The sequence below is a fragment of the Poecile atricapillus genome, chromosome 1 (genome assembly GCF_030490865.1).
Source record: "Poecile atricapillus isolate bPoeAtr1 chromosome 1, bPoeAtr1.hap1, whole genome shotgun sequence".
NCBI classification, from domain to species: Eukaryota; Metazoa; Chordata; class Aves; order Passeriformes; family Paridae; genus Poecile; species Poecile atricapillus.
This window is the reverse complement of record NC_081249.1, coordinates 134,374,042-134,601,693: the sequence shown is the minus strand read 5'-3', so window position 1 is coordinate 134,601,693 and position 227,652 is coordinate 134,374,042. Positions and strand designations below refer to the sequence as shown.

The following is a 227,652-nucleotide window of genomic DNA, read 5'->3' as shown; positions in this document are numbered from 1 at the left end:
GACCAGTTTAATCCTTCTGAAGGTGCCTGCATCAGTTAAAAAAGGACAAATTGCCCTCTGGTTCAGGATTTATTGCTGCTGGAGTGGCATTGGGTCCTGCCAAAGTAAAGTAGGTTTTATTAGTGCTACAGCTGCCTGTTATGAGACCCAGATCTCTCTCCAAGAAGCTGCTAAGAAACAGGGGCAGTGGTAGGGTGAGAGTGATGCTCCTGTGGGATTAAGAGGTTTGCAGGTGAGGCAGAGCCATGGCCAGCTGTCCTCAGCTTTTCTGGAAGGCTTGCACAAACTCAGTTGTGCAGAGTATCCTCCCTGTAGGCTCAGGAGAAGCAATGAAACCCCATGGATAGAGACTGGAGCTACTGATGAGCCTGCTGTTCATTTGTCTGGGGAAAGTTGTGTGGGTAAGGCTGCTCCTCTTCTTAATGTCAGGCAGGGATGGAGGGTGAGCAGAGAAAAAGGTCAGGGGGGGTTTGGAGCAGGCAGGAGGAGGTAGCAGGGTGGTGTGGGGGAATGTGAGATCAACAGAGACAGTCACATTCCCTGTATGAATAGGACTGAAAGGTCAGGGAGGTTGAATGGCTACTTTTCCTCTTCTCCAGGTACCAGGTCATCCCTACAGTTTGCAGAACACTTTTTGGTCTTTGGGTGAGTGATTCATCATATTCCTCCATGTTAAGTGTGAGAGGTGGGAGTTTTATTACGTGGACCACAGTGGCATATATGCAGCATCACTGGTTCAAAAACCATTCATGTGACCCAGGGAACTGACATAAAAAAATGGGAAGAATAAAACCACTCAATATTCTGCATTATTTTAACTCTCCTCCAATTTCCTGGGGATATTCAAAGGTCATGCATGCATGCCCTCAACCACATGGTCTAGGACTACTTACCTTTCAAATAAAAGGTGGGGTGAATATGAATAATTGCCTGCATTATTGTGGCATCAAGGCTGGCTTCCCCTTGTGCTAAGCACGGGACAAACAGAACAGAAGGATGCTTCCTGCCCCAAAGCAATTATCCCATAATCACGTTAGAAACATGTGGGCTGTAGCATAATCAAGCGCTGTGAGAAAATCTTCCATCTCAAATCCTACTGAAGCTCTTCAGAAAACCATTAGTAGAACCTGACCCTGCTTTTTTTTTATTTCTGAAGGAAAAAGTCCACAGCCTCCTGAATGCTCTTTTCCTATTTTACCTATAAAATTCCTCAATGGGTGGCTAAGTTCCATAAGCAGTAAGGCAGCCTGAGACTCGGAGGGGTAAATCCAATCTTCCCACTCTCCCTTGATCTCTGTCTCCTGTACTCTAAGCTTTCATTCTGCACTCCGCTTCTCTTCCCTCCCAAAGAAACCTAAAAATAAATATATCCAAGAAAGAGCGGAAAAAGGAAAAGCCATCAGCCCCCAAAACGATGTGCTTAGTCATTCATGGTGAGTAAAAATAGTTTCCCAAATGAACAAATTGCTGAGCCAACCAGATGAGCAAGTCATCTCCATAAGCGAGGGGTCTCATCTTCCCTCTCCCTGGGCAGGTCCTTGTGTTAATGGGCTCTGGGTAAAGCCCTAAGCAGAATTACTTGGAAGATGGATCAGGTCCATGAAGACAGCCCTAGGGGTCAGTGCCCCCTACTTAAGGGGACATGTAATGAAAAAATTGATGTTCTTTGTATCAATGGAGACATTTAATGAAGAGTGAAATAGCAAATTGTCACGTGCATGGAGTTCTGCAGAGATGGTGCAGTAAACAGGGGGCTGAAGTAAACCTGAGGACTTTCTGGGCAAGATAGTTTGGGGCTGCATTCAGGCTGCTCCCGGGGCAGGGCGTGCTTTGCTCCCTGCTGGAAAAGCATGGGTGGGCAATTCTGGCTCTTGGCTTCTCCTGCTCTTGGCCAAGGTCAAGGCTGTGATTGTTCCCACTGGGATGTAACGTTCAGCACACAAGGCTGATTGAAGACTTAGGCAGAATCCCCCCAGCAGAAACAGGGCCCTCATATTCCTGTCAATAAATATTTGTCAGCAGATGACTTGTTCTCCCCTTAGGCTATTGAGGAACAGTGGGCTGCATGATTGGTTTTCAGGATCCAGCCAGCCCTTTTGGGTTAAATCCATCTCTTTAACATAGGAGAACAGCTGATTGGGGAATTTAAGCATCCTGGGGGAACAGAGGCTCAGGACATTCCAGTAGGGAAATCAGCTAAGCTGTATGCTTAGATCTGCACTCAGAAGATGGGATGGGACTTGGCTGCATCCATCTTGCTTATGTAGATGACGCTTTTTTCAAAGTAGGGATTAGCTCTTATCTTCCACCTGGCACATGGGGCCTTCATTCCGCTTCAGAGTCCCCAGCTCCCATACAGAAGTGCTAAGACTAAAAATTACACAGCTAGGCAAGAGGGATGGATTTTTCCTACACCACGTTCATCACTGGGCTCTGGAACTTCCCCAGACTTCACACCTTAGTTGATTTTAGGTCAAACTTAGAAACTGAAGTTCCACTTTGGCTACTACAGGACCATTCCCAGTCCTAAACAGGAACTTATTCTAATCCTAAGCAGGAGCTTGTTCTAGCTGGTCCAGACAGGGGGACCAGTCAGACGGGAACAGCCTAAGTTCCCTGTTAATGGACTACCCGTTGCAATACTCAGAGGGGGAGGTGTGGCCCCAGGAGAAGGCTGTGGGCTAGCAGGGATGCTGGGAGTGCCCGCTGCCCCAGTGGTGCTGGCTCAGCCAGGCAGTACTGTCCTCTCACCTTGCAGAGGCTGAGTTATGTTTTAATCGATTGAAAAAGACAAATCCAACGGGGTCCTAGCATGTTTCCTTATCAGACAGAAGGGGAGGAGCCCTTCTGAAACACACAGGAGAGAGAGCAACCAGATGTCCAGGGACAATAGGTTGGGGAGACACAGTCTCTGCACACGCACAAAGAGTTTGGCATCTCAAAGTGCAAAAGGAAAGACCACTCTCAGAGTTAAAGGGGAAAATACTGTATTTTCTTTTCAATTTTCTATGAAGAGACAATTAATTCTGACAGCAAAATAATTTTAAAAAACCAATCACACGATTAGAGATGGGTTTAAAAATGCAAATAAAAGAACAAGGGGAGGAGACCCATTCAGGGAAGACTGCAGTGAACTGGTCCTCCAGCCTATCCTACAGTGCGTCACTCAGGGCATCACTCTGAGCCATGCTTTCTCCAGGCAGCTGCCTCCTGCCTGTGACAGACACCAGCCCACCTGGAGTTACTGTACCAAGACCACACAGGCAGAGGGAGGCAGTGCACACCCAGCACAGCCATGGCCCAAGGGCTCTGTCTGGGGCTGTGCTGCACATCCCACTTAAATCTGATGCTGAAGATGTTCAAAAGCCACTGCCAGGTCCATGTCAAGCTTCCCCCCTCACATCAGGTCTATTCAACAGGTACTCTAGAGGTGAACTCTGCCTCCCCATGCTGAAGGAATCCTGCGGCTGGGAAACAGTGTAGCAGAACTTGGAGGAGCTCTGGGCACTTCACTGGTGTGAAACTGAAGATTTCTGTAGAGGTGCTGAATATTTGCTAATTTTGGAGCAGCTACTGAAGATTTTTTATTTTTTTTTTGGTAACATGCTATTGTTCTCTGGCCAGTCTAAAACATATGTCCTTTGGTGTCCAGATGTGGAGCTCCAGGTGAAGATTATGAGGTGGCAGAAGCTTTGGGAGCAGCATTTGTCACATCTGGGGTTGTAGGGGACAGTGCATGTGTGCCTATGCCTGTCCCCACTGTCCATGCCAGACCCCTCTAAGAGGAAGCATGGTTATAATGCCAAACTTACTTCACTGGGCAAAACCATCTATTCACTCAATGCCCAAAGACCTTTCTCAAAAAATTTCCTGGCCCCACCGCTAGTGCTGGCAGGATTCAGTGAATTTTCGGTAGCCAGGATTTTGCCATCTGTTTAGCCTAGTCTGGGGTCATGGCCGCTGCTGATCTTATCCTTTTGTCACTCAAAGCTTTGCTCCTTATCTGCTGCCACACCCTTAATCTCAGGACCTGATCCAGCACACTGGGAAAATGAAGAGTCTTTTACTCCCAGTACAAGGGCTGGGATTCTTGGCAGGCTCTCTTCCGCTTTCCAGTACTGCTTAAAACTCATTTTATCATCCTCCCAGCTCCACCAGTGTTTGCCTACCAGTGACAGCCCAGCAAGTGGCTCCACACGCACAGATCCTGGCTCTCTGGGAGGATCTGTGTGCACAGCTAAATCAGCTAAATCCAAAGCAGGATTGTGCCTCACTCTCTCTGCAACACAGCTGGACATGAACAGAGCTCAGCAGTGTTAGTAAAGCAGAAAGCAGGTACAGAGGGTGCTAAAGGCAGCTGGATTTTGGGACAGGGCAGCAGGGAAAGTGAATGCAAGTCTAGCAGCTGCCATGGCATCCTCCTGCCCAGGAGGTCTGCTGACTCTGCCAACTGTCTCTTGAGTTTTGGGCAGTTCAAAACGATTTTAACCATGTTTCCAAAAGCTCCTATGTGGTGGACAGTCAGATAGTGCCAGTATGATTTCAGCTTGTAGATCACTTAGCTGCTTCAGGAAACATTATTCTCACTGGCTGTGGTCGAAGCTGGGAAGATTTGCTGTTTGGAGAACCTGGAAGAAGGTCACTGAACTCAAGAGAACTTGTGCCACATGACTTCGCTCAGCAGAAGGCTGTACCTTCATGGCCCTGATTTCAAGTAACCTCTATTATAACCTATCTTGACCCCCTTAATATTCATTCTGATTGAAAAGTTCCATGGCTAGAGCCCCCCTACAAACTCTTGTCCCATTATGTCAGGCATGTGGACACTATACATCCCAGTTCTCTCACTAATGCCATCACTAAACAGAACCACAGCCCTCAGGCTCTGAAACTCATCCCCTGGGCACAATACTGTGCTTCCCTATCACTGCAGCCCAAGACACGCTCTCCTATGACCAAGCTCCTTGAGAAATGACCTACTGGTCACTGCCTCCACCTATCAAGGAGGGGGTCATAAAGACAGATTCTCCCGGGATGTCCACTCCCCCACTTCATGAGTGAAAAAGCAGTAAGAACTAATGTGCAAGACAGCCTTCCCTAGTCCCTTTCCCCCAGCACAAAAGATGAACCCAAGAGCAGTAGCACAGCCTCTCTGCATGAACAGACGTGCCAGGGGCTGGCTTCTGCCAGCTGCCCACCCTGTCCCAGGAAGGACACCACCGCTGGGAGATGTAAGAGGGCCTTGTTCAGCTCTGAGAATCATTCTCAAAAAGAACTACTGGAAGACATAGCAGTAAAGCAAGGGACTACTCCAGCTGGAGTTGTCAGCTAGAGACCTCCCAGCACCACTTACTCAATAGAGTGGAAAAAGTAGCTAGCAGGGCACTAATGACTATTTTCCATGTAATTTTAAATCTAGTTTCATTTCTTTTTCTTTTTTTTTTTTTTTTTCTCCTTTCCACTCACTGGGTTTCTAATACTGGTAACCTTTCTCTACAGCTCCCGTGTGTGTGTGTGTGTGTATGTTTAAGTGTGTGTGTGGCAGAGGCAGTGGGCGTCAGATGTTTAGGCACTTGGGGCAAAGCCAACGCGGTTGTTATCACGGTCAAAGGCGGAGTAGTAGGGTCCAATAAAGACATCTCCCAGGATCCAGAGTGGGCCCCCAGGGGGTGGGATATCCAGGCCTGAAAAGCCACTCATGCATAAAGTCTCTCCTTGTGCACCAATCTAGAAAGAAGAGTGAGAGCTTCAATTTAAGCAGGTCATTCCTTTCCCTCAACCTTGCAGGCTTGGCAAGAGCACCTGCAAGGCTGCCTTTGCTTCGGCCTCTCCCAGACTGAGAACCACAGATTGCAAAAGTGACTCCCAACCCACCCCTTTTACAACTCCAGACCCAGCTCCCCCTCCCTCTTAAGCACTAAAGCATCAAGCAAAGCTGCACGTGACCATAAACCTCCCAGCTCACACAGCTCTGAATTAGAGCCATTGCACAAGATGGTCCTTACAAGTTGATTCTGATGGCTTAAGTGGCTTGGTGGCCTCTGCTATAATAAGGCTGGCCTCATGGCACCAGACTGCAGCAGAAAAGAGCTAAATGTTTGAAGAAAGTGATTCAAGTTTGCTTCCCCTTTCTTAACCATCCTGCTATCCCCTACGAGCATTATGCAGAGGGTCTTATTCCTGTGAGACTTTGATGAGGTTACTTGGATGCATCTGCACTGCCACCACCCTGACACCCCAACCTTTCAGACTTCTTCCTGAGCACCAGCTCCAGCACTGCTTTGGCTGATCTTGTGTTTTGGTGCAGTGGAAGCAAAAGCCAGGCCCTGGGGAAGAAGCATAAGGCAGGAAAAATCTGCCTGAACATACCTTGAGGATATACTCATTTCCTGTGAGGACGAAGGGTTTCCCTCCTAGTGTCATTGTGATGTTAGGCAATGTTGGCACTTTTTCACAGGGGACCATGTACTGAAATTGCAACAGTAAAAGCTTTAGTTTGGACTTCCTCCACTCCCAGTCTTCCTTGAGCACAGTCACATCTTTGCTGTGGTTTTCCCTAAAACCAGCTCATCTCAGGGTGCAGAAGCTCGAGCTGGGGTAAGTAGGCTGCTCCCTGCCTAAGGCTCCAAGATGAGGGGCAAGAGGGCTTTATGGATAGACATGGAGCCAAAGGATGTTGGATTCAGCTTTTTACTCTGCTGATTCCCAGGCTGCCACAGCTGACGTGGCATGGTCGGGGGTTTTTACCAGAGGAGTGGCAGCTGTGGCTTGGTACACAGACAAAGCCTGTTTCATTAACAATGGCAAGTCTTGGGGATGATGGCAGGTGTAAGCCAACTGTTGCTGCAGCTTGGAGTCTCTGACACTGCAGAAATTCCGGACAAATGCTCATGGACCTGATCTGGGAGGGCTTTCAGAGCAGGCCATTGTTTTCTACAAGGTCTTCATAATCTATATTCTTCTACAATTTTAGGGAGGGGAGAGAGTCTTGTGAGATTAGCTTTGATGGTAGGAAAAAGGTTGCCATTTGCATGAAATATACTTTTACTAAAGTGTCTCTGGACTCACATTAATATGAATCCTTTGTCTCAGCTGCAACTCAGATCCCTTCTCTTCCACCTCCCAGACATGGGTGGCAGAGGTGACTCAAAGCTTCCCAAAGTTCATGGGACCTGGGCTTTCTACCGTGAGCACAAGTAAGGTAATGAATGCTCCCCAGGGTCAAAAAATGAAGGGGTCCCTGCTGTGCCAGTGGCTTTTCCAGGAGCAACAGCTGGGAACAAAGATCAGAGGGAGCAGAAGACTAGGGTTTCAACAAGCATCTGGGTACAAAGTAGGGTGTAAGCACAGATGTGATGGCTAGAGACCCCACATTTCCGGCCTGGCCTCACCTCGCCTTTTATGAGTGGTTTTGCACCAATGGCCTGCTGTATCTTCTTCACTTCTTTGGTGGGGCCAGTGATGAGTGAGGTTCCCGTGTCCACGATGGCCTCACAGCCCCCCTGACACACGGTCAGCCCGTTGGCAACATCCACCCTGGGGAGAGATACCCAGACATTAGACAACCCTTCAAGGCCTCCCAGTGAAGGCTGCAGGAAGCAGTACGCAGGCAGGCAAGGGAGGGCTGTGAGACAGGAAGGACAGATGCCCAGAAACACTGATGCAGCACCAACTCAATGCGCAGACCCCCTGGATCCCTGTTGTCTGCTCGTGACTGAGTAGGTGCCTTTAAGTGTAACTACATTTCTGCAGAGAGCCTGGATGCTGCCTGTGTACCCTGCCTGCTACCTGCACTCCAGAGCTAGTGCTGCAGCTAATGGACATGGGAGAGAACTAAGGACAATGAATTATGGACTTTTATGGCCTGTGCTACTGCAGGAAAACAAAGGGTTAAAGGGGTGGTGTGACAGCCATGAGCAAAGGAAGGGTTCCTGTGCAAAGAAAAGGCAAGCCTGGAGCTGCTTGGCTTCCTCACCCACATCACATTTCACAGCAGTGCAGAAAGACAAAGCCTTCTAGCCAAGGGTCTGCCATGCTTTGCCAACGCTGCAGCTCTGGGGGAAAATGAGAACTAAAACACCGTGCTGGGGAGGGATGCAATTCCCAGGAAAAGGACACACTCTGATCACAGGCCACTTTTAAGTTCCCATCACGTGGGAGAGCTCAGAATAGACTGTGGGGCTGGCGGCCGTCAGCTCAGCCTGCTCTCCTCCCCTCTGCCTCCAACAATGCGCACTGATTGCTGTGCCGTGCCCTTCAGTCAAGGGCTGGCTTCCTGAGGCCTCATCCTGCTCCTCCGGAGCTGTGTGCAGGACAGCTATGCAGCTCAGGCCTTGATGAGAGCTGAGCAAAACTGGGGTTTGATCCATGGAGGTCGCTCTGCCTGCAAGGGGAACACGATGGCATTTTTCTCCACTTTGCAAGGAGGCAGCAGGCCTCCTTTAAAGGGTCAAAGGTCATAAACAAAAGGAAAGTATTTTGCAAAACATCTTCGTACGGCTTCTGCCTTTCGTCTCCTTCCAGCGACAAACAACCCAGCCCTAGGGTGTGATTTAATCTGCTTTTTTTGGTGTGGATGTGTTGCAAGGATGATTCCTTTTTGAGGAGGATCTCATCCAAGCCTCAGGCGTGTGTTGTCTGCACATGTGACCCCACACATGTAGTCAGGTGGATGGGGAACTTACGAATCCATGTGTATCTGCCAGTAGGCCTTGCGTGTGACATTAAACCAGCTGAACTCGCCCTTGTAATACTTGGGGTCGGTGCCTCCCAGGACCATCTCACCACCAGGCTCACCAGAGGGATCTCTGAAAAACAATACCCAAACCTGTGAACATCAAAGGTAGGGTGAGAACAACCTGCTTCAAGTGCCCCTCAAAATACCTGCTGGGGGGCTTGGAGGTGAAGCATAGCATTAACAGTACTGGAGACAGATAACTTATGTCATGCTATGTCATGTCAATATAAGGACAGATAATGTGAGATAGGCTGGGATGGGGAAATGGGAGTATTTTGGCCCAACCAAACCATCTTGCAGCTTTCCACCTGGTACCTTCTCACAGAAGCCCAAAGAAACTCGTGGCAGGGAAAGGGGATGGAAAAGGGGAACTGAGCACTGATACAGGGACTTCCTAAATCAGCTTGTAAAAAGTGCCCGTGAAGGGCTGGACACAGCTGATGCAGGGTTAGGTTATCTGCACTCAACTCTGCCAATCAGCAGCCTTGGAGTGAATCCTCAAGGTTACCATCAGCTAAGAGCTCACTGCTGAGCAGATGGGAAGAAATATGGTGATGGGGGAGGGCTGGTGCTTGAATGGCCAGCAGCAGCCCTCTCTGCCCTCCCTGCTCTTGGCATGCTACTTTTTGGGCTGAAGTAGTTCAGAGTCGCTGCTGTGGTGCCAGGAAAGTGACGGGGTGTCCAGGGGGGAGCAGCAGTGGGTGGGAAGGTGCTGGCAGCTGCAGAGGCAGATTTCCCAGGGTGGTGAGAGAGCATTAGCCCCCTCATTAGTGATGACTGATGGGGAGGCACCTTTGCCGGCAAGGCAACATGGTGGTGACAACATGGCTTACAGATTTTGGCAGCAGACTGGGGCTGTTTACCTCTCTAAAGGGGACTGCACTAGCAGCAATCTCATGATCACAGCCCTGTTTATTTTTATTTCTCTTTCATCTGTCTATTCATCAGTTAAGAAATCTGGTCACAGATCCATCCAGGTTTTTATCAGTAAAAGAACTGCATTTCTACTTCCCTCCTTCTTACTTCAGAGCAGCAAACATAAGAGATTTTGGCCTGACTGCTCCTGCAAGCAAAACTTCCTGTGCCTTTCCCAACTGGGAAGTGTTGTCTAGAGTGTAAAACAGCAGATGACAAGAGGTGCTACTGGGAACCAGAGAAAAGCCCACTGGGCTTGCCCTCACAACCAGAGGTGTGCCACCAAACCAAATGCTACCTGTTTAGGTAGAAAGAGAACATATTTTTTTCGACCAGCTTCTGTTTCATGATGTTATCGAAGAAAGGCTCGGCGCCCTCCACAGAGATCTTTGGGAATGCCAGGCCCAGGATGCCATCAAACTTGGCAGCGATGAATGTCATGCCTGGCTGCTTTGTGGCCTCCCCAAAGGTCTGATCCAGGATTTTCAAGTCACCAAGCTGTGGGGAGATGGGGAGGAAAAGGAAAAGCAGATTGTAAAGAACACTGACTCATGGGACCTGGGTGGTAACAGAACCTCACTGAACACAGGCTGCAGCTGCAGCCCATCCCTCAATGTGCTGCCACGCTCCTGCCTGCTTTCACCATTGCATTTCTAGGCAGCTGCAGAAACCAGGCACCCTAGTGCCACTCTTGTCAGGGGAAGAGACTGGCAACTCTGGCTCAGTGGAACCTCCCGAGTCCCTGCAAAGCCCAGTCCTTCTAAGGGCAGGAGAATCCCTTTAGCCTTTTGCAATGTCCCAGCACTGGCCTTGCTGTTCTGCAGCCCCTCCTCTTTGCACAGAGGACCCATATCCATTTTCCCCTCCTACATCTCCCCCCCTATCACCTACTTCATTATTTCCTCCCAGTCTGAAAAGCTCTTGTGCTGTGCCTTTAATCCTCCTCCCCACTCTGGACATCTTCTAAGCGATCTGTGTATCCTGCCTCCTTGGGTGCTGCACCCATCCTCGGTTGGAAGCACAAATCCCTCTCACCTCTGCCCACCACCCCTGTGACCTCCCCTACATAGGAAACATCCCCAGGATATTGCTGAATCTCTTGGAAGAGCCACCAGCCCGCACAGACCTCCCATGACAGGGGAGAAGACCCAGCCAAGAAAGCGAGGTTGAGCCTGAAGCACGAAAATAGCAAGCAGAGTACTGAGAATTCAAAGGTCACCTCCCTTGCCAGCCATGAGAAGGACTGGCACTCCCCACTGGAAAGCTGAAATGCATTCCAAGGGAAAATCCCCACAAAGAAGATGATCAGAGAAAGGAAGACAGCTCTGCTGATGGGGAGCAGGATGCATCTGCTGGCTTCTGGGTCTAGCAGTTCAGGAGGCTTGTAAGCTTCTGGATGACCACAGGCAATTTTAGCATCCTTGCTAGGACAATTTCAGCCTCTCAGCCTGCAGCTAGCAGCCCTGTAGTGAGCCAGGCTGGACTGACAAGCTGGCCTCTCCTACCTGATGGCAGATAACGATCCCTGCAAATTACTAATATCCCCCCAGGGTTAGACAGTGCAAGGCTGGGACAGCAGTGCTGCCTTTAATGGTATTGGAGGATTGCACTAGGAAAGGGCGATCGAGCCTTGCGAAAGCTAAAAGCCACAGGGCAGGATGCGGGGGGAAAGAGCGCGTGGCAGCGCATCTGCTCGCCAGCGCCTGCCCCAGTTGTATGCTCCAAGTTTACAAAAGCCACCCCTCAGCACTGCTGGTCCTCAGCAGCTCAGAAAATTCAATGAAGCTTCTACTTGAAAAAAAGTAAAATGCAATGGACTGATAACACTGAGTGTCAGGTTTGTTTGAATATTGCTCTGCTTGCACATCCCAAGGGGAAGGCAGATTTCTGCCCAGTCATGGATTCTCAACAGACCCTGCCTGTGCTTGGTCCTCAGCAGGGCTGAAACCCAAGACCATCTTTAGCAGAGTGCTCCTGCCAGGTGACAGATCCTTTGCCTCTGTCTCCTGGCTGGCTCTCGCCCCAACACAGAGCAACCAAAAATCATGACTAGTGGATGGCCGTGCGGTGGCCACTCTCCAGCACTTTGCAGATGGGTGTCAGCACTCCACAGCTCGCCTGGTCTCCTTGTTAGTGGCCTCAGCCAGCAGTTAAGCACTGGCGGCAAAGGCAGACCAAGAGGTGAGGGCCTCTGGCACATCTTGCACCAGGGCTTGGGGTGCAGAGGCACAAGGGAGAGGCAAGGATAGTACTGTCCTGTGCAGTGTATCTGCACTGCAGTCATGGGAGAGACTTTGTGCCCTGTGGCCAGCTAAGTTTCCTCTGCTGTCTTTGAAGGACATCCCAAGGTTGGGCTGTGATAAAGAGATGAGATGCCTGAGCAGCAGAGGGCTGGCTGAACCGCTGCTCTTTGGAAAGCAAGAAGCACTGCAGGCACTACAGGGCATCACTCCTCCACAGAATCCACAGAGAGGATATCTGACATGAGCTCATCACCCTCTCAAAAAAATATTAGGGCTGAGGGACTCTGGACTACCTGCCAACAAGCATCTTCTGGTCAGATATCAGTGCTACCAGAGGCTGCTGTGGCTGCTTCCACCCACCAGAATGACTGGAGCCAAGAGGGTCACGCTGGAGGTTATTTCAGTGTCTTTCTTTCATGACTATACCTGACTGGGAGCTTGCCTACAACATGTTGTGTATCAGAGGAGGCATCCTGGTGTCCAAGATGAAGGTCCCTGACCCTCAGAGTCAACCCTGCTCCTGCCTACTACAAGTGGGACACTGCTCAGCTCCATGCAAGAGGCTTCTCTTGCTTCTCTGCAGACAGAAACCAAATGCCACAAGCTGTGTCTGACAAGAGCCATCCTCACTTCCTGAACAAACTGAGGCAGAAAATCCTTCCTCTGAGCTGCCGGGAAGTAGAGAGCTAATTAGCAAACAGGCACTAGGGTGACAATTACAAACCAAAAAAAGAGAAAAAATAGTAATTTTCTTTCTGACTCATTCCAGCCCTTGCATTAAGCCCATACTTTCTAATGACAATGAAGTTTGCTGTTTGCCTTGCTGCATCTTTGGAGAAGCATAGCAACAGCTGATGCTTCTAGGCTAGCCTGAAATCTTCGTGCTGTAAGGACGGGCTAAAGAGTACATCTTGCAAGAGTCACACACTTTAATCTTCTCCTGGATACTTTTCTTTTGATTCTGATGAAATTGGTAAGCCAATACTTTTCAGCTGAACCTAAACAGAAACCTCCAAATCCCCAGATTCATGTGCTTATTCAAAACTTTTGCTTTGTTTCTCCCCCCCTGCAAAGCAAACATATGCTCTTATCCCTGCCAGGAGAGCAAGTAAGCTGACAGCACATGCACCCCTGACGTTTGGCAGCTGGCAAACTCTCCCAAGCATCTGTACCTGGAAGGAAGTCATGAAAGGCACTTGTCCTTCACGGGACAGAAAGCTCTGCTTTTGCTTGCTGAAAGGCAAACTGTGAAGCAACCACTGCCCAGTTAACTCAAGCTGCACACTGAATACTGCTGGGGAACCTCCCCCTGGGTTGTTACCCAGCCTTTACAAGCATAAGCACCAGTTCTTAATGTGAGACCAGGATGGGGCAGTAAAGAGACCTTTTCTGGTCTGTGTTTGGGCAGCTGCCCATGTGGGCATCCACTAATGTGTGGATATTGGCCAAGAACAAGCTGGGCACCACCAGCAGTCTGTGCAGTGGTGTACCATGTGAGCAGTCTCCACTCCCAGCCTGCTGACCTGCAGACTAATGCCTTCTCCCTTCTCAGCCTGCCATGGTTATTGCTACCTTAACAGTCATCATTACCATGTCATTTCAAAGGACTCGGAAACAGCTCTGAAGAATGTTCTATAGGAGTAGGACACTCAAGAAAGAGACCCATTGAAATCTAGTAGCTCTGAGCACTCTAGTGAAAGCAATCTGGGGCAGCAAAGGGCAGGGGCAGTCATAACTCACCGTGACCACGTCTTGGCTGAGGAACCCGGAAAGGCTCCCTGTCCCGTAGTGGATGGCAAACTTGGTGCCGTTCTTCACATAGGTGCTGGATTTAGCGGAGTCGTACTTGTGGTGCACCACTGCAGTTGGGAAGGGGGACACAAGGGGACACACAGCATTAGTGCTCCTTCATACCAATGGTTCCCTAATACCTCACCCCACACCATCCAGCTTATCTGGACAAATGGACACTCAGTCATGTGAAGGTAGGCCTGAACTCAGGGCTTGCCAAGCTCAGTCTGCTTAACAAAGCATTTCCAGTGCCTGGGGAATTAGGTGGGCAGATCCAATTCAGGCTGCTAAATCCGATTTGGACGCTGGGTATTAAAAGCCTAGAGGTTATGTGGCTGGTGTGGTGTGTTAGTCAGCAGAGCAAAATGTATCCCTCCGCACGCTATGGAGAACCAGGCTGGCTTTAAATACAGTCTGCTCTGGGCATGAACATTTTCACCTCATGGACTCACCTGTTTCTTTTACTAGGAGTAGCTGGAAATTTTTCATACATTGTTTTTAGTAATTTTAGTGTTTTTAGAATTTGAAAGAATTCAAAATATTTCTTTATTTGACGAGAAGAAGGGCTTTCCCCTAGTCTAAGCTGCTTTTCCCCTTGGCTGGGTTGGGAGGTGTAGGATATCCCTGGTTTTATGAGCAGGCAGATTCCTCCTCCCCAGACTCCTCCCGAGTCACGAGCTGGCCAGCACAGTCCCATGGCTGCTTGCTGAGTGGTGCAGACAGCAGCTGAGGATGAACCAGCCAAGCCCTACACAAAGTGACAGCGCTACACAAGGAGGTTTCCAGCTAGGCTGTCTGGGTCCCAGTTTGGATTCCAGTCTGGCAGGAGCTTAAGCTCCTTGTATATTCATAAAATGAGCCCTTTGGTCCCAGCATCTCACAAGGCCCTGGCTTGAGAAACCATCTTCCTGCTACAAATCAGGAACCCCTAAGTATACCAGGTCTGGACCTCACCACCCTGTCAGTGTCCTAAAGCTTGTTTCACATATGCAAAAAGATCAGTCTACAAGAAGTCCAAATTTCCACTCTACTCCCAATGAGCACTGTGGAATGCCTTTCATGGTTGCATTTGTTGACTCCACAGGTTTCTCCACTTTGCTTAAGCAGCACAACCAGTGACTTTTAAATAGCATTTTGCCATAGCCAGGTTTGACATCCTCAGATGTGGAAGTTTATTGCATAGGAACATCACAGAATAAAAAAACCACTCGTAGTCACTAAGACATTCTCATTTCATTGTGCCTACCTGTCTCTCGTTAATTATAACACCATAAACATGCACACACATGCTCTGTGCAGCAATAAACCAGAAACTAGGACAGTTTATATCAGATCTGGCAAGAGACTGACTTTAAAAAAGTCAGCCTTGCGCAATGGGAGAGCAGCAGCATTGGTCTATAATTTGGGGAGAAACATCACAACTGATGATGCTGCTCCCCTGTTGTAGGGCTGAAGCTGTTGGAGATTTGGCCTGTATGGTTACTTGGAAAAGAAAAAACCCAGGAAAGGACTAATGAAGGATGAATGCAGGAAGCTGGGATTGTATTTCCAGCTCTGACCCTAAAAAGCCCATCAACCTCTGGCAAGTCTTTTCATGTTGCTGCCTCAGTTTCTCCTCTCTCAGTGTAAGGCTCTGCATTCTGCAGGGAAGGAGAAGATGCTTAGCAGTTTCTGGCACCCATGACACTTACTGCAGGCGATGTCCAACATGGAGCAGTGCACGGATGGCACCCAGAGGTTGGAGGAGCCAGTGTCAAAGATCACGGTGAAATTCTGGGGAGGTGTTCCGATACCGATCGCACCGAAATATTGGGCCTGCAAAGCAGAAGGGAGCCATGAGCAGAGGCAGCTGGCTAAAAGCTGTGATTAAAACCCAAAAAATCTCTTAGGGTTGAATAGAGGATCAGCTTCTTATCTAGATGTTGCCCTCCTCTTGCTTTTGGCACTGATGGGTTCCCAGCCTTTGTCCTCTGGAAGGGAGTTTCCCCTTCAGTGTTCACAGCTCATTACATCGGGTGTGAAAAGGATAAATCCAGGACAAGTGAGATGGGTGTGTGAGGGGGAGGAAATATGGGGCAGGAAGAAGGGAAGAAGAGAAAGGGGATGGTCTGCAGGCTAGCATGCAGTTCACTACAAGGATGAGAAAAAACCATGGAAGGAAGCCAAGCAAAACACCTGCGTTATTGAAAAGCTGAAACTGGCTGGGAAGCTGCTTTGCTCGTGGGTTCACAGAGAAACTGTGGGCTGCAGCGAGCAGCAGCACTGCCCACTGCAGGTGGAAGTACAGCTTCTGGGAGTTTTGGTGTTTGCTGGTGAGCTCCAGGAATGGGATGGGAATAAACAAATGCTCAGTCTCAAGAACTGGAAGACTGGAGGAGGGGTGGGAACAAAGAGCATGAGAATCCAGCAGAGATGGATTTAGGCCTCCAGGGTGAAAGACTGGGAGAAGTCCCTACAGCACAGGTATCTGATGGATACCCCTTTGCTCTGAGACTACATTTCTGCTGGTACTGGAAGAAACCTGAATGGCTGAGTTGTTGGCAAGGTATCTCTCTCTCCACAGAGGAGATGAATGGAGAATGCTAGGCAGGTGATACATGGACTCGTTTCTCCCCAGTCCTCCCAAACAGGCAGGGAGCAGCTGATTCTGAAAAGAAGGCTGATAGCACGAAAAGTCAGTAGCCTTTCCAAAACCCCCTGTGTACTTAATTAAGGGTGGGGGGCAGGGGGAGGAAAGAAAACAGGATTATCAAAGCTGTTCACCTCCTGTGCGCTTAGTTTGCAAGGCTTGCTCACTAAGTAATTAACAATCCATTGCAACATTGCAATTAGCCATAATGGGGAGGCAGCACTTGCTTCCAGTGGTTCTGTAACTGCTTGAAAATTAATCCCTGGTACATGGGCTCTGTTTGTCACATACATAGACCCATGAAGGGTCCCAAGGGCTGGCTAGTGGGGGTTGTCCCAAGAATTCCTTTGGCAGCAAAAGTATTTTGAACCAGGCTGGGAGGGACCCAATGGTCCCTTATCTGCCACCACAGGTTGGGTTGGTGCCCCTATGACAAGGGAAAACAGTGCTGCCCTGAGCAGCGGTCTGAGCGGTGGTTTCAAGAGACAACACCGTGACACAACCGCTTGCCCTGGCTTTCAACACTGCCAACTGAAACACCGGTGGTTCTTCCCAGGACAGGACGGCGCTGGTTGGGTGACAAAGCCCCTGGGGAAGGGCAGCAGGGGGAATATATCCTGAATTAATACCTAAATATCTGGGCCTAGCTTTTTTCTGCCAGCTAATGCTCATATCCTACACTGCCCAGTAAGGAACCGTGAAATAGTAAACCCTACACGTGTCTGGCAGCAGGGCAAGGGCAAACTTCACGTCCTTTATCTGGCTTCTCTTTCTGCAACCACACAGGTGCCTTTGCTCCCTAAGCTGCTGAGAAGAAAGTGGAGGTACAGGGTGGCTTTTCCCAAGGCAGTGCAGAAGATGAAGGATAGTGAGAGGAAGGGTCCTGCATCCCCAGTCCCATAGAAAGCTAGTACCCAACCTGAGTCTTCTTCCAATATCCTGTGCTGACTCATTTATGCCCCAACACCTCAAGGAATGGAGCACGATTTTTATGCCCCTGTCTTGCCAGAAGTAGAGTCCAAATGGCCAGAAGGTGCTAGGAAGGATTGTAAGTGAGCAAGCCCCTATTTATGACTGTTAATTAGTGACAAAGAGGAGAGGAAATAGGTCACAAACTGAAAAGCTCCAACTTGGGTGGCAGTGGGTTGTTTGTTGTTGTTATAATTACCAGTATTAGTATTTTTAGTTTAGTAATGATGGGAAACACCTTTTGGCACCCACTCACTAAGCCATGGGGGTGCATGAATCTGTCCTACAGGATCAACATCTCTTCCTCCTTTGCCTTCCTGGCTGTGGGAGGCTGGCATGTCTCACCACCCCCTGGGACAGGTACCCCTACAACTGACAGCCACTTGTCCAACCTTGTGCTGGGGTCTGCTGCAGTGCAGGGGATAGTTTCCAGGGGGTTGTTACTCACATCCATGTAGTTCTTCAAAATCTCCGGAGTGGGCTTACGCTCCTCGCCAAAGCCCAGCTTGTACTTGATGGCCTGGGTGATGGCATTCATGTCTGGGATCTCACTGCCTGCCTCTCTCAGGATCCGCCGCATGGAAGGGAACTTGGTCAAGGGGATCCTATGCAGGGACAGCAAACGCACACCTGTTAAAGGGGGCGTGTAGGGGAGGGATACCTAGGGAAGGGGGGCAGCAGGGATCCACTCAAAACAGGGGACGCTCCAGTACAAGGCGGGTGAGACCTGGGCTCCTGCCAGCACCCTACGCTAGATCCCCCCCCGCCGTGCTGCGTTCAGTGTTCTTCCCAAAGCTGGAGGATAGGGGGAAAGGCCGGGGGGCTGCCAGAGGTCACCGGGTGTAGGGGAAGCTGGGACGAGGCCCCTCCATGCGCAGGATGCGGGGTATGTTCCGAACCTTCCCCTCCTTGTTAGATGGAGGGGGAGCCACCCCCTACGGAGGGCCGTGAGAGAAGCTCGGAGGCCACCGCTGCAGCAGCACCGGGGGTGTTTTTCCCATGTCGCCCCCAGGCCGGGGGCTCAGCAGCCCCTGAGGAACCCCCTCCTCTCACCTGATGAGAGCGGCGCAGGACCCGGCCAGGGCGAGCAGCAGGAGGAGGCCGCGGGGTCCCATGGCGGCGATGGCGCTGCTGGCGGCGGTGGCGGCGAGGGGTCAGAGGCTGGAGGTCCCGACGCTGCGAGGCCGCGACGCCGCTCCTGCTTTCCGTCCCTGTTTTTGTAGGCAGAGCGGGCCCTCTCCACGGATTTCTGGAGTCAGCTGACGGTCTAAAATTGCAACCAGCGTCACGTGAGGGCGGGCCGGGGCGGGGAGCGGAGAGCGGGGCCGGGGGCGCCGCCTCACGGCCCCCGCGGGCTGACCCCCGGCGACTCGGGCCGTGACTCAACCCCCGGGAAAGGGGAATAAACACCGTGAAATCAGTCACGAGATGCTTGCCCGGCCGCGCGTGCTCCTTCTGCATTGCCTTTGACTTCCTTCTGCTGGGTTGATTTCTTTTTTGTTGTTCTTTCCAGGTTATCGGGAAACGACGTTTTTTCCTCCCGAGGCAGTGGAGCGGGGAGGGGGGGGACACAGGACACACGCACAGCCCCAGACAGCAGACCCCGAGTCCCTCGCAGGGCTCGGCTGCTCACGGACCTCGCCACCCACCCACTGTCACCACAGAGGTTTCATTGTGCACCCCCGCCCAGGGGGGCCATGGCAGCCCCCCAGCCCCGTGTTTGTCCCTGGCCCCAGGACACCTCCAGTTTAGGGCACTCATCCCTCCAATCCCTGCAGGCTGGGCGTTCCTGCGCCACAGGCCCAGGAACGGGCATATCCTAGGCCACAGTTTTTTTGGGAGGCGTGGGGGGGGGCTGGGGGGGATGCCAAGCCATATCTGTTGCCCCTCAAAATGCACTGTGGTGGACCTGCAGCCATTGAGAACGATGCCGGTGCAGGGCAGAGCCCAGGGGCCACCGGCCACCCTCATTCCCTGAGGTCTGCCCCTTCCTCAAGGTGCAGACGGAGCATCCAGGAGTACCAAGATGGGCTCTTCACCACCACCAAAATGTAATAACAGGGTTCAGAGGTGTCACCCCACCAACTCCGGAGGCCACAGCTAATCTCTGCCCAGTTTGCCCCAACAGAGCTCCTACAGCACCACGAGACCTGATGGAAAAACAATAATCAGATTTACAGACATTTTCCCTTCCAAGATTTGAGGGCTGGGAGGACGCTTGTTTTCTGCTCCTGCTTGTGCCCAGTCGTGGCGATGGGAAAGCAGCAGCCTGGGGGATGAGCTGGACACTGCTGGAGTGGGGGAACCCTAGCTTTGTGATGCGGTTCCTGTCCCTCTCCTGTCACTTTCATGTTCACGCAACTTCTGTAAAATTGCTGGGTCATGCCACTGGCACCTCACTTGCACCATCTCCTTCCCACACTCTGTCCCTAAGCCTCTTGCATCCTCCCGTGGCCTCACACAGGATCCTGCTGCCCTGGGTCCATGCATGCCACCCTCCCAATTGTGATCCATCCTGAGTAGAGGGTATTCCTGCCCTGGGCTGTATCTTGTCCCACGAGTTCTCCAAATCACCACATCTTGGTTGAGCTGATGGGCTTCAGGAAACCTGCCACCTCCCTGTGGGACTCAGCTGCCATTGGGATGAGGTTTTCTGGAGTGATCGCTGGAGGCATTGGTTGAATGTGGTGGGTCCCGTTATTTCGGCCAGCACCTGCTTCCCTCCTGCCCCTGCGGGTGTGTGGTCAAGCTGAGTGCCACTGACCATGAGTCAGCAAAACCTGTTGCTCTCCCGGCCTGGAGGCACTGTGTGACTCAGCAAAATCCGGTGTGGCTCATTTGGGCAAGGGGCCAGGCATAGCGGGTCTGCAGCACCGGTAGCCTGACCCCAGAGGCATCACTGCTGCTGCTGCTGCTGCTGCGGGCCCCAGCTCACGGGTCTCCTCATCTCATCCCCCTGGATCCTCGCGGGCAGGAGTGGGTCAGACATAAACCAGCGCAACCGTGGCCCCATCCAAGCAAACCCAGCTTCCCAAAGGGCTCTAAACCTCTTTACAAATGTGCTTTGCAGACAAAAAGGTCAGTCCTGATACCAGGCCCAGGTGTCCCCTATGTCCTTTATAGGCTTTCCTAGAGCCTGTGGCAGAGCAAGTACCAGCCCTCCACCTTTCTCTTTGAAGTGGCTGGGAAACTGTAGCTGGCCAGGTAACCTGCACTTTGGCCCAAGGCTGGGGCTGCTATGGTAGCTCCTCCTCGAGCGTTTCCAGTCTGGCCAGTTTCTGCTAGAATCCCGTGGCTATGGAGTGGGCTCCAGTGTGCAGGGCTGGGCTCGTGGGTACAGCATGCCATACTTGTCATGTACTATCACACAGTGCACAGCAAAGTGCTTCAGCAGAGTAAGAACTCTGGACCCAGGCTGTGGCTGGGTTTTTCTGATTCCAAGGGATTAATGACAAGCTTTGCTGTTATGAATGAGCCTTTGCTTGAGCTTCATGGTAGCAAGGCTTGTGTCCTCACCTAGGGCTGCTCTCATACCAGTGCAAGAGGGTTGCTGCTTTTAGAGCGGTTCTAAGTGACTTATATGTCCCATGTTTCCAATGGTTTATTGGGAAAAAAGGAGAATGGGCTGTGTCAGGGAATGTTACAATAGTGATCCTTTCCTGGGTGCTTGCAGGATGGGGAAGGGACGGGGGGTCTTATTCCCTGAGTTTTTAATCTGTCTCTGCACCAGCAGTTCTGGAGCTGACACTGCAGTACCTGCTTGCTGGGGGGATCAGTGGCTCCAGTAAGGAGGCAGGATTTCTGCATTCAGACTCCCCCAGCACCTCTGTGGAATGTTTGTCCTGATGTTAAAGCCTTGAGAGGTACAGTGGGTATGTTTAACCAGGAGCTGGGAGCACGTCTTGGTATTTATAGGCTGGGCCTATGAGAGTTGCACCGTATTATCTTAAAAAGATAGAGTGGCACGAGCCTGGGCTTAGGTTTTTTACACATTTTTCCTTGTTTGTGGAGCAAACAGGGAGTGCCCGTGGCTGAGGCATCTAGAGAATGTGTGAGACACAATGGAGTCATTTATCCCTCTTCACTCCTATTTTTGTCACAGTGTATGTCCCCCTTTCCTTGCTGCTCTATCTCCCTAGCCCCCTGCATCCCCTGTGGCTCCAAGGGGTGAACCAGCGCATTGTCCCCTGCAGCCACAGCTGTGGGTGTGGGGTGACACACCTCTGGGGCCCAGCCATGCTTTCACAACTTCCATGCCTGCTTGAGAGGATTCCCAAGGTGGGGTAAAATGACTCAGCTCCAATAGCTCCAGTTGGGAAGAGCACCCCAGCTCTGGGAGACTGGGGTCTCTGCAAGACCTGGCTGTCCTATCTGCCCTTTGCCACACAGGCAGGGACCTGATGCAGCTTAGTTTACAAACATAGAATCCTTTAGGTTGGAAAAGACCTGCAAGATCATTGAGTCCAACCGCTATCCCAGCACTGCCAAGTCCACCACTAAACCATGTCCCTAAGTGCCACGTTTGCATGGCTTTTAAAAAGTGCCTTTGGCAATGGTGATGTCACCATTCTCCTGGCCAGTCTGTTCCAAAGCCTGATCACCTTTTCAGGGAAGAAATTTTTCCAATATCCAGTCTGAAGCTCCCCTGGCACAACTTGAGGCCATTTTCTCTCATCCTGTCACCTGTTACCCGGGAAAACAAGCCCCCACCTCACTGTAGTCCCCTTTCAGGCAGTTGTAGGGAGTGATTAGGTCTCTCCTGAGCCTCCTTTTCTCCAGGCTAAACATCCCCAGCTCCCTCAGCCTCTCCTCATAGGACTTGTGCTCCAGACCTTTCACCAGCTCTGTTGCCCTTGTCTAGACATGCTCCAGCACCTCAATGACTTTTCTAGTAGTGAGCAGCTCAGAACTGGACTCTAGATGCAGCGTCACCAGCATCCAGTACAGAGGGACAATCACTGCCCTAGCCCTGCTGGCCTCAGTATTTTTGATACAGGCCAGGATGCCACTGGTTTCCTTGGCTACCAGGGCCTCATGTTCAGTTTCAAATGCCTTATTTTTGGGGGATCTAACAGGTCTCCCATTTGCAGTTTCGCAGACCTCTGCCAGGGTTGCTACAGTGGCTTCCTTGTCCTTACATATGGCTGTGTGTTTGCCTTCACCCTTTCCTCAGTGTTTTTTCCTAAATTTATTTATCACAGCAGTACCAATGTCATGAACTGCATTGACCTACAGGGCAAGGAAAGCTTCAGCTCAGAGATGCAGATTATTTTTTTGCTCAACTTTGGGTGGGATTTTTAGAGGGCATCTTCAAATTCAAGAAAATGCATTTCTGATTTTGAAGCTCATTCCTAAAAGAGAAAACTATTCTCCCATCTGAGGTGAGCAGAGCCTACGGGTGCACAAGCCTGGGCAAGTCTGGTTTCAAACACCCTGCCTTTGCTGGTGCTGGTGCTGGTGTGAAGGTACTGGATGCAGCTCATTAGTGGAGCCTGATTCACCATCCTGGAGATCCCGAGTAAAGCAGTGGTAACTTTTTCCCGGCATGGTGCCAGAACTTCACCCACTCCCTACACCATTTCCTAAACTGATGTACAATTCACAAGGTGAGGGTGCGTTTTGCAGTGGCACTGGCACATCCCAAACTACACCCTTTTTCAGGGTAACACCCACAAAAGCAAGACTAAAAGGTGGCTTAGTAGCAGCTCTGTGTGGTGGGAAACCTAGAAGCAGAGGAGGGGTTGCACTAAGCTCAGCAAAGTGACTCATGCAGGCCCTGGCCATTGTGTCCCAGTGCTGTGGGCACTGGGGAAGATGTGCTTGGCATCATGGGTGGTGGCAATCCCCAGCCCATTCATGCCAGCTGCCTGGGGCTGGTTTGGAGGCACAGCTGGCCGGCAGCCTGCTTAAACATGTTCTGACTGCCATCATGGGCTGCAGTGACCTTGGGGAAATGCTAAGTGGAGTCGCAAAAGGCCAAGGCTGGGTGGTATTTTTTCCCTTGGTGTCTCTCACGCTGCAAACCGTGATCCTGCCAGCAGGTGAGGGTCTCTCACTGGTGGCCATGTGACACGAATGGATGTCATAACAGGCAGGAGCCTTGAGCATGGCTTCATCCTCATCAAGGCCATTTGCAGCAGTCATACGGAGTGTTCTCATCACATCTTGCTTCTTCTCCATCTTCTCCCTAGCTATTTAAAAACAAAACCCAGGCAGGATTTCGTAAGTGAAATATACTTAAGGTCTTTAAGATTCTGAGCTGCTCTGGTGTCTTCACTAGGGTTTACTTACACACTACCTTGCCTCCGTGGGCTGCTGCCAAGCTTGACATTGTCTGTCCCTGTGTCCCACGCACTCTATGGCCCTGCCCAAATCCTTGCCACCCCCACACCACTTGCCTGTTCCTGACCCTGCTCGGCATTGGATGTTCTTCGTCATCCCCTGGCCCATCCTCCCCCACGGCTAGTGACATACCTGGCACCCACCTTGGGGAGGAGGGGACCTGCCTCTCCCTGGCTGCTGGCCCTGTCTGCTCCTCAGGGCAGGGATCTCATGTTGTTTGCCTCACCCGAGTTATTTTGCAGCAGGCTGAATTGCCAGGGATGGGCAACAACAATCCTGGCAGACGCTGGCAGCAAAGCAGCGTGACCTGCGGCTGACAGGATGGGGTGGTAAGTGGCAATGATGGTATTGATTCATCCCCACCCACGCCAGGATGTGATGGGGAACACAGGGACCCAACTCACCTTGCCACCACCTTGAGCAATTCCTGATTCTGTCCCCCATGTAAGCCTGGCTTGGGATGGGGGGTATTGGCATGATGGTGGGGGTTCCATCATGATGCAGGGAAGTGCCTCCAGCTACATCCAAGCAACATTTTCATTTCTTTGCCAGCACTAGATGCTATTTAATTATTTCCTTTAGTTTCCAGCAGAAGCTGCCCTAAGATGACCATCATTTATACAATCATGTCTCTTCCATGTACCAAAACACTAAAGCAATTGACACTTCTGATCCTGAGAGGAGTGTGGGCTCAGAAACATGAGGGTCAACACCCCATTGCAACCCAATGATCTGCTTAAACGTTGCAATGTGTTTCCTTGGAGTGGAAGCAACCAGCCCTCACTGGTGATTTGGTGAGTCAGTCTGGACCTCCTGGGGCAGTTTCTGCTGTGTCAATGTTTCCACAAAGGCTCTGAATTCTAATTTATTGTCACCTTTCTCCTAAGCTCCATCTTTACTTGCCACCACAGCCACTATTTTCAGTGCTACTGCCTGGGGTTAAGATCTTGAAACCAGTTTTAAGCACGTCGGCAAACACAGTCTGTAGCTTTGCACACCCTCCCTCTGACCTTCTACATGCAGAGCAGCCTGTTAATAATTTTTTGCAGCGTGGGACGTGGCATCTCGGCCTCTCTGCCTGAGAACTCCTGAGTATTTCTTAAGGTACACTGCCACCAGGGTGACTTAGGGTTATGGTCAAAATGTAAAGATGCCTTGCTCAGTGCTCATAACCAAAGGTGCTTGTAGGTTAGGGAGGTGTGGGAGCATACTTGGCAGACACTGCAGCTGCACCCAGGTCCTGCAGCCTCCAGCATCATCTCCCTCTGCAGCCAGGAGTCAATGAAGCTGAACAGCTTGGACACTGCCACTGCAGATCTCTATTAGCAGTTAAATACCTGCCAATCTTCCCTCCCTGCAGTGCCACCATTTTATAAACCACTTTCTCTTTCTTAGCACTGAGTTGTTTTGTTTTTAGCACTGCAACCCTAAATTGACTGGTGCAGTGAGTGAGGGATTAAGGGCATGGTCCTGGGCAAAGGTCTCCCACAACTCCTCGGGGCCAACCATCTGCAGTGTCTGATCCCTGGGGTCACGCGCCCCACCCTGAAACAAGGGCCACTTGTTTGGCATCGCCGGCAGAGCTGGGCCCTGCAGAGGAGGCAGCTGGCCTGCCTGTGGCTGAGAAGAGTAGGGGCCCACTTCCTTTTCTGGACCAGGAGGGTGTCTCAGAGGGGAACCCAGACACCAGGCAGCTTTGGCTGGGGTTGTGGGCAGCTGTTGGAAAGCAATGGTCTGAATCAAATGCAGGTCCTCAGAGCCCCCTTTGCACTTCTCTTCCTGGAGTGGAAAGGTATGAAACCCAGCAGGGTTCAAATGGAGCCTATCTGTGGTGGCAACACGGCAGTGTGGTCTGCTCCTGCCTTGCCCTGGCCAGCAAAACATGTAATGGGTATGAGAGAAGCATGCCATGACCAGCCCCAGCAACTAAACCCTCTTCAGTCTGCAGCAGTGGCACAAGACCCCGGGGCATCAGCAATATATGAAGGAGGGAGCTTAAGATGCTTCAGAAAGCCAAAAACTGAAAAGCATCCCAAGCATAAATGAACTCATTTCAGATGTCTCTAAGACAGAAACAGCAAGTTTGTCATTGCAGTAGGGCATGAGGCTGCAGCAGTCCTTGACAGAAGGTGTTTTTCATGGCACATCATTGGAGCAGGGCCTTAAGGGCAGTTTTGATGCTAAAAGATTGAACTATGGCCTGAAGCAACTGTACTTGGCCCTCAGTGATGCAACCCCACAAGCCTCGAGTTTCCTTCCTTTTTTCCTATTTTGGGCACGTTTTGCCCTGTCATCCCCCACTGTGCTGACAGTGCTGGAGGAAGGCATGTGGCGCTTCCCCTGCCTCAGCATCCCATGCACTGCAGCAGCTCACGTGGGCCTGTCCCCACCACCCTTGACTCAGCTAGTTTCCTCTTGCCCAAGGCAGTGACCAAGCTCCTGCTGGTCCCGTTCAGCCATCATCAAATGTGATGGGTCAGGGTGGTGGAAGATGCCCAGGACCACTGTCACCTCCAGCACTGGGTCCGTGTCCCCAGCACCGGGTCCGTGTCCCCAGCACCAGTTGCCATGGAAGCAGAAGCAGACAGCTGTGTGTGATAGGCAGGGCTGGGGGCTTGGATCACCGCTCTGAGCCTGGTGGTATCTGACCTGCACAAAAGTGGGACGCTTACTGAGCATGTTTGGAGCATCCTGTAATTAATGTTTGCTCAGCTGACGGCTGCTTAGCATTATTAGCGAATGATGAGTGGCTGATGTTGTTGATGTTGCTACCTCAAAACATCTAATTTCAGCATCTGCACTGAGCAAAAGGGCCAGGGGCCAGATGCCTGGTGCCAAGACCCTGCCAGGCTTTGCTTCTTTGGATGTGGCTTCCTATCAAATCCGTGCACATGGACATGCCTGCCCTGCCGTAGCAGCCCTGAGTTTGGACCAACACGGTGGCCATGGTGGCAAGGACAGGACCTCTGCCAGTGGCATGTCAGGGCCAGCAGCTGCCCTTGCTAAGGCAAGAAGTGCAGAGTCCCCATACCCAAGGGAGCAGGAGTGAGCTTGGAGACAAACACAAGATGATATTCAGGGACCTAATCCAAAGACCACTGAAAGTTTCTTGTGTATTTAAGCTATTTTGATGAACATGTCGAACACCTGATAAATAAATGAATGTGTGTAAAGGAGCACTGAGTTATCCCACCCCTCCTCCCACACTGCTAGACACAGGCATGAGGAACAAGCACTCACACTGGGATGCTTGTTTATTTATTTATTGCAGGGGTAAAAAAGCTTTGGTGATAGCAACACCTGTGAAGCCTTCAAAAACAATTATTTTCTGATTACACTGAGATTAAAAAGAAGTAATCCAGCATCATTTTTGTCTCCTTGTCCATAATCCCACCGCCACCTGAGCAGCCAGTTTGTGTTTTTTTACGAGGCGTTTCTGGACAGCTGGCAGGGATTTGAGGCGCTATGTCCCCAGGCAGCACAGTGGCCTCTAGTGGCAACTCACATCCAGCCCTGGGGAAAGAAACCTGCAGGTGAACCTTGCAGGTTCGTTGTTCCAAAGGAAAATTAAGAACTGAGTCCAAACTGCCAGAGGAGAAGCATCCCTTTTCGGGGTGTGGTGTGATGTCAGGCAGGAACCGAGCACACCCACGTACCCCATGTGCAAGGAGCAGTTGTTCCTGAGACCCCCACCCATGCCCTCCACCCATGGCCCTAGAAATCCATTTAAGGCTGGCTGCAGTGCCCATCTCCAGTGCCCTCTCCTGGTGGGACACTGGAGCTGTTCCCTCTCTGGATGGACCTCAGTGCTGGGTTTGCAGCCGTGTCCCTGCCTGCAGCTCCAGGAGCTGAGTGTCCTACAGGTCTGTCTCCTAAAAGCACTCTGTGAGCAGTGTGCATGCCTAATGAAAACTGTCTTTTGCTATAATCTCTTTAATGAGGAGGAATAGCTTGGTCTTTCTTTCTTCAGCCTATTCACCTATTTCTAAAAGATTTGTAGGTCCTTTACAGTTTTGAAGTTTTTCTTCTTCTTCTTCTGAGTTCAGCTGGAGCTGCCTGTAGCACTCACTAGCACATCAGTTTCCTCAGGAACTAAGAAACTGAGAGGAGTGTGTCTGGTGAGGCAGGAAAGCAACAGGCTCCCTTTAGGCAGAGATCCTAGGAATAAATCATAGAATCATAGAATGGTTTGGATTGGAAGAGACCTTAAAGATCATCCAGTTCCAGCCACCCTGGTGTGAGCAGGGACACTTTCACTACACCAGATTACTCAGAGCTCCATCCAACCTGACCTTTAACAATCCCAGGGATGGGGCATCCACAACTTCCCCGGGCAACCTATTCCAGTACCTCATTGCCCACACAGTAAAGAATTTCTTCCTAATATCTGATCTGAATTGCCTTTGTTCAGTTTGAAGCCATTCCCCCTTGTTCTGTCACTACATGCTCTTGTAAACAGTCCCTCTCCATCTTTCCTGTAGGCTCCCTTCAGGTCCTGGAAGGCCACAGTTAGGTCACCCTGAAGCCTCCTCTTTTCCAGGCTGACCAATCCCAATTCTCTCAGTCCTTTCTCACAGGAGAAGTGCTCTATCCCTTTAATCATCTTGGTTGGCCTCCTCTGGATTTGGCTCAACAGGCTGATGTCCTTCCTGTGTTGCTCCATCTTGGAGACTGCCTGAGCACAGCCAAAACTAGCATTTTTTTTCTTGCTTCCTTCAGCTCATGTGTGTGGCATTAGCTTCACTTATTTCTTTGAGAAAAGTCCCCAGGTCTTACATAGCAGGTAGGTGTAGTCCCCAGTGTCACAGCAAAGGTGTCCTCCCGTCCTGGAACAGTTGTGTCTTTTGGCTTTATCCTAAGATGTAGAGGACCTCTTATCAGGAGCAGAAATACACATCAAGCTTTGCACGTGTGTCCATGCTCTCATCCCTTTTCCCTGAGATTTGCTTGATGCATCTTAGGCGGTCTTTCCTTCTCCACCAGAAGTTTTGCCTCCAACTGACCTAGTCCCCTGTGTTGCTGGGAGGGAGGACTGCTGGCCTGCGGCCCATCAGCAGCAGGACGGGACCCAGGCAGAGGGTACCCCCACATTTTGAGCCCCTTGGATGTTATGAAGCCCATCATCAAAGAAAATGTGAGGCTGGATCTGGGCGAGGATGGGACCCTTGGGAGCCCCATCCATGAAGAAAGCCTCGTCGATGGGCAGACCCCATTCCCGGAGTGTCTTGATGGCTCGGATGCCCATGTCCCGGCCGCTGCGGGCTGTCACCAGGTAGGTGCGGATGGGGGATTTTTCCTGGCCAAACTTCTTACGCATCTTCCCGAGGTGCATGGCAAAAGCCTTCAGGGGACCCTGGAAGCACAGCAAGACAGTTGGGAGTGTGTAGGAAATAAGGAAACACCTACTCTGCCTGTACAAGGCACTTGTTCCTCTTCCAGGCTTTCTCAGGGCTCTGCAGAGCACACAATTCCTGTGGGATGCAGGACCAGGCAATGCTGGGACTGGGGCTGTGCACTGCAGTCCCTAGGAGGAAGGCGAGCCTTGTGATGCTCATCCTAATCCCAAAGCAACCAGCAAGGTACAACCCAGCAAGCAGTGCCTCTGGGTCTGAGTCCTGCAGGGACTTGGACAGCAAGAGGTCACAGCCTACAAAAGGTGGTGTTGGAATTAGCCACATTCCTAGATATTTAGGGCTTACATATAGGAGATAACAGATCCATTTCCAGTGAGATTCCAGATCAGGCCCACACCAGGGACTGAGTAGTGGATGCACAGGGAATCTGTAAGGATTTCTGCTTTTTTGACTGCTCATGCCGAAGCCCTAGCAGGAGAGACGGCAGAGCCTGTGGGTGCCCGTGGAAGCGAGATGGCACGCTCACCTCTCCTATGGGGATGGCCTCCATCGCCCGCTCGTACTGCACTGCTCCCTCCAGGCCCTGCTCCTGGAAGATCTGGTCTGTCTCGTCGGAGAAGAGCACGGCATCCCCGTCAAACACCACGCGGAGTGGAGTGCTGGGGGCCTGCACCTCTTGCTGGAAGACAAGCGCTGCTGAGACCCCTGTGAGACAGAGCAAGGTGGGGTCACCAGGGACACCCCTCCCTGGGGCGGCTCGTGCATGGCCAGCTGCTCCCACACATCTGCTGCAGCCCTGTCCCACATCACCAGACCAGGGCCTCCAAGTCAGGGAGCTTTCTGGGTGAGTCAGCCCAGCCTTTCCATGTCTTATCCCCTGAGAAAGTGCTGCTGATCAGAAACCGAGGTCTGGAGAGATACTGAAGTGTGGTAAGAGATGGTGGGTGGTTGTCAAGGCATGAGCAGCCCTCCTCCTGGTGCTTGCTCACTCTGCCAAGCCTCAATCTTTAGTGCCCAGATTTAGCACTCTATGGTGTGAATAATATGGGCTGGCATCTCCATTGATTGCGGTAATTGGCTTAATTACAGTCTCTTCCTACAAGCTGCTCCCTGCCCACCCTCATATGTGGACCCAGACTCCCAGATGGGAGACATTTGTCAGGGCAATGATTCTCTCAAGGAGGTTCCAGGAATGTGCTGTGTAGTGAAGGAAAGTCCAGGCTGTGGATGACTTGCTCCTGACCTTGAAGGACAGTGGCCAGTTGATGTACTCATACCCAAGTGAATTAATAAGAAGGTGATTAACTCCGTTAGAGGAGTTGGGGAGACTCCACTCCCTCTGATTGAGGTCAGGCACATGCTTATATCTATCACTGAGCACACAGTAATTCTACAGGTACCAAGACAGCAAATTTCTGTGTCATCTTCACAAAGTCCTGGGAATCACTGATTCATCTCATTGATGAATAGAATTGCATCTTTGGTTAGAAAGGCTTAAATGTCAGGCAGGGAATGACCACCTCATGGCAGAGCTGCATCCAGAATGATGCATAATGTACTCAGTGACTTGTGAGGGCATCTGAGCTAGCCTGTTCTTGTTTGCAGGCTACTGGTAAGGACAGAAGAGGAGATAAAACTGTTCAGGACTGTACTGGTAATCAGTGCACCATTTACACCTTGTCCATGTGAAACCACAGGCTCTGGTGTTGTCTCTTGGTACTGAGCTGCTTAGAAAAAATGTGGTGGGTTTGGGGTCATGGGATGGAGTGGGGAACGCACCTCTCTGGAGGGCGTTGCAGACATCTGTCCTGTCAGCTGAGAGGAACAGCTTGACGCCGTGGGACTTCAGGTACTGTGTGGAGTCCTCATCACTGACGAAGCAGAACTTGGAGATCTCCAGGCCTTCAGGACAAGGGATGTGAATGAAGTCTCATGGAGCAACATCCTCCTCACAGCCCCTCCCTCCCCGGGTCTCGGTGTGCTTTGCTGCAAGAGCTCAAGGCAATGAATTTCCCAGTGGTGTGTGGGGAACTTGCCTCTGTTCTTTCTGCATCTTCTTGACCTGTCATATAAAACTGCAGAGTGCAGTTAAATATTCCCTCCATCCCTCCCTTAAATAAGCATTCCTCCTGACAGCACTCTGGGATTTAGGGTGGTTTTTTAAAACAACTTTTTTTTTTATTTTCAGTACCTGCCTGAACATGCCTGAGCTGTGCAAAATGCTGCCAGACTTCCTGCTGTGAAAGATAAGGCTGAAGGGAGCTGGGATCCAAGAGCACCCGTTCCCCCCTTCCCCTTGTAGCCCCCGGCTCTGTTTACCACTGATGATCCACTGTGGTGCCTGATGTGCTCTGCAGCCTCCCAGGGGAATCAGGCACTGCCAGGGATGGGTCCCCCTTACCGTAGTGCTTGGCGCTGTTGATGATGCGCACGCCGCTCTCTGGGCTGTTGTTGGAGAGCACCAGGATGTCGAAGAGGTTTCTCTCTGCTGGGTTGCTTTCCAGGATCTTCTTGTTAACATACTGCACTGCCTGTGAGGAGATGAAACTCTTTCAAAGAGGCATGACTGCAGTATGTTTGCAGGGGCTCTTTTACAGTTAAGGTTAGTGGTTTGTGCTGCATCTGTCAGCTATGGCAAGGCTGGCATGTTATGAAGAGCCAGACAAGGCAGCCATCCTGGAAAAGCCAGGGGGGAGATGGACTGGTGAAGAGCACGTTTCAATGCCCTGCAATGAGGACAAGCACAACTACATCCCATGATGGGAGTTGAGACTTAAAGCTGGGAAAGCTGAGCTTTCACCCCATCCTGCGAGTGTCTGCATGTGCCCCTAGACAGGAGTGGGGCTCACCTGGATGAAGGCAAAGGCTGTTCCTGGTGGCAGGGGCTTGTCCTGGTTGACCTGCTGGTGCCTTGTGTACTCCTCCTTGCCCTTCTCCAGGTAGAGCTTGTGCTCCTCCTCCAGGTTGAAGATGGCTCTGGTGGTCACAGCAATGACCAGTGCTGTGCTGGGGTCTTTCTGCAGGACAGGGAGGAAAGAGGAATCAGGGGATAGCAGAGAAGGAGCTTGTGGAGGTGGGGTGAGCAGGGGGCACCAAACAGAGTGGTAGGTTTGGGTGCTGCCAGTATCACCCCTGTGTCACAGTTCCTGATGCCAGAGGTACCACACCCAGTCTTCATCTTCAGGCCACCAAGGATGGGGCTGGTAGTTGTGAAACCCTAACCTGTCTGATAAGTGCCACATGCTCCAAGGACAGCTCACACAGAGGGGATTGCTTCATAATTTTGTTGTTTGTGGGCACAGCACAGCCACAGTCATCTGTTTGTGCTGGGTTTCTCTGCACATACTGGTGGTATTTACCCTTCGTTTGTGTCTGTTCTGGACAGTTGAATAAAGTCTTTGTGTATGTAGAGAAGCTGCTGTTTTCTCCCTGGCTGCTCCAAAACAAAAGTGTGAGCAAATGTACCTGCCCAGTCCATGCAACTGGAAATCACATGGACTTCACCTGGGACCAGGTGCCCAGCAGCCCTGGGACAGCCACTTCTGCTGAAACCCAGGCAGGAGCAATTCAGGCCACCACAGTTCTAAGTTGCGGTGTGCTGTCTTCTGTGGTGGCATTTCAAAACTTGGTTTGGACATACAGGATGTGTGTTTTGTAATGAACAGCCTTTTACCTGTTTTACATTGGTGTTTATGACTGTGCTTTCCGGTTCTGCCATCTTCAACTCTCAGCCTTTAAGAGAAAATATAAAATTAAACTGACAGATTATAATATAATCAACCTATAGTCAATCTAGAGAAGGAGAAGAGTGGAAAGGAGACAGGAAACATCCTACACTCCAAGTACAGCAGCGCAAATGATCTTGTTTCTGCTGACAGCAGCTTTGCTTCGAGAAAAACTGTTCTAATAGTTCCAATTAAATGTGATGGAAAAGTGGCTTTTCAAACATAGACCATGCCTTTATTTTTACTTTAGTTTTTCTCAAAGAGTATTTTTCTCTGTATGGAACTGCTGAGAACTGTTGTGGAGCTCTTTTCCAAGCAATATAAGGCTGTCTTTAAAAGTGAAAATAGGTTAGATCTTATAGGTAGGTTTCTATCTCACATTCATGTTGCCTTTTTTGCCACTTTTGCTTGAATGGTGAATTTGTATCTACAAATGAAGTTCACTGCAACAGCATCTCATTTTCAGCTGTAAAAGGCCAGAGTAAGTAGAAGTGTGTGGTGAGGGCTTGGATAAAGCCTGAGACCCCTGCGATGGAGCTGGTCTGCCCCTCCACAGCCCTGTGAGCTAGCCAGGCCCTACCCGATTACTGTGCTGGGGGGCTGTGCAAGGAAAGAGCAAAGCCAACATGCAGTGTAAAGGACAAGTCAGAGTCTCCACAGAGACATGTCTTTTGCCCCAGTTTTATTTAATTAACTTCTATTGTTCAGGGACTGCAAAATGTTGCCTGGGCCAGTAGGCAACACACTTGGCTGATGCCAGCCTTGCCATGGGGGCTCAGTGCTTGCATGCGCGCTCCCCGACTGCCCGAGGAGTAGAAAGTCCTGCACCAGGACTGCCTGGAAAGCCAGGCGATTCTGAGCATCCCTCTTCTTCCTGCAGCCCACGTCCCATGCTGGGAAGGGGTCTCCTCCCAGAGAGGGTGGCCAACACCCCCAGCTGCGCAGGCAGACGCTTTCCTCTGACAATCTCGGCCAAATATTCTCTGAAAGTCAAATTAAATGCAAGGAGGCAACGGAGCTGAGCAGCCCTTCCTGATGGGAGAATCCACCTCTGATTTCTGCTTCACTCTTCCAGCACTGCAAACCAAGCCCGATTTCTCCTTTCCATCTCCCTGCCCCAGTAACCCGCAGTGCTGTTCGCATACGGATCTGCACGGGCACACGTCTCGCTGCGGGACCCCAGGAAAACATTCCAGGCGGGTGCTGCTGGTCCCCACAGCTCTTCCTTCCTGCCGAGCAGGACCCTCTGCACACACACAGGGTTCTGCTAGAGAGAAAAGCCCAAACTCACCCCGAGCGCTGCCTCTGCTCCCCGGCACAGCCTGTCCAGCGGCAGCATGCCAGCCCTGCCCAGGGCGCTGCTGTTTATATTTCCCCCTGCCCGCGCTGCAGGAAGCCGGCAGGAGCCGGGATGGGCGCAGCTCCGCTCCCCGGCGCGCTGGGATTTGTAGGCAGCCGGCTGGTTGGCGTCGTGCCCGGGCCAGACTGCATTTCCCAGCTGGCACTGCACAGGATCACGGTCACCTGCGCCTGGCTTCGGAGGCAGCCGCGGTCACCCTGGCGGTCACCCCTGGCGAGGTTCCTGCTTCTGGAGCCCCCTCGGTGCTCAGATCGCTGTCCACAAGCCGTGATGTCTGATTTCTGCACCTGGAATATTTATAGCATGCCTCTAGTCCTCTCATTTCCCAGCCCCTGAATGGTTGTATTTTTGAGCGAAAAAAATAGGGGTATCTGGTCCAGAGTGACGCGCAGGGTGTGCAGGGATGCGGGGAGCAAAGGCAGGATCAGAGCGTGGCTGGGTGAAGTGCGTTTGCAATTTTACTGTAATGGTTTGGGGTCTCTTTTCCCTTCTTTTCTGGAAGCCGTCTCACATGCTGTCCTGAGCAGGGTGGATTTTGGGGCTAGGATTTTCCTCTTCTGGATAGGCTGTGTGGCCTATCCAGCCCTGTGGGGGCTCATGGTGCCAGGATAGTTCAACACCCCTTTTCTGTCCAAGAGTGTGACTGTCAGGGACGTGGGGAGGGTGAGGGGAGCGGAGCTGACACAGGACCATCCTGCAGCTTTTCCCTTGCCCCGCTCCTGGAACAAGGTCCACTGCTGCAGCCTGCCCAGCCTGGCTCCTGCCTATGGAGACCAAACTCACCTGCACTAAGGACAAGCAGTTGTCCCCCTGCATGACACCAGGCTATCACCAGGATCACCAAATCTCCTCCCAAAATGTGGGAAGCCACCAGGGTCCTGTGTAGCTTGGTCTTACTGAGATCATAGAATCATAGAATGATTTTGGTTGGAACAGTCTTAAAGATCATCTAGTTCCAATCCCTTCCACCATGGGCAGGGATGCCACGCACCAGATCAGCTTGCTCAGGGCTCCATCCAACCTGGCCTTCAACTCTTCCAGGGATGAGGCCACAACTTCTCTGGGCAATGTGTTCCAGTGCCTCATTACCTTCTGATTAAAGAATTTCTTCCTAAGATCTGAATCTCTTCTCTTTTAGCTGTCAAACAACTAGCAAACAACCCACTGAAAAGACTACTTATATGCTCAGTTTTTAGTGTGCTTATGCAGACCCCATTTCCCTGGAGGATTTTAATATTCCCTATTCCTCCATCCCCATAATGCATTTCTCTTGTGCATCCCTTGGGACTTCCAGTTTAGAGCAAAAGGTTCCCCTAGAGGGTTGCTGCAGCATCATTCCTGCATCATCATTCCTGCATCATCATTCCTGCATCTCCTGCTTCTGGAGATGGTGCTTCTCTGAGCAGCAGGAGTGCAAGGCCCTTGTGAGTGTGGCTGTTTTTTGGGTGGCTGAGGGACAGCCCTAGCCCCTCTCCTGTGTCTAGGCACCTTCTATGGCAACACCTTGGTGGCCATGTGAAAATCTGGAAGGACTGGTGAGTCAGAGTGGTAGGGCAGTGACCCGAGAACAGAGGTGGGACAGGTCTGGTTTCTGAGGCATCTCCTCCCATCACTACATCAGCCATTGGACACTGGCAGTTTTGCAGTATTGCTCGCTGCTTCTGCTTCACCACCCCAAATTTACGTGGTGATTAGGCAGGTTTTGGGCAGACTTTGCTGAATTGGCAGCAAGGGAAGAAGTTTACAAGCATAAATTTAATGCAATGGAAGCCTGTGAAATTGCTCCTGGCTGTGTGCCTGGTGCTTCTGTTGGTGCTGGAGGATGAAACCACCCAATCTGTATCCCCTTGTCCTGTCTGTACTCCCTGCTGTGTTGCAGCAGAGAACTCCTGTTCATCCACACACTTGTTTTGTAGGCCCTCACACAGTGCATGCCCTATGGGCCAAGGAGCTGGGCTTCCCAAGTGCAGAGCTCACCAGGGATGGATGCAGTCATGCACCCATCCCCTTGAAAGTGTCCATTCCCTTGTGCTAAGTGCTTGCAGCCACACAGTCCAGCCCAGCATGGCTGCAGGGATAACTTGGAGAAGCGAATTTCCCAGGGCATGGAGCTGGGCAGCAATGCCCTCCAGCTTCTTGCAGGCAGGAGGGCAAGTTTTGTTTCCTGGCCCAGCAGGGAGTTCCCCGCTGGCTTTTTGCCTGCATGAACATTGCTTGGGTCAGCAGCGAGGTGGGGCCGGTGGAGCTGCTGGGGCCACCCGGTTCCTGAGCTGGCAAAGCAGACTTTCCTGTTTCGGCTGCGCAGTGCAGCCACCATCCCTTCTGCACCGTCAGCTGCGTGCCCGGTGGGGTCCCATCTCAGCCCTCAGCATGCCCCTGCCACCCGTGGTGGCGTGACTGGAACCCGCGCAGCAGGGAGGGAACACCAACGCTGGGAAGGATACTTGTCGGTAAGTCTGGATTTGGGAACCCAGTCAGCACAGGGTGGGAGCAAGAGTCAGGGTTCCTCTAGCCCCTTTTCCAGGAACATGGATCCTTGATGGTCCCAACAGACTGCCCACTGAGACTATGCCTCCTGTGCCGGACTGCAGCAGGGCTGTCCCCATCACTCCCAAAATGGTGGCTCAGTTCATTCTTCAGGGTTGGGATAAAGGTTTTTTTAAACCAGGGTCAATGTTAAACTAATGTGACACAGCCTGTGGCAGGCAAAAAGTTCTGACATTCCTAATTTTGTGCTGTGTGGGTGCCTGCTCTCCTGTGCTGTCCTGCCCACCCTTCACTCCAAAGCTGTGGCCTGGCACTCTAAAATGCCTGAGTGATGCTTCGGGTGTTCAATGACAGAGAAGTCCCAGGTGGCCCTGGACAAGTCATTTAACCTGCATCTCATTGTCCCAGCAATGACACTGCAGGGATGACAGCGATTCCCACGTGTCTCCAGCCCTATGTCCACATGCAGCAAAGCACACTGATGGAGAAAGAAAGGGCTCTTGCTGCCTTCACGGGCTCAGCGAAGGGAAATGCGGACGTGGTTTCCTCCTCCCCGGGAAGATCCCCATGCAAGGAATACCTTGGGATGGGCAGAGCGTGGGCAGAGTGCAGGCAGAGCGAGGTGGAGCTGGCTGCTTGAGTAGGGACCCACTGGCAGGCAGGTCAGGAGGCTGGGGCAGCACCAGGCACGTACCTGCCAGCCCGGGCATTGGGGCTGGCTGCCACCCGTGCCCTGGTGGCTGCAGGGCCGCTCACGGCTCCGGGCACACCTGTCCCCGTGACGCGAAAGGAATCTGCCTATGAGGAAGTGTTCGTGCTAGAATAAAAGCTCTGCCATGGGGAAAGCAACGCTGTAAAACCATCCTGCTTTAAATCTGAAGCCTTCCCTCAGGCTGTGTCAGCGTTGCCATGTGCACAGACCGAGCTCACGGGAAGTTTCCGTGCCGGTGTGGCTCCAGCCTGGTGGCAGCACTGCCACCTGCAGCGTGGGCACCAGCCCTGTTGTAAGCCCAGGAGCCAACCTTACTGCTCCTCAGCCCTGCCACAGGAGGGAAAATAGCCAAAAAGGGGTGTTAGCTGATGATGGGGCTTCCCTGGAGCTGAGAAAACCCTTCAGCTCACTCTGCCTGGCCAGAAAGGAGGCAGCACAAAACATCTCTTGGTTTTTGTCCCCTACAGCCAAGTGAATCCACTTCTCAAAATGCCCTGGACCCCCCAGTCTCTCCCCTTCCAGCAGGCAGACTTGCAAGGATTTGGAGAAGGCTGTATGGGAGGGGCCGGCTGGCGCAGAGCCCTCCCTGCCAGCGGCTCCCTCCCGCTCCATGTCACTTCTCACTGGCGGTGTGGCCAAGCTCTAATCGCTTACCCTGGGCTCTGTATTTTAAATGTGTTTGCTCTCATTAGAGCCCTGGGCTACGGGCAGCACACGTGCTATCAGAGAGGAAATCCCCACCCTGTTAATTTTGCCTGTGTTCCCAGGTCACCCCTGATTAGCCATGGCAGTGGCAGGCAGGAAAGGCAGGACTACGGCCTCCCCACACACCAGCATCACCACCACGGCTTGGCCGGGCTCCCTGGACAGCTGGCTTAGCTGGATCCCATGTGAGTACAGCATCTCTTGCCCTCCTCTCCCAGGCAGCATTACCTGGTGGGGCTGCTGGACCCTGAGGCTGTGTATTCACTTCACCCTCCCTTCACATTCCAATTTCTAATGGGCTCCATCAGGGTGGGATTACTGCAGAATGCAGAACACGCTGCTTCAGGAGCAGAAGGTATCTTTGCTACCCATTTGGGGAATGGTCTTCAGCCACAGTTTCCCTGCATGGGGCCTGTCCATGATTCTAGGGGCAATTTTGAAAGTGCGATTCCTCGATGCTGAAGCACCAGGAGGGGGTTTAAACGTACTCTGTATGTTTTGCTTGGTTTGAACTCTTCTATCCAACTCTGCTCCCTGCACATCGCACCAGTACCCAAATGGGCGCTCATCACCGTGGCTGTGGCAGGGGCCATTCTCCTCCTTCTCTTCCTCATCTGCATCGCCAAGTGCTGCTGCAGCAAGAAGAAGTCCAAGAAGAAAGAGAGAATTGCTTTGTGTGCCGTCAGCAACTCCACCACGACCAACCTTGTGCGTCCTGCCTTCTCCTCAGTCCCACCTCCCTCTTCCCTCAGGGGTTTGCTGCTGCACTGCCCAGCCCCAGGGATGGTGGGAGCACGGCACGGCAGGGACATGGCTGAGTGCACCCTGAGGGTAGTGTTGCTGTCTGCCACAGGTCCAGCCTGAGATGGAAGACCTGGAGTGGGAAGTAGAGCAGAAGCGGCGAGGAAAGCTGCAGTACTCCCTGGAGTACAACTTCCGCATACAGGAGGTGGGGATGCTCACGGCCATGGCACAGCAGGGAAAAAGCCATGCTCTTGCATGGTCACTCTTTGCTGCTCACTGAGGTGGATATACCCTCTCCCACCTGCCTGCAGCCCACCAGCTCTCATACCTGTGTGGTGTGAAGGCGTTCCTCACTGTTGCACTCACTTCCCACTGAGCCCCCAGCTGCCTGACCCATCCTCCTGCAGCTGGTGACCCTGTGCCTCACTCCTCTCCAGCTGAAGGTTGGTGTGAAGCAGGCAGTTGAGCTGAAGGCCATGGACAGCGGAGGCACATCTGATCCATATGTGATTGTCTACCTAACATCCAATACGAAGAAGAGATACGAGACCAAGGTTTACCGCAAGACCCTGAACCCCATCTTCAACGAGAGCTTCACTTTCCAGGTACAAACCAAAGCCAATGAGTTTTTTTTGGTCCCATTAAGAGTGTTGCATAGACACTGCTCCCTGGGCAAAAACCTCTCCAGACAGGGTGATGCTTGTTCAATCAGGACTGGGAAATGTGAGAGAGGAATGCCCTCATGGGGCAAGGCTGCCACTGAGGAGTGAATCCAGGCTTTTGGGTCCTCCCTGCAGGTACCCCAGGCTGAGGTGTCTGAATCCACACTGGTGATGCAGATCTATGACTTCAACCGCTTTTCCAAGCATGACATCATTGGTGAGGTCCGGTTGCCCCTGGCCAACATCAACCTGCAGCATGTCATTGAGCAGTGGAGTGACCTGGAGGTGGCCAGTAAAGTGGAGGTTGGTCCTGCTGGGTGGGAAACTCTGCTGGGAGGGATGTGCTCTTGCTTGGCCTGCCATCACCCCAAGAAGCAAGCCCTTAGGGGCAAGCATGAGTGTGAGGAAGACTCAGGAAACCTTCGGCCAGCCTGGTGCTCCAGCCTCAGGTGAGCTGCCTCCTCTGCCTGGTACTAATTACTGGCATCTGTCCATCAGGAAGAGCATCTGGGTGAGATCTGCTTCTCACTGCGCTACGTCCCCAGCACTGGCAAGCTGACGGTGCTCATCCTTGAAGCCAGGCAGTTGAAGCGGATGGACTCTAATGGACTCTCAGGTCAGTGGGGGCTGCATGTTCTCAGACCTTCCTACTCCTGCCCAGGCCTCAGTGGTGGCACCAAGAGTCAAAAAGCCTTGAAAACTCTCGGTGTTAAGACCTGCTTCCGGCTACCACCACAATATTCAGTCCTTGGCTGACTCCCAGTCTCCCCCAGCACAGATACTCCAGCTTTGGGCAGTGCTGGAGTGCTGGAGGTATGTCCCAGGAGATGTCATGGCTGGATTGTACAGGGAGCTTGGCAGGAGGAAGTGAGTTCAGAGGTGGCTGTCTCACCATGAGGAATGACAAGTGGGATGCCATGGTCTCCTTGGGAATGGCTCAGGAAAACTTTTTTGTGGCTGCGTTCTTCAGTCAAAAACTGTCCCTTGTGCCAGGTGTGCCCTCTCTCTCTTCAGATCCTTTTGTCAAGGTGCATCTCATACTGAACAGGAAGAAATGGAAGAAAAAAAGGACAAGTGTGAAGAAAAACACCTTAAGCCCTTACTTCAATGAGGTGTTTGTGTTTGAGGTGCCTTTCAGTCAGATCCAGGTGGGTTTCCCTGTAGTGCCCAGGGCTGAGCAGGTTCCCACTGCACCAAATCCTTTCCCACTGACCCTCTTTCTTGTGTCTCCCCTAGAATGTGGACGTGGTCATCTCTGTCTGGGATCACGACAAAGTGACCAAGAATGAGCCCATTGGCAAACTCTTCCTGGGCTGCCGAGCCACAGGCAACCAGCTGCGGCACTGGTCTGACATGCTGTCCAACCCACGCCGACCCCTCGCCCAGTGGCACATCCTGCAGCCCCCAGAGGTGGTGGACAAAGCCCTGGGACTGAAGTCCCACCTCAAGCTGCCCCTGCACTCCAGATAGTGGGGCTCTCCTTCTCCACCCAGGGAGCAGGATGGTGTGCTTGTGGAGGAGTGAGGGGCTTCTGCTCAGCAAGCTCTAGATATGTTGGTCCCAGCTCATTGTCAGCAAAGAGGGGACTGTGCCTCCTTCTGGCCAAGAGATGATCTGGCTGCTGGGGCAGCTCATGCTCTGTGTAACGCCTGGGACAGGGCAGCTCTGCATCCCAGGGCAAAGCTGGACATGGAGCAGAGGGTGCTAGAGGGGATGGCATGGGTGCAGGAGCCTGCTCACCCCAACTGCTTATGGGCTGCAGGTGGAAATACACAGAGCTTCAGGCTCATGCAAAACAGAGTCCATTGATATTTATAAAGCAGAGGTGCTGGTGGCATGGCTGAATAACTTGTGAATAACTTGGCAAGAAGTGTGTTCTTGGAAAGGCTTCATGTGTCCTGTGAAGGCTTTTAAACAAGACCAAGGTACTGAAGTGTCGCTAGTGGACTCGAGGGTTCAATCACAAGCAGCAGCTGAGGTTTATTTTCAGGAGGCAGAAGCCTTTATTTTGCAGTTTTCAACCCTTTTTATAAGGTGTACCGATACAGGTTAACCTGATTGGTACAAGGAACAACACTTCCCTCATCCCATTGGTGGGACAAGAGGAAAACACTCTCAGAACATCTGTGTCCTTGTTTTTGGAACCAAAATCTTATTTACACAACACTCCTTGAGAGAGAAAAGGTTTCCCAAAAGGATTTCCCTTGGGAAAACAGATCAGCCCCTGAGAGCCTGAAACTCTCACAGGTTCAGAAAATCATGTCCACACTGAAGAATGTAAGAGGCTTGAGAGAAGGAATACAGGTGGATGACGAAGGTGTTGGGAGATGTTGGACTAGCTCTTTAGTGCCTCTGCAATGTGTACTCTGTGTCCTGGCTAGAGGCTAAATGAAAAGCTTCACACAGCCCATTCTCAGCCCATGGCAATTTGTGCACGCTAAGATGTGACTCAGGCTCTGGGACTCACCAGTGAGCATCCTCATGGACCACATGGATGAAGATGCAGTGTCAGCCCCATATGTCACCTCATATGGTCCTACAGGAGTGGCACAGCAAGGTTTGCAACTCTGGCACCTGGAGGTCCTGCCAGGGTGGAGGGGCTGAGGCTCTTGCTTTCACACTGTGGTCACACCACCCTGGTAAAGGCTGGCTTGCAGCCTTCACGTCACTTCTGGGCAGGTTTCATGTTTAAACTGGGAGTTTTTTTGTGGCCACATGTCCTCCACCACCCTGCTTTGTGGGGCCTTGGTATGGGGGCTATGTAAGTAAAGATCTCTCCTAGAAGGGTGAGGGCATTGGAGCGGTGCCCCTACATGCCCTTGAGTTTGCTGCAGTTTGGGGTGACTCCAGAGCACTTCTCTGAGCCATCTGCAGGAGGAAGCTCCCTGCACTGGGCTAGAGGAGAAAGGAATTGCTCCTGTTCTAAAATGCTTCTGCTACAAGAAGCAGCCACAGAACATAAGATCTGGGCTCATGCTGTGGAATTTTGGCCCCAAAGACAAAAATCCTTTTCACCACAGGGAGCTGCAGGCACAGTGCTAATAGCTATTGCCTGGGCTCTGGAGGGGAGAGAGCCTGGCACATTAATGAAAAGCTATTAATATTAAAAAGCAGTTAATCTGTGATTACCCAGAGCACCACAGAGCAACTATCCAAGAGTTAAACAAACATGAAGCTGAGGAAGATTATGAAAAGTCTCGATAGAGATTAATGACCTGAGCTTAACCATAAAAAGCTGCTGCTGTGTCTGCCTCTTGATGAATATTCTCCAGGCTTCACTGTGGCTGTGAGGAGGGGAGAAATGACAGGGTGGTTTTGAGATGACTGTAACAAGTGAAGTGTGGCTTCTGCTGGGGAAACAGCATCTGCTGGCAACTGCTAATGAGATGGAGAAGGAAATCAGTCACCTGAGAAAGACTTGTAACGGGAAGTTTTAAAGCCTCAGCCTTCAGTCTCAACCTTAGAATCAGCCTAGAACAGGCTGTGCAGAAGGGACCGTCTCTGAATTATGTTTGGGGCTCCAAATCTATTGCCAGGCTGGTTTTTGGTGATGTTGTTGTGGTGATTTAGGGCCATGCAGCATCCAGAAAGGACTTTTGGAGGTGTTTGGAACAGGCAGTTCTTATTTGTGTGTGTGTGTGTGCTTTTTCCAGTCCCTCTATTTTGAAGTCATAGCCTTGAGGTTCACTGCATAATTTATGGGGCTGGGCATAAAAGTATGTGCATATTAGTCCCAAAACAGATGCAGCTGAAGGAGATCAGAGACAGCCCCTCCTTGAGAAACATTACTCCCCAAACCAGTGCCTGCCCCTTCTCTCTCCAGCTTTGGCCTTGCTCAGTGCCTGGATTGCCAGCGCAGTGCTGGGTGAGCAGAGCTGGAGAGGGAAGGCCATGGTGGTTTTAAGGGAAAGGCCAAGGAATGTGGGAGTGAGCGCCCAGCTGGGCAACCTGGAGTGAATCTTTGTGCAGTAAAACTCAACAAACCGAGTTGTTTGTTCAGGAGGGAGAGGCGAGCAGGTGTGGATGTTCTCCACCCAGCTCCAGTTTTTAATGCGCCGCCAAGGCTGCTTTTTCCCTCCGTCATCATTTCTCCTTCTCAGTAAGCCTTATGTGCTTACAACACGGCTTTGAGCACTCTCCTCCCCTGGCAGGATCCTCTTAGTGTCTGCTGGCAGCTGTTTGAAGTAGGGCTGGTGGATCTGGGCTTCATTTCATGCCTTATTTCACCCTAAATGAACACAGCCTGCTCAGAAGCCTGTTTGCAGGAAGGCAGACAGCCCTGTCTCATGTGCAAGCCATCTCCCTTTCACCTCCCTGTGGCCTTGGCGGGGGTGTTTGTCCCTCATCGATCAAAGCCAGGTGTCTGAGCATCTTCTGCCTCACCAATGCTCCTCCTGCACTCGGAGGGCGGAAGATGCGACAAGAAAAGAAGTAAAGGAGGGGGAAAACCAGCTCCTCTTCAGCTTGTGTCTGTGCTGGATTCCCGTCTCTGCATCTAGAGGGCAGGCCAGTACGTGCTCTGAGCTGGGTCTCTGTCTCATCTGGTCTGTGGCCCCCGTTGGGAGCCTTGCCAGCCAAGATTTCTTCTTCTGGAGATGGAGCCTGTGTTCAAGAGGGAGAGAAAGCAGCGATGCTGTGCAAGCGTGTTCCCATGGCTGCATAGCCTGTTGGTAGCCATGTGGCAATACTGGAGGTGTCTGAGTGGCTTTTTCCAGGAGACAGGAGCCAGCCTTTGCCTGATCCTGCATCACAGGGGCAAAGAGGGTCTTGCTGGTGGTTAAGGGGAGCACAAGCAGATATCCAAGCCATCCAAGGTGCCCAGGTGGTGGATGGGGAGTTTGTCTCTCTACATTTAATTAGCAGCTTTGCAGGTCAGTGGCAAGGCAAAAAGCAGGGCCTGGGCCAAGCAGAGGTCTGTTAGAAGAGACAAGCACTGAAAATTGAGGTGTTTGTTATAAAGATTCACAATCTCGATTATTTACATCCAGAGCTAAGACTTTTGACCTCCAGAAGTCCCTACCAAAGTGAATTATTCCCTCATTCAGTGTTTTTTTTTATTTTGGTTACTTGTCCCTGCACTCAAGGAAATCAAATGGGAGGGCTGCACAAGGAGAAGGCTGAGCCTCATGTGTGCTTGTCACCAGTCATCTGCAGTGAGACAAAAATGATTACGGGCTGTCATCGTTCGGCCTGGGTATGGGCTGGCTGTCCTCCAGCCACAGATTTTTTGGCTAGTCTTTGAGTTTTTGAGAGCTGGAGAGCATCTAAGCTCTTCTCACTAGAAGCAAGCATGCCTGCTTTATAAATATTCCTTAGCTAGCATCTTTATGCCTTGCAATTTTATGGGCAAAATGTGTACTTTCATCATTCATGGGCTTATTTTTAAAAGCTCTAGCTCCTGGATCCTTATCCCTAGCTCCCTTTCTCTACCCTCTTTCTCCTACCCTTTTTTCCTCTTTTTCTTCCTCCCTTTTCCCAGCTCCTTTCTCATACCCTGACTGCTGCTGGGGCTCTTGTATCTGGGGCTGTTCCTGCCTCAGGTTGGGCTTGTTATGCTTCTGGATACAGAAATATTGTTTGGATCACTTTACATGTCAATGCACCTTGCCCTGCCATGGGCAGGAAGGGAGAGGTAGAAACCCCAAACAGTCCAGTCTGAGAAACAGGAATAATAATGGGTGCACAGAGCTGCTTCCCAAAGTTCCAATTTGAACAGACTTCTCATTTCTCCATATTTCAGGTCTAGGTAGGATGGAACCAAAGGAGAAGCAGCATGAAGATTTCATAGCTTTCATGCTGCTGGGCAAAAAGTGCACCCTGAAGAAGTTTGGCATTCCAGGTGAATGGGTACCCCTGAGTGATGACTTGTTGTGTGTCAACAAGATGGGAATTTCTCAACCAGCTTTGCTGACTTCACAGAGAGGTGATTAAACCCCTGCAGGCACTTACTGCCACTCAATTTGAGCAGAAACAAGCACAGAGTCAGTTAGGAAGAGGAGTTTAAGTGAGCTGAAAAGAGGCCTTGACCTGCAAACAACCCAACTCATATCATATTTTACATTCTGTGAGCAGCATCTGGGAAGATGGTGGGTTTGCAAACAAGTGTTTCATCACCTTGCTTATGAAAATGGACATTGCAGATGTTCTTGTCTGAGCCTGAAAATCTCTCTGTGGGAAATGGGCACTTTGAGTTGTGCATCAGTCATTGCTGACTTAGTAAAAGAAACATTGCACCCTTGGAAGAGCCGGTAAAGAGCCCAGTGCCCATGAAAGAGGTGGCTGTCTCATGTGGAAACCAGCCCAGCTGGTGTCTGGTTTTTGCCCTGGACAGACAGCATTTTCCTCTTAACTTTTACATACAAGTCAGAGCAGTTTAGACATAGAAGCCTGAATCTTGGCATGAAGGTTTTCACTTAAAACAGCCCAGTTAAAACACTTGGCTTTGATGTTCACTCTGGATGTGACAAAGGATGTGTTCATACCTGCAAAAGCCTCTGCTGAAGGTTTCTCTGCTTTGAATGCACTCATCCCACACCACCCTCAACTTTTGCACATGTGCTAAACTCAGGTCTGCCTTCATAAAAGAAAATTCATGTCTCAGATACTCTGTGAATTAATTGGCTTTGGGGATGTTCTTGAAAGATGCTCAGTGGGGCTGGGGGTTGAGTTTTCCTGGCGCAGCCCTGTCCTGCTCTGAGCTCATCCTCTCTGTTGCCAAACCTGTATGAGAAGCACCTCCAGAAGAGCTTCCAGAGGCCCATCTCCTTGCAGCTGTCTTCTCCCAAGGCTCTCTCAAAGTGTGCAGGTAGCTGAGGCTGCTAAGGGTCTTTGCAGTTGACAGTTTTGGGGTTTTTTTGTAAAATGAGGTGTCTGGGGTCACACAGCGTTTACAAAAGGCCAGTGTTCTTGGAATGGATAAATTCTGGAGAATCATTCCTTGCATGGCTGCTGGTTTGTAGAGCAATTGCTGATCTCGGGGAGAGAAGAGCTTTGTGATTTATCAGTTTTTCTTGAGCTCTGTGGCCTTTTCTTTTTAACTAACACCATGTTCTTCCTGCTGCTTTGTCTTGGCATAGAGAACCTGAAAGACCTTTTGAGAGCAAAGACAGGTTTCAGCCGTACCCATTTGAGCACACAGAGGTCTCATCTTGTTCCCCAGACATGTTCTGGGTCATACCCTAGTCTTAACCAGGCTTTGAGGATGTGCAATATACATGAAGGATTGGGATCAGGTGTTGGGTCACTTGGGTAATACTATCCAGGGGCAAGCTGGGTGGAAATTCCAGAGGGATCACCTCCTGTACACATTAAATGCTGAAGGCCTGGGCACGGACCAGCACTGGTCAGAGGTGTTCACTTTCCAGGGGGCTGCCAACTCTGCTCCATGCGGACTGTCATGGAATGGGGCAGCCCTGTTTCTGGGACAGTGATGAATGCATCAAAGGCTCACTGGAAAAAGGGAATTTTGTCCTCATCCACTGCTGGGATGGCTTCTCCCAGGGTCCTGTGTGCATCATAGTGTAGCTGATGGTCAAACACAGCATGAAGCAGCTGTCTGCTTATGAGTTTGTGATGTATCTGCTGAACATGAAGAGTGTCAGCAGGACCTGCTGGTGGGTTTGGAGCCTGAGGGTATCAACATCATGTGCCTGAAGCACTCCCTGTCAAGAAAGATAGCATGGAGCTAAACAGACAGGGTGGCTGTGTTGGTTGGCAGCAGCCCTGAAGAGGAAAAGCCAAAAACCTTAATCCCATTTCATGGGCAAAGGAGGTGGCTGTAACTATGGGATGTAGGACAGCACTGGCACAAAGATGTGAAAGTGATGGCCTTCCTTTGTAGAGCTCCTGGGGGTTGGTGTCAGCAGAAGGAGAGAAATGGGGAGCTCTTTTAGGGACACACTGAAGGGGAATGGGTCTTCGGCAGGATGTGCTTTTCTTTGGTGTGATGCGATTTTGGGAAAACAAAGGGTGGTCAAATACAGGTTTCCCCAGTGATCTTTCCTGGACTTTTAGCATGATCACAATTGCTGCTGAGTAGCATGCTTGTGGTTTGCTAACAGTGTCATAGGAAATAAGGCCTAGTATCATCTGGTGTCACATCATTCCATAGTGCCTGTCCACTTGAAGCTTGTGGGATGTTGAAGAGGAGGCAAGGTGTAAAGGAGTAGGAGGATGTTATGAGGGACAGCTTGCATGGATTCATCAGCCTCATCCTTCCAACACATGATGATTCTGTTGAGGAGCCTGACCCATAAAAGCCACACCTGAGCTTCTAAAAAATCATGCAGAACCTCCTGTGTGTGACAGGTCTTCCCTCTGTCTGACCTTGCAGGATGGTGGAAGTGCTCTGGGAATGGTGGCCCACACCCACAGTGCATTCCTTTAGCTCAGGTGGGGGGAAATGAGGGAAAGGAACAGGCTCAGATGCTCCATAGGAAAGTACCCAAATATGAACAGTGCATCCATTCCTGGCCCCTGCCTAATTACCTCACTAATACCTAATACTGAGAGCCAAATACCCTTTGAAGGATGGGTCTGGAGCTTCCTTAAGCCTTCCTTGGGCTTTTCTGCAATAAACTTGTTCTTTCATCACTCAAACACTTATATAATTCCTTTGGAAACTTCTGGCTTTCTTAACGTTAACCATGTCTTCTAACTTTGACACGGATTTGTTTTTCTGTTCTTCCTTCTCCTCACTGGGTTTCTTCCTCTTGCCATTTAAGTCTGGTGCTTCTTTCTTTTTCAGGGAGAGCTGCCCTACCGCTTGACCCCTGTGCAAGGCAGCTCCATGGAAAGCCTTTTGCTCATCCTATTACCACACCTCACCATCCACTTCTCCCATATCCTACAAACACTTCTGTTGGCCAATATTTTGTTCATGGGATTTCTTTCTTTAAACTTCATTCTTCCACTATATCAGGCCAACACTTTCCTGTCACAAGGTGATAACCACACACTTGAAATTTTGAGCAGATCTCTTTTGCTGTGCCGCATGCCTGGACTCCAGGAGGTCCAGAATGCCTTCATCCCACAGAGCTGAAGGAAAATTCCTGGCTGTGGGGAATTTTGAATGAAGAACTGCCCCAGTTTTAATTCTTCCACCAAGAGCTGAGCGGCTCTCTGGAGGGGCCAGCAGAGGCCAGAATGTGTAGCTGCAGCATTTCAAAGAGACATATCCCAAGTGGACCCAGCCTTGCCCACGCTAGGGGTTTCTCCCTCCTCCACCTGCTACCACAGCAAACCCCTGCAAGACACCAGCCCCATACCGAGGACATGCTCGTCCTTCAGCAGCATCTGCAGCACTACTTGCATGGTGGTGAGGGCAGTGAAACAGGAAGCCTGCAGCAAGGGATTTGCCACTATCTATATAATGTCTGTAGGGCGCCTGGAAAAAATTGCCAGGGCCATGTCTGAATCAGCCTAAAAAACCCCAGCTGGAAGAGGAGGGAGCGCCTGGCCTGGGGGAGGAGAGCAGGAGCTGTTTGGGTCCCTGTCTCCATGGGATCCCCTACACACACGGACTACATGCGCTGTGACCAGGGCTGGGGAATATTTCCAGCCACGTTTCCACCTGCTTCTCCTTCAGATCCATGGAGATATGGGTCTGGGTCATCCCACGGGGGATTACCCGTCTTGCTGTCAGCATGGGGCTGCTCCCTCATGCTCAGCTGCCTCTGCCTAGCCGCTGGCTGGATTTGAGGCTTAGGGCTGCCTGCACCAGATCCACAGCTTGTTTTTTTTAAAAAAACTGAGTTGTGTTGAAATATTCCACACAGGGAAGAACTGCAAGTATTTCCTGTGTGAGGGAACTAATTGAGGTTTAAAAAGCATGCTAGTGCTGGACGGCTTATTGAGGGATTGCTCTCGCATTTGCTGTTGGCAGTGGATATTTGGGGTGCCAAGCTCTTTCTTCCTTCCTGAAGGGCACAGTTGCTCCCAAGCCCCTGAAGGCAAATTGAGTTATGCCTTTGTCCATGGATAAGCCACTCTGTGTATCCAAGGGGAAATTTTAATTAGAGGCCTTGCAGATGGATGGCTGTGTGCAGGGAGCCTGGGCTCCCCACAGATTTGAAGCCATATCTATTGTGACTGGTTGGTGGCAAGAAAAGGGAGAGGAAGGCTCCCTCCTTGGCACTTCTGAGGAAAAACACCTCCCCAGCTCCTCTGGATCCCATGGGTAGAAGATGTTCTCCTCCTCCCCACCCCTCCTTCCCTGGGGGCTGCCCTCTCCTGTTCTCCTGCCGGCCCAGCCTGCCCCAGGCAAGGGAGGTGCACGGGGGACTCTTGCACATCATTGGTCTGAGAAGGTCTCCATGCCCTTAAAGAGAAGGTGGATTTTCTGCTGAGCCACCCGAGAAGCCCTTTTATACCTCCTTACTCAGCCAGCTGCCTGTGGCTCGTCTGTCCATCCTGTCCAGCCAGCACGACTCTGATTTTCTGCAGACCCGGGTGAGCCTTTTTGCATACGTCCTAATGACCCAGCTTGCTCTTAGGGAGCGATGGGGGAGCGGATTTACTTACCTGAGTATTAAGGAGATAAACACCAGGTGGGGGTGGCCTGCTGGGAGAAACAGGGGTGCTAATAACACTTTCTCCATCCTTTGCTTGTCAGAGAGGGTCTGCGCATCGGACAGGTTCCCTCTGTCTCTTCCAGCGAGCTTTTTCCTTTATGATTGCATGCTTTCCCCTGCCTTGGCTGGTTTTGCTGTCAGCTTGAATGGCGAGGACAAGTGGAGCCTAACGCTGACCTCCCCAGGGCCATAGGATTCAGGATCCTTGTCTGCGGTGACTCTGCTATGCTCCCTTACTTACACCCTTCCTCCAGCTCCCTACCCGGCCCTTGCAGCGCCTTCCTCCCCAAAAACACCCTCGGACAGGCGCCGACATCCAAATTTATGGTGTCCTCCCCGCAGAACAGGTGACTGGGAGCCCACGTCGCGGGCAGGGAGCTGCAGCCTGGCGTTGTGGCCGTGGCTGCCCGGCGTCGGGCTGGGAGCGTGTGTGCGGGGAGGGATGTGAGTGAAAATAGCGCGCGTTCCTCGGCAGCCCCGCGCCCCAGCCGCAGCCCCGACACCTGCGGCGGCTTCTGCTCCGCAGCGCTCCGGCCTCCCCGAGTCACGGGGCTGGCACCGGGGAGAGCCTGCCGGCCCAGGAGACAGCTGCAGCTCCTTCTGCAGCTCCCTGGCCATTTTTAGAAGCACTTTCCCCCCCGCTCCTCTCTGAAGTAATGTGATGGGCCTGCACATTTTCCAGGATAAAGTTTCCTTGGCCCTGCAAGCTGTGCCTCCTGCCTCGGGCGTGAGCCCCCATTAACACTTCCCCTCCTGAGAGAAGTCTGCAGAGGGCTGCGTTTTGGGGCCTTGTCTGCTCTGCAAAGGACAAGCTTAGGAGATGCAAGCGGTACAGATATTGCTCTGATAGAAAAGTAAAATTCTATTTATGTGGAAATAATTTACAGCAAAGCAAAGATGCTCTTCCATCTCTTCCCTGATACACTGTGTTGTACGTGTAAAATTTCCACTTAAAGCAAATGCAAGGAATTGTCTGGGGAATTTTTTTGTGCCTGTATCAACCACAACTTCCAACCCTGCTCTACATCACTTGTGCTGAGGTTGCTGCTGAGGCTCCCCTGTCCCGCAGTATGAGTGCATACGCTGGCAGCAGCATCCTCTTAAATCCTTCCTTCCTTGTCACCTAGGGTCATTGACAGCCCTTTGCAGGCTTTGGGATATTTCTTGTTTATGAAGTGAAGTAAGGTTGGCAAAGTGAAGCAGTAAACTGAAAATAGTTTTTGCCTTTTCTTCCTTCATTGAATAAAATGGTTTCCTGGAGGTCAGACAAGAACCATACCTGCAGGAATCTCTGCCACAGATCTCTCTTTCTCTGGCTCAGCCCCATTTGGTCTTTTCCAGAAGTCCCTTGATGCTGAGGTTTGTGTTGCTATGAGGAGATGTCTGGCTTTCATCTACAAACTGCAAGCTAGTTCCCTATATGATAAAAAATTGGTGAAGTTGGGAAATAAGAACAGACCACTTCCTCATTTTATTTTCTAGAGGAGTCTTGCTTTGTTTTTAAACCCAAGAAAGTGACCACCCAGATGAATATTTTTGAACTTTTTTTATGGTTTTCATTTCAGGTTCACAACCATCTAAACCAAGATGTCTGAGTAAGTTCCCATTTTTCTGTCTTTAATATATTGTTGGCATTTAAAAACTTCAGTTCAACTGCCAACTTTTATGCTTGTTAAGATTCTTCTGCTTGTTTCCAGTTAGGATACTAACTAACTGCCTTTTTTTCCTCCTTCCCCTTTCTCTTCCTTCCTTTCCTTGTTCATCTGCTTTTCCTAAACAGTGAAGAGGTAAGTGTGTTTTGCTGGTTTTTTTTCCTTTAGTACTGCTTGTGGCAGCAGTCCTGGCTTCACTGTTCTTTCATAGAAAAATCAGCTGCTGGGTGTGTGTGTGGGAAGAATGGCTCATGGTTATTTTCTTCCTGACTCCTCCTAGTAAACACGTGAAGGAGAATAAAAATCCCTTTTGAAAGTCTTTTTTTTGTTCCCTGGCTCGGAGTTAGATGCTTTTTTCCTTTCATTCCTGCTTCCCCAGCCGGCCACGAGGTGGTGCTGGGAAGGCAATGGTCCAGAGCTGCCTCTGCTCTATCATCCATCCCCCATCCTGCCCTTGGCCTCGCATCCTCTTCTCCTTCCCCACATCTAGCCCTTCATTTTCTACCCACTGAGCACTGACAAATCACTTCTCAAAGGCAATCCAAGGAAACCTGGATCCAGGGGAGTGTGAGCAGGGTGGAGGTTGCATTCTTAGCAAGTTTTGCCTGGCTTCTGGCAGAGCTGGGTGGGACTGGGGGCGTCTGGAGAAATGCAGGGGAAGGTGTGGGAGGATTGTTCATGGCTTTGTCACTCCACGTTTCCTCTTAGCAAATTGCTCCATCCTTCATATTTGTTTGGCATCTCCCCGTATGTCTGAAACACCAGAAGCTCCAGCTTGTTCTCACTGAGAGAAAAGAGGATGTCAGGGACACATAGAAGTACCACAAAATGGTGCTAATATCCAACATGTTCTTTTACTCCCCATCAACCCCAGACCTCCCAGAAAAAGCTGGGAGGACACTCTTTGCTAAGGTACCAGTTTTCAGATGGAGAATAAGCCCTGGACTAATAGCCCTCAAGGGATCTGATTATCTGATGGTTAATAGTGTGCTGCATCTCAGAGCTAGATGGCTTTTTTTCTGCTGAGCCCTCCAGCCCTCTCAGGAGGGCTTTGGCCATTTGCATATGTGAGACATGTCAGATTTTGTTACATTTCACTCTGCACATCCTTATCCACTTCCTCCTCTATGCAGCGCAGACCCACACCCAAGTGCTGCTTTCTACTCCCCGCCCCTCAGCATATCAGACCTGTTTCCCCTTGGCCAGCCCAACTCAACCATGCCCAGTCTTCTGGGTGAAATGCTCAGGAAACAGCTGAAATGCAGAAGTTGTGGGCTTTTTTATAAGTAGGAGTCTTGTTGCTGCTGATCCAGTATGACAAGTACAGAAGGACAGTCTGTGGTCATGTCTGTCCTCCAGCTGTGATGAACCCCTGCTTCAGTATCACTTGTGCTGGGTCTTTTCAGCTCAAAGAAATTACACAGCCTTCATGTTTTCACCTGCCTGGTTGTCCTTGTCACCAGAGTCAGAAGGACACGTGCCCTGGACTGCTCAGAAAGACATCCCACAGCTCCCAAGTGCCCAGGGACATGGGGGTTGTTGGCTTGAGTGCAAAGTAAAACACATCTGATGAAGAGGAAATTAGAGAAAAGGCTAAAAGTCTCAAGAAGCCAAGTTTGAAGCTATATTTTATACATATATTTTCAAGTTCATCCCCCTTGTTATCTTTTCTGGAGGGACTCTGTAGGTTTTAGCTATGTGAGGTTGGCAAAGCTGGTTTCAGCAGGGAGTCTCTTCCTTGAGTGCTGCTGGTCTGGGGACCAACTGTGTGTCAGGATGGAGCCATCTCCCTGGCAGGGCTGCAGGATTGTGGCATTGCATGGGGAAGGGCAATGGAAAGGGGAATGGGCACCTGATAACCTTCTTTTCTCTTGCTTCTTCCACTTGCAGAAAAAGAGGAGGGCAGCCACTGCCCGTCGGCAGCACCTGAAGGTACGTGGCACTGCTGAGGCTGTGTGATGTGTGTCCTGACTTTCCCATCTCCCATCCCAAGCCAGCCAGCTCTCAGCACTCTCCCTACTGGAAAATGCCACATTGCACAATGTAGGGGCCTCTCACCCCACTCCTTACTGGGTCTCCATCATATCCCTTGGTTGGAAATGGTGGTATTTATGGGAACTCCCCAGGCTGCCTCTCCCACTCTCCTGATGACCCCCCTACCCTCCTTCCTTGCTTCCACCCTGCACTGACCCTTCTCGTGCTGCCTTCCAGAGTGCTATGCTCCAGCTTGCTGCCACTGAAATAGAAAAAGAAGCAGCTGCTAAAGAAGTGGAAAAGCAAAACTACCTGGCAGAACATTGCCCTCCTCTGTCACTCCCAGGATCCATGCAGGAACTTCAGGTACAGGCTTCTTTAACTCTTTCAGTGTTGGGGCAGAAAATATTTGGCTCCATCAGTCAGCCTGGTGGATCTAGACTGGCCTTCCCACCTCGACCCTCTCCTCACCTGTGTTACCCTGGAGCCAGATAGACTGGCTGGCAGTCATCAGTCACCAGCTGGCAGCTGGCTTGAGAGGCAAGGAGGGTCTCTCTGCAAAAAAAAAAAGGCATCTTGCTGGCAGGAAAGATGTGTTTTAAATGATGTGTTGAGGCAGCATTTGCATGCAGCCAGTAGCATGGAGATTAGGAGTTGGCTGACAAGCCCCTCTTCACGTCAGTCCCATCTAGTCTTCTGGACTGAGTGCTTTCAGAGCCAGAGCAGTCAGGAGAGAGGAGCTGTGTGTGGGTCCTAGCAGTCAACATCCCTCTTTGCTTTCTTCCCAGGATCTGTGCAAAAAGCTTCATGCCAAGATAGAGTCAGTGGATGAGGAGAGGTATGACACAGAGGTGAAGCTACAGAAGACTACCAAGGAGGTGAGTTTCCCCTGGAGCCATCCTTCAGGGGAGTCTGCAGCCCATTCCTTGTGCCTCCCTGCACTGTTTGGGCCCATCTCATGAAACCCATGCCCTGCTCTCTCTCCAACCCCCTGATTTCATCCCCCCCAGCTGGAAGACTTGAGCCAGAAACTCTTTGACCTGCGTGGCAAGTTCAAGCGGCCACCGCTGCGCAGGGTACGCATGTCCGCTGACGCAATGCTGCGGGCCCTGCTGGGCTCCAAGCACAAGGTCTGCATGGACCTCCGAGCCAACCTGAAGCAAGTGAAGAAAGAGGACACTGAGAAGGTATCCTTCCCTCTTCCTTTTTTCCCTAACAGGAGCTGCCCTCACCCTTCAGGGCTCACACCCTGTATGATAGACAGGGTTGAGAATGACTCTTTCTCCATAATGTTCTTCCTGCTCAGCATTTCCTTCTCTGGCACCCATGGTGTTGAAACAGGAGGGTGCAGTTCAAAAAGATGTATAGCATGGGTGGAACTGGGTTCCTCTAGCTGACATGGGGGTTTCCATGGGTGGACTGGTGTGGGGCCCAGGCCAGGTGGGTTCTTACGCTGGCACCATTCACACCGAACACAATCATCCCTCCTCCAGGAGAAGGATCTCCGTGATGTTGGTGACTGGAGGAAGAACATTGAGGAGAAGTCTGGAATGGAGGGCAGAAAGAAGATGTTCGAGGCTGGCGAGTCCTAAGCACCTGCATCTCCACACCTGTCCTCTCCCCTCTGTCCCCGCTGCCGCGCCGGGCTCAGGGGCACTGACTGGGTGCCATTTCTCTCTAGTTTTGTGAAGAGCTGCATCATGGCAGCAGTGATGTAAATAAAGCTTTGGTGGGAGAGGTGGGTGTTGCCTGCCTGGGTGGCCAGACCCTGACTCGTGCCATGGTGCCAGCAGGGACTGCCCCACTGCGGCAGTCCTGGTGGGAATGGGGAGGCTTTGGCAGGGGCTGTGCTGAGGAGATGGGGGACCTCTCTGCTCTTGGTCCCTGTCCAAAGCTGCTGATGCTCATGCCCTTCTCCAGTGGTGAAGAGACAAAGAGATAACAATCCAAGGAGCCCCAGGAGGTGTTGCAGAACCTCAACCCATGATGGCATCAGCAGGAAGCTGTGGGGAAGAGCTGAAGAGGGGGGAGAGGGGTGGTGTCTGCAGGGCAGAAGCAGACCCTTTGGCTCCAGTGGGATTTGAGAGATGTGAGGTAAGGACAACCTTGGCAGCACTTGCAGCAGCACCCTGGGACTGGTACAGTGTAGGGTGCTGTGTTTTAGAGATGATGGCTGTGGTGAGAGTGGCATGGGGAGCTGGAGGGGCAGTGGGGTCACTCCTCTTCCTGCCATGGTGGGGATGTCCATGCTGCCCACTTTTCTTTTGGGTTAGCCCAGGACTTCCAAATTTCTAGCTGCTGACAAGTAAAATCTTAAATCAGTCTCAATGGCTTTTAAAACAGAACAAATCCCCAAATTCACCTTCCTTCTGCCCTCTCCCATCCCCCCAACAAACCCTCAGCCCATGAAGTTTCCGGCACAGCTCACTTCTGCTGAGCACAGGAAAAGCAAAACAGCGGCAGCACCGTGGTGCTGGAGCTGTCTGTGGGGCTGCTGTGCCAACCAGGGGAGAAGATGTCAGACTCGGACGGGTGCCAGGAGGGTGCAGGAGGAGTGAGCCAAGTGGGAGATGAATCCCCTGGGGAGTACGAGAGGTGAGGCTTGGGGACACCACAGCTGCCTTCCAGTCCCAGGATACTGGGGAGCTGGGAAGCTGGGAGGGCATGGTGGGAAAGGAGGATGTGTATCCAGAACAACGATGAGCCATGAGGCTGGAATAGATCAGAGGTTCCATCAGGCTTTTGATAAACTTCTCCAGCTAGAAGGAGACTTAGATTTCCTGAAGGTCTCATCCCCTTTGAGCTTCAAAGCCCTTGGGAAAGGGTTGATCGGGTGGAGAATCCCAGCCCCAGAAGCAGGCAAGCGCAAGTGAGAGGTCTGGTGACCTGGAGCTGCTCTGTGGCTGCAATCAGTCCCATCTCTAAGACCTCTCTAATGTGGAGACCAGCTGCCTCCTCTCCTTGCTGAGCACATCTGATTTCTTGCTGCATCCCCTATGTCTCCAGCCGAATTAACCTGGCAATGTTTCAGGCTGGCTGCTGTAAAGTTATATATCTCCCTGTGCCTCTGCTCTGCTTTATTGCTTCATCAGCAGAGACTGTAAAATTTGGGGTCTCTTCACTTGAATACAGATACTTTCCATGAGGGCTACAAGAAGACAGATCAGTAGCAGAGACCATGTCTGTCTGTGGTGGTGGCAGACAGATAAGCTTGGACAAAGTGCATCACCCAGAAGTACTCAGATTTGAACTGGATTCAGGCTGAGCATCCAGGGAGTTTAGGAGGTTGCCTGATTTTTCACCTCCAGCTTCAAAGCTTGCATTAGCATTTCTCCCCAAGGCTTCTGAGAGCCGGCACAGCTAATGTTGACAGGAAAAAATACCCTTGAGTGACAATGAGAGGAGAAAGGTGTGTCGTCTCCTGTCATCAGTGGTTGCAATAAGTGCTTCGGCTGACACCTGACAGCAATTAGCCTTGGCTGAAGATTTGACTGGAAGCTTCAAAAGGTGCTAGAAGGCTCTGTACACGACTTGATGCTGGAACAAAGGGGAAGCCTTGGCTGCTGGGGGAACACAGGGGTTTCCTCAGCATCGGGATGGATGTGATTCCCAGCATTGTTCCTCCTGGCTGTGCCTCTGCCACAGGCTCGGCTCACCTTGCAGCAGCAAGGAGCAGGTGCTGTGCGTGGCACAAGGCAAGCAAACCTTCCTGCTCCCCTCTTGCTGCACTAAGTGCAGGTACTTTGGTGCATGCAGGGCCACCGGTGGGGCTGGGTCAGCTTGTTCCCTTTTCTGTTTCCTGCTGGAGTTCCTGCTAAATAAAAGTCTGTCTGGAGGAGTCTGTTCTGTAGCACACAGACCCTTACAGCCTTGTTTAAAAAGAGTGTGAACATTGACAGCAGGGTGGCACATCCTTTCCTCTCTAGCTGTGTTTTAGAATCTTAATGAAATATGAAAATTGGTGGCAAAAATAGCAAGCAGAAATGAGTTCCTCTTTGTTTTAAAAATGTGAAGAATTATTTGCCCTTACAATTTGTATAATAGCTTCATGTGGAGCTCTAAACTTCCCTTGGTTTTCCTTGTGCTGTTTAAACGCTTGCTAGACTGGTGATTTCCACTCCCAAAATGGAGGAAGGAAGCGTTTGCTGTTTGGGTCTACCTTTTCTCACCCTGTGGCTAGCTTGTCCCCCTGATCTCCTCTCCTCGATGAAAAAGCTCTTTTCAAGCTGACCCATGTATGGCTGGAGGCAGGACAAGGCTCTAAGGACAGCCTAAAGCATGATGGCTGTCAGAGCAACCAGTCTTGTGATGGAGCTACCAGGAAGGTAAATCCCAAGGCTCCTGGGTGTAATGCACCGTGGGAGATGTCAGGAGAAAAATATTGGCTCTGTGTTTCCATAGACAATGAACATAGAACCTTGTCTGTTTAACTTGTGCCCAGTGAATATAGGAGCATGCCTTGAAGGTGTCCTAGAAATATTAATTTGAACATAGCCTACTCTGTTTCCCCATACAAACTGGGACATACTGGCAAAGTCCTGCTGATGCTGGTGTAACACTGCCTAAAGCAGACCAGTGTTATGGTCTCTTCCATGAGCTGGAATTGCTGTATGGGAAACTGCTGCGGTGTGAGCCTTCCCAAATAAGCAAGAAGCTGGGGGGAGCTCTGGAGAGGTGGCTGCTTGGGTTCTCCTGCGTTGATGGGGAGAGGTTGGGAGCTCAGTATGTTCAGGGTCTGTAATTCAGACCTCTCTCCATAAAGCCCTGGAGGGTTCAGATAACTCCTGCCCTTAGTTCCTACACCCATACACATCCCTTGGGCTGTGCTCTGCAGGACATCTGCACCTGGGAGGCAGATTGGGTTTTCCCAGATTCCCCTGTCTCTGTCCTCCTGGGGCTTCCCTCCCCATGAGCTGCAGGGCAGGCAGCCCATGTATGGTCACTGCCTGGGGAGAGGCTCTGCTGTGCCAGCAAGCCCCAGGCTTTTCCTTGCCACGTCCATCCCCAGCTGTCTTGAATTCTCCAGATCCTTAGAGGAGTCTCAAGGGTCTTTGCTGAAATGACTGCTGTTGCTAAGTATACCCATGGTTGGAAGGAGGTTGTTTGGGAAAACTGATACTTGGAGAGTTTTTGGACCCCTCAGTACACCAGATTCCTTGGGGGTAGAATGGAGGGATAGCTGATCCCTGCACAGGAGTAACTGGTCACAGTTTGACCCAGCTGGGCTCATTAAAGTGGAAAAATAGTAGGGAAATTAACAGTGGAGGACCAGATGGATTATTTAATGAAGCTGGGCTATACTTCTGGTTTCCAAATTGGATATAGGTGCTCTGGCAGTGGCATTAGGGATAAAGAACTGTCTCTAATTATAGGAGGTATCAGGTGCCTTCACTGTCCTTTTCTCCTTGGGGGGAAAAAAATAAATTAAGCCTGGCTAGCCTTGCCTTGCCTCCAAGCTTATTTTGCTATGTAAAGCTACGGGTTTGGAGGAGTGTGTGCTAAAGCAGGGGATTGCCCAGCAGCCTTCATTTGAATTGCATTTTTCTTTTTAAAACACAGAAGACTCTCTGCTGGCTGGAAGGCTGGCTTTTTTAAAACTCTTGATGTGAAGTCTGGCTCTGAAGCTTGTGGGAATCCCTTGCCCCTGGATTTTGTAAGGTGAACTTACTTCAGAGGGTTTAGGGCTTCTCCCCAAATCTGAAAACCCTGTGATAACTGGAAGGGCTGGCTGTGCAGCAGGGAAGTGCTTAATCTTGGCATGCCCTGGGGATCCTGGGCCTCTCTGCTCTGACCTTCACTGACCTTGCTAATCCAGCCCTGACTGATGCTCTCTCTACATCCCCCTTTGCATCTGTCACCCTTGTGACCCACAAGCCCAACTGTGGGGTCTGCCTGGGGGCTGAGCTGACTCTTTGCTGCCCTGGTGCTCTCTTCAGAGCTGGGCTTGCTCCCAGCTAGGCACTCATCCAGCCTGGCTGCTGCCTCTGTCAGGACTGACTCACATCTGGCCAGGAGGTGTTCCAAGACCTTGTTAGTGCCAGGTTTTTGTTTGGAGCAGTTTTTTCTTTGAGGGGGGGTGGGAATCCTGGTCCAGATAAAGTTGCTGCTCAGGCTCCAGGAGGCACTGGTATGACCACCAGGCTCCTGAGAGTGTAATCTGGCTCTGGCTGACTGCAAACCTGCAGTGGTGCTCAGGGACTCAGAGGGAGTATCACAAGGATTTCATGGTCCCACTTCATCCTCCCCATGCTGCCCTCCTGCCACAGTCCAGCTTTGCACACCTGCCTGGGAGGGATGGTGACTGCTCATCTGGAACAGGTAGAACAAGCTGCTCCCCCAGCTTGTACAGCAGCTTGGACCTCCTGTAGCTGCAGTTCCTGTTCTCTTAATGAGTCAAATAAATTCTGCATCAGGCTGAGACTTTGAGATTACTGAGGGGTGCTTTGGCACCCTTTGAAGCTAAATGCATGGGGAATGGATCTTCATGGTGTGGTTCTGTTCTAAAGCCTTTCATGAGGAGAAGCCTTGGAGATGTACATCAATGAAAGGAAGACATGGGGGTCTATGATAGGGGGTCAGGCCTCTTTACCCAGGTCATGTTCTGGATCATGGCCACCTGGTATGGGTCAAAAAATGTGTCGTAGGAGGTGCTGCACATTCTGGGGAAGCAACTGTCCTGTATGGCATGAAGTTGGTGTGGTCGGTACTAGAGGAACACACAGAGTGCCCAGCCAAGGTCAGGGTGTCACCATGATGGGTGTTCTGTGGCTACTGCCTCAGGAATAGAGGACAGGTTATCTCTACTGCAAGGACAGACAGCTGAGGTTGAGAGGTTTAGGAAGGTGAAGGGATGCCCTGACTGTAGAACCTGCCTACTGTGGGTATGGTACCCAGAAGAAGTGGTTTCCTATTGAACCTGTGTGACATCTGCCAGGCCTTGGCAGCCCAAGGCATCCCACACTAGGCACCCGAATCACCCCCTGATTTCCCAGTATCAGCTAGGAAGCACAGGCCACTTAGTGAGATTTGAGCCCAGCTCTCCCGAGGCTTGGCCAGGTGTCTCAGGGTCCTCAGCCTGTCCACATGTTCCACAGAGGCTCATGAGTGGGTTAACCAGCCCCACTTGGAGCCCGTGTATGTTTTCCTTGCCAGGTCACCTGTCCTAACACACACCAGATGTGTGAGGCAGCCTTTGAAGTGTCTTAATCCCAGGTTTCGGCACTCAGAGTTGTCTTTCTTATGGGCAGGTCTCCAGTGGCTTTCTGGGGGCTCCACTCCTGCAGCCCCCATCCCCTGCAGGAGAACTTGCAGTAAGGCAGGACAAAATGCCTTCTGTTATTTGCTACTTTAAACAAGTCCCTCCTGGGATGGGCTGCTGGGGCTGGCAGCAGAGCTCCATCTTCAGTCACACGCGGGAGTGTCAAACACAACAACTATTTGGGTTCAGCCTGTCTCACGTGAGCAGTGGTGGCTCCCAGCAGCCTGGTGCCTCTGGTAACTGTCCAAGAAATACATGGATAAAGAGAAAGATACGTGAGCAAACCCAGCTGGATTTATTAATAAATGCAAATGGCAGTCAGTGGGCTCCTATTGGCTTAATTGGCGACTTCCATCCAGTGGTCTGAAAACGTGGGGCAATCTGCAAGCAACTGATCTGAGAAGTGCAAGACTCAGATGAGCTGGAGCTCAGATTATTTGGATTTTTCTTGCTATTGCACAGACATACAAGCCCAAATGCTTTTGCCAGTGCATATCAGCACCATCCCTCTCTCTGCCTGCCATAGAGAAAGCTCTGCCAGTTTGCATCAGCTGGAGGTCTTTGGTTCTTTTGCTTATGCACTCATTTTGAAAACAGATTTTTTTTTTTTTTTTTTTTTTTTTTTTTTTTTTTTTTTGTTAGGGATTCATCCTGCATTACCAAAGAAGCCTCTCTCGCAGCTCTAGGTAGCTGTTGCTTGCTGCAGCTGACTAGACAGTTTGTGCAGTGCCTTTTATCAAGTCCTTGCCAGATAGCTTGGAAAATATGATCTCTTCTTCTGTGCTTGTGCATGCTTGTGCTTTTCTGCTGCAGAAGCAGTTTCCTTTCCAGTGCAAGCTTGCTTTGGAGTCATTAGCATTGACAAACTCTGAACTATTGACAGACCCCAAAAAATCACGGCTGCCAGCTATTTAGGAGGGGCAGAGTTCTCTCCCAATAAAATTGATGACAATAATAATTTCCTCTTGAAATAAGTGCCTCCTTGCAGTTGTTAGGTTCCCATACCAGGAGCTGACAGCAAATTGCCCAAGCTGAGGTGTCTGGAAGGGCAGACTACTGTGATACACAGGCTGTGCACCCCTGCTCTGGGGGGACCTCTTCCTGGGAGTGGCATTTCTCTCTTCTGCTGCTTCTCCATTCCAGCTGCCATCTTCCTGCATACAGCATCAGCTGCTCTTTGTGCAGAAAGGCCCCTCTTAGCCTTTTTTGGGCCTCACTTTGGAGCATTAATGACTGTCTTCCCCCTTGATGGAGCCGTGTGTCTTCAAGGTTTTTGAGTACATGATGATGGTTTTGCGAGCCCCTTCAGAACAGCTCCTGTCTTTTGCCCAGCTTAGCAAGGGAAGCATGGATGGATATGGGCAAGCTGATATTAGATGCCTTTCCCTGGGACAAGGAGCAGCTTGGAGTGAGGGATGCAGGAACTGTCAGATGGTGCTTGGGAGTTCCTTCTTATCCATTTAGTGTCCCCTGACCCCGGCTGGAGTGAGAGCCCAGCAGCGTAAAGCGGAGATTAATGGTTGCTAAAACTGCTTGTGTTGCACAACACGGTGCTGCATCAGAGCCTGGAGCCAGCTGCAGATGAGCTAATAAGTTTATATTGGGCAGAAGCTGTATTTTACTTCTTGAAAGCTGTGTGGTCATCTGAGCAGCATGGCTTGACACAGGGCTGTGCTCGTGCAGTGGGACTCAGCCACAGGCCCATCCACAAAATGTGCTGCACGGCTTTGGGCAATACTTAAACATGTCACACAGATGCCTCCTGGTGAAGGAAGGTGGTGCCTCTGTTTCTGGTTGTGCACCTCTGATAGCCAGCATGGGAGATGTTTGACGGCATCTTCAGCTGCCCAATGTCCATCTAATCCACCTAGTCAAAGCAAAGACCACTCCATTTATTTTAAATAGTCATTCAAAATTCAAATGAATTCAGCAGTTTTACAAACCTTGGTGAGCAGAGACTCATGATGAAGCAATGTGATGCTATAAAAAGGCCTTTTTCAGATTTTTCCTACAGTGTCTGCTGGGGGGAGACAACCTCTTGGCAGCAGCTGCCTATATCTTATCCATCCTGACTGGAGTCTTTTGTCCTGCTTCTTGGCCTTGCGGTAGACAACCATCCCTAAGAGATGGAGTCTGCCTCCTTGGGGCCAATAGTTCTCCTCTTGTCCTGTAATGACCCTCCTGTGTGGGATGGGAGTGTCTTATCTGCAGCCATTGTTTTGTCTTCCTGTCTCCTTCCCAATGGCTTTGTTGATTTAACATAATATATAGATAGCAGTGCACAGTATCAGTGATGGTGCTGGCTCAACATGCTGGACCAGCTGCACTCCTCCAGGGCTTGGCTGAGTCACTCAGCCTTAGCCCTGGTCTGGAAAACCTGGATGGTGGCTCACTGCAGTGGCTCAGGTGGTCTCTTGCTGTTTGCCCAGACCTTGGTGTAACAGGGGCCCAGATCTCCTTTAACTGTGCTGGGCTGCCCTGTTAATGCTTTTCCCCTTCCCCTGTTTGTTAAATCCATCCTTTGTCCTTGTGTGTATCACCCTGGAGCAAATGCATCTTCTCTTGCAAGGCTTGTAAACTTGCATCTTCCCCTCTCACTGATAAATGAAGCAAACTTCATGATGAAACCTAATGATTTTAGGTTTATGGATGTAGCCCTTAAGTTCCCCAGGGAGTGTCTGTTTTCCATTCTGTGTGAGGGTGAGAGGTGGCAGTGGGGTAGAGGAAGAAGGATGCTCCTTCTAGATCCAGCTTCTGATTCCCTCTCATTTCTGCCTCTTTGGCTATCAGAGGAAGAAAGTCATCACTGATCCCATGCCAGATATTTCAGACTTAGTATGACACAGTGTTTGTTGGCTGTTTAGACCCACAATTATGCATGTTTTTCATGGTGCTCCTCTGAGCATGTCAGCCTGACAACAACTCTGAGCCAAGACAGCTCCCGCCTACAGCACCCCCACCCTGAACACCCATGGGGTTGTGCATTGGCTTGGGAATATCCTCTCCTGACTCATGCCAGGACAGAGGAAGGCTTGCTGGGGAGCATCACTGGGACTGGACTCCTTGCCCTGCATCCTGAGCTAATTGCAGAGGTGGGGCTCCCTGCCCTCCTGGCAGCACACTCTGGTGCTTGTAAAGAGCTGTTCTGGTGGGAAGGAGACAATGTGCTGCTTTTGGCTGCCAGTCCTGCTGTTTCCTCAGGATTATCTCTTGTTTGCCTGTCTTGGTCTCTGTATTTGGCTGCCCAAAAGTGAGTGCTGGCAGAGTGAGCTGGACTGAGTTAAGTGGGAATTCAGGGTGAAGGTGAGGTGGGAAAACCCTACTCAGGCCAACGTGCAAAACACACCATCTATACAGCTGATGTACCAATGGCGTGCCCTTTTCCCTGAACTGGGGAGTTGGGCAAGTGCTGGTGCCTACCAAGGTGGTTTCAAAGTGGTGTATGCCTGTTCCTGGTGAGGAGAGGCTGGTGGGATATCAGGATAGGGGGAGAGGTTTGGGACGGCAGAGGGAAAGATGCATCATTTAAAAGGAAAACCAGAGATACCCCCCCCAATCTATTTCATTGTCCTAGGGGCTACTGGTGGAGGCACAGGGTCTCCAGCTGAGCTAGGGCTCTTAGTCCCTGCTGAAGATGTGAAGCTGTCTCTGTAAGAACATCTTCTTGGGGTGGGATCCCACCACTGACATGCAGGCATGGACCTCTGGAAACCATGCTGGCAGATGGTGGCACTTGGAAAGGACTGGCCCTTGCAGTGACTAAGCTTTGGGCCTTGTCCTGACAGTGGCTGACATCCCAGCAGTATTGTAGAGAAATGCTTGAGCTGGATTTCCTCACTAGCAGGATTAGGGTATTTTTGTTTCTTTCCCTTTTTTTTTTTTCCCTTGACCATGTGTGAGCCTTCAACTGATTTTGCAACTAGTGCTACATAGCAGAATGATTGTGTAATTAACAGGAACTGGTGCAGCCCTATCTCTCTGGGACTCCAGCCCTCCTTCCCACAGTGATGGAGGCAGACCCGCTCTCCCTCACAGCATCTCGCCTTCTCTGCCTTCCCTGCTGCTGGGACGAGCTTTGGGAAACTCCAGTGCCACACGGAGTGCTCCAGTTCCTGTAGTGGGGTGATGTTTTGCTGCAGAGATTTTTGGTGGCTCTTCTAGCTTAAACTGTGCCAAAAAATAACAGATGAATTAATTCTTTGTTTTTCTTCCTGTGTCCACTGTGCTCCTACCCACTTCGTGGTAGGGCCAGGGGGTTTGTTTCTGTGAAAGGATCCGAGCAGCTGTGGGACTGATGCTGACCTTACTGTTCCTGGATACGTGGTGTGACTCACACTGATGCACGTGGAGTGAGGGGCAGGAGAGGAGAGGGGACCCAAGGTGCCTCTGCACTCTAAGGCAATGGTGTGGGATTTCTCCTGCACTGCTCTTTCTCTGTGCTTTGAATAGTGGGTTTAAATGCCCCACAGAGATGGGGATAGTGACTCTGTCCATTCCCCTTCTTGCAAGCTGTGGGTCCTGCCCTGCTCTCCTTTCCCTGCGGTTCTGCAAGACCCGGCTGATGCTGGAGGAAGGATGAGTCTTCTTGTGATATTTAGTATCTTTCTCAAAGATGAAATGCAGGGAGAGGGGCATGGAGCCTTTCCCAGAGGTCGAGGGGCCCAGCTACCTTGAAAGATTTTTCCAGGCAGAGTTCAGAACAAGGAATTTCTCTCCCTGGGAGCAACACAGAGCTCAGCCTGCTGCCTGTTGCAGTTAAGGGACTCCCTTCCTCACTGCCTCACTTCTGGTGTTTCCAAATTATCCTAGCACCTTAGACCAGTAAGAGCTAATGTCATGACCTCTCTCCAGTCCTGCATTTCATCATCCAAGCATGGTTTCTGTCAGCCCTGTTCACTGAAAGCTCCATCTCTGAGAGGAAGGCAGTCCTGGAACTGGGGTGGAAGCCAGCCAAGTGCTTTCAAGACAAGGAGCTCATGCTGGCATCCTCCAGTAGTCAAACCCGGTCTGGAGCCAAGGCTCTCTTGCTGGGGGAATTAACAGCTTTTCCTCTGCCCATTTACACAGAGACTCTCCTCCCATAGGTAGCAGCATCCTGTTAACATTCTCCACTGCGTTCCTCCCTGTCCCTCCTCAGCTCCCTGAGGATCATCTGGCATCTCTGCCTGAATGAAGAGTGCTTGCAGTGATTTCATTCAGCCCCAGTTGCTGCTGGCCCATGGCTGCGAGCTACATCTCTGCCTGCCAGGGCTCCTTCAAGTTGCATCTTTGCCTGGCTCGGACCATGGGAGTCAGGGGCAGGTTTGGGCCGATTCTCTCCAAAAAGAAAACCCTGTAGGTGCACACTTCATTTCAACTCTGGCCAGTTGTGGTGAAGTCAATAGGAATGTTCATATGCTTAAATCTAATTACTCTTGCAAGCACTTGCAAGGCTGGGACAAGCTCTTTTTTAGCAACAGAAATCTTTTGTGGTGGATCTTTTGCATCTTCTCACTGAATTTTGAAAGGAAAATATGCAGTGTGATATCATCTAAGCAGCCCACAGAGTGAGGCCAGCGTCAACGTCTGCGCTTTGTGGATTTTGTTGTTCATAATCACTTAGGCAATGATTAGTAAATACCTGCAGGGGAAAAAAAATCAAGCTGTTTTGAAATGAAGAGACAGTGGAGAGGAGGGCAGGTACTTCCTATTTTAAATTGAGATTTCTTGGTGTATTTCATGGGCAACTTCCCCTTTTCAGTTTACCAGGCATCAAGAAACATTTCTGCAGAAGTGATTGAAAGGAAACGTGTAAATGAGATCAGAAGGACTGAAAGCAGAAGGAAGGTGAGGGTCTCAGCAGAGTGCTTCCATCGTAACTGCTCCCATTTTGCGGACAAGAGGAATATTCCCACTAACCCTGGGGAACATGGGCAGGCCATGCCATGAGCACCATAATGTGCAAGTATAAGGCAGGGCTGGAACTTGCTAGGTACAAGTCCAGGCACCTGTTGGTTTGGCATAGTAGGGAATATCTTTTCACCCAAAAAGCATACATGGACCAGGAGATGCAGTTTAGGAAAAAAGGCTCCTTTGTTTTTTCCTCCCAGGACTAATCCCATGAGGAGGTAGCGTGAAGAACAACCATCTGAATGCATGGCAGATGGGCATTTTGTTTTAGCAGGTGGCAATCTTAGTCCTTCATCAAACACTGATGCATTTCTTTCATCCCCTGAAATATCAGTGTTTCATGGAGACAAGCCAGATTTAGTCAGATTTTTTGCCTCTTGCCCAATTTGATGGCTGAGGAAAGTGAGGCACAGGCGACTTGGTGACTCAGGCAGGTGAGGGGCAATGTTTGAGAGCAGAAGCAGAGTGTACGCTGCTTGCCTGCCTGAGGCTGCAGCTCTGTGGCTTCCCCCAAAATCCAGCTGCTATCGCAGGAGAACATTTTCCTCTGGTGTGGCATTTCCCAGTGCAAAGCCCCTTTCGTATTCTTCTGATTCCTGGCTCACCTTCGGAAGTGCGGGGACTGTTTGGAGGTGAGACCTTCATGCAAGACTTCTGCTGTGAATGGAGCGGGAGTGATTTACAGCCCGTCGAGTGCAAGCTGCCAACCTGGATTTCTGCTCCCTAGTTGCTTTGTGTAACCAGAAAAACAGTGGTAAAGGTGGGAAAAAACAGAAGGGGGGGGGGGGAGAAGGGAGGGTGGGGAAGAGAGAGGAGTGGGCTGGAGAAGATGAAGGAGGGAGAGGAGAGTTAAAGCCAGGAGAGAATCCCCCTCGCAGGGCAGTGGGGAGCGCCGGGCTTTGTGCTGCGGGGCCCGCCGGCGGCTGCGCCCAAAGAGATTCTCCCGTGGCACTTCCACGAGGCAGAAGGGGAGGAGGAGGAGGTGGAGGTGGAGGAGACAAGCCGGGGGTGTGGAGCAGGGGGGGCTAGCAGAAACAAAAGGAAACCAGCTGCAGAACTTCCTGAAGGCGGAGAGGGGGCCGCGGGAGCGCGCAGTGCCGGGCGGCTGCCTGCGGCGCTGGGGAGGGGGCGGCAGCGGGACCCTGCCCGCCGCGGCTTGGCCACCATGACCAGCGCGATCCTGAGGAGGAACTCCAGCAAGCAGGGCCTGCAGAACCTCATCAGGTGAGCGCCCACCTGCCCGCAGGGGTCCGCTCCCGGCTCCGGCTGGATGTGCCCGAGCCCGGGGGCGCGGTGGGGAACGCCGCGGGGGAAAGGGAGCGTGGTTCGGACCGACCATCTTCGTGTCCCTTTAGATCGGCTGAATCTCGTCCTTACCCTGGTTTTCCAGCAGAGCCCATGCATTGGGAGGAAGGATAATAGCTGACCCTCCCTCTCCTCCCCAAAAGCTGTATGAGAAAAGCAGATTTGAACTTACTGATGGTTTTTCCAGGAGCTCCCAACTGAAATAACTGAGCGCAACTGTACTGTGACAGTCACCTGAGCCGCTGGTTCCCCCTCTCCCTGCAAGGGATCTCTCAATACGTGGCTTTTTGTGTCTCCTGAGTGCTGAAGGCTTCTGCCTAGAAAAAGGATTTTTCTTTTTTTCCCCGCAGGAGCTATGCGTTGTGCACGCTGTGATGCCCGTTTTTAATTCAGAGATCAGTAAAGGGTCGGATCCTCCCAGGGCTGCAAGCTGACATCGCTCTTTTTCGATTTAATTGATCACAATAGTGCTTGGAACCTTTCTCTCCGAGTATAATTGCCAGGGCAGGGACGTGGATGGCTCAGTTAGGCTTATTCCCGTTTGTCAGCCGGCGCTGAGCCGGGGAGGACGGCTACATTGTCTGCTGGCTTTGGGATTCCCTGCCATGCGGTCACTGTGCTCTTCCCTGGGGGCTGGAATTGCTGCTTCCCTCCCTGGGTCTCTGGGATCCCTCTCTGGATGATGAGGGTGTGCCATGCTGATGGCTCTGACTGGGCTGAAGAGAGGCACTTCTCACCTCCACACAATTAACTAAGCAGCTGGATGGGTGAGAGGTGGAATTTAGGGAGTGCTGGACTCACATTCTGCATCTTGGGTGCCTCTTGGGTCCCTTGTGCTCACTGTGACCGCTGGTCTCCTGCTGAGGGGTGGAGGATGACACGGTGGGGTTGATTTCACCAGGCATTTTCCAGTCAATTTGGGAACTCCTTGATTGGTAATGCAGCCTCTAAAACTCATCTCTCAAATAAGTTTCTTGTCTTGGAAGGTAAATGGGTGCCTACAGCCCATCCAGTCCTTGCCACTTTCTGCCCTTCTAGACCCAGGGAAGCTGGCAGAAAAGCTGCCACTGGTTGCACAGGCCCCTGGGGTGGAGAGTGGGCAGGAGAAGCTGACTTCTCTCGGTTCATCTTTTGTTTGGCCTGTTGGACCCATTGCCTGGTCTTAGCCTAGGGGGACTGGGATCTGAGTTACACATCCCTGTTTCAGAGCAGGGCTTTGTCAGGGGCTTGTGACAGGTGGGGAAACCTCTGTGGGTGTGCAGAAGGCAGGGATGAGCTCGGATTTGGGGCCAGCTGGTACTGAGGAGGGCCAGGTAAATGAACTGGGGTGGGAATCACCTGCTTACAGCTGGGTGGGAATTTATTTTGCAGGGTGACAGATGGGGAGGGGAGCAAGGGGAAACACATGTGCTTCATGCAGAGAAAAGGGGTGTCCAAAGAACTGTCCTCAGCACAGACTAAATCAGGGGTGTTTTCCTGTCCTGAGTGACATCTCCACATTCCTCTTGCTGTGGGTAAGGGACTTCTGGTGTCCCAGAGACTCACAGGGACTTTTTTTACAAGGTGACACTTTTCCTGAGAAGGGTTACTACACTTAACCTGACTGAGGTTTAGCTTTGTGGCTGTGTTTTCCAGTCCTGCTTACAGATGAGGAGTGGAGGGGGGTGTGAGGGATTTCTATGGTTTTCACACAAAAAGCCTCACTCATGCTCACAGGATTCACCAGCAGAGCAGGCAGGGTTTGCTCCACACACTCCATAGCCTATTTTGCAATGGTATTTTTCTCCTGGAACAGTTTCTCCTGGAGTTCCTGAGGTTGGCTGTGGGGCTGGCTCTGCAAGCTTTGCCACCTTGGCTGCAGGAAGGAGCTTCTTTAGTGAATAGCTTGAGGCTCCTAGCTTGAAGATGCGTTGCTGTCAAGATTGCTGTGCTCTGCTTTTTTCTGTCCCCAGGTGACTGCAACAGAGTGGTTATGCTGTGTAGGTCCTGGGCTCTTCTGGTGTGTCCAAGTGCTTTGGAGAGCTGGAGCACAGGAGTGGAGACAGCTGCTCAAGCCATATTCATGAGCACTGGGGATATCAGTGTGGTGTCAGGATTTACCTGGCTGCTCCTGCTGCAGGGCAACAGGGGGGATAACCAGGGAGTTACCTTCTCTGAGCACTGCTCAGCTACAGGAGCTGCTTGCCAACAGGGCTAAGGGTTCCTGAGCTGAAACCAGTGTAAGTCTTGTGGATTTTGGGCTGAAGAGCTGAGTCCTAATGCTTTAGGCATCCTGTCTTGTGCTTGTTACAAAACCCCAGCATTTCAGACAAAGGGGCCCATGGGTGAAGCATCACCCGAACATCAGTCCAGGAGTCAGATTTGTGTGAAGTGGCTTTTCCACACTGACTGCTGACAGGCTTGGTGCACGCCATGCTCCGGAGCGGTTTGGTGTGCTTGGGATCACTAGGACACGTTGGGGACACCTGGAGGCTGAAGCACTGAGCCAGTACTTTAGGAAACATCTTTCACCTCTGCCCAGCCAGGAGGTGGACTGGAAAAATTAGCCCTCCTTCTTCCTCACTGGCTTCGCAGAAGGTGCAGGGACGTTCCATTGACATCTGAAAAGCTGGAGGCTGAAAAGAGCCCAGGATTAGGCCTTGCAACTTCAGAGCACGAGTGGCTGAATAATTACCTGGGAAAGGTATGACAAGAATGGTCAATTGCAGGGCTATCTACCTTCCCTGCTTTGGCCCGTGTGCCCAGGCACTCCCCTTGTCCAGCATAGTTTCTCTATCAGGATATCACTGGGGAAATATTTCTCCCTTTGTAGCATGCTTGCAGCGATGATCCCTCACACGCCCACAAGGCTTTGTATTTTTTTAAAGTCCTCTCCAAACGTAAGGCACTTTATCTTGTTATCACGATCTCTTTCTCCTTATCCTTCTAATGAATTCCTATAAATAAGATAGGGATCCAGCACCTGTCATGTCGATTCATTCAGTTCATTATCTGCTCCTGCTGGAATTTTACTCTCCTTCTGTTTATCGAGCCTGAAGTGTTTCACAAAAGAATATGGCTGTTTAATTAACCTACAGATCAGCCTCTCTGTAAAGCAGCTGTGCTGCTCCTTGGAACTGGATTATTTGGCCTCGTGGTCGACACTGCTCCCACTGAGTGCTGTGGTGGCTCGCTGCAGGTGTGTCCCCACCGCGGGGCTGTGGGTGCCTGGCTGGCACGTGTGGCCGTGGGGTCAAGTGTGTGGGCATGTGGATGGGAACTGGAAGCACTTCTGCTCTTGTCTTTTATCCAGCATGTGGGTGAATCTGGGGTGCCATCAGGAAGTGAGCTGTCATTTGTTCTTGGGGAAAAAGGACAGTGTTCTTATATGCTGCAACACCCCTTTGCTTCCAAGCACAACGGGGACCTGGTCCAGAACAGGGGCTCCAGAGCATGGCTGCTGCATGAGGAACAAATAAACCAGTACCTCTAGTTATACGTCTTTGCAATGCCATGGAGTCTGAAGTGCAAATAATGCTGTGGGAAGAGGGGGCTGAATCTTGAGGATGAAAAAGCTCAGGGGAAGAAAACAAGTCAGAAAATTTGATCATGGGTTAGAGCTAATAATTTACTCTGTAGGATGGGATTTTTGCTTTGTTATCTTCTATGGAGTCATTAACATGGGAAGCCAGATTGTGAGGTCTGAAATGAATCTTGTTTTGGCCTGCTATAAATGCTGAGGTGCTTGCCACCTCCAGTACTCATATCCTGGCACCCATGAGGTGGCTGCAGGGCCCCTTCTTTCTCCCTACAACAGGTTACTGCATTTTCAAGCAATGCTCTTGGTGATGCTTAGAGTTCTTCAGCACTAGGAGTAGCTTTAAAATTCCATGAACTCCTTGAATTTTGGTGTGTGTTTTGAGTGTAATATTTAGTTTGATCAGGATATGGGGGCTCTGCCCAGCTCTGCAGGATGCCTTCCTTTCTGCCTGCATTCGCTGTTTCCCAAAGCTTGCCAGGATGTGTCTCAGCAGGGAAGATGCTACTCCAATATTTCTGTCTTGACCTCCTGAGTGCTGAGCTGGGAACAAGAAGCTTGAAGCACTTGGGAGGGCTGGATGGCGCTTTGAAGGGGAAGAACATTTTTTGTGGGGTGGGGAGTGTGTGGTTGGTGCCAGGACATGGTCTGGGCACAGTTTGTTGCCTTGGGAGATAGCTACTGCCTCCAGGGGCTATTGCAGCACCATTTTGCTTCAAGTCCCTGGCTCATAGATAGGTGTAGGGAGCAAGGAATTCTCGCTGTGAAGAAGTGGGGCAGCTCTTTAGGGGAAGATGGAAAAACTGGAATGTGTAGGGACGAGCCAGTAGCAGAGCTGTTGTGTGGGAAGAGGAGGGAGGGATTCCTGCACGGGGACAGCAGGAGACACAGGGCCTACATCAGTGTGATTCATGCTTTGCAATGCTTCCTCAACGCATCATGAGGAGCCTGTGATGCTCCCCTTCTTGACTCTTCCCTATTTTGATGCTTTTATTAGTGGCATTCATCTTTTTTTATCCCTCTGTGCCCCATTGGTGTGGCCAGGGCAGAGCAGATGGACCCCACATCTTTGTGGACCCCTACAAATGGAGGGAGGTGGGAAGGGAGATGTGAGCAGAGGCTGCTGGCAGGGAGGAGCATCCAGGAGAGCTCTTTGGGCCAGACTGATGGCATGCCCTGGGGGATTTCCACATACACATTTGTGGTGCCACCTGCTTGCAGAGTGATGCCACCATATTTTGCAAGCCAGGAGGAACCTGGGGATTTGCAGCCCAGCTGAGCTGTGGGGCAGGGTGAGGGTAAGGGCTGAGCCAGTGTGTGGTGGGTAAGTGCTTCCCTGTGTGCTTTGTGGGGTGCCCACCCTCAGCTTTCACCCCAAGGATAACTGCTGATCGCTTTCTCTCCAGTTGAAGCAGCTCAACTGTCTCCTCTGAGTACCCTGTGGATCCATTCCCAGATTTTTTCCAGCCCTGGGGTTTGTTTTGTCAGAACTCCACCTACCATTGACCTTTCCCAGAAACCAGCTCATGGGTTTTGTTTGCCTTTAGCCTGGCTGGATTCAGATTTTTTACCTGCTCTCAAGCAATTGGATGTTCAGGGCCTGAACTTTGAGCCCACGGAAATTTTGGGAAGCTGTAGTGAGCCTTTGAGTCCATCAGGGCTGCAGCCACAGGTCATTGGCATCCTCTGATGATGGAGAAGAACCACCATGTGTATCTGAGCGTGGTTCAGCTAGAAAGAGCACTGGATAGAGAAGCTCAGGCCTGAGACTTTGCAGCTGGGATGGTGTCTATAAACTAATTTTCAGCTTTCAGATTTTTTTGATTTCTCCTTCTCCCTCCATTTTGAGCTCTTTTGATGGAGCATCAAATAGCATCAGCACCATCCCTCGGCTCTATGGTGGGCAAAGGGCAACTGGGGCTGCCAAGTGCCTCTGCCCCACAGCAAGAATCCAGGGTGCCTTGCCCTCAAACACAGGATTTTGGGATCAGTATTTTGGGGCAAAGACTTTTTCCTCATGAAGATGCTCTGCCCTAGCGCAGCGGGGACCCGGGGCTTGCTGCTGACTCTGCTGTTCCTGCAGCAGCACCGCTTGTCAGCGATGGCCACAAAGGAAGAGAGCCTCAGCAACTCTCCCAGGGAGTGGAGCAGTGCGTTCTCACGGCCTCCTGCTGCCTCCTGCCACTGCTCAGACAGCAAACTCCCTCCTGCTGCTGGGGGGACTGCCTCGCCCCCGGGGCTGCAAAGTGAGGGCCAAGCCAGCTGTGCTGTAAAAACCAGCACGCTGATACACATCTTGCTCTTAATCCCGGCTTGAAGCAGGGCTAAGGCAATTTCCTCACCTTTCTAGGCTCAGACTTGTTTTCCAGAAGGAGTGTACCAAGCTGACTGTAGCCAAGGCTGGAAGGCTGTGGAGTCTTGCTTCCCTCTTAAGGAGGAGAAAAATAAAATACAAAAGCTGGGTAAGGCAGTCTGCATCTCTTTGACAAGTCTATTTTCTCCTCTGACATGTTTCTCTCTTGCAAAAACAGAGCCCAGACTTCCTGCCCTGTAGAAAAAACCCTGCAATTCCTTGAACCTTAGGGCTGAGGTGGAGAGACCGTGAGAAAGAGCCATGGTTCGAGGTCATACACAGCACTGATTTCTCACACCTACTGAATGCAGTGGAGTGCTGGGAGGGCTCGGGCTCCAGCCCTTTCCTCCCCCCTGCCAAATTCCTGACCGGTGATGCTAATACATTATTGCACCAGCCTATCTGTGTGCTAAGGACCCACGGTCCTGAGGGTGCAATCCATCATCTTGGAAGCGATTCGTTTGGATTCTGTCTGCCATGATTAAAATCAATAATAATAAAAAGGAACAGTTGTTCCCACTGGTTGCCTCATGCCTCTGAGTGGTTGTGCATCACCTATGGTGTCTGGAAGCATGGAGCATTCCACGTACCTTATTGGAGCCACAGTCATGGGAGTGGCAGGAGGGGGCAGATGAAGCTCATGATGGACCAGCCCTGTTTTCATCCCTCCTCCAGGGTCTGCTCCTGCGATTTGCCACTGGCTTTCTCAAGTCTGTCTTGTTTTCCTTGTGGAAGCAGTAAATTACCACCTTGGGACTCTCCCTGCCTGCCATTCCACAGTGACAGGTCAATTTTTGCAGAGGATTTAATGAAGGCTAAACTAGGCAGAGTTTTTTATGTGGCACTTGTGATGCATGGCTGCACATCTGCACGTCCTTCTCAGGGCAGAAACGGGACGTGCTCGTGTGGAGGAAATCCAAGATCCGTTTAAAAAAAGAAGAGTTGCTTTTATTCGTAAGAGGGAGATAGGTCTCTGCGATGCCGAATGTGGTTTTCCTTCTATTTCTGCTTGATGAAAGTTTGGGATGTATCACGTTCTGTTCAGATGCCTTGGTGTGTCCTTATCACCCCATACATGCTGCCTTTCCTCACCCCTAGTTCTAGCAGGAGGTGGAGATGGGCTCTGTGGCCACTCCTGGGTGTGAAGCAGCTCTGTCCTGCTGTTCACATCCTGAAGGTGACCCGTGATTTATAGGAGAAATGGGAAGACGTGGCTGAGACTGCACAGATACGTGTGGGGTGGGGAAGCTTGGTATGAGAAAAAGGCTGAGGGTGAAGCACATAGATGCATTTTTTCCCTTTCCCCTGCCCCCCTTCTTGTTCAAAACTCTGTAGCCTGGACTCTGAACGGAGCAATGCAGCTGAGGAATTACATGAATGTATGGGAGGGAGAGGCTTGTGGAGTATCTCTGGCTGCCTTCGACCGACACATTGCTGTTTCAGAGCTAGGATAATTCTCCTGAGGCAAGGCTGAAATAAACTTTAGGCTGTGACATAATAATTCTTGATTTTATTTCTTTTCTCAGTCTCCCTGTATTGTACTGCTATCCACACCCCCTTCCTTATTCAGTGGGATGATGACCCCGCTGTAATCTTTGCTATCCAGCCACGTTATTCCTAAAGCATGGAAACCCATGACTTCTGTGGTGGCCTGACACCAGTGGTCCTGAATGACATGAGTGGAGGCATTATCTGTGTATTTCAGCATGCTTGACTCAGTCACACAGAGCCATTATATGCCACTAATAAGTGATTAATTTCTTGGCAGAAGGTCAAGTGGGTGAGGGAGTTGGAGCCTTTGGAGGGTGCCCTCTTCCCTGTCATGTGACAGGGTGAGCTGCACATCTCCTGCCAGCAGTCAGGGCCCTTTATAAGTGTGTGATAAATGCAATATGAAATAAAGACTGGCAGCTCTGCTTGGCAGCAGATGAACTTGTTGATGGTCCTAGGCCATGTTCTGCACTGATGTTGTGTCTGGAACTGCGACAGGGCAATGCAGGCTGCAGTGGATTGCATGGAAGGGGAAGGTGCCTTGCACTGGTTTCTGGCATCTCCCTTTCCCCAAACCTCAAAGGAGCAGAGATGGGATGGCTGCTGGGGGAGGCAGAACTGCCTTTTTCAGTTCTTCTCTAATTCACTCAGCTTCCAGGATGTATTTCCAGCTGTGGTAGACACTGGGTTTTTCAAAGGTGATAGGGCAATGTATCTTCTGGGGTTGCATTTGGCTCCTCCTAAATCCTGTTCCCAAAACCTCTTCCCTATTATACCCTGGCTTTGTGGGGGCAACCTACTCAATAGAGGCAGCAACCAAAGCCAACACACTCCTGGCCTGATATCTGGGTGAGCTGAGGAGACAGGAATGTCCAGTGAGATGGTAGAGGGTTCCTGAGTTTTTCTGGTGCAGGTCTGCAAAGCCCAAAGCCTCTGGGAGGCATTTGATTTTCCTTTCTGGAATTAGCTTTAGTGCTGAAGGTTGGGTTCGGGCCAGCAAAGCTTCCTTTGAGCTGTCAACCATGCAAAAGACTTCTCGAGTCTGCAGAGTTTCCCTTAAACACAGCTCATCTGGTGCCAGAAATTTCCCTTGCCTGAATATTAAAATCTCCTCAAGTGCTGGTGAGGAAGTGCCCGAATGAAACGTGACCTTGCCAGCCATGCTGGCTTGTCTGGAGCGGGCGCTTGTGGCCATGTGGAACAGGGCAGCCCGAGTACGGGTGCCTGTATTGCTGTGCTGCAGGAAGAGGTGTTCTGTAGTGCAAACAGAAATAAAGCCTCTCCCTTGGCTGGGGGTCCAGAGGGAGGTGAGGTCAAGAGCTGGATGTGAAGCAGGCGGCTGGCCCCGGTCAGAGCAGAAATCTCAGCATCCCCAATGCTTGGCAGACAGTGGCTGTGTGGGCACAGCTGATCCAGGGTGTTTTCAGCTCATCCTTACATCTGCAGGATGGCCTCAGGAAGAGAGAAACCCGTTCCACAAAGCGTTTGCCTCAACTAAGGCCTCCAAAAGCTGTTGGCAGAGATGTAGGGACCATGTAAGAGAAATGACCCAGCCCTGTGACCAGCTCTTGCTGGAGCAAATCTTGCCGCAGCTCTGGGCTGCTGGGGCCACTGAGGTCTCTACTTTTTCTCCTCCCTTCTCCAGTCACACTAAAGGTTGTTTAAGGGGGTGAATTTCCTTTCACATTGCATGAAAGTCCCTCAATAGAGGGATTTTATTAAGGCAGGTGGCTGGATGGAGGAGTTTAGCATGCAGTAGCTCATCTTGCAACTCCTCAAGATTGCATTCCTATTCCATTCCATTTCCCCATCCTGTGATGGGTGAAATGAAGTTGAGAGCTCTTGATCCCACCGGCAGCTGTGAGTCTGCTTCTTCCCCAAACCTCCCCAGCTTGGGACCAACCTGGGACAGTGCTGGCTGGAGGTGAAGATGCGTGGGATCAGCCTGAACCTGAGGCACTGGGTAATTATTTCTAGAATTGGGAAAGACGGTTGTGAAATGCCACAGTGGGCTGAGCATGTTGAGTGCCTGAATGTGGTTGTGAACAATTAGAGCAAACGGGAGACCGTGGCCCCGTTTTAGTAAATGGAACCATTTGGAAATTAAATCTTTCCACCTTTTTGCTTTGAAAGGCAATTTAACAGCTGACCCCCTGCTCACACTTGTGCTTGTCCAAATTGAAATAACACATTTTGTCTGGGGTCCAACAAAACCCCTGTAGCTGACCCAAACACAAGGACTTTGGCAAGGCTTAGTTTCTCGTTTGCTTGTGTTTTTTGCTTCATTTTGTTTTGTTTGTTTTTCACTAAAGACAAATATTTGTTCTGCTAGGTCAGTCCAAAAGTAATCGTCCTTTTTTCTCTGCTTGTCAGTGTGATTACTGAACCCCAACGCATCCCTTATTAAACTTCACTCCCCTACCAGCCTGTTTGAGCATGACAGAGAGCTCAGAATTTGAAAATAAACCCTGTTTAGGTGTTTGCTGGAGGGTGCTGGTATTTTTGAATCTGTGGGGGCTTTATCTGCAGCCCTTATTGCTGAGCAGAGGCATACTGTTCCCAGCACTGCAGCCCCCCCAGGATGCTCAGAGTGTCTGAGACACATCCCAGCACAGCAGTGGGCAACCTGGAAGCTGGAATTGCTCTGTGACAAAGCTGGATTGCTCTATGGTAAAGGGAGCTGGGAAAGTTATTTCTGTGCTTTTGCAGAAAAATCCTTCTCCCCAAAACGGTCGCCCCCGGCTCTGTCCTCAGCCTGTTCGAAGGATGCAGGGACAGAATAGCGAGCCGGTGAGGTCATGGGGAGAGAGTTAGTCACATCCAACTGGGAAAGGGAGAGGGCTGCCAACCAATGTTGCTCTCACAGTGTGGAAAGCTCTTGTGGTTCAGAAGGGACCCCCCTCCTCCAGGCTCCCTAGAGCACCCTGGCCAAGCTGGGGGTGTTGGTGGAGCACCACCTCTGCAGCAGCTTCCCAAGGAACTGGAGGAGGGAGTGAAAGGTTTTAATCAAAATCTAACTTGTTCTGGCATAAACATGGACTTTTCTTCTCATAACTGGGGCAATATGGGCAAGAGGGGGTTAAGAGCCTTTCTGAATTGGAGACTATCTGGAGCTGTCGCACAAGGGAGGGAGATCATGGCAGAGTTTAATGAATGACTTCATTTATATATTAAAAAAAAAAAAAAAACAACAACATGGTGGCTTACTGCCAGGTCCTCAGACAAGGGTTTCTATGGGAACCTGAGGAAAAATAATAAATAGGAGTGTGGGATGAGTAGGGAAGGGAGGAGGGGAGCCCAGGCTCTGCTCTGGGTCTGTTTTTTTCCTCATGAAGAGCAAGGTGGCAAGGGGTGATGAGGGGGTAAAAAGGAAAAGAGCTGAATTTGATGCTTGCAGAAAGAGCCCACCCAAAATAAGGCAGGCAATAACTACATGGCAGTGGAGCATTCTCTTGGGCTAGTCCTGGGGTCTGCTTTGTTTCCTGCTCCTCCATGGGCAACCTTTCTTCACTGGGCTCACAACCTGGCTTTGCTGCCTTGGGGCAGGTGGGAGTTTGGGAGAGCAGTGATTTGGAGTCATCCCCAGCTTCCTGACAGGGTGGTGGTGGGACCACTGTGCAAAGGGGTGCTGCTGGGGCTGAGCTCAACTCTGCTGGCACTGCAGAGTAAAATGGACTCTGAGTGAGTCTTTTCTGGAAAGGCTAACAAGGTGCATAGTGTAGTTAAAAAGGCTACCTTTTTCATCAGTTGATCCCAATGGGCTTTTTTCCATGCCATTGCTGGGGTAGGGGGGTATCTGTCCTGAACTTCAAAAGAAACCAGCTTTTTGGTGAGACCTATGGTGAAGTGAGGCCCTCTCACGTGCTTCATAGTCCAAACTGAGGGCAAAGCTGGGCAGGCTGGTAGAGTGGCACTCCTGGGGCCAGCTGAAACCTGCCCCTCATTCACCCAAACTGGGCTGAAACAAGTCTCAACTAAGGCATTTCTGTTTGGTTTCTTCCCCATTTTCCTTTCCACAGGCTCTTTGTTCCAATCTGAATAATGTTGCACTGTGTCTCCCATTGAGCAGGTTCATCCTAAGAGGACAGTGTGCCTGAGGTGGGGAAGTGCAGGTTGGGCTGGGTCCTGCTGCTGCTGCTGGGAGATTGACTTCCCAGCTCCCATGTGTTTCTTCCTGAAAGACATTTCTGTAAACAGGCTTAAAAACGCCAGGGGAAACAGCCTTTGTGTCTGTTCTGGACCTGGCGGACTCAGGGGTGAGTGGGGTGAGGAGGAATCTGCCCCAGAATCAGCCCCAGCATCAGCCCTGCATACCACAAATCACACCTGCCCAGCTCCAGCTGCCATCACAGACCCTTTGGGTGAGTGGTGGCCACCCCATGGCATGTCCCTTTCTGCCTGAATCTCATCTGGTGCTGCCAGTGGAGCAGGAACTGATCTCACATGGGGAGTGACCGGACTGGCATTATCACCAGAGAAGGAATGTGGCATCCACCTTATCACTTCCTTGGGGATGCAAGAGGCTGTTCTGCTGATAGAGGCATTATTATCCAGCAGTTGAGATGTCTGGGAGAAGCCAGGGCAGGTTTTTCTTCTCCACCGGGGTGGCAGGAAGCCAGGCAGGGCAGAGCAGGACATAGGTGCTGCCCTCCGCCACTGTTTCCTTGGCTCCTGGTCAGGCAGAAGCAGCTCAACTGCCTAAGGAAACTCATCCCCAGGGTACAGATCTTGCCTTCTGTGGGCCAAAGCTTGAGATGAGGGTGTTGGATATCTTAGAGCAATGCAAGACCCTTTACAAACCCTTCAGACATCTTGCAGCACTGCAGGACCATTTACAAACCCCTCCAGGGGTGCGAGGCTGTTTTTGCAGGGAATGGTGCTTTCCGGTGGGCTTCAGCCCACAGGCAGGTAGGAAGAGGATATGTACCACATCTTCCTTCTAGAGAGTCGCAAGCTCTCCTGCACCCCTCTCCCAGTCCCTATGTCCCACCTTATCCTTGTCCATCAGTCCATTCCAGTGCGGAGCTGTGCTGCTGGAGGTGAGGATGCCACTTGGAGGATCACTGCTCATGGTGGGAGCGCTCCTCTGCTTGCTGGGGGGAGCCCAGGCACCTCAGAGGATTGTTACCAGGTTTCACAGGACTGCCTGATGGCATTAAAGATGGGTTTTCCCTCTGGCTTGGCAGGCTGACAGCACAGTGGAGCGTGGAAGATGAGGAGGAGGCGGCGAGAGAGCGGCGGCGGCGGGAGCGGGAGAAGCAGCTGCGGTCCCAGGCAGAAGAGGGCTTGAATGGCACCGTCTCCTGCTCAGAGAGCGCAGCTCTGGCTCAGGAAAACCAGTAAGAATTACCTGTGGATAAATCCTTCAGCAGCACACTTCTCCCTTGCAGGAAACCCTGCCTGCAGGCACCGAGTGTGTCCCTGTTATTTGAGGTGGTTTGGGGAAGATGGGGAAGTTCTCTAATAGGTTTGGGCTGGGGGATTTAGCGCACACTAGCAAATAGTGTGCTTTCTTGTTTGGGCAGAAAACCCCAGAAGTCCTGCTTTGATCATTTTCTTGGCTGAAGGCTGGGGGTTTTACTGCCCAGAGAGTTTACCCTGGGACAGCTTGGGGCAGGCTGGGCTCTGGCAGGGTGTCCCCATTGCCAATGATTTCAGTGCTTGGTTAAATTTCAACTTGGGAGTCATCCTACACCATAAGTAATGGAGTTTCCTGATATGTGCAAAGACAGATGTGTCTGAGGATGAGATACACAACCCCAGGGAGATCACAGCGCAAGAAATCACCTATCCTGGCTGGGCTTCCCATTCCTCCCTTGGAGAATGCTGCCCTGGCACTGGGAAGCATGAAGCGGCACCTGAGCTGGTGCAGTTCACAGCTCCAAGGGTTAGAATTAACTTTGTGCTTTAATAGGTTGAGTCCTAAATGGAAATAGCTCAGGAGGCATTTATGGAGATGCTGAGCTATCTGCTGTCAAAGAGGAAACACCTGGAGAAGGGATAGGATGACATCCCCAGCATCCCACACCTCATGTTACTGCAGCCTCCCTACATCCACGATTCAGCAGCCTAGATGCTGTACAGCACTGGGACTAGCACAAAAACTAGTCTGAATTGCCAAGTTCTTGTCTCATAGTCCTCAGTCTTAGCACTATTTATGCGTTGAGCTTATTTCTAAATCTGTTGAACACAATGGAAAAATGGTGGCAGGGTTTGGAGTCACAGAGAAGCAACGCCTTCATTTTACTGAAAATATATCTAAAGTTATGAAAATCTATTTTTTTTCCATTAAAAGATCTTTTATTTTTCCAATATACTTCCGAAATTATTCAGGACTTCTTTTCTTTTTTTTTTTTTTTAAAAATATAAAAGCACTGCAAAACACCTTCACAATCTTTTGTGGAAGTACACATGGTGATTTTCTGCAGACAAAACCGCTGCAGTCTACTCTAAAAGCAAAGGTCTGGAAAGTAATAATAGTCATTGGCTTTTCCAAACCCCCCCTTCACGTGGGGGTAGGAAATAATTTGAAAAGGTCTTTAAAAGAGCAGATGAGATCTCTGGTCTCTGCTTTGCTGGTTGGTGCTGTGAGCAGCCTCAGGCCAGAGCAGTGTGCAGCAGCCCCAGTAACCCAGCTTGCAGGCCCCAATCCTGTTGGCGTGGGCACAGCCGTGCTGCTGGCCCCACAGGACCATTGGCATTGCCCAAATTTAATTGAGTGCTTAAGAGGGCAATGACAAGAACAACTCCTAAAATTAAGGGGTTTGGTCCCTGCTCTATGATGCCAAAGCTTGCTGGGCCAGGCTCGACCACAAGGATGTTTCTTCTTCTCTGGCCATTCCCTGGTTTTGTTTACAGCTGCTGACAGCCACCTGGGCTTGCTCATGCAGCCAGGGTCAGCCCTGGCTATTAATCTTCTGAAGAGCTTCATTCTCTCTTGTGTACATCCTGCCCCCTCCTTCCTGTGACTCTTCCCACACTGGGACTCATCCTATCCAGGTCACTCCCCTTAGTTCAAACCCACCCCTGCATTTCCTTGCTCCAAAGGGACAGAGTGAACCTCCTGTTCTCCCTTAGCCCTGCTGAAGAAAACCAGAAATAGTCAGGAGAACAGAGGGTTTGCAGGAAGACAGGGGTGTTCTAGGGAGCCAGAGGGATGGACATCAGCTGAAGTGGTGATGACGGGGCTGTGCTGGCTTTGTGCTTCTCCTGGGGTTGTGTTTGCAGAGGGACACAGGGAAGTGGCCAGTTTTCTAACAGCGTTCAGCCAGTCTCTCTCGCTCCCTGGGAGCTTTTCTGTTAGCCTGAGCACACATTTGTGGCCAGGGCCACAAATACTGGAATGATTTTGCCATGGCTATCTCCAACAATTCAGCTCACCCAAAGAAGAATAAATGGAAGGAGTGGAAGGAGAGAAGAGCTGTGTCAGGCTGTGGCTCTTTCAGGCCACCTTTAGGCCTTTTTGTATGCCTCTCAATGCTAATTTCCTTCTTGCCGTGTTTCAGCTATGACTTCAAGCCATCTGGGACTTCAGAGCTGGAGGAAGATGAGGGGTTCAGTGACTGGTCCCAGAAGCTTGAGCAGCGCAAGCAGAGGTGGGTAGGACACAGATGAACCAAGGAGAGGGGTACCAATGTACAGCATTGTACTGTCCCTGAGGAGGGGTGACCAAAGCCTGCTCAAGACTAGCATGTGTAAGAATGAGTCCAGAGTCTGGAGCATCAGCAGGACAGAGCAGGCCCCGATGCTCTCTGCCTGCCACTTGGGCTAGCAGGGAGGAAGGGCCCAGGAATGGCCCCAAGCTTTGGGGATGTTTGGATTGAGCTTTGTGCTCCAAGCAATGGCAGCCTGCCAGGACGCCTGGGTTTGGAGGAGTGACAACAGCAGATTTAAGCCACCTGAGCTGCTGCAGGGGCTGAAACACTCTCTAAAATAATCCAGGCCAGCCTAAAAAGCTGTTCTAAGTTATTGCTGCTTCCTGGCTCATGTCAGCATAGTGGGTGTTAAGGTCCCAGCCCACCTTGTGCCTGACTCCTCTTTGAGCAGGGAAAAACAGGCAGCAAAGAGCCCTGAGAGGTGCTTGTGTGCCAACTGTTTAGTCCCCATCTCCCATCACTCCTCCCTTACAGAACTAAACCAAACTCCTGCCTTAACCACTTCCCTTGGATACCATCTACCTGCACATGAACTCTGTGACTCAGCTCTCTTGGCAGCTTGATTTTGTAGGGAATTTTTGGCATAGCCTCTTCTTTACCCTGAAGAAATCTTTGCACAGAGAGGTGGTGGATGCCCCTTCTCTCGGAACATTCACGTTGGACGGGGCTCTGAGAAACCTGATCTGATTGAAAAGGTTCCTGGTTATTTTAGAGGGATTGGACTAGATGACCTTTAAAGGTCCTTTCCAGCCCAAACTTTTCTGTGACTGAAAAAATGCTTAAGATTAATATTTACTGCTGGATAAATAAAAAGAGCTCAAAGTGTCATTACTTTTCTCCAAATGCTGTGGCTAAACCATGCTGCAAGCTGTACCTTTTCAGCCTTGACCCCACGAGCACTTCTCAAGCAGCTCCAAGGCCCAGCACAACGTGATTATAACATCTGTGGGAGCAATTAGAAATCATCTGCTTTTTGGTTTGCTGCCTCTTTTTCCAACCCCTCTTGCAGAGGGCTTTTCTGGAAAGAAAGGCTACTGCTATTCCCTCCTTGACCTTCAAAAGAGAATTAGTTGGAATTAACATTATCCTCCCCAGGTATTTCTTGTTGGGTTTTTATGTGATGCTTGTGTTTATCCTGTAGAGGGAGGGGAGGTGGTGTTCATGGCAGGTGAAGCCCATCAGTGAGAGGTGGTGCTTTAAAAGCAGGAGCTGGAGCTGTGGCTTGGTTGGGAGAGGCAGCTGAAGGGGCTCAGGCTCTGAGGGCTTGCTGGGGGGTAGGCTTTTTGCAAAGGCTGGGTTTTCTTTGTAGCAGGGGCTGTGCCTTATAAAGCCCTTTCAGCAGCTTTGTCCTTGGGGGCCTGCCTCATCCAAAGAGGAGTTTGGAGTGTGGTGTAAGCACAGGTAGGTGGTGTGTCTGCCTGTGGTGCCCTGTGCTGGGACAAGCAGTGCTGTGGTCAGGATTTCCCAGCTCCCTTCGTTCCTCTTCAACTGAAAATGGAGCAAATCCCGGCTTTTAAGGGGTGGCTGTGAAAGAGTGGATGGAGACAGCTGCTCTCTGTTGGATGGAACTAAACCAGGTCCTGCATCCCCTGAGGGCCTTGGTGCCAAGGCACATTTTCTTTTTGGTCCTGGTTCTTCTCTTTGAGGCAGGAGATCCATGCTGTCAGCTGTGTGCCAGAAGGTGAAGCTGTGCTGGCCTAGCTGCCTCCCATACAACATTGCTGTGGTGTGAAAGGCATCCCATGGGCTGCACTGTGTTTGCAGGCCTTAATGTTTAATATGAGCTTGCACTTGAGCTGGGGACATAGCTGGCATCCTGGTGGAGAGCTGCTAGCTTCCTGGGCCTTCAGAGCCTGCTCTTGCTGAGAGGATGATGAGAAGCAAGTTAAGTGGGCCCATCATATGCATTATCTTTTTTTCCTCGTGTGGTCAGTGTGGAGGGCTGGATGGTGGCTGACCTGTGATCTGCCTTCCCAGCAGCAGAGAGCGGGGTGGAAAGGTCTTGTTGGAACTTGTTTTTGAGTTTTGTTGCTGCCTGTTGAGGGAGGAGCAGTGAGTCAGCCTTGCCCTTTGGCAGCTGCCTGCTAGCCAGCTCTCTAGCCCTGCTCTCTCAAGCCAGGCGATTTTCTAAGAACTGGGAGGAGGAGAAAGCTCTTTTGGCTGGGGAAAGTAAGATGGCAATAACAGCTTGGTGTGTGGCTGTGAGCCAGTGAGAGTCCTGGGGTTCTGTGGTCCCAGTGTCCAAAGACATGGGCTGCTCTGCTGTTGCAAAGCTGATTGCAGAAACACTCCTGGGTCTCCTCTCGCAGCCTCGGAGACCTGGAGCAATCCTCTTGTACCAAAATACCATTGTGGTTTTTTTTAACCCCCTGAGCCAAGGGGTGACCCCATCTGATTTGGAACTCCTTTGTTTTGCTGGGTTACAAGATGTGTGATGTGAATAGAGGTGTAATTTTTTCCAGTGGGCAAAACTGAGGTTTGGGATCAGGTGTCAATATGGCATTGCTTGTGAAGCACCATGCCTTGCCCATGAAATGATTCCAGAGGAGTGGCTCTGCAGCCTTGCCCTAGAGTTTAGTTTCAGCTTGAGAAGCATGTTCACGTGTTGTTGGCTGGGTTCTCCTCCAGCAAGAGACTCTGTTAACGTGGAAGATGAGTTTAGGCAGAGAAGGGCTGTGCTTGGTGCCCCACATTGAATTAATGCTGGGAACCATGGGGGCAGCATCAGATTTGTGTTTGACTGCAGGATGTGCTGGTGCACCTGGGAGAGGATGGAGCCAACACATCACGGTAGCAGCGTCCTCTGTGCCAGGGGTTTGAGCAGAGAGCTCTTCTCTGCTTTCCTATGGGTTTTGCCCACCGTGATGCTGGTAATGTGCAGATACCTTCAGCTCTGCCACAGCTCTTAGCTGAGCTGGTCTTGGACATTTGAAGTGAGGGAATGAAATGCTGTTATATCTGGGTGCCTGGAGCTGCCTGTGAGCCCTGGTGTGGAATAGTCAGCAAGATGTAGGCTTGGGGAAGTGATAAAAGTGGATTTTTAGAGGTCAGAGGTATCTCATGGTGTCTAGGCTCATAACCGTGCTTTTCTTCTTTGATCTCTTCCCCCACCTCCAGGTCTCCAAGACAGTCATATGAAGAAGAGGACAGTGGTGTGAGGGAAGCTGAAGTCAAACTGGAGCAGATCCAGCTGGATCAGGAATGCCTGGAGGAGAAGATGGTTGGCAGAGAGGAAGGGAGGCTGTGCCAGGAGGAAGAAGAGGCCCAAGAGCAGGAGGAAGGGGAGCAAGCTGAGCAAGAGGTGAGATCAGGAGGAACTGACCTTCTTTCCAGAGGACTGGTGGGACAGCTGATGCTGAGGGCTGCTCTCCTGTGTCTTGGCTCACCACTGCTGCTGGAAGTTGAGCCCATGCAGACATTAGATGTGCTTTCATGGCATAACCTGGGGCTGGAGCCACTCTTCCCTGTGTGCTGTGCTTTCTTATGGTCACTGCAGGCAGCCTCTGGCCTTTTGTCAGGGTGGTATGTTTGCTCCCAGAGTTTGTGGTGGCTTTGCCATGTCCCTGTCCTACTGAGGAGGAAAGTGTTAATTCTCCTGTGGGCTGTGAGTAGCTTTACAGGAGAACTCAAATCTAAATTACGCTTCTTGTTTTTCTCTTCTCAGCCTTTATCACACCTTTGGAGCACTTTGTCTTGATAGATCTCTTAGCCTTGCGTTGCTCCCAGCTGAGGTTTTTTTTTGTTGTTCTGATAATTCCTTAAGTGGTTAAGTGGGGGGAGAGAGAGACAAAGTTGGAATTGAAGTGGGGGTGCAAGTTAGGGGGCTGAGCTTCAAATATCATTTGTAAATGGATTTTGACTGTCTGGGGCTAGTAAGATTTTTGCATTTGAACTGTGTGTTACTCTTTCCAACCCTTTTTTCTAAAGGCAGCTTCTCTCCTTTTGGCCTTTAAATGAGAAGTTAATGTTTTCCTATAGCAATTGTGGTAAGAGATTTTTATAATTGATGCAAGGACCCCTTTTCATACCATTTGGGAATTTTGAACCTGCAAAATCTCTGATTTCTGCCCTCCTTTCCAAATGGCATATGAGCTTCTTCCTGAATGTTTCCAAATTAGATAATGTTAACTCAAAGTTTCTGTGCTTTTGTGTTTATTTAGTGCAAAGCAGGAAGCCTGGCAGACGGGAAAAATCACTGTTGTCGCATAATAAGCGGTTTGATCAACTTGCTTCCTGGCTTGTTCTTTTTCTGCACTCAGGAAAAGAAGAGAAGGCGAAATGATGGAGGGAAGGAAGAGGAAACACCAGAGAAACGCCAGAAGGCTCCAAGCCTTGCCAGTCTGGAAGAGGAGGAGCTGTGCTCTGACCACACTGCAGTGTGCTCCACAAAGGTTTGTGTTCCTGGGGCCCCTCTGGATGCATGACAACTGTCACAACAGAGGACCTGACTAATGATGAGGAAAGATTATCCAGGGCTTACAGCAATGTGGAGTGTGAATCCCGTTATCCGTCCTGCTACGAGCTGAGACAAACCACTTGAGCAATTTGCCTCGTCTTTCATGGCTGTCAAACTCCTCTCCTCCTGCTTTGCCTGCTTGAGCTGTTGGAGGCTGTAGCAATCACTCTAAAAGTCTAAAGTTCATTGAGGGCTCCAGGGAATAATTGGGATGCTGAGATACCTGTGCTTTCAGCTTGTGTTGTCTTTAACAAAATTCACAAGAACCTAATCTTAAACAAATCTCCCTTCCAAAGGGGAAAAGCCCCAATAACTGAAACAGTGGCATTTCTCTTACTTAGAGCAAAATGTGTGACTTAAGTTGTTTAAACAAATGGGGATTTCTGATCTCTGAAGCATTGTGTCCTTCCCAATCACATCTGTCTGCAGTGGTGCTCTTGTGAAACTTCCATTATTAACACCACCTGAATTGCATCTTATGACTTGTGTTGCATTTACTACAAATCCTCTGTTTTGTGTGTGTGCTTTTGAATACAACAGATACTGATAAGTGATTCTGTACTGAATGGGTTTTTTTGTCTTTGTAAGCCCTAACCTTTTTGATTGTAGAAGCGAGGGAGATGGTGAGAACTCTGTGTAGCCTGTTAATCTGCTATTAGTACTGTCTTTGCTTTTTTTTTAAATTTAGTTTTTGTGCTATTTGTGGCTTACTCAATATTTCCTGACTGGGGATGATTGTATGAGTACTTCCTTCTGCATCAGTAAATAGATGGCAAGAGGAAGGTTTCGTCATCTACAGACATCAGATTCTTGCTCTCACTGGAGAATCTATTTTATAGTCAAATTAAAAGAGGGGAGACAGGGTGGGTGTGGGTGCAGGCTGGGTGCTAATGCCAGGTTTGAAAAGTGCGGTGGGGGTAGCCAAAGCATGTTCTTGAGATGAGACTGGTGGGAAAATGTGGAAAATGCTTTCAGCAGCTTTTATGTGCTGGAACTTCTGTCTTTACAACCCCAAAACACACACAGGTTCTTGACCTCAGCATAACTGCTGCTGCTAGGATTAGCCCAGGGAAAGGTTTAGAAATACGGTCTCTGTTTTATAATGGTGATGTCAGACCTCACCTGCACATTAAGCTGGATGTAAAACTGTTCAGGAAAAATCTGGGCTTGGAGTATTTCCAAAGGAAGGGTGATCTTTACACCCCAGCTAGCAGGGCTCTGTGAACACTGGGAACCAAACACATTGGCCACCAAGGTGGTGTTTTGGCACAGGAAGCTCAGCAGAAGCCTTCCTTGTAGCAGAAAGATAAAAGCATCTGCATTTGGTGGTGTGTTCCCCTGGCAGATGTGGCTGGTGGAGGCTGGCTACACATCTGGGGCGGGCTGATGTTGGGTTGTAGGGTGTTTGGGGTTCATAGGGCCAGCGTGCCCTGAGGGCTGCAATAGGGGTGTATGGATTCAAGGGGGAAGTCTTGTGCCAGCCCTGTTTTGTCACAGGCTGCTTGTGAGCCCTGAGTTTTGAGCCTGGCTGAATGAGCAGCTCTGGTTTCTTCTGGCCTTCACAAAGTGCTTGGGAGCAGGGAAATGCACAATTCTCACTGCAAGGGAATGCCAGAGGTGGGGAGAGGTGGTCTCCAAATAGCACAGTGAAAGTTTGTTCCTACCTAGACTGTCATACTGAGATACATTGTGACTTACAGCTTTTTCTAGGCCCCTCTGTTTAATCTGATACTTGTTCATGACCTTTCAGAAGTGCCTGTGTATGGTTTGCACCGGCACGCCATCTCCCTAGCAGGGCTGGCAAGGCTTTTTCCTATCAATATGTACTTGTGTTTTGGAAGCTGAGGCAAAGATCTACCAGGCTGCTCTTTCAGATTGGTGCTGTGCCCTGTCAGGTACCAGCCCATCAGTAGGCAAGGTGAAGTCTCTGAAGTCATGGCTCAGAGGCAGGCAGCAGCTCCTGTAGCTGCAGGCAAAGGAGTGGGCTGACAGCAGGCAGGCAGAGCTGGCTGATGGGCTTCTGAAGAGCTGCTCTGGGGGGATCCTGCAGAGTGACTCTCTCCAGGTCATCCCTATTAGCCAGGGTTGCACTATTTGGTTGTTCTATAATGGGTCTCGTGCTCTTGGGGACAGCTGGTAAATGTGTCCTCTATGTGACACTGTCTTCTGTTTAGATAAAATTTGGCACCGGCATCCTGAAAGCATCTTAAAGGATCATTCAGTGCTGTTTTCTATCTGCTAACTTGCTAGGTGATGTTTCCTGTGGCACAGGCAGCAGTTTTACAGGGGGAGAAGTCTCCTTTTTTACTTGGTTGCTGCTCCTTGACTGTGTGGGAGCCGGTGTTAAGAAAGCCCCCCACTTTGACTTCAAGGTGATTTTTCTCTCTGTAAGCTTGTTTTCTGGGGCATGAAAGAGTCACAAGGTTTAGCAACATTTCAGCTTTCCTTTCCTGCAGTGGTTGTGGAGTGTTTGCTTGCCTTCCTGTCTTGGCCAAAGAGTTATTGCACAGGAGCCTCTGGTGCAAAACTCTTCCCTGGTGACATGACATGAAGAGCTCTATGTGCTGATTTGCCCTGTCTCTGTGCTTCTCTGGCGTGGATAAGTTGACCCAACTCATGCCTGGGCTGCTCCTGTGCTTGGCTTCTCTTCTGCTGATGTGGCCTCTAGATTTCCCCCTTGTCTTTCTGTACTTGCAATTTCCCTTTTTGTGTCTGGCTAGGAAACCAAAGGTCTGAGAGAGACCTTCTCCTTCACCAGAGGGAGTAGAGAAAATGATCCTGGTTGGTGTTCCAGCTGTCAGTCAATTTACACACTGTTGGTTTGCCCCTGAAATGGGTTGGGATTCTCTTCCCCTGCTTGGAAAGAAGGATGAAAGGGAATGCTCACTGTCTCTCTGATCAGTAGGAGAACATGGGGACTGAATGAGGCAATTCTTACCAAAATATGGGTGAGAGATCAGGGCCAAGAAATGGTCAGCTATGGTGACCTGCATCCATCTGAGGTCTGTGATAAAAGTTATATCTTTGTCTTCTTTTTCCCCTTCAGATCACGGACAGAACTGAGTCGCTGAACCGCTCAATACAGAAAAGGTATTTCTGGGGCTGGCCTCAAGGTAAAGCAGGTCACTTGCTGCAAATGGAGATTGCAGCAGGTCCTGCTGTGGGGAGGGGCAGAGTGACAGGCTGCCTGTTGCCCTCAAAGTCCTCCCATCTGCCTGAGGCACTGGGGGAACACCTTAATCCTCTTCTCTGTTCTGCAGTAACAGCATAAAGAGGAGTCAGCCTCCTCTCCCTGTGTCGAAGATTGATGACAGGCTGGAGCAGTACACACAGGCTATTGAGGTGGGTCGCTGTGTTGTCTCTGCCCCTGCCCTCCCAGGAGCCCTCTTTGCTGGTGCTGCTCTCCCACCATGCCTCTTAGCCTTACCATCTCTGAGATGACAACTAAATTGTCTTCCTTGGGTGAGAGCACTCCTTGCTCCTGTCTGTATGTCCCTCCACAGCACAAAGCAGGTTTCTTTAGCAAGCTGTCCCATGCTTGTTTTTTTCATGTTCTCTGCTTAAAAGAGTGGGAGTATCTGACAGGAACTGGTAGGACTCTACAAGTCTCCTTTTACAACCCCTTATCTCTAAGGACCTTCCAGGGTTAAAAATAATCAAGAGACACGCTCTGATGGCAAACTGTCTCCATTTATTTTCCAGACCTCCACAAAGGCTCCAAAGCCTGTCCGGCAGCCATCTCTTGACCTTCCCACCACGAGCATGATGGTAGCCAGCACAAAAAGCCTCTGGGAGACTGGGGAGGTCACAGCTCAATCTGCTGTGAAGCCCTCGGCCTGTAAGGTACAGCTCTTGGAGGACTTGCCTTGCTTGTGCCAGAGGCAGGGACTGGTCCCTGGGCACAGCATGCATTGTCCGTGTTTATCCTGTTGGTACCTCTTGTTTGTGGGGCCTACAAGCTCCAAAGGCATCAGTGTTCGAGGCCTTCCATCATGTCGTAAGGCTTTGCACCTTGGAGATGCAATTTTTTTGATAGGGTCCCCAGTTTTTCCTTGGTGGTACATCCAGGAAAACCTCTGTGCTGCTGGTTGAGGCTGATTTGCAATGGGAATTAAAATCAGCTGGTGGGGAGAATGCATATATCCCCTACAGTGGCTTGGGCTGCGCTCCAGTTGTCAAGCACAACGTTGCATCTTGTACCAAGGTGATAAATCTTGTAAACTTGGAAAATGCAGAGAATATTATGTATTGCTCTCAGAGATTTCATTTTCTGGTTGTTGTGGGTGAGGCTGGTTCTGTTACACAGTGGTTGCAAATCTGCTCTTTATGAGAGCAGAATTCCTTACAGAGAGAAGCCGTGATGTTTACATGTCCTAAATAGTTAGTGAACTTAAGAAAATAAACATATTGGAGCTAATTCAGACTCTTGTGGAAGAGTGATAGGAAAACATAGGACATACTGGGAACAGGAAGACGTTTTCACAGTCATGGGTTTTAGCAGCAGCTGTTATAGGTCAGATGATGTGATATTGTAAATAAAAAAAAGGAGGTCAGATGTGTGGGTTGGAAGTGGATGTGAACAAAGACACGTTCAGCAGCATTAGCACTGAAGGGTAATGAAAACATAATTTCCTCAGGATATCGTGGCTGGAGACATCGTGAGTAAAAGAAGCCTTTGGGAGCAGAAGGGGAGTCCCAAACCTGAGAGCAGTATCAAGGTGAGCTGGTGTCTGTGAGTGTGAGAGCACTTTTTCTGCTGAAAGAGAAGAGCTGTTGGCTGGGTTGGAAGTATTGAGAGCATGATGTTCTGTAGGGACCAGGGCTGCCTGTATCTGTCTATCAGTGCGATTGCATGCTTAAGAGCTCTTCCTAACAGTGAATTGCTATTGGTTCAGCTCTAGTGAAAATAGGGAAAAAATATTTTCATATCCAGTTATTCTGAAAGATCTCTTGAACAGCATGTTGTTCTCAGCCCAGGAGCTGGGAGTTCCAGCCTTCTAGGCTCAAATGGAACTGCAAATTTGAGTAATTTAGCTCTTGTTATGCTCCTTGGCACTGAGAGTAAACAGAACGTGCAAAGCTAAGTGTAACTGAACCTAAGGCAGTATCACTTGCAGATGGATCTGGGGTTTTGCGGGAATGTTTGTGGAAATGTCTCCTAAAATGCAGCAAGCAGCTACTGCTCAAACTGTCTGGGCTGGGAGAGGAAGATCAAAGTATCTTGTTAGTTCCTGTGTTGAAAGTTCCAGTATCTGGTAAATCCCGGAGTTGCCTGCCATGGATAAAAACAACCCTGGTTTGGGGATCTGGGCTCTTAGATGAGCCCTCCCTCACAATGCCTGCATTGCATCTTTTCCTATTGCATATCCTGTTCTTGTGTTACCTTATGCTTATTGAAGGTGGTGATGGATCTGTGCAGAGTTTGTGTGAAGCAGGCAAAAAGGCAGTACAGAATGGGCTATCTCCAAGCCCTCTGGGATTAAAGGCAACTGAATCATGTGCTCCTCTGGCTTCAGTTGCTTGGTTTTTGACTGCCTATTTAGTGGAGTAAAATGCTGACTTTGGCTCTTCCTTTCTCTCCTGTTCAGTCCATTCCTTCTGGCAAAAAGTATAAATTTGTTGCAACAGGCCATGGCCAGTACAAGAAGGTGTTGATAGATGATGCTGCAGAGCAATAGTATGTCTGGAGAACTCATTAACCAGGTAGGTGGGATATGACTGTGCTCTGTGTAACAAACTCCTGGGCTGTTCTGGCAGGATGCTGGAATTATTTCTGCCAGCAGCACTTGGGGTGAGTTGGAAGGTGCTGTATGGGAACAGCTGGCGCCTTGCTTCTGAGCCTGTCTGGGCTGGAACAGAGTGGGTTACACAGCAGGGGTTTTGGTCTCTGGCTCTCTGATGCTGCTAGGAAGCTGGATACCTCTGTTAGTTTAATCTGCAGTCCCTCAGGTACTGCTGTTTGGGTGAAGATGTGCTTGCCTTTCAAAGGAATGGTCTCTATCTGCTGTCTTTCCTTGTGCTCCCTTAAGTTGTAAGGAGTAGTAGCTGGAGGTCATTCTGGCTGAGCATGGGGGCTGATGTACTTTTGAAATTCAAATATTTCTGGGGTCTAATTCCCAGATTTACTGAATTAATCAGGGAGAAATCTTTTAATGACTTCAGTTACCTCTTGGAACCAGTCCATAAGGTTGTAGCAGGAAGAATGTGAACATCTGCTGTACTGGGTAGACCAACAGAACAGAAAGAACTTCTCTGATGTGCAGCAAGGGAAGGCAGAGCTGGGTTGCTGTCTCTCTTCTGTTGACATGGTCTTTGGATCTCATGTTCCTATTGTGTTTATGCTCATAGATATCCCGGTGTTATCTTGAGTGGATGATAGTAGAGGGTTGTGGCAATAAGGAGGAAAGGAATGACATAGAGGGGGGGATAACTGGTTGGATCCAATTGGGCAGCATCTGGCACAATGAGTGGAGAGGAAGTTGAGGGTGAAAACAAGCTCATTCTCTTTTTTTCCTACTATAAAAAAGAAGCTTTATTTCATTGCCAAGGTTAAAATAGCTCTGCTGATTACAAAACACCTTTTGTTTCTGAATTCTTCTGGGGCCTGTGTTCCTTCTTTCCTCTCCCTCCCACCCGTAATGAGCTGGCTTCTGAGTCTTGCATATTGTTTTGTTTGTTTAGGCTTGTCTTTTCCTTTTGTAGTGCCCATTTAGAGGAGATGCCCTTTTGAACTTTGGGATGGGCACCAGTACAAGCCAAAGACTGCCTGAAGCTTTGTTTGCAGTCCACAGAACTTGCATCCTCAGCTTGCTTCTCTGCCCATGACTTTGAGAAACCTATAAGGTTTCCCCTCTGATCAGTCTCCTTTCTCCTGAAGTCTGTTTCAGGGCACCAGGTGGGAACCTACTGGGCTTCAGTTCTCAACAGCAAATAGGTTTTGCTAGGTTGTCAGCAGGTTTTGTTTGCCCTGAGTTTCTCTAAGCAGTTCAAATGAAAGTGTCTTTGGCTCTGGTCTTTGTCCAGCGTCCTTTCTTGAAAGGTAATGGACTATCACAGGATGTCCTTTAGGATCCAGCCAGCACTCCAAACAGCCATGGCACAACACTCTCTGGGTTTGTTCACGTGGAAGTATTGGGGTTTTTCTACTGTGACTAGAAAAATGGCTGTGATAGCTGAAGGAGCTTGTTTCTTTTCTTAGGTTCTTAGCTGTCTGTTTTGTATGCTCTGATCTCCCTGCTCCCCAACTCCTCTGTACCCCCTGAGCTATGTTCATCCTTTTTCCCTACTGCTGGATCACTGTCATGGCCTTCTTACTCCCAAACCCTTCTGGCTCACCCCTGTCACTTGCTTTACACCACCTTATCTGCTTTCTAGTTGCTTTAACAGGAGGTGTGCTTTTTTTTCTCCTTCCTTCCCTTCCTGGCTGCAGGACCTCACTGCAGGTTATGGAGCAAGAGTTTTTCTGTAAGTGTCAATTTGGGCTCTTAGCAACTTCCTGATGCTGTTTGGCATTGAAAAATAGGCAAATTCTGTGCCCAGTAGCATTCCCCTTCTCTTCCTCTGTAGAGCAGCTCAGTCTGGAGCACACCACAATGACTTCCAGTGAACAGCCATTGATTGAAATCTGTTGCCTACAGGGACATGTCCTCCTGTCTGTGGTACTCTTGTGTCAGGGTCTGTCTCTGCAGGACTTGCCATGCTTGCTGTGTGCCTCTGCCCTTTGGGGTAAAAGGGCTAAACCATACACATAGATCTGCCTTCCTCTGTCTCCTTCCTTCTGCCTGTGGGAATTGCTCTCCCCAGTGGCATTTTCCCATCCTTCATCCATGTGCAGTGGGGCTGGGGTGTCAATGGAAGCTCAGCAGATGTGAAACCTAAGCCTTAGGTGAGAGTTGGTGGTTTGCTCTGGGTGGTTGTCCTTGGTGCAGGACAAAAACTGTTTTAAAGCACAAGTGCTTCTTAAACCACCTTCACCTAGTCTCCCAAATGCAATCAAAGTTGGCTGCTCTGCTTCATGCCAGTACCGTGGCTCTTGTGCATGCAGACCTTTGTGCTGAGGCATCCACCTGGCTGGGCTGCAGTAAGGTACCACTTATCACTCTCTGGAAAGGTTGCCTTTATCTGCATTATGTGTTTTACACTGCACTCTTCAAATCTTTTTCTGTGCTGCTGTGTGGATGTTTCTCTGTGGCCTTCTCTTGCAGCAATGTTAAATTATCCTGGTGAGGCTTACCTAGGATTCACTTGTGATTACTGGCACATTTCCAATCTTTTTTTACTTTTTTCTTTGAAAACTGTGGGTTTGAAGAGAAAATCCCCACTTTAGATTAAGATAATATTCTTCCTATTTGGTTTTTGCCCTTTGACTAGCAAAGGAGTTACAGAATAGAGGTAAGACCAGTAAAGTGAAAACTTAAGATGATTTGCTAAATGAACTGTTCTTACAACATCACTGCAGAATAGGAAGACTTTAAAAAAGGCAAAAGAGGCTCTTTGTTTTGTTTCTAAGTCTGTTTGCAGTTTGGCTTGAGGAGCTGCTGGTCAGTTCCATATCCTCTGCACATGAAAAAGGAAACACTGTACACAGCTCTTCATACTCTATTTGGCCTAAACATAGCAATCCTATATTAGCTATATAGGAACACCCCTGCATATGACCAAGTCCCTTATGAAACAGAAATAACCTATCTTCCAACTTCCATGCTCACAAGCCTGCTGTCAGTGGAGTTGCAAAGGGTAATACTGGAAAGCCCAGTTGTCTCTGGGTGGGCAGAGTTGGGGATTTTCCTTTAAATGCCCTTTTTTCAGGATATTGGGGACAAGCAGGTGTTCAACTGTCGTGATGTTTGCCGTGAAAATGAGACTGCATGGGGTTAGCAGAAGCTCTCAGAAACCAGCACCTTGTTAAATACAGAATTGGATACACATGTGCTAAAGCAAGGTCTTGCTGGCTATTGTGGAGACATTAACCATCAGCTATTGTGGAGAAAACATGGTAAAATACATAACAGAACTTGATTACCATAACAAAATTATTCTTCTGTGCATTAGTATTTAGTAGACTGGCCTAGGAGGTTGTCGGATGATGCCCATTTTGTTAGGCAGAGGAACTGCTTGGTGAGAGCAAGATATCTTACTGTCTGTTCTCTGTGCCTTGGGTGAAAGGATGAGTTTCCATTTTGTTCAACTGCTGCTGTTCCTAGGATCTGTCTTAGATAAATGCAAAAAAATTCAGATTCCATTATCCTACTCAAAACTGGTCTTTTTTCTATAGGCAGTTTGTCCTCTTCACTCTGTTACTTCATCCAGTGATTGTTGTTGACTCTTTAAAACAAACATGTTTGTTTTCCTGTGACCTGTGGATGTGGTAGCTATGTATTTGAGCTTTTGAATGTATGGAGAGTAACCCTTAAACCTGCAGCATGGGGCTGCTGGCTTGGAGGGGTTTTATTTAATTTCTTTTTTTTTCTTACTCCTGGCTCCACTGGGCAGTAAACTTGGTCACAGGTGTCCTCTCGGTTGGTGCATGTCCAGAGGCGTGGAGCAGCCTGGCTTCAGTTGACCGACCATCCTGATGCTGTTCTGTTAAAGCTCTTGGTGTGCTCCGCGGCCCCTTTGGGTCGAAAGCGGCTCAGCTCAAACACGGTGCTGATCTTTGTCATGGGTTTGGCAGCCAGTTCCTTCAGTTTCCGGGCATCAAAACGTGGCTTGTGTAGAAGGATGGGTAAGCGGCGGGGAAGAAAGACGCTTTCTTCCTTCTGTGGCTTCTTCTCTTCTGCTTGCTGCTTCCTCTCCTTGGTGAGTGTCACCTGGTATAAAATGGCATCCCACATTCTCATGGCTTTTGATTTAACCAGCATGGAGTCTTGCTCGATGACTGCTTGAGCAGCATCCTCTTTATTCCCTTCCTTCTGTCCCAGCTTTTCTGGCTCAGACTCTGGGAAGTTGTTTGCTTCTGGCTGCACCATCAAGTGCTTCTTGAGGCGATGCCAGCCACTGGCACCACTTCCAGAAGGTCTTGGTGCTTCTACTGACGATGATGCTGGCTCAGCCTTGGCGAGACAGCCAATGTTGGGTAAGCTGGGAGTCATCTGAGGTTCAGGGATGTGTTCTGCCTTGGTGTCTGTGGATGTGGGCCCAGTACCATCAGTTTGTGCTGGAGTTGCTGTTGCTGGGCGTCTTTGCCTCCAGGGAGCGCTGGATGTTGATGGTTTTAGCACATTTCTGTCTTGCTGGGGCAGTTCAGGAGCTGTCTTGGATCTGGATATTTCAGTGTCACTTCTGTGGGTTGTATTGATGTGGGCATCAGAGGTGCTGGGCTCCTCAGTAGGAACAGGTCCTTGATCAGGAGGCTCTGTCTCTGCGGCAGGAAGGAGGGGAGGTTTTGGCAAGGGGGGAGTGGCCTTGCTGTCTTTAACTGAGGTGGGTGTCTGCTCTGGAGATGGTTCAGAGCTGCTTGTTTGACATGCTGGGGAGGTAGGCCTTTTGTCTTCGTGGTTGACAGTTCCTTGGGTTGGGTTTGGTGTGGGAGTCTTAGCCCTGGGGGGCTTGACGCTGTGGAAATAAGTGTTCACCCTGGTGACGTAGGTAACCCCTGGTGCCTGTTCTGTACTGGGTGTACTGGAAGGAGGAGGCTGGGGGAGAACAGACACTGAAGGGTCAGATGGAGAGGGAAGGTGGGAGCCCATACCTTGAGGCTGCTGGGGAGTCTCAGGTGCTCCTGGCTTCTGTAGCAGGGGCATGGCTGAAGAGGCTGTGAGCTTGACATGTTCAGCAATGCGCCGCTGCTCGGTGACCTTCAGTGCGAAAGGCTTCCCCTTTCGGAAAGGGGAGGGGGCACGGTGGCTGACAGGCCTGATGGAGAGGTGGGTTGGCAGGGGGGCAGAGGGGGGTGCTGTGGTTTCAGGGGGCTCTGCTGGGGCAGGGCTCTCAGCACGTTCTTGGTCGGGGCTGGCTTCGTTCACAGGCGAAAGGCTGGAGCGGAAGGACTTGCCCTGCTCTGAGGTGAGGATGGCGTTCTTCCTGGCTGCCTTCTTCAGCAGCCGCTGCAGCCGCAGGTTGTCCTTCCCAGGCTTTGGTAGGGTGGGAGGGGGAGAAAGGGGGTGGTTCTGGGAAACAGAATGGGTGGAGGATGGTACTGTTATCAGCATTGTCATTTCCTGCAAGAAAAGACCAAGTTTAGAGTTGGTGTGGGCTTAGCCCTGGGCTAGATTCTGAAATATTGATATACAAGTCCTCCTCTTCTCTCTAAAAGCTGTGAGTATGGAGTTAATACTGTGGGAGAAGAGCATCCATCTTTGTTTTGTTGCTCTCCTGAGGTAACCTCAGCCAGTCTTGAGGGTGGGTGTGGCAGGGCAAGAGATGTCCTGGGGGAAGCTATTGCCAAACCTGGAGCCCTTCTGCTCCTGGCATTAGCACAGTGAGAGTTCCTGGGGACCCAGATGTTCGTGTCTTGGCAAGTCCTAATGGGATTTGGAAGGAAATGTCAAGGGAAACAAAGTGGGTTTGAAATTTTGAAGCTTTGAAATATCTCCAGAGGCAAAAAGCAGGAATGTTTCATGGCTTTCCAAATTTCAGTTATTAATACTCTGATACAATGTTACATACAACAGAACAGCCATAAACTACATATGTCATTTGAATCAAAGTCAACACTGGCCTTGATTCATTTCAGCTGGCATGAAGACACCCCTGTGAAATACAAGGCTTCTCAGAAGCTCTGTTTATTGGTGAGGAAGTGCTTTGCCACAACACTGACTCTGGCTGGTCTTTTCTCGCTGCATGAAGCACAGGGACAACATTTTCCTTCAAGATAAAACTGAGTTTTCTCATTCCCCTGGGAAGCTTTGCCACTGTCTTGCCTTATCTCTCATTCCTGAGTGAAGTAGAAATGGATTGTGCTCTGTGTCAGGTCTGATCTCCAGTAGTAATTGAAGCCCTTTGGCCAGTGCTGGGCTGCTCCTGCAGGGATGCCTGGCTGCTTTTCCTGCTCTTACTCGTCACTGCCTCCTTTCTGGGGAGTGCTGGCCAGTGGAGCTCTGTGACCACTGCTCAGGTGAGCACAGTGGAGCTAAGGGTCTGTGTTGGGCATACAAAGATAAAACTAGTCTCAGTTCTCTCCTCTCTCTTTACGAGCAAGCTGGGGAGCACCAAACAGCTTCTGACCTGTAGTGACTCTTTGGCAGCCCCAGGAAGGAAATCTGACTCTATCCTGGCTCTTGCTCAGCACAGAGTTGCTGAGTTTTGCTATGAAATGAGGCATAAATCACTGAGCCCCTTAATCCCTGGTGCTGGATGCAGCTGAGCATCCTGAAACAAGGAAGAGGAGGGCAGGGTGATGTCAGGCTTGCCCAGGGGGGCTGTTTATTTCATGTGCTGTGTTTGTTCCTGGTGGCTCCCAGCCTGCTCTGGTTAGTGTGGGTGTGTAGCATGATACCTACTGTGCAGGAAAACTATCCTGAGCAGAACTGTGAAAAGTGCAGAACAGCTATTTGTGCTTGAGTGCCCAGTGCTGGCTTTGGGCTTGCACTGTTGCTCTCAGCACTGGGCTGGGAAGGGGATCCATACCCAGCAAGCAGGTGGTGTGTCTGCCAGAACTGGTTGGGGATGGGGGGAGAAGGATGACTTTTCTCTTTTTAAAGGCAGCAGTAGCAAATAAAAGCACTGAAGAGGTGGCATGTTGAGCTCAAAAGCTTCTAGGTCAAGCCCTCACCATGGTGGGTGAGCTGCCCTCCAGAGCAGGGGCTGTAGTGGGCAGGGTATAGGCAGTATCTAGCAAGTGGTGCATTCAGTACTGGAAAGACATGGATCTGCTGGAGCAGAGGAGGAGCACAGAAATGATTAGAGGGATGGAACACTCCTATGAGGACAGGCTTGAGAGAGTTAGGGTTCTTCATCCTGGAGAAGGGGAGACTTTATTGTGGCCTTTTAATATGTAATCGTGGCTCATAAGAGACATGGGGACAGGCATTTTAGTAGGGCATGTTGCAATAGGACAAAGGGTAAAGCTTTTAAACTAAGAGGGTAGGTTCAGAGTAGGCATAAGGAAGGAATTTTTTATGATGAGGGTGGTGAAACACTGGAACTGGTTTCCCAGAGAGGTGGTGTATGCCCTGTCCCTGGAAATATTCTAGGTCAGGCTGGATGGGGGTCTGGGCAGCCTGATTTAGTTGCAGATGTCCCTGTTCATTGCATGGGTGTTGGATTAGATGACCTTTAAAGGTCCCTTTCAACTAAAGGTCCCATTCAAGCCATTCTGATTTACTTTAGCTGTAGGCATGAGAAACCTGCTGTTTTCTGTGAGGGGGTTTGCAGGGGATTTGTGTCAGCTGGGGGTGACAACTGTTGGACGTGCCCAGTGTCTTATCAGCTTCATTCCTTAGGCACAAGGCTGTCATTAGGATTTGCTTTGTTCCAGAAGCTACTCTTAGAGGCAAGTCTTCACTGTTCCAAAAAAAAGGCTGAGAGCCTACTCCTTTGTAATATACCTACTTTCCTCCCCAGCCTCATAGATGTTTTAGGTTCTTCTGGGTCAAAAAGCCAAAATGTCTCAGTTGGAGGGACATGTAGGTATTTTTGTGACACTGCTCTGGCTCTGTTTGTGTAGAAATTGGTAATTGCTTGTGGGGTTTTTTGTGCCTTTTTAAAAATCTGCTGAAGGGTGAGTAAATACATGCACCTCATGGTAGGATTTATTGTGGAGTGACTTAATCTGCTGCTGTTTAATGTGGTCCCATGGACAGACTGTACTACAAGATGAGCTATGGTCCAGCAGCACTGGTAAACCAGATTTATAAAGTTGACCTGCTTCAGGCTAGTGTAGGGAATACTGAAGAGGTAGGGCAGTGAACTTCCCAGCTACTGATCAGCTCTTGGAGTGTTTTCCTTGTCTTATGGATTGCTGCACTCCAGAAAAATGCAGCTCCCCGTGAGTCAGAAGGATCTTTCCTGGGATTTGCTGCACACTGCCAGATGCTACTGAGGAGGGTATGGGGGCTCTCAGAGTGGAAAGTTTAGTATGCATACACCAGGAAAATCCCTCTGCTTACAAAGTCAGAAGCTGCTTCATGCTGTATAACCTCAGGATTTGTTGTCTCTTACAATAGTCCGTGCTCTTAAAATCACTCTTGCTGCTATCTCAGCATTCTCTCTGACTCGAAATCTGCTGTGCTGTGGGTCTTGAGTCCTTATGGATGGTAACTTCCATGGTATGTGACTGTGTTGGAATCTGTGTGCTCGGACTAATGGAGCAGTGAGATGCTAAGAGACAGCAAAAGGAAATCAGCTGTTAATTTATTTGTCTTCCCTGTCAAGCCTGGCTTTGTTTTGAGTCTCCTTCAGAGCTTTGTGTGCTCAGGAGAAATTCTCAACAAGGAATATTTGTCTTCCCCCTTGCCACCTAATGAAACAAAATAAAGGGACATACAGACTTGCTTTATTGCCAGTGGAAAGGCTGGAGCTGAAAACCAGGGGACAAGAGGGGAGCCACTGCCTGGGACACTTGTGTGGGTTTGCAATAAGCTAGAATGAAGTGAACCTAGAAGTCAAGAGGCTTTCAAAGGGTTAAGTTTCCCTGCTTCTGGTTGAGTTCCCATGGGTGGATGCATGCTCACCTACTCTTGGACCCCAACTGTTCTCCTGACTTGGCACCATCAGCAATCAGCCCCAAATCAGGAATAATGGGGAGAATGTCAGCATGCAGGAGTCATTTATCAAGTGATGGAAAAGTCATTTGTGTGCTGGAGTCCCTCGGCTGCACCAGCTGTCGTGCGTAGAGCAGATGGAGGGAGAGCTGCAGGAGCCCAACACTGCTGCAGATGGTCCCAAACTGAGCGTCAGGGGCTGGGGGGACACTCTGCCTTAGTGGCTTTCATCAGCTTGGGAGGAAGCCTGCAAATCTCCTTGGGGTGGGAGACAGCACGGCAAGAGTGCAGCCATGAGCCCTGCTGGGCGTGCAGCATCTCCTCTGCCACGGGCATGGACATTCCCAGCACAGTTCAGTTATGCTGAAACGTTATGGATGGGCTGATTCACAGGGCTTTGTGAAAATGGGTGGGAGAAACCCACCTGTAATTGCTAGAGAAGACAGTCTCTGTATAGCTCAGGGTATTGCTCATGAGAGGCCAAATGGTATCCATAATATTGTGTTTTCTTGTCTTGCAGCTGAGCTTGGTCCTGACTCAATGCAAGCCTCCACGCCACTATTTCCTCTGCTCCACAGAAGATAATTGAAGGATGTTTCTCTACTCCTGACTGCTGTCAGTCTGCTTTGGGTACTGCCTGCCTCCTCTTGGGGTTTGAGCAATATCCCACACTGCCTCCAGATGGAAGAAAGGAACTAGATCAGCTGACAAAATTCACCCCGTTTTAACTTTCTGCGTGACTCTTTGGCTTTTTTTTTTTATATATATTTTTTTTTTAATCTGTCTCTGCTATGGAGATGAGAGGCTCTGTTCCCTCTCCTTTAGAGAGGGATCTGCTGCCCTGCTGAGCAGGCAAGGCTTTTGTTATGTGATTAAGAATTTCTCCTTTTGTGGCCCTTGGTGGCTGGGTGGTGGCAGAGAAGGGAACTCGAAATCTGGTGAAGAATTGGTGTTTGAAAGGAGGGCAGGTCCTGAGTGTGAAAAGATTGCAAGGGGAGTGTGATGAGAGTGCAAGGACCCCTTGTCACTCTGTTTTGCCAGCTGTGGGTATAGTCTTCCCCTGTTTATGATGCAGCCTCTGTCCCTCTACGTCATCTGCTTTGAGGGACTTCCATCTACTGGTCTCTGCATACATCAAATTGCATTCAACCTAGTCCTGTTTTTTTTCTTTAATTCCCAGATCATTCTTTAATCACAGTTATGTACCCATGCCAAAATGTTCCTGCCACTTTCCTGTCTCAGTAGGGCAATAGCAGCTTTGTTTCAAATTGCTGCTGCCTTCCTCTAAGATGGGTTGAAGATCTCCTTTCCCAGGTGAGGAGCGCTGACCACTGGTGTTATCTCCCTTCTTTGGGAAAGTGATTTGCTTATTCTCTAACCCGTGGACTCCAGTGCTGGTGACTGAAACACTTCTAAAAGTTAGATGTGGTGGCACCTTGAAAACTTGCAAGCTATGTTCCTGAAGCTGAGCAGGATATTGGGAAATGGCTGCTGCTGGAAGCGATCTTGGTGAAATGGCATCCTAGTGAATTGTTTGTGGAGACCAAGGCTTGCTGTGAACTTGAGGAAACTGAGGCACTCACGAGTGGCATTTCTGGCCTTGGGCCTGGGGTCTGCAAATCAGCTTCTAGGGTTTTTTCTGAACTCTCCCATGTTTACATACTTCATGGTGTTAACATGTCCCCCATCCCCACTTTAGTCTCATTCCTACCTTCTTCCCATGTCAACATCATTTTGCAACTTGTTTCTACCCTCCTGGAGGGAGGACAGCTTGTTTCTCTGCCTGCATCAGTGTGCTTTCTGCTTAAAACTTTCTGCCCCCTTGATTTTCTTTTTTTTTTTTTTTTTTTTTGTAAGCATTTAATAAAATTTGAAGAAGATGTTGTAATGATGGCAACTCTGAGAATTTTGTTCATGTAGGAGTCTGCAGCAAAGCTGTTTTTCCAAGACCTTGAAACTCTCTGCTTGAATGTGAGGTGGAGGAGAGGAAGCATCAGCCTGAGTGGCAGGGAGAAAAGGAGCTTGACATATACAGGAAAGGGGTTTTCAGTGTGCCTGCCCTATTTAGATCTGCTATTTTGCTGCATTTTTCATGGGGAGTAATTGCCTGTAAAAGGGGAAGGAGCAGTGCTTGGGTGGGCAGTGGAGCAGCCTGCAGAGTCTTCTTGGGGAGTATGATCAGCTAGGAGAAGCACAGAGCTTAGGTCCCCAGGTAATAGACCTGAGCAACATCATAGGCTTCAACCAAAATCACTGGTCATGTCAGCTATAAAAAAAGGGGAAAAAGTCTTCCTCTGTATCCTGCTAATCCAGCTTCAATAAGGTCAGTATAGCTGTCTGTACTGGAACCCAGCACACTAATGAGCTGATGGCTCTATCTGGAACCATCTACCTTTTATAGAAAAACCTTTTTATAGGGGTGACCTTCCAAGTAATAATGCTTTTATGGTGCAGAGACAATGAAGAGTTTCTGCTATCCTAACATTTTAGGAAAGTGTAGGTAAGGAAGGAGATAATTCCAATATAACTTCTTGCTCTTTCTGCTGATTGGTACTCTTGTTCTCTCCATCCTCTGCTTCAGTTCTGGGAGGCAGGAATTCAAGGAGTCCTGTGTTCTTCAAAGCACTGAGCAGCATGGCCCCATTTTCCTCCCTTCAGCCCTTCCTCTGCTGTGCTGGGATTTTCCAGTGAGGCTGGAGCGGTAGCAGTGTGGTGCATAGAGATGCTCTGGGTTGAGGTGAAAATAACACTACTTTGTATGTGTGCAAACTGGTTGCACCAATTTTTCAACACAGTTCTGTAGCTGGCTGGTGGAAATAATGGCTGAGAACTTCTCCAGTTACTATTCCCGTGCCCTGCCAGTTTGCAGAGGGCAGAGAAGGCCCCAAAGTCTGTTTGTGTGAGATTCCTTCTCTAAGGAGGGTTAATTTGCAGAGTGTATTTTCTCCACTTAAAGCCCACAGGGACCTAGATGTGGTTTCAATAAACAACTGCTGTTATTGAGGTTGTGGTGACAGAAGAGAAGTGAGCAGGTTATGGGAGACCAGAGCTCTCTAGTGGTGGTCAGGAGGCAGGGAGAGAACTGGCTTGGAGCAAATGTGTGCAGCTCTTTGAGATATTATATCAGCCAGGGGAAAGGTTTCCACAGCTAAATTAACTTGATGGTGTGCTGTTTTTCCTCCCAAAGTAACATGGTGTGCACATGGTGGTGGGTGGGACTGGCAGTGGGGTTACCAGAATGGAGAAACCTTCCCCATCTTCCGCAAAAAGAAAAAAAGGGATGTTGCAGCCCAGATATGCTGGATGTGCATTTTGGGCAATGCTAAGAGGGGATGAGAGCTTGGAGGCTCATCTCTTCTCCCAGCAGGAACCTGCAGGGACCTGTGGCTGATTTTGAGTAAAGGAGAGCAGGCTGGTGCCACTCTGCAGCAGTTACTGGTCTGGTGCTAGTAGGGCTATGAGACCTTAGCTCTGTCTTCTCCTGAGACTGCTGCATTTTGAGCATAACAAGGACAAACTGTCACACTGAGTCTTGCAGGATTAGTCTTAACCTCAAAGCTTGGTGGAGGAGAGTAATGCTTTCCTGGTGCCTGTATCTGCTGGCTGCCTTCATCCCGTGCTGCCATGCTTCCCCAAATTACCATCCCCTTGGCAGGCTGGCAGTGCCCAAAAAGAGGGACTGGGAACCCCTATGTGGGCTCTCAGTGCTCTGAACTGGGGCTGTACCTTGATGTGTTGCTTCACTACAATTTTTTCTTTACCCATCTTGTCTAGATTATGCAGAAGGTGAACATGATTTTGGCTGCATTGGCTCTGGAATAAATATGTGGGAGCTCCAGTCATACTGAAATGTGCTGCTTGTCCTTCTGTGTCAGGCTTCAGGGCTGCTTTTTTTCCCTAGAGGGTTTAACAGATTAATTCTACATGAATGTATGCAAATGGGATTGAAAAACATGGTCCATGACTATTGCAATGCCATAAAACAGCATTCTTTAAACTTGGGGGAAACTTAAATAATGAAAAACTCAAGTCTGTTTTGAATATATGTCTTTATGTAGCACTTGTTCTGCGTTGAGAATGGGGGCTGGACTTCACCTGGTTCTCTTTCCAGGTATAAAATAATTACAGGCTCATTTTTGCATCCATCCTAATCTATATGTGGGCATGCTAATTAACAGATTTCTGCTCAACCCTTGCTTGCAGCTCTGCACTGGGCCTCTGGCATGGTAATGGACACAAGAGCCTAGAGTTTCCAAATGACTTTGTTCCTTGAAATGTGTCTGCAGCTTCTGCTCTTTGAAGGAAAGGTCAGCCTCGGGGACACCTGAGCCTGAATGTCAGAGCTTTGCCTCCTGCCACCACCACCACCTTTGGGAAGGAAAATAAACAGGCTCAAAGAGCAGGGCAGCTATAAATACTGAGGGGGCAGCTGATACGCTGCGGAACGAGGTTCTGAGGTTGGTCTGTTGGTAGCTCCTTGCCAGCTCAAGACACTTCCCCTGACACTGCATTTTATGCCTATGTCCACACATATATATCTATATATTTGTATAGAAGCAGGTTAAGAGAAAAAATGTATTTCACATTGACAAAAGTGCCATTGGAGTTAGGATTTACTATAGAAGTGGAACCATTGCAAGGCTCCTGATAGTGAGACAGGTGACTTCCCTGGGATTTTGCATTGAGTCCCCTGAGGGTTTTGGTTGCAGTGGAATGATTTTATTTAGATCACAAGTTTTCAGAAAGGTGCTTCATCTCTTCTGGATAACTCTCAGAAGTTGTGGCTTAGCAATACTAAAGACAGGCATTAAATAAACAGAAAAAAGGGGTCATGGACTTGGGACTTGTGAGACTGATGGGAAGAATGGGGAAAGGTTGAGGAAAAGTAAGGGAGAGATACCATTGGGATTTATACAAGTGAGCACTTTAAGGCAGGAAAGCAGCAAATTGCAAATGTAATTATTCAGTGAGATGTTTGGTTGGGCCGGTGGGTCTTCCCCAAGGTTGTGGAATGTCTCTGAGTGGGACACAAAACAGCAGCTCCAGGCTTTGGTCCTGACTCCCATCCTGCTGCTCAGTCATCATCCTCACTGTCAATCTGTCTCAACCATTTAAGTGTAAAGAGTGTGAGGATGAGACCCAGCCTCTATCTTGAATGGCCAAACCTCTGATCCATTGTCTTTGGAGGGAGATACCTAGCGTAGATCTAGGGTGTCCAAGCAAGAACTCCTGAATCCCACGGGGATATTGTGCCTTAGTTATCTAAAGCAGATGCAGCAAGGACATATCCCAGAGCAAACAAATGAGTGATGGAGGAACAGTCTACCACAAAAATCAGAAATAAATATTAACTGGAAAAAAACCAAAAAAGAATATATTACTTACTGATGTGTAATTTGTTTCCATCTGAAATCATTTGCATGTTGGGAGCATCATGTTACTCAGTCCGGTTTACGAAATTAACAGGAGATTGTTCCTTTGAGATCGTGTCAGGTGCTGGTTGCTTGTGACTTCTAGAGCCCTGTAGGTAAGTTCAAAGCATCAGATAGAAAAATGTTTATGGTAGCCACTAAGTACGAGAGGTTTCTCAAAATTAAATAAAGGGACTTTCTGAAAGCATGAAAAGTTCCACCACCTAAAATTAGCGTGAAGAGTGGCTATCGAGTAACACCATTGCGTGCTCCCAACTTTGGCTCTGCAAAGTTCAGCATCTCAAGTACTGGAGAGGTGAAGGGCAGAGGATGGAGATGTTGCCAGGGCAGCTATTCTAGCAGAGTAGCTCCAGGCGATGAAACCAGTTGGAGGCTTTTCAAGTTGGCTGGTAAGATTTACTGTTTTGCAAAAGTCAGGGTTGCAAAATGCAAATTTGGAGCAGTGCTTTGATTGTTACCTTCCTGAGAGAGGAAGAGACCAAACTCTGTCTTTACTTGTTCCTGGCAAGGGACATGCGATGTGCAGAGGATGCAAGTGTGGAAAATGCTGCACTGGGAGCAGAGAGGGTTTGGTGTTGATTAGCTTGGTGAATTTTGGTTGAGGGGTTTATGTGCAGTTTGACTCAAAGATCACAGCTAAGACTGCTCAGGTGAGCTGATAAGGATGGCACCAATTCCAGCCTTTGTCCTGGGCAGCCTGTGAGCTGCCCAGACACCATGCAGGTGCTTACTGCCTCTTGGCCTTGAGGCACCTCATCCAGCTTTCCAGCTGACTTCCTAGGTTCTGCTTTTTCAGAGCCTTTCAGGAGCCTTTAAGTGAGAATGCCATGGCAGCTGTGGGGTTAAACATGCTCCCAGAAAGATGGGGGCATGTGAGAGCAGTTTCCTGGAGATCTACAAAGGAGCTTTATGCGCAGGTTAAATTTGGCCTGTTTCATATGGCTTTTGAGATGCTGGTGAGCTATGCCACAAAGCCAGCTCTGAAGGCAAATTCCTTCTGCTTCTCCCTTCTAAGCCTTGTTGCTCATGGACTCCTCTCTAATCTGAGTTACTCAGTCATGGATCAAGGTAGCGAAGCTCTTCCTTCATCCATCAGGGGTCTGGCCCATCTGATGAGGCTGGTTCTTGTGGGAAGGGGGAGGTATGTGCTGGTGCTTTGGGTGAGTGTCAGAGGTGAGCTCTCCATTTGCTTTCTTCCTCTCTGCCTCCCTGAGATCCTGCCTGGCTCTGCAGGACACGCTGCTCCTTATTGCAATGAAGACCTCTGGAAGGATTTGGGGTAGGTGCTCAGTCCTTCATACAAATACCCTTATGCAATTAATTTCTCTCTGACAGCTTCAATGTATCAAAAATGCCCTTCTCTTTTAGGAGTGCTAATGATTTTGTGTGTCCCCAACACTGAAGATCTTTCTGGGGAAAAAACCCCAAAACCCAGGCAATAACAACCCAACTGGAAACTTAAGAAACTCCATATTCTGAATAAGAATATTTTAACAGTTTTTAGAAATGCCCAAGGAGAACACATTGTACCCTGCTCTGCCACTGTCACCACCGAAACCATGCCAGCCTAATGCAGGTATTTTCAGCATGCACTGTATGAACGATGAAGGGCTGGCTTGTGTTTGCACACGCTAAAGTAGGGAGTGGTCAGATCCCTTCCTATTTCTTACCAAAGATGTAGAGTTTCTGCTCTTACAGGCTAAGAGGGGATAAGACAGGCAGATATTTCTACCAGCCAAGTTTCACAAAAGGGATGACACACTAGAGACCTCCATGGAAATTGTTGGTTGACTCCCTCCCACCAGATGCAAGGAGGAGAACAGCAGTACCAAGAAGCTAAATGGAGGTGTAACGTGGTCATCAATAAGAGAATGCTTGTTTGTTGCCTTTTATTCTCCTTCTTATGCCTCTGAACTTTCGCAATTTCATGAACCCGCAACCAGGAGAAGGTGTTGGCATCTTGAGGTTCCCCAGACACCTTCCAAGGCTGAGGTAGGTGAAACCACAGCTTGGCAACTGTTTTCTCTCCTTGTTAGCTGGATGGCTGCTGCAAGAGGTGCATCACTGTGCATGGCAAACACTGTACCAGGTCACTTCTGGGGAAAGGAGAGGCAACCAAGGATGGAGATCCTAAGCCTGAGTGCCAAGTGGATGGTATTAGAGGAGCCAGGGAGAAAAGATGGTCTTTGCTCAGCCCCTTTGGGCTGTTTCAAATTCCCCAGGTTCCCATTATTACCACTAAAATGACAGTGGTCTGCTAATACTCAGAGGAGCTGGTTATAAAGTTTAAGGCTATTCTGATCTCTTCTTGACTGGCTGCATAAAACATGTCATTGGTTTTTGCCCAGGAACAGAAAATAATTATATATATGTATTTATATTCTGTCCTTTCTCTGAATGTACTTACTTAGCCACTATCTGATCTTCCTTTTTATTGACAGCTACTTCAATTAACTTGGGAAGAGCGTTCAATGAACATAGGGCATCTACTCTAACCTTGAACTGCTGAATAAACCCCTCTGCAGAATTCCTTTCTCTGGGGTGGGATAAAGAGAAGGGCATAGGGGAACTGTATAAAATTTACTTTGCTTTCTTAAATGGCTTTTGTGATTCCCATTTCCCCTCTGCCCTGAATCATGGTAAAAGGTTTATAACTGAATGTCACAAAACAGAAAAACACATCCCCACACTTTCCCAGTCAGCTTAATACATTTTTCTGGATACCTTCAATTATTTCAAGGCTGTTATTTGTAGAAGCAGACAAACATGCCAAAGCCAAAATATCTATATCATGGAAAACAGTAAAAAATGTAGTTCTGAAAGCATTCAAACATGACTTTGGAGAGGAGGAGGAATAAAGAATCATTCAAACTGCAAACTCAAGTAAAACACATTTTCCTCATAACAAAACTCACTTTGGATAACTTCACCATTTCTGAATGACAGAAGGTGTCAGTGAAAGTTCCTCTGTAGCTCTACCATGAAGGAGTCATGGGCAAGTCTGCGTGAGGCAGGACCTCAGGAGCTCCTCTTGCCCAACTCAAAGGCCAAAGCAAAGTCTGCTTTGGAAGAAGATCCATTTGTTCAATGTTGGAGAATAACAGGTAGATGGGGATAGGTGTTGCTTTATCTCAGAAATTAGATCCCTCTTGGGCTGTGACAGAGTACCAATTTTATGGGAAGGATGTAGCTGATTTTATTTACAGACTCTGTAGGCTTTAATGAACATGTAGGATTTTAGAGTTCCGGGGCTGTAGAAGTCTTCAGATGAACTTTTCCAGTGCTATTTCAGCTTGCTGGCTGAGTATTAACCAGCCATGGAGGCAATGATCCATGAAACTGCTGCCTGCTGACTGGTGTGCAGTGAGCACAGGGAAAGGATATTTTAAAAACAAAACCCAAACAAAACACACACACAAGCCTTTGACTGAGGTGCCCATCTTTATGCAGTTTGAAAAATCATCTGGGCTAATGTGTGTGTGTTGTGTGTAAAGGCATCTCCCCTGTGTGCACTGGCTGCTGCAATAGGTCAACCAAAAGCCAAAAAAGATGAGAAGAGCTGATTACAGCTTCCCTGCAAGTGGCCCAGCAACACAATAAATTCCTGTGGCCCATCTCAAATAGTCAGTCTGGGTGTTCCTACCTACCAAGAAGAAATGTGACACTGGGCCAGGCTACCTATGGAAGCTTGTCTAGATCTCTGCTCCAGCCTCTAGTTCCTGCTCAAGGAGGGACACTGGTTTGCTGTACCGTCTCCCAGGTGGAGACTTTGTCACGGTAAAAGCATGCCAGGCTCTGGCTTGGGGTCAGCTGGCAGAGGGACTTTTTGTGGTTTGAGACCCTGGTTCGTGTCTGTGACCTCATGTGTGCTCGTTGGCCTTGGGGCTGTCTCCTAACCTGGAGCTGGTGGGAGAGAGGGGCTTTTCAATGACAGGTGCTTGCTGCACCCTCACCTAATGAAACTGGGTAGCTTTTGGTAGCTGTGCAGGCACAGCTGGCATTGTCTCTCCCTCACCTGGTCTCTGTGATCAGTAGGGAGTGTGAGGAGGTGGTGTTTGCTTGCTTTCTAGGCTGGCATGGCTGTGCTGTGGCAGCTCAAAAGGAGTCCTCAAAAGTCACCTTGCTGCAGGTGCAGGGAGAGCAGATGATGTCAAAACAGTAGAAATTATATATCCTAGAGCAGGAGCATCTAAAGTAGTAAGAGACAAAGCTGACGAGGAAAATGCGGCAAAAGATTGTGGACGAAACTGCTGTGTGATGGAATCAAGAGGTGAAATAAAGACTTGACAGAGAATGTGTGAAAAGCAGGGCATGTGGCTAAGGCATGAAACAAATGCTGGAGGGGCCTGTAGTTGTGTGCTAAACTGGATGGAGAGACCCACAAAGAAAAAGAAGGACAAACATAAATTGGGCTGTGGGGAAGGAGCCTTGGTTGTAAACCAGGTGACAGCAGAGCAAATGTGTGGATCAGACAAGCCCTCTTGACCAAGGGATGGAGAAGGTACCCTCAGTCCCTTGGGAGGAGGGATCCAGATCATGCTGGGACTGGAAATAAGATGCATGACATGGACATGAGTGTACTGACAGAGGCAGTCCATAGGATGCATGGGTGTCCTTTGGGACAGTACTAAGCAGAAAGGCCATGCTCCCAGGGTATGGTGATGGGGAAGACAGAGCACAGACATGAGATGGGATCTAAAGATGAATGTTGTCTGGAGCAGTTGCTAGACACGTCCATGAACTGAGTGGAAACTGCAGGCAGCAATGTCTGTTTCTCATCTATTTGAAAGTGAAGCTGCAGCAGAGAGGTCTCACTACCTGTTCTTCCCATTGCTCATTCCAGCCTCACCTTTGTCAAGATGCTTGGAGAGAAATCTGAGTGAGCGCTCCCCTGCCAAGCAGCACCGCTCTGGTGGAGGCTGTGCAACCCTGAGAGATGCTCCCACTGCTCCTGCCGAAAGGCTGGCAGCAGATGGGCCAACAGGAGCCTTCAGGTCCACATCTGCTGGGGAGCACCCTGCTGTAAGCACAGGCTGCACTTGCATGCACACACACACACACACATGCTGTCTTTTGAGCTGATTGATCCAGCCCTTGGCATGACAGGCCGGATTGTGGCACCCATCGGCAGCAGGGACAGTCTATAGCTCGCAGGTGGGCACAGGGGGCTGGGGAAGGCTCCTGCCAAACCGGGCCCACCACAGATGTGAAAAGAGAAACAGCTGGGAGCCTCCCCTCCCATGCATCCCCACTCTCTGCTGGTTTGGGCAAATATGGTATTTCTTGGAGGCATGCCCAGCTGGTGGAGAGCGTGAGGGAAATGAGGAGTGGAAGATAGCAAACCAGCTTTTCACACTGTGCTTTTGGAACCACCGAGCAGTTTTGCTGTGTTAGTGCTTTGGGCAGAGCTGGAGGGGGGAGTGGAGGTGATGATACCAGGTCTGGCCATGTGTTCCCGTGCAGCTGCTGCTCTTCTCAGCAGCACAGGGTGCCCACCCATGTCCCCACCCCACCAAACCCAGCAAACTCCCACATGGAGCCAGGGCGCTGAGGATGGATGCACTGTCCCCCTCCCACCTGACAAATAACAAAAGCATTGGCTGGAGGTGGGTTGCAGGAGGGAGGTGAGGGGATAAGCTGCCAGACAGCTGGAAAAGAAAAGCTGGACAGGAGATTCACATTACCTGGTGACTGGGAGGCTGCAGCACTGTGCTCCCACTCCACGGCTTTAAAAGCTTGTCTCTACATCCTCAGATGGGGACCCTTTCTTGCAAGCAGCAGGGAAAGAGTGGGCAGGAATCAATCTGTGACCTGAGCCAAAAATATCGCCTGCCCCACAGCTCCTGAACTACTTCTCCACTCCTACAGGCGGGTAGGAAGGGGGTGCTGGAGCTGCCAGGCACACAGGAGGGCACATGCTGTGCTGCTGGGGAGCCCTGCCAAGGGGAGAGGGGAGGGACGGGATGGGAAGCTGAAGCCTGGGATATTTAGTGAAATGGAAACCGTGAACCAGAGGGTTGTGTGAGGCACTGCAATCCTCTGCTGGAATAGTCATGCAACTGTGGGGAGTGCTCTGGCAGCAAAACCACTCCAGGCACCCAGCCTCCAGCCACCTGGGGTTGTCCTCCCTAAGAAGTCCTTACTTAAATAATGATTTCATGTCATGCTAAGAAAGGCTTACAAGCTCTTTTGCTGTTCCTGCTCCCTTGCATTTTGTTCCAGGTTCCCTGGAGCACTGGTGTGTGGCACAGCCCCAGCAGTGTCAGTGAGAGGTGGGTGTGTGCCACACAGCACTCGCACACAGGTGCACTTAAGGCAACACGTGTGCCAAGTGCCTCTGCCTTCTTACGTGCCTGTGACTGCTCAGTTCCAAGAGCATTGGATGTGGAAGGTCCATGGGCCTTCCCAAAGCTCTCACCCTGCAGCACAGCCAAAACCCTTTGCATGTAGAGGGGCAGCTGGGAAGAGTCCCTGCCCAGAGGGGAGAGTGGAGGTTGCTGCTGTGTGTTGAGACTGCGAGATCCAGGGTGCCACAGCCAGATTTTGGAGTGTACTATGTGTACTATGGAGCTATGAGGCCTCCCCAGTTTGTTTCTGAGGTGCCTTTGCCTCAGATACCCCTCTTTGAGCCCTGCCTGCCTGTCTGGTTGTAAATATAGAAGCATAAGCCCTGGAGGTTTTTTTCTCCAAACATGTCCCTCCCATCTTAGCATCATCTGTGCAATTCCTCCAGCTGCTCCTATACATGGTATGACCTTTTTTTTCCCCTTCCCTTGCTTCCCCCTCCATCTCATCCCCTCCCCGCCCATGCCTGCTCCCTTCCCTTCCCTGCCCAGCACAGGGAGTCTGGGACCAATCGGCTCTTCCAGACGATCAAATGTCACTATAAGTTGAGAGCTGCATCACCTTGGGACGCTCGCAGATCCCAGCCTGCCCGTTCCCTCTGACAGGGAGCTTGCTGCTTCTCTCCACTCCTCCCAGGTAAGTGGGATCCCTGGCAAGGGATGCTGCTGGGGGACAACACCACAGAAGGGATGAGTCTTGGTCTGAATGGAGAAAGCACCAGGGGAGGGTTGGGGTCCACAGGATCTGGGATCTGACACAGGATCCTAAGGAAAAGGCACTTCTGGTTCTGAGCTTTAGTTGGGCATCTCACAAGTCTCACGTCACCCACAGAGGTTTGGGTGCTTTGAAGACTCAAGGATTAGTTGTGGGAGAACATACCCTTCCTAACCAAGATTTGGGGCTGGAAATTGTGATCTCTTGGGGCACTCAGGGAAAGTTCCTTCCAGCAGCAGGAGGAAAGTGCTGACCTTCCCTCCCCTGTCACCCAGAGAAAGGGATGGCTGAGGCAGGAGGTATGAAGGGTGGATCATCAGGGAGCTTCTGGTGGATGAAGAAGGCTGTAGGTCTAGAGGGAGATCCAGGAAAAAAAAATGTGGCCATGGAACACTGCCCCCTCCCACAGGAAAGAAGAAAAGTCTGAGTTTTACATGATCAGGCTAGCAAAGTGAAGGAATTTGAAGTCATGAGTATGGGGAGCATCCGACTCTGAATTTAATCCTCTCCTCCTGTCCCTCTGCACACACAGGGAATTTCTCTCACAATTTTCTCATTTTTTGTGGGAGTGTAAAATGCTCCATGTATTTATATTTCTCAGACCAGTTTCTTGCTGTTGGGTGGTGGATATTCTACAAAGGCAGGAGGGACACCAGCACAGGTGACTTTGGTGCCAGCAATTTGGGTGTGGGAGCTGTGCTGCTGATGTGGGGGAACTCTAGTGAGGCTGTAGGTGACTGCCAGGGCAGGCAGTCATCAATCCATCCATCCCTCAAGGGGACAGGACTCAGGGAAGTGATGGAGTCCCCAGGAGCTGTTCAAGAGGCACCTGGCTGAGCTGTTTAGGGGTTACAGTGGTCGTGCCAGGTGGATGGCTGGACTGGATGATCTTGTTGGTCTGTTCCCACCTTGATGGTTCTAAGAGCAAGGAAAGGCAGGGCATGTAAGCTGAGAAAAGTCATTGGCTTTTTGTTCTCTGCCTCAGCTTTGAAAACCCCTTGCAGGGATCAGACAGCTCATACCACCCTGCAGACAAGGGTCAGGGGTACGTTTTGGGACAGGGAGTTGGGGTTTTGCTGTGACCCTGCAGCAGTGCTGGAGTCCTGCTGCTCTGTTTCAGCATTAGAGAGAAGTATATGCATATATTTATATGCTCGCTAGTTATATTATAGGTAATATCCATCTCTTTTAATATGTATGTATATTAAAAAAATCCATGCAGTGGGTTTACCGTGGCTCCTGCTGGGAAAGCATGGCCATGTGGTGTGTGGTGGAGCAAAGCCCCAGTCCTTACCCGAGAGCTGTCCCTGCCAGGTGCCACTGCCCATGCATGGCCACTTCTGTGCTGCCCCCTTTCCATACGGCTCTTGCTACCTTGCCTACCTTGTATGGCCTGGCTGGGGAGGGGATGATTGACGGGTGGGTTATTTCCAGGGATGGCCTGGAGGTGCAAGGCAGCCCGTTCCCCCTCCCGGGTGCATTCTCAGCTGCTAAGAGGCTTCTTGGGATGTGCTGGCTCTGCTCTTTCAGCGGAGGCCAGGAGCATTTGGGGCCAAAAGGGACACGGTATTCCTGCCCACCTGGGGCTAAAGATCGGTGTATTTGTCCTTCCAGTGACCTGCTTGGCTTCAACAAAAAGCAAAATAACCTTTGCTTTCACCTTTAATGGGTGGGAGCAGGCAGGAAGTTTTCTGTCTGGTGAAACTTTCCCATGTGTTTAGATTTCCTTCCAAAGGGTGGGCAGTATTAACTAATTGATTTTATTACATCCTTAAACCTCAGTCAAGACCGGAATCCATTTTTCTGCCACTATACAAACAAAGCCCAGTTATTGCCTGAAGGTGCTAACAGCCTTAATCCTGGGCTGCATTTGCTGTGTGTAAAGCAATTTCCACCAAAGGCTAATCCCGAGCCAGCTGGAGATTTTCCATTGCCTTCGGGCAAACTTAATCCTAACTGCAAAAACTGCCGATTGCTTAACAGATTGCTTTCTTTATTGCCTTTTGGATGTAAATATAGTCCAATTTCGCTGGCTGCTTTGATGACAGAGTTTGCTATGTGGATAGTGCTGGGCATCAAAGAGCCTTTCTTATCTTGGGTGGCTGTAGCTATGACAGTCTGCATTTTGCTCCTTGTTTTAAGGGACCAGACGGCTTTTGAATGCAGTGAAGTGGACAGACACCTTGTTCATCTTGAAACTAAACCTTTTTACCTTTCCAGCCAGGGCAGTGGCAGTCAGGTGCTGCCTTAAATGCCAGCTTCTCTCGACAGAGGGACCAAACCTGGTTGAATGTTTGGCCCTTGCAAGGCTGAAATCTGTGATCTTCCCCTGGATTTTTTTGTCCCCTCTGCCCTCGCCTGTGGGGTTCCTGCGTCTGGCTCATCTTTGTACAGAGTCTGCCAATACATTTGTTATTAATTCATTTTATCTGGGGCCAAGAAATCCCCTCAGGGTTGGGGTCTTATGGTGTCAGGGATGCAGGCATTCTCGCTCCGCTTTTATAGCACACGGACAGATGCCATGCAAAATCCCATTCGCATTTGCAGCGCTTGGATTAACAAATATGGAAGGGGGTAGGGGAACAGCCAATGTGACAACCCTCAGCAAGATGTCCTTAGAGCTAAATTGGAGACGAGATGAGCTCATTCCAATAACTGCTAATGGAAAGCCTGATTGCAAAGGCTCCCGTTGACTTCAATTGCCTTGGAAAGAACAGCGTGCACTGCGCTACGTGCCTGCCCTGCACCGAGCAGACGCTCGCTCTGTCTGCACACAGAGGCTTCTCGAGCTGATTTCTTCACCATTTAGTGGTATTACTCCTCTTCTTACTAGAATGAGAGAGGAGTTTAGCCAGCAGCCTTTTAAAAGTCCTCTTATTTTTTTAATCCTCCACCTTGGCAAGAAGGAAAGCTGCATTTATAAATGCTTAATCCATGGGAGGACTGGCCATTGCCCTGAGTCTTTATAGAGTGTGTATTTTGGAAGAAGCCAACAGCTGGGCATTAGGCAGGTTCCCTCTGCAGGTTTTTGCCTGGAGAAGCTCTGCAGTCCTGTTGCCTAAACCAACATGCTGTCAAGTATTATTACTAATAGCTTGAATAATTTTTGACGGCTGAAATGAAACTGCTAACATGCTAGCCACTGAGGAGATAGCATGTGCAAGTCTTCATCCTGAAGATTTTATGAAATCTAGACTGAAAAGACCAGGGGAGAGAGGCCAGAAATGTTGTAGCATTCAAGTAATTAACAGAAGAAGCAGTCTGAATTGGTGAACAGAAAAGCTGTTTTAAGGGTGAAATTCCTCCCAAACACAAAAAATTCTCCCAGCTCCCCCTGCCTGATAGGACTAGAGTCCCCAGAGTACCCCTTGGGATGGCTGTTGCAGTCAAGGAATGGGCAACCACAGCTACAAAGTTAAAAGCAGCCCGGGACCAAGAGATCAGTGATCCCAAATCTCATGTGTCCTGCCAGTAGATCACCCCTCCCATCCAGCACCTCAGGTCAGGTCATAACACAGCCACTGGTGGCATTACTTCCAGGGCAATGCTGAATTTCAGAAAGAGAATAAAAGAGGAAGTGGAAGGAAAAAATGTTGGCTGTTTATCTCTCCTTGCAACGTGGGGGTTTTAAATCCCGTTGATGTTAATGTATGGTGCCCAAGGTCACTGCTGGGGAATGGAGAGAATCCCTTATAGGGCAGGGTTGGAGCCTGTGGGATTACTGCCTTCCTCTGAAATAGAAAGCTGCTGAGCTGCAGTTGTTCCTTTTGAACCTAAGTCAGCCCACCTGCTCCTTCAAGACATCTCTCATATATCAGCTGAATAATAAAGTCATGAAAGTCGGGGTTTGGGCCAGCAAGGAGAACTCTGGCTTTCTAATTTAAGATCTGCTGTGGATTTGGAGAAAGTTTTGGGGGCCTTTCCTCATCTTCTCCCCTGGCCTCAGGGCAGCAGATGCTATTAGGAAAGCCAGTGCTGCATTACATAGGAACAGTTATATCAATATGAACTGCCTAACCAGGCATGTGGCTGGTTTTCATCTTAAACTAACCAACAAATCACTCACTCATCAGTTGTATAAACCAGACACACTTTTGGGTGCTGGCAAATAAGTACTTATCTCTAGGTTTATTGGTAGTTTCAGTTACTTTTGTAACTGACTGAGGCTTTGGAGCTGGCACCTTTCCACCTGTGGTAGCACAAAAAAAGGAAAAATTCCTCTGATCTTGCTGGAGTGATAGAAATATCAGATGGGTGTGGGAGGACACCCGGGCCTTGCCTGTCTCCCTGAGCTCTGGGGATTTTGTAATTTAAAGCTGGGACTGGGCAGCCCCTGGGTCTGCCTGTGTGAAGCAGCTGAGTTGAGGGGATATATCTTTTCAGATGATCTTTTTCTCCTCCCCTCCCTTTGTCCTCTGACATGGGTGGCAAAGGTTTGTGCTTCCCCCAAAATGTCAGTGTTGGTAGGGAAGTGGTTGCTGTGTGGGAAAGCAGGTGCTTGGATTTTTTTTGTCCTCAAAAGTCAATCCATCTGCTTCTGTCCTCGTATTTTTTATGAGGTGCACTCACTAGTAACACCTTTCTTTCTTCTTATTTGTTTTCCTTTTCTTCTCTTTTGTCTAGGAACTAATTGCCAACATGTCTGATACCGAGGAAGTGTAAGTAGAGAGAAAGCTGTCTGTGTGTTTATCTGCCCAGCTTGGCTCCACACGGCAGAGCGAGAGCATCCCTGCAGGGTGCTGCTCTGTGCTCAGCCTGAAGCCCCCCGAGGCAGTGGGGAAGGGGCATCTTGACTTGGAGTGTCAAAGACCTCTCCCTGTCCAGCACAGGACATCCCCCAAACACCTCCACCCAGCTCAGCCTGTCCTCAGTGGCTGTGGCACTGCACCTGGAGGAGGGGGAATAAAACCCACAGTGCAGTGGTTTCTGCAGAGTGGAATGGCCAAACCCAATGGGACCATTTGACACTTCTGCATCAGTAGTACAGAGGGGGGATTTAGGGTAGCCATGGGATCTGAAGAATCATGGGCAGACCTGCAGACAACAGACATTAAACTACATTGCATTGGGTTTGCTTCAGTGTATGGTTTAAAGCTTGACATCAGTACAGAGCGGGAGAAATACTCACCTAGTTTCAATATCCTTTTTTCCTCTCTCACAGGGAGCAAGGAGAGGGTAAGTCTTAGATCTGTCTGTAATTGCTTCTGTGCAAGCCTGCAATATTTGCTGGCTGTGTCAGCTGGTATGGTTAGACAAATCTGAAGTTTCCTTCTTGTGCTTCTGTCTGAGTGTCTCCAGCTTCTGGTGTTTTTACTGTAGCACCCTGGCCGTGTCCATGCTGCGGGCAGCCTGGGGGGGTTTCAGCCCCAAATTGATGCCCTGGTGGGAGGGGACGCTGCTAGTTTTTGTAGGGGCACTGCCATCTGCTGGCAATTCGTTTTGAAGCTTCTGTATGTGTAGTATATTGTTTGTAGGACATAATTCCCCACAGTTTTTATAAGCAATATACATAGACACTTTTCTATTCGGAGGCCCTCTGCTACCTTTTCCCTTCTCATGCATGAGTAACCTTAAGTTTCCATTGCCCAAGGAAAAAATCAATACTTTATTGTCTTCCCCTTTTTATAGCTACTCTTTTTTATTTTCAAAGTTATTTAACCTGTTACTTGACTTGCTGGTTTGCAAGTGGCCTCTCAGGAACCATCTTACCTGGTTCCCTGTGAGCACAGAGGGCTCTGCCATGGGTAATGTCCTACTGATGTGTCAAGGCTGATGGCTGACTTGTCTGCTTTTTTCCCCCCTCTCCCATTTCAATGCAGAGGAGTACGAAGAAGAAGGTAACAAAAAAAAGCGGAACGTAATTTATCTTTCTTTGATTCTTGGTCCTGCTTTTCTCTTGTCTACATTTCACCCTTCTCTTTGGTGTTTGCTGCTAAAGGCAATCTGAAACACTTGATCAGTAAACCAGTTGGACAACAACAAAAAAAAAAAAAGGAGTTTTTTGGGGCTGCGATGTGCAGAGCCTTCATGTTACAGTGAAACGTAGTATTTGTATGAGGCAATGGTGAAAAAGCTGGGAGATAATCTGTCCAACTTTTTGCAGAGCACCCACAACATGTCATTGGTGAAATCCTGCCATTCTCATTTTGGCAGTGTCCACAGATTAAATTTTGAAATTGAAAAGAAGAGCAGGTTGTCCAGCTCCTGAGGAGCAGCCGACAGGGCACTGCTGAGGATAGAAAAGGCAAGGCAGAGAACCAACTGGCAAAGATGAAGTTTCTTACCATGCCTTTAGCTGGCAAAATGTGATTTGACAAGCTGTGAGAGACAAAGTGCTGATCTGGAAAGATGGAGCATGAAAAACCCTTCTCACCCAGGTTGTTTCACCTTTTGTAGTCAGCAGGGATAAGATGATATTGGAGATGTATCACTGTCTTTGCTGGGCACTTTTGACACAATGGCTTCAGTTCAGGCAAGCGTAGCTGCCAGTTGTCATCCTTCATTTTCCCAAGGTTTCTGGAACAGAGCTAAGGGCCAGCTCTTGGAATTTCTCCCAGGATCTGCCCTTAGTGTCTAGGGCATCTTCTAAGGGGTCAAAAGGAAAACCTTTTACTGGAGGTGGAATGTTTGCACATGGAGGGTATGAGACCAGCTCAGACACAGAGAGTTGTCCCTGTGTAGAAAAGTCAATTTTGGGCATTTATACACAGCAACTTGTTTCTTTTTTTTTTTTTTTTTGTCATGGATTTCTCCAAGTTGCTGCAACAGGCAGCAAGTGGTGCTGTGGTGGTGGGGACAGAGGTGCAACTCTGGCCATGGTGAGAGTAGTTTATCTTATCTTTGAGTACATTATCTTTGAGTAACTATTTCCCCTGGCATTGCTTCTGAAGGGACCAAGGGCTCACAAGGGCCCAAAAAATAGAAAAAGAAAATAGAGACACCAAATAGGTTGTAGAGCTGCCTTCAGTCATCATCTTTCTCTCCGATCCTGCATGGAGTGGCAGAGCCAGGAAGGTGAAGGCATTCTTCATGCTCCATCCTTCATGTCTTGTCAAATATCAAAAGAGCAAGTGAAGGGTGTTGCTCCTAAAGACAAGCCTTTCTTAAAGGAAAAGCATTTCTTGCCTTTTTCCTTTCTTCCCTGTCTACTTTTTGTTTTCAAGTATTTAATGACTGATATGAAATTAATAGGCAGGTGACTTTTAATTTCTTTTTAACCTGCATGACTAGCTCCTCTGAGGTGTATCTTCTCTTTGCTCCATACTTTTGCTTGACCTTTGTGTCTCTTTCTGATGTCATCCATTTCTTTCCCATATAACTTTTCTCCATCACTTTCTAACCACCATTTTTCTCCAGCCCTTATCTCACTCCAACACCAGTTTCTAACAGTTTTCTGTTTTCATTTTCCTGCTTGCTGTTGCTTCTTGTTCCATGACACTTGCCACCTGAAGCTCAGGAAGAAGGTATGTGACATGGTTTCTGCTTTCCTTCTCTCCCAGTGTGGAGGGAGAATGTGTGTAAAGAAATCCAGATCAAATGGTTCACACCCAGTGTCCAGGACTCTGTTTTAAGTCACAGACATCAATGCGATAGTGGACATTGATGTAGTTTATTGAGCTGGTAGGAAATTTGGCCTGTTTTATTTGTTTAAAAAAACAAAACCAAAACATTTATGCATATGAAAGAAATAAAATGCATTTACACATATATAAATAGATATAAAAATGTATATAATATGCACACAAATACTTTTTTATCTATACATATATAAGTGTGTGTATATGCATATATGTGCATGAAAACAAGCATATATATATATTTGTTTTATTCTACCATTTTTTACTGAACTGCTTGACTTATTTTTGGCACAATGGTATCAAAATGGATATTTTAAAGGGAGGGAGACACCCTGCAAAGTTTATATTCATCTGGTAAAATTCAGGAATGAATTTGTTTGAAATTTCAAAAATTGATAAATATTGGTGAAAGATTTTCACCATGTGAGAAAAATGTAAAGCAAAAGAAAAGCAGCAGTTTTATTTTTGGTTCAAAATTCACCAAAAGTTTGGTTTAGGGTATTTTAGCCAGCTCTAATAAAGAATAACATATTGGATGCCTTTTTATGTGGTTTTCACTTGTGGTCATATTCCCATATTTCAGTAACATTTATAACCCCGTAATGTGCCCATAAAAATGTTATTTTTAATTCTCTCTCACCCTGTAATTCCATCATTGTGTATTCTTACCCATAATGGCCTGGGAGCTTGGCAAACCTCAGGAATGTTCCAATAACATATTTCCTGTTTTAATTTTTCTCCTCCCATTTCTTTTGCTGTGTGATGTTTCCTACCCCCAGAAGAGGCTCAGGAAGAAGGTAGGTGAAGCAGCATCTCAGCCCTGCTGGTTCCTGCACCAGCAGGATGATGTGAACCTCGATTTTGCAAGATGGTAGAAGAAAGCAAGAGACAAGAGAAAGATGCTGGGATTAACTATCTGCAGGCAGAGGGCTTTTCTTGTCCCTTGCACAAATTTCACTGAGGGTACCCCACATCCCTGAGTATCTGTGCAGACACCTCTGATCCAGTTTTGGGGAGGAAGCAGCACAGAAAATGTGGATACCATCCCTTCATCCAAGACCCAACATGCTTTGAGGCTGATTTTTAGCCCTGGGTATTTATGTGCCATGGAATAACTGGTGTCTGGCTAGGAAGGTTTCTATCAGGTGTCAGCTGGTTTCTACTACATTGCTTGGCAGATCATGTTCAGATGGGTTTTGAAGCCAAAATCCATCTGTGGTTAAAATATTTGCTTAGCCCTATGTTATATAGTACATATGCTATAATATGTAATATTATATATAAAATATATATATTATAAGTTTATAAGCTATAATATATCATATGATATATAATATACATAATGCTGCAGAATTATAACCATGTAGATGCTGGAAGTAACCCCAGCTGGCTCCCCACATTGCACTGGCAAGGTGGGACAGACAGGGTGGAAGAGGAGCTGGAACAGAAACTCACCCTTTGCACGGAGAGGTTTGAGATGTGGTGCTCCGAGTGCAAGGAGCCAAAGGGGGTGTCGGTTCCATATTTGCAAAGCTTTGTGCTATGGGCATATTTTAAACAGGGGTAAACCTGTTTGTAGTGCCACAATAGACCCACTCTGAGCAATTCGCACCCTTTTTACAGCATCCAGGTCCAGATGGTTTTACATTTCTTGTGTGTGCTCTGGTCACCTGTCTCCATTTCATCTCCTCCTCTGTTTCCTTATTTCATACATCCCCTGCTTTTTTTTTTTTTTTTTTTTAATATATTTTTTTTAACCCTCTGTTGCATTCACACACCTTTTAGTCTAACTGTTCTCGTTTTCCATCTCACTGCTTTTGCTTCCTGCCACATCCCACCTGACGAAGCTCCTCCAGCAGGTATGTGCCATCACCTTCCAAACCGCTCCCTGCTGTCTCTTGGTGGTGCTGGTGGGGACTCCAGGGTGGTGCCAGAGGAGCAGTACCAGTTTCTTTGCCTTTTTGCTTCTGTTGTCTTTGCTTTCCACGTCCCCCCTGTGCCCGGCTCTGCCGCTGGCTAACACACAGGAATAATCTCAGTGCAAGAGTCGGCTCACTGTAACCCGGCCTCTCTGTCCCGTGCAGGGCTCACCATAAAGCCCATCTGGGCAAGGGCAGGGCTGTCCTCTAAAACTGGAACTAGAGAGAAATTCCAGCACGTGATATTTGAGCTTACTGTGATATTTTCCCTCTCTGATACACTCTTGCTTCTTCCCTTCACGGGGTGAAGTTGTTTCCCAACCACACGTGTCTCAAATTCCTTTCCCCTCCTGGCCATTAGCACGTCCTCTGCTGGGATGAAACTGTTCCCTCTGAGCAGAATTTTCAGCCTAGGAACGGTTTTCAGCTTATTTCAGCTCATGTAACAATGTATTTCTCCTAATGTTCCTTTGCATCCTGTCCCGTGGCTGTTCACACCTAAAGAAGCTCAGGAGGAAGGTATGTGACGTGACTCCTGAATTCTTGTCTTTCAGAGTAAGCTCTGGCTTAGCCAGTAAACCATAAAATGGCAAAAGGAAACGAGAGTTACAAATAGGCATATTAATATAGACTAAAACTTGCCACCATTTTGTGTTTTGTACCGTCTGCCTTCATGTTCTGTCTTGACATTGAATGCACTGTCGATGTACGTGGTAATTGTTGCATGAAAAAAAAGCTTGAAAAGTGCTGGGAAATGTAAACCTCTTAAAAGGATGAGTGTTGAAAAGCCTTTACCCTGAGATTAGTTGGATCTCCTTGGCAGGCTTATTTTGGACCATTTGGGGTGGATCTGGCCTGCAGACTATATACAAAGTGATCATGATTGGCTGACATTCTTACAATAGCCTTTCCACACATCTTTTTTTTCAGCTTAAACCCCATGGTATAGAGCAAATGGTGATAAATTCGATGCTTTAGCTTTGCAAATGATTAAAAATGGTATTCTTGTTCATATAATGGAGTTTCTATGCCACTGTTTCATGGCAGTACTTGCAGACACCCAAAACCTGCTGGCCTCAGGTTGTAAATTCACTTGGGCAAGTATCAGGGTTATGAAACAGTGTGCTGCTCCTGGCTTTGGGCAGGGCTGCAGGAATGGCTGTATAAGACAAATGTCATCTGATATGGCTGCTTAAATCAGCTTTATGTTTTTATATCTCAGACCATTTGCACCCTCACTTCCAGAACTGCTTTTGGTATCCATACTCATTTTATTTCCTTGCAACGTATTCTTAGTCTTTCCCTCCGCCTCCGTTTTGCCCAAGTGAAAAGTTGTTCTGATGTTTCTAACGCTCTCATCTCCCTCTGCATTTTGCTCTATGACTCTTCCCACGCGCTAAAGCTCATGAGGAAGGTATGTGCCATGACTTGTGAATTCCTCTGTTTCTGTCTGGGGTGGTAACTCGTGCAGGAATTCTGGAGGTGGTTGAAGATGAGCCGATGCAAAAAATACCCTCTGCACGGTTGCTTTGCTCTCGTAGGATAAGCGGTGTGATGAGTAATAAGGACTAACTGCTGTTTGAAAACAATGCCCGAGGCACAGGCTGGGCACTGCTGAAGCATTCCCCAGCACCTGATGTCTCCAGCCAGGCTATTCCTATGGACACCAGCTGGTACAGTGCTCCTCAAAGCACTTCCTCAGTGCCACGCCCCAGGCTTAGAGGTGGGACAGCCGTGTCCGGAGGCAATACTGTGTCCCCCAGTTGGGTGCACCTCTTTCCCAGTTCCCCTGCCACTGCACAGAGACAGAACTGCCTTTTTAGCAGTGTATGGAGATATGGAGAGACTTGCACCCAAAGTCCAGAGCGTTTCAACAAGTGCTCCAACACGGTGTCATACATAGCTTTTACTCTTGGGGTAAGGATTGGACTAAGTGGCATCATTTTAGCTGGAGCACATTTGAGAAAAGATGTAGTATGTGCTTTTTCCATAACCTTTGGGGTGTTTCTGGGTTAATGTGCATTATGCAAAACCAGGGGTGGCAGGGTTGCATTTTTACATGATTTTATAGCCAGAATTAAGGTCCAGATCTGGTAAAACCATCTCTGTAATTGGCAAAATAGAAGGTCATGCTTCTTAAAGCATCAGCCTGGCAGCCCAAACCCATTTACCTTTCAGTTGCCCTTCTGCCTGCCCCTCTCTGCTTACCCAGCCAGGCTTCCATGGGATGCTTTATCGTGCAGGTTGGAGAGCAGTAACGTGCTCGTGCTCACCCCCCACATCGGTGTGCAGCCCTACACACCAGTGGTGAAATCCTGGACACCAAGGAAATCAATGCCAGCTCCTCAGAGCCCATTGATTTCCACACTGGCTGGGATTTCTATGCACATGAATAAGAGCAAGTTGTCTATACCCTTTTTGCACATTCAGACTTATGGGTAATGGACTTACTTTAAATACAAGTCATGTTTTTGTCAGCCAAAGGCTACCAGTGGCATTTGATTTATAACATTATGAATATATATGTTAATCATCTGCATTTTTATATCCAAACAACCCTTCCTCTCCACAATTCTAATTGACATTCACATGTGCCCTCTATTTCTCACTTAATCTTATTAATGGTGTTTATCCCTTTAACCCCCACCCTCCACCACCTTGGCTAAGGAAAGTGTAAGGGTTTTTAATTATCCTCTGTTTCTTGCTTTAATTCTCTTATCTTTCTTTGCATCTCTTTCCCTGCTACTTCCCTTTTAAAGAAGTCCATGAACCAGGTATGTGACTTCTGGATTCCTCTGCATCAATCTGAAGGGTTATTGTGTGTTGGAAATTCAATTCCACTTGGCAATTTCACAATTGGGTCATATGCTGAATTGGGACAAAATGGAAACTTTTCAATCAACCAAAAAAAAAAAAAAGATGAACACTTTGTTGACAGCTTTTGAAAATTATGTGTTTTATTTAGTTAAAACATTTTGTTCCAACTTTTTTTTTCCCTCTCTCCTCTATGGAAGATTTCCAAATTTTGAAATGAAAATTCTATTTCAGTTGCTTCTGAAGCATTGCCTTTATGGATAATGTGGGGTATATATAGTGTAATGCAAGAACAAATCTGGAATAAGAAGTTGCCACAAGGCAAAAAGCGGAAAAGTTTTGTTGCAGAGATGTTATCTTCTCTGCAACCTTTATGGTTGTCAAATGTTTCTATTTTTTTGACCAAAATCTCAGCTAAATCCATGTGAGTTCTGAAATATTGAAATTTAATTGAAGCTATAATTTATGTTGGAAAATTTTAACAGTAACTCTAGTATTATACTCAGGAATTCAAAGATGGTGGAAGTAAACATAAAAATCAAATATTAACGATAAACTGTAACTTGCAGCTTCCTCACTCGTCTGACCAGTCATAATTTCTTCATCACTCTGTGATGCATAATAATGAGGATAAAGCTAACTGCTGCATGAAAAATGTAGTAACATTTTTTGTAGACAAACATCTCAATGTATGAGCTGTAATAACAGGCGCTTACCGGACTTGAAGCCATCCTCACAGTGCGTATGGGAATGTTACAATGTTTATTACCTGAAAAAGCAGAAACTGAACTTGCAGTGTCCTTTAAACTGTCTGTGGAAATTATTCTGTGCCATTTGGAGTAGCTCTATTAAAGTAGTCTCATCTCAGCAGCCTCCCACCCCAGCTATTTCGCTCTGCTGTCCACAGAGGGAGACCAGCCTCTTAGTTCAGATCAGTGCTTTTGACAAGGCTGGAGGGAGGTGAAAGCTGATTGATTTTTACATGACTTAATACTTCAACATTCATCTCTTCACTGCTTCTCATATCTCTCCTGTTCTCATCGCTTCTGGCTTTGCATCCTTCTCTTCTCTTTTTAATCGCATTCATTTTTGTCTCTTAATCTGCACCTAAGGTTTTTCTGACTTTGATTTGCACAAGCTAAAGGTCATTGCTTCCATCACAGCTTCTTTGCCTGCCTCTGTACCTCTTTTCCATGATATTTATTGAACTGCTACTCACCACTTGAGAACTGGTTGTCTAGCACTGACAGAAGTATGAGCTTGAAATTTGTGCAAAACACAATGTATTAACATAATATGACAAACAGTAAAGCCATAACAACAGCCTCCCCATGCTTTCTTTTCCCTCTGACACATAAAGCACAATAAAACCAAAAGACAATGTAAATATAACAAGCTTAACAAAAAGCTTTTATGTCAGAAGAAGACGGTCCCAGCTTTTCATGTAACTGCATGATTATTTAGTTTCTCTGTTATTAATGCTGTCTTTGCCTACCACATCTCCTAAGTCACAGCTTTGGCCTGCACAAGTTACAGTTGATGTTGTGGAATTCTTGCTCTAATTCTTTCATTTTTCCTTCTTGACTCTTTCCACCTAACCAAGCTCATGTTTGTGACATCTAAATTCCTACATACGAATCTGAAGTGTTCCTGTACATAGGAATTTGAAGATGTTGAAGAATACCAGAATCATGAAGAATCAATCCATTCTTTAAATTCCCTAAAACTTATTTTCCCTAAAGGAAAGCATAAATATTGTTTGTAACTGAAGGATCACCATCTAAGAAGCTTAGAACAAACTTTTTTAGTGTTCCTGAAAACTTTTATATCTGTGACTACCCCATAGCCCCTACAGAAAGCAGGTACCTGAGCTGCAGAAACCCAAGCCTGTTTACACTCGCAGGCAGTGGACTGCAGCAGGATTCTGGCACACAAACTCAAGCAGTTCTAGTCCTCTGCAGCAAAGACAAGCTCTGTGCAAACACAAATATTGCCAGTTCTGCAGAGCTAAGCCTGGACTCTGCCAGCAGAAATTCTTAGATGGTGGAGCTTCAGGTGCAGGCATAGGGATACATCCAAAGCGGTACCTCCTTCAGTAACTCTCACATCCTCATGCCAGCTCTGATAGCTAAAAGGGCAGCTGAAACCTAGGTAACACTAAATGCTTGTAAAATTCTCTTCTTGGGTATGTTTTCTTTCAAATTTAAGGATCACCAGTGTTACTACACTTACCCATGGTATATAAATTTGCATGACTTAAACTGTTGCAAATCATCAACATTCAAATTCCCTTTATCTTTTGTTTCTATGGCATCTCCTTCCTATCTACTTCATACCTCACTGTAATTACACTCCTTTTCCACTCTTATTAACAGTCCATCCCTATAACTCAGTCTGCAAATTATACTTCTTCAACCCAGTCTTACCAAAGTTTGAGGTGATCCCTTCCTGCATAACTTATTTCTAATTCTTTTATCTTCCTTTCCTGTGTTTTTCCCCTGACACATCCTACTAAATGAAGCTCCCCCTCCAGGTATGTGATTTAACTTCTAAACTCCCTGGTGTCTGTCTGCTGGGATGGTGTGTGTGCAAAGTGAATACAAGGTGACAGGGGATAACAACTGATCAGTTAAGGATGGATTATAACCTGCATGCCTTTGGGATGGTTCTATGTTAGTTTAATATTTTCTCTCAGTGAAGAGCAATCAGCAGTAAGGAGGAGGAAACTTACCCATTGCATGAGAATTTCACTAGAAACTGGAGAAACACATTTGTGAAAGGGTAGCTCAGCAAAAAGTCACCTTGTGGAATGCGTTAAATTCTGCCCTGTGATATGAGAATGAATGTTTCTTCCTACAGGGGAGGAGTTATTTCAAATCTCAGGGCAGAATTTGACCCATTGACTGTACATGGGGAATATAAAACACTGTGAGAGTTTGTGGTTTTTTTATGCCTGCTTTACAAAATATTTGGTGGGGTGTGCGTGTATGGCTGAAAAGCAAAATCTCCCCTGCAAATTCACATTGCTGATTTATTCCTGCTTTGCCAAAACCCAGAAGAATGACATGTAGACCTGCACAGACTTCTAATGAACCTTTTCTTCCTATGAAGTAATCCATTTGTAATTTTACATTGCAAATGGATTTGAAGAGCAGCAGTACATTTTTACAGGCATTAATGTTGTCTTCAAGGAAGAAAATGGCTTGAGCCATAGATCTAGAAGGGAACTGAGCTTCTTTGGAAGTTAGCTGAACGTTGATGATGAATTATGGCAGGTATTTCAGCAGGTTTCTGAACCACACTGCGTTTATTTCAAATGGCTGAAATACTGTTGTAGTAAAGGATGGGTCCAGTAGTGCTTTGAGAGTGCTGGCTATGTTCATGTGCATATTTCCAATCAAGGTAAACCTTGGTACACTGCGCTGTCAGGTTGTGCTTTATGCCATATGAGGATTAGAAGTGTTTTTTAAGCACTGCACTATTATCATAAATCTACCTCTTTTGCCTTTCCTGTTCCGTGACTTCTCTTTATGTGTTATTTCAAATGTAAATATTTCACCTGTTTATTTCCTAACTTCATTCTTGGCTCCCTTTTTCCTCTCTGCCCCTCCTCCCTGTTGGCTCAAAAGCTCTTTTGGTGTGTGAAATAACAGGTTCCTTGTTGTTATTCTCTTGTTTTCCATCGCAACTTGTTCCATGACACTTCACACCTGAAGTTCATGAGCCAGGTATGTGACACGACTTCTGGTTTACTCCACCTAGGTGCAACATGAAAGTGTGTATGTGTGTGAGAGAGGGAGAGAACAGGAGTCCTGGGCTGGTAGAAGAGAAGAAAACAAGAGAAACAAATATTAACCACAATTATCCTTTGCAGCCTTTTTCTCTAAGAACCTTCATGCTTACTTCTACTTTAACATTACAGCATTTTAAAGTCCTGACAGTCTCTCCAGTTTTCTCCCTGCCTTAGTTCACTAATTCCTTTTTTTCTTCCTCCCCCTCATGAGGCCCCCGGTCTCTTTCTCAGGATTCCAAGAGCTTTAAATAACTGTTCTGTTTTTTGTTTTTTTTTTCTATTTCCTGTCTTTCCATCACTGCTTGTACCATGACAACAGCAGAGGAAGCTCATGAGGAAGGTATGTGACGTACCTACAGACTCTCATCCTTTTTCTCTTTCAGTGCTGAGGAAACATTGTCAAAAACACTGACACTGTTCAAGAGAAAAGAGTATGGGAGGGAAATGATCTCTCTAGATGGATTTCAATAAACATGGAGAAAGGGTTTTTTGTTAGCCAAATCAAATCACCAAAATGGTGTTTTTTTCTTCTTGTTCCATCTCCAGAGAGTCCAAGGTTCCCAGCATAACAGGGAGGGCGTGGGGACAGGTGCTCTTAGCACAGTGCTGGTTGTGGATTGACTACTGTGCTTCTCTTTTTCTTTTATCCTCCAACCTACAGCCAATGAAGAAGGAGAATACAATGATGGTAGCTCAGTGTTGTCTTAGGACAACAAAGTCATCTTTCTAATATCTCACTCTCTTTTATGTGTTTTTGTTCCTCACTTTCTTTTAAACTCAGGAACTGGGCCAAAACATCTCTGCTGCAAAGAATCGCTCGCTGTGCATATCCAATCACCCTTGGGGAGTCATTAGTGTATTGAGAAGCCTCTATATCCTCATTAGGATAGTAGATGGTGAAAATCAAGCTCTAGAAGCTTGCTCTGGACTTGTCTTTTAGCCAGAATCTATTGTGCTCTAGCTCTCATCAGCAAAATGAATCTATCCCCAAAAAACCAGGAAAGAATCTTTTAAATCACAGTGGCATATTTGAAAATGGAGCTGAGCCCTGCATAGACATGCATCCCTCACACAGCCTTAGGTGGTCATGGGCTCCAGGCCTGGATCTACAGAAATGTAAACTTCTGCTCAAGCCATGCACTTAAAATGATGCTAAACATTAAACATCTATTCAGATGGGTGGAGCTAAATATAGCCTGGTTGCAATACTTTGGTTGAGTGGGTGCTGGAGCACACAGCCAGGGACAAGACTCACGTGAAAGGACCAAACCTAAGTGTGTGCAGGGTCAGTGTTGCTCTTGTAGAAGATAATTTAGCCCCTCCCTGGCCAGTTTAAACATACAGAAAGTTCTTATGGAGTTTTAGAGGCTGTTGAAGTAACAGGGTTCTTCCTGACTGCCCCAGCCCCTAGAACACCCAGGCAGCTGCTTCAAAAGACAAAGCCCAGCATCACTTGAAAACACCCTGCATTTTCTGTGTTTCCTTGTTTTGTTTCATTTTGCTTTTGTAGATTTTTTTGTTGCTGTTTTTATTTTGTTTTAATTTTCTTGCTCGCTTTTCAGGCTTCTTTTTTAATTTAGGGAAATACCCTGAGGACCTTCCCGAGCCCCTCTCTGTCTTTCTTTTTCTCATTCTTTTCCCTTTTTTTTTTTTTTTTTAATAGCATATTGATTTCCTTTTTTTCCCAAGGACACAGTGTGAGTTAGATGTGTTGCTTCTGAGAAGTGGGATTAAGGGAGGGTGTTTAGGGATTTCTGAGTGAAATAAAGGCAGTTCAGATGGATTCCCAGTGAAGGAGAACACTGTGTGAATATCTCATAGCCTGGGCAGGAGAAAGCAGGGTGGTGGTATTTTGGTGGTGTATCCTTGCCCTGCGTGAAGCCTTTTGGAAACCAGAAACTCAAAGACTCTCTAATCACCAGGGCAGTGAACTTGGATTGGCAGTGTCTCTTACCTTCTTTTGGCAGGGTTGCATGTGGGGATTTTGTCTCAGCCCCATGGCTCATAGTCAGAATGACCGGAATGACAGTCAAAATCCGCCATAGGAACAGGAATTTGCTTTGACAATTCCTGCTTGTCAACAAATTTTGGCCCAGTTCCTTAACTCAGTGTCTTGAAAGATGGGGCATTTCAAAATAAATCCTATCCCTGGACTGCTTTTGGTTCATACGCTATGGACAAAGGCTGGGTCATGCATTGCAGAGGATAGATTTTTTTACTGTTTAATTTTTAATAAAATACCCCTTTTTTCTGGTTTTCTGGAGGTACCTTTAAGAATTCTAACTACAATTTCTGATTTCAAGAACAACTAACCTTATTTTTGCACTTTTACAATTGTTTGTTGGCATGCTGATTTGGTGGCAGCTGGAACCAAATTCACACAGTTATTGACAGACAGGTGTCGACCCTGGCAACCAAGCTCAACAAACAAAACCAGTCATTTCCTGTCTTCTCTTTTCCCACCCCACTCTTTCTTTTGAAGTGTTACTAACTGGCAGTTTTAAGCCAAACAGGAATGTTTGTGGAAATTATCTGGGTATGTCATGAAGGAAGGGAATCCTGTGTAAATAACATACCTGATTGACTGGTTAATTATGATTACTTTTCCTCTCTCCAGGTAAAAGGCAATTTAGCTAACATGTTAAGAAGCTCACTGGCTATTTGAAAAGCAAAACAAATAAGAAAAATAAGTGGAGGAATACAAAAGCATGCTGTTGGCTAATGGTATTTTTCTTCAGGAGTGATTTGGGACTTCCTTTATAGTGGAGCAGTCTAAAATACATTTGTAATTATGTGCTGTTTATTTTCTTAGCATTGCTCTGGCATCTGGAGGCCTCAACTGAGATATGTTTTGGCAGGCAGTGTTCTTGCAGTAAATGAGAAAAGTCTAGCCCCTAAAATGTCATTAATGAAATTTGTATGGGAAAGAGTGGAAAAAAAGGAAATGTCAGTTTCTGATTTCTTTTACACATCTCTCACATCTTTTCTCTTGATTATCTCAATAACACATTTCCAATCACTCTCTCAGTTTTTTGTTATCCATCACCCTTACATCTGATTGCCTCAATAAATTTTTTCTAGTGTAAGTTTTTTGCTATTTTCCCCTCTTATAATATTTCATTTTCTTTTTCCTATTTTTTTCTATTTGCTATTCCAAATTTCCACCATCCGTCCCTAAACTACTGGATGCAAATAAGCATTTGAAAAAATATATCTTTCTGTACCATGATGTTGATAACAGGGCTCATGCACCCACTACTGAGGCGGTAATTTTTATTTTTATTTCACAATTTATTTTTTTTTTACCAGATTCAGTAGGCTGTGAGCTTTTTTACTTCACTTCCTTCCACTGAGCAAACACAGGGAAAGTCTTGTACCGCAGAATCCATCAGCATCCCTGAAAGTTCAAATGTAGTGTGTGGTTATGAAAGTCAACCTGGGTCTCTGAGAGAATGGGCCAGAATAAACACATAGGTTTAATTTATTTCTGTTTGTGAGAGTAACAGCACTGAACTTGCTGCCATTACACTGGAGTTAATAACTAAAGTTTAAAAAGAATTTAAAAAGTTTAAAAAGTTTAAAAAGGGAGGGGAGTTGACCACAAGCACAAATGTTAAGCAAGTAACTCACAAGACCAGCACATGTCTGAGAGCCAGGGAAAGGTCACTTGTTGCAAGGGAACAATTCTGTGATGGTTTAGCCTACCTATCAGGGAATTATGCCTCTCCTGGAGATGAAAAGATCATTCCCACTAATGCCCATGGGAATTTTGCATGTATCTCAGCAGGAGAAGGTGCTTGCTAAGAGAGGATGGCCTTTCCAAGCTGGGTTTGAGGAGCACCACACAGTGCAGAAGAATAAGCATCATCCCCATGGCACCAAGGTATCTCAGGGACACGTGCCCTAAGATGTCCTGTAAGCCAATGAACCTGGGGAAAACGTGTGTCATAAAGGTTTTCCCCTTCTGGCCTTCATGTGAGGCATTGAACAAAACTAGTGAAGCCTGGTTATCACTGAGACACGATTTTGTGAATTCAAGTTAATTTTAACAAAAGAAGTTCTGATTGAAAAAGGCCTAATTTTCTTCTACCCTCCAGCCCAGCTGGCCTCCTTAGAGCTTTGGTCAGGATGGTTTGAGAAAAATAATTTTGCATTTACACAAAACGACTGCTTTCCAGATGCTACATTTGGGACTTTTATAGAGTCTCTTGATTCTTTTCTGCCAAATTCTGTTTTGAGGGTAAAAACAGATTCACTCCTAGCAAAAGGGGTGTGTGAGTGTGTGTATTTCTTTTGGAAGTGCTTGAGATTTAACCAGTTTCTCTGTATGTTTCCCCTAAGATTAAATTTCCCTTCCCTCCTTTTACTTTAGCAGCTGGCATGATCTCTGTTGTTTTAACTTTCTTCCTCTTTTTCCCTTCCTGTTTTGCTACATCGTTCCAAATACAGAGGAGAAGCCCAGAATAAAGTAAGTAAGATGGGCAGAGTTTCAAAACCCTGGGATCATTTTCCTAATCTAGCAGAAGCCCTTAGATTCTGTATTAGGCAAGTGGCCACGAGAAGCCTTTATCCAACTCTCCCTCATGCAACATCCATCTGTTTGTTCCTGCATGCCTTTCCAGGATGTCTGCTTCCTTCAGAGGATGCCTTAGCAGCAGTTACTGGCCTGGGCCTTAAGACCTGTTCCTGCTAGAGTCAGAGAATTCATGGACTGTCTGAGATGCAGAAGTCTCACAGTACCCCAAAATATAGGCAGCTCAACAGTGAATGCTCTGTGAGAGGCCATGGCTGGGAAACTGCCCTTTCCATCCAGGATCATTCACAGTGGGAAGGGTGGCAAATGTTGGGCTGGGTTGAGTTGAGCTTTACTAAGGTTTCCTATGGACCTGCTGCCTCTGGGCCCCAGCACTTTCCCTCCCCACCCTGCTGGCTGCCCAAGATTGGAGTGTACAGCCCTGCACAGGCAGACTCACAGACCAGCATCTTTCCATGTGGTGGGGAATGACCATATTCATTGGGAATAAAGAGGGGCTTTAGGGGTAACTCCCTGCCTTGCACAACCTTCCAGGAAGGACAATGGTCCTTAGGACTTTTCTGGAGTAGTTTTCCACTGATGTGCTCTTTCACCCCTCGCTATCTCCACCAACATCCCCCCTTGTCAGCATGGTTCCTGAGAGCAGGGCAGGATGGGCTATTGAAAAAGCTGCATATTCTTTAAGAAGAAAATCCTTTATTTTTCTTTTCTTTTTGTTTTGTTTTTGACTCTCTGCAGACTAACTGCTCCTAAAATACCAGAGGGTGAGAAAGTAGATTTTGATGTAAGTATTCCTAAGACTGGCTGTGTTTGTCCTTTATACCTGATAATAAACATGAGTGCAAACCCACATAACTCCTCCTGTACTGGATATTGCAGAGGGTAAAGGCAAAAGTGTGATTGATTTCCCACTTGATTTCAGCAAAAGGCTACTCTCTGCTCCCTGAAACTGAATGCATTCACTGATAATGTGACTAAGCTAAAGTCATGTATTTCTTTTTTTTTGTTTATCTCCTTGAATCTTTGAAGCCACCATAAGGAGGAGAAAGTAAGTGTTTTAGGAATCTCAGATCCTCTGTCCCATTGTTACAAATGGCTTGAAAGTTGCAGGCCTTCATCTGTTGCTGAGAAATACTAGCTAAAATTACAACAATAAGTAAAGATCCCAACACCTTCCTATAAAGTTGTTAGAAAAATGTAGAAGTTCTGGTGTTGAAACCCTCCACAAAAATATTTACTTTTCCCCAAATGCAGGAATATTTTGTAGGTAAGATTTGTATTACAAAGCCAAGAGGAGGCAGCTAAGTATATGCAAAGACAGGTGTGTCTGCAAAGCCATGTATAAAATATGGTGTAGGGAAATGGGAGATTTGTATTTACACTTCTGGGCTCCTGACTGTTGCATGAATAAGTGTCTGATTGAACCAACAGCCATTAAAGTTAATCCATAGATTTCCATGAAAGTCTACAGATACTTTCTACTTTTGTTTCTCTGTGTATGCAGGGTGCTGGGAATGTCCAGGACATAATACCCAGAGCAATATGGACTTAATGCATTTTCCTGCTTTTCTAGGACATCCAAAAGAAAAGGCAGAACAAAGACCTGATTGAACTGCAGGCCTTGATTGACAGCCACTTTGAAGCCAGAAGAAAGGAAGAGGAAGAGCTGGTTGCCCTCAAGGAGAGGATTGTGAGTCCTTGTACTGCTGTTTCCCTGTACTAGATTGAGAGATCATCTGTAGATGAGAAGCTGAAACCACTGTCAGACTTTGACAGAAAGCTGTGCTGTCACGTACTGAAGTGACTGCTCAAGTCACCATCAAATGGCTTCTCTTTCTTAGCCTCTTGTTTTATATCTGAGAATTGTACAAGAGACCCCTCTGCATGTTCTAGAAAAAGGTGGCTCACACTCAATGAAGCAAAGCTCTTGGTAGTGGGGTGTAACAGTGGAGGCAGGTAAAGCCATGATGATGATCCAATGCCTCTGGCACTGCTCCCTGCAGGAGAAGCGCAGAGCTGAAAGAGCAGAGCAGCAGAGAATCCGGGCTGAGAAGGAGAAGGAGCGCCAGGCAAGACTTGCGGTATGTGTCTTTGCTTCCCTCTCCTTGTCTCTCCATTGAACTGGAGAGATCGCTAGAGACAAAAAACCAACAGGTTCTGATTGCCTCAGTCCAGAGGTGAAATGAGCAAGGGCAGAAAACAGGAGTTGCTAATTCTCATCAATGTACTTCTCTATCACATTCCCTGCACTGACACTGGCTGCTGGGAAAGCTGGGCATCTGTCCTAGAGTAACTTGTTTTGTGTGTCACACTCCACAGGAGGAAAAGGCACGGAGAGAGGAAGAAGATGCCAAGAGAAAAGCTGAGGATGATCTGAAGAAGAAGAAGGCTCTGTCCTCCATGGGTGCAACGTACAGCAGTTATCTGGCTAAGGTAAAATCATGGATTGATGAAAGAAATATGAAAACAATAATCCATTAAGTTGACTGGGGACAGTCTTCATTAGCAGTTGAAAAAACGGCCCAATGTTGAAATTGTTTCATTCAGGCTTGATTTCTGCAGTCTGATGCTAACTGATATTCTGAAAATAGGCTGACCAGAAGAGAGGAAAGAAGCAAACAGCTAGAGAGACGAAGAAGAAGGTCCTGGCAGAGAGGCGCAAGCCCCTGAACATTGACCACCTTAATGAAGACAAGCTGAGGTAACATGTTTATCCTAATTTATGGAATGTAGTCCACTGATATTTGTTCTTACTGTCCTGAAGTCTTCTCTTGTGATAAAATGAGGTAGAGGAGGGGGCCTTCCTTGAAATCCATAATGGGACACACTTAAGTAGTGCCCTTGCTTAACCTGGAGAATGGAGGAGTAATGGGAATGTAGGGAAGTGTTGAAATGGTTTGGTAGCCCTCTAGCTGTGCTCCTGGAATAGCTCTGCTAATTAGGATTAGTTGCTTACAGGACTGGCTCTGGAATTGGCTGCACAAGCCTACAGAGTGGTATCTGGGGTATCTGTTCCCAGGGGTGAGTTAATGCTGCGAAGGTATGAATAGGATCTCCACGAAGGCTGGAGGTTTGGACGCTAACTGCTCTGCTGCAGAGCAGTCATCAGATGATAGTCTGGACCGCACATGTTGGAGTTTACACATGATTGAAAGATGAAGTTGGCTCACCTCAGCCCTGACACAGATGAGGCTGCACAATGGCAACTACTCTCCTTATCTGGGTGACCTTCAGAGTTCTCCTTCCTTCTTGTCTGATTCCACTGCAGTCTTATCTCTCATTAAAAGTTAAGGGGGAAAATTGGAGGAATTATGTTAATGTGTGACACATGCAAGACTGCAAGTCTAAAAGATTTGAAGGTGAGAAAAGTGTGACCTTGAAAATGATGAGTAGCTTTAAAAGAACAGAGAGGGTTTACAGGAAGATGTGTGAATGGCACTAAATAAAACTCATTATGTGAGTTTCATATTGAATGAAACATCATTACGTGATGTGAAAACAATGGAAAATCTCTGATGTCATGTGTTTCTTCCATCTTCTCCCATAAACACACAGGGACAAAGCTAAGGAGCTGTGGGACTGGTTATACCAGCTAGAGACTGAAAAGTATGACTTTACAGAGCAGATCAAGAGGAAAAAATATGAGGTAAGTTGAGAAGCCATTGTGCTAATAGCCCTGGGTCCAACATGTAAAACTCTCTGTGATTTCTCTGGCAAAAATCATGTTGTGACTTTATTTGGGTCTCCAATGACCCTGCAAGCAAGCTGCTTGGTACTGCATTCCCCTAGTGTACATACTTGAACTGGATTTTACATTTTAGGCTAAAATTGAACAGGTCACTTCTAAGGTTTTCAGTACCCTATGGAAAGGCAATCCCAATGGAAATTGGACTCCCTGCCCTCTCCTGAAACATTGTTCATTCTTGTTTATCTATAGGTAACTGGCCTGAAAATTCAGTAACTCCGAGTTCACACACCTCCATTGCAGAATAATATGTTTAGATCCATCTTTGAGTTCAAACTTGAATGTTGTAAGTTTATTCCATCCCACAGAGATTACCTGTGGACTGAGCTCTCTGGAGTCACTGAAAACTGTCTCCAGCCAGGAGCATCTGACTGAAGTGTGATATGGTAACAGAAAGTGGACACGTTTCCTTCTCACAGTCACTGGATAGGGTGGCACTCACCCACATTAGGTTTCAGTGGCTGAGAAATCCTACTGGATCTCTCTCGGTCTTGCTCTCCTTTTAACTCCCAATCACACAGACACGTGCTACAGGCAGTGAGCAACACCAATGTAACTATCTCAATCTCTCTTAGATTTTAACAATGCGTTGCAGGCTGCAGGAGCTTTCCAAGTTGTAAGTACAATGAACTTGCCTGTGTAACAGCAGAAGCAAAGGCTACCAAATGCATGAGCCTGCCGCATGGTCAGAGCCAGGTGCCAGACAGGAGCTGGCACTTGGCTCCAAGTGCAGAGAGAAAAGAGAAAAATGGATCTTGTGTCTCTCCATTCACTTCCTTTTTCTCTCCCTTTCCATTCTTTGAAAAGATATAAAGTGTGGTAATTTAGAAAAAGAGTCAGGACTCCAACAGGGATTTGGTTAAAGAACTGAGAATTCAGTCTACTGACAGCACCTTAAAATAATTCCCTATCCAAAACTCCATATCTAAAATCAGGTATTACATGCATGGGAGCATCACCCTGATGCACCCGGGCTAAGTGCAGAAACTTAGGGATACACGTGTAATAGCTTGGACTACAGCATATAGAGAAGAGCGTGGGGCTTGGAAAGCCTCTCCACCTTGTGGCACATGGTTATCTAGAAGACTGGCAGAGGGCTAGCTTAAGGATAATAGGCCAAGTGGGTGTGGAAAAACAGGAAATAAGGCCAGGGGAGGGGTACATGCTTTGGTAATGAGACCTCTACATAAACAAAGAGGTGGGTGCCTGCTGATGAAAAGCAAGGAGACAAAGTACAAAGAATGAGCAAAGGAGAAGGAAAACACACAGCTAAAATGGGAGAGGAAAAGTGGAAGAATAAAGGGAGGATGACAGCAGGAAAAAAGGAGGAGAAAGGTAAGTGAAAATAGGAAAGAGAATGAAGGAGACACAAGCAAGGATGCAAGGGAGAGACAAAGGAAGGAAGTGGGACACAGAAGTAGAGCCATTCTTTAGCTCTAGTGTCTGTTGCTCTTTGGTGCTTCATTGGAGAGTGAGTGTTGTAGTCACAAACATAAGGTTATGACTGAAGGTAAGTCTTAAGTGCTTGGGTCAAACTGAAGAAAACTGGTTCTCCTCAACACTTAGGGAAAATACTTGGTTGAAAAATATGAATTTAAACTGCTGTGAAAAATACTAAAACTTCCACAAGTAAGTACAAAAGCAAGTGATCTGTTGATCTTTCCTTGCTTGTGTTGTGCTGTTCCTGGTGACATTTCAGTCTCTTATATTTTTTGTTGGCCATGGAAAGACATGAGCCAGGAATTACCAATTCCTGGGACATCTGGAATGTATGACTTTTGTTTTTCTTTTTTTGCACGCCGGGAATGTCAAGTGCGACTTCAAATATTTACAGAATTTGGGTCATTAGTTCTTGGACCGGCAGAGCCTGTGCCGAATTTTGAATTGTGCCAAAAGCAAAAGCAAAGCATACCTCTCAACAAGAGCATTTCTTCAATCCAGGAAAACTAAGCTGAACACAGACTAGTTACAAATGAGAAGATGGAGGGGAAAAAGAGGGATCCCTATCACACCCTAGTGTTTTGTAGGCTTTTCCAGTACATGAGTCCCAGCATTTCAGTAATGAGTCCAGGCCTACAGACCAAACTGAGTTACTAAGTCAGGCCATAAGGTTTTTATCCCATGCAAGGTAGGTATGTGCTTTCCTATGCATCAGGTCATCTTCTCTTATTAAATGAGTGGCTGGGAAAGTGGTGAGTGCTGCAAGCTCCTCACCTCCTGCTCTGCCAGCAGCAAAAGGTATTGCAGCAGAATGTGATACCCATCTTCCATTCTTGAGGTCCCCACCCAAAGACCACTGAAGATCTTTGGGTTTACACAAACACCTGATGTTCAGGAGCAAGGGAAGAGTGAGAAGGTGAGATTGAAACATGCAGGTGATGGAGCCATCCAAGAGCTTTCCAGTTGGCCAAGGTGACATTCATTCCAGTTTACCTGCCTGCAGCTTGACATGTGAGTCCATAGGAGATTAATTTCAATATGCAGAAACACTTCTATTAAGGGTTATAAAATTCTAGCTCTTCTGTCCCTTGACATGTGAAGGTGGTTTGCAGATTTATTGCCATGAAGTAACATTTCTGTCCTTCAACCATGGGTGAGCTTTTATTTCAAAGGAAGTATTAATTCCTACAACAGGCACCTGTTTCAAGCACTTTAGCAGGTAAAACTCTCCTCTCCTTGAGGGAACATTGTTTCTTTGTCTCTAAAAACCCTGGTCATGTATGTTGTTTGCAGATTGTCACCCTCAGAAACCGGATCGATCAGGCCCAGAAGCAGTAAGTATTTATATCCCCTTCCTAGCTCCTGGCTTGGGGATATCTTCTCAGTGTTCAAATGTGTCACTTCAGCCTCAACACTGACATTTTCTTGTTGCAATGAAATGGGGCTAGAGATGGAAGGGCCACTCCCATCCTGCCTCACATTGAGAAAATGAAGGGGAAACTGAAGTGAATGTAACACCTAACAAGAAAAAAAACCCTGTTTCTTCACTATACCATACCTTCAAAAATTTCCTCGGCTTATTGTTGGGTTTTTCAAACACCTGATAGAGGTGCTTTGAATACTTGAGGGAATACAACCCTTGTTTATGAAGGATAAACAAGTGGTTGCTAAGATTACGAAGAATGGTGTGTAACAAGACTAACATAATGGGGTTACTGTTGTGAGTTCTTTTCACTCATCAGCTCCCTCCCACTTTCCTTCTCCACAAGACTATTTCATTACTTTTTTGAGTCTAGTATCTTTATTCTAGGTATTTTAATGGATTTATGAGATATCAGGAGTAGACCCATTGGGGGTTAGAACATGCAGAAGACTAACACTCACAGAGAAGTAACTGCAGGGCAGAAGGGGAGGAGAGCTCGCCAGTGGTGTTTGCTCTTCCCTGTGCATCTGTATCTTTTTAGCAAAGTCATGCCAGGAATGAAGCAGTGATCTTTGGTGGTATCTTTGGATGACAGGAGTGACCAGTTACTGCCTTCCCACTTCCCAAAGACACTCTGACTCATCAAATGAATGTAACACTGCGGGTTGGTTGTCTGTAATGCCAAACATAAGGCTTGACCTTCCTGTGGTATTTTCTGTACAGAGGTGTAGGCTGATAAACCTCAGCAGAATGTGCAGACAGGTGCCCTGGTTTGTCTGGGTGTTCCTGCTCTTGAGGGGCACTACCACACCACCCACAACAGCCTGCTGCCTGTTTGTTCCCCCAAAAGACATGATACTCTTTCAGGACATAATTTGAAAAGGTTGCACTGAGAAGCCCAGAGCTAATGAGATTTCTGTGTGCTTAAATTTCTATCCACGCTAGACACTATCATTCCAAAGCAGTGCCTGCCAGCGTGTTATACAAGGATCAAATGAGTCTTTTGCTTCAGACTTTATTAAATCTCCTTAAGCACACTCTAAAGGTTAGGTGTAACATCAAACATCACAGGTGCTTGTGGACATAAAAGGACTCTGTCTTTGTTTGAGGAGCTATTCAGTTCCTACACTGGGTTTTGAACCTTCAGAAAGGCTGGCAAAAGGGACATAAAGCTTAATTTAATATAAGCAGAAAGTGCATGCTCTCTTTTATGTAAACCATCAATTTTTTCAAATAGGCCAAGCCTATCTTGGTCAAAGGTAAAGTATCCACTATGTGTGTGTCTCTGTCACTGTGCTACATCCTTCTGTAAATATGACTGGTGCTCTTGAACCAATCCATGGGGCAGCACAACAAAAATCTCCCCAGTTGTGATGTCCCCATGTTTTTCTTCTCCCTGGAGGAACCAGGGGTTCTGAAGAAAGGTCTCAATTGACAGCAAGGCCCCAGCACCTTGTGTTTGGTCCCCAACCCCACAATCTGCCACGTCAAAGAGCTGCCCCCACTTTGCATGTGCTTTGGTTCAAGAAGCAGCCTCATCACTATGTGTGTGAGATGGAAGGGTTTGGGGGTGTGCTGAGCCCCACAAGGTGCTGCTAATGGGAACTAGTGCAGAATCTAACTCAACTAACTTCCTGCCTAGCCCCATTCTGAGTTCAGGCTTCTCAGGCAGAAGGTAAGTGACTTGCATGCAGGATTGTGTGCAAGATCTCTTGGAGACAGTTTGCCTCAGGTGCTTTGAGTGGGGAGTGTAGCTGGACTGCTCCCACACAATATGAGCAAGACAAGGATACTGATATGAGAGCAGGCCTAAAAAGTTGGTTGGATTGTTTTGGAGGCTCTTGCTCTCATGGTATAAATAGTCACTCTGCTAGAGCAAAGCACTTCTTAGTTGTATATAAATTAGTGTTCAGCTTTTTGCCTCCACTGCTGAATGGAGCATCTGGGGAATTTGATCAGGGCTCTTTTGTACTGAGCAAATTTCTCTAGATAGAGATCTAAATCCTAAAATCCAGAGCATAGCAGATTAATATACAGAAAACATTCAGAAAATATCAAGTCTGACCTGTCACTTAATTTGGAGACCACCTAGATTGCTACCCTGATAATCCAGGAGTCTGGAAGGGTCCATCTCTTTCAGGCATGCACATCCTGCCTTTCACACCAAGAGCCTCAGGAGAAATCTTTTTCCACAATATCAACAATATTTTTCTTAGGATGTGGTAAATGGCAGGTGTGCCCAGCATGTGAGAAGTGAAAGCAGCTGAAACCTAATCTAAGAGTCAGAAATGCAGAGTGGCCACAGAGCCCCACTGCTTCCATCATGCTGACATGTTTTTCTTTCCTTTTGCATTGTAGCAGCAAGAAGGCAGGAGCCAAGGGCAAGGTTGGTGGGCGCTGGAAGTAAAGAACCAGGCAGGATGGCCTTTAGTGGTGTGCTGAACCCCTGCTGGTCTCCTCTTTCCTCCTTCACCGGTCACTTGTGTTCTCATGCCTCAATGATAACAAAAATCGCATCAGCCTGGATTGGCTATTGCTGCTGCTTTTCTTCCTGGAGGGGTCTGGTGGCTTCCTCAGGCAAGGGGAAGCAGGTTCCCTGTGGAACTGGAATGACCCCTTGCTGGCCTCTTCAATTCCTGCTGAGCATGTCCCTTATCCTCCTGATACCAGCCCTATGCTGTCCTGTAGATTGCTGTGTACAAATCTCTGGATTTTGTAAATAAAGCACAACCAGTACCTACTCCAATGACAGCCCTCTGGAATGGTGTATTATATTTTATTTAATGCCTTCCCATTTTCCAAGAATTTCGGAACTTGTCCAAACCCTTACTTAATATCATTTGATCTGTCTCTACAAGGGGGAAAAGGCTCAGTATCATCAGCAAAGACTCAGGACTGGGGGCCTGTTTTAAGCCATCATACAGACAGATACCAAGAGCTGACTGTTCTCAGGGAGCTCATAATCTGGCTGCCAAATGTAGTTCAAATTGACTTCAAAGTTTGAGTGATGAAGTGAATCAAAGAATCAGGAATAAAGGAACAAATCTCCAGAAGTGGTAGTTTTCAGCACAATGCTTTTATTAAATGTAGACAAGTGCAATAGAGAATGATTCATTCAAATATTACATTAAAATATTTATTGAGGCTGTTAGCCTGCATGAAATATTAAAGTCCAATACTGCAGTGTGAGTTACTTGGTTAATTCAATGTAGATGTCAAAACATGAGAGGCGTACTAAATTCAAGGTGCAAGCTGTTCTGTAGGGCCTTTTGGCTTTGCCAACCCTTGAACTGCCCTGGTGGAGGAAGTCCATCAAAGTCTCTCCCGTGTTTCCAAACTTCTGTTTCTGATGCCTGTGTGGAGAGGTTTAGATGTGAAGAGGCCTTAAAGATCATATAGTTCCAACTCCCCTGCCATGGGCAGGAACACCTTCCACTAGACCAGGTTGCTCAGAGCCCCATCCAACCTCGCCTTGAACAGTATCAGGGATGGGGCATTCACTGCCTCTTTGAGCAACCTGTTGTAGTGCCTCACCACCCTCCCAGTAAAGAATTTAATCCCAACATCCAACCTAACCCTGCCCTCTCTCAGTTTAAAACAGTTGTCCCTTGTCCTGTCACCACATACCTTGGCAAAAAGTCTGTCTTTCTTATAAGCTCCCTTACATACTGGAAGGTCACAATCAGGTCTGCACGGAGGCTTCCCTTTTCCTGGCTGCACATCCCCAGCTCTCTGCCTGTCCTCACAAGGGAGGTGTCTCAGCCCTTCCAGCATCGCTGTGGCCTCCTCTGGACTTGATCCTACAGCCCTGTTTCTGTTGTGCTGGGGTCTCACTGGCATGGAGGACAGGAGGAGAGTCAGGACAGGACCCCAGCAATGGCAAACAGCACTGCAGCATCCCACAGACGCGAGATTTTCACATAATCACAGAACTGTTGGAAGGGTCCTCTGCTTGTTCGGTCCATCTCCCCTGCTAAGGCAGTGTCACCCAGAGCAGGTGACACAGGAATGTGTCCAAGTGGATTTCAATATCTCCAGGGACTGAGATTCTACATTCTCCCTTGGCCAGCCTGTTCCAGTGCTCTGCCACTCTCAGTGTAAAGATGTTCTTCCTCGTGTTGAGGTGGAACTTGTTGTGTTTCAGTGTACGGCCATGGCTCCTTGTCCTGTCGCTGGGCAGCAGTGACAAGAGTCTAGCACCATCCTCTTGGCACCGGCCCCTGAGATACCTGTACGCTGTAATGAGATCTCCTCTGAGTCTGTGCTAGTCTCCAGACTAAACAGGCCCAGCTCCCGCAGTCTCTCCTCTTAAGAGGGAGGCTCCAGACCCGTCCTCATGTTTTGGACCTTCCGCTGGACCCTGTCAGGTAGCTCCGCACCTTCCTTACGCCGAGGAGCCCCGGGCTGGGCCCAGCACGCCCCTGGCCCAGTGCCCCGCTTCCGGGTGAGGCCGCGCCGAGCTCCTCCGCGCCAGCAGGGGGCGCTGCCGCCGCGCCGGAGCCGCTCTGGTACCGCGCGGGGCTCGGCCATGGCGGCGGGCGCCAGGAGGGCCGTGTGAGCGGAGCGGAGCGGGTCGGGCGGCGGTGGGGTGCGGTGGGATGAGTGGGATGGGGGCCGCTGGGGCTCAGTCGGGGCAGTGGGGTGAGGAGGCGGGTCAGTGAGCGGCGGTGTGTCCCCGCAGGTACCCGCTGTTCCAGAGGGGCGGCCCGCAGCTGCGGATCTTCCGCCCCAACTTCTTCATGCTGGCGGTGCGGCCCGGCGTGCCCCAGCCCGAGGACACCGTGCAGTTCCGCGTCTCCATGGAGTGAGTGCCGGCATGGCCGCTGCGCTGGTGGGCTCAGGGGTGGCAGGCCCGAGTGCCGCGGCCGGGAAGGGGCTTCTGCATCAGGCACACCTTGCAGAGGGCGGCGAGGACACTGATTTAGTGACGAGCTTGGCGTGGCTCCTCTCCCCCAGTGTCAGTGAGGCTCAGCCTTCCCAGGGACGGGCTTGGGAAGAAGGACGTGCTTATTGAATTTGAACCAGAGTAAGCAAGGTGGTATCCTTTTTTGTCAGGATTCTTTCAGCCTGACCAGTTTGCTGGCACACATTAGAGCCCATAACACTGTGTCAGGTTGTGGTAAGATCAGCAGCCCCTACTCAGAATAAAGAAAGGTTGGGCAGTGAGAAAGCCTGCTGAACACAGAATATACCTGGCGTTTTGAATGATGAGGCTACAGAGGATAAAGTATTTGACGTTGTTACAGTTTATGGATTATAAATCGCTGTAGCAGTGTGTGGTCTAGGTTGAGTTTACACTTTCATGTCGTAAATCTGTCTTGGTTAAAACAAGAAGATATATTTATTCTGCAGTATCAACCAGTCTCTAATTTATTTTGTTTAAATATCTACACTTTTTTTTTTTTCTTTCTATCCCCAAAATGTTTTTTCATTGCTTAGAATGACAAAATTGGATATCAGGAATTACCTTGAAAGAATATACAATGTCCCAGTAGCTGCTGTGAGGACCAGGATACAGTATGGTAAGTGCAGCTGAATAATGCAAAAGCATGAATAAAGCATCTCTGCGCAGCCAGAGTAGACTTTTACCTTTCAAAAGGACTGTTAGATTTCAGCAGACTTTGGTTCCAGGTGCTTAGCTGGTGATGTTTGTTAGCATTGTTGTTTATTCATCCCTTCAAATGAACATGCACCACTTCATATTTGAATACTGTTGATTAAATTATGATGTAGGTTTCACTCTAAAAAGAAAAATCTGAATTTAAAAAGGCTAATCATCCTTAGAGTTATCTAGCTTGCGCTTTTGTAGTTGGTACTGTTAGTCCTTGAAGACCAGGGGGTATGTCCCTTCAGAAGGAACTGCTTCATGTTTTTTAATACATGTAGTAATTAAGTTTAAATTCAGCTGTAGCCTTCATTTAAAAAATGAGCTGAGTTTGCATGCACACACAGGAGGTGTTACGGCGTAAAAAAGGCAAAGTTTGTAGAGCAAATAAAAATACTCTGTTGAACCAGTAGATAATGTCAGAAAAATATCTTCACAAACTTTCAGATTTTTATCACCTGTTGTTACCAGATTTCTGCTACAGACTTGATTTTTTCCAGTTGTGGTATTTCTCTCCTGTCCAACCTCTAGAAGCAACAACCCAGATGCCCACCAAAAACCCAACAAAAAAAACCAAAAAACTGACCCAAGAGAAAAACAAAAAATGTTCCTAGTTTAACTTATGCTGAACTCTGACATGGAGGTGGAGGGACTCATCTCTAACTGAAATAAGATAAATTTAGATAATGTCACTTTTACATGTGAATGCATCCTTCCCCAGACCTTCTCTGACTGCAGTTTGGATGTACAGGAATATTTTTCTTTTTTTTTTTATGTTAATTTACATTTTTGATTACCAGGTAGTGTAACTATGGAGTGGAGAGGGAGTGACTTCTTGGTTAGGACATCTTTGATGGCTGGGTTTTTAATTTTTCATGTAGTGACTATGAAAGGAATTGTCTGTTTATAATAGTAAGATTAAGGATAATTTTTAAAGGAATAAGAAGAAAGACCTGTAGTAGTGAAAAATGGAGGATAAAAGAAAAAGCTTCAAAATAAAGTTGTAAAATTCTTAACTTACAAAGGAAAAGTTGTAAAATTCTTACTTACAAAGGAAGAAAAACCTGGAAGTATCATCTATAGAATGCTTATCTGAAAACCAGAATTAAATTAAGTCATAAATACCAAGCACACATATTTCCAAACAGCACTGAAAAATAGTCATGCTTGTCCTTACAACCATTTTGCCCCTCACTGCTAATTTTAGGTGGTGGTTTATAGTCAGGGATAAAAGAGGTTAGAATGCCTAATTATCTGAGAGCTTTAATGTCTGCCTAATGTGAAGGGGTTAAATTGTACTTCCCACTTCAGTTGTGACCAGCATGGTTGGAGAAGATTGAGGTGCATTAGTTTGTTTGGATGTGGAATATAGTACCCTGCAGGGTATATAAACAGTAGATTCAGCTCATCAGCTGAATAGTAAAAATTGTCAGGTTTAAGGTTGTTTAATGGTCATTTTTTCCTTGTCTTCCTGAAGCTGTGGATGTTGCTCTGACCCCTATTTGGGAGTCTTTTCTTCTTGCTTCTTTGCAGACTTTGTGTGTGAAGGCACAATGGTAGCAGGCTGGTGATGCCTTGGTTCCCTGCTTGTAAATGAGGAGAGGAGTGTCCACAAGTTTCAGGACGCTTTAATAATTGTGGTGCTGTGCTGGAAGTGAAGGAAGAGTATTCCTCTTAAATCAGAGATAGCCAAGTCCCTCCTTCAGCTTGGTCTTGCTTTGGAGAACTCAGAAGTCCTGGGAAGTAAAAGGCAGGATTCTCTTCATTTCTGCAGGTGCGAACAACAAGAGGAATCACAGGAATCAGAGGGTGAAGAAGCCAGATTACAAGGTTGCCTATGTACAGCTGGTGAGTTAACATGGATGCTTGTGAGGAAAGAGGGAGGCACTGTTAACCAGCCTAACTGTTAGCCAAGCTGAAAGTTACGGCCAGTGAGTTGACCTGGTTGGCTGAATATTTCTTCCAATCCTCTAATAGTGACAGTTTCTTTAACACATTCCAGAATGTAAAGAGATTTAAATGACTTGGTCTAAAGATCAAATTCAAACAAATGGTTATTTTTAAAGTCCCGTGTTGGTTTGAGGTCTGTCTGTAGGTTGTGGGCTGATGTCATAGGGTGCTGCTTTGCCAGAGAGTTTCATGCTGACCCTGTACTCTGTGTGCTGGAAGGTTCACGACTTGTGTGGTTGATGGCTGAAATGTCCAGTAAGTGAAAGAATATATTGTGAGGGTAGGGAACTTCTTATTAAAGGTCTTTGAATTTCAGAGAAGACTAAGGCTTATTCCTTGGAGAGCCTTTAGTCACGTCTAAACAAGCATGCTTTGTGGCTGAACCAGGCTCTGAAACATACATTGGTAGCCCAGTGGAAAAGGAGCTTCATGTTCTTGTAAATTTCTTTCGTAACAGGACCATATTATAGTTTAAACTTCTGTTGGGCTTACCTGTCTTTATGCAAAAAAGAAATGCAACCAGTTACAGAAAACCCCTTCACATTCCAAAATGACAAAGGGATGGTATTTAAGGTTGTAAAACCATAAGCTCAAAATTGCAGTTGGCAACACAATGTCACTGTTACTCTGTCTTGAGACAAGGACTCAGTATTGGGAGAGCACTCTGTGATCTTAAAGACTGGCTAAGACTTCATATGGATTTGAGGTCAAACTTAGGAGGCACAAACAGTGGGAAATCTGAATTTTAATATTTCAAAGTTTAAATGTGCTTAGAAGTTTTTCCCCTTCTGGGAAGGGGAGAAGAAAGAAAAGTGAGGATGGGGTGATTTTCTAAACAGCCCTTACCTAATTAAAAGAATAGTATAAAGTGAAGTATTACTAAAAAGTAACAGAACTGTATTTATATGAGAACAATAACAGAACAATTTATATGAGGAGTAACTTTGATTTACTCTACTGATATAAAAGGCAACATCATCTCTCTGAGGATTTTACAGTATGATGGCTAAAACGCACATTCCTTTTCCAAGGAGTCTCTGCTTTGGTGAGCAAATTCTCCCTCCTGGATTGTTTCTGCTAGGTTTTTGTTTGCTGGAGAGCAGGACTGTACAATTAAGGAGTGAATGATTGGATTGATGATGTTGGATCTCACAAGTTGCTTTCTTTGAGTGTTGTTCCTTTTAGTAGGTAGTTGCAGGCACTTTCCATTGCCACAGCCTCCTGCTAGTGACTTCCTTGCTTTTAGAAACTTGTTTGCCAAGACTGAAGCAGTGTTTCTAGTGAACTACAGTCAGTTCTCAAATTTTATTTCACTGTAACGCAGTCTTGTGTTCTGTGTCTGCTGAGGTGAAAAGGAGGTAATCGGCAACCCGTGCATACTCAGGGGGAAGGCGTGGGAAGCAGAATGCTGCTGCTCTGTTGGAGCAAGATGCTTAAGACAGTACCTTTGTGCATTTATTTCACATTCAGCCTCTCAACCTAGAATAGTTGCCATAACCTTAAGGGTTGGTCAGCCCAGGTGTGGGGATTTCCCGAAACTAGCTTGGTATTGGAGGCAGGTGCACAGCAGTAGTCTGGTTGTTCCTTCAGCCTCCCATTTTGTCTTCTGGGCAGTGCATGGGGCCCTGTTGCACTGTGGCTCATGTCTCTTGGTACATGGGACAGCAAGAGTCCCTTATTGCCTTACACTGCAGTTACCATACTAAGTTCTTAAGGAGTGCCATGTTTTCCATCTCTTCCATGAACAGGGTCAGGGGACCACTTTTTTGGTGGTGTTTTTCATGTCAAGGGAGGGAATCCTGACTGTTTGCTAAACTCTCGCCAGTGAAGCTTGGTCTCTGTGTTTTTTCCTCACCTCATTCCTGGTCTCTATTTTTTTTCCTATTGCTGTGGTCTGTTAATTCCATAAATATTTAGGTTTCTTTATTCCTCCCCCTTTCTCTTTTTACTTTTGTTTGTTGCTTTTCATCACTAGCTCTGATGTCTCAGACAATGAGCTCCCAGCTCTGTGTTCACACCAGCTTGAAACAGTGGGTGAAACCAGAAACCCAGTGTCCTTTCTGAATCTAAAGGGTTTGCCTTCGTTCTCATTCATGGTGTGATCAGGCTATTACAGGCCCCATGCAGTCCATTGTTAATATCTGCCTAATTTAGGAAAGTCTGTGGTAACCACTGTAAAATCCTTATTTTCATGAGAATTAGTTTGCATCTGCCGTGAGTCAGAGTAGCCGGGCTTTCCCACCGTTTTTACCAGCTGTGTTTTCTCTCATTAATCCAGTTTCAAGTTAAAACTGCTTATGACTGGAAAAATACGGATGTGTTTTTGGAAGGTCTTGGGTTGATCTTTCTGTTTCCCACTAGGTGGAAGTATTGCTCTTTCCAGTGTGACTTCGCAGTTGTGGTACAGTTTACCTGAATGAAATTGAGTTTATTCTCATGAGCAGTTATGCTTCCCTGCTTCATAAAGCATCACCTTATGTGTCCCAGTGCAACACACACATCCATTGACTTACTGCAAGTGTCTCAAAGGTGGAAGGTGTATGAAGTCATAGTCAACATGCCCTTAGGTGTCAGACTAGTACCCCAGCTGTTTCACATGTAAGAATTGTTGTCCTTTCTTTTCCAAATACTATTTCTTGGAGACTCAGAGCTGTTTACTTTATTCTCAGGCAGTAACTGGACAAATACATGATCTGTCCAAGCATAATATTTTCACACTAAAAAAATACCTCAAATCATAGAAGGCTGTGGATCAACAATATCTTGCCATTCCCGAGCCTGCTTGCCTTTTTTCCGCTTTTGGAATGTGGTGAGAAAGGTTTAAGTTAGACACTTATGGCCCTATGTATCAAATGCTACTTTTCTACACTGCTCTATTTTTTTAAATTAAACCCAAGTTATATATCTTTGCAAACTAGATAAAATAAATGTAATACAGCAGCTTTTCTCCTTACTCCAATAAAGCTATAATTATTGTAATGAAAAGAAAAAAAGAAGAAAAGCCAGTGGGAAACTTTGCGGTTGCATTAACATCAGGGAAATTAAAAAAAAAACAACAGCAACCCCTCCTTCTCCTCCTTCAGTGTTCTCACTGGTTTAGCTTAACAGGTGTTAGTACCTGTGGGAGCACAACTGCAGACAAGCCTCTGGAATCCAGATCTATTTTTAATTAAACCTGTTTTGAGAAATCTAGTGGAGATGGCTGTAAAAAGGAGTCTGACCTTGTCAGTGTTAGGACTAACACCCATGTAGGTGCTTGAATGATGGCACCGGTGGGAACATTTTTGCAAATGCTTTCTCCTCAACCCCCATTTAGGGTGTCCTGTATATTCACAGTAATTAACCTATTTGCACATTAGATATGACAGCAGTTTTATTTTGAATTCAGAGGAAACATGGATGATCCATATGCAGTGTTGTTCCTGAGTGGATTTTTGAAGTTGCTTTCTGTGCTGTTTTGCCATATGTTTTAGCATCAAATGTTACCACTGCAGTAGTAGAATTGTTCAAATGCACTGGATTATTAAATTTAGCTGCATTTGCTGCTACTGCTGGACTGAATCCTGTGCTTTTGGGAGTCCAGCATTTTTGTAGTTAATGATAAACATCACTTTTTTGTTAATTCTGAAGGACAGTAGTAAGTGCTTCAATTATCCAAATAACCAGAAGATCTCACGGTTGTTTACATGATCAGTGTTTGCTGCATCATTGCTGCACAGTAATATCTGCTGATACTCCATTTCTAAACTTTTCAGGGGACTCAAAGGTCAGAGAAGTGTAAGTGAGTTTGTGCTGGATAATCCTTCCAGCAGTTTTCTGACGTGAAGCTCAGCAGTGGAAAGGCCAGCACTTGACTTCATAGGCCTAATTACGGTCACTTAACCTCTCATTAAAATGAATGGAGGCAGTTTGTACCACTCCTTTGATAACTCCTTAAACAGACTCCAAGAACAAAGTGTGTTTTCACCCTTTCTTTGGACAAAGGCTTGAAATCTAAAGGGAAAATAAATGTTTGATACTTAGGTCACTTTTTATCATGAATGATATTAAAGCATTTAACAAAAGAATCCTCATAAGGCCTTGTATACAATTCACTTTTACTTTTGGGTAATGCTGAGTTGAAGATTAAAGCTGTGCAAGAGTAGAAGTTTAATGGGTCCCATTTCTGTTTTCTCAACACTGGACCACACATCTCACTTATGCATAACCTTAGTGGGAAAAAGGAAGGTCTCTGGGAACAAAACTGAGAACAACAATGTGTAAAATCGTCATGTTGCTTTTACTATTTTAGGTGTTCAGTGCCACCTCTCTGACTTGCTTTGTTTGGGGCTTTTTGTTCTTTTTTTTTATTGGTATTGTAAGGCTTAGCTTAAGAGTGAGGTGAACACATGGTGGTAGAGCTTACCCTGACAAATTCCAGAGTATCAGGGGATCACTTCACATTGGTGAAGAAGATCTTCTGCTGTCAGTGTGCCATCCAGTTCCATGACAGACTGAATTATCCAAGGAAAATTACTTTTCTTCCAGTGTCTGTCTTTTTTACAGGACTTTCTTTTAGCACAGCTGTGTTGAGTAGAAAGGTGGTGTTATCTTCTCCCCCTTTCTCTGTGCTTCTAACTAAAGTAACTATGCTGTCAGATGTTCTAAAGCAGAAGCAAGTTCTAGCCTTTTTAGAGGTTACTTCAATTTATGAGAATTTCCATAATTCAGCAATTAAACGGATAAATATATTGCAAAAGGTAAAACTGTGAACAAATGCAAGGTTTTCAAGTAAGCCTGAATCTTCCTTTCCGGTTGGATATGCCAGCACTTCATGTTCTAGCAGTTTGTAAACCAGATAAACCCTGATGAACTTGGTAAAAATTGTTTGCTTTATTCCAGTAAGGATTTCATTCTGAGGATGCATTTATCATATGTTTGTCAGATGGTTGCTGTATAGAAGGAAAAACTTCTGCAAAGAAAAAGTTTAAGAAAAAGCAGCACTGTGTAAAGGAGTGACAATCCTTCTGTTCCTTTGGTAGGCTTTTTTTTAAGGAGGTGGCATATGAGCTTGAACCTCAGTAGCCTCTGGCATTATGTGGAAGATGCACTGAGTGTAAATAAGCCTGGACAGACTCACAATCCTTTATGTAAGCTGATGCCTTTTGGTATTTTTGAAATTTTGAAATACCCAAGATACAGGCTTCTTCTGAAAACTAGCTACTGAGCATGCACAACAGCTATTTTTCATACAGCTTTCATCACTCCAGAGCCTTAACAGTGCAGTATTACTGCAGAGTATTGTTACTTAAGATTTATCAACCTTCAGTTCTCAGGGTGTAATGTCTTGGCTGTTTCAAATCGTGTTTGGCTGCCAGCCAAAATCAGAATTTCTTCACAAAACAAGAGCTGTAAAGAGCCAACTTGTCTGTGCTGATTTTGATTTATTAAAAGACTTCAGATACAGATTGACATTTTCAGCTCAATATTTGACTTCCACCAGCCTTGAAATGGGAACTGTGAGCACTTTGATAAACAGCTTAAAGGTTTGTCTGGTTTTGCTACAGCCTCTTTGTGTATCTTTTTTGTTTTCTTCCCTCTTTTTAAAATAATAACTGTTTTGCAATGCTTAGTGAATTAACGTGGATGTTGTTAGTATGCTTTAGGGACAGCTTTCCTTCATTCTCCAATAAGGAAAATGCATTGGTCCTGGAAGCATACCAGAAGGAGAGTGCTGCATAACAAGAGCAGTCCCTTACTACACTGTTACCAATATAAATAGTTCTCAGATTTTCAGTGGAGGTGGTGTGCCTACCATGTTAGCCTGAGTTGTTTCCTGACTTGTTTAACTAAAATGGCTTCCTCTCCAGGGCAGTCAGGTCTTTAGTATGGGCCCTGTCTGTTCTGTAGGTACCGCAGGGCTGAGTGACCTGCCCACAGCGCAGTTAAAACACAGCAATTTTTTTGTCTTAGCAGATTTCTTTCCAAATGCTTCACTGTGCTAAAATCCTGAGCAGTGCTTGGCCTCAAGGGTGCTTGTTGCTGATCTGGCTATAGGAAGGGGATCAGTAGGCTGCAGTTTTGGGCTTGTTCAAGGACGCTGGTAAGGCCAGTTTCTGTGCCATGAAATGGGACTGTGCTATAGCTGTCAAAGGACAGCTATTATGAGGATACCTGTTGCTAATTTAAAGGTACAAAAGAGCTGAAACCCCAGAGTGTACACCAATGGAAAGGAAAACCTTGATATGTTCCACTTGAGCTTATCCAGGCTAGAATCAAGGAAAAAGCAATGTACACAGCAGCTCCCCTGTTGTTTTTGTAGTATGGTCAGACTCTTAGGAAACCCCCAAGAAGTATGCGCTACAAAAACAACCGGAGCATTGCTGGGTAGAGTTGGTATTTTGTAGATTCCAGTCTGGATAATCTCATCTGGGATAAGTCATGCTTTTTTCTCTCCAAAGCATATGAGGTTTAGATTTTTTTCACACCTGTCATTTGCCAGGTTGAGTGTATATGATTAAATAAAACATAGTAGACATTCAGCTGGGTCAGGGACGTGGTGATGCTTCTGTTGGTTTTATTTATGTCATATTTCTGACGCCCAAAATACACAGTAGGTATGCTGGGGAAGGCTCCTTTCATGTCCTTTGTGGAACTATTTCATAACTGAGCCTCTTGTTTGGTTATATTTACTGCATAAATTTAAGGACTGGCTGATCTGAAAAAAAGCCAAACCCACCTGTTTCCATCTGAAACAGTTACATGCTTTTCTTGAGATTTCTGTATGCAAAATGCTGCCAAAGAAGTTAATATATGGCAATGTTTGTAAGTGTTTTGGAGAATAGTTTTAGGGTTATGGGTGACCAGTTGCAAGTTTTATTATGCAAGATCCCATACCGAATGGAAGGGCTGATGTTGAGTTTAATGAAGTTGTGCTTAGAGCAAACACCACTAAAAATAAGTAGGTAATATTAATAATAGTATATTTCCACAGAAGAATGTTTTCCTGCTGTTAGATAAAAACCAGAGACCAAGCAAATGTTTCTTTTCCAAGTGGGAGACATAGATCTGATGATGATGTTTCACTAAAATGACTTGTCTGCTAGGCAGAATGACTGATGCAGATGTAATCACTTTAATCTCATTAGTGATATATTAGACAGATTGTTCCCACTGTAATTGTTTTACACCATAGTCTTTATGTCTGTTGATAAGAGACCTCTGATATCTGTTATTCTGTATTCCCACATTGCACCCTACAATAACAGCTGCTAGCACTGCTCTCTCTTACCCTTAGCTGAGATCTAAACAACTACAACCACTACTCATATCCTGAGTGTTAACATAATGAATGCCTGCTCCTCTGTGTATTTCCCTGGTGGTGTTACTTTAATAAAATCACTTATTTTGCTCATCTTGTTTTTACTGTATGACTCACACAACATTTCTGAACTGATTCAAAGTCTTTGAAGAGATGTTCATCTCCTGATCATTCATCTGTTAAAAAAAATAAAAAGTATCTTCAGTAGCACACAGAGGAGGAGAGGCTTAAAGTTAGCTTTTGAGGAGAAGGGATGTACATGTATCTTGGGGACATGGGTGGAAAGAGATTTTGGGGTGTCACGAGGTACCGTTCTGCACTAGTTGAAAATTGAGGGTGGTCTTCCACCCTAAGATCATAGCTACTGCAGAAAGGCTGGAATGTCTCTCTGACCATTTGTTTTCTCTTTAGGGCCAAGGACAAACCTTTCAGTTTCCCAACCTATTTCCAGAGAAAGAACAAGACGCAGAAACTCGCTCTTTCGATGACTTCAGGGATAAATATATGGAGAAAGAGAAGCAGAAGCAGGAAGGTGACCCCAGACGAGGTGGAGTCCCTGATTGGTTTGGACTTTGATGCAACAAGCCAGCTGCCTTCCTTTAGGCTCAGAGGGATTTTGATTAGCGCAACTTGCACTCTTCTCGTAATGATCGAATGTTTATTCTTGAGCAGCCCTTGCTAACATGTTTTTTTTCTGGCTGTTTGTGCATTACTACAGCAAAATGGGCGTGAGGAAATAAAAAGGTGAAATAAATCTGACTGCACCAGGTCTTTTCTGTGAACATGTGGACTATTTCTAAAATGTGGAATTCCTTGTTGTCATTTCTGACTATGAGAGTGTCATTGTGCTTATCTTTTTTGTGATGCTGGATTGTTTTGAGTAGAAATAGGGTATTTAATTTCCTAGGATACATACAGTTTGTATTGACTAGAATGTATAAAAGTCAAGATAGGTTAGCCAAAGGTGGACACAAAAGTGTAGAAAATTGGACTATAGGCTCAGGATGTAGGGTTCACTTATAGTCACTTACTGTGTCCTCCTATCCTGTTGCCTTCCTTGCAGTGACCCCTCCTTTCCTGGAGAAATGCATGTGATCTTATTGTACTCTTGTAATAGCTGTGTGGCATTTTGGGGACAGGGTTTATGGGACAGGTTTGTGACTGGGCATGTATGTGTTTGATCCTGTTAAACATCACGGAGCAGACAAAGGTAGTGCACATCTCTGCTTGCTGTTATGCAGTGCAGGTAGCTGTCCTCTGTGAGCAGCCTGCCTTAGAAATGTTTACTGGCATGGTTGTGTTAGTTAGTATTCCTTCCCTTCCCCACAGCTACCTTGCAGTGTTGGCAAGTGTCCTGTGTGGACAAAGTTGTATTGGCATATAAATGCTTCTGCCAGTGTAGCCTGTTTTGTGCTGAGGACTAATAAAAAGACTCTTTTTACTTTTTCTGGTGTAACTCCCTCAACTTCCAAGTTACTGAAGCCAGGGCAGTGGTAGAACTTTTCTAGGCCTGCTGGGCTGCCACGTTCAGTGTTTTCATTTCTTGGCTCTGTGGCTGTTTCTCCTCGCTCTGATGAGGATATTTCCTCTTTTCCTTTGTGAAGTAATATGCTCTGCTGTTGTGTCAGAAATAGTGGGGGAAAAGGAGGGCTAGGAAGGAATTCACAGATGGAGAAGGGTGTTTCTGCAGGCTGTTGCACAGCACATGCAGGGTTAAATGTATAGCTAATGTTTCCCTGGCTTTTGAATTCTGCCACTTAGAGCAATTGGCAGGGTAGTGAATGAGCCCATGTCTTCAATGCTTCTACCCGGGTGCTCTCCTTTATTGTTCTCTGTCTGAACTTCTTGTTTGGACAGCTAGCAAGATGTTTACAAGGAAACAGCTGTTCTCCAGAGAGTCAATCCAAGCAGGATTTTACGCACCCCCTTCTGTTCATTAGTCACCTCTTTCTCCCTGCTACTTTCCTTGTGCATGACAGTCCACCTCCTTCTGTGGTTTTTTTTCCTTCCCCCCCCCCCCCCTTTTTGTCCACTTTCCAAGGGGGATCGGGTATGATCTAAGTTAGCTGGTACTTAAACAGAGAGATGCTCTTGGAGAGGAGGGAGATAAGGGAGGATTTGCTACTCCCAGCCTGCCAGAAGAGTTACAATAGTAGATGTGGAAAAATACTGACTTCACTGAAAACAGTTCATATGTTTGGCATATCTGCAAAGGCAACATTTCCAGCGTTTTGTAGTGACATGTGAAACTTCGGGTTAAATCAGGAGCTGGCCTACAGATTTAAAGTAGGGTGACTGAATTTTTCTGGGTGCAAGGGTCTCTCTGCTGTACAGAGCCTCCTCCTTCCCCCTCCTTTCTTTAATACATTTTTTAAAGGAGCTGTTTTTCAAACTCACAGTATGGAGATGACCTGTATTGCAACTTGGGCTATGTTCCTTCAATATAGTATTATGGAATTTGCTATTTTCTCTTCACTGTCCTTTGTGGTTATCTCCAATGTGTGTAACTTGATCTTTTTCACCATGGTGAAGATAGAAAGGGCTCATCTAGTGTTGCCATATGTCTTCCTAACTCGTTGGTCAGCCTTGAGCAAGCAAACAGTATGTTAGTTCTGGATACATGGGGCTGCATTAGGTGTAACAGCAAAGATAGATTTAACCATCACCCTCTGCCTTCCCTGTTAATGGTCAGGAGTTGTTGGAGTTGCTGGCTTCTGTACTGGCATTGAGAACCCAAGATCAATGAAATTTATTTGCCATCCCAAATGTGCTCTAGGCTCAGTGAATATCAAAAGCCACTGTGCAGGTCTACCGTGCTTTGCTACTCTGTGATTTCTCCATGGACAATCAATTTCTAGCTCATGTTCAAGGCAGGTTTCTATCTAGAGTGGCACAAAAGGGAAGAAACAGAGATGCAAATGTACCCATATCTGTATGAAGTTGCTGTAACGAAATTCTGGTAGATACTCAAGCTACATAAGAGAGCAATCATGTAATCCTATAGAAGAGTTGGAGTTGGAAGGGACCTAAAAGATCACCTAGTCCCAAGCCACTGTTACTTGGCAGGGACTCATTCCTTGATGTTACTAGCTACCTCTGAAACAGTATTCCTGTGAAATTAAAGGAAGATTAAAAAAAAGGGAATAACATTATTATGCTTTAATGCTCTCAGTGAGATTAAAAAAATCTCGAGTCTTTCCCAGTCCCTTCTTGAACTGTGTTTCTGAAGAAGTGCTAGTGGTTAATGATCTGCTGCTTCAGTGCTTCACAAATCCCTTCCCCCAAGCTGTACAGGTGGGCTAAAAGATAAGAGATGATACTTTAATTCAAAGGCACAGATTGTATCAGATGTATCAGAGAGAAGTGCAGCAAACAAGTCCTGAAACTAGGACAGGGACTCAGGGTTTTTTCTGAGTTTTGTTCAATGTACTGTGCTCCTTCTAGCACATCCTGATGTTTGTTTTGGGTGATGGAAATGGCCAGAAGCTCCTTGAAGTCATATCTAGCCCTGCTGTCAGAGGTGTTGAGCTGTCCTTGGCTATGTCAGCGGACATACCTGTGGGCCAAGGATGTGGATATACACATGAACAACTTCTCCAAGGACCAGAGTAATGACTTGGTTGAAGAGAATGATGTTCACTGTGGTGAAGGAGAAGCCACATCCTGTGTTTGGCGTGCACAGCTCTGCAGCTACTGCTTTCTCTGACGTGCAGGGGAGATGCTGAACGCAGTTTCTTTCCTCTCTGAATGTGTGCAACCCCCCAAAGAGTAAAGTGCTGGAACAGCCGGCGGATGTACAGTTGGCTGAGCTGGCCGGTCTGGTGCAGAAAGGCATCTGGTTATGCTGAGTGAGTGCTATCCCAGCAATACCAGGACACTTCAGAGGGAACATGCAATTTCTTCTGGTTTTTTTGAAACAAACCAAGATAAATTACAGAGACAGTGTGGAGGTGACTAAGTGACTCCCCTAACATTACACCTTAGAAATGAGAAATTGTGTTGTAGGTGGTGCTCCGGTGGGCACTAGGGACAGGTTCCTGCAGATAACAAAGTTACTGAGTCTTATAATGATTTGTCATCACCTGAGCCTTGCTATGTGACCTCAGATGGTTCAGCACCGCCAGTAAGTGGTTAAATGTAAAGCTGTGGTAGCTTTATCTTCTGCGTTAACCAGACTGTAGAATTACAGAATTGTTTGGATTGGAAGGGACCTTTAAAAATCATCTAGTCCATCAATCTTGCGATGACCAGGGACGTCTTCAACTAGATCAGTTTGTTCAGAGTGCAATCCAGCCTGTCCTTGAATGTTCCTAGGAATGGGGCATCCACCACCTCTCTGGGAAACCTGTTCCAGTGTTATACCATCCACATGGTAAAAATCTTCCTTATCTCTAATCTACACTGACCCTCTTTTAGTTTCAGACCACTGCCCCTGATTCTATTGCAACAGACCCTGCTAAAAAAAATGTATCCTCAACTTTCTTATAGACTCCCTTCAATAGTGAAAGACCGCAGTGGGGTCTCCACAGAGTCTGCTCCAGGCTGAACAACCCCAACTCTCAGCCTTTCCTCACGAGAGAGGTGTTCCATCCCTCTAATCTCTTCATGCCCCAATTTAGGAGCAGTACCTTGCAGCTGGCCTTGCTGAATCTCACAAGATTCCCACTTCTTGATCTTGTCCAGATCCCTCTGAATGGCATCCTGTCCCTCAGGTGTGTCAATGCATCACGCAGCTCCCATACTGCAACCCCCAAATTATACATCGGATGACAGAAAAATACATTCAGTGATTTGATCTACTCTTGACCCACTGCTATTAGCAGTGCTGAGTGAATGAAGCAGTAGGAAAATTTGGCTTACTTTATCCAAGGCGGATTTGCTGTGGAAAATATCTTCATGGCTGGGGAATGCCTGCTCCTTCCAGGTTATCCCAATGACATCAAAGCTGGGGTTTTTATTTCGGGAGAACTATTTTACTTATTTGAATTTTCAGGCTCTAGGACAGACTACTGCTTCTTCAGCTCCAGCATGTTTGTGGAATGGCTCGCAGAGAGCGGTGAGGGTTGGATAGAAGACGTCTGCTCAGTGTGTGCAACAGGGCAAGTACACAAAGCAAGCACTATTTTTCCTGGGAAGACTGAAAGCTGTAAAACCGTTATCTTGACAATGCTGCTTTCTCCTGAAGTAGAGTTCAAGGACTGCTCAGAGTCCAATTTAAAGCAGTTGTCTGAGAATGGCTTTCCAGGGTGGCTTATATGCCAAGGCTCGTAGGTACCGTGGCTAAAAAGGAACATTGTGATAATCCCTTTTGACCTCCTGAATGACCCATACCATAAAATTTCATGCTGTATTTTCTGTGCATAGGCCAGAAGCTTGTGGTTGAATCTTACCTGGAATAGATTTCAAGGTTTGTACTTGACCAGCATTGCAGGACCAAGTCATTTTCCTTGGATAAGCTGGGCCCAAACAACATGAAAGTCACCAACATGTTGTCATTTGTCCTGTGAATTACACAGAGTGGTCGTAATGGGGAAAACTGAGCATCGCTTCTCAGGAATCGTGTTTGTTGAGAAGGGAGGTAATTTCTGTAAATATTATTTTCTTTAAATGCAAAAGGTTTTAGACTAGATAAGATGACATAGTGGTTGAGCCATTTCTTGTGAAGTGATTTATGACTGTTTAGACAGCATTTAGCTCTTTGTGTATAGTATGGCTTATCAAAGTGTGTGCTGCTGTTGCAGACACTCCCAGCTTGCGGAATTTGGGAAATATATCACAGTCACTTATTCTGTGGCTTGAAAACACATTAATTAGGGCCTGATGCAAAATTCATTGTTTTTAATTACAAAACAGGACTAATTTTCAGTCTCTTAACCTGTCCTGCCTTCTGCTGTTGGAAAATGCTACAAATAAAAAGTGATTAAGATTTTGGAGAATTTGTGCAGTGGAGAATTTTCTTCGGTGGTGACTGGAATGTTGGAGAGGTCACACACAGTGTTTTAGACAGGTAGGTCTTGCTTGGGGTCTAGTCCTTAGTGCTATCTATGTTTAATTTTCCAAAGTTCTTGTTTTAGGAGTCAGACAATGTCAGTGATTCAAGGCTTGGAAAACTCCCATTCCTTAAAAAAAGGCTTGGGAAACTCCCTGTGTTGATTTGTGATTTAGAAGTGTTTTGACTCTTGTCTACCTGTATGCACCTGGAAAAGAAAAATTTCTCAGAGACAGAGCATAATTTAACTAAAAAAGTGAAATGAGCAGACTAGAAAGGGAATGGCTGTGGTGTGGGCAGGTGTTATCCTCCTAAATGGAGGGAGAAGACAGGGAGTTGTTCAGGGTCGTGTCTATGTGGTGCATTTCTCGTGAGCCTGCACTAAAAACAGAGCTGTTGAAGGTTTCTTAGGTCATGAAAAGAGCCTGCTGCAGATTGAGCCGTGCCAGTGCTTGCACACATGGTAAACCCAGTGTGTGGTGTCTCACAACAGCTGTCAAAGACTGGTCGTCATACCCAGAGTCTCTAAACATCCTGTTTATCCTTGCAAGGAGGAACACTTGATTGAAAGATAAATACCAAAAAAAAAAAAAAAAAGAAAAAAAAACCAAAACAAAACGAACCTCAAAACTGGTGCTAGGAACAACATTTGCCCTTGGGCTAACAAACCTGAAAACAAAAGAAAATAAACATGGGATGGAGGCAAACACATTTCCACACAAGCCCAAATTCTAAAAGGGATTTAGGAGCTGAGCTTGTTTTGGCATGCTTGAAAAAGAAAATGCCATCTGGGTGCCAGGATTCTTAGGGCTCTCTATGTGTGTGTGTGCATCAGGGTAAGAGCACAGGAAGAGATGGGGTGTCTGTGGTGATGTGAGGGGGAAATGGCAGACATTGGAGCTGCCAGAAAGCTTTATGCAGGGTCACCCTTGGGGCATAGCTTGCACATTTTATTATTTTTTTTTTAAATTAAACATGCCAAGAAAAAAAATCTTTGAGTTGGCAGGAAGATTTTTTTTTTCTTCTTCTCCCTCTGTTTGTTGTTCATTTGTCGCTGCACTGGAGGTCTGTTTACTTTGCTCAAGAGAATGAGGGACCCAAGAGACACTGCTCAGCATGCAAAATTTTTATGGAAGGGGCTAGAGGAAGAGAAAGGCAGGAACTTCCAAGCCTTTTGAAACAGAGGTGGGCTTTTTCTTTTGCTTCTTTGCCCAATGTATATTTGGTCTGATGCTGCTACTGCTTGTGCAGATGTAGCTGGGCCCTGGACTTCAAAGATGGGTGCTGTTAAGGGCTGATCAGGCAAATCTCTACAAGGTCAATGTGAGGAGGCCTAAGATGCCTTAAGACTTGATGTTGAAACTCTGAGCTGCTCTAACACTGCGGTGCTCCCCACTCTGCCCATGGGTTCTCTCCTGGTAGATTGCTTTCAAACTGGAGATGGTGCTCCTCTCTCCTAGCACCTCCCTGTTGACTCTTCTGAATGAAGTTTGGGATGAATTCATGACCATGCCATTACAATAATCTCATGGATGAGGCAAGGCAGCCCTTCATTCCAGGGATTTAGTGCTTTGAAGGGGACTTTTCCAGGGCTGTGGCAGCCTGCTGCTGCTGCTCTTTGTTGCTTTTGATGACTCAGTGAACTTCTGAATGCTTCAGTTTCTCCAGATGGGCTTAATAGTGATTGTGACCTGACTGGAGATCCAGCAGAGGAGGGAAAGTGGAGATCGGTGTTACTTTTGCTTGTTGGCATCTCAGTGGATGAGACAGATTTGTCCAGCTGGATCTTCTTCATATCTTATAGTGCTGAAACAACTAGAGAAGAAACTAAGGGTGCTGCGCAAGTGGGGTGAATGGCTTTAGATTAACAGATGGGCACACCCCTGGGGATATTTTTTGCATGTGCATTCTTCTAGGTTCTGGGCAGTGAGAGCAGTGGCATGTGGCCGACAGAATTCTGCAGTGTGAGGCAGGGCAAAGGAATGGCTAATGAAAGCAATGGATAATTCCACTAAAGCAGACTTTAGAGCTAAGTGGTGTTCTGCCATTTGGAATTTTTCTTATCCCTTTTGATTGGTAAAAGAGGACAGGGACTGGTGGGTCTGTCCATAGCCTCAGTCTTGGGTTCAAAGCAGCTGCTTTCTGACCCAAGTCAGTTCTGTATTGCCCTAATACATTGCAGAGCAGAGGTTTCAATCAACAGAAGGTGCTGACTCTTTTTATTTCTATGTTCCCTGTTTTAATTGATGGGAAGGCTGCTCAGCAATCCCAGGACATCTTTCTCTGTTGCAAAGGTTCCCTTAAATACTGGCACACACCATGTTATTTTGGCCACTTTGTCTCCAAGAGGAGGGGGAGTGAAGGAGACAGCTGTGATTGTAGAGAGAAAGACCCCTTGTGAAACGATATTGAAAAGCCTGTAAAATACTAATTCTAGAAGAAGGAGAAATGAGAAACAACATAATTAGAGAGATGGAGTATGCGGAATCACCTTCCTTTGTGATATATGGGAATGGGGACTGTCAGAGGAACAAAAAAGAAGACAAGATAGAAACTGACATAAAATGTTTTCACTCAACAGTGGGTTAGGTTAGTGTTGTGCAATTCTTTGCCACAAAATAACAGGGCCAAGAACTTTGCTGGATGCAGACACACTCTGACTGTTTCTGTGGATAACCAAGATATCAGAGAGCTAATGGTAATATTAAAAGAACAAGAGTTTTGGGAAGTTGTCGGTGCCATGTGCGTCAAGGCACAAGCTGTTTCCAGCAGATGGAGATGGGAATAGGAAGAGACTTACTTATTTCAGAAGTGAAATAGTCTGTGAGCTGCCTCTTGCAGGGTTTCTTTTTCTGACCTTTGGATCAGCCTCTGTTGTGTTGCAGAATCCCAGCCGAGGTGGAGCTTGGGAAAGACATCAGGCTTGGAAGCTGTCTCAGCTACAGTACATCCAGTTATGTGGTAGATGCTGTGGGGATGTAGAGCACCCTTCTGCATTCTTCAGCTGCTAGTTGTGAACATCTTGATTTCCCCTGCCCCCAAAAGAAAGCTTGTTTCTGTGGTCTGAGAATCGGGAGAGTGAACTCCCAAACTGTGTTCAGCTGAGTGCGGGGCGGGTCATATTCAATAATGTCAATTCCGTAACATCTTTCTGCCTTCATTTTGTGTCATAGAAATTATCTAGTGGTGATCACTCTCCTTTGGACCCTGCTTGTCTTTCTGGCTAAGATCTAGGTGTCCTTAGTGAAAAGTGCCCCCTTCTTTCCCTCTTTAGTGGAGTATGACACTACACAAAATATTGATGTACTAAGGTTGAAAGCTGGTTTCATAATTTGCTTATTTTTAAATTCACTCTTCTAGATATCTGGAAAAAGTAGCAGAGGGGCTTTGAGCACCTTAGCTGTAGAGCTGTGCTGTTTAGTAATAACTTCTCAGCAAAAGAGCTGTTTTGTTTTTATTGTATTTTCTTTTCACTGCTTTTAATAGCTATAAACAACCTCTGTGTGGAGTGTATCTTGAAACTTGTGACCAGCTGGGTGAGGGGCCTTCGTATCAATTTCAAGCCTGTGGAGAAGAGAGCATAACAGGTCCCTGACTGCTCCAGCCACTTCCTGCCTGCCAAGGAATGCTGGAAACAGAGGTCATTATTGCACAAGTAATTAAAGGTTCATCAGCCCTACCTCTCTGATTGCTTAAGGCCATTGTAGTAAGGGACAAATACTCCTGCTTGCCCACTGTTATTTGTTTTCTGCTTGCTGTTTTTCTTGGCTTGAGAAGAGGAATTATGAAGACTCTTGAGTAGGATCTGGGAGTGCTGTGGTCTAATGCATTTGGCTGTAGCCCTGGGTGTTTTGTGGATTACTCTAGTACTGAGAAATGGAGTGCCTTCAGGGCCCCCTCTCTTCCTGCTTTTCCCCAAGATGCAGACACCAGAGAGATGGCTCTCAAAAAGCATGTTGCCCAGGCCCTGGCACAGGGAGGGCAAAGAAGCCAGACTTGGGAAGGTCTGTAGAGCTGTGCCTCTGAATAGCTGAAGTGCATCCTATTCTCATATTAGCAGACACAGGCATTTACTGTTACGGAGATGACTCCAAAAATGTGAGATTGACTTATACTGGGAGGTTTTCCTATGAATTTTTTAAAAGGGATTCCTTTCTCTTTCTGTGGCTTGAACTCTGAAGTTCACATTTTTGTATGTTTTCTCTCCGTTACAATATGCAAGAAACTTTCTTTCAAATAGACACTGAGACTCACTTATGATCAGGGGCCTCTTGAAAAAAAAAGAAGTACCAAATATTTTGCGTCTTTGACAGAAGCACAAGAGCAGGACAGACTGAGCAACCCACCCTTTAACCATCTGTCCCTCAAGATCTGGAGAGTCTTATCTTTGAGGAGCACAGCCCACAAACATGGGATGTCATGTTGCTGTCCTCCAGATTTACTTCTGTGGGTGAATGATTGTCACCACTACTAACCGAAAGAAATGAGCCCCCATTGTGCTGAATCTCCTTGTGCTTCAAAAACAGTGGAAGAAACACCTGAGAAGGCAAAGAGAGCTGGCTTTTGGCCTCTTGGTCCAGTAGCATTGTGAATGAGTCTTACAGTACGGCTGGTACAGGGTGGGCATTTCCCTCCCTCCTGGCAGTGTAAAAGGGGATTGAGCTTGGACCGCACCCCAAAAGCCTCCTTGTCAGTAAAGATGTTTTGCCCCTGAGAGCCTGGCTTCAAGGGCTTGGCTGTAGCTCAGAAACAGCTTGAAGGGCACATGTTGGGTAGGCAGATGGAGCGGGTGATGGAGATGATCTGCTGAAGAAGTGTGGAATGAGAAGAGGAGCGACAAAAGGGCCGCCGTGTGGTTGACCCCGTGAGAGGGGAGGAGGGGAAGAACTCATCTCAAAAGCAGCAAGGAGCCAGCAGCAAAGTTGCCTGGAATATAAGGCAGAGGCAGAAAAAGGTTGGTGGAATGATTACACCTGAGGCTACTCTATGTGTGTGTCTGCAGGGGAGTTGAATAACTCCTTGGTCAGTCTGCAGGGGCTGTCTAATCAACAGTCCTGTGCCAGTCACAGCCCAGGATGCTCCAAGGTAACACTCATCCTGCTGGAGAGCGGAGGGGTGTCTCCAGAGGTCCCAGGGGCGCTGCATCTCCACACGTGAACGCAACCCCCCAGTGTGGCAGCCTTATGAGAGACACTGTGTAATGGCCTGTTTTGAATTTGTATTTCATTTGCCTCCCATATGGGATCAGTTTTTCCCTTTTCTTTATTTTTTTAATAGCGTTTTTCCTAGTCATAATAATCAGTGTTTCCCTGCCTTCTCCCCTTCATTTTTCACAGCTGGCTTTGATTGGTTTCAGTCCTGCAGATGCTCCTTTGGACCCAGAAGAAGGGGCAAAGGTTCTTTTCCTTTTCAGTTCGAGGCAGACAGCCCTGCCGGAGGGCTGGGGGTGGCTGGGGCTCCCAGACTGGCCTACTCTTTGCTGTGGCCCCAGCCGGCCTCTTGTGCATCTGGTGAGGTTTGCCAAATTGCAAGATAATTTCTCTGCCAAAGGCCTGGGGAAGATCACAAGTTGTTGATGGCGTGCATGCCCCTTCTCTTGCACCGTTCAAAAACAACTGTTCCTGCAAACAAGAGGGGCAGGATCCCCAAACGCCTCGTGCTCACAGGCCGTGAGTACAAAGGGCCAGAGTGCATCTGCAGAGCGTGTGCCGACACTGACTCAGATTTCTGGGTCTGTGAGCCATCAGGCTTACAGCAACTGCAGCCCCACGTGTCTGACCGTGCGAGGTCCGCGGTTCTGCATACGGGGCGTGATTAACCTGCACAGCCCTGTGTCGTGCTCCACCAAAAGGAGCTGGCAGGCACACCAGTGCAGAGCACCCTGAGTGCATGAATTGGCATGGGAAAAAATAGTTACTGGATGGGCAGGCAAGCCTTCCTGATTTTTTTAGAGCATGAGTCAAACACGAATTGCATGGCAGAAAGGAGAAACTTCCCTCGGAGGCAACTGCATGTGGGGTTTCTAGCAACTTCCTTCAAAGCAGCTTGTGCTGGTCACTGTCGGAGATGGACGGTTGAGCTGACAGTCATTCAGCTGATCTGTTATGGCTATTCCTGCATTCCAGGCACCATCCAAGAGAATGAGACATAGCATTGCACAAGACCAAAAGAAAGTAAATGTTTACAGGCACAACGCACATTTCAGCTTGTTACATGTTCCTGAGCAGTGAAAGAAACGAAACAATAATTAAAACAGGTCCCAAGTCTCAGTGTGTATCTTGGCTCGAAGCACTGTCCTCTTGGAGCGCTGCCTCTGCCTCTCTCTGATCCCTGCCTGAGCAGTACCAGTGGGCCATTGCATCCAGGTCAAGGTCTTTCCAGTTACTCCAAGTACGTCCCCTTTCTGAGAACTGCAAGAGCCTTTCGGTGAGGTGATTTTATGATTTGTGACGGAGTTGGGTGCTTGTTGTTTTCCCAGCACCTAGGCATGCTGGGATCTCCCAGGAGATGATTTGCCTTGGGCATCCAAAGTGTCAGGGTAGGGGAAATTATAGATGGATTTATTCCCATGGGAGAAGGGTAGAAAAAGTAGAGTAGCACAAGTGACGTGGACATTTAAATAATTTTTTCCCTGAATGATCCCTTTTTAATGGTCTAGCTTGTCTTTGTGTGCACTCAGGGAAGAAATTAGGGTGCAATGAAGCAGGTGTAGTGAAGGGCTGTGTTGGCATATCTGACAGCTCTGCCAGAAGGGAAGCATGTGAGCAGCTACCTCTGCTTTCCTGCTCTGAGCACAAGGCTGGTCACACACAGCTCAAAGGATAGGATGTCTCTGGCTGTGAGTCAGGTGGGTGCAGGAGAGAAGAGGGCCTCCACTCTGCTGCTCTTTTCCCAAGGAGAGAAGTAGAGGGCCAGGTCGGAGGAGTTGTTTGAAATGAAAGGAGTTGTTGCATGAAAGGGTGAGGCAATGGAGTCTTCTCTTGAGAGCAAGGAAATGGGGAGAGAGTGGAGGGGTGACTGAAACACTCCTCCAGAGTTGCTCTGTGCTTGATGGTACCTCCTGCCAAGCTGTGAAGCTCTTGCAGCATTGTCTTGGCCTTCACAACAAGAGAACTTTTGTTGCCCTGCAAGTCAGTCCCTGGCAAGGAGAAAGGCCTTTTCAGTAATGATCAGCCCACCATGCACATGGCACAGAGAGACAGACCTCCCTCCATGTGTGCATTACCCTGGGCTCAGGCATAGACTCGATATCCACATGAGCAATAGCTGTAGCTGCTGACTCACATCACTTTTCTTGGTTCTCTCATTTCAGCAGTGAGCTGGCCAGATATTATTCATTTTATTTGAGATGTCTGCTGAAGGTAAAAATGTCTAAGCTTCCTGTAAGGCACAGATGAAGTCCAAAAAGCACACAGTAAATGTGCAACAGACTATTTGAGAGCACACCTACAGCACTGACTAGGGCCCATACGTCAGGCAGAACAAACGTCCACAGCCATTGCTTAGTCTGCAAATAGGTTGGATTTGTTGTTTTGTTTGCCACATAAGTGGTGTGTTTAAGAGGTGGCTGCTACATGGCCTCTTGTTTTATGTGACTGAATTATTTACAGACCTTGTTGTTAGGGGGAAATGCTGACTTTTCTGTAAGGCAGGTTACAACCTGCTTCTATGCTCTGTTACAGCTTTTCTCCATCCTTTGGAAAACCAGGTTTAATTTTAGACTTGACAGACCATTCTGAAGGCAAATGACAATACTTAAATGAAGTCAGGGGAGGGAAGAAAATAGCTCTTCAGTCACTAAGTTATGAAAAATTATTATGATTTAGGAATCTGATATTTGTGTTCATTCTACTCAGAAACACCAGCTCTTCAAAGTTTTTGCATAGTTAAATCTCCTTATTAACTTGGATAGTGACTACTGTTGAGGAGAATCCAAAAAACTGAGCACCATTATAAACAGTCACTCACTCTTACAGAGCGTGTAGGGAATCTAGCTTGGGAGTTAAGGTCCCAGAGCTAGTCCTGTCACCAATGATGTGACGTTTCCGTGGATATAGTACACAGCAAAACAGATGGGAATGATGACATTTCTCTAACTGAGAAGTATCCAAAATCTTCCAGTAAAGATTATCTTCTTTGGTCTTATTGGGGTAGCAAAGGCCTGTGTTTAAAGCGGAAGAGCCAGCTTTTCAGAAGTCTGTTTTTTTTACAGAATGCTTGACACACAAGCCATAATTCTGGGATTCTGGTTCCCTTGTTAAGTCCTCCTGCTTTCAGATTCTTGGAGCTAATTTTCATTGACAATAGGAACATTCCTTGAAAAATGCTGATGTAATGAAGTACGTGCTACTTGAGATGAAAAGATTTATTCAGTGACTCCTTTGTGAAGCTTTCGCGAAGTGTTTTAACATTTTTATGTTTCTCCAACTGCCAACAAAATCTCATTGCACCACACAGTTTGCAACATTAGTCAGATTTTGACATGGGCTCACGCAAGAGGCAGTTTTCACAGTCAGGAATCATAAAATGTTAAAGAAATTGCCATTATTTGAAAACTAGACACAGTTCAGTGAAGCAGATGGACTTGCTAACAGTGACTTAGGAGGTCTGTAGCACAGCTGTGTTGACACGGATTACAGACAATCAAAATTGTATATAAAGCACATGCCTTAGTTTTAGTTTTAAGCATATTGCTAACATTTAATGAACTGTGTAACCTTATATGGTTTATGTATTTTTGTACTGTAGCTGCAAGTTATGCTAAGGCCTTGACTAAACCTTCCCAGAAATCTGTACTGCTATTTGTAATGCAGGCACACAGACTGAGAGTGCCAATAAGCCTTTGATTGAATCTTGATTAATGTAAATACATTAAGCCTGTAGGTGCCATTCCAGCCCAGGGAGCTTCTTACTGCTTTTAACCATGGCCACATCAGAGTTAGAGCCCTTTTGCTTCAGATAATTTCCAAAGACCATCTGATGCATGTTTGGACTTGCTTGTGAAGGATCAAGGATAGAGACATTTTCTGAAGCCCCTGGCTGGCTTGTTTGCAACACCATCCCAATAAAAATTAAGTCCTCAGACACAAACTTAGGAGAGAAGAAAACAGAATTCTGATATATTTCACAACCGTACTCTGATCCCAGGAGAAAGATTGGGTAAGAAACACTGATATTCTTTACATATCTGTTTGCAAACTTCTCAGTAGTTCTCTTTCACTAGCCAGCTCTCCTGGATTAGGTGAGCAAGTTGCCTAATTGTTTCAATGCATTCCTTTAACTAATTGGTTCTCATCTAGGCAACAGAGAAGGGATGTAGGAGCACAGCATTTAACCAAGAGGAAAATGGGCTGTGTGGTGGGAGAAGGAAGGCACCATGAGTGTGGTAAGTTGCAGTGGGATCTAGATGGCTGAGGTGGATCAAAGGAGTTCTCCTGACTCTGGTGCCTTAGTAGCAGTTTTGATGGCAAAATTTGGAGATCTTAGTTTGCCAAGGAAATGTGCTCAACACACATATGTCCTTCTGTGTGTCGAATTGGACAAGGCAGCTCTAGCATGGGGGCCATCTTCTTCCAAGGTAAATCTTTGTGAGAATAACCTTCCTGATCTACACTACTGTCAACACTTACTTGGTCGGGATTCTGCCACTGAGCAAGCACTAACTGCAAAGGTGCATGATGAGAAAGAGGAATAACTGAAAGGAAATATCCTTCCTGGTATGGTAATGCTCTTCAGTGTCTTCTCCTTGTATATGGCTTCTTCAAAGTGAAGACAGTGGACATAAGCATGCAGGTGTGACCTATATGCAAAATAAGTTATTTGTATCCCCTCCCAAACCTTGCTCTCTAGACTCCATGGCTATGGTACTACTGCTGCTTCTAGGAATCTGCCTTTATCAGGAAGGGAAGGATTTTTAATTTGTCATTCCCTGATTTTACCTATGGACAATTCCACCTCTTTGTGTAGAGTGTTATAAGGCATTAATAGCAAAGAGTGTGTGCTTTTTCTCTCTTTTTTTTTTTTTTTTTTTTTTTCCTACAGTGTTCTTGTCCTTCAATCTTTGTTTTGTTTCAGCTGTCCTATTATATGTTGTCAGAGCCCAGGAGCCAGGGGCTTCACTTCACTGCTTGACTTCTCAAGAATTGCAGAATAGATCTGTGTAACATGAACCTGTCTGTTTTTAGTGGGACCTGTCCAAGGTATGGTTTCTTACCATATCTGGCCTGACTGGATCGCAGTTATACCTACTGGTGTATTTTCTGTACCATCATTTTTCCTGCTGTTTTCTATGGTTTCCTGTATGTTTCTATGCTTTCTTTTTCTTTTTTTCTTCCTATACTCCAGCTATTCTTGCAACATATGCAAAAAAGTGAACAAAAATTATTTCAGGACTTGATGTGGCTACATGGCCATTTTTCTGCAAATATTTTCAAAATAAAACAATTTAATATTTTAAAAAAAAGTAATCCTGTCTGCCTTTAAAACTTGTATCTTGATTTGTGTTTCTCATAAAATCATGTGTCTTCAGACAGTATTAAGAGATTAATTATTGCCTTAAGTGGCAGAATAAAAGAAAAAATGAGGGAACTGAATCTCCCTCTAACACCTGAGTTCTGGAAGTCATGAGAGATGTCATACCTGCAGCTGTGTCCCTGTGGTCCCAGCTCTTTATTTTTAAACAGAAATATTATCTCCCAATCTCAGCAAACAGTCCAGATAGTGAATAGTGATAGATTTTCTAAATCTTTCCCTTGACAGCAGTTGCTGGGGTTCTGACTTTGCACTTTGGAGGAACATCTTGATTGTTTTTGGTTTTGCTCTGCAGGTTTGTCCTTTTATTTTGAAGAGAGGAAGAAAAAAAAAAAAAAGACACATACCAGCAGCCTTAGACTATGGCAAAGCTGATGCTGCTGCAGCTGGAAAGGTATCTGATCATAATAGGTTAACAGCCTAGCAGAGTTTCCTCAACATGCCCCAGTTCCTCCCAAAGATTTAGTCCATGGCATGGTGTGGTCCAGGGAACAATACTTTTGAAGCCCTAATGTGTTTTTATGTGCATTACTGTCTATACTAGGGGTCCTTAAAAATCAGTCATCTCTGGATCAGGTAATTTTAATAATAACACACAAATAGCAGAGCGTGGATGAGCTGAATTGTCCTGCATGTGATCTCTTCTTTGCCTTTTCTGCCCTGTTCAGCGTAACTCGAGAATTTGATCTGATCTCCTCTGTGGCCTATAAAATCATAATAAGAGCTTTAGCGACGCCTCTCTAATTAAAGTTGAATTGAATTTTGGGCTTCAAGCATGACTTAAACATTTATTACTCATGAAAAATTATACCATATCCTCTCCAACTTATGCCAAGCATTCTTTGAGTACCGAATTTGGTGAGAATTTTTAAATTTATTTCTTGCTTTTGCCAGTAGGAATTAAAAAGGGATCTGATATGCTATCCATGCATGCAGGGACAAATTTTTAAACCAGTTTGCCTTAAGTCATTAAGAAAACGCACCTCCAAACCTTCTCTCACAGTGCTATTTGTCCGCTTCCTGGATTTAACTCCAGGCTTGTTGACCATGATGGGAAAACTCCCAGTTTTTGATTGCATTGTCCTTCTAGCATTCAGCTTTCCTTTGCTGCTGTGGATGGAACTGCTCTAATTTCCTAGTCAAAGTCCAAATTTGAGATTTAGTTTGCTGGGTGAGCATTATACTTATTAGAGGTACCCAAAAGAAACTTGGAAAAAAAACCAGGCTGTTTGATTCAGAAATGGACAGTGATAGGGTTGGTGGCAGACATGAGTTCCAAAAATAGGACTTTCTGTTAGGTATTAGGAAAAAAATGCCTGTCACTTTGAGGATTGTGGTCCACAAGAGTAGAAGCCCACAGACAATGTGGGATTGATATCCTTGGGGATATTCTGAACCTGAATGGACAGGATCTGGCACAAACTCTTCTTAGCTAGCCCTGCTTCAAATAGGATACGGGACTGGACAATTTCAAGAGGTCATTTGTGACTTGAAATGGTCTCTGATGCTAAGGTGTACCACTTTTTGAGGTGTAGGGGAAGAATGTGCTGAGACCACAAATAGTCCTTAATTGCAAAGTTATGCAAGGTTCAGACATGGTTTACAAGCATGATGAATAGGATTAAATTGCCTGAGTGCTGGAAGGATGTGAGGGAGAGAAACTGAATAAGCACTTTTTGACCTATGTTTGAAAACCCTACAGTTTAGGGGTGAAAGGTTGATAAGAAAAGTAAATATATTGTCTGTGAATTTCCATCCGCAAAAGATGTGTCTACTGGAAGAACATTCAGCAGTCAAAAAGGGCTGAAACATAGAGTAGGACTCTTCAGGCTGAGAAACAGTGAAGATGCAGCCCAAATTACCTTGGTAAAGTGCTGTGGGCAAGACTTCTTATGTCCTTTTCTTTCTCCAGGCACGTCTGTCCCTGATGAGTTTGTGTTTTGACTTTGGGGATAGGGAATAGAGATGAAAGAGTAGAAGGCATGCTTTTGGCTGAAAATATAAAACCCATGAAAACTGCTCACCCATGTTTCTCTGTTCAGGGCAAGTGTGGAAGGAACTTCTCTGGCAGTGCCAGGTGGACCTAGATGCAGAAGAGAGCCAGGATATTAAGACATACATGAATTAAGCATGACTGAGAAAATGCGGGATTAATCTGCAAATTTAAAGGATTAATTTATTCCCATTATTTCTGTTATTTCACTTCATGCTTCATGTGTGCCTTTCTTGTATTTGGTCTCTCCTTTAAAAAGAGTTTGTAAATTTTTCTAGTGACCTGGAAGACTATTTTTTTTTTTTTATCTTTAAAGAAAATAGTCTGCAGAATAATCTCCTCTTCTAGGCAAACAAATGTCATCTTCAGAATAAAACATGCATACACAAGGAAATTCCACTGAAGTAGGGGAAAAAAAGCTTACTTGGCTTGGGCCCCTTTCAGCATGATCTGATATACAGTATTAAGTTATCCTTAGATGATCTGTTATTATCTTCCTGCTCCCGAGCCACGTGTCAGCAACCATATGTGTGTGAGCAGCTGAAACTGTCCTTTGAACTCTCCACTGGCAGACTGACAGTGTGGACAAGTGGACAGCAGGCTGGAGTTGGGTGCAGTACCTGTCCAAGTGGCTGGCCAAGTTCTGTATCCTCAGGTGAGTGACTCCAAGTCTCGCTTCCCTGTCCTGGCTTTTGTTAGCCGTGATCCCTCTGAGTGCCCCTGCCCGGTGTGATGCTCAAGCCCTTGGAGGGCTGTAGCTGTGTCACTGTGGTACCACAGCTGTGCCAAGAGTCTCAGGAGGCTGGCTGGGCTTGGCTGTGGGCCCTGCAGATGTGGCTCTCCTTGCTCCTCAGAGTAACCTGGTCTCTCCACACAGGCCTCTGCCACTCCAGATGGGTGTCCCAGCTTGTTTGGGGTCAGCTCAGGGAATCTCAGTGAGGAATTGCTGCTCCTGTGAGTTGAGCATGTGAATCCCTGGTAGCCAGAAGTTGGTAGGTGATTCTCCTGGCCTGTTTATTTCTTGGCTTTGTCTTCCAGACGCGTATATATGCTAGACTTGATGCACCTGCACTTGTCTCTTCCACAGCTGCATAGCAGTGAGCAGCCTCAGGAGCGTCAATGATGTTTAACCTTGTGATAATCATAAATCATTCCTGAAATTTCTCTGTATGCCCATTCTGTAAACTTTGTTTCAATCAAGAGCAGCTACATAAAAACATTGTATTGATGGTTAGTGGGGATCAGCACTAAAGGCGGTGGAATGACAGCAATTGGTTCTAGCCAGACATTTGTCTAGTCATCTTTTGGTAAAAGGGGTGTGTTAAGTCATGATCAGAAAGTCATAGCTACTGTCACCTAAAATCTACTAAAAATTATTAATAGCAGGAGTGCTTAGTGTTTTTGGCTGAGCCCACATCTATATCCCTCCGAAGCCATTGTTTTTACTGAAACCAAATTATAACAGTGGACTTTGCAGTGCTGTGTGTGCATATGAAATGCTCAGCCAGGGAATGATGTGAGTCCTCTCTTTGAAGAAGGCTCTCTGTACAGCAGTTTCCTCACCTCCTACTGGGCAATGACTTGCATGGAGTTACGTTTATGAAGGCACTTACTTCTTCATGGACTTCCATCAGCTGCCGACGAGATACAGCCAAACATCTCATGCTGGTGAGGTGTTTCCTTGATGGCTGCAGGCCATGTTGGTCGTTCCCAGACACTTTTGTTAGTTTCTTTCTTCAGAGCAGACCTAAGACACAGGCCCAGTAAGATCTCTGAAAATTAGTCAGCAATTAAAATGTACTGAATTTTATGCTAGTAAATTAGCTGGAAGGCATTTTTAACGAGTGGCAAAAATGCCTTGGATGCTGGATCACTTTTATTGGCCTGGCTTGAACACAGAATTTTCCAAAAAACAAATAAAATCATTTACTGCCACTGTTGCATGGTTGTTTTGGATCAGGAATAATTGCTGTCCCTTGCTTTCAGGGAAAGATCTAAGAGTTTGTACAAAAAATTTATACTGCTCTGGGCTGCTGCCTTTAAAGCAATATAACTTCTTGTCATGATGCAGTAACACCAGTATTTCACTGAGAGTACAGGCGTGGTCTGTGTGTGCTTGGGATGCCATCTTTATACTAGAAACAGATCTACAGCAGGGCATGCAGCATAAAGAGACCCTTCTAGTCCAGACCAGGCACTGGTTAGAACGGACCTATACAAAAACTTTCATTTGTTAAGTGAAAGTTATTATTAAAGAACTCAGTTAGGTCCTGGAGTAATACTCTGTGGATGAATTGGGAAATGGTTCAAGCCACATGGACCCTGCAGACCCTGCTCAGATCAGTCTTTGCCCTGATGTAACTGAACCAATGTGAAATTCTGCATTAAGTGGTATTTGAATTAATGGTTAGATCATAATACATGTGACCATGTTTGAACTTACCTGGAAAAACAAGGTGGTAACAAACTATATGAAATTTCAAAGAGTTTTGGCCTGTTCAGCTTTGTACCTGTTCTATAATTTCATTGTGCTGGGACTCCAGTGCACTTGGCTTTGCTTTGGAGTGAGGGAAGTGGTTAAAATTTTGTCTGCAACGTGTGTGTTGGGACTCTGAGGTTTAGCATTCCCCAAGGAAAAGGACTGCCAGACAGAGCTGAGAGCAGAGTTGCCCAGTTCAGTGAGGACAGAGACCATCTGGGCAGGGGAGGTGACTGTTTCTGGAATGCCAGAGATGCAAGGGAAAAGCCCTCTGTGGCACAACTCCATCTGCTTTTGCTTGTTTCTTCCTTTCATATTCCGCAGAGCTTTGGTTGCGGTTTGCGGCTCTTGTTGTCTGGACCTTCCTCTAGGCTTTTTAGGCACTGGAGATGCCCCTCCCTTGGTGTTTGGGGATGCTCCTCTCCCTCTAGCTGGGAGCATGGCATGTTTCACCCATTGTGACTGGGGATGGGAACCTGCAGCTCCACTAGGGCCTGGCATTCCATCCTTTTCCCGGGAGAGCAGCCATGTTGTCTCTGCATTTTGGTGTGCCTGGGAGGGGAGATCATTCCCAAACCTACAGAGCTGTGTGGCTTGCTTATGCTGTGCCTTCTGCATGATTCTGGTCCAGCGTAATGATCTTCCACTTGTATTTCAGGATTTCCCCCCTCCTCTTCAGTCTCATGAGTCACTTGTGGAAGCTGTGGGTTCCTCACATTTCAGTACCACTGCTTTGGAGTCCTGTACAGGTTCCACTGAAACTTCTGGAGTGCTTTACATCAATGGAAGCATTTTCCACTGACAGCAGTAGGGGTGAATCAGGCATTCAAGTAGCAGAGCCAGTCAGGAGAGCTGGTGGGTGCTTCTGAAAAACAAGATTGTCTGCATGCTTCAGTGAAGTCAGGAGAGACCGACAAGAGGGTAGAAACATTTTTGTAATGAATACTAAAGGTCTTCCCCAGACACCAGCTCCCTCATCTGGGATGAGAAGACCCTCTAGGAATGAGGAAGTTCTCACAGATTGCCAGAAGCAGAGCTGGAATGTGAACAGCAGCCTGTTTTTAATCAAGGTCTCACACGCACTCTGGCCCAGCTGCTTTCGCAGAGTGCAGAAACTGCCTTCCACTGTGATGCCTTTTGGGTGGGCTGTTCGAGGCAAAGGGTATTCAGTAGCTCCTGCTCTTTGTGGGCCAAAAGTTCTTGCTTACACTGTGGTCTTCACTGGACCACCCTCCATCACATGCCATGTTTTCTGAAAGCATGTATTGATTACCTGCTCCATGTTTCTGAAGTGGAGGGTGTCCAGTGGGCAGGTGAGACTTTCAGAAATCTGAAAACTCTTGTTCTATATTATCTCTTGATGGGTTTCCCTTTTGTGATGGACAACCCCACTTTGTTCAAAGCTCCCCACGCAGGCGCAGGTGATGTTGTCCTAAATCTTTGATTGGGTTGCTTTCCTCCAGATTATTTCCTGTCAGTGTACATCTTTTTGGAGTTCACTGTCCTAAGACTAGATAAACACTCTGGCTGAGGCCTTGCCATGTGGACCAGAGCAGAAGGGTTTCTCTGCATGTTTCACAGGCTGGACTCATGTTTGTACAACCCAGGACAACATTTGTCTTTTGTCTGTACTGATGAGACATGGCTGACTCCTACTAAGCTTGCAGTCCATCTCAAAGCTCTCCATAATTTTTGGAGGGATTGTGAACAGGTTTTCCCTATCCTTATCTGTGCTGAATGGGGTCCAATTTTTTTCAGACATTTTCCCCACTGTCAAGATCAGAACTCAAGCCTGTCTTCAGGCAGCTCTTCCCAGCTACATAGCAGCTGTGTATTTTACAAGCATGCAAGCTATCTAATGGCTCAAGTTGTTAGAGAAAACTTTGAAGAAATCTGGACTCACAACAAACACAGTACAGCTCTGCTGGGTTAATCCCTCCATTTTGACAGTGACCCATTGATAGTTAGCATCCAAGTATCGCATTTCCAGTCATTTTTGCATCTGCTCTGTGAAAGTTTATTTGAGACCATTTATTTCATCTCTTAGGAGAATGTTATGCATTTGAAGCTTTATAAGTCAAGATTTGTAATGGCCTCTCTGCTATCCATGTGGCCTGTCATATAGGGAAATTAGCTTAGCTGGATTCAAATTATTTCTGATTAAATCCATATTAGCCTAAGAATTTGCTTTGTTATCTTGTGTGCTTACAAATACTTTGTGGTATTTTTTCATTATTTATTTATGTTTCAGACTTTTTCTCTTGGGAATTGTAGCTAACCTGACTTTTCTTCCTTTTGCAATCCACAAGCTTATTTAATTTTAGGCACAAAGTTTGCTTTATTCTCTCTATCATGCACCTCAGATATCCTTGATAAGAGACAAATAGGTAATTGCTAATTGTTTCAGCCAGTCCTATAAATCCCGTGAGTTAAAGTTCATCTGGTCTTGCTTCTTCCCTGTTTTAGGGAGAGTTACTACCTCTCTGCCATGGGTTTTAGCTGTGCTTCTTGTACCTATGTAAAGATAACTGCTGCTAGTAGTCCACGTGTGTTTCAGTGGATGCAGAGTGGGGGGAAAGCTGCATGAACAGTTGCATGAAGGGTGGTTCAATGCAGCTTCTTGTCACAGTGCAAAAGTCAGGCAGCTCCAAGAGAGACAGATAAACCTCTCTTGGAGCAAAATGTATGTATACAGCAGCGGCCTCTTCTTCCAGGCTGGAGTGCAATAAGTAGGCAGGGAAAAGCAGGTTGAAAAGGAAACCTGTAGCAGCCTTTTAGTTGAGGGTGCTTACAAACAGTAACACAAGAGGCTGTCTAGGGCTCTTGCTTCAGCTCTCGTCAGAGAGGAAAGTCGAGGCCTGAGGGTCTGGACTCGGGGATGAACAGACAGAGCTGACTTTAGTGTCTCTTACAGTAAAGCAGCCCTGCCTTTTCCGTGTGATAGATTGTCCCTAGCTTTGGTCTGCCTCATCATTTTTCTGATTGCTGCAGTGACCTGAGGTCCTGTCTAGCCTGGAAGTCTCGATTGGAAGCCCTGGTCAGAAGGAGTGGGACAGAACTGGGACAGCAAAGAAGCACCTCCTTTGACTTGTCTTGCTGTTTGAACTGATCTGCAGTTCCCCACCTCACTTGTTATCCAAGTTATGGTGGCTGGAGCCAGATCTTTTATTCATCAGGGAATATTTGCAGGGCCAAAAACTGGATCTAGAAAGAATGAAGAGACATCCTCAGAGCTCCTTCTCAAAAGGTTGTCTGGGGGTTTGCACCACACCCACTCTTTTAAGAACTGGAATAATATATACCCTGGCAGGCTGTAAATCAAAGGCCGGCACAGAGAAAATCCTACCACACGCATTTCTTTTTGTAGATGTAAAAACTTCTGGCCTCTTTCTTTGCTCTTCCATGCAGCTGGTGATTTTGGGCTCTCCTCTTTCCCTCTACTGCCACATCCCAAAGCTGTCACTACCTTTGCTTGGGCAGAGAACAGCTCCAGGGGTAAGGTGTTGAACGGCCTTTGTGGCTGAAGGCTTACAAGCCTTTCTTGGGAGTATGAGACCCATCCCCAGGCTCAATTCTAGTGTTTGGCCTGTTTCCAAAGCTCATGGGGAAAGTCCAGAAATGTGGTTGATGCAAAGCTGAGGGCCAGATAAGCAAAATAAAGAGATAACCCTTTAGGAAAAAAATAAATAAAAACCAACTCAGTTCCCTGATTAATTTCACTCTGGGAATCCCTGTAGTCTTAGGTTTCTAGGCCTGGCCTTGTTTCCACTTCATCCTCCCTCTCTGAAGAGGCTTTTTGTCTTTAATTGCAACTATAAATAAATCATCGTAGCCAGAAGTAGTATTTTTCCAAGTCTACAACTCTAGTGTCCAAACCCTTCAGTTTCCAGGAATTCGTTTCACCTTACCCAGAACTTGCGACAAAGAAGTGAAAACCACATTCTGCCTGTATAATGTTAGCTCCAGTCCAGAAAACTTTTCCTCTGGGTATTTCTGTCCTAGATCCAGACCTGACCTGCAAAATAGGATGAAGACTGTCTCATTAGCACCTGCCTGTCTCTCTCTGGACCAGTTGCACCCAAAGCTTCCAGGCAGCCCTGTGGGTGTGTTCAGGCCTCTCTGCACCTTTCCCCTGTGGGCATGTCCTCAGGAACCTGGCAAACATTGACCACAGGGGACAAACCACAACAAATCAACTGAGCCGCTGAAGAACCCTGCCCTTGTGCTACCTATGTGTGAGTACATGGACTTAGAGGTAAATTTAGTTTCTCACCCACTGTTAACTAAGCTGATAATGGGGGGGGAAGCAGTAAAAAAAAGAGAGGGTGCAGTCACAGTCCAGATGCAAAAATATCCAGATGGTCTTGAACATCTTTTGGGTAGTACTGGTCTATGCTTGGTTGCAGTTGGTATCTGCACCGACTGAGGTGAGCCAAAATTTGTGAGTGAGCTCTTCATTTGGCAGTGCAGGGTGCTCTGGACTGCTGCAGAAGTCACCCAGCCTCATAGAGCTTGTCCCAGAGGGGACAAACTGCCCTTCCTCAGGACAAAACAGAGCTCAAAGCTGTTTTCAGTGCATGAAGGTCAGCTAAATGATCCAGGATCTGCCCTTGCCACGCTGCTGAAGCTCTGCTCTTAGGTTGGTGTTCCCTAGCTCAGAGGAGAGTGGTGGATACTGTGGACCAGACACAACCCAGCTCCCAGGGTAATGAGAGAGGAGACTGAAATGTTTTTGTGTGGTAGGTGAGTGTTTGGATATCTTTAGGGCAAACTGGACTGATACCAGTCATAATACTTTTTTTTTTCCTGCTCCTGGAATACTTCATCATTGATGCACAGAGTTTGCCTGCTTGTGTAAATAAGTATTTAAGTATAGAGGGAGCCAAACTAGAAGTGAAAACTGCCTTGTAAGGATAGCATATTAGTCTTTGTTTCAGCCTAATTCTCTCATTGTCACAGGAACATATGTGATGGTGGTAGTCATCCTTGTGGATTGTCTGCTTGTTCTTCAGAGATCATTAAACACAATTACAGGAAAAGAGATCTTTGTTTCTGAGCAACACTCAGCTTTTATATAAGTGTTCCACATTTTCTTCAAAATGCTTTACCAATTGTAACTAATTTTAACCGTTTGGTTGGCATGAATATAAGACAGTCCTTTTCTGCCAACTGATTCTCATTTGTTTACATGGGGATTGAATGTCTGGGTCCTTAAGTCACCTTTAAATATGCCAGCCTCAGGTCGTGTTTGCTTCATGTAGCTTTCTTGCTGTTTAGTGTCTCGGGGTGAAAAACCTCCCCTTTTGGATAGAGATGGTAAATTCCTAGGGGCCTCTGTGAGGGCTGGATTTCTCATGTCTAAATGGAGAGAGGCTCTGTATTAATGAAACCCATCTACTTTCCCCAGCTCTGCTGATGGTCTCCTAGTTGATTGTGGACAAGTAGTTGCTCCTCCATGGACCTCAGCTGGCCCATGTGTGAGGAGGCGTGGGACTGCCTTCCCCTGCCAAGGGGCTTTCAGAGCCAAGAGGAAGATGTGTTTTGGAAGGACTGGACTTGGCAGCACAATAAAAAGGAAGAAAATAGGGAGTTTCAGAGCCAGAAGCAGAGGGAGGCATGGTCTGGGCAGATGAGCAGAGTCAGCAGCAGCTGAGGTCTAACTCAGATTTGTCCTGCAGCTTACATATGTCCAGGCATAGACCTGTTGCCTGTATTCATTTGTAAAGTACCCTTCCGAGCCACAGGGTTTTAGTGACGCTAGTGTTGTCCAACAGAGGCCTCTGTTTAGATGTGGGCTTTCTAAGCTAGTTGAGGCTATGAAAAAATAATAATAAAAAGGTATTAAAAACCTGGTAAGGCAAAGAGAGGCAGGACAGAACTGGCTGGAAAGTGGGAAATATTTCCCGTGATGAATTATAAATGAAAAGAAATGTGTTCCTGTGCTTTGAAATGTCTGCAGCATTTTTTTTCACCATCAGAAATGCTAAAACCTAAAAGAAATTAAGTTAAACAGAAATAAATAAGATCTTAAGCAGCTCCTGCCTCCAGGAAATTAGCTCCTCCATCTCTCTTTTCTATGAAAATATGTATTTAGAAAATAAACTGTTTTTATGTTTGAAATTAAACTATCAAATATAAAAGGTTGACCAGCTCTAGGAAAGTCTGGTCTTGCGCTTAAGGCACTGATTTTGGACAGAGAGACCTGGGTTTAATTTCCACTTCTGCTACAAACTTTTCCTGTGTGACCTTGGGCTAATCCTTTAATCTCAGTTTGCCTCTGTTCCTCATCTGTCAGACGAGGCTATGACTTCCCCACCTCACAGGGGTGTTATGAGAGTAAACACATCCTCCGTGCCCTGCGCCTCACCTTCCAGCCCGCTCCTGGGGCAGGGGGAAGGGAGGGGTATGGTCCACGCTCTGGGAGCCACTGAGCTCGCTCCCTCCATGGCCATCGGATAGACTGGTGAAGGCAAGGCTGAGAAGGACCCCCAGCAGATCCTAAGTGTCCTTGGAGAGCGAGAGATGAGGGAAGAAAAACACTAAGCACGCGTGAACTGTGGAAAGGAGAAATTTGTTGTTTTCTGTCTTGTTTTGGTTTGTTTTTTCCTACTATTTCCCTGTGCTTTTTTCCACCCCTCAAGCCAGCACTCACGAAGTGTCCGTAGCACTCAGCATAAGAGCCGGCCCCGTGTAGGGCTGCCTGCTTCCTGAATTAGTCTACATTTGCAGCAATTACCTTCTTTCCTTTCTAGCCAAATGTTTCTCTGAGCCTGAGGCCCAGCTAATTTTTTTTGTCAGCTCTGGTTGCGCTGGGCGGCCCTCCCTTCCATACGGGAAATATAGAGATGCCATTCAGGCACCTCTAATCCCGCTTTCACTGCTGCACTCATTAAAACATTCCTTTATTTATTTTAATTTTATTCTCTCCTCCCCACCACCTTTTCTAAACAACCACTTGCATTATGCTTTTAATTGCCTTTAGATTTCCCTGGTGTAACTTCTCCGGCGTCCGCATAGCCGTAGGCAGAGCACGCAGTGCTGGGAGCCTTGCACATGGTCTGTGGGCTCGCTATTGACTCAGTGGCGTGCTGTGAATGAGTCAAAGATCCATGGGGATCGCTGGGGGTGGACAAAAGGGTGGTAGGATCTAAAGCAGGGGTGGAGGGAGGACGAGAGGGAAAAGCCAGCGAGACAAACATGCTCTGCGCTCCCTCTGTGTTGGTGGAGCATCTTCCCTCGGCACAAGAACAACTTCAGCTGTGGACTGGGAAGCTGGGCTGCCTTGCCAGGGTTGGGGGGCAGCAATGTCTGCATCATGGCTCTGTGAACACAAGCTGTAATGTGGCCTTATACAGGCATGACTTCATCTGTTTCCATAAGATTGCTTTCTCCCCCTCTTTTTCTTTGGCTGGTAATTGAGAAACGCATGAGCTCACCTCCTAGGAGCGGGAAATGAGAACCGCGAGAGGAAACGAGCTGGAAAGTATACATGGGCCGGAAAAAAAATATAGATTAGGTGGGGGGAAAGTCAGAGATGTTATAGAGAAGAAAAGGGATTCCTCCTGTGTGGGGTCATTGCCATATAGGGCTCACAGCATCTTCCTCTGCACCACAGGCAAAGGCAGGGCTGGGGCAGGCCTGTTGACATCTGTGCAACTGTGCTTGTCTTGAGAATATCTTCTGGGCACAAGGGGCCCAGAGGCAGGGTGAAAAGATGGCTCAACGTGATGGTGGTGCCTTGTGTGTGGTTTCTTGATACAAACACAACCTCTCTCTCATTAGTGCAGCTTAGGAACCTGCTAGCGAGGAGTGTAGCCCAGGTGTAAGTGGGAGCAGAGGATGAACCCACAGAGGTGTGGGGCTTTAAAGTGCTTGATGGAGAGGGGGGAGGAGGAAGGAATGGTGTTTTAATGGAGTTAATCACTTGAGTGAGGTCTCTGGGGCTGGCAGATCTCACAATGAGGGCTGCAGGGTGCTGGTGGGGAGCTGAACTGAACTGCTCAGCTTAGTTAGGCCATGCTCTCTGCCATTGGATTTTGCTCACATGCAAGCAATGTCCATTGCCAGCATTCCACCTCTTTGTTTCTTGTCTCTGTTTTTATCTAAATAAGCCTTTAAGATTTGGAGAAAATGCCTCTGGATGGAGGTAGGCTATTCTCAATTTGGTTTCCACTTGATTCCTTGTGTGTTTTTTGCTTTTGAAATGGAGATGTATGATAGAGGAGGTGGTTTAAAGTGGTGAGATTGCCAAGGAGAGCCTCGCTGCCTTGTTCATTCAGTACCTTAAGTTTCTTCCCTGGTTCCAAATTTTCTCTTTCATTGTGTGTCCTCTGCTCGCTTTTACTCCCTGTGCCAAGCATGTCTCACACCTTTCCTCTCTGCTGCTGTTGAGGTGAAGTTTGGGAAGAGACCAGCTGTCCTCTCAGGGTTAGCTGTTGAAGGACTTGTTCTTTAGTTTATAGGCCCTAATATAACGTCACCTGTCAGTGGGTCCTATCCCCAGAGGAATATAAAATGACCACTGCTATTTATCCCAAAGCTGGGCTGTTGGGAGTCCTAAACACAGCCAGGTGCAGCTGAGGGAGGGAGAAAGCTGATGAACCAATTGCAGGAGCTGTGGAGAGTCTGCAGCATGCCCTGTTGATGCAGAAGGCTATTGTGATTCACCCAAGGTGTTCTGAGTGACTTGGAGTTCACAAGTTAGTTCTCTGTTCTTGATCTATGTGGTCTTGACTTCGAAGCCTAAATGTAGACAGGTCAGAGGTTAGGACCAGCTGTAGTTGGCATGTATATCCATTTCTTTTGACTTGTTCCCTCTCTTTATGGTAGTTCAGGATTATATTTTTTTTTGGTGTGTGTGTATACCAAAGGAACTTCTAGCTGACAGGAAGCCCATGCAATGTATTAGGGCTTAGAAGATCTGTGCTGGCACAAGTGGGGACCCCATATACGTTATACACTATTTGTGTTTCCACCGGATTTTTTCCCCTTCTCTTCACGTTTTTTTTTTTTTTTTTTTCCCCTCACAGTTTTTCCTAAGTGAAACACTAATGCAGTAATATTCAAACCCACAATGTTTGAATGGCCTCTAAATCAGGCAAAACAAGCTTGCCCAACCCTAGTTGAACAGACTGGACTCATTTTCTAATTCATGCACACTCTGTTCATTTTGGCCTAATAAATACATTTCTGTCCTAGACCACGAGTGCTGGGGGACCTTGGAAAGTTTGACGTTAGCAGGAGAGGGGCAGGTGACCAGGGGAGAAGAGGAGAGACTGCATCAGTACCCACGATTCCTCCAGATGTCTAATAGGAAGGGCCATATATTTCAAGCTGGTGCTGTGTGCAAAGAAATCCATGTTGGAGATTCAGTAAGAATCAAGTTCCTTGGATGTCACTCTTTGTTTTTCAAAGGCTTATCTTTGACTGGAAAAATCCAGCAAGTACTGAAACTACAGCAGTTTGGGGTCTCTGAGAACTAATTGAGCATGGAGTGGCTTTTGACCCAGTTTTAGGTCTTGGAGCACAGGTCTCACTTGCATCTGATTTCTTTAATGCAGAGTATCTAAGTACCAGCAAAATTGCTGCCTTCAGCAAAATTGCTGCCTTCAGTGCATGTCACTCTTGCTGTAAGAAGTGAATGTTTTTTGTTAAGTGAAGTTTCTTGGGACTCTGAAAAGGATGAAAATATATGGACTGCTCTTACTTCTCCTAAGGACAGACACAGTTGTGATATGGCTTGTGGCTGTGGCTTGTATCCAAGGCTGATCTTAGAAGAGACTCATGGCCCTGAGAAAGCTGTGCACCCCTGTCCTTGTGTATGAACCTAAGCTGACCCATGGATGCCACTAGTACATCTTGTGCTTGCTGTTCTGCTTCATGCAGGTTGCTTGGAAGGTCTGTGGCCCAGACCTTGCAGACATCTTTCTTGCTGTTAACCTGGGAGCGGGCCACGAAAAAGACAAATTATTTTGGCAGTGGGAGATCCCTTCTGACTGACATCTATCCTGTGGAGAGAGCAGGCTGTGCATCTGGTGTGTTACAGGAGTGGTGTGAGCTCACGTTCACACCAAGTGACCTGACTGTGGAGCATTATTAATCCCATTGTGGAGCCATGGAGGGGTTGGGGTACATATCAGTTTTCTGCTGTGGGGGGAATGCTGCTTTGCCTATCCTAAAGAGTTCAGCCTTGATCACAAGTGTTTTCTAGGGTTCAGATGCTTTAATTCTAGCTATCCATCTCTCCAAGAAAGTAACTAAAGGGCTCTGTCTCCCTTGACTTGAAAACTAACATGGGTCAGTTGTTGCTGTTCAGCTTTTTATCCAGTGGCAATTTGTTTGTGGGATATTTGTTGGAGACTGTATCTTGGTGTGTCTTTAATGTCAGTCAGGAAAAATAGTTTCACTCTGGAGATGTTCTCTCCAATGGCCTGGAGGAAGCAAACACAGCTTTAGAGCAGGGTACAGGTCAGTGGTATAGTCACTACTTGGTGTGACCAAGGTCTAGACTGATGATGAACTTATTTGGCTCTGTCTGGGCTCATCGTGAACACCCAAGCCTTTCTGTGAAGCATAGCAAACGATAGCATGGCCTAAAATAAATATTTATTTCTGCTTTCCATGCCTGTTTGCCCTTCCCTTCTACCTTTGGGCTTTAGAATATGATTCAGAACCTGTTTGCCTGGCATTTTACATCTTTGCTTTTCTAACCAATGTCTCAATGCTCTTGGTTTTGCCCTGCTTTGCTCTTCTTCCCAGCCTGGCATGTCCCTGTTTTTTTTTTTGTGAGGCCTTTTGACTGGAAAAAGCAGGCTGTGCCTTCTCCCTTACACACCTGCCCCCATCTGTGTTGGCCACTCTGGTATTTTAATTTCTTTTTCATTGGCCCATTGCACACGTGTTGATTGGCTTCGCAGCTGAGGTCAAGGAATTTCCATGTCGTACTTGGAGAGAGGGTTTCCCCTTCATAGTCACTGCCTCAACCAGGCACTGGTTCACGTAGAAATAGCTTGGCAGCTCTTGGAAAGGTCTGTGTGAAATAATATTGTCTCTTTGAGGTCAGGAAAAAAAAAAATGCCCTTTTATACAGTCATGCATACACTCTTAAAAAGAATTCCACAAAGCTTGGTCTGTTCCCCCCTCTCACACTCTCCTCCTGCCTTACCTTTTTCCTAAAACACTGGAGAATCCAGTCTTGGAGTCTGACGGCACTGAGCATACAGCATGTACTGTGCCTTTTGAAATGCTGGCTACACATAAAAGCCTTTCTTAACACTGGACTCTGTTGCTTCATTATGTTGTGTGCACAGTATGTTGGTGGTGGGGCTCCCTACTGGGTGGGGAAGGAGGGCGGGTGGGATTAGGAGTAGGCAGTGTGGAGAAAAGCAGCTGGAGCAATGGGTGATAAGTGCTGTGGCTGCTGTTCTTGGGCTCCTGCTTCCCAGCTGAAAATGGAAGCCAGGAGCAGGCAGCTGATGTCAAAGGTTGTGAGAGTAGCCATGGGGTTATTTGTGTGTGTTTTGCATCGTTGCTGATTTCATTTCTGGTGGTGATGCTCCTTGCTTCCTGGGAGAAGGGTAGGTGGAGGGAAAGGAGGAAAAAATGTCCCACTGCCCCAGGACTATAGGGCAAGCTCTTACCCATCTGCTGTTTCCAATGCTAAAGACTGGCAAGAGCCTTGCCTTTGGGGATGGATGGTCTCATTCCAGGACTAAGACTGCTGCTTGGTGTGCGTGCGCTGGTACATCCACTACCATAAATCTGTATGATGGCTTGCCTGGTGACACATTTCCAGTTTAGGCCCATGCCTGGCTAAACAACCACACTGCCAGTATTGCTCAGTGGAGCAAAAAACGCCAGTGCCAGGCCTGTATAAGCAGAGGAAAGCCCTGTAGTGGACATGCCATGGGCACATAGATGGACAGAGGAGCAGGTGGCCTTGTGCTCTGTAATACGTGAGGAGTCTGGATGGGTCCATGTGCTGTGTGATGTTGTGCTGTAATGCTCCCCGTGTGTTCACCTCAACTGCTCTTGTTACTGCAGCTGGGGAGAACTTGAGTGAAATCCTGAACGTGAAGGAAAAATTGCTCTGTTTTGGTGGCCATAAAGGTCCATTTCTGCTGTCCTTGTCCATCTGCTTGCTCTTGAAAACGAAATCAGAGCCCTGTGCAGATGAGGATGACCCTCGTAACAAATGTACTGTCTAAAGAGGTTTGTCGGCCCTCGTAGTTAAGTACCTGCTCGGATTGTGCTCAGTGAAGTGCAAGCTTTGCCATTTTCTGAGTTGCAGGCACCTAATGAGGCTTTGTGGTGTCATAAGTCCCTGTGTGGTGCAGAAAACCCCAGTTCTGTACCTGTTAGATACACTTAGACCCTGAGGCTCCAGGATGGTTGAGCTGGAGGCACAGTGGATAACATAGAAAAAAATACTTTCTTCATGCTGTGCTCATAATGTGCACTGCTGCAGCTGGTCTCTGTGCCAGCTTAAATCAAACCATAGACTGAAAATAGTCAATGATGCCTGAAAGTCCCCATCTGCAGGATATTCAGATGCTTATTTTGGAAGTTTGAATGGTGAACTGGCTTACAAAGGGAATGCAGTACTTGGGGATGTACCAGGATGTTTGTGTTCGGAGCAAAGGTGTGAATGGGGCAGCTCTTCATGGCTTAGCTGCTCTGACTGCAACCCACTTGGCTGCAGCTGTAAACATTCACCTGTGGTGAATGCATCTTCCATTTTTCCTTTCATCAGAGGCCTGGAGCATACGTTCTGACACTCCCTAGCAGTATCTTAAAAAATTCCCCCTCTATCACTTGGAGAGTGAAAGATGAAATCCAACGAAACACCTCCCATAACCTTTTTCCAGATTATTACATGAAGTTTATCTCCCATTTTCCTTTTCCAGACACTTTTTTATTCTCCAAACCTTCTCCTTGCATTCCTGCTAATATCAAGTTCCTCCCTGGCATTCTTCACTGCTGTTGGTTTCACTGTCTCTTCCTAGCCCAGGAGTCCAGTGCCTGTCCAGGCACATGAGCCAGCAGGCATGTGTGTATGCTATACATTTTGTTCACTGTTGTGTGATGGCAGTGTGGTGAGAGCTTAACTCTCTTGCACGTTGTGGCAATAAGCTCCACATGTTAACTGAGTAATCTGCAAAATATTGATGGGCTTTCTTTTTCCTGTTGCAATAATGTTTTTGGAGTATTTTTAGATGGCCACCATTTCTTTAGCATAAGAAAGTGAAGGTTTTCCCATTCTCCCTGTCTCACTCATCATTTTATACACTTCTAGTGCATGCTATTGAACCATTTGGACCTTGATCTTTCCTCCTAACAACCTTGGAAACCTTTCTGTGTATCTAACAATTTTTTGGCATCCTTCTCTGGCCTCTGTTCCTGTTACCCCTGCTCTGAAATGGGTGAGCAGGCTTCAGCTCATTCTCGAAGTGTGAATGTGTCATTGATTTATGTGGTGGCATTTATAATGTTTTTGGTATTGTTCTTTATCCTATTCAACCTAACATTTTTTGGTTCTTTTTTTCCTGATGGCCTCTGCACAGAGCAGATGTTTTCATTGAGCTGTCCGCAGTGACGCCTAGATCTTTTTCCTGAGTGGTTACAGTTAATTTAAAACCCATCAGTGTATTACCTCAGCAATCCCTTGATGTCACTGGTTAGAAGATCCCAGCTGGCTGCTGCTCTTAATTCTATTGCCTGTCTGTTTCCTATTATTTTTTATTATGCTTACGTTTACTTGCATGTTGCGCCAGCTTTTCAAGTGAGGTGGGCACACTCATTTACAAGTGGCTGACACAGGCTCTCAAATTCTTCTGTTCATGTACATAAAATTAATGTTCATGCTTAGGTGTTTTCACAGCACAGAAGTGCTTCCCCCGTAGCAGATACTACTGAGTAATGCCAGTACAAGAAAACAAACGTGGCATATGTTTGCACATGTCCAGTTTTGAGAGCTCCCCTCACTGCTGCATGAAAGAGCAGCTTGTCTGCTGTGCCTATCTGGATCGTGTCGATGAGTAACCCGTGCTGGGCAGCCCTGAATATTTGGCACCATGCTCTTTCATGTAAAATTGTGTGGCTTCAATGAACTAACAGGGAAAGGGAGGAATTCTGGATGCATGGCAGGTTGAAAGCTGTCAGCACAGGCTTAGGCAACATAACGGTGCCCTTTGAGATCTCTGTGTATGTGTGGTTTCATTATTTATCTGTTGGACACTTTTGAAGACCTGTAAAATACTGTGTGATACTTTCCAACATGTAAGATAACCTGAATAATACAAGGAGTCCTATGGTGCTGAAAGTAGCACACGGCAGGGGTGCTGCGGTCTGCTATGGCTCTGGTGAAGTCATATAGCCGGGAACAGGGCATGCAGGGACATTGAACCAGGTTTGCATTAGAAATCTCTGTCCTGGAAGCCAGAGAAATTTCACTTGGCTCCCAGAGGAGCAGTAGTAACCCAGTGTTAATGAGAGATACTGGGAGACTGCAGGAAGGAGCCAAATGCTATAACTCTGCTTACTGGTTGGAAACATTGTGAAGTCCCCTCTTGCTTTGAATGGCTTTGCAAATGACCTTTGGCAACTGCCATCTCCTGTTTCAGAAGCCATGCAGCTCCTCTGCCACTGAGGACAGAGTCTTAGGAAGGTGGGATGGTTAAAACAGGAAAACAGAGACAGCTGCAGTACGACCAGTTTCCTACTGTGAGGAAGCTGAAACCAGTCTAATTTTGCTGAACTGTGACTGTTCAGTCCAAAGATTCCAATACCATGCAGTAAATGTTGCGAGCTCCTTTGAGGAAGGGGAAAAACCCCTCTGATTCAAAGGCAAGGGGAGGAAGTTCCCAGCAAGGGACAGAGATGAAATTGCCAGTAATGATGGATGGGGAAAGCCCAGTAGGATATTTCCAAGCAGGACCTGAGAGCAAAAGAGATGAATGGCCCTCAGTGACCAGGCTCCACTGAAGTCTGTGATGTGGATAAGAACAAAAGCCATCCACGCTTGTCTCCTTGCTGTGGGGAGGGGATGGTGATGCACTGTTGCCTCACTCCACAGAACTCCTAAAGGGTGATAGATGATGTTCTTGAAGGATGAAGCTGCAGTAGATTCTTCAGCTTGTGAGACCAAAACTCAGCTGGTCCCCTCCTGCAAAGGGCAGGTGGCTTGTCTGGCTGCATTGGTGAAGCTCGTGCCAAAAGTGATTGTGAGCAGCGTGCTACGCCCATTAGCCTCGGTGGTGAATCATTCCTTTTGTTATTAATATAAAGCAAGAGCAATGTGTCTGTTAGGCCAGAGTGTGGAAGAGATGAGCTGACCAAGGGCACATGCATAATCCCAATGAATTGCCACATTGGAGCTGTGAGTTACAGCAAAATTTTTGAATGTGGTGGGGCTAAGCAGTCCTCTGAGAGAAACAGATGCAAAAGTTTTCTGCAAGCACTTCAGTCCATGCTGTGCCCCAGCACCTAAATGATGATCATGGCAAGTGTGGCTACTTTGTAATAGCAACCCAGAAGGGTGGAATATGCTTTCCCAATGCATTTATTTCCAGTAACCTTGAAAAGTGGGTCAATGATGAATGCACTGTTGACATAGAGAAGCTTATTGCCTAAGCCAGATCTTAGGTGGCAAAAGGCTGGAAATGGAAGTGAGGGAATACCTCCTGCTACAAAGAGTATAGGATTACAAGGAGCAGGTAAAATAAAACTCATGGAATTCTGAAGTGCTACTGATGTGGCACTACAAAGTGTCACAAAAAAAAAAAAAAGCTGTCTGTTAGGGAGTTGAAGTACCCTGGTCTTCTGCAATGAGGGAACATGAATGGCTGTGCCTAGCAGGTAAACGAGGAAGCAAGCCAGACTCTGGCAGCAAACAGGTGGGCCAAGGAGCACCGAAATGATCAGAAGAAGTCCTCTTTCTCTGCTTTACAACCACATTTTCTACTTCATCACTGCCTGAAGAAAACTAGGCTGAGTCTGTAGAGGCCTGAGCCAACCAGGCTGTCCATCAATAGGGACAGGAGAGAAACAGATATGCAGTAAGGCCAAGTGTGTATGGGAAGATAAAAGGTAGTGCAGAAACTTGGAGGCAGTGCTGGCTTGTAACTGCACTGGAGGGAATAAATTGGCTTCCTTGCTGAAAAAAGGCCTCCAGCAGACCAAGAAAACCTATGCAAGAGATATCAGACCAGCTCTGGCAATGATGAGGCTGAACTATGAGGACACAAAAAGCAGCTGAAACTCTCATGCAGGCCTAGACTATGCAGTAGGGAACACCCTGCTCGCTTCCAGTCTGAAACTGGAATAAATCAGTGGTCCTTTATCAGCTTTCTTTTCCCATAGATGTAACTGCTTTTGCTGTGGCAATTGTTTTGCAGATGTTTCTGCACCGCAGCAACACTTCTCAGTTCCTTGTATTAGAACATGGGCTCATTTCTCTGTGAATCAGCTCTTCGCTAACTGCTTTGTAAACTGCAGCAGAGCAGACTATGCCTAGCACACAGCCAGATTATTCAAGCAGTTTTCTGGTTGATGACCAAATTCAGAGGCTATTTCTTCCTCTCTGTGACACCGCAGTACTTATTGTCATTTTCTTGCTGGGGAACTGCTCGCCAATCCGTTCTGGGATGCCAGCAGCCATTTTCAGCCGGTTGGAAAGGTATTGTACAGAAGGTCTTGCTGTGCTGTTCATGGAAGCAATTTGTCATTATAGGATTTCTTTATAAGGCCAAATCCACAGGAACCTCTCTTACTTCCACACCTTTGTCTTCCTACTTGATAGGAGCCCTCAACCCCTAAACTGTGTGTGTGCTTAGCAAATGAGGGCTTAGAGATGCAATACCACTGGGAACAATGTGAACCAGGAATGTACTAAAGCCAGAGGCATTGTAACCTAGAGCTGCACTGAACAATGTGGAAGAAATGCTGTCAAATCTGTGTGTGTGTGAGCTATTATATCCCCAGCTATCCCCCCTCCAAAAGTTTGCTCAGCATGCTGACTTTCCAGGAGCTTTCTCAGTGCTTGGAACAAGTTAGCTATCTCCTGCCAGAACTGAGAGAGGAACACGACTGGCTGACAAATACCATATGTTCCAGGCTGGCCAAAGGAAACCTAATTGTGTTTTGTTTAGCTTGTGTACTTAACTGGGTTTCTGTAACAGGGCTGAGTTGGTTTGGTTTGGCTTTTTTTTTTTTTTTTCTTTCCAGATAAATGGGGTTGATCCCTTCTACACTGTCCTGTGACAGTTGTGTATTTTGCCCTAGAAATGTAGGGCACAGCCTTCTGCCACTTCCCTAATGGAAGGTACTGGGGAGAGCTGAGCAAAGGGAAAGGCAGTTGCCAGCAGGAGTGATCAGAAACTGCAGGACTAAAATCTCATTCTAGGCAAGGAGCATCCAGTTCTGAAGAGGAAACAAAAATGCTTAGGCTAACCAGATGATTCCCCATCCTTTTTTACTGGTTGTGAGGTCATCAGAATAGGAAACGTGTGTTTGTGACCTAGGATTGGAAGCACAGAACTGTGGATGTCTAATATCTAAATGTAGATTTGCTATGTTAAAAGTGGCTTAAAATTGGAGCTGCATCAGACTGCAGAAACTGAAGGCTGATCTCTCTTATAAGATCACCAGGGCACAGCACTGTCCCTAAAAGGCACAGATTGCAGTTTGCAGAAGTTGAGGTTGGACTGATGCTGAACAATGTTCAGTTCCTAGAGACACCTAACCCTGGATGGAGCTGGATGAGAACTTATTCCCACTTCTTCTCTCTGTTCCATTACACTACATCGCTTGGATTTAATCACTCCTTCCTGATGCATTTTTCCCTCTAACTGCCCTAAATGCTTAGGAGGAGGCCTCATCTTATGTCACACGATTGTCCAGCATTTAGCACAACCTCAGCTGGGGGAGGTGGAGGGGAGATCACTGGGCATTGTGTTGCATATAACAGCTCTGGCTCTCCTAAGACAGGAGCTAGCTGGAAACCTTGCACCTAGTCTTCTTCAAGTTGTTGGAGCATTTAGGCATGTTCTCCCCAGTTTTCTGGACAGCCTCAGCCATGGTTTTAAGAGGGCCATGCAGCAAGTTTTGCATCAGCTAGGAAAGAGTAGTAAGTGGTAAGTGTATGCTGTTCTGACAGGCAAGCAGAAGAGGGTGGGGGGCCTTGATTTCTAGCTGAGCAGAAGAGGTGAAGCTAAAAAGCAGCTGCCACTTTAAATGGATGTCTTTCCTCCCCATCTCTTATTTATCTCATACCTTCCTGTTTACACCGTCATTTCCCGCAGCTCCCGTTCTGCTCATTTAGAGGTCAGGTCAACCCAAGGTCTGCCCCAATTCTGACCATCAAATCAGTGCAAGTGTCATCATCTGATGCCACCAACGAGACACAGGCTCTTGGCTGCTTCTCTCTGTAGGCTGCCATGCCACAGCAAAGTGAGGGAATGTTCCCTTATAATGGAAGATAGAAGTTGGCACAGTTCTTGACTTCTTCCTCTAAACATGTCCCCTGCTCTGCTGTGTCCTTTCACTTCTGACACACTTGTTTATCCACAGGCTGCTTGTGTCCTGATATTCTGCCATGTGCTTTGCTGCCCACACAAGCATGCTCAGCTGCGTGCTCAGCGACCCACCTATCTAGATATTCATGCATGCTGAATCACTCTTCCATGTACACTCACAGCCACGCTCACAGATGGACTCTGATTCTTGTGAGCCAGACTGAAACTCTCCTTCAATCTGCCACCCCTGTGTCTTCCAGACATGATGATCCCAAGAGGGGATGATCTTCCCTCTCGGAGGAAACATAGAGCTTTGTAGTATGTTTGTTTAATTATCTTTTTATTCTCAGGTCCTTAGGGAAAAGATGGTCATGCCTTCAGCCATGTGGAGGGAAGGGATGAACGTTCACCTCATTTCTCCAGCCTGCCCATGCTCTGAGATCTGCTCTTGAAGGGCTGGCAACGTGTTTGAGTCCACTTCCTCCTTTTATCAGGGTGCAAAATTTTTAATCCCCCTTTCATGGCTGAATTTCCAATCCCCTTGCTTTACTTGACTCCCTGGCTACCATCCTAAAGTGTGTGATGACCATCATGATAAACTTTGAGGCCAAGCCCTTGCTGGAGGCTATCTGTCCCACACAAGCACCCAAGGCCATGCACAGTCCTGCTGATGCTGCAGCATGAGCTTGTTGGATAAGACATTCCCTGACCAGAAACATCTTCAAAGCAAAACATCCTGTTGCCTGAATGTCCCCTGTTCAGTGTGGAGTGTGTTGGCTCTCTCCCTGCCCCCCACTCTGATTCCACGTTGGACCATTTAAGAATTAATGAAGGCCAGATGCAAATGTAGGATCTCTGCATTTTGGAGTAGAAGCTGGCTTGATGCCTCCGTGTCCTTCGAATCTTTAGTACAGCTAATAACAACCAGAGGCAGCCTCCTCAGTCTGAGGTAGATCCCACCTCAGCAGTGACGTCCCTGCGACCGCAAAGGATTTCTCAGGGACCTGGAGGGGGACCAGCTTTTGGCTGTGGAGCCCCAGGATCTGGTTTCATCTCTCACCAGCACTGGCAGGATGAATTTGGAGTGACTGAGCTGTCCAACAAGAAGGTGGTGTGCTAGGCCAGCACTGGATTTCTGAGGGGGAAGGAAGGAATTCAGTGTATTTTGGTGGATATGAAAATAAGGGGTGGATCATACTAGTGGGAGCTGTCCATGTGTTGAGATAACGGAGCAGCGGTTCTGCACAACGATTGCAGCCTTGTGCTACCAGGTCTCCTGTGAACTGCTAACCCTTCAGGCAGGGATGAGTCAAGACGGAATGTTGCTTTCCAGACTTGGATCTGACCTGCTAAAATGCCATTGCCACAGCAGCTGTGCTTCCTTGCTGCACAAGCAGAGCTTTTCTTGCAAAGTGTCTCAGCCATCTCTGCTGGCCGATGGATCCCGGAGGTTGTTGCAGAGCTGTTCTCTGGATGTCTTCAAGCAAACACATGGTGTGTGCTGGGGAGTGTCTGTCTTGGTGTGGATATCTCTGTGCATGTGTGTGAAGATATTAGAAAGAGGGTGACTTCTACTGGTTGCAAAACTGATTTTATTGCTCCCTGGACTGAGAGAGCCTGCAAACTAAGTTTTTAGCCCTAACATTTGTTCTGATTTGTTTGTGGAACGAGTTTTTGCAGGTGACTGTTTTATCCAGAGGGCTGCCCCTTGGCAGGAGGCTGGGGATTGGTGGGCACAGATAACCAGTAGCGGAGTGCAGTGCTGCATGACTTTACTCATCGCAGCTCTGCCATGAGCATTCAGTAATGGTTGGGCCATGACCTTGTTGTATGTTAATGACTCTAATTTGAGCTTGCAGTGATTTATGGAAGGTCCTGTGGCTGCTTGTAGCAGTTCATGAATGATATTTCCACCTCCCATCAGCCTCTGGTATTCTGGGACTTGCACAGCTCCCTAGTAGTGGTAGGGATTTCTGCAGGAAAAAACCTCATCCCCAAACAAGCCCAGACTCCTCAGATCTTCAGTACAGAACCTTCTCTCTTTTCCCCTTCTCTCCCCATCCCCTTCAAACATACCTGTGGGTAGAGGTAGTGTTATTGGAGCAGCCTGTTTGACTGCTATAATATTTTCCACTCAGATCCATTGACTTCTATTTCATGTTTTCTTTGGATCAACACCTTTTGAGAGCAGTTGAAGCTGCTTGAATTTGAATAGTTGGCGGCAGTGTGTCACACTGCTATCTTTCCTTGGTTTCACCTCTAGAAGGCAGTGATGATATGTCTACATACAGTCACCCAACTGAATTTTACGTCTCTATGTCCCTGTTAATGCAGGTCCTTTATCTGTATACTGCCAAATGTGCCCCAAAGGAACACAGCATGATTTTAGCGTGTGTTTACAGCAAATGTGTAAAGGAGGCAGGGATCACCATTTTACTAAACCCTTTTCTAAGAGGCAACTTTGGCTACTCTGGTGACAGGAAAAAAAAAAAAAAAGGAAGTTTATTTTTCTAAGTTCTTTTGTGGTTTTTTTTCTCCTTATCTATGATAGTTGGGGGAAAAAAAATGAGAAAAGAAAAAAATAAATCTTTTGGGCAGTGCTGAAGCTTCCTACTAAGACCACTGTCTTGTTCTGACTCCCCAAAGGTAGGGAGGCTCAGTAGAGCTTGGGGTTTCTCCCACTCAGGGTCTCTGTTTCCTAGGAGTTTGCCTGTCCCTATGTCCATCTTTTGTTGGCTCAGGAGAGAACAACCTAGGGGCACACAAGAGCTGATTGAACAGTAGTAAACTATCAGAAAGGATAAATGTGGAACTATCGAAGAAACTTTTCTCATTAAGATCATTACTTGGGTTTTTTCTTCTGTTGAATTGTTTGTTTTCATGAAGCATCAAGGACTTAAGAATTTCAAAACCAATTAGCAGATAGATAGGATTACACCCTCTGATGTATGGAAAAAAATTGATTTGTTTGTCTAGAAATAGAGTCCCTACAGGAACAGAAAAAGAGTCATTGAATTTGAGGTGAGAAAAAGAAAATAGAACCAGATCCAGTGAGGTGGGAATTATCATTTCATGCTTCTAAACATTGGCATCCCTTGTTGAATATCATAGTGAAGCTTATGATGTTTGTGGATTTTATTTGAGACTTGTGGTCTTTATTTGAGCTCTTGGAAACAAGAGGCTGAATGAGATTCTCAGCTTTCTATTTATTTTTATTTTTTCAGACTAGCATTTCCAGCTCTCTTGATCCTGGAAGAAAACAACTTCACTTGAAAATATGAAGCCTCGAGGGTCCAAATAAGAAAACAGATGAAAAATACTCCAAATACTTTTGGGTTGGTTAAGTCTTATTATTTTGAAGCCTATATCATTCTGTTCTAGGGCCACACACAACATTTTTGAAGCTGAAAGCTGGCAACACTCATGCTTTTTATCCAAAGCATTTTAGAAAGTGGGTGAATGTTGGTGGCTATCGTGAATGAGAATGTGTGGGGGTGATCTTCCAGACGGCGTCTCGCAGGCCTGTCGGCTCCCTGTGCATGGCAGTGGGAAGTCCCTGCCTTGCAGAGTTCATGAACTAGTCATGGTAGGCAAGGGTGTCTGGAGGGGTTCTTTTCCCCTCTTGTGTTTAGAGTTATCTGGCTGTAAGGAGGCAGTAAGTGAATCGCCTGTGAAGCTGAGGAGAGAGGGAGGAATGTAAATCCAATTTGCCACAGTCAGTTATGTACATGACCCATTGACAGAGTGCTGCTGTGGCTGAGGGAAGAGTGGGAAGGCACATAACAATGGGAAGGTGCCTCGTCCTGTCCTGGGACAGGACATGTGTATGGACACTGAGAGAGGCAGAGCAAGGGTGAGAAGGGCTCCTGCAAGTGGAGAAAAACAGGGGCTGCACAGCATCAATTGCAGACTCTCCGCCTCACCATGGTGGTTGCTGTTGTTGTTTCTGCTTTTAAAACAATATGCAAGGAACCATCCAATATCCTAGGGCTTTTGTTTATCTAGATTTTTATGAAGAAAAAAAACTGAAAAGAGGAGAAAAAGAAATGAGAGGGGAAACACATGCATTCCTTCCAACCAGAAAGTCATGAGTTTTGATTCAGTCTAATTACACAAGTGATATTTTTATAACCTCTGTGAAGTCTCCTTGCTTTCTTGGTGTGTCTCCATTGTTTATGTGACAGTGGCCAGGTAGCCAAGGCAAAGTAATGTTGCGAGAAAAATTCCCTTGGTCTTGGAATATGCTGCACTCTCTTTTTGGCTTCATAAACAAGCCTGTTTGCCTGGTTTCAGAGCTCTCTTAGGTTCTTTTGTTGCCTCTTCCTCTGAACTAGGGTTACTCATGTTCTGCCCAGCTGTGGGCCATGTTGGCAGCTTCATAGCATCCCTTAAGTATGCACAAAGTAGCACATAATGGGGCCAGACCTCCAGTAAATTAAATCACTTCTGTTCTCCATGTCCCCTTCTGCTTGCAGCAAGGAAACAAAGCCCATGTGGGACCCCTTGCAGGATGGTAAGGGCAGCCCTTGCCCAGGTGTACTTTCCCCACTGCAGGCACATGGACCTGAGAGTCTTGCTTGGACAACAAACTGTCCAAGAGCCAGCAGTGCCCTTGTGGTCCAGAAGCCAGTTGTGTCTTGTGGGGCATTAGGAAGAGCATTGCCAGCAGATCAAGGGATGTGATTCTCTCCCTCTGCTCAGCCCTGGTGAAGGCTCACCTGGGTTCTGGGCTCCTCAGTACAAGAGAGACATGGAGCTCCTAGAGTGGGTCCACCAGAGGGCTGCAAAGATGGTTAAGGATCTGAAGCATCTCTCCTGTGAGGGAAGTCTGAAGGAGCTGGGCCAGATCAGTCTTGAGAAGAGATGACTGCGTGGGGACTTCGGTGTCTGTTAGTATCTGAAGGGAGGGTGTCAAAAGGATGGAACCGGGCTCTTCTCAGTGGTGCCAAGCAGTGGGCAGAAACTGAGGCACAGGAAGTTCCACCTGAATATGAGGAGGAACTTCATTACTGGGCAGGTGACCGAGCATTGGAACAGATTGCCCTGAGAGGGTGTGGAGTCTCCCTCAGTGGAGATATTCAAGAACCATCTGGACACAACCCTGTGCTCTGGGGTGACCCTGCTTGTACAGGGAGATGAGACCAGATGACCTCCTGTGGTCGGTCCCTTCAGCCTTACTGGTTCTGTGCTTCTGTGACTCCTTGTATGGGTGGGGCTGGGCTGTTTGGGATGCTGCAAAGTGGAGGGAAGGTGTGGGGTGGGTGAAAGCCAAATGCTGTGCTCTGCAGTGGCATGTCTTTCTGAGCAGCCAGAATATAACCAAAAGCTAAGAGTCCAGCTTCTGCTCTACCCACCCCAAGGATGCATTTCCTGCTTGGCTGAGCAAACCTCAGTGCTTACTCCTGTAGTAACAGAGCAGGTGACAGCTGCACACTGTTGCCTCCTTTGGAGATCTGGTTTGGTGTTTTTGGAGGCTGAGGTTTCCTAAGACAGTTGTCTGTGCTCTGAGTCAGAATTTAAAGATGCAAAACTAGTCAGGCTCCAGCAGGGGCCCAGAGAAGGCACCATGTGGAGAAAGGAATTGAAGCTTGGGCTCATGGGCAGACCTGATGGAAAAAGGTGGATTGAGCTGTTGAGTTGACATGTATTCTGAGTGCTGGAAATAAGTTTTGTTTGCTTAGACTGATCTCATTTTTTTTGTGGTGTTCACCAGTACCATGAACACTGCTAGAAATGGCTGTGAGCTGGTTCCAGCTCTTTGGTGTTGTTTTTTACATTCCTGTACTGCAGGTGACTTTGGGATGTGATGTTCAGATGACTGGAGCTGCATTTAATCACCACAGGGCAGTGTTACTCTGTGGATGTACTGAGGGTTTCAGAGGACCTGGTAAAGAGGGTGATAGGAGCTGGAAGGAAGATATTCATCCCTGCAGATAGCCAGCATTATCCCACAGGCTGGCTGCTGCTAGTGTGATGGTAGAGAAGTTGCAAGGTTTCAAAAACTGGCCTCTATTTTGGTTGCTCAGTTAGTTATTATAAAACCAGTAATAAATTGTGTATGCTTGTTGCCTCATGCTTGTTGCTCTTGAGATACTTGTTAAAATAGACCTTGCTCAGAGACCTATCACTGAAGTCCATTCCTCAGTCACAGAGATCCATCCTTCCTTCCAAGTATTGAGCACTGTGGTCACTTAGGTGATGTGCTTCTTGGACCACCCTGATGGTGTAACCATCATGCTGCTGGGAGATTTGGAGAATCAAAGGTGAAATGTGCTGTCTCTATGCATTTGTCTGCATGGTTGCTTTGATAGCACTGCTGTGCACCAACACTGCAGCAAGCCCCTTCCAAACCTTGTGAGAAATGAAGCTGAGGTCTCAGCTGATGAGTGATTAGCTCTGGTCTCTCTTGCAAGGAGACTGTCAGTTCCAGTCTAGCAATCATGAACTCTCCCCTCATCCATTGATGTTTTTGTGATGGGCTGTCATCCACACATTTCATGTTTGGAACAAGAGGTACTAACTCTCCTCTTGGGTGGTGTTTTGGATGATGTGGAAATAAGTGCATGTTCTCCAAGTGTAATTTTGTCAACAGACTGCCTGAGGAATGACCTGAAGCTTTTAGCAGAGACATGGGGAGCTCAGGAAAGAGACTCAGTGGTTGAATAGTTGAGCCCCACTCACATGGTGGGCTCAGGAAAAAGACAAATAAGAGAGGAGAAAAGAGATTGGTAAAAGGCCAAAGACGACACTTGGGTTCTTGGGCTTTGATGTGAGATTGAGGATGTGTGTGAAGGAAGGCAAAAGCTCACTGAGGAATATGGCAGAAGGAGACTGCTCACCTGGGAGTGAGAGCACTCACTGTGAGGGGCCTGCAAATAGAAAGATTTGAAACAGGCCCTGGTGGGAAGAAATGCAAAGATGGTGTGAGTCAGAGGCAGGGACAGCCAAATTCAGCACCACTTTTAAGCAGAAGAAACTCTGCTGACATCTTGTAGCTTCAGGCAAGGACCAGCAAAAACATCTGGGCTGGATCTTGGGCAATGTAAATCTGCTTGGGGGCCACTGCCTTCGGCGGTGCCACACTGATCTGTGCATATGAAAGCTTTGGGCCTCTGCTTGCCTTCCTGCCTCCAGTCCTGCCTGCTTGTTGGGTCCTGTGGAGCTCTCTGGCTGAATTTGTGGGTGTCAGCGCAGGGGGTTTCCTGGTAAATGAGAAAAATGCTGTCCTTCCATCCTGCTTCATCTGCCTGGGATTTCCGACAGAAAGGCACTGACTAATTCCATCTGGCAGGCTGACCATGCTTCAAAGACTGCAAATCCTGAGACTTTTAACTTACAAACAAAACCATGCATTAAAAAAAAAAAAAAAAAAAGAAGAAAAAAAGACAGCTCTCCCCAGGGATAGTCTCTGCAAAATCCAAAACAAGGTCTCAGCGCCTGCCCTGGTGCTCTGGCTGACGCCAGTGTTTTTTCTGTCCCTTTTAAAACCAAGCTGGAGTGTTCCCGACTCCTCCGTTTGACACCTCCGGCTCCCTTATTCCCTTCGGTGAGTGGGGCGAGGGGGAGGAGGCTGGAAGGGAAAGGCCAGAGCAGAGGAGGAAAGAAATGCCTGGTATTGATCCACTAAGGCTGGCCAGACTGCAAGAAATTCCGGTTTGTGAAAAATGTTGTGGTTTAGAGCATTTGTTTTTGTTCCACAGTGGGATGAAACCAAGACTTTCTGGAAGGAGGGAAGAGCGGGGGGAGAAGAAAAAATGACCTTTTTTTTTTTTTTTGGTGGTTGTTGTTGAGGAGGAACAGCCTCCCTGTGGTACAGATGCCCACACTGTGTGGCTGGGTAGTCCTCTCCTGACAGCCTCTCATTTTCAGCCTGTGCTCCTCTAGTAGGTTAGTAGATTGGGATCAAGGTCCTGCAGGAATGGGTCAAGACCTCCTTCTACCTCCAGCTAATTGCATGTTCTGGATAGAACAGAATCAAGGAGTGACCTCCCCTGTGACAGTGACCTCCCCTGTGACAGTCATGGTGAAGCTTGCCTGCAAAACTCTGTGAGATCCCCTGTTTTGTGACAGTTCTGCCCTTGCTGATGTTTTATCCACTCACCTGGACAAGTTTCCCAACTGGTGTAAGGAGCAAGCTGCACAGTTTCTGGAGGATGAAGAGGGTCCCTGACTTCAGCCATGTGAAGTAGGGAGGCTCTGACTCAGCATTCATACAAAGGGAAGTTTGGAATGATTACCAAGAAACCCAACACCTTAAAGATGTTGCTCTTGCCTTTTAAAATTAGCGTGTTGGCTTTTCTCACAAGCCCCCTTGTCTTGCATAATGGCAATTCCTTTCAGGGAAGTGTAGGAGGGCATAAGAACGTGAGCAGGTCTGGAAGGGGAAGGCTTAAAGATGTCAAAAAACAGGGTGTAGACACAGCATGTGGCTCTTTTGCTTCCAGACAACCCTAAGAGCATGATGAAGGGATATCTGGGCTTAACCTTTCGGTCAGCAATCAGTGCCTTTGAGCAAGGTAAGTGGTGATCTAGCCTTTTTGCATCTCTCCCAAAGCCAGGGGAAAATTGGTCAGCAGAGCTACGAAGGGGGTGAACCGTGCTGCCCTGGAGGGTACCATGAAAGCTATGATCAAGAGACGCCCTCTTGATGGCCCTGTGAGGTGTTGGTCAGGTCCCAGATCCCACCATATGTGCCTGCATGTGCCTCCCAGGCACATCTAGTGAAAGCTTGCTCCACTGTCTGAGGAACAGCTGTGGCTTTCTGGTGATTTCCACCCTATCCCCACACATCCACACCTTGTCACCGATTGTTGAGACAGGAATGGAAGTTATCCTGTGCTTGCAGCTGGCAGCCCTTGGGAAATGCCCTATTTTCTGGGAGGTAAAACCCCTTTCTGAATGTTAGTCAGCAAACTATGCAGGGGAAAAGAGAGAAGAGGAAAAGAAGTGTCTGCTGTGAGTCAGAAAGGGGTTCCTCCTGAGACTGTGGAATTACAAGGAGGGTGGGAGGAGGCTGCAAAGCCTGGCTGCTATAAGCAGACCTACGTTCCACCAAGCACAAGCATGAGGTGTTGGAGCTCACAGGCCCAGGAGCAAGTGGGATCTTCCTTAGCTCTTTCCAAGACAGGAGGGCTTGCAATGAAACCTGAAGTGTCTGGTAATTTGATTGTCAAAGGCCACATCTTCTAAGACAAATGCTTTGGACCTGCCACAGAGTGTAGAGCCAAGGCTGCTAGGGAAAGGCTGCTAAAAGAACAGGCTTATTCCTCCAAAAGGGATTTCTTGGCAAGGGTTATATCCAAAGCTTTTTCACTAGTTGCAAGATTGTCATGTTGACGGGTGTTCCCCTCTCCCTGGCATCTGCTGCTTTCACCCAACACAGCTCTCTGGACTTTTAACCACACACCTTTTGTCTTGCTCAGTTATTGTGAAGCAGAAGTGTTTCAAATCTGCCATGAGCCAGCATCTAAGGATTTTCCAGGCTCTCCCCTTTTCCCTATAATATTGTTGTGTGTCCCTTCTTACAGAAGAGGCGTTCCTACTGAAGGAGACCAATTGTGGGTCTAAGAAGAGCTAAGAAAGCTGGTAGCTGAGCCTTGCGTGCCAGAGCAACTCATAGGCAGCTGCTGTTGAAGGTCAGGGCGGTCCTGCCTTAGTGTAGGGCATGTGTAGATCTGTCTGCTATTGTCTGGTAACATCCAGAATGAGCACGTTGTGGACTTTCCATGTCCTACTGGTAACAAGGGATGAATACCCAGTGAAGACATGGATAGGACTCATCACCGTGGCTGAGTGTTTTTCTGGGTTTATGCCTGGTGCCATTTCCATGCACAGAAAGGCAGCAAAGTGAGCTCTTGCTCTTTGTCTCCTATGAATTGATTCTAGGCATAGGTTTCCCATAGCTTCTCCTGGCTAGTGCTCGTGTTCCCAATGGGACAAAGTGCTGCAGAGAAAGGTCAAGTATCTGGCAAAGCCATTGCCAACAAAAAACCTGAGGTTAAGGCTTGAACTCCTCTCCTGGTGAAGCTGAAGGCAGGGGTGAGCCTGCAGTGTTGCATTTTGCTACTTACTGTACTGATCTAGCTCAGAAGGGAGTGAGGAATAATGATGTTTCCTTGGTCCTGCTATCTTTTAGTTTCATATAAGAAACAAAATTCACTCTTTCCCCTATGCTGAAATATGCAGATGTGCTGTGCACCTCTGCAGACTGTGTTGGAAGGAGTCACTGTTCTCTGTTTTAAATATTTGACAACCCCCTCATTAATTGTTGGAAAGACTGCCTGATAATTTGGTGGAGTCTGGAGCCTGCAGAATGTTACTGTGAATGATACATATCTGTGTATCCTATAGCCCTGGAAGAACTGTTGAATCCTGTGAAGCTCTTGGCTTTGGAAAGTCGCTTTTCAGGCACATTTTTTCCTGTAACTGAATTCCAAGTTTTTTAGCAACTCTGCCTCCCCTTTCTCTTCCCCATCCCCCTCTCAAAAGGGACATTTAAAGGAAGATACAACCATCTTCACACCAGCTTCTCTCTGAAGAGAAATGGAGGTGACATTGAAGAAGATTTGCAAATCAAAGCAAGGGGGAGTTGCCTACTTGTATCCTACTTGAGGTGTAAATGGGACTTATATCTCTTGGGAAGTTGTTCAGCACTTAACATAAGACCCTGTATTCATTTGCTCATGATTTTGCCAATCTCAAACTGTTCTCACTGTTGTTTACGGTGCCACACATGTGACTCAGGATAGATTTTTCTTGGGATGGTAATAATCTGAAATGGTTCACTCATTTCCAGGAACAAGATGAGGGGAAAATTCCATTATTTTTCCTTCTGTGTTTGAAAAAAGACAAATGCAAGATTTTTTTGTTTGTTTGTTTTGGTTTTTTTTTGTTACTTCACCAAGGCAGCTGACTTCTTTCTGAATGAGTCTGAGATGTCGTTGAGGAATCACTAGGAGGTATAGCTCACCTCTTTTTTAGTGCTGGCTGTTTATTAGGCATTTATTCAATGTAATTTGTCGGAACTAAGATTTCTCCATCCTCTGTGGAGAAAGATGAGGGTGTTCAATCGGCCAATCTGAAAATAGGTACCTAATAGTACTGAAGTGAATTGCATCCTGGGGGTTCATGACAGAGGTTGTTTAGAAAAATTGTTTAAAACAGACTCATTTTTAGACAGATGAGTTCAACCCTCTGAGGCTGAGGAAGAGCCTGCTGTTTTTCCTATGAAAAGCTGATTGTTTTCAGCTGTGTTATATCTTTTGGAGAAGAGAAAACCAAAAATATATCTCAGTCTGCTCATGGTGATGAGAGTCTGGTAAATGCTTTGATGAGTCCACTTGAACAGTGCATTGCTGTGGCACTTATCCCAAAAGCAAGAGTGTATTTCATCCCTGAACCTTCCTAATGACTCTCATGGCACCATGATTCTAGGGAGGTGGTGAAAAAGCTGTCTGTCTTTCCTGCAGTCTTGGTGGCTTCGGTTCTGGTGGTGCCCAGGAGGCAGGGAGGAGGTGTGCAATCAAACCACAAATGCAGAAGGACTGCTGGGAGCTGAATGTGGGGGAGAAGGCAGCAAAGGGAGCGGCTGGACATGAGTGTGGCATGGGAAGACAAAGGGGGAAGTGGAGATGAGCAGAAGGCCTGGGACTTTAAATGCTACTGGAAGTCAGAAGGGAAGAGGAGACTGATACCAGAAAAGGAACTGTACAGCTGAAAGTGAAATGTGAGATGAGAATTGCACATGTGAGAAGGGAAGGCAACTGAGGCTGTTGATGGGGCAAGGAACTTCAGGATGGTAAGCAGAGGTTCAAAATTCAAGAAAGACCAAGTCCTAGAGGACAAGAAACTAAGTAGTGGAGGCAGCTACACAGAATGAGGCAGAACAAAGACTGTGGGAGACAGGCAGAAAAATTTGGACTTGGATGGGCACCAAGGAAGAATGATTTGGGATGTCCTGTAGAAAAAACTGTCTGTGTCACAACCGTGTCCAGGGGACCCAGTTGCTGCTACGTGAATAACCTGGATTTTGGCACTTATGGGACTTCTAGCTCTTGGGATATAACATTCTTTGTGGGTATAACACTCTATAGACTGAATGTATCTTTTGATCTGGATTTTTCTCTCTGCTCTATTTCTTGTGCTAACCTTTCCATGTTGTTTTTCTCTGCTGCTTTTTCTAGCCTTTTATGAGAAAACTTTGGGCCCAAGAAGGTTTATGCTGAACACTCAAACATATGCTGTTCAAATGGCTTGAAATATTGAGTGAAGCATGTTCATCTTTCATTAGCTGGAGAAAAGGTATGTATGAAAATGGTTTCCAGGAAAAATACCCTTGAAAGTCTCAGGAAGAGCCGGTCACCTCTTTACTAGGACATAGTCATTCCTTTCCAGCTGATCAGCTCGTGTTGGGTGTCAGCATTGTGCCTGGACCTTAATCTTAATGATTATCAAACAAATGGTTAAAATCATGGGAGTTCTAAGAGCAGAAGACCTGCCCCTGATCATCCAGCTCAATGAGACCAAGTGCAATCTGTTACAAAGTCTAGGGTACAGCTTGATTTTAAACATCTGCTGAAATGCTTTGTACTTTGAGTTGCTGGGAAAAAGTTACTGGTATTCCTGGGTGGCAATCTGTAATTCACACCCTTGCAAGGGGTCAGCAGAAATGGGCAATGTGCTTCTCCTGGCCTTGGAGCCTACAAACTTGATCTTGGTGTCTGGCCGCGCGTTTCAAACCCCAGCCGATACTGCGTGTGCTTCTTGGACAATCCTGCCTTTTTACGCACTTGCTGTTCCCTGACCCGCTGGCAGAGCTGCTTGCCCCCATTATTCATCCTGACACACTTTGTAACGTGCAGAGCCAGCCTGCGGCATCCAGCCTGCAAATTTCCCTAAGGCTGCAGAAGGGGAAGAAAAAAAAGGATAACCTGCAATAATAAGGACATGCACGCAAACACGCTTTTCATGTGTTTTTCACACATTACGTGTGCGTGCAGACATTCATGTGTGCTCATCTGCACACACATGCGTTTTTTGGATGCTTGTATCCCACTGTATGAAAACCTGAGAGTGGAAAATGTGTCTATAAACGTAAGGGAGCTTTTCGGCGCCTTTGATTTGAAGTTGTCTTGTAACAGCTTTCCAGTGTTAGGATGGGATAGGGTGAGGTAAAAGGAAAGAGGGAAGAGAAAAAGGAAAGCAAGAGGCAAAGGTAAAGGGAATAGAGTGGAGGGAAAAGAGTGGGGGGGAGAGAAAAAAGATATGGGAGAGAAAGGAAAAGAAAAAGTACAGATAGCAATGCTGACGGAATTTGTATACCTTAAAATCTGAAAGGTCCAAGAGTTCTTGACCTATATTCCCTGTTGCAGAAGTGCAGTACAATAACACACTGGGTTTGTTTAAAACATGGAAACTTGACTTCATTCTTATGTTCTGGAGAAAGATTTCGCAATGGTGCTGAGGAGAGAAAGCAAAAAGATTTAGCTGTTCCTCTTTACAATCTCCCTCCCTCTGCCTTTTGACGTGCTTGAAATCAAACCCACTGGCTTCTGAAATACTGTAGCGTTGCTGTTTTGATGGAGCTAGGCTTGAATTAAAACTTTAAAAAAATCACCCTCAAATGCACTGGGACAGGATGCTAGTATTTATAATAAAGTGGGTTTATAGACTGAATGGTTTGACATCTCATATACAGTCTGGTGGAAGCACATGCTGTGGAGTGGCCTGCAAGGGGACAGCTATCACATGGTGCTCTGACTCATTCAGATGGATTTTGGTTTCTCTTTGCTGCTTTTTTTTAAATTTTTATTATTTCTTTCATTTAATTTGGAAGAGACATAATCAAGTGCTCCGTTGCAGGGTCTGGTGCACTAATGGAGTAAACAGTATTGTGGACATATTGGCAAACTCTCAATTTGACTTGGCTTTGCTGGTCTCCAAAGAGTTATATTATTTATTATTTATGAGTATGTGGGTGACCTTTAGGCAGTGGGGGAAATGTTTATGAATCTAAAAGGCTTCGCAAGCTTTAGCACAAAAGTGTTTTTTTGTCCAAAAAAAAAAGTGAACCATGACTTCATCATTCAGCCTTGCTTGTTCTCTTATATTAAAATTCTTTGGTCATCCATTTGTGCTGTAGAATCAAAACATGTAGTACAGGTGAGCATTCACATAGCAAAAAGTAAAAATCCAAGTAAAAAGGCATAGGAGTAGCTTCAAGAGATCAGCTGGGTTTGTTCAATGGGCTGGTGAAGGCTGAGTTATTCAAAGAAGTCAAAGGGAGTGAGGTGATGCTGACCCATTACAGTTGTGGACTTCCTAACCTGCAGGGATCTAGTTTTGAAATTTGTATGCTTAGTTGGGAAGAATTAGGATCTGTTCATGAAAAATTTGTAAGTGTTAGAAAAAGCCCAGCCACTGTCTGAATTTCCAATCAGTCCTGCTGATAATGGATAACTTCTGCAGTTCTGTTCTCTGAATCCAACTTTGGGTTGCCCATTTTTTTTGCATGTCATGTCAGGAAATTGAAAATAGATGGGGAACCTCCACCTCATTCTCTTCCTTTTGAAAATCATCAAGGTTATTTTTTTCTACCCTTAATTTTGTCAGTGTTTTTTACTTTTCTGTTGCTAATTCCACAGCATGATTTGAGTGCTACTCCAGGGTCAGGATTTGCAGCTAGAAAAAGGGCTCTCAAGAAGAAATTAGTGCATCCTACTTGTGAAAAGTCTGATTTCTTTTTACATACTTTCTGAATGTCTTTGCCCATTGTATCAAAGCCCAAAGTATGCCACAATGGGGATTTGTAGTGTTTAGTGTTTTGCTCCCCCCAATGAAAGCCAAGAAATGCTGGCTATTGAACTTCCTTGCACCTGGCTTCAGCTCTCAGAATAAATCAGAGCAGCCTAAAGCTTATTATAAATTACTCCTGGTTACTGGTGACTCCTGGAGAGTCAGGCATAGATCAAAGAGAAAAAACAGTTCAGCCACAGCTTCTTTTCTGTGGCTGATACTAAGTTTTGGTATCACAGTGACTCTGTACCTTGCTGGTTTCTATTTTTCAGGAGGATCCTCGAGCTATGGAATAGGACAGCATTATGAGTCTGCTTTGTGGTGTCTAGGCCTTGTTTACAATACTTTTTTCTAAATTTCTGAAAATGGGCCGCAAAGTTCAGGCAATGCCTAATCCTGTTTAAAACACATGGGTGTCCTGTTTGTGGCCAGGTTTAGTAATGTTATCCAGGGCAGAGTGGATTTTATGCTCATTGTACCAGTGTAAGGTTGGATAATTTGTGGAGCTCTCTGGTAGGACAGTACCAGAAGTGAGAGCAGCGTCTATTTTGATTTCTCCTGTTATCTGTGGTGCCATTGTGACGTTGAGAGGAAATTGGGCACACCCAAATACTAAGAGGATGTATGCAGTGTACATAATCTTATCATGCATGATGTGCCTTGAAATAGCGGAAAGAGAGATACCCTTTGGGTGAACATGTCAACTTCGTTATTCTGATGTATGTCCATGAGTGTTCTTCTTCAAAACCTTGTCCCAAATGCCTTCCCCTCCTATGGCTGTGGCCATATGATTAGGGCAACCTGTGACCTGCTGTCAGAAAGATGCAAAAAAATTTATTGGGAAGGAAACTAGCAACAAAGGTTGTCAATTCTGGGGCAATCTTCCTGTTTTTGATGTTTTTGCTTCTCCAAAGACTAAGGTCCTGGGGTCAAAGGATTTATATGAGATCTGTACGTTTGAGTTCAGAAAAAAAGCAACCAAACCGCGCCTTTATACACGCAGAGTTTGATGGCGTAAATCTTAAAACCTCAGAAAAACAGATGGCAAAGAAAGGAAGGTCTGTATTTTGGGTTTTAAATAATAAAGGGCTTGTGATTATTTAAAGCTGGTCTCCCTGGTTCAATGTTTTGAACGTATGTTGTGACATTTGGATGGGTGGAACTGGCAATGCTGACCAGGCACCTATAAAATACCTAGATTGCTCCCTAGAACACGCCTTGCTACAGGCAGTATAATAAAACCCAGGGTATAACCCTCACCTATGTTTCAAAGCTAGATTAAAAAACCTCTCATATGTTTAGTCATGCTTTCCATGACAGAGTCTCACTGTAAAGCTATCCAACCGTTGTTTTCCCTCTCTTTTAGTGAACTGTCCGCTGACTTCAAGCTCTGAGATCCAGGGCAAGGAAAATCAAACAGGGAGATGAAAGAGTGGGAAGAGCCAGTGTTTCTGTCTGCTTGCAGCAGAGGGTGGCTGGAGGTGGGAAGTGGCCTTTGCAGCGTGCCTTGGGGCTTCTCTCACAGGAGGAGAGCTGAGAGCCAGCTTGCTGGATGGAGGGCTTTGGTCTGCTCCTGACCACTGAGATATACTTCCTGATGCGGAGGGGGAGAGAAGCCAGAAAGGATTAGAAGGAAAGGAAAGATGTGACAATTTCTCAGGGTTGCTTCTGCAGCTGGGCTGCCCAAACCTTCCTCCCTTAGCCTTCAGCTGGCCATGGCTGGGCTGGGCCTGCCATGGGCCTGAGGTCCAGGGCAGGAGTATAGATCAGAGCAAACTGTCTGGTGATTCTTTATTTAGTGCTGGTTTTGGTGTTGCCTAGCACTGCCATTATGTTGCACACAAGCCTCTGCCCCTCCTAGCCACTGTCCCCACCTCCAGGTGATGGGCAGCTACTTCTCTTGCAGGTGGCCCTTGAGGGACAAGGAGCTACTGGCTGCCTTGAGTGAGAGGATGCAGGTTTTGTGAGTCTGTCCATGTGCTGTGCATCTGGCATGTGATCCTAGAGCATCTCTTTGGCATTGCTGAAGTGGCTCTAGCCCCACTGGTGATTGGAGAGAGCAGGCTGGCAGCAGTAATTGGGAGTGTGCACGGCTCACAGTCCTCTCCTGTCCTCTCCTTCTGCTCGCCTGGGGCAGGAGCACTCATTGTCCTGACAAGTTTTCCTGCTGCTTGCCACTGTCTGTGCAGGTGTTCCTTGCTGGGGAGGTATTGTGCCAATTGGTTGTCTTGTTTCATATTTGTGTCCCATATCACTACAAATAACTTAGAGGCTGCTCTCTGCCTCGTTGATTTGCTGTCATGCATTACAGTGGCATCGGGTCTGGATTCAGCAGAATTCATTCCTCTTTTCTCCCTGGCAAATGCTGCTGAATGGTTTTCAAATGTTACACCCTGGGCTGTAAACTTGTAGCATGGTGGAAATGGCTGTTGTCGAGGCTTTTACTCTATCTGACTCTGTCAAAGATTTTCTGCTGGTAGTTACTCAGGAGAGCCCTGAAGGAAACCATCCCTCACTTTCCTTTCAGCCCCTTTGTAATTCTTGGTATAATAAATGTGTTAAATAGCTGGTGTCTGAGAAGCATGACATTTTAAGTGCTTAACTTAACTAAGCCTGCTTCATATGATGGCAAGGTCTCGCTGCATCATTTGAGGTGTTTTTCTAATACTGGAGTGACCGTGCCAGGTGTCATATAAATGCCACTGAGGTGACCTGTTTGATGCTGACCCACATGGTCGTTCAGGAGAAGATAATTCAAATGCTAGAGTCTGAAATTAAAACAGTGTTATTCATGGAAAGCTTCCACAGACCAGGAGGTGTCAGCACCACAGAACTACAAAGACAGGTATGCCTGCCCTTCCCAATCACCTTGCACACAGCACTAAAACCCAGCCAGGAGAAAGGTTTCTCCTACAGCAGCTTGGAATTCCTATACAGCAGCTGAGAAAGAGATCTGTCTTGTTTACAGGCGAGCAAGGGATTTGGGTATGCGTGTGTCTGACTGGCTGCTGGCGAGTGCATCTCTTGGACTGCTTGGTGGGGCCATCTTTGCGCAACATGCTTTTCAGGCACAATTCTGCTTTTTATTAGAGCAAACTGGCAGGGAAGGAAACAGGGATGGTGTGTTATGTGTTACTGGGGTAAGGCAAAGGAACTGGTGGTGATTCTTTCTTTAATGGAAACCAGCTTCCGAGCAGACAGAAAAGACCTTGATAAAAATTCCTTTTCTGCAGAGGACTCTGTACAGCCCTCCTCTTGGATCCAGCCCCAGGTTTTGTCGCAGTTGAGTTCTGGAGGCTGTTTTCTCCTCCATCCACCAGGTAGCTAGCCTCATCCTTCACCACAGGGAGTAACACCAAGGAAAATTTTATCTATCCCTACCTTTGCTATTTAAACTTCAGAGCTCAGGGTTTGTAGTTTTAGTATTTATCAGGGCAGATTTCTGCTGGTGAAGTTTTGGAGAATCGCAAGTCAAGTATCTTCAGGCAAATGCTTTGTGTGCTTCCTGCATGGATTTCCATCACCTCCCTCAGTGCTTGGATCCTCATGGCCAAAAGTGATCACAGTCTGATCATTTAGTCTGACACACTGCAGCACTGATCACAGAGGTTTGTGGTGGGATCAGGCAGTCTCTCCTCTATTTCTACATTTGTCCTGGGCCCGACAGACGGCTTTTTAAACCTCACTGTTTGGGATCCTGAGGGAAAAATGCTGTGCTGTTGCAAGATAAAAGGCAGAAAGAGGCGTGGCTGGATAGGTGATTGCTGCAGAGATGTTGAGATAAATCTGGGGATGGCAGGCACCCCTCTTCTAAGAGCCAGCATGGTTGAGGTCTTTTTATAAGGCCCTATTTTGTTAGGGCTGCATCTCCCTGCACCTGCATGTCCATTTCTTAACCTGCTACCAAATCCTCCCCCTTTTCCTTTTTTTTTTTTTTTTTTCTTCCCTCTGGGAGCTGTGTACAGCTTAGCAACTGGTGTCTCTTCCCTGAGCTCAGGCAGGTGTGGCACTGGAAGAGGCATGGAGTTGTTTAGTCTGGGGTGTTATTAGTGGAGGCAATCAGAGAGGGTGCTCAGGGGCTGAGGAAGGGGAAGTGTCTGTGTTAAGATGGAGCAGCTTAAAGGAATGGGTAGAACTGATTTTTAAAGATTTTTTTTTTCCTTTAAGGAGGAAAGTAGAAACAAGGGCTGACCTGTTTGTCACCTGTCCACCACTCTCTAGGGTTAACACTGTGTCTGAAGCTTGTTGGAGGGATTAGGACCTGGAACTTCTAACTATTTTTTTTTTTAGAGGGATAGAGGGAAAACAAGGAATCTTTTTTTTTTTTCCCCCCCTGGAGCTGAAGACAAAAAGATCTCTAGGAAAACTGTTAGTGGAGAAGGGAAAAGGAGGAAAAAATTGTGTCTGGTAGGGACAGGGAGAGGTGAACTCCTTTCCAGCTGCCGTAAAGCTATCTATCTGTCTTGTTTTCCCTTGTTCATTCCAGTGGGAAATCAGGGTTAACAGCACACTGGGACAGCACAAAGGGGGACAGCCCATTCGATGGAGTGGAGATACTCATCCAAACCTGACAGCTGCCTGAAAGGCACTGTTCAGTAAAGACAGCTGGGTGGAGAATGCAAATTCAAGCAGGAAAGGGCTGGAGCTTGGGAGGGGAGAAGTCGAAAATGCTTGAACTAATCCCAGCTTCACCACTGGCTGTCTGTGGGATATTGGGTAAGTCACCTGTGTGCCTTTCTAGTCTGTTCTCCCTGACCTGTCCAGAGAGCAAATCGGTCTCTCAGTTTTTTGAGTAACTGAGTATAGCATGAATGTAAGTTTTTAGAGATGCTTGACCAGAAATCAGAGAGAGAGAGAGAGGGTTGCAGAGTTAGCGTGGATTTCAAAGCAAAGTTTGTGTCCTGAGATTCAGGGTCACTAAAGGGCTAATTAATTATAATTGACAAGGGGTTTGTGTTCATTGGGGTACAATTTCACCTACTGCATCTAGCTCTGTCTACAGGAACATACTAAATATAAGTTCTGGCCTCTTTCTTAAACTCAGGTTTGCTTTGTGCTAAAGCTGCAGCTGCGAGAGGGGAGCATGAGAACATGGGGTACCATAAAATTGATTGAAGTTGTATACCTCTGGAGGCAGGGGAGCATCCTGGGGGTGGAGTAAGTCCATGTGTTCTTTTCTCCTGTGGTCTTTCCTCCATTCCTGTTGTTGACCACCATGGAAGCTGGATAAGTAGCTAGAGGGACCTCTGTGCTTGGCCAGTGTGGCTGTCCCTGTGCTGTTACATATCAGTGCAACTGTAAAAGCCTCGAGCATCTTGGACCCTGCCCCAAATCTCTAAAGTGAGTCTGCATCTACTGACCCACAAAAGGGTTCTGGCAGTCTTAGATAGAAGTGTAGGTTTTCATATCGGAACCTGAAATTAGCAGTGTGTTGTCTGCTTTTCCAGAGCCCTGCCAGCCCTACTGATGGGCTCAGGCACAGGTGGTGCCCCCCGCAGCTGGGTTGCTGAGCTGAACTGGCCACCCACGTCCAGTTCAAAGACACTTTGGAGTCCCACCTTCCTTCCCCTGAGCTTGCAGAGTCCATGCTGACCTTCCAAAGGGTGCTCTGTGTGTGGCTCTCCAGCTGCACAGGGACCGAGTGTGGAAGAGGATCATTTTGGGAATGTAGTCCCATGACTGCAAAGGGTTTGCTGCCCCCCTATGGATTTGACTGGCGCGGCCTGGGCCAGGGCACCAGGGTGGAGGAGGTGGTGGCTGGTGGAGCCAACTGCTCCGTCCTGCCATGTCCTTCCCCTTTAGGCTCTTGTCATGGGGCTTGGGCTCCCATTCAACTGACTGCATAAATGTAGCGGAACAACGTTTCCCCAAAGCAGCTCCATCTGTGCAGGGCACTTGTTCCTCAGGACTCCCTTGGTCATGCTGTGCTTTGCTGGATTTTGTGCCAAACCCAATACCCGCAGTTTAAAAATAACATTTGGGTGTGACAGCTCCATTATTTACCCAGGATCCAACATTGTCTGGTAGGCAAAGCTAAACAACTGGAAGTCTGGGGCAACATGTTCTCTTCTCATCTACTACTGGGTTGTGTATTACCGCCCACTACCTCAGTTTCCCTGCTGATAAATCAGGGATAATGAAAAACAGCTTATGATAACTTCTGCAAGGCTCAGGTACTTTAAAAATTTCAGTTAGGACTCTCCTCCAGAGCCCATGAGCAATCTAATGCCAAGGCAGACCGAACAGTCGCACTTCTTTGTTGGTGACCAAACCTTGAAAGGTGCTATTGACACAGAAATATGTAGTAAAGGACATCCTGAAGGCCTGTGAGAGTGGCATTGACATGTTGCTGGCTTGTCCTTTACCCCTGGCAAAAAATCATTGCACACTCTATTCCCCTTAATTTTCAACATTGCTGCCTCTGCCTGTGCTTTCACTGCAATGACAACTCAATGACAGGCACCTTTCTTCCTGACTCTGTACATGAATTATGTCTTAACTGTGCAAACGACTATAACATTAATGGAGAGTCACCTTGTATAGTTAGTTGCTTTATTGTATGTTGTTTATTTATTTTAAGGAAGTCAGACCTTAGGGATTTTCTTTAGTGTCAGAGAATCCTCATTTAAATAATCCTTCCCATCATGGAAAAATGCGGGTTAGGAGACATGAAGGTTGTGACAACTTCACCTGGGACAGTACAAGCTTTAGGAGATAGGAAAAGGGTGACACTGAAATGCTTTGACCTTTGACTGAAACTGGAAGTAACACAATGTGATTGGCACTATCCTGGCTTAAAAATAGCTGTCTTAAAAGCCTTCCTTTCTCCTCCACAGTCCCCTTAGGAGAAGGGTTCAATATCATGGGCACGGACTGTTTGACAGATCTTCCAGTCATGCTGCTGATACAAGAGGGGGGTTCTGTATTTCTTTGCTTCTTTATGAAGTACAAAGAAATGCCTTGTAAATTGGGTTTTTCAGTTTCTGGGGAAGAGAATCTATTTGCTCTCTGCTGGAGTCACAGTAAGCACAACACAGGTTGAATGCCCAGATGATGTGCCTGGTACAGGTGTCAAGAATTTGAGCTTGTTAGAGGCTTTCTTGAAGCTCTCTCAAGGGTACCAGGAATATCCTCATGCTCTAAACTGAAAGCATAAAACTGCTGAATTTTCATAAATGGCAAGTTTTCTCTCAGCTGTTCATTAGACCCTGGAATGCCATGAATTCTTCTGAAGAAGACTAGTCTCTTTGATGATGTGAACCCAACGTGGTTTTACTGATTCTTGCAGCTAAGCTAGTTTTCTGCCAGGTGGGAAGCATCCTGAAGAGCTTAAAGTAGCCTGACTACAGTTCACTCCAATTTCCCCCATCTTGTGATGACAGGTTTCCACTTGTGTTTCCATTCTGCAGATGGCAAACAACTTCTGGGCCAGACAAAACTGCAGTTTCCAGGATAGTTCGGAGCAGACCTTGATTTGGAGCCAAGTCCTACAGATGTTTGGGGCTTAGGCTTGGGCCATCCATAAACAGATCTACCTATTCAATCTGGAAGAAGCAGCAATGTTTGAAGGGGTTTGTCACCTGATGGACAAGCAGGAGGAGAAAATACTACCCTGACATGTCCATTAACTCTAGAATTAAAGAGCTGGGCAGGTCCCTGACATAGGACAAGAGATTCTTGAGGGAGTATATATATATTTTTCCCCCTTTAATATTTTTCTGGGTTCCCCCACTCCCCTTTGTTTTTCTTGTAACCAAGTCAGGGAGGGGAAAAAAAAAAAAAAGGAAGGAAAAAGGAATTCCAGAGCGAGCAGGAAACAGCGAGTAAAATTAGCCAAGAATCTTCCAAACAAATGTGTGGCTTACACTTAGGAGAGCTTGGTTTTGTTTACTGTTTTGAATTTCCAGTCTTTGCCCTCAGATCAAGCCCCGGGAGAAGGGGTAGCCTGGAAGGAGGCCTCAGATGTCTGCACAACTCTTATATGCTGTGAAAGGAACCCTGATGAAAGGTTAGGGCAGTGGGATGGATGATACCCAGTGAAAGGCATGTGCAGCACTTCTGATTGCTTTTTGCTGTGGAATCCTTATTTCCAGGGAATCCAATCCTTCTTGTGATGGCCAGGAAAGGTGTTTGTGAGGGGAAGGCTAGTGCCTGTTAACCTCTTCAGTGCTGGGTTCCCCAGTGTTGTCACCTGCACTGTGGGGGAACCTAAAGGCTGAGACCAAGCAGTCTGTGTCCATCTGTACTTTGTATGAGAGGTTTCCTTCTCATCTGACAGGCATGATAGAAACACAAAAACAGAGAGGTGAGATCTCTCACCTGTTAAACAGAATCCAGATTGCATAATTTCTTAGCAATGAATTGATAAAGTTTTAACACACTAGTTTTCCCATTGGGGTTGGCTGCATATGTAAAAATAAGCAAAGCTAAATAAATACTTAAGTGCTTTGCAAGGCCCAGTGAGGAATTCTGATGTCTTAAGGCATAAGTCAACTCTGAGAAAACTTAGAAATAAGCAGCCTGAGAGGGAAAAAATTTTTTATTGACTCCCACAACAGAGGAGTTTTAAATCCCTTTTTGTTTACAGACTGCTTAGTTTCTTGTCCTGATGACTGCTGAAACCAGGTTCCTCATGTTGATCGCTCCCTGGTTTAAATCCATGTGGTTGTTCCAGTATTCTCTGTCCTGTAAACATCTCCAAGAACATGGCACAACGCTTTATCTGTCTCTCGTTAAGTAGAGAATGTGATTGTTATTATGCATGGAATTGTCAAACCAATCTGGTGTCTCCAGACTTCACCAAGGATCAGGCAGTTTCACCAAGATGCCATCTTCTTCTTGACAGCTGACACAGAGAACACTAAGAAACTTAAAAAAAAAAAAATTAAAAAAAAAATTAAGAATACTGTACACAAGCAGAAGTGCCAAAATGCAAGCAGAGTGCATGTCAGGGAATTATTTACAGTGGCTGAAGTTTGAAATCTATTGAGGCTGAAGTTAAAATATCAACTGGGATCACAGCCCAAACTTGGTCACAAATGGAACGCGTCAAAAAGTGCTCAGGAAATGAGCAGAGGCCCTGCTGAGCAGAGCCAGCTCCTCTGTGGCTACTCCTTCCCTCCTGGAGATCCAGCAGAGAAAGAAAAGCCCTGGGAAGAGAATGAGAGCAACTGAAAGGAACAAGTGTCATTGCAGCACACTGTTCAGCAAGTGCACTCCAAGCAGTGATGCCCTGAGGAGCTGAAGGCCCTCACAGCAGAGGCAGGGAGGACATTTGTGGCAGACCTAATGTTTGTCTTGCAGTTATTGTGGGTAGCAAGAGGGTCAGAGTGCATCAGAACATCAGGTAAGTATTTCAGATGGTGTGAATTGGTGCTTCTCCACTGTTTGTGACAGTTCTGTGGTGGGACAGACTGGATGATGACCTGGTTTTGTGGCAGCACCCCGCAGAACAGCTTACACCAGGTGGGACTACCTGAGGACAGACAGTGCAGGAACAGAACTGAGAAGGGTGTGTCACCTTGGTGGCAGTGCCTTTGGCACAGTGGATGGTGCATGTCAAAGCACCTTTATAAAAGGCACTGCATAGGTCACACCAGTGATGTAGCTCACCAAACCCAAGCAGGAGATTCTGTAATTATTGCTTGTGTGAAAGCATGAAGCAAAGGCTGTATAGGAGGAAAAAAGAGTACACCTTGTGGGATGCCTGCCTGTTGTTAAATTGGCAGAGAAACACACTGACTCGTTGGTCCTCTTGGGCTTCCCTTTTCTCAGATCCTCAGTGTGTGTCCTGGGACAGGCAACAGCAACACGTGTTTGCTGCTGCTATTGCCTGAGCTTCTGGTGTCATCCTCCCCACAGATATATCCCCCTTTCCTTGAGAGAGAGGCAGAGATTGATACCGACCATGGACCAGCTTGTGCTCCTCATGGTGGAAAGAAGAGTGATCTCTTTAGTGATCACAGCACATTTGTGATTACACCTTTCCCTCTCCAGAGTTAGGCATGCCTTCATGCATAGCTGCTTGAGCTTGCCTCCTCCTGGGTCTGGGAACATTTCTTCACAGCTAGTAATGAACAAAGGTGGGACTGTCTCCATTTCCTGGTGTGCTCTGGTCATATGACACACATACATCTTTAACTGACCTGGATAAAAAGCAGGAGGTGGTCGATTCATCCCATGGACTCAATGGTGATTGCTGATGTCTTTCAACCTACTCCTGTCCTGCAACAAAGCTGAATAGAGATTCCAAAATCTCTGAACTTTAGCATGGTACCTACAATCCATCTAGAGGCTTTTCCTCTGTTATCTTCACCAGGAGTTGGAGAATACCCTGTGTGTAGGAGGAGTCAGAGATGCCTCCCCATCCACATGCATGATGCCTTCCCAGGAATGCTAGAAGGAAGGCCATGGAGTGCAGTGCTGTGTGATCTGGTGTGGAGCCCTGCAAGCTAAATGAAGCATTTCTTCTCTCCAGGGAACACTCTCATGCTCTGAACAGCAGCAGCAGCACTGTGAGGATAACCCCAGTGTGGGCAGGGGGCTGATTCATCTCTCCAGAAGATTAACACTGTTTATTAATCACTGCTCCTTTGAAGTAAAGAAATGGAGAAAACCTCTCGTGGCCAACGTTTTGATTAACCATTGAATTGTTCTACTGGTATGTTTGCTTAAGGGGCTTTCTTTGCTCTGTGTACACTAAGAAATAGTTTCTCATCCTACCGTTGTTTCACCCAGATGATAGTCATTAGCAGTGTACCAGACATACCCATTGTATAGGCCGTGTCCTGACCTTTTATTCCCCCCTAAGTTGCTGGGTCCATCTTCAGTGTTGGCAGAAGAATGATAGCTCTTCCAAGTAAAGTCCTCTGTTTGTTCCCAAAACATGCAGGGTGTCAATTCATGGAACAAGCAATTCCTTGTCCCTTCTAACTGACCCTCCAGTCATCTTTTTTGTCATGGGAGATGGTGCCACAAGTGATGGAGAATGTCTCGATGTCCTTTCCTGGGAGAAGACCCATCAGGCTTAGCTCCAAGCGCTTGCTGAATTGCAGAATCACAGCCTCTCACACCAGCTCTGAGCATGCACATTCCAGATACGGCTGGTGTTCAAGCACAGGATTTTGGAGGGAGCTGGCACACCTAGCCCTAGCTGTGGGGATGTCTTCTCTTCAGTGCTCATGGGTTTGCAAAAGGGCTGAAACCTTGTTGATGCTCGGTGTCTCCTAGAATCTGATTGTTCTTGCTTGAAATAAGAGACCAGGCTTAAGTCTTGGGACCAGGCAGAGGACCTATGGGTGAGCTTTAGTTTGATCTGCAGTACAAATAAGGAAAAACCACTTTTTCTTTGCCTGTTTTGATATTTATGTATCAGCGAATATGGGAAATCAGGAGAAGTTCATCTTGGCTAGCAGAATGTAAAAGAAAATGGGATCAGTGGAAGACAGCTAGTTCTGGAAATTTTTGTCTAATCTATTTCAGGTACAGATTCAATGAAAATACATTTCAGTCACATTTCAAGCTGTTTCTTACTATATCCAACCAAAAGAAAAAAAAAAAAAGGAAGCTATGAAATGAGAAGTAGCTTAAAGCCAGGGAAGACTTATTCAGTCTCACTGGCATTGCTGTTTCCTTCCATGCATCAGTGCATGGGGTGAGCTTTGCAGAAGCACACATTTCCTTAACCCTGCTCCTGTGGAAGGCTATGCAAGCGTGTTTGGCACCAGACCCCAGAGCACCTGAGACGTTCCTCCACGTTGTGCACAATGCAGTGGCTGAATTCAAGAAAGGTGTTTCCATGCCCTGGGCACCTGTGTTGCACTCAAGTGTGGCAAGAGGCTCCTGTGCTGTGTGGTGCTGCGAGGCTGTGGGCTGCAGCTAGAGGGGGTGAGCAGGCAGAAGATAGTTCCAGCTAAAATTTCACACTCAAAAGCTTTTCATCTTGCCCCTGTCTTTCCCCTTTCTTCTGATATCGGGTGGCACCTGTGTACCTGCCTCCAGTGAACTTGTACACACGCAGGTTAATGTCTGCGTGTGTGTCTGGGCATGCGTGGTGTACCTCAAAATTATCATGACTGAGTCTGGTTTGTGGCCAGGCATAACGTGAGGTCTCAGCTGGTGGCTGAAGCTAAAGTGCATGAGGTGTTGTGCACATGTCATGAGTAAATGGCCCGTTCCTCAGAGATCCTACAGTCCAAGTGTATGGTTAGGAACAACAGATGGGTACCACAAACACACAGGCGCTGTGGGTGGGGGAGGAACACAAATTAACACTGAGATAATTAAGATTAATGATTAATGACTTGAGTGGGTAAGAAGGGGCCAAAACACTTACTGAATGTTTGCTGGTGATGCTTCAGAGGAGCCTTGGCAGAGGTGGACAATAGACTGTATGTTGGCCTTTCTCATCATTCACACTGCTAAATTTCTCAGTCCGTGCTTGTGGCAGTTCAGCTGTAATATTGTGTTGTAGCTGTAGTATTGATGCTGTAAGGATGGTGTAAGTCTCTTGTATTCTGTGTGGAATGCAAACCCAGTACACTGAAACGCTGGTCCTTAAAGGACTTTTAATCTCGTAGGATTTGGCCCAACACCCACTGAAGTCAGTGAGCCCTTGACCCTTACGGGATTTGGGACAATCCTCGAATATTCAAGTGGACTCCAAACTGGGCAAAACAACTGAGATATGTATTTAAAATAATAAGAAGAAATGCTTTGTATGAAATGCATTTAATATATTTCTGTTTGAATGTGGGCATTTTTACTGTATGAAGTCAGACTGGGTTTATATCTGCTGCATCCATCTTAACGTGTGGTGTATGTTACCCTGGGCTGATCAGTTCCATGATTAAAATACACTGTAAATACACAGCGTGCTTAGCACTAGCATGGTTTTGATATGACTTTTAACCCCAGTCTTTTCGGTTTTGTTGACATTTATTTCCTGAGTTGGCTCAGTTATTCTCATGAAGTTCCTTCCATTATTTTTGTGGTAGTTGAGTGGCTAGCTTGTCCTAGAGATCACCCAGCTTTGTCCCCAGTTGGACAGGTTGGATGATGGTAGAAGAGGGTCACACGTGTCAGCTCCCCTTGGTGTGGATGAACACAAAACTTAGATGCTGCTGGGCTGGCAGGTTCCACCACCATGGCGTTCCCTCAGAAGTAAAGAAAGCAGTGAGAAAAGATGCATAAGGTGCCAAGGAAAGATTTCCTGCTCCATCACACATAATTTGGTAGTGTGTCTGCTCTGTGGAAAGGCTTGTGCAGCTAGGTGGCCAGGTGGGATTTCCGATCGTTCGACTCCACTCTGGAGAGGATTGTGTATGCACAACTTTGGACTGCTCTCCTGAGTGAGCTCAAATTATTACAAAGTCATTTCCAGTAAGTCTCTACTTGTAAGGCTGGGGTTGCTCTGACAACCACTCTGGGTGGATCATCTGTGGGAACTGAACCTGGAGTCTATGGATCTGAAAGGACAAGACTCTATTGTTAGAGCTGGAAGCTGAAGTCCTTTCCTATGGCAGTAGCAGCTGCCTCATTTGTGAACTCCTCTGAAATTCAAAAGGACAAAATCACCTGGCCAGCATGAGTTATGTTGCAACAGAGTTCACAGGGACTGGATCCAGCCTGATGTCCACAGATGCTGCATCTGTGCTCACTGCTTGGATGGCCAGTTTTGTCTGAGGTGAAAGCTTTGTGTGTAAAATGGGTGCATGCCTTCACAAGGAGCTACTTTGACTTGTACACTTTATTCAGTGCCTAGGTATTTATTGAACCTATTATCATGGCTTATATTTTTACATGTCTGGGGGTCAGTGGAGATGGATTTGTGTGCATGCAATATACCAAAGAGGAATATTTGCAGCTGTTGTCACACATATGCAAAAAAATCTTGTGCTCTTTTTCAAGCAGAGATTTTCAGACATCCAGACTCGGCATGAGGATTCAGAGAAGGATGCTGGCTCTGATGCCAAACTTGTGGTTTCCTTTAACTCATTTTGCAGGGCCTCTTTTTGCTGGCTAGAGAGCCTTCACTTGAAATGCAATTACCCAGATGTAAAGAAGCCCAGCCATACCAGAAAAGGGAAAATTTCCTCACATTACCCCTTCACCATCAACAGTGGCTCATTTTCGAATCTTTCCAGATATGGGGGGAAAGCCTTGGGCTGGGCACCTCTGTAGATGCATAGGTGCAGATATCCACTGACTCCAACAGACCTTTGTTCTGAGTCCTCTGCCATAAGGAAGAGTAGGTAGATATAGGGTCAGGTGTAATCTCAGTGCAGTGCAAATTAGTAGTTTCATTAGAGTAAATTGAGAAAAATCAGTGGAGAAACTGACTTTTTGTGTGCATCTAATTGATGGCAAGAGTGTAGTGAACTTCCTTCTAAAAACTGCTTGCTTTTGTTAGCTCTTACACTCATTCTGATCTGCTATACTTTAAAAAAAATCCTAATAAAATCTATTTTTTGTGATGCATTGAGAGGCTGGTCTCTTTTGAGATGTTTTCAGCATTTCTGGTTCTTTCTTTCACTTGTTCCATTCATTCAGTACTTCACCTGTGTTGCCTCTTCTTAATTTCATTTCCCCTGCTCCTCATGTACCTCTTCATTTTTTTTTTACAGCATTAAGAAATGCAAGATTCTGGAATTAATTGAAATGAAATATTTCTATAGAATGGATGAACACATGAATCTTTGTACTGCAGAGTTTTTCTTAATCACATCATTTTCCCCTCTGGTTCCTTCCTGGGTCTTCACTCAGCAATAAACTCTGTGGTTACTTCTTCACTGGGGCTAAGTGCCCATCCACTCTCAATCAAATCTTGAGGCTGTTGACAGTGGAGGGCCATGCCAGGAATCTGGAGCCAGGGTATCACTTTCTCCTTTTCTGTCTGGAGATGCTAGAAAATAAGTACTTACTGTGATGATAGTATTGAATTCTGAATATGAGTCAAGAACATCATGCAGGTGGAAACCGTTGTTTTCCTTCATCTCTGTAAACAAGAAAATCAGTCTAACTCTGACCTGCCAGATGATGGAGTGGGTCTGAGCTGGTGAGCATGGTGGATGATGGTGTTCTCTGGTCTGCAGGCAGCAGCTGTCAGCGGAAGTAGAGCTGGTATCATTTCTCCTCATTCATTCACAGGAGCAGCTCTGAAGGCCATGTAGATGCATGGTGTGCACAAACTTGTGCCTGTTTACTCAGGGGAGAGGTGTCCCTGTCACAGAGGTGCTGCCACCTCTCTGAACCCTCCACTCCCAACCCCCAGCCCAAAGGGCCTGTAGGACACCTCATGAAGCAGAGATACCTCCTTGTGAGAAAGGACTGAAAGTTCCCATATATCAGCCCAGCGGACTTCAACTTTTCTTGCCTTTTCTGTGGCAGCAGGAGGTAGAAAGGTCTCCAGCCCATGGGAGCTAATGAGCGGGTTAGGAAGTGGTGTAATGCTTGGGAAAGGGGTGTGGTGCTTGCTCTTGGGAATGAGAACAACCTAGTTTAGGGGGTTAGACAGGATTTGTCCCAGGTCTGTCTGCAAAGTCTTTGGAGAGTGACAGTGGCCTTACTAGTCTAGGACTATTTTTGCTCCTGAGATGAGCTTACTTAAGTGGTGGAGCTGACCCAAACTAACATCTTTCATCACTGACTAGCCAGGGGTCATTGAGGGTTTGTGGCTATGGGAGTAGTAGTTGAGGAAGAGGAAGATGTGGCTGTACCTTTGTTTTCAAGAGAGGAAGGTCATGGTTATTGGGACAATTGAAAGGCTGGTGAAGCACAGGGATGTAACTGGAGAGGGGTGCTGTGGATGGATATTATCCTACTGAGGGTCTCTGGCAGAGGGCATGTAGCCCTGGAACAACTGGAGTGCATGGGAGAGATGATTTGTGGGCTGGAGCTGCAGCCGAGACAATTGTCTTCAGCTGATGTGTTAGAGAGGCAATGAGGCTGCCAGTGGAGTTCTCCAAACAAGTAGGAGATTACAAAAAGGAGGTGTGCACCTTGGGTGAAGGAACTGTACTCATGTGATTATGGGGGAAAAGGATTGCTAATGGAGGAGACCTAAAAATAAAAGCTGTTTTTGCTGAAAATGTGAAAGAAATGGAAACAAAAGAGATGTCAGTAGAGGGGAGCAACTAGTAGGGAGCCCTCAGTAGAAGAGAGGAGTAACTCACAGTGAGGGCTGAAGAAGGGTGCTAAAGAAGGAACATGAGCACAGAGAAAATGGGGTGCTGGAGATGGAACAGAATAGCTATAGTTTCAGGAAATAAAATCAGATAAATCCATGTGGATAAATCCATAATGGATATGCGTCAGCAGGTAGAGGAGAGAAAGAAAGGACTGATGCTTATTTGCATGGGTGATATGGAGTAAAACAATGCCTGGTCTGTTTGGGATGTGGAGGTGGATTGGGTAGAGACAGCTGAAATGTACCTATGTAAAATGTTGTGAGTCTGTAAAAAAATGTAGGAGCTTGAATTACCCATACCAATTGCAAAAGTGAGCATCTTGGGGTAAAAGAAAGGAGGGTGAAACATAGATGATACTGTTGAATGTGATTGCTTACTCAGGAAAGGCAGAGATGGAATATAATCATGTCTGTGAATGCAGAAATATTGCTATATATTGG

The 227,652-nt window shown here is 47.2% G+C and overlaps 8 protein-coding genes and 2 long non-coding RNA genes across 39 annotated transcripts; 7 read left to right on the top strand and 3 right to left on the bottom strand.

The window, feature by feature from the left end:
* Positions 1–2,970: 2,970 nt before the first annotated feature.
* On the bottom strand, positions 2,971–18,690 carry CTSD (cathepsin D). The gene is made up of 9 exons (XM_058863475.1): positions 18,338–18,690; positions 17,733–17,889; positions 15,378–15,501; positions 13,636–13,754; positions 9,951–10,150; positions 8,685–8,807; positions 7,392–7,536; positions 6,370–6,468; positions 2,971–5,727 (listed from the first exon to the last, which is right to left on the bottom strand). The coding sequence occupies exons 1-9, from the start codon at positions 18,397–18,399 to the stop codon at positions 5,566–5,568; spliced, it is 1,191 nt and encodes a 396-aa protein (XP_058719458.1). The 5' UTR covers positions 18,400–18,690; the 3' UTR covers positions 2,971–5,565.
* Positions 18,691–26,873: 8,183 nt separating this feature from the next.
* Positions 26,874–34,131, bottom strand: LOC131592197 (cytosolic 5'-nucleotidase 1A-like). Its single transcript, XM_058863545.1, has 7 exons — positions 33,997–34,131; positions 32,654–32,712; positions 31,830–31,997; positions 31,382–31,511; positions 30,760–30,882; positions 29,507–29,685; positions 26,874–28,979 (listed from the first exon to the last, which is right to left on the bottom strand). Exons 2-7 carry the CDS (start codon positions 32,696–32,698, stop codon positions 28,677–28,679), a joined length of 948 nt encoding a protein of 315 aa, XP_058719528.1. The 5' UTR covers positions 32,699–32,712; positions 33,997–34,131; the 3' UTR covers positions 26,874–28,676.
* Positions 34,132–36,368: 2,237 nt separating this feature from the next.
* On the top strand, positions 36,369–41,249 carry SYT8 (synaptotagmin 8). 2 transcript variants are annotated; one of them, XM_058863525.1, is made up of 9 exons: positions 36,369–36,515; positions 38,032–38,154; positions 38,520–38,677; positions 38,823–38,918; positions 39,151–39,318; positions 39,511–39,678; positions 39,874–39,991; positions 40,390–40,523; positions 40,612–41,249. In XM_058863525.1, exons 2-9 carry the CDS (start codon positions 38,049–38,051, stop codon positions 40,843–40,845), a joined length of 1,182 nt encoding a protein of 393 aa, XP_058719508.1. In that variant the 5' UTR covers positions 36,369–36,515; positions 38,032–38,048; the 3' UTR covers positions 40,846–41,249. The 2 variants fall into 2 exon arrangements, with proteins under 2 accessions (XP_058719508.1, XP_058719515.1); XM_058863532.1 differs by lacking the exon at positions 36,369–36,515 and adding an exon at positions 37,429–37,556.
* An 8,014-nt stretch (positions 41,250–49,263) lies between these two features.
* Positions 49,264–51,546, top strand: LOC131592291 (uncharacterized). Its single transcript, XR_009280572.1, has 2 exons — positions 49,264–49,824; positions 51,512–51,546. It is a non-coding gene; the product is annotated as an uncharacterized LOC131592291 (long non-coding RNA).
* Positions 51,547–53,359: 1,813 nt separating this feature from the next.
* TNNI2 (troponin I2, fast skeletal type) lies at positions 53,360–55,338 on the top strand. Its single transcript, XM_058863617.1, has 5 exons — positions 53,360–53,530; positions 53,810–53,938; positions 54,361–54,450; positions 54,583–54,759; positions 55,066–55,338. The coding sequence occupies exons 1-5, from the start codon at positions 53,375–53,377 to the stop codon at positions 55,162–55,164; spliced, it is 651 nt and encodes a 216-aa protein (XP_058719600.1). The 5' UTR covers positions 53,360–53,374; the 3' UTR covers positions 55,165–55,338.
* Positions 55,339–55,473: 135 nt separating this feature from the next.
* LSP1 (lymphocyte specific protein 1) lies at positions 55,474–104,042 on the top strand. Of its 4 annotated transcripts, none has more exons than XM_058863503.1 (11): positions 55,474–56,167; positions 80,572–80,724; positions 82,891–82,980; positions 86,158–86,341; positions 87,300–87,431; positions 90,543–90,586; positions 90,757–90,838; positions 91,199–91,339; positions 92,134–92,214; positions 93,085–93,199; positions 102,659–104,041. In XM_058863503.1, the coding sequence occupies exons 1-10, from the start codon at positions 56,088–56,090 to the stop codon at positions 93,172–93,174; spliced, it is 1,077 nt and encodes a 358-aa protein (XP_058719486.1). In that variant the 5' UTR covers positions 55,474–56,087; the 3' UTR covers positions 93,175–93,199; positions 102,659–104,041. The 4 variants fall into 4 exon arrangements, with proteins under 4 accessions (XP_058719486.1, XP_058719478.1, XP_058719471.1 ...); XM_058863488.1 differs by lacking the exon at positions 55,474–56,167 and adding an exon at positions 67,149–67,351 and having other exon boundaries at positions 102,659–104,042; XM_058863495.1 differs by lacking the exon at positions 102,659–104,041 and having other exon boundaries at positions 91,199–93,197.
* Positions 96,489–113,514, bottom strand: PRR33 (proline rich 33). Of its 2 annotated transcripts, none has more exons than XM_058863464.1 (3): positions 113,255–113,514; positions 107,524–107,659; positions 96,489–98,604 (listed from the first exon to the last, which is right to left on the bottom strand). In XM_058863464.1, the coding sequence occupies exons 2-3, from the start codon at positions 107,542–107,544 to the stop codon at positions 97,051–97,053; spliced, it is 1,575 nt and encodes a 524-aa protein (XP_058719447.1). In that variant the 5' UTR covers positions 107,545–107,659; positions 113,255–113,514; the 3' UTR covers positions 96,489–97,050. The 2 variants fall into 2 exon arrangements, with proteins under 2 accessions (XP_058719447.1, XP_058719438.1); XM_058863455.1 differs by having other exon boundaries at positions 96,489–98,655; positions 113,255–113,513.
* LOC131592238 (uncharacterized) lies at positions 107,945–119,893 on the top strand. 23 transcript variants are annotated; one of them, XR_009280557.1, is made up of 9 exons: positions 107,945–107,959; positions 108,785–108,849; positions 108,939–109,146; positions 109,252–109,416; positions 109,517–109,562; positions 112,414–112,592; positions 114,412–114,551; positions 119,253–119,287; positions 119,791–119,893. It is a non-coding gene; the product is annotated as an uncharacterized LOC131592238 (long non-coding RNA). The 23 variants fall into 23 exon arrangements; XR_009280556.1 differs by having other exon boundaries at positions 109,514–109,562; XR_009280560.1 differs by lacking the exon at positions 109,252–109,416 and having other exon boundaries at positions 109,068–109,146.
* Positions 119,894–120,369: 476 nt separating this feature from the next.
* TNNT3 (troponin T3, fast skeletal type) lies at positions 120,370–144,625 on the top strand. Its single transcript, XM_058847682.1, has 17 exons — positions 120,370–120,373; positions 120,449–120,466; positions 122,086–122,092; positions 122,986–123,003; positions 123,992–124,065; positions 124,630–124,644; positions 126,885–126,899; positions 131,052–131,072; positions 135,182–135,200; positions 136,005–136,050; positions 136,840–136,956; positions 137,270–137,347; positions 137,586–137,699; positions 137,858–137,967; positions 138,822–138,912; positions 141,745–141,785; positions 144,233–144,625. Exons 1-17 carry the CDS (start codon positions 120,370–120,372, stop codon positions 144,279–144,281), a joined length of 837 nt encoding a protein of 278 aa, XP_058703665.1. The 3' UTR covers positions 144,282–144,625.
* Positions 144,626–146,328: 1,703 nt separating this feature from the next.
* Positions 146,329–157,483, top strand: MRPL23 (mitochondrial ribosomal protein L23). 3 transcript variants are annotated; one of them, XM_058863599.1, is made up of 5 exons: positions 146,329–146,428; positions 146,556–146,678; positions 149,254–149,327; positions 154,451–154,558; positions 157,141–157,483. In XM_058863599.1, the coding sequence occupies exons 1-5, from the start codon at positions 146,403–146,405 to the stop codon at positions 157,215–157,217; spliced, it is 408 nt and encodes a 135-aa protein (XP_058719582.1). In that variant the 5' UTR covers positions 146,329–146,402; the 3' UTR covers positions 157,218–157,483. The 3 variants fall into 3 exon arrangements, with proteins under 3 accessions (XP_058719582.1, XP_058719573.1, XP_058719591.1); XM_058863590.1 differs by lacking the exon at positions 154,451–154,558 and adding an exon at positions 147,314–147,396 and having other exon boundaries at positions 146,330–146,428; XM_058863608.1 differs by lacking the exons at positions 146,556–146,678; positions 154,451–154,558 and adding an exon at positions 147,314–147,396 and having other exon boundaries at positions 146,387–146,428.
* Positions 157,484–227,652: the final 70,169 nt, after the last annotated feature.

Coding starts and splice junctions, on each gene's coding strand:
- PRR33 (XM_058863455.1), bottom strand. CDS start 107,544: ATGGAAACAAATTACACATCA. Junction 98,656..107,523: donor TGGAAACAAATTACACATCA/GTAAGTAATATA, acceptor CTTTTCTTGCAG/GAAATGACAATGCTGATAAC.
- TNNT3 (XM_058847682.1), top strand. Junction 136,957..137,269: donor TTGCCCTCAAGGAGAGGATT/GTGAGTCCTTGT, acceptor TGCTCCCTGCAG/GAGAAGCGCAGAGCTGAAAG. Junction 138,913..141,744: donor TCAAGAGGAAAAAATATGAG/GTAAGTTGAGAA, acceptor TGTTGTTTGCAG/ATTGTCACCCTCAGAAACCG.
- CTSD (XM_058863475.1), bottom strand. CDS start 18,399: ATGGGACCCCGCGGCCTCCTCCTGCTGCTCGCCCTGGCCGGGTCCTGC. Junction 6,469..7,391: donor AACCACTCATAAAAGGCGAG/GTGAGGCCAGGC, acceptor TTGCAATTTCAG/TACATGGTCCCCTGTGAAAA. Junction 5,728..6,369: donor GAAATGAGTATATCCTCAAG/GTATGTTCAGGC, acceptor TCTTCTTTCTAG/ATTGGTGCACAAGGAGAGAC.
- SYT8 (XM_058863525.1), top strand. CDS start 38,049: ATGGCAGTGGCAGGCAGGAAAGGCAGGACTACGGCCTCCCCACACACC. Junction 38,919..39,150: donor ACAACTTCCGCATACAGGAG/GTGGGGATGCTC, acceptor ACTCCTCTCCAG/CTGAAGGTTGGTGTGAAGCA. Junction 40,524..40,611: donor TGCCTTTCAGTCAGATCCAG/GTGGGTTTCCCT, acceptor TGTCTCCCCTAG/AATGTGGACGTGGTCATCTC.
- TNNI2 (XM_058863617.1), top strand. CDS start 53,375: ATGGAGCCATCTCCCTGGCAGGGCTGCAGGATTGTGGCATTGCATGGG. Junction 53,531..53,809: donor CCCGTCGGCAGCACCTGAAG/GTACGTGGCACT, acceptor GCTGCCTTCCAG/AGTGCTATGCTCCAGCTTGC. Junction 54,760..55,065: donor AGAAAGAGGACACTGAGAAG/GTATCCTTCCCT, acceptor TCCCTCCTCCAG/GAGAAGGATCTCCGTGATGT.
- LSP1 (XM_058863488.1), top strand. CDS start 67,164: ATGTTTGAGAGCAGAAGCAGAGTGTACGCTGCTTGCCTGCCTGAGGCT. Junction 80,725..82,890: donor GCTCTGGCTCAGGAAAACCA/GTAAGAATTACC, acceptor GCCGTGTTTCAG/CTATGACTTCAAGCCATCTG. Junction 90,839..91,198: donor AGTACACACAGGCTATTGAG/GTGGGTCGCTGT, acceptor TTTATTTTCCAG/ACCTCCACAAAGGCTCCAAA.
- MRPL23 (XM_058863590.1), top strand. CDS start 146,403: ATGGCGGCGGGCGCCAGGAGGGCCGT. Junction 146,429..146,555: donor GCGGGCGCCAGGAGGGCCGT/GTGAGCGGAGCG, acceptor GTGTCCCCGCAG/GTACCCGCTGTTCCAGAGGG. Junction 147,397..149,253: donor GAGGACCAGGATACAGTATG/GTAAGTGCAGCT, acceptor TCATTTCTGCAG/GTGCGAACAACAAGAGGAAT.
- LOC131592197 (XM_058863545.1), bottom strand. CDS start 32,698: ATGGCAGAACCGGAAAGCACAGTCATAAACACCAATGTAAAACAG. Junction 31,998..32,653: donor TAAACACCAATGTAAAACAG/GTAAAAGGCTGT, acceptor CCTGTCCTGCAG/AAAGACCCCAGCACAGCACT. Junction 31,512..31,829: donor CAGCCTTTGCCTTCATCCAG/GTGAGCCCCACT, acceptor ATCTCCTCACAG/GCAGTGCAGTATGTTAACAA.